Raw genomic sequence first — 265,750 nt, 5'->3', positions numbered from 1 at the left:
CTTTCCAGGTTATTCAGTGGAACACTTGTGTGAGGAGCCAATCAGAGATGTTGTGCGCAGGGACCCCCAATCTTGGCAGTAGATTCACTAGAACATAGAAGGCTCTGAGAAGAGTCGCCATCAATCAACCTGTGGCTTCACCTGGCATTCCACGTAGGTGCTGCACCCACCAGGCTCCCTCTTCCTCAAGGCCCCAATGAGCTGACCAATGTTCCCTGGAACACAGTTTGGGAAACTACTCTGGAAGCTTTTGAAAAGGTTTCCCTGAGAACAGGCTCCCTGGGAAGCTGTGCTGCAGCGGCTTGGAAGGTGTCTCAGAGGAGGGGGCATTCTCAGCAGGTTTGTGCTCCTTTCCCACTCCCTGCCTGCTCTGGTCAGATTCTGGGGCACTGATAAAGTCACATCTGCTAGTGGGTTGGGTCCTTGGCACAGGGTCACCAGCATGGCCCTATCACATATCGAGCAAACCCAGGGCCTTCTCTCCTTATGTTCTAGGACCCCTCCAGTGAGGCAGCAAAGGTAAAGGCTCAGTTTGGGCTTTGAGGGCAGAGACTACCTTAAGCCTCAAACCCGGAACACCCATTCCTTACCAGGGTTCTGCACTGTGGTCTCAGCCTCAAGCAGGGCTAATAATAAAGGATTCATTTCTTATTTTCTGCAGTTGTTCTTTGTTGATGAATCTCTTTTAAGGCTCTTGGCTTTCAAAGCTGAACTCTGCGTTCTGGTTCCCTTCACTTCATCTATCCAACAGCATCCAGATGCCGCTGTTATTTGCAACATAGCCACAAGGGCAAGGAAGAGTGGAGGCTTGCTTTAGGCCAGACCGTACTGTGCTCCTTGGCACTGCACCTTCTGCTCTTGAGGCAGATGAGGTGAGTGGCTGCAGGCCGGCCTGCTCTGAGGAGGGCACAGGGCAGAACCCCTGCAGACCGGGCCTCCCATCTTTGCAAATGGCTCACAGCAGCAAGGCCTGATTGTCCCGCTGAATTGGCTGTACGCACTGTTGTCCTTGACAAACCCCATCCTTATCACCTTGAGACCCTGGCACACATTGATACTGGGTGCCCCAGGTGCATTTGCTCAGATGAATGTAGCAGCCCTTTCCAGGGCTGCTGAACAAAAGGTGCCACAGACTTGCAGATATGAACCCACACCTCCTCCACCTGCATGGGTCAGGGTCTTGAAGAACTGAAGATGCCAGTAGCCAAAGGAGATCCCAGGGCCCCCTTTAGAAGGCAGCATTGCTATAGACAAGAAGCCAGCTGGATGCCCATTGTAAGTGGCCTGGAAAGCTAGGGGTGAGGGTTCATACTTCCTTTCCAAGGTCACAGCATCAGTGATGGTTTGACAGCTCAAGACCAATATGATACCCTCTCTTTGATGAGTCCAGCAACGTATGAAGGCATGGGGAGAGGAAGAGCTGAGGAGGGAGGTGTTATAACCACCTGCAGATGGTGGGGGAGCAGAGGGCTCAGGGAGGGGTTCCAAAACAGGAGACATTTGGGGACCAGGAGAGAGTTCAGTCAGAGTGGGTAGAGATGGGAGGAAAACTCGGGCTGAGCTCTTTGGGAGCCCCTGTTGCTCCTCCACCTTGACGGGGGCACAGTCTTGTGACAGAAGCAGAGTCTCTAGCTGGGCGACATTAAGAAATTCCTTTTACAAGAGTGAAAGCCAAAGCCAGGAGCTGAGACGTGATAGAATGCAGTCAGGGAAGAGTTGACAGAAGCCACAGGACACAAGTAATGTCGCAGGCATGTCCTTGGCCCAGTGCCCATGAGGGACAAGCTCCTGGCTAAGTAGAAGTGCCTCACTTTGCCATTATCTCCTTGAATGGAATCAGTGTTCCAAAAAATGTGGGCCCCAGCTGAGGAAGCCTTAGCTCTCACTGGCACTCTACTTTACAGTGTGGGAAGTCCTGTCTCATGTACCACCTCATCTTCACTGTGATTCTCAAACTTCATCCCATGGTCATTCTGATGCAGGTGGCCCTGGACGCACTTTGAAAAACACTGACACAGCTTCTCACAACAACCTTATGAGATAGATTGGTTTCTACTGTCACCATTTTCCAGGTAGGGAGATTGAGGCTTGCAGGGGCTAAAGAACATGTCCAAAATCACAGATTATAAGAAGTAGCCTCAGGCCTTGCTCGGATCACCACACTGACAAGGGATTTCAGGATCTAGGAAGGCATGACTGGGAGAATGGGATGAGTCAGCATCCACCCCCCCACCCTGCTTTCTCTGCCCAGACACCTCCTGCTTTCTAGCCCCATTCCTACCCTTGATGGATTTGTTTTTATTTTTAAATCAGGCAACTGCTGGTTCTCCAGGTTCTCAAACTCTCCTATTAGTGAAGTACCTCAGAGCCTTAATTCCTAGGAAGGAAGGACACAGGTGGGCAGGGCCACATAGGACTTTTGAGGGTTCCTTCCTCCATAAAATAGATTTTTTAAAATTATACTTTACAACTACATTGATATAAAGATAGGTATACTAATATCATACATGAAAACATTTTCTTTGACTTAAAAGCTCATTTATTTCTTCTGACGTCAAAAGAAAACATTATTGTGGGCAGAAAAATGGTCACCAAAGATGTCTACATCCTCCTGGCTCCTGTGCAAATACTGGATTACTTTGCAAAGGGGAATCGGGGCTACAGGTGGAATTAAGATCGCTTGTCATCTGAATTTAAAATATGGAGATTATCCTGAATTATCTAGATCATCCAATGTCATCACAAGAGTCTTTATGTTTCTGGCTTTGAAGATGGAAAGGGCCATGAGCAAGGAGTCGGGGCAGTCTTTAGAAGCTGGAAAAGACAAGGGAACAGATTCCTGCTAGAGGCTCCAGAAAGGAACATAACTGCCGACACCTTGAATTTAGACCATTGAGACCTTGGGGATTCACAACTATTAATAAATTTGTATAAGTATGTAGTCCCTAAAAGTATGGTGGCCCAGGCACTGTGCCTCCTTGCCTAATGGGTGGCGAGACCTCGGCAGTCTGGGTGTGCATCCCTGCTCGGCCACTTAACAGTTGACTGCACAAGTTGTTTAATTTCCGGGCGCTGCTAGATGGGAGATTGCTTTCCCCTATCTACCCACCCACCCGAGGCTGAGAAATGAAGCAAATCGCCGGTGAGCCGCTCCAGACCCAGGATGAAGGAAGGCCGCGTGTGAGCCATGATCCTCCAGGTTAAGCGCAGCTGTCTTCGCCACCTGAAAGAGTCTCAGTCAGCAGTCGGGAGGCCGCCAGGGGGCAGCAGAGCCCGACCGCACCCGACGAGAGCCCGGCTGCGCCTGCGCGGAGCCCGCGGAGGCTGGGGACGGGAAGTGGGAGGGGCCGGCCAGGAGCCGCTCACCCAGAGCCCAGCGGCAGAGTGGCAGGTGAGGCCCTTCGGGACCTGGGGTGAGGAAGCCCGGGCAGCGGGACCGGAGAACAGACGGCGCTGGGGTGAAGCTCAGGTAAAGGCCCAAAGTGTGCAGGGGTGGAACGGGGCGCTGAGGATCCGGAGGGGGTGTAATATGTGGGCCGAGGAGGCAGGGAGGCCGAGGTGCGGCTACTCAAGGGGTTCGGGGGCCGAGTGGGAGCTGAATAACGGAGAGAGAACCTAGGGACATGAGGAACCTGATACAGGGATTTGGGGGACTGGGGAGCCACGAGTGTAGAACGAGGGGGCCGTTGGCCTGGCGGGGGTGTGGCTCGGCCATGGCCAGATGTGAATGGAGGGTTCTGTGAAGTGGAATAGGGTGCTGAGGGGTGACAGGCCATTTGCTCCGGGTTTGGCCCTTCCCCATCCCTACCCCAGGGGCATCTGGCAGGGCCCACTGCCTGACCCCTACCCCGCAAGGCCCCTGCGCCTTTGCAGGACTGCCTGAGTGCCCCCACCCCGTGACTTGCTTCTACCCTTAAGTATACTTAAGGTGAGAGTTTTAAAGCAAGTGCTTGGGCTGCAGCAGCTTTATCAGGACATGTATGAGATAGAACCTCAGGCAGGAAGGCCATAGGCTCCACCACTTGCTTAATTGAGCTGTACGACCTCAGCCAAGCCCCTTAACCTCTGTGCAATAGAGAGAAATGGCACCTTGAATGTAGAGATTTTAAAGCAGGGCCTAGCACATAGTGGGGCCTGGTGGCTAGTGATGGACTCCTCCCTTGAAGCTTTCCACCCAGCCGGACATATGTCCTGGGTGACATGTCCTCATGGCATTCCCTGGGGCAAGTTCTGTGGGCTGAGCTCTGCTCCCACGGTGGGAGATGGATTCTGAAACCTGCACTCTGAGGTCATCTCCAGCTCACTACTGGCCTTTATGTTCATATCCAGCCTGTTGTCAGATTTTACTCTTTTTCTGCAACTGAGGTTGAACTGACAAAGGCATCCCAAGATCCTGTCTGAGTCCAGCTTTGCCATTTCCTACCTTTGTGACGATAGGCAGGTTGCTTACCGTCCCCAAGCCTAGTTCTTCACCTGTAGTGTGACCCAGCAGCACGTAGTCATGAGAGGTAAATAAAAGGAATACCACTTTGAAAGCCGAAAACCTCTACATAAGTTCATTTGCAGAATTCCTTTGAGATATCACCTTAAGCCAACCCTATCTTTAAAACCTTTCTCTGCTGTCCAACATGCTCCACAGAGTGTCTTAGCTTCCTCATTCGAGGTCCAGGCCTCAGGCTGCACATCTCAGCCCACACCACCCACTGGTGGTGGAAGGAAGCCGGCCCCTTCCCTCTGGCCATCACACTTGCTAGCTGCCTTGCACAAAGGCCCGTGTTATACCTAGGAGGACAAGGGTGGGCTCCCTGACCTCAGGAAACTTATGATCTAGTGAGAAAGTCAAGCTTGCAAAAAGTGGTGATTGTACCACAATATGATTGTGCTTAATGCCAGAGAACTGTACACTTAGAAATGGGTGGAATGATAAATTGTATGTTACATATATTTTACCATACATTTTTTAAAAGAAAAAATACATATGTAGAAAGAGAACTGGATGGATTTACAAACTCTTTCCAGGGCTTATTCACAAATAACTAAGATTCCCCATTTGTAGAAAAGAAAAATAACAATAAATATAATACTTTTGTGATAATGACACAGTTTCCTTTTCTAAAGATTGTTATTTTTTTTCCTTCACCCAGAATTTAAAGTGAGCAGGACTCAACAAGTATTTTGTCCAGACTTAGAAAAATGCAGTTGTACAAATATGTGTTAGTTGAGCTTATGAGTCAAAACTGGTAAACTAGCGGGAAATAAATATTTTAAATGGAATAAAATGGACTTTTTACAAATCAGGTGTCAGCAAAAGTGCTCTCGAGCCACGGAAGGCCGAGGGCTGGACCCCAAAGCTGTGACAATTTTAGCAGAGCTTGGATCAGAGAGGTTTCAAGGCAAAATGGAATGCCATAAGCAAGGCACAAGAGCACGGAGATGAGGGGCTGTGCCAGGGCAGGGGGCACAGAGAGGAGGTATCCAGGGTTGGTGAGTCATGCAAGGTGGGCGGGGTTCCCATCAAAGGAGCCAGCGGGACAGTGGGCAAATTCTTGGCCCTTATGCTGCGGTCCCCCTCTGTAAAGTGGGGATAACAACAGGTTTTGGGGCGGTGAAAAGAGGTGATCCAGGAAGAATGCCCAGAGTGGCGATGGCACCCATGGGCCTCTCTCTGGTTCATGTTAGCTGGCAGCACCATCATTCCTGCCTCTTTTGCTGCCTGCTGACGAGCAGGTCCTTCCAGGAGCCGAGAGGATGTGGAGGCCACGTTTAGCCAGACTGGTCAAGTCAGGTAGCGAGGGGGGCTGGGGGCCCACTGTCCCTCAGGTCCTTGGTTACTTGCACAGACTCATGCATAAGTCTCTCCTAAGTCCTTCACCAGCATCTCCAGTCAGGAAACCCCTGCATTAAGCTCAGCTCCACCTCATCCCACACTCCCTAGGTCCTGCTGCCTGCCTGCTGGCCACCACATTGCTTCTGAGACTCCTCAGTCAGCCCTGTGAGAGCTCAGGGCCGCCTCTGGGCCCCTCTTTGCGTAGGATTCCTCCCTCCTTCAGTCTTTGTATCTTTATCTCTAGGCCCAGGCTTCTGAGTATAAGGATTGTCTTGCTCATATCCGTGTGGCTCCATCACAGAGTTGGGAGTTTGTTGAAAAAAGGAAGGGCAGGGAAGGAAATTACTCGTATGTCATAAACTGGCTAAGCCTCAGAGAACGGAAGCCATGACATGGTTCCTCTCCTCATGCCTTGCCTCCTGTGGGTAATGGAGAAACAAACCCAGCTGGTCCTCAGCACACAGGGTGGCTCTGGGCCACCGGCTGGTCTAGCGAAGGAAGACAGCTGGTGCAGGCCCTGAGAGTAAGCCAGCCCACACCCCAGGATGCAGGCTGAGCCTGTACAAGAGCACTGTCACACCGGTGCTGCCTCGCCACCTCCCCAGACCCCACCCCCTCAGCGTGCATCGCAGGCTGCCAGACCCTGGGCTTGGGGCAGTGGGCACAGGGCAGACAACCCCTGCTTGGTGAGCAGGGCCATAGCAGAGACTGGGTCTGCAGTGCAGAGAGGAGGGTCCCCCAACCCCCAGGGAAACAGACTCCAGGCACAGGAAATAGCACCACCAAGGCCGGGAGGCGAGAAGAAGGCTCCTGCATTCCAAAATGTCCAATAGTGCCACCACCAGCAATTGATGTTGAAAGTGAAGGACCTTGAACTCTGGCCAGGGTTCTCAAACTGGGGCCCTCCTGTACATTCTGGAGAGGTCAGGGAGTGCACTGTCCTCTCATCAGATCCTAACCACTTCTGTACATGAGGCCGAAATTTCAATGCCTGTAGAGTATCTGTTTCTGGGCTTAGCATTTCCCAACCCTGAGGCCACCCACCGCCCACACCGTTGCTTGGGGCAGCTCTGCATTATTCACATTTCTCTCCTGTAAGCAACAGGAGGCCTGAGCATTTGAATGCAGAGGAGGGGAAAGCAGAGGAGGCCTCTTTCTCTGCTCAAGGGTGTCCAGGCCTGCTGGGAAATTCTCACTGTCTTGTTGTTTTCATTGGCTTGATTCTTCTATCTTCGGGAGCTGGTGTGGCCCTGCTGGCCTCCGCCCCAGCTTATCCTCACCACCCCCATGGGGCTCCCAGCCTTTCCTGATCGCCCCATTTCACAGTCTCACCCTGGTTGTTCGAGCGCAGTTGTCCATCCTGCTCACATTCTGCTCTCCCTTCTTTATTTTGCATTCTTGACTTGTTTACCTGTTTACCTGTTTGCCTTTGTAACCGGAGCCGCATCGTGTTTGCTTCTAGTGATGAGTAAATGAAAAGATAACAATGAACTGTAAGTCTGTTCCGTAACCTGCCATCACAAGGGACCAACCCTGTTTCCATATTATTTCTGCATGGCTACTTTGAAAATTAACTTTCAATTCCTGCCTCTTGAAGAAGAGAGTGGTTTTGTGTGTTTTCTTTTTCTAATTGACCACCATTTGCCCTTTGCCCTCTGAATCCTTTGCCGATTAGACATTTAACTCTCCCTCTCCCCTTTACCTCCGTATCGCCTTATATTTTCCATCTTTATTCTTCCAGAGGTCTTATACTAAGTTAGTTTTTGATAAAGACAGCTCTTCCCCACCTGTGTTCTTCAGTAGGCTGTGAGCTGCCTTCATCTTCCAGCTTTGAACTCCTACCCACAGATGCCTTTTGGTAAAGTTTACAGTTGTGACCTGTAAATATTCTAAGACTGATAATTCCTGTGCTCCTGCCTTCTCCATTCACTCATCAGAACCTGAAAGTCTTCAGGAAGGAGATGGACTCTGAACTGCTCCCCAGATTCTCCTCCTAGAACTTGGGGTGCTATTTGGACTCTCAAGTCAATTTGTTACCATCAAGGAACACTGTCTGTTTCCCTGGGGGATAAGCTTGTGAGATTCATTCCCAAAAAAAGTTTCCCAGCCCGGATGTGATGGAGAGTAAGAGAAAAAGGGTGAGAGCAAGGGGCCGGTGCTGAGTAGGTAGTGGGGAGGTGACATACTCAGGGGTATGTGTAGAAAGTGGGGCCTGGAGAGTGCAGAGCTGCAGCCCCTGGATGGGATTGGGGGAGGGTCGGGGCGGAGGCTAACCCTTGGGGTGATGGAAGGAAGACGCTATGGGACTGGGTCTGGAGGGCTATGAGTGGGAGGCCAGAGCCCAGTGGACCCTAGGGCCATCAAGGTGTCTGATAGGTGGGGCCTTCACTAGTCATGAACGGAGAAGGTGAGTAGGCTAGGGAAAAACGGAATGGGTGTGAAGCGGAGAGGGTGGGCTGGTAGTACCTCAGTGGTCCTGAGCTGTGGGAGAGGAGCTGGAGGCCCGCCTTGCGTTGGAGGATGGGATTGAGTGACACCTTCTAGGTGTAAGAGGAGTTGGGTAAAGAAAAGGAGAAGACAAGCTTGGGCTCCAAAATCCCTCCAAAGTCCATTTTCAGGCAAAGGACTGCCTCTCTCCAATCCTCAATGTTCCCATCTGTGAAAGGGGGCTCATCCTGGCTCCCAGGGGTGTTTTGGGTAATGCACAGGGCCTGGAAGCTACTCAGCCCTCCACCTCCCTAAGGTTGAGGGGAGGAAGAGCCCTCAGTGCTGGGCAGTAGGGTTGGTGACCTGTGCGTCCACAACGCCTCTCCTCCAGTCAGGCCTTAGGAGGCCCTGGACTCCTGTTGGGGAAGCTTGACTACATCTCAGATGCCCCTGACTGTCCTGGGTTAACCCTCTCTTCCCTCCTGCCCACACTCTGGGGCACCCCACAGCCTCTAGGGAGACCTTCCCGCGCCCCCTCTGGTCCGTCTCCAAACAGCCCAGGGCACTGCATGTGGGCCCCGGTGCTGGCCCGCCCAGGCCCTTCTCTTCCTTCCCCCAGTAGGTGTCCCTTTTCCCCTCTGAGTACCACTTCAAGGCTCACAGAGCTGGTGGCATCACTTCCTCACCTCCTAGCTGCTCAGGTCCCAGGTCACCTGCCACATTTACCTGCCCCAATGGCCTGTTCCTGGGGTCCCTCTCCTGCCTGCCACTCTGCCACTCTGACCATCTCTGCCAGGCACATGCCTTTCTTCTCCTTCAGGACATCTGTACAGCAACTGCCCCTGGCTCTGTCTTCTGAAGTGGCTTCTCTAGGCTCCTTTGTGTCCCCTCTCACACCTGCATTGGGACACCAGGGTTGTCCCTCCCAGTTACTTGGGCCCCCTGAACAACAAACTGTGTATTATTAGACCAGGCGATCCTGTCCATCTGCCTTGAGCCCTAGGCTTGGTTCAGCACCTTCCTGTGATGCTTGGAGAGAGCAGGGCACTGGACACTTAGCACTGCAGGGCAAGGGCACGGTGACCCCGGAGAAGGGCACCGAGCGCCCTATGATTTTGCTAACCCTCACGTCTCTCCCTAGAGTGAAGCCTGACTGGAGCCCCGGCAGCAGGCCCCCCGGGATGCTCTGGGCATGGCCTTTAGAGCCTCACAACAGAGCAGCCAGATGGCAGAGGAGACCCCCAGCTTCCTGGATGCCCTCCTCCGCGACTTCCCAGCCCCGCTGAACCCGGAGAGCCCTTTGCCGTGGAAGGTCCCAGGGACAGTGCTGAGCCAAGAGGAAGTAGAGGGCGAGCTGATCGAGCTGGCGATGGGCTTCCTGAGCAGCAGGTAGGCCGTGCACCCGCTGAGTGGGGACAGCATGGGCTACATGCCAACCTTGACCCTGGCGACCCTTGACACATCCTGCCCTGTGCTGGTTATGTTCCCAGCATGAATCCCTGTGACAGTGCTGTTTGTTTCCCAGGGCGGGTGTAACAAAGCGCCACAGGCTGGGTGGCTTAGGGCAACAGAATTGTATTGTCTCCGTTGTGGAGGCTGGAAGTCGGAGATCAGTGTGTCAGCAGGGCCGTGCTCTCAGACAAAGGCTGTCGAGGAGAATCTGTTCCAGGCCCTTCTCTCAGCTTCTGGTATTGTCAGCAGTCCTTAGTGTGCCTTGGCCTGAAGACGCACCACTCCAGTCTGTCACATGGCATCCTCCCATCGGCTTTCTTCACGTGACGTGGCGTTTCTCCTATCTGTGTTTCTTCTCATCTTATAAGGATGCCAGTCCTATTGGATATGGATCCCACCCTGTTACACTGTGAATTCATTTTATACCAAATAACGTCTCATCCTGAGCCACTGCAGGTTAGGACTTCGATGTAATCTTTTGGGAGAACATAATTCAACCTACGATCAGCGCTAAGCAGAAGGTCCCATTTCTGTCTCGTTTCACAGATGGGAGGCAGAGGCCAGGGGGTTAGGGGACTGGCCAAGGCCTCAACGCTGGGGCAGGGCAGAGCCCGGCTATGTGTCCAGCATGCGGGCCATGTTGTCCCCACCACCACCCCCAGCCACCATGACCTAAGAGGTGATGGTGCTTTCCTTGTTTCACAGGTGAAGAAGCTGAGGCACAGAGAGGGGACACAACCAACTTAGCGGGTTTTGAGGGAGATAGAAAGTTTGTGCCTGCCAGTAGCCCACCTGAGGAGGCTCATAGCATGTGGGCTTGGGGCCACGCCCATGGTCCCTAGTCACTGCATCACCCCTAAAATCAGACACCCCTGGTCGCAGTGTGCTTCCTTTGCAGTAGGTCAACTCCGTTCCCACATATCCACTGAGGGCCTGCTTGGAAGAACCCCGCGGCCCCAGCAGAGTCACCGACTCTTGCATGTGCAGCTGCAGGGCGGGAGCCTGTGTCACTGAGCACAAAGGCCGCTCGCTGGTTGTGGGCCTGCTCCAGGGCCGTGTCCACCCCAGCATCCCCCATGGCCCCGCAGCACTCGGGAGGAAATGCCCAGTGCCTTTGTCTCTCAGGCTGTGGCATGTGTAGGAGGGGTTTGTTTGGCTTTGAGGAAATATTTTAGAGTGGGCCTTGTGGCCTGATGATGCCACGTCAGGGGTGCCGATGGGTGCTAGGGGGTGCAGGAGGAGAGGATGAGGGAGGGCCCCGGAGTTCTGCCTCCCTCAGGACCTGGAGCACAAAGGATAGGAGGAGAGAGAACCGGCCAGGTACAGAGGCCACACTCAGGGGAGAAAGGAAGTTGAGGGGCACAACGTTGCTGGGTCCATCCTCCCAGCAGCCACTGGGCCTTCTTTGGGGGCTCAGGCACTGTGAGAGGAAAGGCAGGCCCAGGAAGATTGGCACCCCTGCTGCCCTGGGCTTAAGAAGAGTGAGAGGACTCAGCACACTGCCATGCAAAGGATGATGTGTCCATGGGACAGAGAGGAAGAGCTGGGGACCGAGAGGGAAAGCTTGCCTGGGTGACAGCAGAGCCCCAGGTTAGCCAGGCCTCTGGGCAAGCGGCACAGCATCGGAGGAGGGACAAGCCACAGCTTGGGGTCTGCGAGGGGCACCAGCTTGAGGGTCAGTCCCCAGGTTGGGGGAGGGGTCCAGGACAGTGGGGCTGGCTTTGCTTCATGACAGTGGAAGTGGGAAGAGGTGGAGGAGGGGAGGGTGGCCAGATAGGAGTAGGTGACTGCCCTCCTGCCTAGGGGAACCTGAGCTGGAGAAGTCAGGGGTCAGTTGGAAGGGTCTGGGGGGGGCGCAGGGCCTTGGGGGAGGGAGTTTTATGGGGGAGGGAAGGTGTCTCAAGCTAAAGTAGGGAAAAGCAGGACTTGTTTGAGGTGGAGCGGAGCTCCGCAAGGCCCTGGCTCAGGTGTTAAATGGGCACCCCCGCTTAATTAGCAGGATGATGGAGCAAGCCTGAGACCATTAGTGATGGGAGAGGCCAGGGGTCACAGCCCCCTGGAAGGTGGAGTGTAGGCCTCTGCGGAGCTTCCCGCCAGCCACCTCAGCCCCGCCCGCTGCCATGAACCCACCCTAAAGCACTTGAAAATGTAACGTGTTTAAAGTTTTACATTTTCCAGCCATCTTAATGGACTTATTTTTAGTTATTTTTATCCTTTTCTAGTAGTTCTTTTCTATGTAGACGCAGTTGTTCACACGTTGTCTGCACCATAACTGACTGTTGAAAGCACCCCAGGCAGGTTCCCACCAGGTGGGCACATATCCCTGGAGCTCAGGTTTGAGGGCTCTCAGGTGTAAGGGGCGCAGAACATATTGGTCCATGGAGTTTTGTCAGATGGTACCTTTTATGAGGCTGTCCAGCAGTCAGATCGCTGAGTTCAAGGGTATGATGATTTACACCCTGTCTTCCTCCTTGTTGTTAGCAGTTCTGTGTACATCTAAGGTCCCCACGCAGCGTGCACCTTACGCTATATTATCTATGTGTGTTTTCATCTCTGCTATATAACTGGAAACTCCTTGGAAACCCCTGAGGTGGATGGGGCCGGAGTGTTTCTCGGGTCCCTGGGTCTTATACACACACCTTTTCTCATTCATTGCAGCATCTTCTGGTCATGGTAGGAGCCCCGATGATGCAGGTCCTGAGTACCTTGAGGGTGTGTCGGGTGGGACCCCTGGGCGAGGCAGGAAGGGCGTCCAGGAAGCACGCCTGTGGCCCACAGCCAGGCATTGTGTGGGTCCCTGCAGTCGGAAGCTGCCTTCCTGCCCTCGGTGGCCTCAGCAGCAGGGCTTCAGAGGGCCTGCAGGAAACCACAGCGCGACCTCACCGGGAATAAGGAGAACAGGCGCCCCTTCTCCCTGCTGTGACAAAGGAAAACCCAGCGGTTGTCAGGAAATCCCCAACTGACAGAGGAACTCATTTCTCATGTCTTGGCTGGTTGTTTTTCAAAGGCAGGTCCAGAGGCTTCTCCCCTGAGTCACCCTCTCATTCATCCTAGTGGATTCCTAAGATCCATCTATTGACATACCACACATGCTCAGCCCCAAAGGGCCGTGACCCATCATCTGCCAGGCTGGTGGGAGGTACCTTCCTTCAGGGTGAAGCTGAGTGTGTCAGCCCAGCAGAGAAGCACTGGCTTGCCCGCCCTGGGCCTTGGTGCCCGCCCTCAGGGAAAATCACATGCGGATGAATACTGTGAGGGGCTCTCCCACTGGCGGGGAGGCAGATTATGGGGTCAGAATGCATCCTAGAAGATGTAGGGGCACCAAGGGGGGTGACTCCTATGTCTGAAGGAGCCAGGGAGGGCTTCCCCGAGACATGGTGCAGGAGCCCGCCCCAAGGCCGGGGACTGGGCAGGCAGGCCTGGGAGCCCATGGCGAAATGCATGTGCGGCAGGATTTCCACTAGTTTCCCCCCCTGGCTTCACTTTCTCCATCCCCAGGACTTCCTGGGAGCCACCCTTCACCCCTCTTCTCCTGCCTTTGAAGTTCCTGTTCCCTTTCTCCCACTCCTGCCCATGGCGACTCCAGCTCTGTTCTGGGAGGCTGTGACCTTCGAGTCTCACTTCCTGGAATCGTTCCTCCCCGGCCCTGAGCGGCCACCTCTGCAGTCATCCCAGTTCTTCAGTCACTGCTGACCTCTGTAGCCCCCACCCCCATTCATTCTGAGGCCCCGTCTTCAATCCAGACCCCACACCCATTGGCCCCAGGCCTTTAGACCTAAGCAGAACCTGAGACTCACCGTGGACCATTCAGTCCCCTGCCCAGCACCTTCTCTGTCCCCTCCTGTCCACCTCCAGGCTTTGGCCTCCCCACAGCATTTACCCTTTGTCCACTCTCCATGGTGAGACCAGACAGAGACCGACCCCATCATGTCACATCCCTCTTCAGAATACACCAGAGGCATGGCTCCCCATTGCCCTGACACTTGCCACCCTCCCCCCAGCGTCCCTTTATATCAGCTGTCCCGATAGACCAGAGTCCTCATTGGCCCTGCACAGCCCAGCCTTCCAGATGTAGCCCAGGGGTCCTATGCTCCCTAGATTTGTTTCTTGAGGTGGCTGTGACGGGCTGGGTGCCTTAAACAACAGAAAGGTATTGTCTCAGAGTTCTGGAAGCTGGCAGTCTGAGATTAAGTTGTCAGAAGGGCCGCTTCCCTCTGGCGGTTGCTGGTGTCTTTGGCTTGTAGGCTCATTACTCCAGCCCCTGCCTTCACCTGTCATCACCCATTCCTCCTGTACGTGTCTGTGTCTGAATTCCCCCTTTCCATAAGGACACCAGTGTTATTGGATTAGGGGACCAACCTACTCCAGAGTGACCGATTTTTAACTAATTAAATCTGCAACCACTCTGTTTTCAAATAAGGTCACATCTGAGGCACTGGGGGTTAGAACTTCAACATATGAATTTGGAGGGCACACAATTCAACCCATAAGACTCCCCAACACCCAGGGGTCCCCAGCCAGTGTTGGTGACCAGATGCTGTCATCAGGCTGGGCACTTGGCAGCTCGTCTGGACATAGCTCACATGTCTGTGACACCCCCTCCCCACCAGCCCCAGCCCACGTCTGGTGCAGTGTAGGCCCCAGGAAATGTCGTTGTGTGGACATTTGTCCAGCTCCTCAAGGACAAGAGGTCACCTCACTCGTCATGGCCCCATGTTAGGGTGCAAGCAGTCATCACTACCTCCAGAAGGGCCTGCCTAGGTAGAAGGGGGCCTGAAATCTCCCTCTGGAGGGTTTCGGCAGGTGCAAGGCTTCTGCTGAGGAGCTGTCCCCAATTCATTTCTTGTTCCCGTCCCAGAAACGCTCTGCCACCACTTGCTTCATCTCTGGCCCATGAAGCAGTTTCCCAGCTGCTGCAGACAGACCTTTCTGAGTTCAGGAAGCTGCCCAGGCAGGAGGTGGAGGACAACGAGGAAGAGGAGGAGAAGACCCCTGTGACCTGTGAGTGCTCCCTCTCCGAGCCCCAGACTTAGTAGGCGACAGACTTGGCAGCCAGACAAGGGACAGGTTGCTAGGGAGCACCAGTGTGGGAGAAGGCAGGGCTCACCTGGCCTCCATCTCCTTTTCCATTTCGCTGGTGGAAGGATGGTTATGGCAGCACGCGGCTGATGGCTGCGAACGGGCAGTGCCGGGCGCACATGCTCTTGACAGGGTGTCAGGACCAGGATGCGGAGAAAGTGCTCACGGCAGAAAGGCAGCAGGGGGAGCACAGCAGCTGCCCACTGGGCTTCGGAACAGCCAGGGAATGAGTAACATGCATTTCATTTTACACGGCTGGGACACCAAGGCGCTCGCAGTCTCACTCTTGCTCTTCTGCCTCAGCTGACATCACCCCATGATGACATCACCCTGTAGTGATGTGAGAGTTGGGAGAGTGATGTGGGACGGGTTCCCAGAGGCGGCCTTGATGTCCAGCTGATAGAAAATGCGAGAGCTCAGCCCAGAGCCTGGGCTGACCCGACCTCGTCAGGTGGAGACTCAGTAGTGTCCATGAGCGCTTGGGGACGCAGTATGCTCCTGGGACAGCAGAGTGGTCCCAAGCTGTGCCACCAGAGAAACCCAGAAACAGGGAGTGAGCCTCACCTTAAAAAGGCAGGTCTCTTATTTTGTATGTCTTCCTTTCACTTTCCTAGTAATTCCTTTCTATCATATTTCACCCAAGCGTCGGTTCATATCATCCCAGAGCGACAGTGAGCAAGAGCCTCTCGGCCGTGGCCCATGGCAGAATGTGCAGTGGGCCCAGGCTGGCAGCCGACGTTCATTCGCGCCATGTTCCCTGGTGAAAGGTGCTGCCCAGGCCACAGGCAGGGCTGCGGGCCAGTCGTGATGCAGAGGGCAGAATGGGTCCTGGGGGCCTCAGCAGATTCCCCTGCCTTTACGATTTTCTTTCTGACATTACTTTATTCTTACTTTTTAATTGAGATATAATTGACGTGATATTGTGTAAGTTAAAGGTGTACAATGTGTTGATTTAGTTCATTTATGTATTGCATATCATTGCCACCCTAGTGTTCCCTAACACCTCCTTCACGTCACTTAGTTACAGGCATACCTCAGAGATAGTGTAGGTTGGGTTCTAGGCCACTGAATAAAGCAAGTGGTGATCTTTCTGCAGGGGTGGGGGAGCGACTGGGGGAAGTCTTGCCTTCGGTTTGTAAAAAAACACATCTGTCAAGCGCAATAAACCAAAACATAATAAATGAGGTATGCCTGTTTCATCTGACTGTCTCAGCATCAGTGCAGGCGTCGAGGGTAAAGTGAGAAACAGGTGGGGAAAAGAGACGAAAAACATGCAGCCTCTCCTTGCAGGAGGTGCCCGGCCCCTGCCCTTTCCCCCCAGCTCCCTGCCTGCGTTCCATCCCAGCGCAGCCTCGTGTTCCCAAAGCCTGGGAGGCGCGGGAGACAGGGGCTCAGTGACAGGCAGCCATTGTCCTCTGCAAAACCCACAGGCTCACAGCCCTGCAAAGGAAGTGCCCACGGGCCCCACCCGACCTGCCTCCCAGCAGGAGATTGGCGCCACCTGCTGGTGGGAAGGAGCAATGCAGCAAATGACAGTGGCAGAGCCCTCCGCTCGACTCCCTGCTAAGGAGGCAAAGACCCGGGCAAGAGGGAGTCGCAGCCTGCTCCTGTCCTCTTTCCAGGCCTGGGCTCCCAGCCTGGTTCAGCTTGCCCCTGTCATGGGAGCGGCGCATAGTAAGGGCCATCTGTTGGTGTTATGAGAATCACTGCCCGAGGGCAGAGATGTGACTAAGACCTCTATGCCACCCAGTCAGGAGCCACCAGCAGCTCCCCAACCAGTGAGCAGTTTCTGTGGGTGCCAGGAAAGCAGGCGTGTCGTATGAGTTGTATCAAGAGTGTGTGGGCCAGGTGATCCTCCTGCAGCTTATCATTCTCACTGGTAATTAATTGCCCTTTACTGGAGCCGAGATACAAGTTTAAACACATTGACAAGAACAGTACTTTCTTAAGGCAAGAGAGTAAATGGTGCCATGTGCCTCCCTGGGTGTTTCAGGCCAAATAAAATCCAATTCTTGCCAAATGTCTGAATGGCCACTGAATCCTGGGTGTGACGGCAGCAGTCAATTCTAGACACCCCTCCTCGACGCGTGAATGCCCTCGGATGTGTCTTTCCGGGGCCACCTGTGCTTGCAGACAAAGGAGCTCTTCCTTCCCCAACTCCCCAAGCCCTTTGAGTGTGGCCTCTGACCCTTTTGAGTCTGCCCTGTTTCCAGTTTGGTTACTTGCCCTGGGGCCCCACTCTTAGGTGACCAGCCAGTACCTGCCTCCCGCACCCGAGCCAGCAGGGGTCGCAGGAGGGGTTTGTGCTTCGAAATGAACTGAGACTCTGAGGTGCAGCTTCAGAGGTTTCCTTGGGACCAGTTCTTCATTAATCTTTTCTTTAGAGCCAGGTTTAGGTAGGTTTTCAGTTTTTCTTTTAAAATGCATGTTGTTGGGTGGTATTACCTATTGCTGCATAGTAAATTGCCCTGAATTTTAGTGGCTTAAAACAATAAACCTTTATTATCCCACAGTTTCTGTGGGTCTGGATTGGGGAGCAGCCGAGCTGGCAGTTTTGGCCCAGGGTCTCTCATGAGGCCAGACAAAGGCCAGGGGGGCAGAGGCTCCGCTTCCAAGATGGTTCACCTGCACAGCCGTTGGCAGGAGGCCTCAGTTCCACACCACGTGGACTCTCCCCAGGGCTGCTTGAGCATCTTCATGGCATGGGAACTGGCATCCCTCAGAGCCAGTGATTGAAGAGGGAGAGAGAGAAACAGCGAGAAAGACAGGGCACACAAGGCAGAAGCCACAGCACCTCTTAGGACCTAGTGTCTGAAGCCACTCATGGTCACTTCCATTTTATTCTGTTTATCAGAAGCAGGTTACTAAGGCTACTAAGTTGCACAGACAGGGTAGGGAATTGAGCCCCTACCCTTGAAAGGAGAAGTATCAAAGAATTTATGAATTTATTTTAAAACCATCACCTGGGACTAACACTTGTAATAGAAAATTAGGAAAGCACTAAGAAAGTATACTTGAGAAAAAAAATCACCCATAAACCACCACCTGTAAACACCCACGACATTGTGGTTTCATGCCTTCCCTGCCTTTCATTTTGTGGGTCCAGGTGGTCGAAAGCTTTATCATGTACTCCTGATTAAACCGTATGTGGAATTTTCATCTTCCTTTTTTCATGGCATTTTTTTTTTAACATCAGTGTTTTTCCTTAATATCATGATATAAGCGTTTTACGTGCTTGCCAACTCTGTAAAAGGTCATTTTTCTCTTTTACCCTTTAGTTTTCTTAATTAAACTTTATTTTCAGAGAACTGTAGCCTCACATATAGTTATCATAACACATCAGAATCCTGGGCATTTTTAAACCAATTCCCCTCAGTGGTAACGTCTTACGAAACTATGGTGAAATATCACAACCAGGATCCTGATATAGCCAAGATACAGAACCATTTCATTCTACAAGGTTCCCTCATGTTCCTCTGTATGGCCACCCCAGCACCACCCCCAACCACTGACAACCACCAATCTCTACTTCTATGATTGTGTCATTTCAAGAATGCACATAAATGGCATCACACAGCATATAACTTTTGGGGATTAGTTTTTTCCACTCGCCGTAATTCCCCGGAGATTCACCAGGTTTCTGCATGTGTCAGTAGCTCCTTTCTTTCTCCTGCTAAGTGATGTTTATGGCACGATGTACCCATGTTCGTTTAACTGTTTGTGTGTTGAAGGACGACTGGGCCATATCTGGTTTTCGTCTATTACAGATTAAGCTACTGCGAACACTCTGGCACAGGTTTTTGTATGAACATGGTCTGAATTCCTCTGGGATAAATGCCTGGGGATGCAGTTGCCAGGCCGTATGACAGTTACATGTTAAGTTCCGAAAATGATTTTAATAGCAGCTTAATTCTTCATCAAGAGAATAGACCATAATTTACTGTGTCATGGATATTTATAATTTCTAATTACTGCATAATTATAAGTGATTCTGTAGTTTGTCCTCGGATCACCTTTACATTTCCAGCTCTCTCCTTGGGGTGGGCTGCCGTGAGTGGAGGCCCCTGGTACATATGGCCAAACAGTACATTTCTCAAGCTGACAACACAGCCTGTCACACGTAGTTTGTTAGGCCAGTGTGCCCCGCGGGTGACGGGCTGATGGGACCTGTGCAGGCCTGTGATGGGACTGTGTGGAGAGCTGCAGAGGCCACAGGAAGGGGGGCCAGGGAGAGCGAGCGGAGCGTCAGCTGGCCGGCTTGGTGCTTCCCTCACAGCCCTCGATCTTGCCCGACAGTGCTGGACGCCAAGGGCCTGGCGCGGAGGTTCTTTAACCAGCTCTGGGAAGTGTGCAGCCAGTGGCAGAAGCAGGTGCCCTTGGCTGCCCGAGCGCCACAGCGGCAGTGGCTGGTCTCCATCCACGCCATCCGGAACACCCGCCGCAAGATGGAGGACCGGCACGTGTGCCTTCCCACCTTCAACCAGCTCTTCGGCCTGTCTGTGAGTGCTCCCCATCCCCGGGGCATGAAGCCAGTGTCCCCAGTCAGGACAGCCTAGGAGGGCTTGCACAAATGGTGGGGGTTACCCTGGGTACCGAGCAGAGCTTTCAGCCAGAGCCAAAATAGAGGGGATGCCTATAGCTGCTGTCTGAAGGCCGAGGTGCTAGACAGCTCTCAAAGCACTTCCTTCCCAGAGGTTTAGGAGGCCCAACTCATTGTCCTTCTGTTTCTAGACCAGGGCAGCCACTAGCCACCTCCTCTTCCAGCTGAGGGACTGGGGCAAGGGATGGTTTCCCCAGGTCTGTAGTAAGCAGAGGCACTGGGCACCTCGTTCAGGCGGAGTCATGACTGGTGAGCCCTGCTCTGTCTCAAGTACTGGGAGCCACCTGATACATCTTACCTCGTCTTCTGACTCCAGCAACTCAGTAAAGAAGGTGAAACAGAAGGTCGTCCGATGGCGAAGGCCATGCTGAATCTTCCAGACCCTTCCTGACCATTCTAGTCAGCCCCCAGGCTCCACCCATAGATAAGACCCTCTGGCCCATTCACAGCCTCTGTCGGGCATGAGACCAGCAGGGCGGTGATCCCCACTGCATTCCCCTCCAGGACCCTGTGGACCGCGCCTACTTTGCCGTGTTTGACGGTCACGGAGGTGTGGACGCTGCGAGGTATGCTGCTGTGCACGTACACGCCAACGCTGCCCACCAGCCGGAGCTGCCCACAGACCCCGCAGGAGCCCTTAAAGAAGCCTTCCGGCGCACTGATGAGATGTTCCTCTGGAAAGCCAAGCGAGAAGTAAGAACTTGCGTACAGGCCTCCTGTTCAGTTTGGGGGCCAGGAGCCATTAGCATCAGTGAGCCCCAGCCCCTGCAGGAGGGTAGAAATTGAAGTGGTTGGTAGCATTGGAAGTTCTTCACTAAAGGCTACTGGCAGTCATGTCATTTCATTCTTACAAAGGGGGCTTGTTTCTCATTTGAATGGAAGCAGAAATATCTCGCCCCTGATCCAGCATGCCTGGTCCTGCCGCAGCGTGGACCTGCCCTGTAGCAGAGTGTGTGCAGGCCTCACAGGAGGGGGCAGGCTGTGTTAAGATATGCCCAGGTTTCGTTTTAGTCAAGCATGGTAGGATGACATGCAGAGATGGCCGCCCTGAAAAAGGAGTTTGTTACTTATAGTTCCCAAGCAGAGCCACGCAGGGAAGCACCAGGTCCCTCAGGAGGCAGAGGGGGAGAGGAAAGCTTGGCCAGAGCATTCACCGTGGCCTCCACAGGAAGGCGTGGGTGAAGCAGGACCGGCAAGTCACAGCAAGCTTGGGATTAGATGATGAGAATCACCTCTATGGGCTCCGAGCTACAGGGGTGGTCCCCAGCCATCTAGGCCAGGGGGAGCATTAGAGGTGGTCAAGAACATGGGCTCCTGACCAGCTGGCTTGTGCGTGAAAGGCGCTTGTAGGGGAGATGTTTGCTCTCTTTAGGAATTAACTGGCCCTGGGCTGGGGGCATTCTTTCCAGGATTAGCAAGGCCCCCGATTTGTCAAAACACCATAAATACAGAAAAGAAAACTCATGATTAGTACACAGCCCCATTTGCCCTTGCTCTCCTGGGTAGGGTCTCAGCAGGTGCTGGTGTCCACTGGGAGTGAGAGCCACAGAGGGAGGAGGCATCTGTTCCTGAAAGAAGGATGACTGACTGTACCCCTCGCCCCCTGCAAGAACCTTCTTCCACTGAACTTCACCTGTGTTCTCTTCAGTGGGTCCTCCCACAGCCCTGCAGGCTAGATACTAAGATTGTGTCCATTTTATACATTGGGAAACTGAGGCTCAGAGAGTAAAAGACATGCCCCAGGCAACATGGCTGGTGAGGAGACTTGGGGTGAGGGCTACACTGTTTTCAGACACTCTGAGCACTCAACGCAAATCAGCAACGTGGACTTAACAGGAAACCATATAGTATCTAAAACCATAAGGTGGGAACCAGTGAAAAGCTGACACGCTTCAGCCCTCCTGGCCACTGTCACCCCAAGGAGATAAAAAAGGTCTCCAAGCTCAGGGCTGCCTCTCAGAGAGGAGAAACAGTTCTCTGAGGCAGGCGTTTCGTTTGGTATTATTTTTAGACAGCTTTATTGAGATATAACTGACACATAATTGCACAGATTTCAAGTGTACAGTTTGATAGGTTTGGGCATGTCTGCACCTGTGAAACCCTCACAACAGTGGACATATTCATCACCCCCAGAAGTTTCTTCTGCCCTGTCGTCCCGTCCTCCTGCCCACCTGCCTCCCAGACAACCACTCGTCTGCTTTCTGACACGACAGACGATTGAGTGTGCGTTTTCCAGTTTCATATAAATGGGCCCACACAGGACGTGCTCTCTTTCCACGCAGCCTAATCCTGTGACATTGACAGGGCCCATTGTGCATGAGCAGTCTGTTCCTTTTTCTGGCTGAGCGCTTTGCCAGCAGTCGTTCAGTCCGGACCGTGTGTGCCTGTGGGGCCAGCGCCGGGCCCACCCTCACCCTCACGGTCTTCTCTCCCTGCAGCGGCTGCAGAGTGGCAGCACAGGTGTGTGCGCGCTCATCGCGGGAAAGACGCTGCACATCGCTTGGCTCGGGGACTCCCAGGTCATCCTGGTGCAGCAGGGGCAGGTGGTGAAGCTGATGGAGCCTCACAAACCTGAGCGACAGGTAAGGGGCTCCCTCCACCCACAGGGGACATCCCGGGCCCAATTGTGCTGGGCCCATCAGGGAAGTGGATGGTCAGAGAGTCCTGGCCGGAGTTGCTGGGGTGAATTAGGAAGTAATAGGGGCCTCGGACCACCTTCCAGGAGACTGCTGGTGCTCCTCCACAGGGCGGGCTCCCTTGCCTGACTCAAGCGGCCAGAGAGTCCCCTAATGTTTGGGATATTAACAGCCAGAGGTCCCAAGTAAGTCCAGTAAAGGGGGTCAACATTCAGGGTCCCATCCTGCCCACAGCAAGAAGCAGCCGAACACCTGAGCTGTGGAGGAGGAGGGCTGCAGGGAGGAGGCAACACTGGGCCTAGAGGAAGCAGGCTGGGGGCTTCATTGGGCAGAGCCTGTGTTGGGACCCTGAGGTTACTCACCTGTCTGATCCTCGGGGTACTGGCCTGGACAGGAGAATGGCATTCCTCCCTGGACCACATCTCACAGAAGTGTCCAGTCTGTCTCCTGCAAGGCTGGTAGAGTTCCATTTTTCCTGTCTCTCCACTGAGATCTTTTCAGTCTTTTTAGCACTAAAAACAAGATAGCAATAAATAACTTAGTTCAACATTTCATTGTTCAGGGTCATGTATTGTTAAAACACTGGGGCTTACTCCTAAAAGTGCCAAAGCTGGTCAGGGGGCACAGCTTTGCCAAACTATCCCCTCAGGCCATGCGGGGGTCCCGCTCTCTGAGAGGTGAGAAGGCCTTGGTTCAATTCGCATTTCTCTTACGGAGCAAGCTTGAGCATCCTTTCAAAAGCTAAAGCTCATTTATCCCCGTTCCTGAGAACACTCCATTCCTATCCTTTGCCCATTTTTCTCCTAAGCTGTTGCTATTTTTCTTATCAGTCCATAGGCATCGTATATACTGTTAGGGAGCTTGGCTCCCTGTGATTTGCAAATTCTCTTTTGTCTTTATGGGCTTTTCCACGTGGAAGTGTTGGTTTTATGTAATTGTTTGGAACTGCCTTCTTTTGTGGCTTTAGAAAACACCGCAGAGAGTATCAGGCGGTGATGGCATAACAGCCAAGAATGACAGTGTCCTGGCTCCGCCCCTTCTAAGCCTCGGGCTCATCATCTGTGAAATAGCAGGGCTATTGTTGTCACCCTTCAGGCAGTGGACTCGGGGCTGGAAACCTCTCCTTCAGGGGAATGTACAGGACCAAAGAGATTTTTAGGACTCATGTCTGGATTGGGCCTCTGTCCTGTCCTCTCAGGCCTGGAGCACCACAGTCCTCTGGGGAGCCAGGTGGCGCCTGGGTGGAGGAAAAGGACGAGGACCTAGGGGCGCAGGGTTCACCCAAGGCCTGGTTCAGGTTTCATCCAGTCCTGCCAGGTGGCCACATGTAGCACTCGCTTAGTCTCTTTGTCCCAGCAGCTTAGAAGGAAGGGACAGTGTCTCATGTGGAATGTGGAGCAGCTGAGGGTCCTGCCGTCTGACCAGGGCTTGTGCTCTTTCTGCTGCCTCGTGAGCATCTCCCTGATCCTAAGATGCTACTCACGGACTGGCTCTTGGTTGGTGGTCATAGGCAGCCTGTCTGTGTTGCTCTATAACCTATTTAGCCCTTCCTGCAAATGAAATACAATTAGAAAATTATAAATAATTTCTCGCTGTGTTACTGGTGCCTCATTTAAGCATCATTCCAGAACCGTGGCTCCCAGTGTTGTCTCGGAAACCAGCTTGTCTCTACCTAAGTGGCAGCACTGGTCACCCTGCCCCACCAGCGCGCCCAGGCCCCCACTCTCGCTGTTTCCCACAGGATGAGAAGGAGCGCATTGAGGCGCTGGGCGGCTTCGTGTCTCATATGGACTGCTGGAGAGTCAACGGGACCCTGGCTGTCTCCAGAGCCATCGGTAAGGGCGAGGGGTAGGGCAAGAAAGAAAGGCTGCCCAGGGCCCAGGCCTCTGGACCCCTCAAGGCCCATAGACTCACTCAGCTGTTGGGGACAGCAGTATCATGTGCTGAAAGGTGCCTGTGGTCTGTAGGGTCGTGTTATCAGTCAGACTGTGGAGGGACTGGGGACTTTAGAGAGTACAGCCACAGACGCCTGAGAAACTTCCATCTCACACAAATAATTTCAGTTTAAATTATGTTATTATCTCATTGTTGAAACACTTCCTCAGAAAAATCTAGTTGGAAATGCTTGGCTCCTTTGAAGATAATTTTTAAATATTCCATAAGTGAAATTTATTCCCACCCCCACCCCGTCATGTTGATGATTGTTGTCCTGTCTTAAAATCTGAAGTAAAAGCCACCCTTTCCCCACCCCCCATACCCTGTCCTATTTTTTCAGCATCCCAAGCCTCAGTCTGGGGCTCAGCAGCCGCACCTCCCCTCCAAGTACTTAGAAATTGCTCACTTCCTGCAGGGGCATCAGTCCCTCCAGCCTCCGTCTGTCCTTGCCAAACGTGCTGCCTTCCTTATAGCCCTTCTCCTTGTGGTCTCTGCTTTCCTGTCTCTGGACACACCAGGGTATGGAGGCCAGGGGCCCAGGCTCCCTCCCAAGGAGAGAGGAGCTCTAGGTGGTTCTGTGTAAGAGATGAGGTGGTCTAGTTCACGCCTCTTGGAGAAGTGGCTGTAGGGTAAATGCAGAAGAAGGGGGACCAGCTGGAAGCTCTGTGGGATCTGGGTGAGGCGTGAGCTGTGGAAACAAGGAGGGGAGGTGGGTTCTAGCTGAATTTTGAAGGTAAAGCCAATAGGACTTGATAATAGATTGGATGTGGGTGGGACGTGCGAGAGAATCAGAGGGGACCCGCAGGTTTCGGCATAAGTGCCTGGAGATCATGGCGCTGGTTTCCATGATGGGGAGACTAGGAGAACAGGTTTTCTAGAAGAAAAGTAAGCATTTGAACACCCTTAGTTGAGTTCCTCTCAGGTGTCCAAGGGGAGCCATCAGAAGCCCAGGAGGGCCAGGCCCAGGGCCACATCCTGTGCGGTGTCCTGGGCCTCTCACTCTGGGCCCTGCTCCACAGGGAATAAGAAAACGACTTTGTGGAGCTGAACTCTGGCCCTGCTAGATTTTGATTCTGTCCTCAGGAACACCAGAATAAATCTGTCACCTCACCCTCCACGTGAGGTTATCTTTTTACGCTGCGTCCTCGCCTGTGAGCACAGGTGTTGGAGGGGGGTGGCCTCAGTGAGGCTGGGCCTGATGGGATGGGATGGCATGGAGCAGCAGACAGAGCAATCCTCTAACACCAGACACTTCTTTCCTGTTGCCCAGGGGATGTCTTCCAGAAGCCCTACGTGTCTGGGGAGGCAGACTCAGCCTCCCGGGAGCTGACTGGCTCCGAGGACTACCTGCTGCTGGCCTGTGATGGCTTCTTCGATGTTGTCCCCCACCGGGAGGTGGCTGGCCTCGTCCAGAGCCACCTGGTCAGGCAGCAGGGCAGTGGGCTGCATGTCGCTGAGTTGCTGGTGGCTGCAGCCCGGGAGCGGGGCTCCCATGACAACATCACAGTCATGGTAGTCTTCCTCAGGGATCCCCAACAGCTGCTGGAGAGTGGGGCCCAGGGAGCAGGGGACTCCCTGGTAGATGAGAGAAGCCGAGGCTTTGGTTCAGAGCCAATGAACCAAACTCCACGGAGAAGCTAGGAGGTCTAGGCCCCCGGCCCCTACCCTGTGACCCTCTCCCTCAGATGCCTTAGGACCCAACAGGCAGCGGTGGGCAGGCAGGTGCCACCCGAGCAGCACTTTCCCCTGGGATCCCCGAGCGCCTCGTGCTGCTTACATCGGCCCATCCTGGTGGCTATGGAACTACATTGGGCGGTGGGTGCCACACCTTGCCTGTAACAGGCAGTTTGGATGGCCGGGTGCTCTGAAGGAAGCCTCACCAAAGAGAAGATGACTTGGCAACTGGACTGGCTCTTGATCCCACAGGCACTGGCTACAGCCAGACCAAAGATGGTGGCCACGTGCATGGGGCAGCAGGACAGACCTAGGAGCCACAGCACTTGCAAGCACGTCCTGGGCACCCAGCACAGGTTTCTCATCCATTCCTCACAGGCCACATCTGGGAGGGCTCTTAGCCACAGATGTGCCTCCAGGGGCCTGGCTGGCTGAGTCCACTTCCCAAAGAGGAGAGAGAATCTGGGATCTGGCTCGCAGAGGTCACCTGCCTGCTTCATGGCAACTGTGACACGTGTGGCCCTGGCCTCCCTGGGCGCTTTTCCCCCAAGCACCCAGGGAGGGGAAGCTCAGAGGCACCACGCTTGTCTTTTGTTTGTGGTCTTTTTTTTTTTCCCCCAGGGAAAAGTCTAATTCAGAAGCAGTATTTCAGGTTTTGTCTTTGTTCTGTCAGTGCCAAGGTGACCTGTTGTGTCATATAACTTAAGCAGAGCTTAGCATTTATTTTATTTCTTAGAAAACTTAAGTATTGATTTTTTTTTATGGGAAACTTCTTTTGCAGTATTACTGTTTTTTTCCTTAAGATTGAAACAAAAAACCTTTTCAGGTAGTGTTAATAAGCCATTCAAGTGCCTTAAACAGCTTTAGAGAAGGCTAGATCAGCCAGGCATATAATGGATTCTAATAGGCATGTTTGTTTTCACAAAAGCAAGATTTATTTTGTTGCAGTGGCATGACTCGGACTAGAATTCTTCCTAGAAGAGTATTTTCTGTCACTTTGTGATGCGCTGGTGACAGCAGAGTGGCCACTGAGAGCATGGGCTGTGCCGTGTGGCCAGACCTCAGGGCTCTCGGAGCTCAGGGTGACTGTGGCACCTGCCACCCCACCACCCACCTTGGCCCTGCTGCTTGGTATCTGGCTGGACCCCAGGGCGAGGGCCCAAGCTCTGTGAGCAGACAAGTCCTTGCTGCTGTTTAGAATGTTCCAGAATGTCTTGTGTGTTGGTAGTTGAATTGGTTTCATTGGGAAACACACATAAGAGGCTCTGGCAAGCCCAGTGTAGCTTGTGGGTCTGTTTGGAGGCAGCGGGGATGAGGCTGGGAGTCTGCCCCATCCACTGGGCCGCAGCCCCTCTTTCTGCCCATAGCTGGTGGCTTCCGATACCTCGTTTTGCCCCTAGCCTGACTGCCTGTGAAAGAGCTTGTGTCCCCTCCTGCCCTGGGATGGTGAAGCTCAGGTGACTTCATTTGCTCACATCAAGTGGGGCAGATAAAAATCCTGTGGAGTTGGCTAGGCAAGGGCTCCAGGAATAGGTCAAGTCCTGGGGTAGGTCAGGTCTCTGGTAGAGCCACGGGGCTCGCAGTGGTGGGCGGCGTTGCTGTAGGCAGAGGCCGGCAGGTCTGAGAAGGGCAGTGGCTGCAGGATAATGTCTGGGAGTGTGGGGCTGGGCAGTGGGAGGAAGCTTAGTGCAAGGTCCCTGAGGCCAGAAGGTCCTATGGAGACATTCAGAGTCCACCCACAATAGCAGGGCCCCAGGAAAGCCTGTGCAGGGAGCCCCCTGATCCCAGGGGCACTGAGAGGAGCCCTGGGAAAGGGGTGGCTGGTAAAAGCCACCTCTCCTGAGGCTGGTGGGCTGTCCAGCAGAAAGGGAGGGAGCCATGGGCGGCCACTTGCGAGCTCCACATTAACCCCACTCCCACAGCAGGATGAAGATGCTGAGGCCATGTGGTCAATGCCTTTCTTAAGACCTCATGATAAAAAGCGTCTTAAACATGGTCACTGTACTTTAGAGAATGTTTGGCAGCCAACATGTCCGGGCGTTACCCCATTTCACTTCAAGGCCCTGCTGCCTTCTGGGGGCCAGAAGGCCCCACCCTTCACTACCATGGGCATGACCTTAATGGAGGGAGGGAGCGATAGGCTTCTGTTTTTCTCTTTTCTTTGCTAATCTTGTTCTGTTGATTGCTGCCAAGAGAGGAGTCTCACCTTGTGGCGTCTGGATCACACCACTTGCTGACATGATTCATGCCCCGGCCCAAGGCTCTACCAGGATCTCTCTCCAGGTTTGTCCTGGCATCTCCCCCACCCCTAGCCAGGGTCAAAGCCCCCTCCGCCTCCACAGCAGAGGCCATTGCTGTCTGGTGTGACCTTGGCAGCTGAGGGTCCGGCCTGTGCAAGCACCGAGGCACAGAGTCAGTCTCTTCCATCCTGACTTGGCTGCACTGGGGGCCTTGGGCAGTCTTCAGCTTTCCAGCATTCTGGTCCGTGTCCTCTTCAGGCCACAGTGCAAACAGGGCCCCTAGCTGGGACACTAGTCTGGACACCTCAGTTTCCTTCTCGAGTCCCAGGTCTGCCACTAGCTCATTAGTGAGCTGAGTAAGTTGTCACACCTCCCTGTGCCTCATTTTCCACTTTGTAGGGCACAGGGTTGCACTGAGTCTGTGTAGTAGCTTCTGGAAATCTGGAGGTGCAGAGGTCACTCAGGGCAAACCCAGCACATCTTGAGGTGATGCTACCAGCGCTGAGGGCTCATGCCGCACCACCAACAGGGAGGGGTGATTAAGTATTATTAGTGTCTATTCTTAAAATTAAGTGGGTTGGAAAAGAATCAAGCTACTAATGCTAGCGCCTTATATGGAATACAAAAGCTGGAGAAATCCAACCCTGCTTTTACAGGTAGGGCTGATCCCCAGCCAGCAGGGGTGGGAGAGGCGCAGGCAGCCACTGGAAGAGGGGCTGGCACAGCTGGGGTGGTGGGTCAAGATCCCAACCCACTGAAATCCTGGAGGTGAATGAGTGCATGGTGTCCTGACACAGCCCATCCTCAGCATCCAGGACTAGGAAATGGCTGTGTTTTAGGGAGAGAGCGATAGGGGTGGGCCCCAGAGAGGAGCACAGGCTCTCTGAGGTCCTGGGTCAGCTTTGGGCCAGCCCTTAGGCCCTGCCTTTGGCAGCAGTCCTGTCCCCTCCTACCCTCCCCAGGCCAGCACGTAGTCCCTGGCCTCACTCCTTCCCCAGCTACTTCTGCAGTATTCCCGGGGCCAAGGGCACAGTTCTGACAGCTCCTAAGCCTGGCCCCCGTCCCAGCTAAACTGAAACCAGGTGGGCCTGTGTAAAATAAGCTCTTTTGATTTGATTCTGGCTGTAGTCCAAAGGGAGCAGCCCCAGGGACTTGCACTTTTCCAAGGCTCCACAGCTTTGCCAAATTTGCCAAGCTTGCCATTCACATTCTGTGCTGGCCTTGCCAACGGTTTATCTGTGTCCTTCTCAGTGGGGTTCCTGGGAGTGATGTTCTGTGATGGGGGGGTCTTGTTCCAGGACAGGATGGCTGTTTTTCCATGTCTGTAGGGACAAGTCCTAGGGTGAAAGGCCAGAAAGTCGTTCTCCCAGGGCCCTTATGCGCAAGTGTCAATAAATCCTGAGTTTTGAAACCTGTCTCAAGTCCCGAGTCCTGCTTTTTCTCACCTCTGAGCTCCCGGTTCCCCCAATGTCCAGGGTGGCTAGAAGCCGCTGGGTTACAGCGGGGTCATCTGCAAATATCTTTGCAAGGAGAGCAGCCAAATTTTGGAGGGATTTTGCCCCTCCAACCAGCCTGCCTGGCCTGGTTCTCATTCTTGTGCTCCCAGCCCACCCACACCAGCAGCTGTGAGCCTTCGCAGGGCTCATGGGATAGTAGGGAGGCCCCTGGGGAGCCCACAGGAGTCCTTAGTGTCCTAAGGCCATCAAGGAGTGGGTCTCCTCCTACTCCTCCCTCCCCATACAACACTCAGCCAGGGGGCCCTTCCTTGTGCTTCTGGCTAAACTCAGACCTCAAGGGAATAGAGACATCAAAAATGCCTCCATCCAGACGCTGCTGAGCCATGGCCACTAAATGCTACCTGAACTTCTCCATATTTCATAAACATGAAATATGGTAGCCTGTCCTTTCAGTTAACTGAGGCCAGCTAGCTGGGGATTGCTGCGGCCCCCCCCCCCTAAACCCACCAGACCCTGCCCCCAGAAGCCTACCCTTTGCCCACTCCCCTTGCCTGTGGGACCCTCTTGCCCACTCTCGGGCCTTGCCAGTCTGATTTCTCCTACTCCTTACCAAATCATCCCTGAGAGCTTACAGTGCCCTCTCCTGCTCCACGCAGCCCCGGAGAGTGGTCTCCCACCCTCCAGGCCACACTGTAAGGAAGGTAGCTTGATTTCTCTCCATCCTGTTACTGAGGGGGAGGCTGGGGCTTCCAACCAGACCCTGCCCCCCCCAGCCCCACCTACTCACCCATCTGCCTTCCCCTCCCCTGCCCACTCCGCCCCCTCCGCCTCCTCCTAAGCTCCTGCTGAATCTGCTCAGCAGATTTTTGGTCTTAAGTATATGCTGTCTTGATTGTTCCCTAATGAGTTGCCTCACGTGTCTGAATCTCATCGCTACAGCCAGATGGTGGCTCCGCACTACCCCCACCACCACCAGGGAGCTTGGCGCCTGGGAGACCATTCTCCCTGGGGCTTCTGGGTGGGGGCAGAGGGAGGCCTGCGGAACCAGGCACACAGGGCAGGCAGAGGCTGAGTGGCCCCTGCCAGACAAGGCCATAGTGATGGCAGGTGGGGGTGGGGACCAGGCCCTCAGCCAGCAAGGGGACAAAACTGGACCCAGATGTCAAGTCTGGCACAGACAACTGAGGGCACAGGGTCTGCCTGAGTGGGAACCTGGGCCATGGGGACTGGGTCTCATGCTCACTAGGTGCCTAGGGAAGCAGCCAGACAGGTTCCCAAGGCCAGGACTGCGGGGAAGAGGGAACAGAGCTGGGGAAACAAAGGTATGAAGCCTGGCTGGGAAAGATGATGGCTAGCCCATCCCAAGTTCCCCTCAGAGGGTCCCAGGCCCCACCACCACCACCCCAGCTGCTCCTTCTGGTCCTCCATGGCCCTCCCACTCTCATCGGGCTCATCTGGGGCAGAGGCAGATTCTGAACTAGTCAAGGACAGGGCCTCACTAGGCCTGCACATGCAGCCACTCTTAGGGCTGCTTTCTGGGACTGGGCTGGGGGAGTCCAGGACACCTGGGTACCCAAGGCCAAGGAGTGGGCATGGCCTTCTCAGAGCAGCTTTGAGGATTGCTCCAACCCCAGGAGATGGTCCTAGGCAAGTGCCAGCTCCAGGTGCAGTGCAGGGGGCTGTGGGGGCTCCACTGCCCACCCCAGGCAGGCCTCTCCTCAGACTACTGTCTCTATCAGTCATTCTGGCTATGGCAAGGGAGACCACCTCTTTCTCCCTCACCTTCTCCCCTCCTCCTCCTCCCCCTCCTCCTCACCCCCTCCACCTCCTTTTTTAAATTAGGAAAGCAATATGACAACGTGACAAAACTTGGAAAAGAGAGGAGAGGAAAAACAATTTGATTTCAGGTTTTGAACAAAATAACCAAGGTAAGTGTTTAGAAATGCAGCTTAAAAAATAAAACCTTTTGAAATGAAAGGCACTTTTTGCCCAGAGACACTAAAACAATGTGAAGTCTACTGAAGACGAAACAAATTATAATAAAACCTATACATTTAGAGTCAGAACTATATGTACTTATTTCCTTGGCAAAAATGAGCTGCAATTTGGTACATTTAATGTCTGTCTGCATCGTCACGTTCGAGAATTGAAACCTCGCTTCATGAAGCCGGTTCTCAGCAGCAACTGCTGAAGTTCAGGAGGGCTGGACCTCAGCAGAGCACGTCCCTTTCACAGCAGCTTCTTATCAGCCTCCCAGCTCAGCCAGGGTGACAGACGCAGGCTGCCCAGCCATGCTTTGTGCCATCCATCTCTCCACGTCTGACCCTAACAGTGTGGCACACCTGGGCGGGTTCTTCTATTTCTAAAATATGAAGTATTTGGCATAGAACACATTGAGAATCAATGTCATAGGTCAGATGTGACGCATAATAATTACCAACCAACCAACCTCAAAACAGCACTTGGCCAACAACATCGAAGCTTTCCGTGTGTGCCTTTGAGAGCCCACCTTCCACGTGATCTTTAAAGGTGATTTCCTTATGATTTACCACATTTATACATCTCCTTACACACCATTATTTCATTTTGCTTATCTTTTTAAGACATGAAAATAAAATGAAAATGAAAAGACTATTTTTTGCTGTATATATTCTACTTCATATTTTCATCACTCAACATCGTTTCTCAGATTCATCCATGCCATGTGAGTTTCTGGCTTTTTGTAGAAATAGCTGCTGTGAACATTCTCAACAGGGCTTCCAGCACCCAAATACAAGAGTTCCTTGGGAATATACCAAGGAGTGAAACCACTGGAAGGAACTGGCTGTGGAATTTGCAAGGCCCAGTGCAAATCATAACATGGGCCCCTTGATAAATTATTAGGAATTTCAGGACAGCTGTGGTAGAGTACTGTGCTAGGTGCAGGTCCCTGTGACTGCACAGCTACACAGCCAGGAAGCCACCTGCCACTGAGTCCTTACCCACCTGACTGGGTCATACAAAGGACTTGTGCCTTGAGGGCACAGTGTCCGCTATTCTCCATCCTCGCCAATGCTTGCTTCCTATAGACTTTTTAATTTTTATCAATGTAATTCAGTTTGCATTTCCTTGGTCATTCAAGAGAGTGGGCAATTTAGGTGATGGTGACTTTGGGTGACCTTTTTTTTCAAGGAAGAGGGAACAGTGGGCTTGGGTAAGTCACTCCCCTCATGGGGCTTCATTTTTCTCATTTGAACAATAGAGACACGCTGCTTTGTAGTTCTGCCATTAGATTATAACCCGTTAGGTCTGGGGCCATGTTTTCTTCAACTTTCTATCTTCAGCTCAGGGCCTGCTCCCAAGATGGTGTCATCATGTGTCTGTCACATTTACTGAATGAAGGCTATAATTCACCAGGTGGTTCTATAAGTGTCAACAAAGGGGCATAGGAGGGGGACTTCCCTCTGGAAGCAGGCAATGTGGCAGGCAGAGGAGCAGAAAGCAAAGACCTGAATTAAGTTGGCCTCTGCCAACCTCTGTGACCTTGGGCAAAAGAACGTCACCTCTCTGAGCTTGTTTTCTCATCTGCAAATGGGGAGGATGACATCCCCCTCCTAGAGTTACCATAAGGATAGATTTGGAATTGGTGGTTATTCTTTCTACTCTTGAATTCTAGGATGTATTCCTTAGACCTGACCTTAGCCTTCAAGGGTAGCTCCTCTCTCTGGGTCCCAGATCCTTCCTCTGTCAGTGAGAGTGGGCCCATCACTGATTCTCCACAGATGGGCCTCGGAGCTACTGACTGAGACAGTGGTTTGAGGTTAGAAAAGGTAAACCCTGCCAAGCTGGAGCTTCAGCAGAGATGGTCACCAGGTACCTCCTGCCCCCTAGCACCACCACTTTTGAACTGAGGTACAATTTGCAACAGCACTGCATTTCATTGTTGACCATCTGAGACCTGTGTGTGTGATAAACTTAGAGGGGCAAGATCATGATAAATTGTCAGAAACTGTGGTCCCTCACCCTCCTCCCCACTGGTTCACTGATGCCTTAACACAGGCATTGCTGAAATGCTTAGATGACTTCACCCTTCCACCAAGTTGCTGACTGACCCCAGGAAAGCAAGAATGGGAGTCACCAACACCTCCTCACACATCGAGTGACCTCTGGTGTCAAGGACTGCATCTCCAGATACCTCCCAGATGATGTCCCTGGAAAATCACATGGACACTTCTGATTCAATGCGTCCAAAACTCACTGCCTTCCCACCAAGCTCTACCTCGTCCTAGGGAATGGCGTTGCCATCCTTCACCCAGGTGCCCACAACAGAATCCAGGAGCCACCTCCACCCTCTTCCCCCACACCCTGACAACCACTTATCATCTCCAGGTACCTCTGAACCCTCTTAAGGAGGTTCAGTGTAATCTATTGTTTAACAATAACCTTTGAGAGTAAGCAAGGGCCAAAACAGTTCCTTAATGATTGACCTGGGACAACAGGAAAATACCAGGACATCTGATCACTGTATATAACAAGAAGCATGGACAATGAATAAGGAAGGTGGTTACCCTGGAATAACTATGGGAGTCAACAATAGAATAGAACCTACATCTTCACCAGCTGGAGTCATTCATGGGCTGGAATCTTAACATTTACAAATGCTGTTCCTAAATAATTTTAGGAAGTTTAAATAGAAATAGAAAGAAAAATTAGGAAATATAAATAATTAGGAAATATAAAAATCAGAGGAAAAACAAGATAAATGATGTTAAATGACAAAAGCAAAATATGAAAGCATAAATGTATAAATATGCAAAGAAATGCATATATTCTACACAGGCATAGGAAAAGCTGAAAGGAATCACTATAATTGGAATCATAATTATCTCTGGGTGGTTGAATTTCTATTTTGGTTTTTATATTTTTATAATTTTTGTTTTTTCCAAAATTTCAATAATGATTATGTTTTACTTTCAAAATCAGGATTAAACAAAAAAAGCTTTAATGTCATTTCAAGACACTAAAACGATGCATTCCTTCACAAATGCTTGCTAGCCCACTTTTCTGGACTTTGGAGTGGGGAGCTGGTGGACCAAGGCCCCTTCTTCAGGGAGCTCTGCTGCTGGCAAGGCAGGGCATCTGTAGTGAGTGGGAGGACCAAGCAGGTGGGCAGAGACCTGGAGGCCTGGCTATTTGGTGACATCTTCTGATTAGAGGGAAGCAGGCCTGAGGAGACGTGGAGATGGGTGGGAGGGTTGTGGCTTGGGGATAATGGCCAGGTGTCCACAGAGGGAGGAATCAGCCAGACCACAAGGCTTGGTGACCTATGACATTCTGTGTGCAGCTGGAAATTGCTGGATGGGTCTAGGCCCAGCACTGGCTAGATTGTTGCTTTTTAGAGCTCTCTTTGGCTACTATTGGAGAACAGGAGGGGAAGCCGTGAACCAGGGTCTTCAGGAGCCAGAGTGGCCCACTCCTAGAGAGAGAGTCCTGGAGGTTAGAGCTGGGGGTGGCAGGGAGATAGCAGGAAGAAGGCAGGTGCTTTTAGGAGTCCCGGGTGTATTAGTGCTGGTAACTGTCTCTTCTAACCACACTTTTAACAAATGTCTATTTGTACTGAGTCTGTAGAAGGCTTGAGATAGATGGGCATGCAAACTAAGGGATTCTGGGCAGAACAAGGGGTTAGAACATTTTAGACGGCTTAAACACTTGCAAAGAGTGCATAGTATCTCATGGCTGGAAAGGGGAGGAACAGCCTTCCAGGTAGAGGGAAAGGTAAGCCAAACTTTATTGCGGGGTAGGTCTACAGGTAATGAACTCCCTCAGCTTAAGTTTATCTTGAAGTATCTTATTTTCTCCTTCATTCCTTAAGAATAATTTTGATCTAATAATTTTCTTAGTTGGCAGGGTTTTTTTCTTTTAGGGCTTTAAATTTGTCATTCCACTGCCTTCTGGTCTGTGATTTCTGACAAATCAGCTGTTGATATTATTGAGAATTCCTTGTAAATAACGTCATTTCTCTCTTGCTTTCAAAAAATTTTTTTTTTGTCTTTGAGTTTCCACAATTTGAATTTAATGTATCTCTGTGAATTTCTTTGAGCTTATCCTGCTTGGAATTCCTTGAGCTCCTTGGATATGTCTTTCATCAGATATGGGATATTTTCAGCCATTATTTACTGCCCCTTTCTCTCTTCTCTTTGGATTCCTGGGATGAATATGTTGGTATGCTTGATGGCATCCTATAGATCTCTAGGTCTGTTTATTTTTCTTCATTTTTTCTTTCTGCTCTTCAGACTAGATACTTTCAAGTATCTTATCTTCATGTTGGTTGATACTTTCTCCTGCCTACTCAAATCTGTTTCTTTTATAATTTCTCTTCATTAATATTACTATTTTGTTCAGACATCGTTTTCCTGATTTCCTTTACTTCTTTTCCATGGTTTCTTTTAGTTCATTGAACATATTTAAGGTAGCTGATTTAATGTCTTTGAGTTATAATTCCAAGGTCTGAGCCTCCTTGGGGATGGTTTCTATCAAATTATTTTTTCTTGTGAATTGGCCATTTTCCTGTTTCTTTCTATGTTTTATAATTTTTTGTCCAGAACTGGACATTCTGAATATCATGTCGTGGCAGCTCCAAAGATCTAATTCTCCCACTCTTTAGAAATTGTTAGTTTTTGCTTGCCGATGGCTGAAGCCATCTTTTTGTGACTTTTCCAAACAATTTTTGCAAAATGTGTATTCCTTGTTGTGTATGTCTACTGAAGTTTCTCTTCCATTGTTTCTAAGATCAGCTAGTGACATGATGAAATTTCCTTAAATGTCTGCCTCCCAAGAGAGAAAAATACATCCTAAATAAATAAATAGGTTCTAAATAAAAAGTTAAATCCTCTTATGGCTGGAAAGCTGCTTCACCCTGTGGGGCTGAAACAATGGCCAACCTCTGTGCCCAGTGATGGGAAAGCAGCAACCAGCAACCAGAAGCTACCACCTTGATTTTGGGAGGACAAGGTCCTTGTTGCTCATTCTGAGACCAAAAAGCAGTGCCAGGATGTGGGCTGTAGTCCTTATAGGTGCCTACCGCCAGGATGGAGAATAAAGATGGTAGCTACTACCACATTAAAACCAATTGACCAGCTTCTTCACTGAACCCTCCACTTGTTGCTGCAAGTGTTCTATTAGACTCCAAAACAGCTGCTTCAGGCAGTTCCTGACAGTTCAACTGTTATTTCCATTGATGGCTGGAGTCCTAGACCTTTCCACTCTGCTATATTCCTTGATGTAACCTCTTTTCGATTTTTTTTTTTTTTGACAAAGCTGCAGACACAATTTAATGGAGAAAGGATAATCTTTTCGATAATTGGAACAATTGAATCTCCATAGGCAAAAAGGCAAAACAAAACAAAAAATTCAATCTAAGCCTCACACCTTATGCAAAAATTAACTCAAAAGCAGCAGTTAGCAACCAGAACCCACCGCCTTGATTTTGGGAGGACAAGATCCTTGTCCTCCAGATCTAAATGTAAAACTATAAAACTATTAGAAGAAAACATAAAAGATACCCCTATACATCTATTATAATGGCCAAAATAAAAAATATTTAACATACATATGCTGGCAAGGATGTAAAGTAACTGAACATCTCTTAAGAAGGAGACACACAAAGAGGCAAACCCTTTCTGTCTTTGAATAGTGTGGTACCATGTGTGGTCTGAACTGCTGCAGCCATCTTTCTACTTGCCTGAGCATAATGCCCAGAATAGGGCAGAGCCTAGAAAAGGGCAGAGAAGAGGAGCAAGAGACTTACCTGTGGGGTTATTGTTAGGTGAGAAAGCATGAGTCTTAACTGTTTACAACAATCTGGTCTGGCAGGGCCAGGGCTAAGGTGAGGCAAGTCAGACACTTAGGATGCAATATTTAAGGAGGTGCTCACTCTCAGATGTTGATGCTGCAGTTGCATGACCCTGAGAGTGACTGTTTCCTTAAATGTTGCACGCTAGGTGCCTCACTTGCCTTATCCTAGTCCTGGCCCTGTTTCATTCAAGGTTTTCTGGACTTAAACTGAAAGTGTCTAACTGGCAAGTGGAGAACACTGTAATTTAAGGCATAGACAAGAGGAACCCAGAAAAGGAGGTGAGAATCAGTTGCTCTGTTTGGGTCAGAGTAAAGGTATGTAATAATGGTGCCAGCAGCCGGCCTAGCTTTCAACCTAATATTAAAGAAACTACCTTTCAAGTGTTCAGCAGTAGTTATCTTATTTTCAAGATTTTCTAGAGCATTTTAGTGTGTTCACATTTCCTTCCTGACTGGAACATTATTTAATAGAGTGTGAATTTCCCACTAGTTGGGGATTTTGAAATCTAAGTTTGTATGATTTGTTAAACTGTGTCGTGATCAGATTTGACCTGAACAATACTTGGCTGTTTGAATTTATCAAAACTTGTGGTCCAATATAGGATACTTTTTTGTATTTTATGTAAATGTAGAACTCAACATGTATTTTTATGACTTATTCTGTTAACTGTTTACTTTTGTGTATTTTATATATCACAGTCTGATAGTGGTGAGTAATATATTTTACTATAACTGTTTCTATTAATTGTATTGTATTTCTAAAGGGTTTTGTTTCCTGTTTTGTATTGCTATGTCATTTGGTGCATTTGATTTCACAATGCCTTTTTATACTACATGTATTTTTGGCACATCTTTTTTTAACAAGAGTACACATTCAGAGTTTGCCCTTTGATCTGATCTAAGATTTTCATATTTTTATATAGAAATTGTAGTTTACATTTTCTTCCTTATTTACATTTTCCTTGTTACACCTAGTCTTACTTTCCATTATGACATTTTCTGGTGTTTTGACACCATTTTTATGATTCTTTGTGATTTCTTTTCCATTTACAATGTGAAGAAAGTGTCTAGTACACTTCTTGACGCAGACGCAGAACTGTTGATTTTTTGCTGAATAAATTACATTTTCCCCTTTGCCTCCTGTAATAATTTATAACATATACATAAAGCTTTTTATGCCAGAAAAAGCTTTTTACAATGAAAAAATACATAACATTACACTATTTTTAAAATAACTTTTATCTCTACTTTATGTAAAACAAGACATAGGGCCTGGCATTTTCTACCCTCTCTCCCTTTCTAGTTTTCATTGCGTTAATCTGAAGTTAAAAACCCTGCTATTTTAAAAAATCCTCCTTCTCTTCTTTTGCATTTTGTGTTACCATAGTAACAATTATTTCGACTTATCAGCATCAAACAGTCTATACTGAGTGGTGTTTTTATTCAGTTACCTCTCTATCTTTAGCTTGTTTCAAGGCTCATTGCCAGTTCTTTTCTCTCATTTCATCATTCATGAGTTTCTGATTCATGTCTTGGTGATTTATTATACAATTCTGAGCAATTTTTGCAGAAAAGGGAGTTAATTGGGTAGGGTATTAGTCAGAAACTCTGTGGTTCCAAGTGACAGAAATCTAACTCAAATTGACTTTATTAAAAAAAAAAATGAGAGAGAGAGAGAGAATGTATTAGCTCATGAACTTGTAAAGTCCAGGCTCAGCTGAATACGGCCTCAAACTATGTCACCAGGAAATTGTCTCCAAATCTGGATTCTGCTTTTCCTGCATCACTTTCACTTTCAGAGAGCATTTCTCACATCATGGCGTGTTTGGCCCCAGACTTGTACTCACTGCCCTACCATACCAGCAGAAAGGGAGCACCCCTTCTCAATTGTTTCTTAAAAAATCTGGACTGAGTGTCATTATCCTGGATCAGGTCATACACTCACCCTTTGAACTAACATCTGTGACTCTGATTGGGGAGCCCTGGGTCACATGCTTACTCATGAGCGCAGAAGAGACAGTTTACCAATGGAAAATTAGGTTGTGCTACCAGGAGGAGTTGATGCTAGGCAGGCAAAAACGACAGATGTCCATTGTTTTCTAAGACTCTACAGATATGTGAACTGTTAGCACTCTATAGAGTAACAATAAGTAAGACATTCGGGTGGACTGTTAGTCATCTAAGTAGGGTCTTATACTTTAATAGTGGCTTAGTTTGGTTTAAGTGTTCCAGAGTCTAGTTCTCAGCTTTGTGCTTCCAGAAGTTTGTTGTTGTCACTGTGGCTAGATCAACGGTCCCCAACTCCCAGGCTGCAGATCAGTACAGGTCCAGGCCACACAGCAGGAGGTGAGCAGCCAGCCAGTGAGCAAAGCTTCCTCTGTATTTGCAGCCGCTACCCAGTCCTAGCATCACCACCTCAGCTCCATCTCAAATCATCAGGCATTACATTCTCATAGGAGCACTGGCGCCTGGTGTCTAAAAGGTTGGGGACTGCTGGATAATTTTTCCCTGTGGAACTGGCTCATGCTACTCTGACTCAGCAGAAACCGATGTATAACTAAAACCCACCTTAGAATGAATAGTAATTACCACAGGACCTGAATAATGCTGTCCTCTGGTCAGTGCACTCCACCTGTCAGAAAACCACAAGCGAAGCCAAGCCAGTCTCTAATCATAAGATTGCTTAGTGGCCATGGAACCAGGCAAAAGTTCTCTGGAGAATATCAGTGGTCGAATGCATCACGCCATGATAGCGTGGTGGCTTTAAAAAGTCCACAAATGGGGTGGTTCTACAGAGTAACGGTTAGCACATCTGCTTTACACACAGAAGGTCCTGGGTTCGAGCCCCAGCGGAACCACGGCCCATACCCCAGGCGCGCCAGGCCCCGGATGTGCCCTGAACATGTGCCTTCAAAGATCCAATTCTTAAGGGGAGACAGCCACCTCCGTAGGTCAGGGGTGGAAGTGGGGCTGGAGGGGAGGAATTAAAAAAAAAAAGCCCACAAATACTGGAAAAGTGGAGAGATAAGTACAGGCGAAGACTCAAAGACAGGAGAGAACTGAGGGTAGTCCAGTCTATCCGGAACATGGAAAGTAAAGGAGGACAGAGTAAAAGGAGTTGGGGTGGAAGGATAGTCAGCACAGACCTTGCTCTGAGTGCAATGGGGAGCCATTGATTTGCTTTGAGAAGGCGAGTGACATGGTCAATTTTGTTATGGAAAGATTGAGTACAAAAGAAGCCACTGGAGATGGGCAACACTGACCGCAGAAGAGTTTATGCTACTGGACTACTAGCCTAGCTGAGACAGTTGAAACAGCAGGCTTTAAGCAAAAGAATGGCAGTGGGAATAAAGTAGATACATTTAAAACAGAGCTTTTCAAAGTTTAATATGCCTATGAATCACCTGGATCTTGTTAAAATGGAGATCATGATTCAGTAGGTGTGAAGTAGGGCCTGAGATGCTGCATTTCTAACAAACTCCCATTTAATGTTGATGCTGCTCGTCTGAAGACCACATTTTGAGTAGCGATGACTGTAGAAATATTAAAGAAATAGGATTTACAGGCATTTGTGATTGGTTGACTGGGAGGAGGGGTTTGGCGGGAGGTAAAATGAGCTGTTCAGGATCATACCCAATCTTCCGGCTTGAGTATCTGGGTGAAGGTGATGCTATGCAGATACAAGATGAACAGGTTTGGGTGGGGTAGATAAAAACAACAGATAGCATGTATTAGATACTTACTATGTGCCAGGCACTTTATATATGTTGTCTTATTTACTCTGTACAACAAACTTATGAGGTAGATACTACTATGATCTTCATCTGAAGAGTTAGGAAACTGAGGCCAAGGTCATACAGGTAGTAGGTGGAGCAGCCAAGATTCAAACCTTCAGGCAGCGTGAGTGCAGAACACGTGCAGTTAACTATTGGCAGTATGGATACGTGGAGTCGAAGCACCTATGGGATGTCATTTGCAGCTTTCCAAGGGACATGCTTACTTGGAGTTCGAGATATTCTGAGCAATGGTTAAAGATCTGGGAGGAATAAAGTCATCAGAGCGAATGAAACCATTCAAAGAGGATTACAACCTATCCTCTCAGAGGGCTGTCAATCTTGTTCCATTTTCCTTTAGGCATTAAATTATTATAGAAGAGGAATCTGAAGGAAACCAGTTTTTAACTTTTTTGTAAATAATCTTTTTCTTTCTGACCAGATACTGTTAGTGCTTATACTTTATCCCTGAAGCTTAAGAATTTTTCCAGATTAAGTCTTGAAGTTGGTTTCAGTTTAATTTTTCTAGATCCCAGTGAACTCACTCAATTTTCCACCTCCACCTCAGATCTTTTTAGACCTAGGAAAGTTTTCTTTTATTATAACTTTAATTATTGCCTCTAATTATTTATTTAATTATTGCCTCTGTCTGATCTGCTCTGTCTCCTCTTGGAGGATGCCTATCATTTGAATCTGCATGATGTTCTCCTATCCATTTTTCTCTCTCTTAAAGAATTCTATCACTTCGAATTTTCCTTATGTTTATCTGCTATATTGCTTATTTGCTCTTCTGCAATATCTAATCTGCTTTTTACTGCTTTGACCAATGAATTTTACTTGTTATCGTGGTTTTAATTTCATATTACTCTCCATTATTCTTGGTCTGTTTATAAAGATGCAACGACCTCTTCTAACTGAGAATAAGAATAAGGTGTTTTCTAAACTGGATTCTGCTTCATGGACTAAATATAGTTCAAAGGAGTAATTTTTGGCTCTAGTACCTTCTTTTCTCATGCGCCATATATGTCTTTCCCACAGAGCTTTCTAAAAAGTTGCTTATTCACCTCTTAGATTGACTAGTTGATCTTTGCTGATGTCTGGAAGTTCAGAGTTGACTGCTTTCAAGATCATAGTGTTGGACAACCAGGACTTTCACCTTTTCTCCCCCTCCAAAGATGGTATAGGAAATGGTTGAGAAACAGTGGCTGGATCATTTTATCTTGTCTTAGCTATTCTTGGCATTCAACTGCTTCAGGATTCATTTTATTTTTCAACCTCTGTTGTGTGTGACTAGTTTTTAGCTTCAGTGTGTATGTCTCATTTTCCTGAGATCTTGACGCTTTGGTTTAGCGTTTCCGTCTTTGCATTTATATTTCAGTATGTCCTCTAAGTTTGTCCCTCTGTACCAATCTAGGTCTCAGTCTCTGAATCTCAATGTCTTTCTCTAGTATCTCAACCTACTTCAGCAGGTCCTCAAATAACATGGATTATAAAGGTTGATAAGATGTCATATGAACTTATTTATATTAATTAGCCTGTGGTAAATTGGTTTGCTTATACTTCCTTTCATTTTCAGAACCTTTCCACAATAGTGAGGACTTACTGTACTCCCTAGCCCCTACTCTGCTTTAAATATACTGATTTGCCCGTCTCCTCTCTCTAGAATGTAACTTCTATGAGGGTGGATGCCTATGAAATTAGTAGGTGGTCAAGGAATACTTGTTGAAGTAACCTCTGTCTGATTAGCTGATCCTCCCACCTTTGTGTTTCAACTTTCTCAGTATGCAAATGTCTTTCTCAGTCTCGGTCATGCCTTTTGGTTTCTGTCCTGGTATCGAGGCCTCTTAAGTTTGTGTGTGGGCCACAGTCTCGCAAAGGCCCAGGCTGGCAGCCAGTTTGTGGCAGGTTGTCGTCCCTCACGCGCTGTCCCGGGTCGCTTTCAGGCTTGATCGGGACCTACTCAGGGGTTTTACCTACCTCTTGCCGTTTCCCATGATGAGTCCTGTGGGTTCTGTCCCGACGCCTCGGAGACGCCCCGCCTCTCAAACACCGCCTCCCGCGCAGACTCCTGCTAGTACACGTGACCGTACAGGGCGGTGCCGCGGGGCTTGGCGGCGCCGCCGCCGCCGCAGCCGCCGCCGCCGTCGCCTCCCTCTGCCCAGAGCTCACCGCTTCCGCCGGCCCCGCAACTCCGCCCCTAGGCCGCAGAAAGCCAATCCGCGTGCACGCTGCTTGGCCCCGCCTCGGCGCCCTCCTCGGCGCACGCCCCTCCCTCCGCCTGCCGGCCCGCCCGTCAGTCAGTCAGGCAGGCAGTCGGTCCGAGTAGCTATCTGTTCTCCAGCTCTCCTAAGCGGTGTCCTTGCTCCTTCCTGGTCAGCAGCGGCAGCTGCAGCAGCGGCGGCGCGATCCCTCCGGGAGGCGCGGCATAGGCCAAGCGGCGGCCGCGGAGCGTCGAGCTCAGCCCAGCGCGGCGGAGGCGGCGGCGGCGGCCCGGCAGCCAACATGGCGGCGGCGGCGGCGGCGGGCGCGGGCCCGGAGATGGTCCGCGGGCAGGTGTTCGACGTGGGGCCGCGCTACACCAACCTCTCGTACATCGGCGAGGGCGCCTACGGCATGGTGTGGTGAGTGTCCGCGCCCGCCCGCAGGCCCAGCCGCGCTCGCCCACCCCATCTTTCGGGGCCGCAGCGGACGCAACCGCGGCCTCCTCTGCGCCTGGGCCTCCCGCGCTGCCGCGCCCCCGACCCGGGGCTTCGTCGCGACCCGCGCGCCTGGGGCTTCGGGCGGGGCCCCGGGGCTGGTCAAGGTTTGAATGTAGCTCGCTGCACTTCGCCAGCGGGCCCTTGCAAGCTGCGGGGAGGGGCGCGGGGGGCGGAGGCCAGGACTCAAGGTTCCCCGGACCCGGGCGCAGCGCGGATTTTAGATCTAGAACCCCCAGGAAGGGAACGAAAAACTCTCCCTTCCCGCCCCCCAGTTTACCAGCATGGTGGTCTTCTTTTTGACATCCGATGGTAAAGCCGGAATTCCTTCAGATGCCTGTCGTTGGTGGGGATAGCTGTGATCCTCTGCGCGGTTCGCTTCATCTTCTGTGTAGAACACCAAAATGATGTTTTCCTTCTCTCGCCTGTTTTCCACAAATGGCTTTCATTAAACATCTCGGTGCTAATGGTACTCTCCTGAGCTGGCTTTCTAAAAAGCATTAGTGACACCAGTGTTAGTTGTGGAATATTTCACTCATGAAGTCTTTAAATGGATTTTAATATCGTACTGTTTTGAGTTTCAAGAAGGCTAATCCAGCATCGCTCTCCTGATTTATTAAAGAGTCATTTGGAGTTGAGCCGAATTTGACCTTTTTTTTTTTCTTTATCCCGAGTGAGCTCTCTTACCAGCGTAAATGCATCCAGACGTTATATAGCACAATTACTGTGGTCTTTTCCTGTTAATGTATTAGTGGTCAGTATATATGCAGCCTTAATGGGGGTTTTGCAGAGTCACATGTAGGCTCCCTCATTAATCTACATATTTTTATTAGAATCAGCTAGCTGTAGCGTTTTATGCTGATGAAGACTTTTGGAAGTGTAGACTCCCTTACACTTAAATTTTCTTGTGACTGTGTCTTTTATGTTGAATGAAGGAAGTATACTAATGTTTATTGAACACTTCGTGGCAGGTACTGTGCTAGGTACACTTTCTCATTTTATTTGAACAGCCATTTGGAGGGAGGAGAGGGAAAGTTGGTGATATCCCTTTTTCAGGTGAGAAAATATTTTGAGGTGGAGCCAATTCCTAAGGTCAAACAACTAAAGAGTCAGACTTGAGATTGTAGAATGAGATCCTAATTCTAATGCTGTAGCTCTTTCCATTACACCCTACTGTGGAATAGTGTTACCAATAATTTTAGAATTTTAGCACATTTTACTGTTGTAAGCAAATCTATTTCAGACACATATTTAAATTTAAATGGTCATATTTTTAGAAATGTCACAGCATATTTTACTAAATATATTAGCTAGATAGAAAAGTTAGAATTCTTTTTTTTAAAAAAAGACTACTTGAATCTTGAGTTTTCTCATTCTCTTCAGGAGCAAATGCTTCACAGCATACAACTGTGAAAATTAACGTGAATGCAGAGGCTTAGGTGCCAACAGAGAAATTAGGTCAGGCCTAAAAGAAATAAAAGCCCTAGAAAGTAACAGAGAAAGTACTCCTTGCAGTATCACTTCTCTTACATACATCCAATTGCTGTTGCACCTTATGGTTAAGTATGCCAGTAAACATGTCTCACTATGAGAGACTTCCAATTGCCCTCATATCCTTCGGGTCTTTTAAAAAATTAACATCTAAAATATGGACTGAAAAAATCTTAGGTTTAGGACATTTCAGTTGAAGGGATTTTTTCCTTATCTGATAGGATTTTTACTAGTCTGAAGATGATTTATATCTGATAACTATTTCTATCACTATGATAAACTTGACGTCCTAAGTCTCTATCAAGCGAAATGCCAAGTAATTTTCCTTTCCTAAATGAATCCAAATTACAGATACAATTGGAATTAGAATCCTGGGTCCAGATTATAGTTTTCTATCTTCAGGTTGATGATATACTCTAGTAAGAATTTAAGGTGGCTGAAGGAAACTGGACTTTGGGTAGTGAACACACAATAGAATATACAGATGTCAAATGATAATGTGCACCTGAAAATTATATGATTGTATTAACCAATGTTACCCCAATAAACTTAATTTTAAAAAATTTAATGCTACATAGTACATTAGCATTTAATAGATATTGATTAACAGTGCTGGTTTCATGGAGGGCTTCTTGATGGAAATGTTAATACTTGAATAGCAACATTTTTTTAAAACATGATGCTTCCAGAAGGATTTAAGGATATTCAGGCATTGGTTTTTTTTATTTCCTGAATCAGTTCATTAGGAATTTTGCCTTTTCTGGGCACCGCTCTTTCCTAATCATTATGTGGATGATATGAAAGATGAAGAGTGGAGTTTGAATTGGGCCTTTAAGAGTGGGTGTGAATTTGATAGACAGATAATAGGCACAAGAGACAGTGTGAGCTGTGGAATCTAATCCTGGATAAGTACTTAGGTGCCAAACTAGAGAACTCTAACGGCAGAATTGAGTTTCATGGTATATTTGTGCAATGGAGAAACAAAAATGTTTTTGAAAAGGCAGTCATCTGGTCAGTTTTGAAGTGTTGGAGGACAATAGATCAACATGGTGAAAATGATAAAAAACTGAGGTAGGGGAATCAAGCTGTTGTAACTAGAGGTGAAATAAGATAGTGGCAGTGGAAGGTAGCAAATGGAGGCTTTATAAAGCCAGAGTTAGTAATGGGCTCTTGTTAGAAAAGTGGTAGAAAGACTTAATCACGGTAAGTATGGGAAGAAGGAAATGATGTGATCTTAAAAGAGTAAGGAGGCTGAGAGGTGGGATTTGAATTCTAGAGAGATTTCTGAGACAAGGCTTTGTGGTTGATTGGGTGTGGGCATAATTGTTAATTCCAGGGCTTGTAGCTTGGGAGCCTGGGAAGATTGTGCCATTATCGAGGAGGAATACTGTAGGCAGAGCAGATTTGTTAGCGAGAAATAGTGAACTATGGTTCATATTAAGTTTATGGTGCCTGTAAGCCATTTAGGCTATATCCAGAAGGCATCTTGAAATTTATAACAGGGAAGTAGAACCTGGAGATGGAAATTTGTGTAAGTGGAATGAGCACAGATTATTATTTGAGATTATTGGTTAGGTGAAATTGCAAGCAGATGTTTATGTCCATCTGTTTGGTAGACAATCCATAGCATTCAGTAGATTTTCAAAGGGATTCATTATCCCAGAAAAGTTAAGAGCCACTGAAGTAGAAAAAATAGACCAAAGCAGTAACTCTGGCAAATATTTGAAGAGGTAGGCAAAGGAAGAGGAACCTGAGGACTAGTGAGATGTATAAGAATCAGGAAAAAAGAAATAAGGGCATGAGAGGAGAAATTAAAACTGTATGCTTGATCATTGGATAAGTTTGAAACACTTTTTGAATGTGACTGAGAGATTATTGTGTCATCTCCCTAGAGATACTAATTGAAATCTTGAGAGTGGACAAGATGAGAAAACAAATGTCAGAACAGAGCCAAAGGAATGTCTGACTAGGTGTCAATAGTGGGCAAGCAACTGAGGACAACAGAAGTGTGGTCAGAGACTAGAGAACAGGGGGCGCATATTATCCAAGGAGCCAAGGGAGACAGTGGTCACTAAGGGATTGGTATTGAATATTAGACAAGCTATTGTTTTTGTTGATTTTCAACTCCTAAAAAACAGATGGTTCCAACCAAAATTTTATTGTTGATTATATTCCTCATGGTACAATATCCTTTCCTATTAAGGCTTTTGTGATTATGACAGGCTAGTAGAACTATCATTTAGTCAGCATTTTCTGTGTGTGCGTGTGTGTGTGTGTGTGTGTGTGTGTGTGTGTGTGTTTAACATATTAATCCTCATAAACACACTTCCAAGGTGGTTACTTTGTAAGTGAAGAAATGAGATACAGAGAGGTTGTTTAACCTTCCCAAGGACACAGCTAAGAAGTGAGCGTCCCAGTCTGTCTGGTTCCTGAGTGACACTCAACCAAAGAGTGGAGAAGAGAAAATACATGCTTTCAATAAGAGAAAATAGCCATTGTCTGCTTATGCTTCTATCACTCTTTAGTCTTTAAAAACTAGGTCATTCACTCAGAAAACATTTATTGAGCACCTTTTATGTGCCAGTAGTCACGTGGTCCCTTAGAACAGATTGTGGGATGGAGTTGGGTAATATCAGTGCTGTACAGAAGGAATGTGTGAAGTGCTGTGAGGAAAAAAAGAGGCCTGAGTGGTGTGGGGCTGTCTTTGTATGATTTCACAGACTTTGAGCTGAGGGTTGATATATGACTAGGAGTTTGCTTTTGAGAAGTACTAGGTAGAGGAAAATGGACATGCAAAAGCACAGAAATTTGAAAACAGCACATCAGATCAGGAGTATAGGGTGCCTTAGGGAGAAAGCTGTAGTTGAGTCAGCTGGGATGGACAGGGCCAAATACTGAATCACATTGTTTACTAAGGAGTTGGGACATGATTTTGTAGGTGAAAGTCATTGTTACATTGATTGGGGGTTGTTATTGGCCTTTGAGGGGGCTATGTATGGTGGAGACATGCATTCTATACAACTTAACAGTGCATGGTACAGTCCCGCCACTGGAGACATCATCCTGTCAATATGCTAGTAAAACATCCCTCCAATCTATGCCCCACGCCCAGCCCCAGAAACACTGGGCCTTATTCAAGTCCTGCCTTCTTTCCTCTAAGGCTCATCTCCATGAACTTGCCCTCATTACTCTCTGTTGTAGCGCTCCCTCCCTCCCTGGAACTCTGCTAGGTTATTTGCACCACTTGTTTGAAAGGCAGGACCAGCAGTAGTATATCTCATCTATAAAAGCTCAAGAACTGGGAACAAATCTGGATTCGTTCTTAATTTTGCTTGTTAAGTGTTAATTCGGTTTTTACTAAAGTAGTCTCTTGTACACTTTTTGGAGCTTAAAGATGTGAGGAGACCAGTTTATGTGAGCAACAGAAAATCCAGTGCTTCCGAGCAGTTTTGAGTGCAAATAAAACTCAGAAAAGAATTAATTTTGATATTTGTAACATCCCTGATAATGTGCTTAACTATAACTGATGCACCATTCCCATGAATTTAATTTGCTTAACTATAACTGATGCACCATTCCCATGAATTTAATTTGGATATTCTCAATTCTCAAGTATTTATAAAAAGATTTTTATGAAAAGCATCTGAGTTGAGTCTACATAGGAACCATATATAATTTATTTCTCACCTTGCTCATATTAATGTACAGTAATGTACCAAGTTAAAAAAAAAAAAAAAAGATTCTCCAGTAAACACCCAGAGCTACTTCACCCTGCATCCAGCCCACTCCATCCACCCACCCATGTAACTCTTTAAGATGCTTTTTCTCCCTTTTAGGTTCTCTTTTCTCATTCACTTTTTGGGGCTCCTACATATTGGAAAGCCAACAGGATAGATGTTTTCCAAGGTCCTGCTCAGATTTTCTTAGTCTTAGAGCAAGATACTAAACCCAGCAGGAGCTGGGAAAGTGGTGTGTAGAGGTAGGAGTCTGCATAAAATATGCCATGACTGACTGACATTTGTTGCAAACCAGCCTTGCTTTAAAGCGCTGTGGTGTAAAATTCATTCTCATCCTCATCCTTAAGACATTATTTTTTCACCTTACAGAAAAGGAAACCAGGTCTTAGGTAACTTGTCCAAGGTTCGTAACCAATAAATACATAGGAGAACAGATTTGTCTAGACCCCAAAACCTGTGATTTTTGTAAACTACTATAGACATTTCTCTGTTAAACCAAGCTACCTTACACATAGTTCCTGCAGCCTGGGTTCCTGAATTGGCACCAAAGTATAAAATGATGATTGTTATAGGTAGGCAACCTGGGCCTGTTGAAGAGGTGAAAGAAGGAAAAACTTGAAGGGGTGAGGGAGGTAGGGTCAAAACAATTTGTTTTTTGCAGGAAGATAGTGTTGTTTTCTTCTCCTTTCTCTTCCTTACCCCTACTAAGTTTCTTGATTTTCATTCATTTACTGATATTAAGCGTGGATCTGACCTATGTGCTAAGTGGTAGGATTGAATAAGTGGTTTTGAACTGAGTAAGTGGTTTTTACTCTGGTATTTACAGTCTAACAGGAAAAGTCATAACGCTTACTGAGTATAATGAGGTGCAGGGTGCTACCAGAGGGTATAAAAGGCAGACTAAGATAGTTTGAGGAGTAATCTGGGACGATTTCCTGGAGGAATTGGTGCTTAAGTTCGGACCTGGAGAATGACTTGGAGCTAATTGAGTGGAAAGGTAGATAGAGTGTTGGAGTGTTTCAGGCACAACCTTGTGGAAAATGGATTGTAGATGTTGAGGAGTTTATGATTAAGATCAGGGATCTTTCTCATGGCACCACAGGGATAGGAAGTGCACTTAAAGCTTCAGGTATGGTTGCAACCAGGAACCAGAAAATAGATCAAGACAACTACCTTCCTCCTTTTTTACATTTACAAAATCTTGCACCCTACATCTCTACAGAGCTGGGGGGGTTTTCTTTGCTCTTTACCACTTCCCCATGCACTTGGCACAAGAGAGCTGACCCTCACTTCCCCAAGGTACATGTCTTCAGTTCATTGACAACCAGAGGCTGAGAGCACTATGAATCCAATTCCTGGAGGAGAATCAAGATTAGCGTGGGATAGTGTCCACCTCTGGTCCAGTCAACTGAAGCCTTAGGTGGGGTTATTTGATAAGGCTGGACATCTCTAAGGTATGAGTGGTAGAGTTGGGAGTGGTCAGAAGATGTCTCTTGTTGACAACTGACTTGTCAAGTTAAAGTTCTTGATGCTGGTCTAGAAAGAGAAATATCAAGGTTCCCTGGTCCTTTCCAGGTTGGAACCATCCCCTGCTGTTAGAGCCTGTGGGGAAGAAGGGGAGAAGAGGAGATGAAGAAGTAGTTGAGGCAGGAGAAGGGCTTTGGGCTGCTTTTAGGGCTTTTCTGCCTTCCTGTCTCTGGCAGTGTAGGGATGACAGCTAAACTGGATGGCATCTTAAAATTTAATATTTGATACATATATAATGTGACATATGTGAGTTATGCAATCTAACAATAAACACTTAAGAACCCACAACTCACTAAGTGACTTCTTGACCAGATTGTCTGAGGCCAGCATTCTGCAACCTGGCCACAGGCCTCACTCCAGAGTTGTATATTCTTTTTAGGAGTCTGTACAATGGAGTGGGTATGAACATGGACTTTGACCACTTATATGTGACTTGAGCCTTGTTTTCCTCACCTGTAGAAAGGAAATAGTGATATACACCTCAGTGTTGTAAGGATTAAGTGAGATATGTAGGGGAAATGCTGAGCACCAATATCTGGTCAATGCTCTAATTGTTGTTATTCCCTTGAATTAAATGGGCCTGGCACAACCTGATCCTCTCTTACCTCAGTCTCTCAGAATATCTTCTTGAAGTGTAAAGCAAACATGCAGAAATAAAACTAATTAGACTTGGGTCACACAGGTTGTATGTCGAGTTCTAATTGTGTGATCTTGGGTAACTCACTCTCCCATTAACAGTCAGAGAGCTGCTTCTGCGCCAGGCCCTGGGCCATGTTCCTGTCTTCCCTCAAGAATGTTGCAGTGTGGTATTGGGGACAGGCTGATAAGGAAATAAATTACTGTGTAACATGCTGAGAACACTTATGAGATCATTCTGGATAGAGCAGCTAACTCCACTGGGCTTTCCAGTCACTAATTAATTCAACAAGTAGCATGTGTACTGGGCACATTCTAGTTGTGCAGCGATACATCAGTGAACAAAACACCGTAGGGAGCTTACTGTCTGTCAGATGCCTGTCTGAATGGGAGTGGCTTGAGAGGATTAGAAAGGCTTCCTCAGAACTCTGGCTTTAAGTTATTTCTCTTTGTAACACTTACCACAACCACAGGTCTAAAATACTTTTTTCAATTTATGATATGTCATTTAATTTTAAATGGCCCTCCCTGTTGTTTTTTTTTCATTTAAGAAATTGAAAAACACGGTTTATGCACAAAACTTTTTTAAGTGGATTATTCTTTCTATTGTAAGCAATTTCTGTAGTAAGCAGGTGATATTTGTTTTCTTTTTTCTTACATATATCCCCTAAAATAATTACTGAGAATTTGAAGCCATATCCTAATTGTCCCCCCATTTAAGAATTACATTCTATAGTAAGAAATAAAACTGGTTCACAAATTAAAAAGTTGGTGGGGCTTACTAACCAAGAAAGTCAGTAGTTTCTCAGCCAGTCATTATCCTTTACACAAATTCAAACTTTGTTGCTCTAATTTGCAATGCTATTTTAATTCCTAGCATTGATGTGTATGGTTTCCAAGCCCAGGTCCAACTGCTGCAGGGATGGCTTATGTATGAGTCTAATGCAGATTCTGAAAATTCCCTTTTAGTCTAAGTCGAGGGGCCAGGCAAATGGAGAGAATTGCAGGCAGTAGCTTCTACCAGTTATCAGAATCTCACATTTTGCAGTTCGGACCTTATTTTGGGTTGACAAGCCATTTTAAAATGCCCATTCCCCTTATAAAGTAAAGGGTCATTCACCCCTTTATACTGATTTTTGTTTAAAAAAATTAAACAGCAAACAAAAAGAGGCTATCTTTAGCTTTCTGCCTTTTATTTTAAAACAGCCCTATTGCCATACTATAAAACTCATAACATTTTAAGTATTCAGTTTAATGATATTTAGTAAATTTACAAAGTTGTGCAGCCATCGCCACGGTCAAGTTTTAGAACATCTCCATCAGTCCAAAAAATTTTCTTTCATTTACAGTCAATTCCCACTCCTACTCCCACCCTCAGGCAACCCCTAATCTGCTTTCTATTTTGCCTGTTCAAGAACTTTCATGAAAATGGAATCGTGGCAGATACAGTTTTTGTATCTGGCGTTTTCTTCACTTATGTTTTGAGATTCATCCATGTTGTTGCCAGGATCTGTAGTTGCTTTTTGTCATCAAATAGTAATTGTTGGATGGCTGTATCAGATTATGGAATTTGGAATGTTTCCAATTTTTGTCTCTTATGAAGAATGCTGCTAGTTCTGAACATTCATCTTTAAATTCTTGTGTGAATATATGTTTTCATTTTTCTTGGGTACTTAGGACTAGAGTTGCTGGGTCATAATATAAGTGATATGTGTGTTTTGTGGGGAGAGGATGATAGAATTTTATTTTAAACCATAACCAATTTTTCGAACAAATACAAATACCCTATGTACTAGCCACTGTTTTAGGAACTGAGAATAGGGTAATGAACAAACACAGTCCCTGCCCTTTAGGAGCTTACTTTTCAGTGGAGAAAGTAGACTATCACATGCACTTAACATTTCATTTACTAATAAGTAAGTCTATGAAGAAAATTAAAATGGGGTAAGAGTTTTAGAAGGAAAGGGGAGTGCTTTTTTCTGTAATAAAACATTTTTAATGGTACACATTTAACACATTTTTTTGAGCATGTGAGAATATTGCAAGGACCATGCATTGTTTTTTTGCTGAATTATTTGAGAGTAAATTTGGCTTACAACCATGCCTTATATCACCAGAACACTTCAGTGTATATTTTTACCAAACAAGGACTCTCTGAAGCAGTTCCTCAGACTTTCTTTGGCTTTAATGCCTTGAAAATTGGTGTTTTAGCTTTTTAAGAAACCAGAAACTATTTTCCAAAGTAGCTGTACCATGTTACTTTTCCATCAGCATTGTATGAGGCATTCAGTTCTTCACCTTCTTACCAAACATTTGGTTTAGTCAGTCTTTTTAATTATATCCCATCTAGTGAGTTTCACTTTGCATTTGCTTCATGACTAATGATGATGAGCATCTTTTTATGTGCTTATTAACCAGTTGTATATCTTGTCTGGTGAAGTGTCTATTCATATCTTTTGCTCATTTAAAAAATTCTCATTCAATTTTGATATAGTTCAGCATTCTCTAGGTTTTCCTTTACAATAGGGACAGTCAAGAATTTGAAGCATAATCCAAATCTAATGAGACAACACCAGACAAACCCAGTTTAGGGATATTCTACAAAATAACTAGCCCTTGATCTTCAAAAATGTCAAGGTCATGAAAGTTAGGAAGAGGCTGAGAAATTGTTCCAGACTGAAGGAGTCTAAAGAGATGTGACTACTAAATGCAATCCATGATTCTGAATTGGCACAATAGAATGGGATTTGAAGATTAGATATAGTCATGTATCGATGATAACAATTTTGATGGCTATATTTTGATTATATAAGAGAATGGTTTTGTTTGTAGGAAATAAACTGTGAAGTATCAGAGGGTAATGAGGCATCATACTGGTGAACTTAGACTGTAAGATACTTCAGAGAGTAAAAGTTGATGACCTGTGTTTACAACTTTTCTGTAGTTTGAGATTTGGTTCTGTTTTACTAAAGAGTTAGTGAGTCTTAGGAAGGTACTTGTGTGCAGAAATTTGGGGGAAGCTGTGAAAGATCTTTCAGCCAAGTGAAAGCACTGGCCTGGGAGTCAGGGGACCTGTCATTGATACATTGTATGAGTGTGTGCTAGTCACTTTGCTTCTGCAGGTTTTAGTTTTTCTCATCTGTAAAATTAGGATATTAGAATAATCTCTATGGTCCCTTGCAGCTCTGATGGCACTGCTCTCAGGAACATTACATGAAATTAGCACACTTATATACATACATATATGAAGAGAACTCATGTATGGATTGTTTCCTATGTTACTAGCCAACTGTCTATTTTAGTGTAGTTTACCTGAGAAACCTCTGAATAATCATAATTGAGATATAACAAAATGGGAAAACTTCCTGTTAAAAACTGATTTACTTTAATGTTAAAATTATTTATTTTAATGTTAAAAGCTCAAAAGTAAACCCTTGAGGAAAATGACTTTTTTATGCTCTAAAAGGTAAAGTTGAGACTAATATATTGTATGAGAGTACTTAAAAATTTACCTCAAGTGATTACATTATTCACATAGGGTTTTGACCTAGTGACTGAAATTAATATTAATCTGTCATATTGTCATTGGGAGCAAAAGTGTAATGGAAATGTAGAGTTGGAGAGATATGGAAATACTTAAATAAAAATAATTAAAAGTAATTCTGAAAAAAAAAACTTGGTACAATCTTATTTATAGAAGAAATAGTTTTAGTTCTACAGCTCAAGAAAAGAAGACAAAAACAAAACACTTCCCTAATTAATATCTGTATTGCCACTGAACACAGGTCAGGTTTCCAAAGTAAAGAGTAAAACCTACAGAATTTGGTCACAGAAATTTCTCTTTAGTCAGTACCTAAGTTCAGGGTACTGTAGTTTATTGCTTTAATAGAAATTTGAAAAAGTTTAGTTTGGGAGTTAATTTGAAATTTTTGTTTCCTTTTCAGGTTAGCCATGCTGAATCCTCAAATAAATATATTTCTCTCATTAAATCATTATTGTTTCTGTTGCATGATCGAAGCAGATGCCTTTTTTTATTTTTTTTAGGATTGGTGTAATCCTTTCCCATAAGTAAATTTTTACTGCAAGATAAATATTTATATAGGCATATAAAAATATTTAATGTTATGTTTCAGACCAGTGAAAAATCAGTTAGTAGTAATGCTAGATTAATCTAACATCGTCTTTCATCCTTCATTGAGCCATTCTACCTGTCATATTGTTCTGCTAATGTTCTCAAGCATTCCTTCAGAGCACCCTCTGATCCGTTAACATTCAAGTATGACAAAAGTGATATTCTTTAGGACTCTTGTAAATTCTTTCTTTAACACATAGAGAGCTGGAAAAAAGACATTTGTGATTTCCTGTCCACTCTGTCATAACTGCTAGGAAGCGCCATTTATTTCCTGCCACGGAAACAGTCTAAGACAGAAATAAATAGTCATAAAAAGGCCAAAGTTTTATAGAAACTTTAAGAATGCTTCTCGATACCACAGCAGGCAGAATGTAGCATTTGAGAACTGGTAAATGTCTAGCATCCTAGAATTTAATACTCACCTATAAAAATGTAAATTGGAAAATATTTTGGCCTCACATGGTTTCTGACTTCAGCAGGAAAGCCTCTAGTGTTTCCCTATTAAGTAAAATTCTGGCATTGGGCTGAGGTGTATTTTATTTACTCTAGGAAATATTCATCCCTTCTATTTTGTTTGTTTTTAACATAAGAGTGAATTTCCATAGAGATGATCATATGATTTTTCTCTCAGCATTATTATGAGGATCACATTAGTGGAGTTTCTTATATTGAACTCCTTTACATTTTTGGAATAAATTCTGCTTGGTTATGTTGTATTCCGTCTTATAATGTGCTGTTGGATTCTCAGCTAATATTTGGAGAATTTTTTATTGGTGTTCACAAGTGATAGTAATCTATAGTATATTGTTTTGTGCAGTCTTTGTCAGATTTGGGGTTAACTGTTAAACTTCTTCATAAAGTGAATTCGGAAGGTTTTTTTTTTTTCTGTGTTCTGAAATAGCATTGGGACTACCTTATGGTAAGTGGTAGAACTTCCCCGTGACACCGTTGGCTTGGTGCTTTTTTTGTGTTTCCTTCCACTTTGATTTCTGTCTGGTCTCTGTGCCATCACTCTCTTGCCCCTCCAGATTGTTCTCCACAATCACTACGACTATTTCTTTGAGAGCTTATTATCTAATAAGCACCTTCATGTGTATTCCCTTATGTCATTATTCTTAATATAGTACTTAGTGTTTTCTGGTTTTGAGTTTCGTATAAGTGGAATGCATTCAACTAGCTTTTTTTATTCATCATTATTATGTTTTTGAATATAGTTATTTTCACTGCTTTATAAATATCATGTATAAATATACCAGTTTATTCATTCTAGTATTAATAGACATTTGCGTTGTTTCTTGTTATTACACTCTTTTCAAGAATAACCTTTTACATCTCTCCTGATTTACAAGTTTCTTTATACCCATCCCCTGTAGTAGAATTGCTGGGTGGTAGGGCATATGCATGTTCACTAGGTAGTGCCACATTGTTTCCTAGTTTTTCCAGTGAAGTTTTGTGTCGTTATAATTGTACATCTTTTATTAAATTTATTCCTTGGTATCTTACATTTGTTGTTACCATTATCATTTGCATCTCTTTGTAGCTGGTTTACAGAATGCATTTGACTTTTATTGATTTTATGTCTCAGAACCTCAACAAACTCTTATTTCAATAATTTATGTTTAAATTCTTTTTGGACAAGTCTAATTGAAAATCGTGACAATTTTATTGCTTTGCATTACTAGATTTCTTTTGCTGACTGATGTTAAAAGTAAAGCTCTGACTGAATGAGAGGACTATCAGTTTTAGTGTAGTTTTCCTTATTACTTTTTTTTTTCAAGTTTTTTCAGAGATGTCAAAAAAATAATAAATGTAGCCACTGTAAAATGGAACTATAGCTGCAATGCCAGAGGAACTGCCTTGCGTGTCTGATGCCTCAAATCTTTGGAATGCTAAACAGGGCAAAACAACCTTTGGACTGGGACTAAAGCAACCTTGTGCTTCAAAGAACTTTTCAAAGATAAAAAGAAAGTAGATATTATGGCTACTAGACTGACGACTGTGGGACTGAAAATTAAAAACATCGTTTAGAATTAGCATCACTATGTTATATTTCCAGCACCACTAGAAATGCCTTCCTTCTGTTAATGTTAATTGTTCCTCTTCCCTTTCTCATTAATACCCATCGCCTTTGTCTCCTAATTGTAACGCTATTTGTGATTCTGCCTGAATCAGTGCATCTTGAATAACTATTCTTATTGATCTCAAATAAATATTTGTTGCCTTTCACTTTGAAAAGACTTTTATTTTTAGGTTAGACAGGTTTGTTTGTTTTTTTTTAATCTCGAATGATTATTGAATTTCCGCAGATGATTTTTTTTTTTTACTACATCTGTAGAAGTTTTATGTGCTTTTTCTCCTTTCATCCGATAAAAATTTCAGATTACATTGATAGATTTTTCTAATGCCAAACCAGTTTTTCATTTCTGGGATTAAAACCAACTGGGTCATGATGTATTATTATTATATATTGCTGGATTTGGTTTGCTAATAATTAGGGTTTTCTCATCGTGTCCATAAGTGAAATTAGCCTGTAATTTTTCCTTTCTCATGCTCTTCACTGATTTTGGTATCAAAATTAAACCACTCTTATAAAATTAATTAGGAAGTGTTCCTTTTTCTATTTTTCTAATTCTGTAAAATTGGAATGATTGATTCCTTTGAAGTTTGGTAAAACTTGCCTGTAAAGCAGTTTTATATTTTGCTTTGTTTAGGTGTTTCTTTGTTTTTGTTTTTATTGGGAAATATGTTATTCAAAATTCTTTTAAGAATGGTTATATGACTTTCCATTTTCTATTTCTTGATAGTTCTTAGGAATTTTACTTGTTTCTACATTTATTGGAGTATATTTTCTTGCCTCTTATTTTTATTCTGAAGTATTCAAACATCTAAAACATATGTACTGTTTTAAAAATAATGTTAAATGCATGTAATCATTGTGCAAATTGTCTAGAGCCTGCATTGTCTGAAGCAGTTGTACATGTCATGAGATTACAGGTAGGAAGAATAGAGGAGGTATCTTCCCCCTTAGCTCAAGAGAAGAAAGTAGGGTGCTTTAAGAACAGATATCATTACTGAAACCATGCCAAACTGAGTATGGATTTTTTTTTGCCCAGTGGCCTTAGCTTCTGAGTCAAGGAGAAGGTAGAATCAAGTATCTGCCAGGAGTGCTTTGAATGAAGGATCAGAGGTCTGGAAAGTATAAACAAAGTTTGGGATAGCTATTATGTGCTTGAAAGTCAAAGGACTGGCCCTACTTCTGGAGAACAAGGTCTTTGTTCCCCTCCATATCCCCAGCACCTAGTATACTCCTTTCATGTCGTAAGTAGGTTCTCAGCAAATGTTTGTCAAATCAGCCAGGTATAATAGTGCCAGTGATGGTACATTGAGCCAGGCTAGCTCTGTGCTATTCTTCATAGTTTTCACTTTCTCCTCACATTTACATTCACTTTCCTGTATTATTAGAATACCTGAATGAAGGAAGAAAAAAGTTCCTCACTGAACTATAAACCTCTTTAAGAGCGGCAGGGAACATGTCTCATTTACCAATTTAGAAACTGCATTTAAAATCTCAGCTCTGGCACTAATAGTTATGTTACTTAGAGCATGTCATTTAACTTCACAGAGTCTCATTTCACTCTTTGAAACAGGGATCATGCCTTTTGAATGTTGAAATGACTATCAACTAAATTATTATGTAATCCTGAGAGCAATTTTTCTTGCATTCCTATATGGGGCTAGAGAATAAAGTATTGAAATGAATGACTCGGGGGTACAGTCTGGACACGTATGTAAGTAGTTAATTTGTGGAGCTTGTTTTGAGGTTTTGAAATTATTTTTTAATGGCAATAAAATGTACATGGCATAAAATTTACTATCTTAACCATTTTTGAGTGTACAGTTCAGTAAAGTATATTCACATTATTGTGGAACTTTTGCATCCTGCAAAACTGAAACTCTGTCCATTAAACAACTCTCCATTCTCTCCTCCTCTCAGCCCCTGGCAACCAGCATTCTACTTTTTGTCTCTGATTTTGGCTATTCTAGGTACTTCGAATTAGTGAGCATAATATCCTCAAGGTTCATCTATGTTGCAAATGGCAGGATGTCCTTCTTTGTTATTGATGGATATTAGAATTGCTTCCACCTCTTGGCTATTGTTAATAATGTGACTGTAAACATAGATCTACAAATATCCCTCTAAAACCCTGCTTTCAGTTCTTTTAGATAGATACCCAAAAGTGGAATTACTAGATCATATGGTAGTTCTATGTTTAATTTTTTGAGAAACAACCATACCGTTTTTCAAAGCAGCTGCACCATTTTACGTTCACACCAACAGTGCACAAGCCTTCCAATTTCTCCATATCCTTGCCAGCACATTTTCTGGGCTTTTTAAATAGTAGGCATCCTAATGAGAATAAGGTGTAGAGCTTGTTTTGATGGGTCTTGTGCCCTGTATAGTGTGCTGTCAGTCTGCCATGAACATTTGGCAGTTAAAGTGGGAGTGACTCTTTCAATAAATAGTGTGTTGAATAAATAAATAGCACTTGCTAACAGAAAAATATAAGTAAGACCACAACCCTTATCTCAGAGGAGCCTGTAATAGGTACTGTGGGGAGTTTACAACTTAGAATCTGTGTGTATATATGTGCAAGTGTGTTTTCCCAAGTATGCCCTTTGTTCCTAGACAATTATAAAAGAACTTTCTAAATCAAATGGTCATATAGTTTTAACATTGTTAGTGAATTAATGATGTTAACATTGAAAGTTAAGGAACATTTTATTTTTATTTCCTAGGTTTTTAATGGAATTTTAAAAGTTCTCATGGCTATGCTACCCTGAACAAGCCCGATCCCATCTGATCTTGGAAGCTAAGCAGGGTCGGGCCTGGTTAGTACTTGGATGGGAGATGACCTAGGAAGACCAGGTGCTTTTAGGCGTAAAAAAGGACTTGTAAGCTGACAAGATCCTTGCAATCTGTGAGGTCAACCAAGGGTTGCCTCGCCTAAAAATAAATAAAAATCCTCAAGATAAAATTTCTAATTATTCAGATTAGACTTTATAAATACTCAGATACTCATAATCCCACAGGTTGAGAGAGTTTCCATTTTCCTTAGCTTCATGATGGGGCCTTTAGCAGCTCTCTCATTGTTGTACTTAACTCAGGTATAAGTCTCACAGACGACAGGGTTCATAGCCTCCCTGAGGGTAGAGAAGGTAAACATTGCTCCATTGTCACTTAGTGGAGCAGAGGGTAGGAGAAAGCCTAGCTTGCTTTATCTATGGGTGGGGAGTGGAGGTAGAGTGTTACTTTCTGTCCTATGTGATCTCAAAAGAGAATTTTCTGGATAGAAAACACTCTTTGTTCCTGAAGTTAGTATGAACTTGATATATTTTTTAATGGTTTTAATGCAATTGCTTTGTGGTAGTCAAAAAAATTTTTTAATGAGAGGCCTGTAGCTGAAGAAAATTATAGGTCCAGTTATTATGTCTAATAGCAATAATAAATAACATTTAATCTGTTTTAAAATGTTTTATTGAAATATACATACAGCTAAGTGCACATATCTTAATTGTTCAGCCTAGTGGTTTTTGCAGACTGAACATATCTAAGTAATTAGTGCCCAGATCAAGAAACATGGTTGACATTGCAGAAGCCCACCTTATGCTTCCCTTTCTGTCACTACCCACCCCTCACCCATCAGAATACCCAGTATCCTGACTTCTCACATGTAGATTAGTTTGCCTGGTTTTGTACTTTATATAAAAGGAATCATAGTGTATGCATTCTTTTGTGTCTGGTTACTTTTTTTCAACATCGTGACAGCCATCTACATTGTGCATGTTTGTAATATAAAATTAGTTTTTAATGCATACTGCTAACAACCTAGAAAAGGATTTTTCCCCATTTTTCTATAACTGATCCTGTTGCTTTGCAATGAGGTTAATGCTCCAGTTCTGGAAGGAAGAAGTTTTTAAATAGTCTTCATACTCTCATTGTTCCTTTTCCAGACCAAATAACATCTACAGGTTTCCATTATCTTGTTTTACCTCATTCCATTGCTGTATTACTAATCTGTTGCTATGTAATATATGCCCTACAACTTAATGACTTAAAAGAACAATAAACATTTGTTATCTCACACTTCCTGTGGGTCAGGAATTGAGGTGTGGGCCTAGTTGGGCAGTTCCGGCTCAGGGTCTCATGGGGTTGCAGCCAAGATTTCAGCCAGGCTGCAGACATCGGAAGGCTTGCTTGAGGCTGGGGGACTTGCTTCCAGAGCAACTTACTCAAACGTCTAGCAGGCTGGTGCCGATTTTTGCTGGAGGTGGGGTTGAGGATGGTGCTGGGCCTCTGTTTCTCCCCATGGAGGCCTCTTCATAGGCTGCTTGAGTAACTTCACTACATCGAGGCTGGCCAGGGTCTCCCCAGAGAGAGCACTTTTTCATGACCTAGCCTCAGAAGACATACAGCATCACTTACACCTCATTTTATTTGTGAAAAGTAAGTCAGTCAGTAAGTCTGGACTGTATTTCAGGGGAAAGGGAATTAGGCTTTTGGATGTTAGGAAAGTCATCTGCTCTGTCCCTATCCTGTGTCAGTACTACAATGTCTTGATTACTTGCTTAGAATATGTTTTGAAATTAGACAGTATGAGTCCTGTAACCTTGTTCTTCTTTTGCAGAATTGTTTTTGTTTTTCTGATTCCCTTGAGTTTCCATATGAATTTTAGGATCAGCTTGTCAGCTTCTATAAAGAATCCAGCTGGGATTATGATAAGAGTGTTGACTCTTTAGATCTGTTTGAGAATTATTGCTATCTTAATACTTTACGTCTCCTGATCAGAACATAAGATGTTTTTCCAATAATTTAAATCTTTAATTTTTTTCAGAAATATTTTATAGGTTTTAGAGGTTTTTTTACACTTCTTTTGTTAAATTTATTCCTAAGTATTTTATGCATTCGATGGTATTTTTTGTTTTGTTTTGTTTTTAGATTGTTCATTGGAAATAAATACAATTGATTTTATACATTGTATTTTATATAGTGAGCTTGTATTCTGCTACTTTACTGAACTCATTTGTTTTGGTAGTTTTTAATTGGATTCCTTAGCATTTTCTGTATACAAGATTATGTCATCTGCAAATACAGATATTTTAATACTACTTTTCCACTGTGGATGCCTTTTATTTCTATTTCTTGCCTTCGTGCCCTTATAACCTCAAGTATAATGCTGAAGAGAAATGGTGAGAGCAGACATTCTTTTCTTATTTCTGATCTTAGAGGCCTCCTAAGTTACTGGGGATTTGTACAGTAATTTTTTTTTTAATTTAAAATAATTATTTAAAAATCATTTTTATTTTTCTGACATTGTGTTAGCCAGTTTTACGATGAAAGATTTTTTAAATCAACAAAACAAGCCTTTTGCTGTAAAATACCTATTGAAAACATCCATTTCTGTTACTCTGTCCAATACTTTTTCATTGTGTTAGTCTTGAACTTTTCCATGCTCTGCCTCAGATTCTGAAAGAGAGAACAAGAACCACTCGCTCATCTCCTTATGGCCAGATTCTCTCTGGGATGGTCTGCACTGCTCCTTTGCTTTTTGACTCTCCTGAGCTTGCCTTTTGTGCTCACTGCAGCCAGACTTCAGACCCAGCACTTCACTCAGAGCTGATGCTGTGCACATTTCTTAATGTGCACAGTCTTTCTCAATTTCGATCCTTCTGGGTTGGCAGATTTTTCTTGATGGTCCCCAGAGGTGTTCCTACCCACCTAAGATTTTGATCTTTCTGGAGATTTGATGTTATCAACCATTTTCTTTTTAAAAAGTTTCATCTACTTTGCTGAAACATACCTGGTTTTCCAAGTCTTTGACCCTTTGTTCTTAGTTCTTGGGCTCTCACATTCCATGCAATTTCTCTGGGTGACCTCATTCAAATTCCTACCTCCTAAAAAAAAAAAAAAAAAAGACCAATTCTCCAGTACCCTTCTAGGCACTGACATTTCTTCTGTCTCTTGCAGTTCTTGGCCGCTGTTTTGCCCTTCCGCTCCCTCTCCTCTGCTGGACCTGCTCTCAGCAAGGCCTTTTTCCTCCCCTTTCTATTATCTATGAATCAAACATGGAATGTCAACATAACATTAAATTTTATTAAAATCTGGTAGTTTACATCACTTTGCCATTCGATGACCATTTGGATTGCTTCAAGTTTTCACTGTTTTTAAGTTATGCATCTATAAACTTTTTCAGTGTAAATAGGCTTCCCACCCTACCCCCTTTAAATAATTTTCTTGGAAACTATTACTTAAGAATGAGATGACCGAGTCAGAAGTATAACTTTTGTAGATGTGGCCAGATTGCTCTCCAGAAACAGCATTTGAATTTATGCTACTACTGTTAATCTTTAAAAGTCCTTTGTTCCACCCCTTCCCTCTTGCTATGATAACAAGGTATTAATCTTTTACTAATAATTGAATAGAATGAGATAGACCCTTATAGGTGCCTTGTTTTTGGTTTATTTGTAAGGCTAAATTTTTTTCTAAGTTTTACTCACTTATCTGGTGTTCGAACTATATTCAAATTATTGGACCATTTATGCACTAGAAGCTGGATATTAATGTTTATTTTTTGAAAGCTTTAAAAATGTGATCAAATTCATAAACTAGTTATTTGCTATGTTATTTTATTGCTTCAGAATTGGCGAAATACATGTAGGCTTTTAACCTTTAAATGTAGCCTTTTAACTTGTGTGGAAATTATTGTGAAGAGCACTGGATATAGATGCTTTATTTTATCTTATTCCATATTAATAATTTAGGTTTTAGCAATATTTTAATTGGTTTATCTACTTTCACATGAATTTTCATATTAAACTTACAGTTATTTACTTAAGTCTTTCTGGAATCTAGTTATTCCATTAATCTAGCTTATTTTTAACTTTACCTGGCATTAATACAGCTTTACTCTTCTTCCCAGATGTCTACTTTTTAATTTCTTAGCAGGGCTTCTGCCATGAGTTCTTGTTAAAGTCTCTACTCTGGTGAAGTGGATTGACTAAGATAAAAAATATCATCAAGATGTATTTTCTCTCCTTCCCTACCCCCAAAACTGAGAGCTAGTTTGTCTCTTTGCCCCAGGCTCTTGTGCCCTGTCTTGGTTGCTGTTAGCTCTCCAGAGTGAAGGGAATCTCTAATATCAGGTTATTACCTAATTTAGTGATCTGTAAAAAGAAGAATTTATTAAAAAATGAGATTGTGCTTGTCCACCCCCTCCCCTTTTTTTTCTGAGAACTCTAATTCCAGAACATTTTCAACATCCCAAAAAGAAACCATGCACGCATTTAGCAGTCACTTCCCAATTCTCTCCTAGCAGCCAACCCCTACCCATGTGGAGCTCTGTCTGAGTGTGCATGTACCCTTTGTAGTCTTCTTTATCCTTTCCACATGGCATTTTACTATTTTGTTAAGTTGTCAGGATTTACTTTTCAGAGTCATTAGTTACTCTTGGCATTGATTTCATAAAGTCAATTTAGAGAATAATCCTGTTTGTTTATTTTTTTAATTTTCTTAGTTAGGCCCAAATGTGTGTCATCTTCTAGTTCTCTTTCTCTATTCTCAGATTTTCTATTTTTTTTTTTAATCCCTGCTATTTAACTTTGTTATTCTTCCCTTTTCGGAGCCTGTTACCTTAGATTTAACTCTGGTAGACATACTCTGTCTTTTTATTCTTGCCAATAATGTATTTTGGTTTGTTTTTTTTTTTTTTCAAATTAGAAAAATATTATTTGATTATTTTCTTTGTCATTTCTAGGCAGTTTAACTCATTCTGTGAGCCTCTATTACTGTAGATTCTTTTATCTGTTTTCCAGCTCTAATAATTTTACCTTCATTGTCTTCTGTCTATTTAACTGCCTGATTTCTGTCATTATTATCTTATAAATTATCATCTTATAATTTACATTTTTTCGCTCATTTTTTTTTAAGCCTGTTTCTGCTGTTTGCAAAATTTTTTTGTTTTGTTTTAAATTCTTTTAATATGTCATGATTCTGTGGTATGTATTGTGGTCTATTCTTATTTAGCATTCCACTTATATGTAACACTTTAAATGCTGTTAATAAGCTGGATTCTGTCTTCATCTCCATTCTTGTAAACTTGACTCTGCCAAGCCTGCTCCTTTTCTCCTGGGCCTTTATTATTTGTACTTAGTAACCACTCCCAGCTCCTGGGTTGCCCTTTAAAATTTGCTTGCTGTGTTCCTTCAGTTGAGCCTTATCTTTGTTCTTTGTTTATAACATGTTTATTTTGTTGGGTTTTGAAAGAGAAGGCATTCTGTATCATTTCTCACTTAAAATTTCCCAAAGTTCTATTGTGAAAGACTTTCAGGCACATTTTTATATAATGGAAAGAACACAAAATTCAGAGGAAAGATCAAGGGTTGATCCTAGCCCTCTCATTGCGTGACTTTAGCTAAGTCACTTAGACTCTATGGTAGAGCTTTAACTCTTGTAAAGTTTCATATAGTTGTGTTCTTAAAAATCAGCATATTTAATTAAACTATAAGGAACATTAAAGTAATGCAGCATTTACATTAATAAAAATTAATACTGTTAAATGATTTTTAAATGATAAAAAACGATTGTGGGGAAAGGACTTGCAAAATTATTGTTTTCTAGCTGGTAATGATATTATTTGCATTAGTATTGGATTTATGATGTGAGTTTGCATATACTTATTCTTCCACATAACCCTATATGTGAGAAATAAGTGATAATCTTTACATTTTACAGAGGAATACTGAGGTTCAGCAAGCTTAAGAGAATTGCACAAGATTATAAGGACAGTTGTGACAGTGCAAGAACTTGAATTCAAATATCAGGACTTCCAAGATTCAAAATTAGGCCTTTGTAAAACTCGATTGAAAATAAAACTTGAATAGTTTTAAGGTTATTTCTTCAAACACTATGTCACTCTCACTTCAGTAGGTCTTCTGGAATAAGTTAAAAAAAAAAAAAAACATTAATTTCATCAGCGATTGTCCTGGAGGTCGTCTGTTATTCGGAATGTGCTCTTGGTCAGTGTTGCGAGTTATCTGTGGGCAGCCACTGTCTCTGACAGTATTTCTCTGTCTAGGTTTTTTATTGTATTTGGGAACAGATGTACTTATTGCTCAAGGGCGAGATTGAGGAGAAAAGAAAAGGAACTGATTTCAGAAATAAGATTGCCACAGTAACTTGAGCCATGAAATTTTTGAGTAATTTCACACAAAAAAATATATATATAGTTTTACTGACCAGTAAGTAACCTACGGAATTCTTATAGGTCTCTGAAGTCCTCTGGGGGTTCTTTGTGTACACTCTCAGATTATTAAAACACAGAAACACAGGCCATGACCTGAGGGATAGAAGAACTGGGAATTCATCAAGAATTAAGGCAGTGTCTCTGTCATTTCTGGAACAGCAGGCCCAGTTTCTGCAGCTCTGTCTGCTTCACACTCCTCTGTATAATAAACTGTGGTTATATAGCCCATCCCAGCATTCTCAGCCCCCCAGACATCTGGTACTAGCTTGGCCCCCTCCTCAGGTGTCTGAGAGTCTTTGTGTCTCAGGTCCAGCTTCTCTAAAAAGCTAGTTGCTCTAGTTCAGCCTTTGGATGGGTGCTCCTTGTGCTGAGTGTTAACTCATCATCTATGGCCAGGAGCAGTACTCTCAAGAGAAACAGAACAAGTAGATGGGGCAGTCTTTGGGGGTAAGGGTGATATGAGCTGGGCAGGTACCTAAAAAGTATCTCGCAGAAAGTCATCTGGGGAACTTCTTAAAAAGAGTTCCAGGCTCTGCTCCCTAGAGGTTTTGTACAGTCAATAGGTATAGGATGGAAACTAGGTGCCCAAACTTTTAAAAGCTTCCATGATGATTCTCATGCCTCAGCTTGGGAAATCACTTTACTTCAGTACATGTAAATCAATATGTATTTGCATAAGGAAATAATGGAGGGATAAGTAAGAAACTAGAAACATTTATGGGGTAGGGGTGGTTGAAGACAGATGGGAACATGATGCGTCTCTTTTAAAAATAATTTTTAACCCTCTTAAAAGTGTGAATTCTTCAGCCTAACAATCAGAAAACAAAACACACATTTTAAAAAAACCGAAGATACTGAGGAGTCGCCCTGATTCTGTGGCTAGGTTTCTCATGTGCAAAGTAAACCCAATTCTTGGTATTAATTTTTAAAATGTAATTCATTTTTCCTCATCAGCATAATTCTATAGAAGTCAACACTTACAGGCAGGAGATGTGATAGACTATGAAGGGAAAGTGAAGAATTTGTGTTCTTTTGCCTAATTCTGTTCTGTAGGGAGGTCTCTTCCATGGTAGACCTTAAACCATGACTTACCAGCCAGGGCGTAGTGGGCTGGGAAGGGTTGGAACAATGATTTTTCAGCCTTAGTTATGCTTTAAAATCACCTGGGGTCCTTAAAAAAAAAAATCTCAATGCCCAGACTGCACCCTGAACCAATTCAATTTCTAGGTGTGAAACCAGGCATTTTTTAAAAAGCTGATTGGTTGTCCCAGTGAGTAGCCAAGGTTGAGTGCCACTGGTCTAGAGCAACAAGAAACATCTACATGGCTTCGGGTTTCCTTTTTATTTTATCTTTTTAATGTATAAATAAAAAACATTTGTGAACATTTACTTTGTGCCATACACTATCCTGAGTATTTTATGTCCTTTATTTAATTAATCCTCCACATTTTCTCTCATTGTTACCTCTTTTTATCACCAGCTAACTTTGTTCCTTTTAAGTCTAATCTAGTTTCCCTCTTTTCACATCCCTCTCATTCTTTTCTTTCTTTTTAAAACCTTTGTTATGCATCTGTACAAACACATACACATATTATTTTCAACATAAGCATATAATTTTTTAGCTATTTTGAGATCATTTTAGACTTATGAAAAGTTGCAAAATAGTCTAGAATTTTCACATACCCACCTTTTCCTAATGCTAACATATATTTATAGTAAGATTATCAAAACTTGGAAATTGAAACTGGTACAATGCTATTAATTAGATGCAGGCCTTATTTGGACATCCCCATTTCCCCATTAATGCCATTTTTTTTTCTTCCAGGATCCCGTATTACATTGAATTGCTTTAGTTTCCTCCAACTGTGACATTTCTTCAGTCTTTCCTGGTCTTTCATGGCCTTAACACTTTCAAAAAGTAGTGGACTGTTATTTTATAGACTGTCCCTCAACTTAGGTTTGTGTGATGAGTGGAATGAGATGATGCATTTTTGACAAGAGTCCCACAGAAGTGATGTGGCTTTCTTGATGTAGTGTATCAGAGAATTCATGATGTCATTATGTCTTATTTCTAGAGAAGTTAACTTTAATCACTTGGTTAAGATGGTGTCCACTTATTTATCTCTTCATAATTAGTAAACATTTTGGGGGATGTAATTTGAGGCTGTGCAGATATCCTGGTTTTTCTGAGATTTTCACTCACTAATTTGAGCATCCAAGGAGCTTGTCTGAAAAAATTATTGTGGTGTTTGCCTAATGATGATTTTTCTATTTCTTGCCTTCCATATTTATTAATTGGAGTGCTTCTGTGAGAAATAGCTGTCCCTTCTCCCCCATTTATTCAGTTATTATAGCAATATGTATTTGTTTTATTCTGTGGATTACAACCCAATATTGTCATTATTTTGTTGCATAAATTGTTGTACCTTCAACCTTTGTTGCTCCTTCAGATTGACTCCTAGGTTCTTTCAACAAACCACCCTTTTTTGAGTATCTTAATTGCAAAGTGTGCTCATTGCTACTGGGGTGTTGTTGCTTTTAGGTCTTCTCAGCAAACAGAGCTAGGGAATGGTATGTATACCAACCCACACTTACACACGTCTGTTATTTTTATTTCTGCATCTACCTATGTATGTTACAAACTATGAGTTCATACTGATATTTCTGATTCTAATCCAATGTCATGTGGTTTATTTAGCCTTTCTCCCTGCCTCTAATTTTTTCACCAACGTGGCTGGCTCTCATTAACTTCCATTTGTTTATTTATTTGTTCAGTCCCTTCTTTACATAAAGTAGTTTCAGAATTGCTCACCAAATATCCCTGCAAAAAACAAATTTACAAACTACCGAATGTTAGCTCGACAGTATCCAGGTAAGATAGTGTTTTCCAAAGTTTAGACTAGTTTCTTCCTCATGTCCTTAAGTATGGTAATGTTATTCATTTGTAGTAAATATAGTTATGTTCATTTGTTACTGTTTGTGTTCCATTTTGGATTCTTCCCATACCTTGGTTGGTTTTAATTGTTTTATTTTTGAGTATGTAATACATTACTATGATTCTAAGAGTCAGAGCTATAAACAAAGGTATTCTCGGAAAAGCGGAAAAGCGTTACTCCCTCCTCATCCCTACCACCCTGTTCCCATTCTCCACATCACCCCTTCCCTACCCACTCCCCATAGGTAGTCAGTCTCTTTAGTTTCTAGTTAATCTTTTCTATATTTGTTATACAAATAAGCAGAAACATATATATTTTTTATTATCCCTTTTTATATGAAGAATAGCATATTATGAACCTCTTTTATATCTTGCTTTTTTTTTTCACTTAACAGTATATCTTGGAAATCACTCCATAGCATTTCATAGAGATCTTTCTCATTTATTTTTATAGCTGCTTAGTACTCCATCATATGGATGTACCACAGCTTATTCAGTCCCCCTCCAATGTATGCCATTTCCAGTATTTCGCAGTTACAGATAATGCTGCCGTGAATAACTCTATGCATGTGTATTTTCATGTCATTGGAAGTTTTTTTTTTTCAAGTAGATTTCCTGGGAGTGGGATTGCTGGATCAAAAACTAGGTACACAGATATCTAATTTTGTTAGGTATTGCCAAATTCCCCTCCAGAAGGGTTATATAATTTGTACTCCCACCAGCAATATTACGAAAGTTACTTGCATATATTTTATAGCTGCACGTACTTATGAATGATTATTTTGTTGGGGGTCTTCCTTTCCTTGTCTACTTCCTCTTCTTTCATAATGGGTTGCAAAAACAAAAAACAAAAAAAACTTTAACTGCAGAAACTTTCTTTTTTAATAGAAAGAAGCAAAAATAGTTTTCCATAGCTGACTGGATATTTTCTTACTGGCATTTTAGAGTTATAATTATATGTTACATTTTTCTACTTTACCTAGTTTAGCATCTGTTATGTAATACCTCACCACCTGCTTAGTTGTGCAGACAACTCTTTCAAGTTTAGATAATAATACTGTGTGCCTGAAGTTTAACCATTTTCCTCATCTTAGTCATTTTGCACACGTCTGAGACAGGTATTTAATATTTCTGACAAAGGGAGTTCATAAGAGACTTGAATTTCTCAACTCCTTTATGTTTCAGTAACAGGGACAGTCATCTGAATCTCTCCCACTTGACCTGTTAGGGGACAGCTTACAAACGTGTGCAAGGGTCAGCTTTGTGAGGTAGATCATCCTCTTTTTAGGCTGTAGCTCCTTACCCTCCTGCCCTTTCTCCCCTGTCTTGAGACCCTCACCTTTATGGTTTTCCCAGTCTACTGGTCCTGCCTGTCCTTGGTCTGGATTTTGTCTGCTGTCCTCTCTTCTGACCAGATTCTCACTTATCTTGATCTCTCCACTACCATTTTACAAGAACCCAACTGTTTATTTTATCTGATCTTATTCACAGCCTGATTATATATACTGGAGAAAATCAGTTGTCATGATTAGCATCACTAAAAATCTCTGGATTCTAATTTCCGCTGGTCTTCAACATGGTCTTTTTACTTGTCCTCATTCAGGTCACTTTCTTATCTCCCTAGTGTCTGATTTGCTTTCACATCTTCTACATTTAGATCTGCTCTCCTACACCTCATTTACAGCACATATTTGCCTCTTGTTTTCGGGGAGACAGATTTTGGTTCATCTGAGGTAGAAGATCTAAATAGCCAGAGCCGCCTTTGGGAAGCAGAACATTTTCTGTATCATGATTATTATGATTATTTTTATTTTTATCCTCACCGTCTGCCTTCAGCTTCTTTTCATTCAACCTCTCAGAATCTGGCTCAGTTAGGAACCTAATCTTGGTTCATCACTGCCAACTGGACATGGCCAATAGAGGACTGTTGGCCTGCTAATGATGTCGTGGATAGGAACATGAGTTTTGAAGGTCAGCACACCTGGGTTTGAATCTCAGTTCTGTTAACTACTAGTTATGTAATCATAAACAAGTTAATTGACTCCTCTCTGCCTCAGTTTTTTCATCAATAAAATAGGGATTATACTTCATAGCACCGTGGTGAAGACAGTATCCTCTTAACAATATGCTTTTTAAACCTCTTAACACTGTGCTAAGTGCTCAGTAAACTGTGGTCGTTGTGATTAATGAGGTCTTTTCTCATTTCTTAACTCTACTTCCAGTCCAGAGGTACATGGAGCTGCCTGTACTGCTGTCCTTGAATGCTTGGTATTAGTGACTTGATGCTCTTAGTCTTTGTTAATTACTTCTAGCCATTATAGGTCACTGCTAGCCAGCCTGATCTGGACCATTCTAAAATTCTTGCCAGTGAAAGTGGGAAGGAATAACTGAGGAAGAAGGAAATGTAGAGGAATGATCAAAAAGTGAGTAACCCATCTCCTTCATCCTGGTCTCTGTCATGACAAGTTCAGAGCACAGTTGAATTACAAAGGTCACTTCAAAGTAGTACTGCCTTGGATTAGAGAGTATCTTTTGCAGAGAATACTAACTCTGATTTTGTGGCTACCTAGAGTTCTTCAAATAAAACAAAGTCTCTTGGTTATGGGTTTTTAGGATGATGATGGTCCCAGCACTAAATCTTGATAGAGTATCTTAGCTCTAGTGACATAGACTAATTTTTTCTATCCATAAAGAAAGAAATGCTAGGTTTTTTTATGTTTTCCTGTACTAATTCGTGTACTTCAGTCCACCAAAAATTTATGGAACCTTTACTGAATATAAGTTAGTACAAGTCTTTATCTTTCTTTGTTTATATCTATGCATACACATATGTGTACATTCAGCCACATAACTGGATGTGCAGGTTTTTTCCCCCATTCTCTTGTGTACATGTTAAGGTTTATTTGTTTGTTTGTTTTGTACTTCTAATGTTTGGAAGAAGCTTGACACATGATAATGGAATCTTCTCCTTTTTTGTAGCTTGGCCTGTACTATCAGAGCAGACATATAGGGCATAGCTGAGTTAGGACTAAAACTCGACCTCCTAATTTGAAGTCTGATACTCTTTTCAGATGTTACTTCCTTATAGGGTATCATGTGATAAATTCAATTAATAATAATGTGATAAAAATTTGGAGGACCTAATATCTTTCAGGCTTTGCATCTGTTCTCTCCACACAATCCTTGAGCTTTCCTCTTATTTGAGCTTTCCTCATTTTTGAGCCAAGCAAATGGTTGGTCAGAGATGTTAGGTAATTCAGCGATGTCTCAGCTAGTAAGGGGTAGGGTCAGAATTGGAATTGATCTGACTCTTTGGCCTCTGTGTCATTACTGAAGAAATTAGAAAATGCATAGGTAGACAGCCAAATTTGGCCAAGCTCTAGGCCATCCAGAGCACCTTTTCAAGAGAGGTCGCATACATGTTAATGATGTCAGATTTTAAGCTGTTATGTCTGTATAGCAGAGTATTGATTCTTAAAGTATGTAAAATAATGTTGATTTTTATAGCTCAAATGATCTTAGACTAGCTTTTATTTGCTCACTTAACAGTTCACACCCTCTATAAAAACCTTTGCACTGACTTCCTTGGTTAGTAAATTATGAGAGAATCAAACTAAAGTAAGGAATACATTTTCTTTTAAAGCCGTCATTAGTATTATCTACCTACTTATTTTTGGAACATTAATTTGGATCATCTAACTTAGCATCTGAAGACAAGTTAATTTTTATCTGTGAAACGAAGTACTGTAGTTTTGTGTTCAGATAATTAAAGTTCACCAAAATGGGTAGCTTAGAGAACAGCTTAATAGCCTTCTCTAAAAATAACCCATTCACAGTTGATAGGTAGCATTTTAGTTGCTTAACACCGTGTACAGTATGTGGTCCTTATGCATGATAAAATATCTACTTTATTTAGACAAACTTTATTATCCACAAATATTATCGAGTCTCTTGTCACGAAATGACTGTAATGACAGAGGACTGGGGAGGATGGGGAGAAAATCTGAACACACCAGAAATTTATATTTATGTCAGAGCCTTACAAATGACTGTCGAATGATATTGTCATTGCTCAAAAATCGTTTAGAACATTTCCTTTGGCATTGGTTTCATTATGAAAGAAAATCATGAAAGAAAATCAACCCCATAATTTTATAGCACAGTTCCATTTTTTAAATTACCTTTTGAGGTATAATTTATATACAATGAACCTAGGTGCTGCGTAGTTCAGTGAATCTTGGCAAATTATATGCTTGTGTAACTACAACCACAGTGAAGATACAGGACATTGCATAACCCCAGAAAGCGCCCCTGTGCCCCTTTGCAGTCAGTCTTCACCTCAGGTAACCATGGATCAGCTGTCGCTGTAGATCAGCTTCAACTTTTCTAGAATGCCATATAAATAGAATAAAAAAGTCTACTCTGTGTCTGGTTTCTTGCACTTAGCATAGTGGTTTTGCAGATTCATCCTTGTTGTATATATCAGTTGTTTCTTTTTTATTGCTGAGTTCTCTTCTATTGTATTGATGGAGCACAGTTTGTTTACCCTTTCTTTGTTGATATTTGGGTTCCAGGTTTTTGTTATTATGGATAAAGTGTTGAAAAACATTTATATGCAATTCTCTGTGGATATAGATTTTCATTTCTCTTGAGTAAATACTTAGGAGTAGAATTGCCAGATTGTATGGTGTGTGTTTTACCTTTTCAGAAATAGGCAGTTTTCCATAATGGTTGTACCATTTTCAGTTCCACCTACAGAGTATGAGAGTTGAAGCTTTTCTACATCCTCATCAGCCCTTGGTATAGTCAGTCTTTTTTATTTTAGCTGTTGTAATGGGTATGTGGTTTTAATTTACATTTCCCTTATGACTCACCAGTCACACAGAAGTGTCTGTTATCTTTTGCCTATTTTAAATATTGTGTTGGTTAGTCTTATTTTGAAGTTGTAAGAATTCTTTATATATTCCGAATACAAGTCTTATTTGTTGCACAGCTCATTTTCACCTTGATGGTATTATCTGGCTCATTTACCCATCTCATTCATAAGATTCTACTTAGCAACTTTCCTTTTCAGTCTCCACCGTCATCACTCACGTTTGCTCCAGGGGCTTTACTACCCCTCAGAGGTATGGTGGTTTTTCCTTTTCTTTTTAAAATTATTTTACTGACTTGAGAATGCTGCTAGTCCATCGGGCCCTTGGCCCTGGAATGCTAAATGTCCTGCAGTGGGTGGCTCGGTTTCACACAATGAACTGATCTGCTTAAAATGCCAGTTATGTGCTTATGTTGCTTAGTCCAAGCCACTGTCATCTCTCACTGGTACTTTTACAGTGCTTCAAATGGTTTCCTTTTTTTACTTTTTACTTTCTACAATTCATTCTTCATATCACAGTTGGAGAGATCGTTTAAAAATATAAATTGGGCACTTTTTGTCCCCAACTTAAAGTAGAAGTGCATTTAAGATAATTCTTAAATCTCTAGCACAACTGCCAAGTCACTGTCTGTTTCTTCAGCCTTATCCTGAGCCATTTCTCTCTGCTTGGTACATTCCAGCCACAGTGGCCTCCTTTTGGGTCCACAAATAACTCAGACCTAACCCCTTCCCAGCTCAGTAGAATACTTACCTTCTCTTCCACTTGTCACCCTGGCTAATTCCTCTTCATCCTTCAGGTCTCTATTTTAAATGCCACTTCCTTAGAGGAGAAGAGCCTTCCCTAAGCCCCTAATTTAAACTGAATTCTCTGGTGACACATAATGACATTAAATAATGTAATTTACATTTTTTTCTTAGCATCCATCATAAATTTATATATGTGTAAAATAGTCATATATTACTATATAATGTGTATTAATATATGTCTCTTTATATTCCCTCATATAAGTTTATGAGAGAAGGGACCTTTCAATTTTTACACCGTTGTATCCGTAGCACTTAATACAGTATAGATGATTAATAAATACTTGATAAATAACATTTATTTTGACATTTAAATGTTTTTAAAGTTACTCAGTATGTTTCCTTCAAGATCTCAAACTGATATTTCTTTCTCTTGAATACAAAATTCTGTACTAGTTTTTTGTCTTCCATTTCTACTGAATTTATAAACTGCCAACAAAATAAGAGTTCTTAATCTTTTTTGTGCCATGATCATTTAGGCGGTCAGTGAAACCTGTGGCTCCTTCTTCGATAAATGTTTTTAAATGAATAAATTATGTATGATTACCAAGGAAATCAGTTATATTGAAATGCCACTTAAGTATTGAGAAAATACAGCTTTAATGTATGTGCAACGTTATTAATGCCTTAAATAACAAGATCAAGCAGCAGATCTAACAACTATTATAATTTCAAAGTAGTGAGGAGTATAAATATTTCAAGAATTACAACTGTAGTCTTACTGATCTTAACTATTTCTAGTTTTAGCCTCCTTCAGTCTGCAGAAATACCTGTCTTCTGATAGTGTCACTTTCATGGTCCAGGGATTCTATTATCAGAATAAAGTATAGATTTCTCAGCTTTCTCAGTCTGACATCAGCTTTTTTGCTTTTCCCCTGGATGAGTTCTAAACTCCAGCCGTATTGAATTACCCAGCACTTGTACTCAACCTTCCATGCTTTAGCTCTTGCAGCTTCTCCTTTCTATAGGTCTTTCTTATAGACTGCCTATTTTTAAATCTTACCTGCACTATTAAAATACCACCTTCTGAAAGATGTCCACCAATATTAACATAGAGCAGTGCCTGATATATAATAAGCAATCAATAAATGGTAGCTAGTATTAAGTAAGAATTATTATGAAACTTTGTTTCATTATCACCACCACTTAGTTCCCAATAATAAACTATAAACATTTTGAGTGATGTACATATATGAAACAAGACAAAGCAATATATTAATAAGTGTAAGCAAGCATAATATAAAGTGAACGCATAAATGATTAATGTTTAGAATTTCATTTTGATTTTAGTTTGAATGTTTATCAGTTTTATATCAGAATACAGTGAGAAAATGATTTAATAAATGCAGACATTTCTTATCTTTTATACTAAGTCACCACAAAAACCACCAGTAATCCTTATAGGTATGTTATACTTGGAGTGCTAGCAGTCATTTTTTATTTAAAAACAAAACAAAACAAAAAAAAACCCTTCAAGCTTCTAAGAATTCTGTTTTTTATATTTTAATGTACTGTGTTACTGAGTACTGAATCTGTGTCATATATAACACATCAAAAACAGAAGTCTTGAAGGGGAGAACAAGACTTGAAAGTATAACATCAACTATAGTAACTGTTGTTGATTTTTACAGTATAGCAAATAAGACCTTGAAAAGAGATGTGATCAGGAGTAGATGGTATTAAAAGTTCATAATATAAGCCAGCTGTGTAGAGCTCCCCAAATCCTAGCCCTGACAGCTTGTGTAAGAATGCAGTATCTCTATTGGAAGTGTAGGGATAAGATTGGCTTCCTGAGCTTGTGTGGGCACGACCAGCACTGGAGAGTGGCAGTAGTGCTGAGCACCCTACTTTCAGGGCCACAGACTCAAATGTACCCAGATAAAGCAAGTATATTTGGGATGATGGGGAATAATGAGACAAAATCAAAGAAATATTATCAGCAAAAGGAATTATACCACAAAAGTAAAGCTAGTCAAATGAATTAAGTCTTAAGAATAAAGTCTAGTTCCTAAACTCTAATAACCAAATAACTAGAAATCCTGAAATTTTGAAATAATACTTTTTTAAAGTATAAAAGATATAGTTTTCATACAGCAATTTGGAGAAGGCCTTTTCTTCCTTCACATTTTTTCCCCAAACAAGTCTGTTACTGTCAGTCCCAAATAGTAAACAGTAGTAGATTTGAAATGGCTCTTCTGTTTCTCAGAGTCCAAAATATGTAAAAATGTTCCTACCTATCCAGTGAGAATCTGAAAATAATTACTTTCTTTTATAATATAAGAGATGAATCTTGTAAGTTTCTAACTGCAGCTGTTCTAAGCTAATACTTGGGCATCAGAATAGGTTTCACTCTGTTGTAATAACAATCTCAGCTATTAAGTTGTGTCTGTTGCTTAGTTTCAAAACTAACTACCAGTGTTGAGAGAGTACTTGTTTCTTTTTTCCTTGACATTAATACCTTTGTAGAAGTAAGTACTTTCCCTCAGATTTTGTATATGTGAAGTTGTTAGATTGCAATTAAATGTATGTACTTAATCTTATCCCACAGTTCACTGGATGTTCTCTTTTCCCCACACACACCCAGTCTGTTTTCTTATTATATTTTGGCTAGTTTCTATTGCTATATCTTCTAGGTCACCAGATTTTTCTTAACTGCATAATCTGTTGCTAATTTCAACCATTATATTTTTTTCCATCTCTATTTCTCTATGTTTTACTTTCTTAAACATACAGAATATATTTATAATAGCTGTTTTAACATTCTTGTCTACTAATTCTATCATCTGTAATTTCTGAATCTGTGTTTTTAAATTGGCTTTTCTCTTCATTATGGATAGTATTTTTGTGCTTTTTTTTGAATATCGATAAGTTTTGATTGCATGCATGACATTGTGGATTCTACAATATAAAGTCCTAGATTTTTTTGGTATTCCTTTAAATATTTGGGGCCTTTTTTTTTTTCCTGTGATGCATTTAAGTTACCTGGAACAATTCAATCCTTTCGAAGTTGCTTTTAAGTGTTTTTAGGCAGATCCAGAATAATCTTTAGTCAAAAATTAACTTGGCCCCAGTACTGAGTCATTACTCTTTTGAGGACTCAATTTTTTGCCCGTGTGTAAAGAGGTTTTTCCCCTCTGGATAATAGGACAGGAAATATTCCTAGCCTTGTTCCAGATGGATTAGTCCGTCTACTCCTTTCTAGAGTAGTTCCTTTCCCAGCCTTGGATTTTATCATGCACATGTTCTGGTGATTGCTCAGCTGAAGACTCAAAGGAGAACCAACAATTTGCAGATCGCCCCAACTTTCTATGAAGTCTTCTCTCCCGTACTTTTCCCTACAAATTCTGACTAGCTTGGACTCCTTAAACCCTGAATTTTGTCCTCAACTCAGGGAGACTGCCAGGCTCCATTTGAGTTTCCCTTCTCTGCAGGGAAACTCCAGGCAGTAAGCTAGGGTAATCATAGGACTCAACTTGCTGCCCTGTGCTGCCTGTTGTTAGATGTCAGACAACTGTTCTTTCATGCATATTGTCTATAGTTTCTTTAATTATTTCAGGTAGGAGAATAAATCAGTCCCTTTTCTTTCCTCATGGCTAGAAGCAAAAGCCTGTGAAGGTATTTAGAACTCATTCAAAAACTCAAATTATTTTCTTATTTTAAGCTGTCTTGTCTTATATAACCTACATACACTTCATTGGTTATTTTTATCTTGCAATGGAATAGACAGAAATGATGAGACAAAAGATAATTTAGATTATGTCTTAAATCATTCACGATCCCATCATCTAAATAGTTTTATAAATCACTTCCTCTAGAGAAATATTTTTAAGCTGCAGTCTGATTTTATTTTGAGTCTTACTTACCTTTAGTTAATATGATCTTCATACTTAGTTTAATGGCTGCACATGACCTATTAATGTTCCAACATGTAATCCATATGTTTGGCAATACAGGCTTTGCTCTTTTAGGTATTGATACAGTAAATGTCTTCATATATCATCCCTATTTTTAAGGATGCTCAAAGGGAGAAAGCCAGGTGGGATTTTTTTTTTTTCCCCAGTCTGCAATGAAAATTTAGGCTTTGTTATGTATTTACTAAAAGTTTGTCAAACAATTGAAGTGGAATTTAACTTATGAAGTTCATTTAGGTAAAGTTTAGTTAACCTTTTTAGGAATACTTTTATTTCTTCAACCATTCACCTTTATTTTTATGGGAGAGTAAAATAATTAATTATGAAATGTTTTGTTTCCTTCTACTTATTAAATTTAAGCCTGTATTACCTACATTTTTTCATCAGATAAACTTTTATGTTGGAATAATCTTAGGTTTACAGAAAAGTTGCAAAGATGGTACAGGATATTCCTATATGCCCCTTACCCCATGTGTTAATTATCATCTTATGTTACTGGGGTACATTTATCAAAACTAAGAAACCACCGTTGGTGTGTTATGACTCCAGACTTTATTCAGACTTTGGTTTTCCACTGATTTCCTTTTTCTGTTCCACAGTGCAATCCAGGATGCCAAATGCATTTAAGTGTCATGTCTCCTTCTTCTCTGGTCTGTGACTGTCTCTTACTCTTTGTTTTTATGACCTTGACTGTTTTAGAGAGTACTGGTCAAGTATTTTATAGACTGTCCCTTAACTGAGTTTGTCTGATGTTCTCATTAGACTGGAATTTTAAGTTTGGGGAAAGAATATCACAGGGGTGAAATGCCCTTCTCCTTTTATCTCATCAGGGTTCACAATTATGTGACATCACTGGTGGTGTTAACTGTGATCACTTGGTTGAGATGTTATCTGCCACGTTCCTCCATGGTAAAGTTACTGTTTTTCCCTTTGCAAATTCTATTCTTTGGAAACAAGTCACTAAATTTAGCCCGCCCAAAAGGTGTGGGGCAAGGGGAGATTAAGCTCCATCACCTGGTAGGGAGAGTATCTATACTTATTATTTGGAATTCTTCTTTCAAGATTTGTCTCTTCTCCCCATTTATTTATTCAATCATCCATTCATGTTAATATACACTTGTATATTTTTTATACTTTAGATTATTACCTAATATTGCACTGTTTTGTTGCTCAGATTGTTCCAGTTTTGGCTATTGGGAGCTCTTTTAGGTTGATTTTTGTTTTTGTTCTTTTGACATGCCCCCATTTTGTTTTTCGAGCACTTACTTTTTGGCACTCTGCCATGCTCTTGGCTCATTTTGTGTTTTTCCTGCCCTCACTACTAGAACGAGCTTTTTTTTTTTTTTTTTTTTTTTTTTAAGGAGTTCAGATTCCTTTTATTGGAGGAGTTTATTTAGAAGCTAAGATCTGGGCACTGGATATAGTTGAATACTCTCAACCTTCTGATATTAAATATCAGAAATATATTAATAGTTAACTTGATCAAAAGTATAATAAGTAGCCAATTAGTTGTCAAAACCTTTTGAACACAAAACAAAACTAGCCTTTTCAGTCAAATGACATCCTTCACTTAGCAAACTTTAAATGCATATTTGATCCATAGTTCAGTATCAAACAGTGTAGAGCAGAGAACCCCAACTGGTCTGTGTAGCAGCTTATGCCATTATTCCTTTCTGGCTTTGAAGTCTGGTTCAGGACTACATTTGAAATACCCTTGGGCCGCTAGGAAGGATGGTTGGCCTTCAGTTCATTGGTATTCCAGGCATCTTGGAGATAGGGGGCTAGCTAAGACAGGGAGAAACTGGATTGTCAAGACTCTAAGAATTTGTGGCTAATAGTTTGTACCTCTCCTAGTTCCTTAGGGCATTTGTGGGTTATCTACAGAATTTATGTTAGCAAGTCTGACTTTGGGAGGCATCAGATAAGCATAGTATTTTGTTTCTCTACTCAAATTGGATTGAAATGCCGCAAAGAAGACATGAGTAATTCAGAACAGGTAGTTCTACCCTTGAAAAATTTAGTCTAATGGGATGAGAGCATTTGAACAGGACAGAGCTAGGAAACATGGAGTTTGTGAAATAGGTACCCAGTCCCCCTGAGTCTGCCTCTGTGGCCACTTTTCCAGAGCTATGGATCCCACCATCATCGTAAGTTGGCTATATATAAGGGCGCCTGCCTGGTGCACTGCCCTCCCCAATACATTCTTTCAGCTATAAGGGTGCCTGCCTGGTGTATTGCCTTCCCCAGTACATTCTTTCAGCAATCTGCTAGTTGAGTGACTATCATAAAAATATCCATGATGCCATGCTTAAACTCTCTGCATAACATCCTTTGGTGGCTTCCCAGGATTAAATTGTAGATGTCTAAATATGGCCTGGCTCCTGCTTGTACCTCCAGCTTTAACTCCACCATGTCCCTGTGTGCCCCATGCTCCATTGCCCCCAGGTTCCTGCAGGCCCCTCCATCTTTGCCTATGCTGTCTGTTTTGCCTGAAGTGCATTCTGCCTTCTCATAGCCACACACCCACAATTTATTATGCAGAGGAGTCTAAAGCAGACAGAGTTGCAGAAGCTGGGCCTGCTGTTCCAGAGAACGACAGAGACACTGCCTTGATTGTTGATGACTTCCCAGTTCTTCCCTCCCGAGTTTCTGTGTTTCAATAATCCTGGGAGCCTTCTCTTCCACCCACCCCTCACCCCTCAGCCATCAGCTAACCCATTGCTTTCATAACACCCTGTGCCTCAGTTCACCTGGATTTGCCAGTCATTCTATTGTCTTCCTCCTTGACTTCTTAAAAATTTGTCCCTTGTATTTTTCCCACTGCTGTCCCCATTCCCCTCCTTTTACTTTCATTACACCCAGGTTACCACAGATCATCTTATTGCAGATTCAGTAAATGCTTTCCAGTTTTTATCTCTCCTGTTTGTAACATTTTCTTTCTTTGGCTTCCAAAGCACCACTTTCTCCTGCTTTATATCAGGGGTCCCCAACCCCCGGGCCATGGACTGATACTGATCCATGGCCTGTTAAGAACTAGGCCGCATAGCAGGAGGTAAGCAGCAGGGGATCAAGTGAAGCTTCATCCGTATTTGCAGCTGCTCCCCAGCGCTCATATCACCATCTCAGCTCAACCTCAGATCAAGCATTGGGTCCTCATAGGAACACAAAGGTTGAGGACCACTAATTTATGGTACATGGGCTTCATAGTTGGACAACCAGAGTTCTCATTCCATTATTAGTTCTTATTTTCTCACTCCCTTCAGCTGGTTCCTCTTCCTCTGACTGTTCCTGAGTTCTATCTTCAAACCTCTTTTCTCAACATCTCCCCTCAGCAATGCTACAACTATGGCTTCTGTTAAAGATTCCTATATATCTTATTCCCAACATTATCTCGCTGTCCTTAGTGATGATGGAAACACAGGACCTTCATTTCTTCCATCTGAATCACACACAAGCATCCTTAGATTTTTAAATCAGAAAGTTCAAGACTGGCCTTGTTGTCCTCTGCCCCTATCTTCATTTGTACCAACAAAACCCAGGCCTTCATTAATGTTTGCAAGGCCTTGGTCAAGAATGCAAATGGAGCCCTCACATATCATATAAATCAAACTAAGAAACATCAAATATATATTCTGTCCTCCTACTATGACTGATAAACCTTAAAGACCTAGAAGGTCAGGTTCAAATTAAATTCTTGGGCTTTTTAGAGTTTGGTGCCAGAAGTTCAAGGAGAGCAGGCCTCCAGCATAGCCCTCTGTGAGCTGGAGCTTGTGTGTTTGGATACCCAGCCTGATATTACAGATTCCACGTGCAGTGCACACCCTGCAAAAGAGGCCCCTGGGCCAGCCCTTGTGTACACAGTGGAGGAGCAGTCTGCTCTTAGCAGAGCCACCGTGCAAGAGACCCACAAGCCTTGGAAGCAGACTCAGGAGATGAGATTCTGGGGCTCCTGATGTGCATGTTCCCAGATCCCATGAACTTCATGAGGAGGGGCACGGCTGGGTGATGACCACTGATCCCCATAGATGTCCTCATTTTCCTCTCCACGTGTTGGCACTTGCCTTTCTTTGTATCCTTGCTCTTCTTTCAAAAGCCTGCTCATCCTTCAGGATATGGTTTCTGTGGGCTTCATCTTTTAATCCTCTCCTTAATACCCTTATTTGGACTTAATCTACCCAGCTTCTTGTGTTTCAGATATGTTTTATTTTGATAGAGGCAATGTATGTTGTCTGCTCCTGTTTCCTTCCCTCATTATATTGCAAGCTTCTTAAAAGCAGGATCATTATTTGGTTTTGCCACCAGTCCTAACATGAAGTCTCACAAATGGGAAGTGCTTAACAAGTGTGGCTTGAATCTACCACAGCTCTGGCATCACTCTTGTGTTGTTGTGGTAACCATATCAAAACAGGAAATGAAGTTAGTTTAGCATGACTTGTTCATAATTGACTCATGCTAGTTCCCTTTTCTTCCCTAAGTGATCACAAAACATTTGTTAAGTAATCTACTCCAGAATGTTGTAGACTTCTGCTTCCATATTACTGGTCAGATATGTTTCTGGAATCTGTTCCCACCCACCCTGGCCCTCGAATCAACCATATATCCAAGGAACCTTGGTTCCTTTCATTTTAAACTGCTCTTTTAAGAAGTAATTGATAATATACTACACATATTTAAAGTGTACAGCTTGATAAGTTTCGACATATATTCATGAAACTATCAACACAATCAGGATAATAACCATTCATTACCTCCAAAAGTGACTTGGTTTCCATTTGTTTAGTCCCTTCCTCCCACTAGCTCACCAACCCAACTGATCTGCTTTCTGTTTAGATTGGTTTGCATTTTATATGAATGGAAGTACTTTTCTTTTGGTCTAGCTTCACTCAGCATAATTATTTTAAGATTCATGTGTTGTTTATATCAATAATTTATTCCCTTTTATTGATGAATAGTAGGAATCTGTTTTGAGAACTGAGTATGCTCACCTTGACCCCTTTCCATTCCCCACAATTTATGAAGCTCAGAATAGAATTCATCTCGGACTTGAGGCTGCATTTATGTAAGATAACTGAGTGATATCAATAGCTTGAGCTCCTGAAAGGACGGAGTATTATTTATAATCTTTGTATCCTGTTAAAATAATCCTCAGTACATAGAAGATACTATCTCAATGCTGGGCAAAAGTTTCTCCCTTAAATCAGGTGTGTGTGTTTGTGTGTATCTGCATGTGTCTGTGTCTGTTTTAAATAATGTATCCAATTTCATTTTTAAAGATTATTCTTTTAGGTGGGAATGAGATTAAATAAAGATTTTTTAATACTTTTTCCCAATGATTTTTCAGATATTTTTGTATTGGGCAAGAACACTAAAATAATTGTGCTTTCTCCTTTAAAGGATATCCCAGTATTTCATCAGTATTTTCCTGTGTTTTTTTTTCCTAATTAAAAAAAAATTTTTTTAAACACCTACAGCACCTGGTCTTCTTGGTGGTCTCCCATCGAAATACTAACCAGGCCCAACCCTCCTTAGCTTCCAAGATCAGATAGGATCCGGCTTGTTTAGGGTAGCATGGCCGTAGGCCTAATTAAAATGTTTTAAATATATTTTAAAGAGGTTCACATGGCTCTTCAGTCAAACAATATAAAGAGCTATACAATGAAGGTTTTTGTTCCTCTGTCTGTCCCATTCCAGCCTGGTATTCTGTCCCTCCCTCCGCCACTCCCCATCTTACTTTCTTGTATATCCTTCCAGGCTTTATGCAAACACAAGCAAATGTTAATATATATCTTACTTTCATTTTTTATTAGGGAAAAAAGTTAACATATTATCTACTGCTAGACCTTGCTTTTTTTCACTTAATACATCTCGAAGATCTTTGCATGTCATTCCTTTTCATCTGCATAGAATTCCACTGTATGGATACCCACTTTCCTATTAATGGACTTCTTTTTAAATCAGTTTTTTTATAGAGTCACATGCAATCGTAAGAAATAATGCAGAGATCCCAGTTTCCCCCAATGGTAACATCTTGCATAACTATATTACGATACTATACATAGATTGACATTGATAAAATTTACATAGCCCATTCATATGTCACTCAATAGTTTTATATGCACTCATTTGTGTGTGTGCTTATTGTTCTATGCAGTTTTATCACATGCAGGTTTATGTAACTATTACCACTTTTTGGGTGTCTATTGAAATGTTTGATTTTTTTGCCCTTTATGTTTAATTTTTTGAGGAACTTCCGTACTGCTTTCCAGTGGCTGGACCATTTTACGTTCACAGCAGTGCACAAGGGTTTCAGTTTTTCCACATCCTCTCTGAAACTTTCTGAATTTTTGGTGGGGTTTGTTTGTTTGTTGATAATGGCAATACTTATAGGTGTGAGGTGATAGCTTGTCATGGTTTAGATTTTTGTTTCTCTACTAATTAGTGATGAGCAACTTTTTCGATGTTTATTGGCCATTGTTTATCTTTGGCAAATTTATTCAACATGTCTCATTTTTAATGTGCTTATTTTTAATTGAATCATTCTTGAAGAATTCCTAAGAATAAATATTACTTGAACATAATAGATTATTATTTTAATGTATTATCAAATTATATTTACCCATTTACTTCTTGTTGATTTTAAAGCTTGTGATTATAAATGAAATTGGTCTTTAGTTTTGGTTCTTGTTCTTTATTATCATCAATTATTTTTTATTTATTTTTAATTATAGTTGACATACAATATTATATTAGTGTCAGGTGTACAACTGCTTCAACATTTATATACCTTACAAGCAATCACCACAGTAAACCTAGTAACCATCTGTCACCATACATAGTTAATATGATAGATTATACATAAAAGTGAGATCATATGGTATTCGTCTTTCTCTGTCCGACTTACTTCACTTAATATGATAGGTCCATTCATGTTATTGCAGATGGCAAGATTTCATTCTTTTTTATGACTGAGTAAATTCTATTGCATATACGTATCATTTCTTTATTCATTTATCCATCGATAGGCACCTAGGTTGTTTTCATATCCTGGCTATTGTAAACAATGCTGCAATGAAAATACTGGTGCATATTTTTTTTGAATTATTGTTTTCATTTCCTTGGATAAATACCCAGATGTGGAATTCCTGAGTCATATAGTAGTTCTATTTTTAATTTTTTGAGGACTCGCCATACCATTTTCCATAGTATTAATTTGCTGTATTAATTTGCTGTCCTACTGATAATGCACTAGGGTACCCTTTTCTCCACATCCTCGCCAACACTATTTGTTGTCTTTGGATAATAGCCATTTCGACAGGTGCGTGGTGATAACTTCATTGTGGTTTTGATTGGCATTTATTACCCGAGAATTAGTGATATTGAACATCTTTTCATGTGTCTGTTGGCCATCTGTATGGAAAATGACTATTCATGTCCTCTGCCCATTTTTTAATAGGATCCTTTGGGGTTTTTATGTTGAGTTGTATGAGTTCTTTATATATTTTGGATGTTAACCCCTTATTGGATATATCATTTGCAAATATCCCATTCAGTTTCGTGTTGTTAATGGTTTTCTTCGCTGTGCAAAAAACTTTTTAGTTTGATGTAGTCTCGTGTTTATTTTTGCTTTTGTTGCCTTTGCCCAAGGAGATATATCCAAAAATATATATAATATATATATTGTTCACCCCAATGTCAGATAGTTTACTGCCTGTTGTTTTTTCTAGGAATTTTATGGTTTCATGTTTTATGTTTAAGTCTTTAATCCAATTTGAATTTATTTTTATATATGGTGTAAAAGTATGGTCTTGTAGTTCCCCTCCCGTTTGGCACATGCCCTAGGGGTTAGTAAATAGATTGCTTTCTGAGAGCCTAGGTGCTCTTTAAACCACTGTTTTTTAATTGTACCCCAGGGTGGTCAAGTCTGTGTGCAGGCCTTTCATTGATTTCTCCCTTTAGCAGGTCAGTGCTTTGAGGATAGGATTCCTTTGGTACCTTGTCTCCATCTCTCCTACCCATTCCTATGTGTGGTCTCTCTTGTTAATTGGATGGAAGCTATTCAGTCAGCTCTCATTTCTTCTTCAGGGGGAGTTGCTCTGTCTGTAGGTATAAATTCAGTGTGTTGGTGAGAGGGGGTGAGTTCAGACTCTTCCTATACTGTCATTTTGGACTGGAAATCCTTATTTATTTATTTTTAATCATAATTCAGCCATATAAGAATGAGAGGAAATTCTTTATTCACTTAACCTTGAACAGTTTATTTAATCTCGAATTTTTATTTTTGAAAAAAGCAAGTTCATCAGTTAAAAGAAAAATACGAATATCTAAAATTAACCCATCTAAACACTAGTCAGATTGGTTTAAGATCCCAAACTGCAACCATAAGTTATTTACAGGAGACACATTTAAAGCAAAAGCTGTAGTAGCATAGCAGTAGTTGGGAGAAGGAAATGAACAAAAAGATTAACTTCTGAGAGGGGAAAAAAAGAGTTGATAATGCCAAAATGATTTTAAAACAAACACTAAGAGACACCAAAAATAATCCATGGTAAAAGGTATACTGAAAAAAAATAAAAATAAAACAGATTCAATGAGAAATGAGCAAATATAGCGTTATTGTGAAAGTGTAAACTCTCCATGATCAGTTCTTTGGCAGATAGTATAAACCAGAAAGGCAGCAGAATGGAGAAGAACAGACAGGAGTAGACCTAACTCCATAGACAGGGTCACACCTTCTTTTCAAGTGGGAACCAGTGAAGATGATCTCATGCCTTCTCACTTAAAACAGGCTAGTTGGTTATTTCATCTCTGAGTGTTGATACAGTTAGAGGGATACACTAACTATAAACCCCTTCCCCCAATAGTCTTGTTCTTGAAAGCAAACTTATGGCTATGTTTGACTACCATGTTTCAGTAAAACTAGAAACTTATAGTGCGGAGTTTAAACCAGTAATTTATAAGCATTTTAACCTGTGTTCCTTTTTTTTTTTTTTTTTTTTTTTTTTTTTTTGGTAAACTCAGGGACTATATGATTTGAATTACGCAAAAAGTTAATTTCTGAAATTTCTGAACAAATACATATCCCTTTGCTTGGTTTAGGCCTTCATCCAGCAAACCGAAGCAAAATAAGATGTGAATAATGATTGTTTTATTTAAGAAAATATTTTTAATTTTAAAGGATTGGGGGATACCTGTGTATAGTGTATTAATGATATTGTGGGCGAATTGAGGCTGAGTGAGATAAGGTCTCTCCTGCAGCATAGTTTTTTGATGGAGTCAGGCAAATGCATCAAATAAGTCTCAAAATAAATAGATTGATAAATATCATTGTAGAAGCACAGACTTGAGAATAAACTTTACTGTTTTATATTTCTAACATTTCCCTCAGGAAACAAGAAATAATGTCTTATTGCCTGTCAGTTTTATTTCACTGCTTCAGTCAGTGGACCAGATGTTGATATTTATTGATACAAAAAGCTCTTATAGAAAAGATTCAATAGAATACTGATCATGAAAATGTAGTAATATTTAAGATACAAATTCATCATAAAATTAAAGATAGAATTATTACTTCTGCTTGGAATTCAGACCTTAAGGACAACTTGGAAATAACTGGGCCTTTGTTATGGCTATGAAAGTATTTTTTGAAGAATACTTTATAGATTTTGTTATAAGACTACTCAGACACCTTGGTTAAATATTTCTGGGCGAAGGGTGAGGAGAAAGAGTGATGTAATTTTGCAAGTAAGACAAAGTTGATGTAAATATTCAAGGTGTCCTCTTGGGTCCATTTTTGTTAGGGATGAAAATGTGGTTGATGGTCGTTTGAATGTTTCTGCTGAGTTAGAGGAATCTAATACAACAGCAGGAAGTTGTTTTGGAGGCAGAAATGATTACTCTCACCAGAATGCTGCTGCTGTTAAAAACAGTCAGAAAATATATGTGGCATAAACCCATGTTGCTGGGTTTATGAAAATGGCCATCCACAGTTACCAGGGCCAGGCTAGGCCCTTGGTTAGGTTTGAGATTCAGTATGTGCTCTTTACTGTGCCAGCTGCATCCTCTAGCTGAATGCTAGCTTGAGGCCTTTTTGTGGATGATATACATCCTGCCTTCATGTGTCTGAAACAAATATTTACCCAGAGTGCTAAACATTTAATACTTGACCAGTTTGCATTCTTCCTGCCAAGATGTTCTGAAAAGTTCTTAATGCCATCTCTTCCCTCTCCTCCCCCCCCCCTTTTTTTTAGCTCTGCTTATGATAATGTCAACAAAGTTCGAGTAGCTATCAAGAAAATCAGTCCTTTTGAGCACCAGACCTACTGCCAGAGAACCCTGAGGGAGATAAAAATCTTACTGCGCTTCAGACACGAGAACATCATTGGAATCAATGATATTATTCGAGCGCCAACCATCGAGCAAATGAAAGATGTGTATCCTTTTCAGACAGCTGACTCCACTGCTTGATCACCTTGTCAAGTAAATGTAACTGGAAATGTCTTGGACTTACAGAGTAAAGGAAAAGTATATAAAGCACATTTAAGGGGAAATTGTAATCTGCTTGCTATTTACTATAACACTTGCATAACGTAAAGTTTTTCTCTTATTTTATCAGTTGTATCTATTTTTAGTGCCTTTGACAAGTCTAATATTTTTTCTTGTTAGCTTCAGTAAAGATTTCCTTTAAGTGAAGTTATGGAAAATCTTGATTAATAACCATTTCCAGTCATGCTTTCTCCATTCATGATATGGTTTGTTATGATTATGAAAAGGGAAAGAAGATCCATGGACTAAGAAAGAGGGTACCCTGGATATCACCTGGTCAAATCTACTGTCCTGATCTTAGACAAAGTCATTTTATCTCTAGATCTCAGTTGTCATATTTTTAAAATCAAGATACTAGCCCTCAAGATTTTTAAGGCTAATCAGCTCTGAAATTATGTTACTAATTATGACCAGCATTTGGAAATCTGGACTAAGCAGGTCCTGAGGATGCAATCCGGATAAACACTACACTTGAAAGAATAGAGGCATTAAGTATACTGAAGAGTATCTGCCAGAAGAAAGAGCTTCAGCTAGTACTGCATTCCTACCAGTTTGCTTAATTAGCATTCCACCCCTCCCTGGAGAGGCAGCTCACTGTCTCTAGGCAGCCCTTTCCATTTTTAAACAGCTCCGTTACTAAGTTGTAGTGATATTTTAAGTGAAATGCCTCCTGCTGCTATCACCTGTTGTCCTGCTTTACCTTTTGCATAAAAATTAAGTCTCTTTCAGATGACAAGTTTTCAAGTTGGTTTCCTTTGAATCCCATACTATGTCTCATCTATCATGAATATGTAGGAGACATACAATAATATTTACACAGAAATTAATAAAAATGCAAAAACATTGCTAATGAAATAATATTATGTAGTGAAAAGCTAAAGGCTTTTATAATTTAATATCTGTAAGAAAGAAGTTAGCCATAGCTAAAATTCTGAATGCTTAGTTACGTAGATAGGCAAGAATGCAAGAGGAGCACACTAGTATGAGCCTCTTCTAAGCCTGATTTCACCAGGATCTTAACATTAATTAATTGAAGAGTCAAGCAAATAAATAAGGGTCAAATTTAGTAGCAGTGTATTTTAGGTCTATATTTCCAAAAATTTATGGTAGATTTATGAGGAGAATGAGGGAACTAAAAGGAAGGTAGAAGAACAGTAACATTACAAGTTGTTGCTAAGACAAAAAGAAGAGGATGTGTATAATGTTTGCTGGTCCACCACCCTCTCCCAGTCCCTTCCAACAAGGACTTCTTAGAGGGGCTTTATGACGGTGGACAACTTGGAGAACAGGGATAACCCGCAGTAGCCTGTTTGAGGTTTTGGTCTAAGCCCATAATCAGTCACATCAGGCAGATAGAATGCCTATTGTCTCAACAGGACCTAAAAAGGAGTTAACTACTTCATATTCCTTCCATAAAGATATGTATAAGTTTTCATCAGTTTTTCATTTCCTTCAGAGCCTCATGATGTAATAGTGGACTGTTTGGGGAGAAGGTTTGTTTTGTCTTCAGTGCTCTGCTGAGTGTGACCAGTTATTTGGTGTGTTACCTTAACCCGTCCAAATAGATATATAGTGCAGGACCTCATGGAAACAGATCTCTACAAGCTCTTGAAGACACAACACCTCAGCAACGACCATATCTGCTATTTTCTTTACCAGATCCTCAGAGGGTTAAAGTATATCCATTCAGCTAATGTGCTGCACCGTGACCTCAAACCTTCCAACCTGCTGCTCAACACCACCTGTGATCTCAAGGTTAGCCAGGTTATTTACTCTTAGGGTGCTGTATATTGAAAAAACTCTTTTACATGGGGGCATTTCTATGATTAAAATTACACCAGAAATACACGAAAACATTTTTATGGCAAAAAAAAAAATACAAGAATACTAGTTTTCTTTTTTTTTATTTTATCTCATCGCTCCTTCTCTCCAAAGATAACCACTAAAATGGATTGGTGTATTTTCTTCCAAAGTTTTTTCTATACTATTACATACATTTTACGCGCGCGCGCATGTGTGTGTGTGTGTCCGTGTGTGTCTGTGTGTGTGTGTGTGTGTGTGTGTGTATAAAATCACATGCATTATGTGTAAGTTAGAAAATGATCTGTTTCATTGGTGACCTTTTTCTTCAATAAATTTTATACAGAGAACACTTAGAAAACCTCACTGACAATAACACCTAAATAAGCCATTCTCAGTAAATAGGTAAGCTCTAGATACTTTATTGTCCTGATAATTCTCTTGAATGGGCAATGTGTGTGTATGTATTTCTGTTTCATTAGGTAGCAGAGCTAAATAAATAGGGAGATTTACAGACGTCTTAGATATGATGAAGGGATGTAGTTTCAGTCTGATAAAAATACATGTGAACTCATGAAGACCTAGCTAAATGGAAAGACATCCCATGTTCAAAGATTGGAGGACTTAGTATTATTAAGATGGTAGTACTCCCCAAATTGATCTATGGATTCAATGCAGTTCCTGTCAAAGCCCCAGGTGGGCTTTTTTGCAGAAATGTATAAGCTGTTCCTGGAATGCATATGGAAATTCAAGAGATGCAGAAAAGCCAAAACAATCTTACAGAAGAATAAAGTTGGAGGACTCACACTTTCTGATTTCAGAATGTACAACAAAGCTCTAATAATCAAGACAATGTGATATTGGCATAAGAGTATTCATATAGACCAATGGAATAGAATTGAGAATCAATATATCTATGTGTTTGTGATCGGCTTATTTTCAATAAGTGCCAGGATCATTAGAGAAATAATAGTCTTTTCAACAGTGGTGCTGGACCAATTGAATAGGCACATCCAGAAGAATATAAGATTGGACCCACCTCATATCATGTATAAAAATTTACTCAAAATGAATCAAAGACCTAAATTTAAGACCTACAACTAGAATACACTTAGAAAACAGGAGTAAATTTTTGCAGTCTTGTGTTAGGCAGAGCCTTAGACATGACATCAAAAGCACAAGCAGCAAAAGAAAAAAATTAGATTTCATCAAGCTTAGAAACTTGTGCTACAAAGTAAACCATCAAAAAAGTGAAGACAACCCATAGAATGGGAGAAAATATTTGTAAATCATATATCTGATAAGAGACATCTGGAATATATGAAAAACAACTCAACAGTTAAAAGATAAAAAACAGCCCAATTTAAAAATGGACAAAGGATCTGAAGACATTGATCTAAAGAAGATATACAAATGACCAATAAGTGTATCATTAGTCAGTAGGGAAATGCAAATCAAAACCACAATGAGATACCACTTTATACAAACTAGGATGACTGTACTCAAAAAGTCAGATAAGTGTTAGCAAGGTTTCCATTCCTTTGTGTATATCTGAGTAAAATTAAAACATGTATCCACACGAAAAGTAACACAAATATTCATAATAGCAAAATAACCCAAAAGTGGAATGAATGTACAGATGATAGATAAATAAAATGTGGTAGATTTCATACAATGGAATAAAGAGGAGTGAAGTACTGGTACATGTTACAACATGAATGAATCTTGCAAGCGTGATATAAATAAAAGAAGCCCCCATCATAAGAGACTATACATATTGTATAGTTCCATTTATATGAAATGTCTGGAACAGACAAATCTATAGTGATAAAATAGATTAGTGTTTGCCTAGGGCCAGTGAGATTGAGAAGAGACTGCTGATGGGTACAAGGTTTCTTTTTGCAGTTATAGAAATGTTCTAATATTGGATGGTGGTAATGGTTGTATAACCCTGTGATTATTATACCAAAAACTATTGAATTGTATACTTTATGTGGGTTAGTTGAATGATATGTGAATTATACTTTAATAAAGCTGTTTAAAAAGTACATATAGATGTATAGCAGTGATTGTTTCTTGGACTGAAGTTCAACAGACATTCCTGTGAGAAGCCCTGTAAGATGAACCTGGCAAGGGAGATAGATAAGTGTCTCTCCCAAAAATAGGTCAGAAACTTGAAACAATGGATGATTGTAATAATATCCGCTATAACTGAGATAGTGAAAAGAATGATATACAGATACAAAGGAGAGAAGTGAGACTTCTGGCTGGAGCTATGAGAGGCATCAGGAAGAAGGTTGTATCTCTCTAAGAATGGGCAGGCTTTCAGTAGACAAGTGCCCGTGTTGGGCATAGGATATTGTAGACAGAAAGAACAGAAATAAAAGTAAGTAGTAAGGGACTAGTGTATAAACACAGAGACCTGTTCCATGCAGCTACAGCTTTGGGTAAGTAAAAAGGAGTCATTGATACTAAAGCTGGAGAGGTTAGTTGGAGTTAAATCACGGAGAGGCTTCTGGAACTGTCTATAAAAGGCAGTAGTTTTTGTCATTAGATGGTCTGCTTGTCTGCTGTCATTGGGAGTTTAAAACAGTGGCTAACATTCTATGAGGTTTTATGGAAGACAGATTACTACATAAACAGTTAGATTGGACTCTTGTTACCTCTTAGGATACTTCCAAGTTAGATGCATGTACTTTCCACATGGGATGTAACTAGATCCTTTCCCATGGATCTGTGCAATTAAAAACCAGGTGGGTACAAAAGGAATGAAGCCCTTTTAGGAATGGCCACACTTCATTGGCTCTTAGTGATTTTCTCAAAAAATTACAGTGAATATTTTTGTGTCTCCTAGTGTTTTTTTTTTTCTTTCTTTCTGTTTCTTTTTGCCACATACTGTTTTTGCAGATTGCTTTTGTTTGTTTTTGGCGGGACACTCCCAGTCAATATTTTATGTAATATTTCTGGGAAGAGTTGACTTTTGTTTGAAAATGCCTCATCCTTAAGAGTACAAACAGAATCATACTACTTTGTCTGTTGTCTCTTCACTGTTCGTGGACTTGTCTTTACCTAGGGCCATTTTATTCACTACTCACCCAAATTTACACCCACACTGATATATGCGTATTGTTAGCCATCTGCAGTATCCAGGCATTGTTTTTAAAACCCAATTTAACACAGAGACTCAAAAACATAAATAGGATAGTTAGATATTTACACAGTACAATTCACCCACATTTTTTAAATGTACATACGGGCTGTGCATCATTCACATGGGCATAAATATTCAAAAGAGACTCTCATTCCAAAGACAAGTGTGGTATATCATCACTAAGTCACTGATTTGTCATGGCAAGCATGCCTGAAAGGCAGATTGGGGTATGGTGGCAGTTCAGGTACATATATATTGGGAGAGAGCGCTGGTAGGGAGAAGTCTTTTCATATTGAGCTCTGGAGTCACTACAACAATCATATCCTCAGTACCTTGGAGTAATCTCTGCTCATCCCAGTGGCCTCTGTGTCTAGAAAGTTTGTAACCTGTGGCATTACTCACCTCTTGTTATTTAGATCTCTTTGAATTTTGAAGTAGGTGATTATGTCATTTTTCCTTTTTCCATTGGCTTCTGTGTTACTGAAGTGTTTCCTACGCTTGAGTCCTAAGGATATCAGCTCTTGTCAGTGTCTTACTTAGTCCTTTAACTCTTGACTCTGTTAAGGCCAACAGCAATAAGATTCCTTTTTGGTTTCCATAAACATGCTTTGCACTTGCTGTCTGAAGCCCTGCGACCCAGCAGATGCTGGCTTCTGGGGACCATTCTGGGACTATTTTGACCCTCTTTATTTCCCAGGGCCATAGAAACACAAAGAATTGGAGATTCTGCTAGCATATTTTTAGTGGAACTACCAGGGGGTCGTGGTCTCCAGCAGTCTGTATCTTTGCTTTTTGCTAGACTGGGCCCACAGAAATCCCATTAGGAGTCCTGGGATGCTGGGATCACAGCACGCGTGGTTCTGGGTGTGCCTAGACTCTGGAAGATAGGAAGTGAAACCTGTCTTTGGGGCTTCCTTTGTTTTATGAAAATTTGAATTTACACAGCCCAAAAAGTAGCCAGGTGGAAGGTGCTATAGGTTATTTTATGTTTCTTGTACCATATCTTAGTGACATATCTTCCTTCATAAATAATTATCTTTAATACTATTGCTTCTTTATTTTGTAGCCTTGGCAGTTTTTTGGCTAATGGCCATATAAATTTAGTTAGGTCTTCAGTAGTGTTTTAATCACATGAGCTTTCCACTGATCACTGTGAATGGAGTTTTAAAGGTCTTAAGTCTTTTAAAGGTCTAAACCCCACATCTTTTTCTTTGTTAAATTATTACCAATAAGTTTTGAGAACCTGCTGGTTTTATACCCTGTACTAGGTGTGGGGGATACAAATAATAAAACATGGTCCCCCTTACACCAACTCACTGTTCTGAAAATTGGTAACTAAAGGGAAAGGATGACAGCTCTTCTTTAAAAGAATGCCAGCCAATAAATTAGAAGGAATAATAAAGTTAGAAAAGTCATCATTTTGCAAACTCCAGTGAAAAAAATTGATTTGTACAATGTAATCCGTGGGTCCTCTGCTCCCTTCCCTCAGACTCTAACCCGTTGCATGTGCAGCTTCTGCCACATGGACTCTCTTCACCTCACCTAGACCATGCCCCCATCTGGAGACCACTCTTAACTCAGGCTGGATGCTACCTACCCCTCTAGGATACTGTGGTTCTCCTCACCCAACAGAGACCCTTAGGTCACCTGACCATGCCTAATGGCTTTTGGACTGGATTTCCTAGAGACAAAGGAGGAAGAGCAACTGCACATTTCGTTTTAACTTTAAAGAAATAGCTGTATTGCAGCATCAGAGTGATAAGTTGTCTTTCCTAGTGAAGGGATGCTAATAATTCTAATTTTTAGTTATCCCTTCTTATCTTCCTTTGAACAATATAATTTTATTAACATTATCATTAATGTAAGAGTTCAACCTGGTAACTTTTATTTCCTGATTTTTATTTTTAAGATCTTATCAATAATTCAGATATTATGAAAATAGTCAATATAGTAAGTCTTCACTTAATGTTGTTGATAGATTCTGCAACTTTAAGCAGACATGTAATGAATCAGTTTTATATGGGCTAATTGATATAAATAAAAGTTAAGTTTTTAAACATTATAACAAAATGACGTTGGACTAAATGATGTTATTCAAGGACCTGCTGTACTAGAATCTCTGCCAATTAATTCACCCCAGTTGTTGTGTTTCCTATAAACATTTAAAGTAAGTTGAGTGTCCACTATGTATAGGATACTTAAGAATAAAATGTAAGTCAAAATATTGCCTTTCTCTGGAGACTTAAATTTTGGTTAGGGAGACAGGGATATGCATAGCTAACTGTCATGGATTGCGATTGTGTACTTCCATTAATATGCATCAAACAAAGTAGCAGAGGAGTTCAGAAAAGTGAGCAATTCTTGGAAGTGCTGTTGATTCCTGGGAAACCTCTCAGAAGTGATAACTTTTAAATTGGGTATTTAGGATAAGGAATGGCATGGATACGGCACATAGTTGAGAAGGCATTGCATAGTCAGAGAAGCAGGTATAGTCTGGGGTAAATAGAAGCAGATGTGGAGAGAGATGGTGGTGGGAGAGATGAGATAGGAAGGTGGCTTGTTGGCAGTTTGTGAATGATCTTGAAAGTCATGTGTAAAGAACATGGACTTCATTCAGTATTCAGAAGGGATTAGTTGAAAGATTTTTGAGCCAGAGAGGTGACTTATGTTTTAGAAAAACTGCTTAGGCAACAATTTAGCTTTTGTATAAGTCCAGGGGAGTATGGAAACATCAGCATCAGTATGTGGCCTCATTGACCTGTAAAAAATCTAGGATTTGTTTTATGATTCAGCCGACCCACAAAAAGCTGTGTATAAAGTTTTGATCCATCTAGTCTTTGTGACGCCATGCAAAGAGGATGGTGAAGGCTCTGTGGTCAAGGTCTGGGGCTTCTGGCTTTTCTCTGCTGACAAGATGCAGTATTTCTCTATGCGTGATTCAGAATGTGACTTCAATTGTCCATTTACACTAAAGGCACACTGAGTGGCAAGTTCTGTTCAAACTTGAATCTAAAAGTAAAGCGTTAGTCCTGAAAAAAAAGAGAAACTGGATTACAGACACTGAAAAGTTCAAACTACACAGAATTGAAATGGGTCGGTGGTAGTCCAACATGGCAGATGAGGACTCTCAATGGCCTAGAGGACTCCCCTTCAGATGTAAGAATCAAACATTCATTGCTTCTCTAAGTTGGAAATCATGCCTAATGGGATCATATTGCTGGTGAATATCCTGGGCACAAGTACTGAGAAGGCGTCCTGCAGTTTATTTTACAGGTATTGGTAGGAAGGCTATAAAGAAACAAACAGGATGCAGGTACATAAAAGCCTCAAGATAAGGTGAGCCAGAGTTAGAACTTACTGTGATCCCTATTTGAAACTTATGGTCGTATATCAACCAGACAGGCCCATGGTGTCGGGGGTATACTGGCATTGGCAAGCAAGCCAGCTTTGAAAAGTGAGACCAGTGCTTGTGGTGGAGGTTATATAGACAGAGAGTACAGTGGCTAGAGTTAGCTATGGAGCAAGACCTAGAATTTCTTCACTGTGCAACTTTGTGAGAGTACACGTGGAAAGTGGCCTTTGGAGTAGTAACTAGAGAAGCGGGTGTGCTGTTTGCCCCTTTTGAAGATACAGTGACAGTATGTCAAGAGACAGAAAATATGCAACACAGATATATAACCCTTCTTGAATACTACAATTGAAGCAAGCAGCAGCGCCTGTAGGATCAGAGGTGGTATGTGTAGATGCCAGTGTCTAAGGCGAGAGGAAGACATTTGTCACGTGGATAGGACATTCCTGAATCTTTCTGAATTATTAAGGCACTCAACTATGGAATATCTAAGAGATTGATGTCTATTTAAATCTTATGAATATTTCCAAGGTATGTCCCTTCTTCTTGTCTCCATTTTATGGCCTGAGTTCAGAGCCTTAGCATTTCTTAGCTCAATTAAAGCAATAAGCCTCCAAGTTTGTCTGTCTTCTAGGCCACTTTTTATACTCCGGCTGGTCTTTGTTAACATACCCCTCTCTCAGGTTTGTTCCCTAGGGACCAAAGACTTAAAGTGTCCTGCAACTGTATTAGACTAAATATATTACAGTTATATTTTATATGCGTTGGAGTCTGGAGTAGAACCAAAGTATTGATTGGCCAGATGATGAAAGGCCAGCAATACTTTTGTGAGTCAGGAGAAATTAGAGGCTGGATATTTTTTTAAAATACTATCTTAGTATGAAACACCTTATAAAGTTTTGAGAGTGGATTCGACTACAAGGAAGGGGAAGAAAGTGGAAAGAATCTTTGGAAATACCTACATTCATGGAACAGGCAGAAGAACAGCAGGAAACGAAGTCCGAGAAGTAGAAATACAAGATGAAGAGCTTATCCTAGCAGTGATGATTGGGGGAAAGTGCCGGCAGGTGAGGGCCCTAGAAAGGATCCTGGGCAGTTTTTGATGACTTTATTTTTACACAGAACAGTTTTTGTCAGGCAACCTAGAAGAAATTGATATGGGATAAACAGATAATGAAAGGTGGGATGCCTCTTAAAATGTATCTTGTTACAGACTCCACTAGCCTTTCCTTGTCTCTGACATGTAGATTGTCATCATGGTGATTCAGGTTTGTGAGGACTAAATGAGAATGAGTATGTATAATTCCCAGCAAAGAGCTTGCCATATAGTAATAGTAGCAGCTACTTATTACCATAATTATTGCTGTTTTTTTATTTTTATGATGTTTTGATACTAAATCGATTAGAATCTCTGAGGTGTTGCATTCTTTTCTCTCTTAGATCTGTGATTTTGGCTTGGCCCGTGTTGCAGATCCAGACCATGATCACACAGGGTTCCTGACGGAGTATGTAGCCACACGTTGGTACAGGGCTCCAGAAATTATGTTGAATTCCAAGGTAAGGACCAAGTTTACATGAAAAGAAAACCAGGAAACCAAAGAACTTTGGACGTTGCAGTAAGCCTCCCTCTCAGTAAGCCTATTTCTTCCTGGGTTGAGTCTTGGCCTACCTGGCCAGCCTGTGTTTGGCCAGAACCAAGGTGCTGCCGTAATATCCTGTTCAGCGTTGAGCTTTCAAAATTATGTTAATGTGTTCCTCTGATCTCCAAGTGTGTGGGAAGAGTGCATCTAGGTCCCAGGCAAACTATTCTAACAAGATCTGTGTCTTGGTCAGAAGAAATGATGCAATAAATATATAAAAGCAAGAAAAAGTGAAATATGACATCTGTGTTACGTTTATGGAACAGGTGGCAAGCATTGAGGGCGTCTATGGAGAGTGAGATTCAATATTTTTAGTATATCATTTGCAAATAGTGTATAAATAAGGTGTCAAATTTGGAGGAGTTAAGTTGGCCTGACAAACTTCTTGTATCTAATAACTAAAGATTATGAGATTCTTGAATTTAATTCCATTTACTGTAATATAACGTTAAGATACGTGAAGAAAAGCGATGAAAATAGACATTAGACCTTGTGACTTAGGTCTAGGAACCAGAAATTGCATTATCTTCCTCCATCTATTACTAGTAGAAGGGCTTGGGATGAACATTAGATTGTTTTTGTGAGAAGATGGAATTTGTTTAAAACAGTTATTCTTGATATCATACATTTGTTCAATTCAGTTACAAAAGTAAAATTCCATTAACATAAACTCCATTGTAAAGGATATGGTGTAGCAGATGTTTCAAAGAAGAAAATGCTCTGTTGATTCTCTTATTCTGTATTACAAATAATCCCACACACCAGGTTCTTTCTTTAGACTGGCCCACATGACAGCCGTTCCACACCAGAGGCATTCACATGCACACATTTGGTGTGCGCTGGTTGTAAAGGAGAGCTGTCTGTGTGCTTTTTATCCTGGCAGCTTCATGACCTTGTAGCCTCCATCACAACTTGAGATGCCCCCACTGTCTTCACTTCTCAGTCACTCTCCGGGGGACAGTAGCCAGGAGAGTGGCCTCTGTGTTCTGCAAGGTGCCCAGCTCTCCCTTCTCCTTGCAGAGTTAACTATAGTGAAAATCTTTTATTTGTAGCCTGAGACTATTACTTCTAGCAATGTATTCATGTTTTTATTTTTATTAATTTAGAACATTTTCAAACTCGTAGGAGAATTGATAGTACAGTGAACACCCATACACCCCTTACCTAGGTTCACCAGCTATTAACATCTTACCGCTTTCTGTCTGTCTGTCTTTGCCTCCCTCCCTTCCTCTACTCTCTTGTCAAACCCTCTGACACTTCACCAACATAAACTAACACTATTCCTAGACCTTTGGGGCATACTAATACTTCTAAGAAGGCGGGGTACTCTCTCTCCACAGCCACAATACCCTTAGCACACCTAAGATAATCAGCATTAATCCAGTGCCATCCCAGTTGCTTCCCCCGCCCCCCCCCACCCCAGTTCTTCACAGATGATTTTGTTTTGTTTCAGTCCATGATTTAATCAAGTTCCATGGATTGTACTCAGTCTAGAACAGTTGTCCCACCCTTTCTTCTTCATGATACCAAAATACTGTGGAGAGTATAGATGAGTTGTTTTGCAGAATGATTCACATTCTTAATTCTTCTGACTGGTTCCTCATGATTAGGCTTAGGTCACACCTTTCCAGCACAAACTCAACAGATTCTTGGAAACCATATATGTAGATCTTCTGTTTCCTAGCAGCCTTTCCCCCAGTGGTTTAGCCCTTGATGACCCTTGCCTCTATTAGTCACCGTATCAGGGTTTGCAAAAACGGTGATTTTCTAAATTTATTGTTCCTTTTACATTTATTAGCTGGCAATCTTCTATGAAAAAAAGCTTTCCCTTTTTTCTCTTTCACTTCCTTTGTCTCCCACCTTTGTTTTTAAAACATTGTTATAGACTCATGGATTTTCTTTTTAATGTGCTTCTTGTTATCTTTTTTTTTTTTTTTAATACTCACATCGTCCCAGTTTGAGCAAACCTAGAGCACTATGTGCATGTGTATGAATTTGTAACATTTCATTTTGATAGAATTTTCAACTTGCAGGAATGTTTCAAGAAAAGTATTAGGCAGTGGTTCTCAAACATTCTAGCCTCAAGACCCCTTGAATCTCTTAAAAGTTATCAAAGACCCCAAGCAGGTTTTGTTTATGTGGGTTAGATCTATCAATATGTACTTATAGAAAATAAAACTGAAACTTTTAAAATATTAATTTTTAAATAACAATAAACCTGTATATTAACATAAATTAGATATTTTATTTAAAATGTTTTCCACAAAAATGTTTTAGTGAGAAGAACAGCATTTTCATTTTTGCAAATATCTATTATCTGGTTTAATAGAATATTGCTGGATTCTCACCTGGTTCTGCACTCTGTCAAATATGTTGTTTTGATGTAAGTTAATGAAGAAGTCTTCATGTGGATACTTAGTTGAGAAAGGGACTATGTTCAGAGTCTTTTTAGTTACTTGTGGATATTCTGATACCACAACTCAATAAGTGAAAGGTTAATTGTAACATGGAATCTGAAACCATGTCAGTGAACTTTGTGTACTATTTTATTAAAATCCATTGGTCTACCTCACACTCATACCCATGCATGATTTTGTAATATTAAGCATTTTGAAAATACTGATTCACTGAATTATGTAGGTTTTCTGAATATTATCACATTTCATGTATAATATCACATGTCATGTAGCTTCTGGAAAAATTTCCTTTTAAGAAATTTGACTTGCAAGAGATGGGTGAAAAGAAAACAACAGCAGTAGTATAAACGTAGCATCACCTCTCAGAGCCTTAGGGAAAGCCAGGTGGGCCTCAGGACCACCCTAAGAGAACTGCTGGATAGAACTCCTGCATACCCTTCACTCCAAATTCAGACTCACCAATTCTTTATCCTTTGTCCCGTTTGCTTTTCATTCTGTGCTTTTGCGTGTATGTGTATGTGTGTGTTTTCGTCATTTGAGAATAACTGGTAGGTGTGTTCCTTTACCACTAAATTTTTCAGTGTTTATTTCCTTATAACAGTGGTTCCTGTGTTCCCCAAGGACACTTGGTAGTGTTTGGAGACATTTTTGGTTTTCACAGCTGAGAGGGGAGTGCTACTGGCATCAAGTGGTTAGAGGTCAGAGATGCTGCTAAACATTCTACAGTACCCTGGACAGCCCTACAACAGACTTATTGAGCCCAAAAAGTCATTAGTGCCAAGGGGGAGAAACTCTGCCTTAGGAGAAACATGTTCTTTAACATGACTATAGTATAGCAATCAAAAGTAGGAAATTTAATACTAAGCCAATAGCTAATGACACAGTTTGTATTACAACTTCAGATGTTTTTTCTGTAATAATCTTTATACCTTTTCTTCTTTTTGTCCCTCGCCCTGTCCCAGTCCAGGCTCACACATTGCACTGTTTCTTTAGTTTCCTCTAATCTGAAATAGTTCTTCAGCCTTTCTTGACCTTGACATTTTGGAAGGGTACAAGTCAGCTGTTTTGTAGAATGTACCTTAGTTTTGTGTCATGCATTTCATCAATACCACAGAAACAATATTTTCTTCTTAGTACATCATATCAGGGGCATATCTGGCTTATGTCACTATCAATACAATGTATGTTGATCATTTGCTTAAGATGGTGTCTTCAAAGTCTCCACCATAATTATGATTAATTACAATAATAATTATTACGTTAGTAATTAATAGGAATTTATGGGGAAATACTTTAAGACTATATAAGTTACCTTCAAAATTTCACCTAGTTTTACCATCCATTTATGATTTCATAAGTCTTATCATTTCTTCTATATTTTAGTTCTATTTATTCATGGTGATTTTATTCAGTGATTTATAATCCATATCTACCAGTCTGAATTTTGATGCTCATATTATCCCAGATTTTCCAGTGGGAGCCACTTTTGACATGTCCCTGCTGTACTATCCTTGCTTTTTGGCACTAATGGTCTAAGTCTACCTTATATCCCTGTCCCAGACTTGGAGCAGCCATTTCTCCAGGGAGCCCTGATTCCTTTTATTTACTTTTTGTGTTTTTTAAATGTTCTTTATTTAGTTTTGGCCCAAAGCAAAAGTTATTTTGGATTACAAGAATTTTGGAAAGAATTATTTTGAAATTCAACCCCATTTTATCATAGCTGTATATCTGAACATTAATTCTTTATTGGTTTTACAAAAAATGTTGCTGCTTCCCTAAACTTTAATATTGAGCTGTTTTGTTTTGTTTTTCCTCTAGCTGTTCTCTACATTTCTTTTTCCATTCATCACTACACCTATTCTTTTCCATGAAATTCAGCTTAGATCCTTGGGAGAAACATCTTTTTTTGCACTTTTGTATGATATAAATAACTCTTCTGTGTCTTTTCACAGAATTCCTTTAAAAGAAAAATTATACCTGAAAAATGAATAGTAAAAGAAAATAAGAAATAGGGATTGGAAAAATAGTCGGAGAATATGTTAAAGCCAGCACACACTTCCCCCCCCCCCCCCCCCCCCCCAGAGATCAAGAGTTTTCAGCTTGACTTTTTTGAAAATGATTTGCAAAATGGATAAAGATATTCTGGGAGTGTAAAAGTGCCCCTTCTTTTTGAGTTGGTTTCCAGGTTTCCAAAATGAGTGAGTGGGCCACAAACGTTCTAAAGCAGTGGGTGTTACTGCTTTTTCCATTTTCCAGCTTTACCCTAAAAGAATTCTAATTCTTTTCCTCAAATCATTTGGGAAAAAAAGAATGAAGTATACTTTGGAAATTCTACTTTAATAATAAATCAACTTTGAAGAAAAATAAAATCGAGTAATCTTAGTTGTTCAACATCTGTTAAGAAAGCCAAATTATTCGTTTCTCCATGCTCTTTTCATTTATTTCTGAATTATAGAACCAAAGGAGAAGCTAAAACTTCTGTCATGACTGTGTAGGAAGATCTTGTGTCATGTAACACCAGATATCATTCTCCATTTTTTTTCCCTTTCTACTGCAGGGCTATACCAAGTCCATTGATATTTGGTCTGTAGGCTGCATTCTGGCAGAGATGCTCTCCAACAGGCCCATCTTCCCCGGGAAGCACTATCTTGACCAGCTGAACCACATTCTGGGTAAGGTTCCTGAGCACATTAGGGGCTAGATTTACTCAGTTTACTGCCCACAGTTTACATCAGAGTCACTTCATGAAATTAAAGAGTTCTAACAACTCTAACCTTTGAAAGGCAGGAGTTTTTAATCTTCCTTGGTTTAAAATGTTAAGGACCTTTAACTTAATAAGAAAATAAGCATTGAGAGGTGGTGCGAGAAGACATTAATTATCAGGGTCCATTCTGTCCTACAGCTGATGGTGTGTGGTCAGTTTACCCTGGTCTTAATAATTAACAGGTTATTATTTTATTTGATAGGTATTCTTGGATCCCCATCACAGGAAGACCTGAATTGCATAATCAATTTAAAAGCTAGAAACTATTTGCTTTCTCTTCCACACAAAAATAAGGTGCCATGGAACAGATTGTTCCCAAATGCTGACTCCAAAGGTAAATATGATTTTGTTCATTATTTTTCTTTGGCTTAACTTGCTTTTGTTTGTTTGTTTGTTTGTTTGTTTGTTTTATGCAATCATTAGATCACTAGCCTGAAAAGTTAGCCAGCGTATGGCTACTGGATAATGCCTATTTATTACATTCTTCTCTTTTTATTTGGGAGAGTGTTAGTAGGTAAGGGAGTCAGAGAGTGTCTACCTTTTAGTTTCTTTGTTACTTTTTAACCTGGATTAAGTTCACATATTTGGTTCATAAAGTCTAGAATCCTGCAAAATAAATTATACCTGATTTCATCTCATCATTTGATAATTTTTAAAGTCAGGTTTATGAAAGAATAATTTATTTGGAGTAAAAGTCACCCTTTTTAGTTGTGCACATCTTTGAATCTTGACAAATGTATAAAGACAGTCATGTAACTACCACTACAATCAAGATAATGGAGTATTTCCATCAACCCCAAAAGTCACCTCATGCTCCTTTGTACTCAGTTCCTTCCCTCTAGTCCCTAGCAATCTCTAATCTGGTTTCTATCCCTATAGTTTTGCCTTTTCTGGAATGTTACATAAATGCGATTAGGCACTATGTAGCATTTTATGTCTGGATTCTTCCACTTGAGATTTATCTGTATTGTTGCTTGTATCATTCTCTTTAACGAATGGTGCTGGAATAATTAGGCATCCATATGCAAAAAAAAAAAAAAGGAACAAAGACCTAAATATATGACCTAAAACTATTAAATTTTGAAAAGAAAACAGGACAAAATCTTTGTGACCTTAGGTTCAGTGAAGATTTCTTAGATGAAACACCAAGAGCATGATCTATAAAAGAGATCAGGTGATATTTTAGATTTTATTCTTTGATATTTTAAATTAACTTTAATAATTGCCCGTTATTCCCATTTAACCTGTATCTGTTAAATATATTAGGCAACTATTTTTTTTAGCTTTGTGCTATTATTTGAAGCTGTGGTTGGCAGAATAATGACCCCACCCCCACAGATGTCCATGTCCATATCCATGTCCTAATTCCCAGATTCTCAACATGTTTTATTAGCTGACAAAGGGGAATTAAGATTGCTTAAAGTCAGCTCATTTTAAGATAGGGAAATCATTCTGGATTATCTAGGTGGACCGGGAAAGGGATTTAGAATAGGAGACGAGAGCGAGAGAGAGAAGCTTGCCAGCACCTTGGTGTTTGTTCTTCTATGTTTTTCTATATCTCCATACATAGGTATATTTTTACCTAAATTTGAATTTTTAGAAATAATTATTATTAAACATTTTTTAATTCAAAAATTATCAGAATATTTTATTGAGAAGGTAAAATTCTTTTATAATTATTCCCTAACAGTCACTGTTAATAGAATTGAGCATTTTTGCATATATCTGGTTTATCTTTAATGATTCTATGATAAATATTTTTATCCAATCTTCTGTTGAAAGTTTAGCTTTATCTAACTTTTGCTATTTTAACTTTAATAACTGTCTACTTAGATGTTGAATTTGTTTCATGTATTGACCTGAGTCAAAGTTCAGAAATACTTGGTGGTTTAAAATTGAATTTCTTTTCTATATAGGAGGAATTGTCTTTTAAAATCTCTGATATAAATATGTATATTATCATGGTAGACAGTTTGGAAATATAGAAAGAATAGGTAAAAGAATAAGAAATATTCTTAATTATTTAATTACCAGAATCCCAAAATAATCTTTAATGTTTTGCTGTACCAGTTGATGTGTGCACAACTTCTACCTATTTAAATAATTATATAATGTATTCTAATTGTAGAATTTTTAAAATTTAGAACTTCACTTACATTGTACATGCTACTTATTAGATTGGCTTGTAATATAGTCATGCATTAATGAATGACGGGGCTACATTCTAAGAAATGCGTTGTTAGGCAAGTTCATCATCATGCATACTTCATAAAGAACACTTAACACAAGCCTAGATGGTCTAGCCTACTACACACCTAGGCTGTATGATTAGGTGTACCACCGTAGTATATGTGGTGCATCAGGAAATGTCCTGCTGCACACTACTGTATTATATTGTCCCAAACATGTTACCTAAAACTTGTTTCCTGAGTTGCCTTTTTATAGAAGTATATGTATAGCAAAACTGCATAATTAAGACTTTATGATATAAACAGAACTTCCATACTTCTCCTGTGTGTCTCCTTACTCTTTGCCGTAGTTTTGAGTTTTGAATCAAATTATTTGACTTTTTTTTTTTTTTACTTTTTTTTCCTTATGTTAAGGTTATGAACTTTGAGGCTAATCTATTTAGATAATAACACCTCCAAAATCCATAAAGTTCATTTTTAAATGTAGGTTTTGGATGACTATAATGAAGAAGCAGGGAAGGACTATAAATAGAACAAAGTGGAGAAAGGGAGTTGGCAGAAGTAGAGTGAGCTGTACAGCATTGTGTTAGTAGTATAGGCTTTGCAGCCCAGACCTCTTGGGTTCAATTCACAGTGCTAGGGACTTACTAGTTTGTAAACTTTAGACAAACTACTTAACCTTCCTGGGCCTTGGTGTTCCCATTTATAAAATAGTGTTTGTAATAGTACCTGCATCACAGGGTTGTGTGAATGTCCCGACCGCTAGTGTTTATACGTCTAGATTCTACGATCTTAAGACCAAGACTTTTTCATTTATATGTAGTCAAAAAAGAATGCTTACATAGTGTTCCCTGGTAGGAATGACTCATAGTGTCTTTAGTTAGTCTCACATTGGATTTTGACATTTACATCAGCTATCTACTGCTGCATAACAAACCACTCCACAACTTGTGGCCTTAAGACAGCCACCACATATTTGTCCATAAGACCATTGGGCGAGGTGCAGCTAGGTGGGTCTCCTTGGCTCCCCTCAAGTTGCATAGTCTAAGGTGGGCTTACAACAGCTTACATTTGGTTCTGCATGCCGTTCCCTTTCCTACAGTAGACCAGATCGGACTTCTCATGATGACAGAAACATTCCAAAGGAGCCAGAGCAGAAGTTGCAGTATTTCTGAAGGCCAGGCCTTAGAACAGCTGATACTTCTGCCACAGTCTGTTGGTCAGAGCAAATTGCCCAGATTCAAGAGGTGGAGAAATAAATCCACTCATTGGTGGGAAGCTCTGAGAAGAATTTGTGGCCATATGTAATCTACCACCTGGTTGTTTCTAATTTTCAACTATAGCATACATAAATACATTCACTTAATAACTAGATCTCAGTGTCTGTTCTGTGCCCTCAAGGATTCCCAGGCTTTGGATATAGAACAGCAGTAACACAGATTAAGAGCCTACCTACAGGGAACTAAATAGTCCAGATTTATACTTATATGACAGAGAAATGAGTGGAAAACCTTGGGGAACTCAAGAGATTAAAACTTCCAAGCTGAAACATTAGTGCTTTTAAGTTTGGTTAATGGTTATTCACAGAAAAGGAAATGTAAATATCTCTTAAATATAGGGAAAGGTACTCATTTTTATTCAATATGAGATATGAACATTGAAAAGTCAGTGATTCCATTTTTTTGCCGCTCATCACAGTAGCAATCATCAAAAAGTTTGAAAACCCACTGTGTGGTCAAGGCTATGGGGAAACAGATGTTCTCAGAGACAGCTGGTAAAATGTAGACTGAGTCTCTTTGGGGGACAGTTTAGCAGTTCTGTCACATGCCTTTTGTTACAGCAATTCTGGCTATTGAACTTTTGGGTCTGCCAACCAAAAGGGGGAGAAGTGGCATTTTAATTGTTTTTCTTTAATTAAGAGTGAGACTGAATATTTTTGTACGTGTTTGTTGGAAATTTCTGATTACCAAGTCCCTTGAACCAGTTGTGGTATAGATTTTTTTCAGAGGAACCTAGCTTAAGGTTCTCTCCAAAATTATTCCAGTGAGGGGGAAGAAATGATTATTCCTCAGCAGATGGTGCTGGACTAGTTGAATAGCTATTTGGAAGAAAATCAATTTAAATCATTATTCACATCAAAGTATATTCCAAATGAATTAACAATTAAATACTTTTTTAAAAATCATACATTTAAAAACTAACAATATTTAGAGTATTTGATATTTTTTCTGATCTCTACATGGAGAATGACTATCACTCTAAGTTTTAAAAACCAAGAAAAGAAACATGAAGGAAAGGTAGTAGATTTGTTTACTTAAGAGTTTAACACAATATAGATTAGACAGTATGGGCAAAAGATATAAAATGTTCTAAATTAAATAAACTTAAAGGATCCCTATCCTGTCACATTGAGGGCAGCACCGCACAGTGGCTAAACTGTGTGTTCTGGAATTGGGCTCCTGAGTTTAAGTGAACTCCACCACCTCAGGGTTTCCTTTTCAACAAGTTATTTAACTCTCTATTTCACAATGTCCTCATCTCAAATTAGAACAAATTTCATTTCCACTTGATAGGGTAATTTGGAAAGGTAAAGAAAGGTGAATTATTAGCTATTAATGTTAGACATCATTAGTGTATAAAAAGCAAAGAGAAACCTAAGACTTCAATGGATAAATAAATGAGCACAGAACAGGAACAATATTTTACAGAAATTATACAATTAAGAAATTTACAGAATCACAAGAAATTCTGAGATGAAGAAAACTATAGGAGGAGCAGTTGGGGGGATAACACTTGATAATTTTGTTTGTGCCATGTTAAATTTAAGACACCTCATAGGCAATAAAAACAACCTAAATGCCAAACATTTATTGAAAGGTTGAATAAATTATATACCTACTTAAATATTAAATGTCACTAAAAATGATTTTTTTGTAAAAGTTTTATAGCATGTGCTAGGGTGAGGGATCTTGGGTGAGTCATTCACACAGGATAGGGCATCAGCTCTTTGAGACCTTCTCATTTCCACATAACAGAAACCTACTGCCCACTGGCTTAGGCCTTAAGAAGGATTTTACTGGCTGTCATAACTGAAAAGCTCAGTCGTGTTGTGATTCCTGGGCAATGTCAATTTGACTGGAATCTGGACTTCTTTTTCTTTCAACGTTGCCTTCCTCTGTGCTGTCTTCATCTTGTGGTGATAAGATGGCCACCAGTAGCTCCAGGCTCACACTGGCCAGTTTCCTGATAGTTTCAGCCCAAGTATGAAGCTGACACTCATTGCCACTTTGTACCCACCCCTGACCAGTCATTGTAGCCAAGGGAACCCACCTACACGACTGTGGCCAAGCCAGTGTCATCATTCCCACAGCACAGACAAGGAGTGTGGGCAAGCAAGCCTAAGACCTCCCCTGTGGCAAGTACAGCTCCATGTAATTAAAGGGCAGTGGACACTGGCAAGCAAAACCAACAGACGGAAAAAGATGAAGAATTCTGCATGAGAAAAAAAATGAGTAATGCTGTTCTTTCTCAGTTTTGTTTATATTTTAAATTTTTTTTTAAATATAGTTTGTGTAGGAAGTCTGTCTCCATTTCTCAGATAGCCTACTGTTTGAAAAGCTTGTAGACTTTGTTGTTGTCCCTCTAAATACATATATTAGTTGTAAATGGGATCATAAGCTATATCCTTTTTTCTTACCTACAGAAAACTATATACATTAATCTGAAGTTTGAGTGAGAATTCCAAGCTAGATGTGGCAGTTATTTAATACAGGGCATTTGAAATCATGCAAGAGATTGAGAAGGTAGAAGAATGAGATGTGTAAGAAACTGGAGAACATGGACCTTCAATGGGCAATGAAGAAGGAATTCCTAAAGACTATAGAAAGAATGGACAAAGAAAATTGAGCAATATTTCACAGAAGCAGAAGATGGCGTTATAAAAAAGAGAACATGTTTCGCAGCTCCATACAGCAGAGTCTTCCAGTTAAAGGGCCGTTGGTGACTGACCACATAAGAGTAGTTAAGACATTGAGTGCAAGTAAAGTTTGAAATGGAAAGTGGAGAGAGATGACTAGAGGGGGAGCAGGTTGTGATTAGGCTGCATGTCAGGGAAGGTTGGCTTTAAATTAGGGAGAGATTCTTCTCTACACAGTAAGGATGTGTGTGAATCTGGGTGGAGAGACATCCAGCAAAATCAGTCATTCTTGGGCATCTCAGTTTTCTCAGTAGTACCCTCAGTAATACCTGCTGAGAGTAGCTGAAGGTCATTTGACAGAAAGGCTATGATTTAAGTTGTACAAATTGAAAAGAATCTTAGAGAAAGGACTAGCCAGAGATTTCTCAGAGCTGTTGGGGGCCTTGATAAGATTTTTTTTTTTTTCTTTTTAATCTTGAGGTTTTGTGCCACAACAGTTCTCAATAGCATGTGCTCTTTAGATGTCTGAGGTCCCAAGGCCCTTTCAGGGTGTCCATGAGGATAGAACTATTTTCATAAGAACACTAAGGCATTCTTTAGTAAACCCTTTTTCTCTGCACTGCAACGTGCAGTCTTGGTGCAGAAGCATTGGTGAGCAAGACTGCCAGAACCTCGACAGAGGACTAGGCAGTAGCGGTGCCATGATCTCACAGCTAAAAATCAGCACCAACTGCAGTAAGAACGTCTTTGTTGAAGCACTCACTTTATTAAGTCTCACCCTTCATACATGTCTTTCTAATGTTCTCTGTGGCAAAATGGGAAGTATACATATAGAACTTGTCTGCTGCATACTGAATAGAACATGGTTTTAAGGAAAAGTGCTTGCACAATTGCTTGAATTATGAGCTGAATTAGCTGCTTTTTTTGAAATTGATCCTTAATAGTTTTTAAGAGTAGGGTTCTGATGCCAGAAAGTTTGAGATGCACTGTTATGGCACCGTTTGCACAATTAAGTCTTTTTCTCTGGACCTGCTCAGACACTCAGGTTGAGGGTGGAAATGACAGAGCGCAGCCTTGATCTAGGATCAGAGTTTTGTAGGTAGGTGAGATGGACCTGAAGTGATGCTATAGAGAGCCAGTCAGATGACCCACCCTGGAATCTGGGCTAGGAGAGGAAGGAAAAAAGGCTGATGGACCAGAGGGTGGGGTTATGTTGCTAAGCACCCACTGAAGCTGAAGAGTAGGTGCGAGCTCTGGGAGGGCACCAGAGAGAGTCCAAAATCATGGTCAGCCCTGGAGGGATTTCAGTCTTTTAGGGGAATAAAACCTGTATCCAAGGAAGCATATGTGCAGGCAGCGTGATTCATGCCATCCGAGTGGTGCCAGTGGATTGCTGCATGGCGTAGGAGGAGGGAGGCCACACACTCTGACTGTGGGATCAGCACCTGCCAGCTGCTTCCCATTTCTCTCCTTTTCCCCTTCTGTAGCTGTGAATAATGCAGAAATAGCACTTGCAGTAAAAGGAGGCTAGAGATCCAGTTATTTTTCAAGCAATAACAGCAACAACAAAAACCTATCTTCCTTTAAAATTGTTACCTGGAAGATTAAGGGCCTAAGATTTTTTAATTTGAAGAAACTAACAGATCTGTTTTAGAAATATTTAAGCTACAAAGCATCTGGGTGCTTTAAGTGCTTTTCTATTTAATGCCAACAAAATATGGAAGGGGTAAGTATCCCCCCAACGATTTAGAAATAGTACTGTTAAAGTCAGACCTCCTGGACTTTTCCTAACACAGACAGTATTTAATTGGACAAAAGGCCGAATGACTTTTAATCTTAAGAAAGTTCTTAGGGAAATGTGTATGAGCTCTTTTGGGGGAGGCATGGTTCCGGGAGCAGGAAATGAGGTAGGCTTTCTTACCTGTGTTACTGATAAGACTTTGAAACACACTCAGCAAAGAGTGTGTCACATATTCATACATCTGCCAGGTATTCCATGGGACTTGGATTTGAGCCAGAGGTGCTTGAGTTTTCAACTGTCCTGCTACACTGCCCTGACCCCTGAGAGAGCTTCCTCTGAAACCAAGCCCATTTGTGGGCCCAACACCGCGTGTCATAGCTGCAGGATGAACACCTTTTCTGCTGCCCAGACAATGCTTCAGTCAAAGCCCAATGTGTCTGTCTGGATTTCTCAGAGCTGCTTCTGCTCTGAAAAATCCTTTAGCCTGTAAAGCAAAATGTCACTGTTCCCTAATTTCCTAAGGTACACTCGTGTGTATTAAAAAGATTGTCAATACAGGCAAAAATAAATTTGAAAGTGTACTATTTATAAAAATTCATTATGTGTCCTTTTAAAAATACTTTTTTATAGTTCATTTTATGAACATGAGAAAAGTTCTTTATGTTGAATTTAACATGTGGTTTATGATATTTGTTATCTCTTAATTGTCTTGAAGATCAAGATGAGTGGCATGCAACAAGAGAAGTCACAAGTAGGAGTCAGAGCTGAGCATGCAAACTCATGCATACACACACACCCCCACCCCTTAAGTGACCTCAGGCAGTAAGGTGCCTCCTTAGCCTCCATCTGCACTCTAGGTTAACTTCTGGCACACAAACAGTCACTTCAGAAAGTATACTGGCCTGCTGTTTTCAAGAGTTGAAAACATTTTTTAATGATTAAATGACTCAAATCATTTTCCTTTGCTATTCTATTCTTAGGGGGTAGTAGCATATGCGGATTTGCAAATGGTTGAGGTTGATAGCCTAATAAATAGCTGCTTCATTAAGTAGATGCCAGTGTTTTTTAATTTTTGTTTACTTTAGTGCCATTGTGTTCTTTTTATGGACTTGCAATAGATTTTTAGCCTGGTTCCTTGCGGCCCTTGGATTTCTCAGGGGCGGCTCGTGAGCTAGAACTTAATAGAACTGAGGCAGCTTTTTATCTGTCTTGAGGCTCCTCTTAGAAGGACTTAATTCGAAGAAAGGACCTGCTACTTAAATTAAAAACTACTGGTCTGAGCATCACTAAATGTAACGAGACATTTTAAAATGAAGTCCCTTTTGCTACCTCTTTAATATCGTTTCTAACCTGTATTGTTTCTTATCGAAACCTAATACTGATAGTAAATACAGGAAGTATTCCATTGCATTTCCCTTAACCCTCATCCCAGCCACAGTTAGCCATGCCCTTTGGCTGTCCTCGTGGCTCAAGGTGATGCCTGGACACTAGCTACGGAGTCCAGCAGGGTAAGCTTGTTCATTAGCCGCCCCTCTGTCTCATCCCTGTTGATCCCACACTCACTTTTTACTTCTGCACGCTCAACATAAGTGTCCAGCTGCTGACTTCTGGCCAGGTTGAGAAAATACCTTTAGTTTTGGGCCTTGGAGAAAGATGCCAAGCTGCAGAGTAGACTGGGGTGCCTTTGCTTCACACAGGACTCTCAGCCAGGACTTGGAAGGAAGGGAATGAAACCATGTAGGAGGACAAGTGACCATTTTCTTCTGTGACCTTGGAGGCCTTCTCTGTATCTTGAAAAATAACCATTGAAGAAATCACTTTGGAGTTGACTTAAGAGAAGTACATAAAACCTTTGCTTTTGTTTGACACCCGCAAAGCAAAGTGGTAGGAGAAGTCCAGGTGTAGTAGGCAGACTTGGGTCTTCCACTTTCAGCCTTTGGCTGATCACATCACCTTTCTGGGTCTGAGTCTGTGATTGTCAGATGGTCGCAGTCTCAAGAAGCTGAGACAATGTGCAGTGTATTGGCTCTTCTCCCCAAGGTAATGCTTAATAGTTCCGTTATTTTTCTGTCACTTTACTTAAACAGGAAATGCAAAGTATTTCAGTGACTATTCTTTCGGCTTCTCACCACTGCAAAACCTTTCTCTTTGTAGCTCTGGATTTACTGGACAAAATGTTGACTTTCAACCCTCACAAGAGGATTGAAGTAGAACAGGCGCTGGCTCACCCATATCTGGAGCAGTATTATGACCCAAGTGATGAGGTAAGAGCCCGTGCTCTTGGCTGCTTTCCAGGGATGTCTGTCAGCCAGCAGCAGACCCAACCAGGAGGGGCCCAGATGTCGTGCTTTAGATTGTCCTCAGAGGTACATGGTGCCATACCTGGTCTTCCCACCAAGCCTACGTTGTCCACCTCGAGGACTGGTGGTGTCAGCACAGTTTAAAAACCCTCCCCATCCATCTCCCTAAGCTCCTTCTCTCCGAAAACTTTCTCCAGGCCACCTGCAGCATGGGTGGGACTAAGGAAATGGATGGATAAAAAAAGGGATGGAGCACAGATAAGGAAGGGGTCCAAGGCTGGAGACCATTATCATGGTCTGTGGCAGGAAGAGACACCTGAAGCAAAATGCCCACTCTGCAGGTGGAGAGGAGGTCGGACTGCCTGCTTGGGGAGAGGTGTTACAGAGTGATGGAGAAAGGTCAGCCTAACAGTTCCCACTTTGGCTTGGTAACTTTACATTTGGTATGCCTCCCTAGAGATGGGGACACAAGAGCCTATTGTGAGAAATAATAAGTTCAGAGGTAGATGTGGCAGGTCTCCAGATCATTCTGAACATTCAGATAAAGAGAACAAAGAAAAATGTCATATGACCCAGTTGAGGCTCTTATGTGTAGAAAACGAGCCGTCACGCTCTGTTTTAAAGAGGAAAGCCAAGTGGAGTGTATTAAAAGGGAAAATGGAAGAGGAGAAAAACTAAAAAAGCTCATAAAAAGGAAGAAGAAATCAAAAAGAGGAAATATAATCATCTTTCTGTTCTACCCTTTAACCTTTCTTCTAGAAACAGTTGAGGTATCTTAGGAAAATTCCTACAACATAGTAAATAACAAGGAACTTAGTGAGAGCATAAGGTTTGTGGCCCTTACTTGCCCAGTGAGCTACAGATTTCCAAGGCCTCTGCATCTTATTCACAAGCTAGGATGTTACCCCATACCCAATAGGGGGTTGGGAGGATTAGAAGAAAAGCACAGGCAGGACACCGTGCACGATCCCACATGGAGCCATTCTTCAGGGAGGGCTAGCTGCTTGTTTTTGTATTGTGGCCACAAATCTGTTTTCCTCTTTTGAGAGGCCAAAGCTCAGTGTAAAGTTCGGGGTCCATGTTTCCATCTCTTAAAGACCTGGTATGAGGATGTGGATAAGATCTGGGAGTGTCTGGTAACTACTAGGCATCCAGTGATTGACAGCTGGCATGATCATTATGTTTTATAACATTGATTTAGCTGGGGGTACTTTAAAATATAAATAATATTAACTAATTTCATTTTTTATCTTTGAGTATGTATAGGGGTTCTTTGACAGATAATTTAAGAATATACTTAAATAGCTTTCTGATTGTTTATAAACTGTGCTAAAGAATAAAAATGAAAACTTGCAGGAAAAATACAAGATTATTTTTTGTATTATTTTTACACAGCTATTAAAATTTAAGAGTTTTCTTTTCCAGTCTTAACATTTCTATATATAGCTTTTAAAAATAAAATAAGGTTCCTTCTGTATAACACAAACATGGGCATTTCCCCCATGATATTAATCTTTCTTGCAGCTTCATTTTTAACAGCTTTATAATATTTCTTTTAAAGATACTATGATGTATTTAATCAAGTGCATTTATTTGAATATCGTGGGTTTTAATTACATAAACATAACTACTACTACCTCTACAAAAACAAGTTTCTGTGGTTTCAACTTTTAGTGCTTTAAAACATTGGAAAAATTATTCTGAGATAAGTTCAGATGACCACTCAAAATGGACTCGGTTGCTCCCAGTTTGTTTATTACATACTCATAAGAAGTGCACCTTCAGGAATGTGGGGCACAAATACATATGTACCTTTTAGTTGACATCTGTCTTGTGTAAATTTCAGATTCTAAGCCATAGTCATTTTATGAGTCAGTAACCGATTGCCTTGACCATAACAACTATTGTCTACTAAATGTTTTGTTTTCTCTCAAAGCCCATTGCTGAAGCACCGTTCAAGTTTGACATGGAATTGGATGACTTGCCTAAGGAGAAGCTCAAAGAACTCATTTTTGAAGAGACTGCTAGATTCCAGCCAGGATACAGATCTTAAATTTGTCAGGTACCTGGAGCTTTAATCATACAGTAAACAAACCTTAGTGAGGGAGAGAGAATATAAATTAAAGTTATTTAAAAGAAAGAGGGCTTGCAGTGGAACTCTGTAGAAATGAACAGTGAAGAATTACAACTAAGGGTTAAAGCATTTGCTTGGGAAATACTTTGGACAGACCGGCATGGTGGGGCTGGAGGCGTCTTTCAGCAGACAGCGGTTTCTTATACAGAGTATAGACAAGTGGCCAAGAGCATACTATGCTTGTATTGGAATAGAAGGCTACCTTGGGGGCATTATGGAAAAGCAGATTACTCAGTAGTGCACATTTAGGGGTTTCTTGCGTGGATCTCTATTTCATTCTCAGACCCTGACTTTTTTATTTTCATATACTGGGGCCTGAGGGCAGTGGCTCCGGCTCAGTGTTGGTCCCTGGTTGACCCTATTGGGCAGCATCCAGGCTCAAAAGCAGAAGCTGTTCTGTTTCATACAGAGGACATGTGATCTGTCAGAAGGCCTTAGAAGAGCTGGAGAGCAAAAAGGGGAGGCGGAATGATCTGCATATTGGTAACTGCAGGAAGCTGCCCCCAGTCTCAGATAAAAGGAACAAAAGGAAAAATGGTATTAGCTAGGGTCGTTGATCACCACACAAGGGAGGGTACTTGCAGCCATGAGAGCATCACCCTCACTGAGGAGGGGTGAGGAGCCTGTACTGCCACTGACATCGGGGATTTCAAGGGCTTGAAACTGCTATCGCTGTCCAGTGCTTCTGAAACACAGGAGTCACCCTCCTCCTGAAAACCCATGTGTGACCAGAAGCAGAAATAGGAAATACAGCCGTGCAGTTGATAGGTCTTCGGCCTTGTCTTTGAGAACAGACATGGCCAGCTCAGCCTCAGAGCCAGGCAGGGTAAGAGAGCGGTGCTTTCATAAGTCTGACACCAAAGCAGGAAGGGTTAGAGGAGAAGCCTGGGTAGGAGACAAGCTCAAAACAAATCTAAAAGCTTCCAGACTAAAGGACTGTGGGTTTGGACTAAGGCTGTATGATGAGAAGCAGTGAATAGAGGAGAGGCAGTCTGAAAGACTCCAAATTTTCTAAACCTTGCTACTAGGAGTCAAAGGGAGTGACGCAGGCACTGTAAAGCCCTTACTTAGCCTGATGTTGACACTGGACACACCCTTAAAGGCAAATCAAAGCGGGTTCAGTGTTGAGGAGGCCTATGCTTGCAGGATGTTCGGGATGTTCGGTATGCTCTAATAAATCCGGCCCTTGGGAAGAGTCTGAATAAGAAAGAGTGCGAGGCCAGCAGGGGGCCGAGGAGGACAGAGTCTAGCGAGAATTGGATTCATTTATCTTTTTACACCTCACAGGCATGATAATCTGTCGAAGTATTCGTTGTATACAACAGTCTACATAGTTAGTCACTGATAGAACGTCAGTCCTCAGGACCCAACCGTGTTCATACCTTAGCCTGGGTCCCTGTGGGGCTTCCTTCCTGGTCCCTCTGCTTAGTGTTCACAGTTGGAGGGATTGTCTCCCTCTCCCAAAAACTTGCTCTTCCCTCTTTGTAACTGTACAACGTCAGATTGCATTTGCCCAGTTGGCTGCCACTGGGTTTTGTAAGTAAAGTTTTATCTGGCCCTTTACAGAACAGGTTAGCTGACCCTGGCCTAGAAGACTGAGCTGAGCAATGTTTGTTGTTTTTCTTCAGTCCCTTTAATCAGTCATTTTCCTGAAGCCAGCTGGCGGCCTCCATTTTTCTTCATCTTGTTTTAATCCACACATGCTGTGTGCTTACTCTGGCCCAGGCTTATGTTAGACACTCAGGTGAGCAGAACAAACAGAACCTGAATGTAGCCTCAAAAGAGCACATGGTCTGCTAGGAGACAGAGACATGCAGAACTGTAAAGCACGTTTTTACTGTAAAACTAGTGACATAGTTATCAGTAGTTATCATCATTCATTTAATCATCACTGAGCACTGAGAAACAGGAATAAGACCCAAGCTTTGTCTTCCTGCAGCTTGACAGCTGGACAAAGGAGATAACAAGGAGCCGGGTATAGTATCACGAGTACTGTATCAGGGGTGGGTACAGGCCCCAAAGATTGAGGAGGGCCAACATCACAGTGCTGGGAAAGGGGCCCCCCTCTGGCGAAGGAGGGACGTGGCAGTGCAGGGAGTCAGGCCCGCATGGGAGCCCCAGGGGAGCCAGGTTGTGAAAAGCCCGAAGCTCAGGCTTGCCAAGGAGTCTTTTTCTCCCTCAAAGGTAGTTTCAGGTCTTGAAGCACTGGGGCAAGTGACTTGGGGCAGTGAGGATATTGGGAAACCTTAGGTGAGCAGGAGCCCATGGGAAAACTGGCCAGGCTGCTGGGCGAGAAAAGGGCAGTGCAGTGACCACAGGGAGCAAGACAAAGGCGAGCATGCTCCTGGGGCCACAGGACGTGGCTGCTAGCTAAATGCCCCCTGAAGTCTGAGTTAGCAGATGGGGGACCAAGGCCTCTCCTAGGGTCATCCTCAATTCCAAGAGTCCAGGACTGAGCATTGTTACCGTTGGAGATGGGTGGCAAAGACAGTTGCTCTGTGTTCACTTATTCCAGAGGCACACAAGGCACAGTACATGCTTATAGCCTGATTTTTTCAGGTGTTTTTCAGAATTTTTTTTTCTCCTACAGCACCTGGTATTCCTAGGTGGTCTCCCATCAAAGTACTAACCAGGCCCAACCCTAACAGTGTTTTTTAAATGACAATTTTCAACTATTTTAAAAAATTGAGAGTTTCACAGTGGACACCCATATTCCCACCACCTAGATTCTATGATTAGCGTTTTACTATCCTTGCTTTCTCATGTTTTTGTCCACTCATTCCTCCATATACTCATCAATCCATCTTATTTTTTTCATGCATTTCAAAGGAAGTTGCCAAGATCTCAGCTGACTTATATTTAGTCAGTAGGTTGGGCTGCAGTTCAGAATGGCGTACCTCTAGATGAAGATCATTTCCCATCTCCTGTCACACAGTTGAACCATTTACACCCATCCTCCTGCCCGGGCTCTTGAGTGGTGTAGATGAAAGCCACCCATGTGAAGGTGTCATTCTGCTACATTATCATACTAGCAAACATTTCACAGCAGTAAGGGCCCCCAAGGACATCTGTTTTGTTTGCATTTTGGCACACATGGTTACCCTCCTCCACCTTAACCAGGCTTCCCCATCCGAACAGAACATGATTTGAGTGGCAGTGTTTTTCATTTCTCCCAAGGATGATACAAAATTAATAGAGACCTAGGGGTGAAGTTAATTCATTCCATACAGTAGATGCCTTAGGTAGTGGTTCCCCAAAGTGTGGTCGGTCTGTCCCACCCCCAGCAATCTGTGTTTTAACAAGCCTTCCAGGGGATTCTGATGTTCACGTTTGAAAACTACTAGCCTATAAATGGTGAGAGTAGATTTGACTAAGAATGTAATTTCTCCAAGTAAAATAAAGACATTGGAATAACGAAGGGGGAAATGTGCTTCTCACACTTTTACAGTGTGACACTCCTGGTGGACCTCTGGAGGTGGCCCATTTGCAAACATCCAGAGAACCAGGTGAACCCTACAAGTGTAGAAAATGAATAAAGGCTATTAGCATGTTGCTACCTGCTGCCTTTCAGGGTGGTGTCTTGGAGGTCTGGTGGGAAAATTGTCAGGCCACCCGTGACCTGGGCAATCAGAATCATCTCCTGCCTTTGGGAATCATGGCCTTTCCAGAATCCAGGCCCACCAGCCTCACACTTCCAACTAGCACTTTGTCTTGCTGTTCTCTGTCACCATCAGAGAAAACTTGAGCGTTAATAACAACACACTTTCTGCTGCCTAACGTAGTTGATTTTGTCCTACTTGATCATCCAGAGAAAAAGAGGCTAAAAATAGGAGGAAGCAGAAGTGGGTTTTGCATATACATGTATCATTTTACAAAGACCCTCAGGCTCTGTTTTTTGATCATTGGAGTGGTGGGGATTATGTGATTAATAAATGGCATCTTGGGAACACTGAAGCGAGCCAGCCTGTGAGTGTGTGCGTGTGTGCACGTGCGTGCGTGTTTCTTCCCTGTGAGTGTTATGGAAACATCCTCTGAGAAATGCGAGACGAGGCGCCTGCAAAGTGAAGGCAGAGCCCCGCCCCTTCAGAACTGCTTTGCTTTATGTGTGCCCAAGTGGTTCCAAGTGAAATGACCATTTTGCGGGAGTCTTTTTTTTTGTTCGTTTTTTTTTTTTTTTTTCCACTTTTCTGTTCTTCATGATGTTGCTATTGATGTTTTAATGTGGTTTATTCTTTTCGCGTTAACATTTTCCTGATGCTGCTGCTGATATTGTTTTAATGTGATTCGTTCTTAACTCATAGGTTTGTTTGTTTATTTTTCAATAGGACAAGGGCTCAGAGGACTGGACGTGCTCAGACATCTGTGTTCTTCTTCCCAGTTCTTGACCCTGGTCCTGTCTCCAGCCCGTCTTGGCTTATCCACATTGACTCCTTTGAGCCGTTCGGAGGGGCGGTTTCTGGTAGTTGTGGCTTTTATGCTTTCAAAGAATTCCTTCAGTCCAGAGAACTGTTCCTGGCACCCTTGTGTGTGTCACCCACCGGTGACCTGTGGCAGTATGTACTTTCAGTGCACCTACTGCTTACCGTTGCTTTAGTCACTAATCGCTTTCTGGTTTGAAAGATGCAGTGGTTCCTCCCTCTCCTGAATCCTTTCTTAACATGACACCCCGCTGACCCACGCAGTCATACCAGAGATAGTTCTTTCCAAATTGGCTCTCGTCACTGGCATCTCACTTAATGATAAGGGAAGGCTACTACCTAGGGCACTTTAAGTCAGTGACAGCCCCTTATTTGCACTTCACCTTTTTACCATAACTGTTTCCCCAGAGCAGGAACTCGTGGAAACACCTGCAATGATGTTGCAGCCTACAGCAAGTGCTCCCATCCTGGGAATCTTTGGGGGGCACTTGTCAATGTCTTTTCTGATATCATGTTAGTCACTAACATATTTAAGGTATGTGCTATTTGCCCAGCTTTTAGAAAACTCAATCATTTTTCTAAATAAAAGAAAGATGTACTGCACTCAGTAGATTTACTATGGCTACTTGTACCATTTATAGAGATATAACACTTGCCAAAATGTGTTATATGCAGTACTGAGTATTTGCAAGACTTATGCAAAAAGCTTTAAAGTGGCAGCTTCAGAGGTCACAGCAGGGTGCTGAGGTTAAGTATCTGGAGAAGTAGCCAGCAGGCTGCCTGATGTCACGGGGCAGAGCTCTAGCCAGCAGGGTACGTATACCCCGAGCTACTTCACATGTTGTGCCACATTTAGTGTAACCACGTTCAATGCCTGAGGATTTAGCAGAGAGGATAAACACTGCGTCTTTAAATGAGAAAGTGTACAACTTTTTTCTCCTACAGCATGTCAGCATCTCCAGTTCATTTTTCAACCTACGATATAACAGTTTGTAATAAAGCCTTCACGAGCTCATGACATGCAGCACTGTTCTGTCATCAAGTACTCTCAGACGTTTCTCATACTGCTGAGCTGAGACCATCAGAAAAAGCTAGCACTAAGTCATGTTTGGAGCGCTATCCCATATTTTCCTGATCTCTTTAAGTATTCGTTCCTGCCACTGTGCACTGTGGCGTTGACTTGGTGTTCTGTCCCAGTGCAGTGCCTCCTCTTGACTCCCCCACTGCTCTCTGTGGTGAGAAATTTGCCTTGTTCAATAATTACTGTATCCTCGCATGACTGTTAACAGCTTTCTGTGCAGAGATGACTGTCCAAGTGCCACATGCCTATGATTGAAACGAAAAATCTATTGTTACCTCTGAGTTTTGTTCCACAGAAAATGCTATCCAGCAGATCACTTAGGAAAAATTCTATTTTTAGCTTTTCATTTCTCAGCTGTCCTTTTTTTTTGTTTGATTTTTGACAGCAATGGAGAATGGGTTATATAAAGACTGCCTGCCAATATGAACAGAAATGCACTTGTAATTCATGGAAATAAATGTACATCTTCTATCTTCATATTCATGTAAGATTCAGTGTTGATTTCCTCTGGATCAGCATGTCCGAACGGACAGCCAGGTTCAGTTTGTGCTTAGAACAGAAATGCTTACAGGCCTCAGCTTCCCACCCGGGCACCACACCAGCACGGTGATTTACATAAAATGATTTAGAAAACATTTCCATAGATAGGGCCTTTTTTACCCTCTGCACAGCAGAGAAATCAATTCTGACATGTTCCTTTATTCAAATCATAGGTCTAAAATATTATGTCAAACTCTGATGGAGCCCAGACATCTCAGGTTGGATTCTCTGGTTCTTTCTAAAGAGGGCCTGCCTGTGTGCCCCAGAGCTACCGCTGGGCACAGCGCAGTGCTGAGAAGGGCTGCCTCACATCACCCGGCCCAGAGTGCTATGTCCACACCTCATGGGCTAAGGAAGGATGGTTGACTCTTCCTCAGTAATTGGAACCATATCTGTCTAGATTCTTGCCCTAAAATACATGATCTTCACCTCCGTTCCCAGAGCGGCCATGTCAAGGTCCACATAGCATTGACAGGATACAGGTTTGACTGTTACTTGATACATTGATAAGTCAGTTTTCATTTTAAAAGGAGCATTGACAGTTTTATTGCTCTTATTTCTTTGTACTTTTTAAATGGAATGTTAGTATTATTATGAGGTTAATTTGCAGTCCTCTGAATAGAAAGCCATAGCCTTGGTTACTAATCCCTGGGGACTGTGGACTCTTTCCCACCCTCTGCGATGGTACCGTGGAGTCACATTGGCATGAAACCACTAACTGCATTCTAGAATCACTGTAGCCATAAGTTGTGTGCTTTTTATTAATCATGCCAAACTTGGTTTAACAAGTCAGAGAATTGTCATAACCAAGGTACCTGTGAAAAGGACTGGCTATTATGTGTTACCGGCTTACCATTTGGATCTTCTCACATCTCTAAAAATGTACAGATTAGGTCATAAATTCATGCTGGTGGTACCAAATTCCACCATTATTAGTACACTCACATAAGCTTTCAGACTAATGGCTTTTTTGGTGTCTAAAATGTAAGCAAAAAATTCTTATTGGAAACATTCCAAGCCTTTCATCTAGTGTGAAACAAAATACCTAACAAGCCAGTGGGATGGATTTGGGACAACTCATGGTCACTGTGCTGACACAAGTCTTCAAAGCTGATAGAGACATGCAGGCCGTTATGATGCATGAGTTGAAGAATATCATTGTATTTGTGTGCAGTACTCAGTGAGTGGTGTGTTCACAGCGATCCCTTCTGCTGCAGGCATAGGTGATGGGTGTGGAGGTACCTGTAGTTTTCAGGAGCCACATGTGGCTTGTCAGTGGTTGTCTCTAGGAGTCAGATAGGTGTACCGCTCACGCTGCGTGCCACATAATATTCAGACCATTCAGAGGAGACTGTTTTACCTTATTTGCTTATATGTTAATACGGTTTTTAAATTGGTAACTTTTATATAGTATGGTAACAGTATGTTAATACACACATACATATGCACACATGCTTTGGGTCCTTCCATAATACTTTTATATTTGTAAATCAATGTTTTGGAGCAATCCCAAGTTTAAGAGAAATATTTTTGTAAATGTAGTGGTTTTGAAAATCTGAGCAATCCCTTTGCTTATACATTTTTAAAGCATTTGTGCTTTAAAATTGTTATGCTGGTATTTGAAATATGATACTCCCATAGTACAGATGAGAAGCATGTTAACAGTAAAGTAAATATGTGGTTTCTCTCACTGTAACCCAGATTGACAGAATGGATCAGAAAGGACTGGGAATCTAGAGGGAATTCTCTAGGGTTGCACCAGTTTTACCTAAAGCTTGTTGCCTTTTTTGTGCTGTTTATCTGTGTAGAGCACTCAAGAAAGTTCTGAAATTGCTTTGTATCTGCTTTGTACTGTTGGTGCCTTCTTGGTATTGTACCCCAAAACTCTGCATAGATTATTTAGTATAATGGTAAGTTAAAAAAAAAAGTTAAAGAAAGATTTTATTAAGAATCTGAATGTTTATTCATTATATTGTTACAATTTAACATTTATTTGTGGTATCTGTGATTTGGTTAATCTGTATAAAAATTGTAAGTAGAAAGGTTTATATTTCATCTTAATTCTTTTGATGTTGTAAACGTACTTTTTAAAAGATGGATTATTTGAATGTTTATGGCACCTGACTTGTAAAAAAACTACAAAAAAATTAGAATCATTAAATTGTGTCCCTGTGTTACCAAAATAACATAGTACTGTGCATGTAGTTAATTGGAATTTCATGTGAAAATATGAACTCGTCTAGTCCATTATTGGAATGTTTCCCAAATAAGTGTGTTTTCCTAATTTGACTTTGCTTATAGTAATTAATGTTAGAACCGTAAGCTGATGCTCTGGATTTGATTGGGATTTTGGTGCTCCATCGGGTTTTCGAGATTATGCTTCAGACCTCTGGCTGTAAAGGGGGAAGAAGGCAGCGCCAGGAACCCTAATACAGTGCCCGTGTGCATCTCCTCTCACCTTCCTAGACGTCAGCACCTCTGCCGCCCGGGTAGGTGTCGCAGCCTTTTGTCAGACCAAGTCCCGAATGTATTAGGGACTCTTGGACATTTGATTCTTCTCAATACTGGGCACCATGTAGTGACATATTTACAAGACAAAGTATTTGGAAATGTTTCTTTTGTGGTGATACAGAAAGAGGGTGGGGCTCATCAAACAGGGTTCAAAGCCTGCCCTCTGCTTACAGCCGCAGCGGGCTCTGGGCCGCTCGCTGTGCTGCCTTGCTCTTCAGACCCTCCGCTGTGAAGTGGAACCGCTGCCCTCCCTTGCATGCGGTAAAGGTTACGGAAGTGTATTCCAACTGTCTAGTAGAAAACCTCAGAACAGGTACTCAGTAAGTATCAAATCTTCCTAATGCTTTTTTATTTCTTTAAATTTTGTTGTGACACTAAAATGTCTGCTAACCGAACTAACTGCTTTCTGTTCATCTGAGATGGGGAACCTGTCCAAAACTTTCTCCAGGAAAATGAGCTGATCCCACCTAACCTGGGAGTTCGATGGGTATTTGAAACACTCATGGGAGTCCAGCATTTGCTTTCCCTTTGAGAGGGTGACATTCTTCATTGTCCAGATCCTATAGCAAATAATTAAAATAATCATCTTTCTTATTCCACCCAAGGAGGCTAATAATCATAATCTTTTCCACTTTAATTTTGAAGCTCTTCGCCTTAGCAGTAATGCAGCCATTCTAGCTGGCAGTGCAATCCAGCATCTTGAATGGCCCTATTTGCTGTATCTAATCAGGACCAGAGTGTTCAGAGCTGAACAGTGACCACATAGCAGTCCTCTGTGTGAAACAGAAACCAAACCCAAGTCATGGGTGTTACAGAGTTGTGGGGGGTGAGGTGCAGACCCCCGAAGCCCTGAGTGTTAGAGGGAGGAGCGGGAGTAGGCATGTCCACAGAGACGCAGTAAAGGGATGCGTTTTCACGGGGGGGCAGCCTGTGAGTCTAAGTGAGGCGGGAGAGACGGAGAGGGGATGGTGGAGGTGGGCCTTGCGGGGTTGAGGGCAGGTAAGAGGTGGGTCATGGTGGGTGTGAGGTGTAGGGGGCTTTTTCTGAATCCAGCACCAAGGACGGCTACAGACAGGTCATTTTCTAGGTGGAGAGGAGGAAATGGAGTGAGCTTGTGCTCCACAACACCTTTTTCAGGTGAAATGGGAAACAGCCTGCCGACAATGAGGGAAGGCCACCAAGAAAAGTGAGAATAGGCCTGCCACTGTGAGGGGCTTGACTGAGGCGATGTTCCTAAATCTAGTGAAGTAGACCTGTGGCACTCGAATGTTTATCTCTTTCGGTGATGTCATTTGCTGAGTAAAGTAGACACTCGAGCAGACTAGGGAGAGACTGCGAGGTGACTGACCACAAGGGCTGACATACAGGTGTGGAAAGGAAGCCTGGCGTGCGGGCACCAGCCACTGCTACATGGATGCCATGGGAGATGTGGAAACGTAGGAGTCAGATTCTTGTCATGTCCAGGTTCTTTGAAAATGGAGCTGTGAGGGTTCTGATACCCAAATTTCCACTGTTGATGGGGTGAGGTTTTCCATACACCAAGCAGCTCTTAGAATAACAATTGGCTGTGCAAGAATTCAACTCCTTTATGGCACAGTCTGCCTGGAGATAGCATCACATCCCACAGCTTAAGAGTTCAGTCCCACAAAACTGCTCCCTGCCTCCTGCTTTAGATGCCAGTCACGAGCCCAAGTTGTCACCTTTGCTAACCAACTAACTATAGATCAAAGGTTCCAACAGCCCCTTACTTGAGTTCAGTTAATTTACTGGAGTGGCTCAGAATGCAAGGGAACACTTACTTATATTTACCAGTTTATTAAAGGAAATGATAAAGGATACAGATGAGATACATAAGGTGAGGTCTGGGAGGATCCCGAGTGTAGGAGTTTCTGTCCCCATGGAGTTGGGATGTAAAAGCTCCCTGAACCCCGTATTTTAGGATTATATGGAGGCTTCCTCATATGGGCATGATCCATCACTAACCCTACTCTTGGCCCTCCTCAAAGAATCAGGGGCAGGGCTGAAAATTCCAAGCTGCTTATCCTGGCCTGGTGTTTCCAGGGACCAGCCCTCATCCAGGAGCCACCCAGAGTCCCCGCATTAGAACAAAAGACTCACCTATCACCCAGGAAATTACAAGATTTATAGAAAGAAACCCTGTGTCAGAACCAGGTTCAAAGACCAAATTTTAGAACAAAAGACACTCTTAGTCCTCTTATCACCCAGGAAATTACACAGATTTCAAGAGCCCTGTGTCAGGAACGAGGGGCAAAAACCAATATGTATTTTTCTATTATCTCACAGGCACTCCCCCAGCATGGCAGAGCCTGGGGTGTCTAGAGAGTGGAGAGTCATTAGAGTAGGATCATTCAGAGAACTGTGCAGCCAGCTCTGGGCCTTGTCACCACCCTGGGGAGTGTTGATGTGTTGTGAGGTGGTCAGTGGTTAGCAGGGAAGGAAGAGGCCCTATTCACTTGCAGTTGTGAATCACCCAGTGGATTTCAATTTGCTTGACTTCATGCTGATTTACCAGTCTGCTCTTGGATCAGCTCAATGGACAGAACTTGCAATGTACCTGATACAAAGACAGTGCTGGGCTGTGTCAAGGACATTCCCTGTCTTCAAGGAAATAACTAACAGAGATCTCTGAAGGAAAGGAAGACACCTTTCAGCTACAAAAAGCCAAGAAGACCTATGTCCAGCGGCTTTGTCTTAGTATTTCTGTGAGCTCCACAAGTGTGTGGATTCAAAGGCTAACTGATTGATTACAACACGAATGTGAAAAACATTCTAGAAGCAAACTTTTGTTTCTTAGAGAATCAGAGACCCTCTGGGTCATAGGCACTTCTCTCACATGGGCTTTGAGAGCTGCCACCGTGCTGTGGGCACGCACAGGAAATAAGCAGGGGCGTCCTCAATTTGAAATGAAAGGCATTTTTAATCAATTCTTCCTGTATCCTTGCCTTTCATCATCCTAATTTCCTAAAAATGAGTCTATATAGAATGATGTTCTACATTCACACATTGGGTATAGAGATGCTTTCCACTAAACCAACCGAAGCATGGTGCTGTGTGTCCTGACTCGAAGCTGGTTCAGAACGGCAGCCTAGGATGTGCTAGGCTGTGCTGGGCTCTGTCCAGAGGCAGCGAGCCTCGCTCTTTCAGCTCCATGACTCCAAACAACCATGCTGTGCCCCACTGGCTTGGGAAAGAAACTTTAGGGAATAAAAATGATAGGAAAGGGGAGCACCTAGTTGAGTTGGGAGTGGGGAAAGTTTACTCTTGAATTTCTTGGCCAGAGTAGTAGGGGAGCCGGCACCTTTTTTTAGTAAGGCCAAAGGTAACGACCCTGCTGTCAGCTGTGGAAATGGAACCAGGGAGAGCACAGCTCTGTGCTGGGAAGGGAATGTGCAGTGTGGGGCACCAGGGCCAAAGGTGTCCGGCCTGGTACCGGAGGGAGGCCTGCAGGCCGCCGGTGCAGACACAGAAGCTGGCCGTGTGCTTACAGAGGGCCACCGAGCTGACTCTGAGGCCAGCTTGGAGAATCAGGCAAAGGCCAGTGGCCACACCACCACCTCCAGGCATCTCTGCCCTTTTTTTATTCTGAAGCCCCAGAGAACACTTTGACTTCCCAAAGTTACTGCTTCCACACCAAAGTAGTCCTATTCTGTGAGCATGGGGAGCCGGGTGACTGTAGACTAGAAAATGGGAGTTTTCTGAGTTTGAACCAACTACCCCAAGAGGAGGAGGGCACCAGTGCAAGACCACAGGAGGAGACCCGTGATGGGGACATGTGATAATGGCACCTAGAAGCCAAGACTGACTTAAAGAATTGTGTTTTTCAGTTGCCTTTGAAAGTCCGTCTGCACTTACACATCCCACACAGCAGTGGTTTGCAAATTTTCAAATGTTTTCATCACTGGTGCCTTTTCCTGAAATTAGTAAAAGTTCACCTGCTCTGAGTAAACAAGGGCTGGGACAGCCCAGCACCCTCACCTGTCTCTTCCTACAAAATAGCATCATGCTTCTGCCCTAGAGGAACCAAAAAATGATCTTAGAAACCACGGGAAAGCAAATCCCTGCCACCAAAGACAGCAATTGAAGGAACAAGCCACCAATGACGATTAACACTTCCACAGACAAGGAAGGGCCAGCAGCAACAGAGTCACCACTACGGGGGCCTCACGAGTAGATTAGGTAAGGTCTTCCTCCTGGTTTAAAAGTGCAGGGAAAATGAAGACCGTTGCAGAGGTCATGCGGTTAAAGGTTGGGGCGGAGCGATAGATGGTAGGAAAGATGGACCTGTAAGGCAGCGGAGAAGGAAGCATCCAGTATTGGCACTTGTCCCAGGCAAATGCCGGGCAGCAGCCACCGCGTGCTGTGAGCAATTGCACGAAATGAAACAGCTGTGCTTGTGGCAGTGATAACCTGGCAGGGAAGACAGGCATTAAACGAATAGTTATACAGAAGTAAAACTACAGATGTGCTCAGTGCTTAATGGAGATCAAACGCAGACATGAGACGGGCACCAACTTGTGCACCATTCAAAAAGGCACCCCCACCAGTCTCCTCCCACAGAATAGCATAAGGCACTGCGAGACTAAAAATCTGTAAGTCTACAAAGGCAGCTGGATCAGCTGCGTGTCTTGGTTAAAAAGGAAATGCTGGGCCAAAGCAGGTTTCAGAAAGGAGAATGTCAAAGTCTCAGTGATGCCTCTCCTGGCAAGAAGGCACTGGGAAATAAAACCGTGGGGATAGTGTGTGTGTGTTCAGTCCCTGGAAGACCTGGACAGTAGCCTGCAGCAGGGCACACAGGACAAGGATGAGTTACAGGACGGCCAGGCTGGCAAAATTCGTTCTCTAAAAAAGTAAGTACCTACTGTCTGTGATGTGCAAAAGTATTTTAGTGAAATCAGATAGAAAAGGCAGATGATGCCATTTCAGAAAACAGGATGCCTTAGCCCGTCTTCGTTGTTTGCTCTCACAGATGAAGCCACCAGCACACCGCATGCAGCTGTGCCCCCGGGACCATCAGCCAGGATTCAGGGTGGGAGGGCTCGGGCTCCGCCACATAGCTTCTCTCCGAAGGGACAGGAGGTCCTGGAATCAACCAAAACCTGAGGGCTCTGTAAGACCAAGTCAGACCCAAGACACGTCTTCCCTGTTTTCAGACATGGTGGATTAGACTGTTGGCCAGTAGACACTGGAGTTCCTATTTGATGGGTGACGGTTCACAGCAGCTGAACCGTCAGGATGGCATGTGAGCGCCCCGGCTGAGGTGGGGAGCACACCGAGCTGGCACATGTGCCCTCACCCTCCTCGTTGCTCACATTTCCCGCAGCGATGTGCTGCAGGGCTGCATGTCTACACAAGCTCCCCAGTCTTAACATGCTGCCGTCAAGGATGCTTCACCTGAGATCAAAGCACACCGGGTTCTGCGGGCAAAGGAGTTCCACGAGGAAGGCAGATGCACCCTCGGCCTCCCTGAGGGACCACCGGCTGCGCCTCGAGCCAAGTGCCAGGTTTGTTTAATACGCTGCTCCAGCGAGATGCACAGAAGAGTCCGGGGTCAAGTGGAGACTGAGGCCTAATCTTGACCTCACTGCTGAGTAGCTGAGGGACTTCAGACAAAGCCATCTCAGCCCTTTGTGTCTGCTGGTGAATTTGGGATGACAGCTCCTGCCTGCCAGTGGCTCCCAGGGTTCATGAGGACAGGTGTGTCCTCCACCTGCAGTGGGTTCCACACCTGCACCTCCCACCCCCTTTCATTTGTTTTGGCTTTTGTCGGTTTAGCTTTGCATTTTGTTTTTCCTTGGAGGTAACAGATGTGCGTTTCTGGTTCCGGAAGTCACATCAGGTCCCTAAGGGAGCACCCCACCCTGCCATCACTCTCTGGTCCTCAGCACCACATCCCACCTTTGTGCCACCTCAACAGCAGTCACAGGGAATCAGACCACCAGGTCACAGTGATCTCACTGTGAAACCCCTCGTGGATGGCCCTGACCTGGCCCCCTACCCACTGCTCCCCTGCCCAGGGACCCCATGCTCAGTGACCCCATGCCCTTTTTGGCTGTCCACACCCAGCCCTGGGGATGAATTTCCTCCTGCTGTTCTGGCTTCAGTATCAGAACAAACTGGACAACAGAGGAAAAGCCCAGGACCACAGGTCCACAGCCGAGCCAGGAGCAGATTCCCTGCTTCCTACCATGGCAGCCCTGTCCCTTGGGTTGGCTTGAAAGGGGCTGTCCCAGTGTTCCCAGGAGCAGATAGCATCCTGGTACTCTAGGGAACTTCTATAAAGTGCAATTAAGAGAAAGATATGTCAAGAGGTTTAATTGTTTTGTATTATTTTGGTAAAGGGATCATTAGAACTAGAGAATAGTTCATGGAAGATGCTTTATATATCACATAATAGAGAAGCTGCACAGTGGGCCTGAGGATTCCAGGACATCGTGTCCACAGAAATCTTTCATTTTACCTTTTCCCATTGATGCCTTCTTCTGTTTACTCTGTGCAAAAAGTAGACTTTGGGCTGTATGTACAACTGCATTCCGTTCCCCAAGAGTCGGATATATGCATTGCATCTGAAAAGCCTTTAATGTTCCTTTGTCAGAATCTTCTCAGATCATGGGGAGCCCGTATCTCTCACTGGTAGTGGTTCTCAAATCCTCTTAGTCACTTCTTGATCCCCATGTCTCCCAAGAGCTCTTCTCCACATCTGGCTACTGAGCCCCTCTTGTTCATATCCTTTTTTTATTTTTAGTAGACTTATTGTTTGTATTATCTGCATTAGCACAGTTTTAGAATTGTAATCGAGCAGATAACACAGAATGACAGAATGTTCCATATACCTCCTCTCCCCTCTAAACACCTATTCACCCTCTCCCTAACCTCCAGCAACCACAGATCTTTTTCAGTCTCCACAGTTTTGCCTTTTCCAGACTGTGGTGTAGTTGTAAATATACAGAATGTAGCCTTTGCAGACTGCCTTCTTTCATATAGTGATGTGCAGTTAAGGTTACTCTGTATCTGTTTATGGCTTAATACTTCATTCCCCCACCAAGGCTTATTGAACTTGCATTAGCGAAATTATATAGATTTAAAGTGTACAACATGATGGTTAGATATACATGTGCTTTGTGAAATGATCACCACTGTCAGGTGATTAACACATCCATCACCTCACACAGTGAGCTTTCGTGTGTGTGGTAAGAACACTCAGACTCTACTGTCTTAGCAAATTCCAAGTACACAGTACAGTATCAGCAAGAGTCACCAGGCTGTACATTAAATCCCCAAAACTTATTTATCTCATAACCTTTGACCGGCATCTCCCCATTTCCCCCATCCTCCAGCCCCTGGTAACCACCACTCTACTGTCTGTTTATGACAGCTCATTTCTTTCCACCACTTAACAATATTCCATTGTGTGGATATACCAGTTTGTTTATCCATTCACCTATTGAAGGACATCTTGGTGGCTTTCAGTTTCTGGCAATTATGAATAAAGCTGCTATAAACATTCATGTGCAAGTTTTTGTGTAGACAATAACTTCATTTCATTAAGGTAAATACCTGGGAGCATGATTGTACCAGGTGCAGACATTTTAATGAAGACATATGAATTCTCCAAAATTTCTTCCAGAAAATAAAAGCAGAAGAAACACCTCATTTTATGAGGCCAGCATTGCCCTAATATCAAAACAAGATAAAGACATCACAAGAAAAGAAACTACGAACCAGTATCATTCATGAACAGATGCAGAAATACTCAACAAAATATTAGAAAATTAAATCCAATAATTGTGTAAAAATAATTATACAGCATTCCCAGGTGGGATTTATTTCAGGCATACAAGGGCTGGTTCAACATTTGGAAATCAGTTAATGTAATTCTCCACATCAACAGGCTAAAGAAGAAAAATCGCATGACCATCAATAGATAAAGAAGCATTTGACAAGACCTAATACCCATTCATCATAAAAACTCAACAAACTGGGAATGGAGGGGAACATCCTCCCTTGATAAAGAACATCTACAAACAACCTACAGCTAACATACTTTATGATGAGAAACTACATATTTTCCCCTACTATTGGAAACAGGCACAGAAGTCACCTCTCCCCACTCTTGTTAAACATCATATTGAAAGAGGAAAACCTAGCAACCTAGTATTTTGTATCCAATGAAATTATCCTTCAAAAATGGAGAAGAATGAGTTTTATTCTTTTTTCTCTTTGCATTTCAACTTGAGAAGCTCCCAGTGACATTTTTCTAGCTCACTGATTTTTCCCTCAGTGGTTGTGTCCAGTCTGCTGAATGCCAAAGGCATTCTCCATTTCTGTTAGTTTCTCTAGCATTTTCTTTTGATTCTTTCTTAAAGTTTCCTTATCTCTGCTTACATTATTCATCTGTTCTTGCACATTGTCCATTTACTTCATTAGAGCCCTTAGCATATTAATCATAGTTGTTTGAAATCTCCAATACAATAGTTCCAAAATCTCTGCCATATCTGCGTCTGTTTCTAATGCTTGCTTTGCTTTTAAAACTGTGTTTCTTTTCTTTTAGCATGCTTATAATTATTTGTTGAAAGCCAGACATGATATATTAGATAATAGAACTGAGCTAGATGGGCTATCACTGTGAAGTTATGTTTTTCTGGCTAGAGTTAGGCTATGTGTACTGTTTACTCAGCTGTAGGTGTCCCAGGCTGAAATTTCCTTCGGAGTCCTTGCTTTTGTTTCCCTTGTGTTGGGTTTCCCTAGTGACTCCTTCTTAAAGAGAATCTGAGCCTTGCCTTGCTTTCAGCTGTAAACTTCTGTAAGGGTACTGGAACCCTGTTGATGGGGTAATAAGGCCAGGAGGAATGGGAAGTGTTCCATAATCATAAGATTACGTCTCAGTCTTCTAGTGGGCTTATGACCCTAGGCTGTGGCCTTCCCAAGTGCTTCTCAGGGTCTTTTTGCCCCCTTAGGTAAGACAGAGAAGTTAGAAGGGCTGAGGTTAGGTATATCCCTTCCCTCATGTTGGCTGAGGCTGTGAGGATGTCGTTTCCCTTGATGGCTGGCCTTTGTTATAAAGAATAAACAAGCTGGGCATATTTCAAATGGTTACTTTTCCTCTCCAGCTAGTCAAAACCAAGCGGCTTTTGCTCCAGTCTTCACTGTGAAAATCTGGTGAGGATCCTTGGAGGTATAACCCAACCAAGTGTCAGGCCCCCTTGCACCTGATCCCTATGAGTTTTTAATTCTCAAGTTAGTCTACACTCAGCCTCCAGATTTTGTCAGTGTTATCATATAAGGGGTCATTTGAGTGTTCCTACCAGTTCCTGGCTCCAGTGGCTTCTGGTGAACTGTAAATTTTCTGTCTTTGCCTGTCTCTACAGTTTTGGGTGGTGGAGTTGAGGGTGTGTTTTCCTGTGACCTCAATTCTCTGATGGGCCTAAGAAAAGTCATTGGTTTTCAGTTTATTTAGCTTTTCTCTTGTTTTGAGGGCAGGAATTATGACTTTGAAGCTCTTTCCATGTTAAAGCTTAAACAAAGTCACCCCAGTTTTTATTCTTGCTCCCCATGCCTTTTTTTAACAAATGCATCTGGAAGGGTAGTGTGTTCACTTGGCAGGTGTGGTTGGAGAAAACTAGTAAATCCAATATCTTGGACAAACTAAAGAATTGGAGAAAAATATCTCTTCATCTGATTTCGACCCAGACCAATATGGACAATAGTTGTGGGGGCAGGGACCACAGAAGCTGGGGGCCACATCTGCCATGGGTGACTAATAATAAAAGTCTATATTTTCCAACACAAATTACAAAAATACAAACACTATACTTCATTTCCAGCTGATAATCAATCACAGAATATTGTTTCCTTACATGAGAAAAAGCATCAAAGGCCATTAATAAATAGGGAAATGCAAATTAAAATAAAGATGAAGTGTCATTTTGTGCATACATACCTTACCTTCTGGTTTTTCAGCAAAAACAAAATTGTAAAAGCCAAACGTCGTGAAGTTGTGAAGACAAAATTACACTTGGTATTGCTAACAGTGCTGTATGTGAATGCAGTGGAGTCTGGCAGCTGTGACTCCAGCCAATCAGAAGATGTGTTTTGACTCAGTCATTCCATTACCGTGGATTTTTTCCCAGACAATAACTGTAGAGAGAACAGCCACATGTATGAAGGCATTTGCAGCACCATTATTTATTTGTAATGACGAGAAAAAAAAAAAAAAAAAAGATAAGCAGCCTCCATGCCCAGCATTTGGGAACAGTAGGTCTGGTCTGTTAAACTTACAAGTCAGTACAGCAATGACAGAATTTTAAGTGTCTTCGCATTACCTCCAGGCTTTGATCCTCCAACATGCAAATCCCAGCCACACTTCTGAATCAGGCAGCTATCTGTCCACTCCTCTGAAGTGACGTTGTCCTTTCTCTTGTCCACTGGTCAGGAGAGTCCCGGAAAACACACTGTGGCTGACTCATTTAGATGCCCCTGCCTCTCGCCTTGGGCTCCGGTACAAAGCAAGGCTCCTTAAAGCCCAATTTGCGAAATGCAGGCCACAGACCCCCTGCATCACCGCCCGTCTCCTGGAGCCCATTAAAAACACAGCACCTCTGGTTTAAGATGGTAAGATTTATCTTCTGTATATTTTTTCCATAATTAGAAATTAAAATGCAGACTCTCTGGCCCCACCTCAGACATACTGCCTTTCTGCATCAGCATTTTAACAAGATTCCAGGTGCTTTGTCTAAACTTTGAGAAACTCTGTATGTTGGATATATAGTTACTCTTAAAATATAAATTCCAATTATGAGTTGCTGTTTCTAACTAAGACACATACTTTATTTTTCTCCTTTATTTTTCTTGGACTCCTTCATTTTCAGGAAGGAGGGAAAAATTACAGTGGCAGCTGGCAGACTCCAAGGACAGCATGATGCCATGGCAACCACTTCCATTAGTAACTTAATTTCATCTCTGCTTTTACATCTTTCTCTCCTCAGTCCTGAAGCTGGGAAATTTTTAATTTGGAAAGAACAGAAGATGGCTTGTGGTTGCCATATCGACAGTAACTGCGTACTTGCTAATGGACATGACTATCATAAAGGAAACTAGCAGCAAATCTGGGGCTGCTGAGGAACTTCATCTCACTTGGCCCGGGAGAGCCCGAGGCCGAAAGGCGAGGTTCCTCTCTGCTGCCTGGTAACCTGCCAGCCGGCACCGAAGTCACATCTAAGCAAGCCGCCTGGTGTAGCCAACCTGAGGGTTTCAGGCAGAATTTTGGGACAGAAGGCAGCCTGGAAGACTCTGTAGGAAAATTGTTTTAGGTGTCTTTTTCCCCTAAAACCCAGTGTATTATTAGCTTGCTAGGGCAGCCATGACAAAGTAACGCAGGGTGGGTAGCTTAATGGAGAATTTTTTTTCTCGCACTTCTGGAGGCTGAAAGTCCGAGATCAAGGTGTCAACAGGTTTGGTTTCTCCTGTGGCCTCTTCCCTTGGTCTACAGATGGCTCTCTTCTCCCTGTGTCCTCACATGGTCATCCCTCAGTGTGTCTCTGCCCTAATGCCATCATAAGGACACCAGTCAGACTGGATTAGGGCCTACCCTAATTGCCTCACTTTAACTTAATTACCTTTTAAAAGACTTCATCTCCAAATACAGTCACATTTGGGGGCACACAATTCAGTCCATACTAGCCAGACAGACTGATCCTCTGGGACTGCTGACCGCCCTAGCCCTCAGCCATCTGTGTGTGAGCCCTGTGCGGGTCTGGCTCCAGCATGCCTCAGCCAGCACATGCTGTGGTGCTGCGTGGGGCTAGAATGCCTCCGAAGTTTCTCGGACTGGCTCTGGGCCAGCATCTTGGAGCTCACTGAATCCTCCATCATCCTGCAAGAGTCAGTCCTTCAGCAAATGTCCTAAACGCTGGAGATACAATTGAGAACAAACTAAGTTCCTGCCCTCTGGGGCTCACGTCTTAGTGAGGGGAGATGGACAATAAACAAATCAAAGAAGAAAATGCAGACTCTGGGGTGGGGAGGTGAGTGAGGAGGAAAAACAAAGCTGGGTGAGAAGAGAGAATGGGTAGTGGGTGAAGGCGAGGGCCACTGGTCCCAGAGCCTAGAAAGGATGGCTTCTCTGATGGGGACACAGTTGAGCAGAATCCTGGATCAAAACAGGCCTTCTAAGGGAGGGGACGGCAAGTGCAGAGTCCCTGAGAAGGAGCAGTCAGGAGGGGATGCCCTGCTCCACCCCCCCCAAAAAAAAAAATTAAATAAACAGTCTAGACTTTGCCCTACAGGGGTATGTCCGTTTGCCTAGGGGCCTGGGTCCTCTGGGATAGTCTAAAGGTGTGATTTAAAGTGGGGATACTATCCCAGATGGTATCAGGGTGGGACAGAGTACAAGAAAGATCAAATACGTGATTCAGAGCGGGTGCTTTTGGTCATGCCCATCCCAGACTGAAGACTGAGATCAGCCACATGAGCACTCGATCCATTGTGCCTGTGTGCCGGAGCCCCAATACAAACTCTGAAGCCCCAGGTTGTGTGAGCTCCCCTGCTTGGCCACACTCGGTGCATGTCATCACTCATCCATGCCAGGAGAGGAGGCTGTCGTGATTCCACGGGGAGAGGACACTGGAAGCTCCGTGTCCGGCATTTTCCTATACGCTCCAGTGTGTGCTTTTCTCCCCACGGCTGATTGTAATCTGTATCTTTTCTCTGTTGTAAACTGTAGCCATAAGTATCACCGCTTTCTGCGAGTACTTCTACTAAATTCCTGAACCTAAGAGCCGCCATGAAGAGCCTCAAGTCTGCAGTTGGTGTCAGAGTGAGGGCGGTCCTGTGTGGACTGTTCCCTCTAAATGTCATAGTTCTCTAACTGCCTGTAGGGATGAATGAGGCCATGAGAGGGCTCCGGCTTTTAGTCTGTGAGAAAGAAGGCTGCTAGAGGCCTTGAGGAGTGACAGAGCTGGCTTTTGTTCTAAAAGAGTCAATCTGTGACGAATAGAGTTAAGGAAGAGAAGTCTGCTCAGAGACCACTTTTGCCTACTGCAATAATCTAAGCAAGAGATGAGAGTAGCACAGGCCCTTGGTGCTGGGGGCAAGAGCGGGAGCTGAAGCACTTCCCAAGGGGTCGGCCGTGGGGTGCAACAGTAGGAGAGGAGGTAAGGGGGGCTCTGAGGCTTTGGCTTGTGCTGGAAGGAGGTGATGCCTTTTACCACCATGGGAAAGATTGTAGGCTTGATTTAGGGCGTGTGGTTTGAGGTGTGTTGGAGACGTCCAGGGGAGACTCTGAGTGGGCAGTGGGACGTGTAAGCCTGAAGTTCCAGAAGAAGGGGCTGCTGCTGAGGTGGGAAGTGTCGGGCTACGAGTGGTAGGCAAAGCCATGAGCTCGGTGGAGCCGCCTATCACAAGAGTGTAGGGGAGAGAAAAGGCCCAAAGACTGAGCCCTCAGGGCCTCTAGCCTCAGGAGGGTGGAGAAAGATGATGAAGGGGTGGCCAACGAGGAAGAGAGAGTGAGGCCCTAGAACCAAAGCGACAAAAGTGTTTAAAGAAAGCATCCACCTGTATGAAATGCTGATTGGACCACCCAGTAAGACGTGACCGAGCCCAGACATGAGGTTTGGCGACATGCAGGTGAGGTGGTTGTGAGGGAAACCTGGGAATGTGGGGGAGCCCGGTCCCGCTGCTCCTGAGGAATCTTGCTCTGAAGAGTTGCAAGGAGCATGATGACAGCGAAAGGGGGATGTGGAGTTGACAGTGCGCCTCAATCCCAGTGAAGACGGGATTGGGAGTGCAGAAGAGGACAACGTCATAAAAGTGACCCTCCAGCATGCACGGGGCGGGGCGGGGCGGGGCGCGGACAGCATGGACTAGCGACACGTGGGCCTTGGAGAGGACACGAGCAATGTGCTCGTGGGCGGCAGGCAGGGAGGTGGGAGCAGGAGGGATGCTCTCTTGTCGACGTGGACGTTTTCAGTAAAATAGGACACAGAGCTAGCGGGTGAAGGAGGCGTGGGATCATCCTCCAGGAAAGTGGGAACATAAATGGATACGAGAGATGGAGCAGGTATAGGGTTGCCAGGGCGACTGAACTACCCTAGAAACTAGTCTCCCCAAGGTAAAGTGTTCCTCCAGCCACGGCAGGGTATCATCTACCCGGGACAGGGATCTGCCCAGCAAGTATGTGGTGTGAGAAAGGGGCCAAGGGAGGAGGCGAACACATGAGAGGACGGCCAGCAGCCAGCCGGTAGGTGGAGGGGACAGTATGTTGTGGCTCCTAGCACAGGTGGAGGTGGCTGTGGTCAAGTCACTAACAGGAGGGAGCCAGAGAGCACAGTGGTGTCCCAGAGCGGGCTGACACAGTGAGGCCGTGGAGGGTGATGAGGACAGGGACCAAGCAGTGGTGGCAGACTGCAGGCCATGGCTGGCGAGCGCCTCGTGAAATCATGTAGTCACATGCAGGAGGTCATTAATAAAAAGAAAACAGAAAAGGATAAAATGAAGAATGTATCTATTTTTGTACTATTTTTTATTGTGATAAAATACAAGAACGTACAATTTGTCATTTTAATCATTTTTAAGTGTATAATTCAGTGGCACTAAGTATATTCACACTGTTGTGCAACCTTCATCATCTATTCCCAAAATTTTTCATTATTCTAAACAAAAACTTCATACCCATAAAATGTATGTTTTCTTGTTTAAAACACTTGAAAGGCACTGGTCAGAGGATGAGATCTTTGCAGGAGAGAGGCCAGTGAGCTGACAGTCCAGGGCGCTGGAAGGATCGTCTATGATTCATGAACATGCTGCAATCACTTAGATTCTAAGGGAAAGTTATGTCTCCAGAAATAAAGATGGGAACCGTAATACAAAGAACAATAGTAGTCTGGTGCTAAAATTTTCAAAGACTAAAGGGGTCTGTCTGCAGAAATAAAACAGAAATAATCAAAGTGCCCAACCAACACACATAGTTTTGTAGGTAGGTCTATGTTGTTTAATATTGTGCAGCCACTAAAAGTATTTACATTAAAAAAAAAACTGCAATAACAAAAATATGCCCCTTCAAAAAGCAGAATGCAATCTTACATAAACTTTGGCTCACATCAAAGTTAGGATTTTTTTTTTTCAACAAAGGACTGACTGAGAAAAGATATTCGCAATACCAAAACAAAAGCTTAATATTTCAGACAAAATAATCTTGACAAGTCACAAGAAAAAGGAAACCCAGTTGAAAACTGAAGGAGACCTGGTTTGTATAAGCGGAGCTGTAGGCATTGCTAGGAGAATGGCTAAGTTCCCACAAATGTTTCAAAGGCAATATCCAGCTGCTTTCTAAGTAATAAATCAGGTACACACCCAAAGGCACACAGAGAGATCTTTACAGATACACTACATTGGAAAAAAGATCTAAAGGGTGCTAACATGTATTAAAATGTTATATACATTGTGGCTTCAACAGAGTGGGGTTTTAAAAAAATTATTATGTAATCTAAAAACCAGTCTATAGAGAAAGGCTGTGGGACCAACAAAATGACATGAGAGGCGTCAGGGGACGAAGTGTGGACCCCGAGAAAGGGGTGGGCTGCCTGGGGGACCAGGAGCGCTGCCCCTAGGAACGGGCTTTCTGTCAGGTCTTATTTGGGGGTTCCAGAGCAGAGCTAGGAGCCAGGTACAGATACAAAGGTCCTAAGGTAAAACGGCTTAGAGAGTTCAGAGAGGGTGGTCGGAGTTGGCGAGCCCGCAAGACCCCGTACTCTCGCGACCAGGAGGGTCTGGCCAGGAACACCGCGGCCCCGCGCATACCGCCTCGGCCCCGGGGAGCTGTGGACTCAACACGTCCTCGGCCGATCCACGCGTGAGGGAAGCGCGGGCGACCCACCGGCTTCGGGGTCCGCATCACCAGAGAACCCTCCAGGCCGAGAGCCCTAGCCGGGGCCCGAGGCGCCTGCGCGCTGCGCTCCTCGCGGAGCCCGCCCCGCCCCCGCGGCCCCGCCCCCGCGGCCCTCGGCCTTCACAGGCTGGTGCGAGGCCGCGCTCGGAGGCCCGGCCAATGGGAGCGCGGCGCGCGCCGCGGCACGTGCGCCCAGCCCAGCCTCGCCGAGTGCGAGCCGGCCGGCCGCCCGGGCTCGGAGCGCGCAGGGCGGGGGCGCGCGGGCGGGGCGGGGCGCGGGGCGGGATGCGGGTGGGGCGCGGGCGTCGCGGCGAGCTGATTGGCCAGCGCCGTGTTCCGAGGCCGTTAACGGCGGCGCGGCGGGGCCGTGGCTCCAAAACAAAGGGCAGGCGGCCCGCGGGGCGGCGGCGGGAGGATGCCTCGCACCCTGCGGTGGCGCCAACGGCCGCAGCGCGTCCCGGGCCGAGCCTGGGCCGCCTGAGAGCCGAGCCCGCGCTCACAGAGACCCGGGCCGGATGGGCGCTGCGGGCCGGGGCGCGGACCGCGGAGCGGCCGTGAGTACGGGCGGGCCTCGACACTGTTGCTCGGGAGGCTACTTTGTGACGACCTTAGGAGCCTGCAGCTGCGGGCGGGGTCGGGAGACACCTGTTGGACGTCCGGGCGGGCGGGCGGGATGCGAATGGGTCGCACCTGTCGCTGTTTTCCTTCTGATTTGATTATTTGATTTGTTGATATTTGGTTCACTCCGTTCAGGAGCAGACCACAAAGCGTATTTGCTTCCCCCCACCCCCTTCTTCCCTCTTCCCCGCCACCTTCCCAACCCGTCCATGAGAAACGTACAGAGAGAATGAACTACACGATAATAGGCTTTTTCCTCTTTTTAAAAAAATCGCTATTGGGGAGGGAAATGAGGACAAAAGAGGTCTCCTAGGAATGATTAGAAAAGGGGGAAACGGTTTTCAAGTTGCCCGTACGAAAATCGTGACTAAAATGAATTGTCCTCCGTGTTAGTTCACCACTTGTGGCACTAGGCTCTATTAAACAGAGCTTGCAAAAGCCTTAGCTTAAGGAACCTGCTAAGTAGGGTCCTCCTCCCCAAGGCCTGCCTCTGGCATATTTGATGTCCAGATTATGTGCTGAGTTCTAGTATGGAAAGAAGGCTGAATTCCGTTTTAGATAGGTAATGGCCTCGAAAGACATCAGTTTTCTCCACCCCCAAGTTTTTTCTGTTCAGTTGCATTTCTTTCTTCTTCTTTGTATCCAGAATGTAACACCTTAATCTGTTGTTTCCTTTGCCAAGAATGTTACTTTTTCCACCAACTAGTCCCTTGCTTTCCTGAACTACCCAAGCCTCAAGACAAGGCTTGTCTTCTCTGGGGAACCTTTCAGGTGCTTCACCTGAGCAAGCTGCCCCTCCCCCATTGTCTGCGTACCCTCCAGCCTCTGCTCTGTTCTAGTGGAAGCGACAGAGGATTGCTGAGCCCCTGCCCTGTGCCCGGCACTGTGCTTGATCTCAGTATTATTGAGTGTCCTAACCTGCACTGGTTCCCCCTACCCCTAGCCCTGGACTTTTGGGCGACAGCAGTGGCATGTCTGAGGAATGCTAATGCTGAGGCTCTGCTAGACCCTCATGCTCCCTCCCCTTGCATCTCACAGGGTAAGAGTGTCTTCCATTGGTGGGAACTCCTCCTCAGAGCTAAGGCCAGGGAAAATTCATGACTTACCATGGCCATGTAGCATAGGGTCTGGCCTGTATTGGGTGCTTTAAAAAAAATCACTAAATGGTCTTAATTACTAATATGAGCAGTAGTCTTTCTGCTTTTTAAGTGAACTTCTTATTTTGGAATACTTTAGATTTACGTAAAAATTGCAAAGGTACAGACAGTCCCAAATGCTCCGCACCCAGTGTTCCCCTGTGGCTGCCATCTCATACTGCCATGGTGCACGAGCCAAAATTAACACTGGACAGGTATATTCCTTGAGCTTCCAGGCAGTAAGTCATTCGTTTTTGTAAAATTCTACTTACTAAAATTCGTAAAGCTCTTTATGTTGAGAGTAGTGTACCAATAACGTCTGTCTTCGATTCCTCACCTGTCCTCACCGAGTTCCACGAGGACCCTTTGTCAAGGGACAGGCCAAGGGACAGGCGTGGTAGTGCAGCGGGCAGGGGTTGCCATGTACTTTTAATGTATTTTTCTCCCTGGAAGACTGATAAAAGGAAAATAATGTAGATTATGAAGTGGCATCAGAAGTCCTCCTGCTTTAAAACCATTTTTTGACACTTGATTCGAGATTCATTTTGTTTTAAATTTTTAGAAAAGGAGTTAGATCTGCTAATCAGCAAAGCTTCTAGAGAGTGGGAATTTTGATGAGATGTCAGCGGAGGTTGGAGAAAGTTCTAAACAGCCAGGTCACTGGAGGGCTAAAGGTTCTGGGGAAGGCATCATGAGTAGGTTTCGGTAAAGAAGTCAAGAGGATGAGATGCACTTGGCCTGCTGGGTGTGGCATTGTGACAGAGACAGGGACACTATGAAAGAACTTGTCTACTGCCAAGAGTAAAATGGAAATCCTGGAGCCAACCCATTGTCAGCTATGCCTGGGAGGGGACCCCTGCTCAGGCACCTACCAAGCCTCAGAACCAGGACCTGGATTCCCCGTTGGGTTTGTGAGGTGTTGGGCCGAGCTCGCTAACCCTCTGCCATACATGTAACAATGACATGTGCGATTCTCTGGGCCACCTTATGAATTGCACATTACCCCCATTTTACAGATAGAATAACATCTTAGCCACCAAATTCATGGCACAATTTGAGTTGAGCCTTCTTTCAGCCTCATCCACACCCCCATCCCGGCCGCCTGTTTCTTGCCAAACCTCACGATGCCTCCTCTCTCACCAGCATCAGCACACTGCTCGCAAGCGCGAGCCCCTTTCTGATTATTCCTCTTGTTTCAGGTTTTTCCCTTCCCTTGCCCCAACACAGGGTTTCGAGTACTTGCTTTAGTTAGCGTGTGACTAATAGTTTAAGATTCCCAACCTCTTTCCTCCCGCTCCAGTCCAGTCTCCTAGGTCTCGTCCCACCCTCCCAGCTGGAAAGAAGGGCAGCGTTGCATGTCGCATGCGTAGTTCCTGCGTTGGCCCGGAAGCAAGCAGACTGCTAGGATGTGTCCCAGGGCTATGCTGGGAAACCGTCCCTAGTGGGAGAAACAAAGGAGAAAGTTTCTTCTAAAAGAAAGTCTCAGTGCAAACTCATTAATCAGTAATCTAGTGGGAGATGCAGAGGCAGGACCTGAGCTCAGGCGGGGCAAAAAGCTGAGGATGACAGCCTGGAGGCCAGGCCAACCTGGCCACTGGGCGATGCAAGAGCCCAGACCCCGTCTGGTTCGCTAGAGAGTCAGGGGCAGTGGAGTCTGCAGAGGGCTGAGGGGACTTTCTCCGAAGACAGCTGTGTAGGTGGCAGGACTGAAGGAGTCTTCTTGCTCCACTGGTGGATCCATCAAGGCCGCATTTCCCGAAATGTGGAGAAAAACTTTTCATCCTGTAATTCAAAAAAGATGGGAGTCCGTATGTGTGTGAATGGAATCTGGTACTGCCAAAGGCTAATTGTCCTCCTGCAGTCACCCTTTGATGTAAATCCTTCCAGGCCTTTCCATGTCTGTGTGTGCATGTATGATAGTGTGAATCGTCAGTACATATACTTGGTACCTAAATCAAAAGTTGCAAAAAGAAGCAGACAGTAAAAAGGAAGTCACTTTCCCTGCCCTTCCTGTCCCCAGCCTGAGGTCCTCTCCTTGGAACTGTTTCTGATTCTTGTTTAGTGTTTGGCCAGTCTCTGGGTTAGACTTGTGGTTTCTAATCTTTTGTTATAGGCAACATTGTAACAGTCATTACCCGGATTATTCTGCACATGTGCAAGTCAATAGGAGGAGGTAAGCCTGGGATCGGCCCTCCGTCCTGGGGTTCAGGGGTCCAGGGGTCCAGGGGTATGTGCCTGATGGGTGTTACCAGATGGCTACATCTTGCCAGTGGTGTTATCAGCTTTCTGAAAATCTTTACCAACCTGCTGTGGTGTGAGGCAGATATCAGTGTGATTTTAATTTTCATCAATGAGCGAAGTTCATATCTGTCCTCTTGTCTACAGGTATAGTGGTCCGGGGTATAGACTCTCTAGCTTTGAATCCAGCACCTCAGTTTACTTACTATGCAACCTTGGCAGATTGCTTTACCTCTCCGGACTTCAGCTGCTCTGTCTGCACAGTGGGACTGATAAGAATACCCATTTCTTAGAGCTGCTCTTAATTCCTTTGATTTTCATAGAGTCAGCCATGAGGCTCTTTGGGAGCGGCTGCATTTCCTTTTCCAGGATGGATGTTGTCCCTACACGTGCCACCCGCCTGGGGATCTGCTTTCTCCATGAGCTCTGGCCAGACATGGCAGGCCGCATGAACACGCACTGTATCTTTTTGAGCTGTTTTCTTCCCCTGCTCCCCTGGAGCTCTGTCCATCAGCACACCAGCGACAGGGGGACCCCAGATCCCTCTGGCACTGATGAGCCTGCTTCTTTGTCTGTCTGATGACATGAGAACTGGAACTCGAGCGTACCTGCCAGGTAGTGTTTACGCTGGGAGGAAAAGTAAATGACATGGGGAATAGAGAATGGGGTGTCTCGGGGTCTGGTTCCCTGTGGGTGTGAGGACCCGGTGGCGTGGTTTAGAGAGAGGGAAGAGAGCCCTCTGCCCCAGGACAGCCTCTGCTCCATCCTGTAAGTGTCAGAGCTGCCTGGTTGGGGTTTATTTCTCAATGTTTTTGCTTTCAGAAGTGTGGTAACGGCACCATATGGACATGGGCCTGATTCATGTTCTCTTAAAATAATTATACGTGCTTATTTTAGGAGAGGAAACTTCTGGAATCCAGAATATTGTTTTTGCTCTAAAAAATTACCCACACTAATATCTTTGGTGAGTATGGTAGGAGCTGCCCTCCAAATCCGGAAGCATAATGTCCTGTAGTGGTCATGGTTTGCTTGATACATTGTCTTTCAGTTATTTCAGGATGATTCCTAACTTGCCAACGGGTCTTGTTATAAAAGCCTATTTGTACACTGTTCCTTGAAAAGTGTAACTGTAGCTATCCAGTTGAAAAGCCTAGTTAACACACAACGCGACACACTTCCCAGTGACTGCAAACTCAAGTCTGGCCGCTGCTCTGCTAGGACCCCATTCAAGGGATGGCAGCAAGGGGTGGAGGTCAGGACCGAGATGACAGAACATATGTGTGAGGCTGACCGTGAGCACTGACAATGGACCAGGCGCATAGAGGTGACAGGGCCACTGGCGGGGCTAGCCCAAGGAAAGGGACAGCTGGTGGAGGGGTGGTTTAGAGAGAGGGAAGGGAGCCCTCAGGCTCCTCAGGTAGAGGGTGCCTCGGGCAGGGGCGGGGGCTGTCTTGCAGACGCCTCAGTGGACTGACAGGCATTCATGGCATTGAGAAGTAAACAGAAAACCCTTGGCAGGTTGCTCAAAAGTGAAAATTGAGGCATGGCCCCCATTCTAATTGTGAATATAATTATATAATTATGAATATCACTTGTTTAAAAGAATAAATAAAGGCAGGGTGCTTTCCATAGTTCTCCATTCTGGTCACTGGGAGCAGTGTTTTTTGCCACTAAAGGGATCCTAGAACCCAAGAGACCTGAATAAGCAGCCTTTGAGTAATCCCAGTTTCGAGGAAAAGAGAGAAGGGTGAAAACAACTCTATTAATTTTAGGTTCCCTTCAAGAAAAAGAGAAAAGCTCAGGTGAAGGTATTAGAACAGTCGACATGAGTTCAATAAGAAGTGAAGTCAGAACCAGTTCACTCCTTGTTGGTCATTACTGCTTAGTGGAGCGAATGTGGTTTTGCATTTGTCACGTGGACGGTGTGGGACACATGGGCGGGGAGAAGAGACGCAGCTGGGAGGACTTTGCCAGCTGGGCTGGTGTAGGTGCTGTCCGAGTCCATGCTCTGTGACCTCCCTGGGACATGTCGGTGAGCTCGTCAAAGATGGAGGGGATGCCAGGGTTTGTTCATAAAGAGTCCGGTGGGCCGGAATAGCAGATAAAATCTGATAAAATATATTGTAACTAATGTTGCATCTTGTCCTTGATTCTAAAGAAACCCAAGGGAAAATTTTAGGATGGGCACATGACATAATGACAGCTAATGGGAAGAAAAGTTTGTTTAGGGACTCGCTAATTGGGAATATCCAATATAATCAAGCTTCTTCAGAAATACCTGAACACTTGGTTGTGAAGACCATACATTGGAGAAGGAAACGGGCTGCATTTTAGATGTCTGGGTGTGGTTGTGTGGACCTAGTGTAGAAATTTCTTCCACAATAGTTTTGCTTGCTGGTTTTCACCATTGAAAAGTGTGCTAAGCTATTAATTTTTGTTTATGGTATGAAATAGGATCCAACTTTGCTTTTCCTAGATACATAATTCTCCACTATCATGTGGGAAAAATCTTTTTCCCCAGCGAGCCACAGTGCCCCTTGTGCTGTAGCGGGTGTTCGCCTATGTGTAGATCTGTTCCCGGGCTCCCTTTCATGTCACATGGACCTGTTTTCTGTCCTGAGCCAGTACCACACTGTCTTGATGCCTCCGGTGGAAAACGACAGGACTTGCTTTCTGGCAGACTCCAGCAGAGAACATGTGCGCACCTTGCTCTTCACCAGCTTTTGGCTTTTGACGTGGTGGGGTTCAGGACACACTACCACAACACGTTCACTGGCAGATTGAATATCTGAAGCCGATGAAGTTGGAGAAAATGGCACAAGAGGGAAGGTCACTCTGACTCTCTGCCTTGCCCTTGTGCCCTGAAGCAGGCTTCATAAAACTCTTGTGAAAGATGCTCTCCCTGTCCTAGGAGGCACGAAGATGTTTTTACCACCAGTGACAGGGAATTTGGGGCCAAGAAATCTGTACACACAGATCTTGTTAAACCCTCATCTTTCTAGTTACCTCCTCACCAGTCCAAACCTCTCTGCCTTGTCAGTTCTTCACAAACTGATTGACTCTTTGTTTAAAGGTATAAAAGCTTCCTGCTCTGGTCACTTCTTTGGATCTTCATTCTCTTGTGAAGGCTACCATGTTAAAAACTCTCCTGTTAATCTGTCTTTGTCAGTTTAACTTTTAGACCCAGCCAAGGACCCTAAGAGGATCAAGGAAAGCTTTTTCCTCCCCTACAGATACTTCTAGGATAAGTTTTAGAACCAAGTGTCTCTGGCTTTCTGGCTTGCACACACACGCACCAAAACACCTTCCTGAATTTTAATTTGAATCGTATTTAATTTAAAGGTTACTTTGGGGAGGATTCATATATTTATAGTGTCTTCCAGTCACAATCATTTATTTCTCCATTTATGTAGATTTTCTTTAATACCCCTCAGATTTTTACAATCTCTGTAAAGGCATTTCATGTCATTGAATTTATTCTTAGGTACATTGTATTGTTACACTATTGTATATTTTCCCTTCTCATATTTGTCTTTTTTTTTTCCCCCCTCGCCTTACTGAGCTGGCTGGGGCTTGTGGTAGTGTTGGATAAAAGTGGTGGTGTAGAGCAGCGGTCCCCAACCTTTTTGGCACCAGGGACCGGTGTTGCTTTGAGAATCTAATGTCTGATGATCTGAGGAGGAGCTGAGGCGGTGATGCTAGCGCTGGGGAGCGGCTGCAGATCCAGATGAGGCTTTGCTGGCCTGCCACTCTACTCACTTCCTGCTGTGCAGGTTCCTAACAGGTCTGTGGCCCGGGGTTAGAGACCCCTGGTGTAGAGAGGACATCCTGGTTTTATTCCTGATCTCAAAAAGAATGTTTCCTTAAGTGTTACCATTAAGTGTGATGTTTACTGTGGGTTTTTTAGTGGATGTTTCTGAACAGATAAGAAAATTCACTTATATTCTTAATCTGCATAGAATGTTTTTAAAATTGTGAATGGATGTTAAATTTTGTCATGCTTTTTCTGCATCTATCGAGATAGATTAAGAGAACAATAGACATTAAATTTATTAACTATATTTTCTAATATTAAATGATCTTGTATTCCTGTGATAACATCAATTTCATTGTATTATCCTTTTAAAATGATATTAGATTCTGTTTGGTAGTATTATTTAGGATGTTTGCATCTCGGTTCCTAAGAAGAAAATTACAGTGAATTTTTCATTCTTGTATTGCTCCAATCGAGGTTTGGTATCAGATTAAGCTGGCTGCATTAGATGGTTGGAGAGTGCTCCTTCTTTTTCTTTTCTGGAAGAGTTTGTGTCATATTGGAATTATTCCTTCCTTGAAGTTTAGTAGAATTTACCAGTGATGTTCTCTGGGCCTTTCGGCTTGTTTAATTTTTGTGTGTGTGTGTATTTGGGGAGGAAACATTTTACTAGTGATTCCATTTCTTGTTAATAAGATGATTCAAGTTTCCTGTTTCTTCTTGAGTCAGTTTTGAAAAGTTATACGTTTTTCCTAGGAAATTATCTGTAGGGTTTCCATTTTGAAATATATCGACTTAAACTGATCAGAGTATCCTCTTATCCATGACTCTTATCCAAAAAGGATGATATCCCATTTTCATTTCTGACAGCTATTTCTGCCTATTCAATCTTTTTCTCCCTTGATCAGTCTTACTAGACGTTTGTCAATTTTATTCATCTTTTGCATGAACAAACTTTTGGCTTTGTTAGGCCTCTCTAGTGTATTCATGTTTTTCTTTTCTGTTTCATTATATTTTTCCTATTTATTCCTTTCTTATATTTTATTAGGGTTGTTTTTCTGTTACCTTTCAAACTTCTTTTTCCCCCCAGCTTTATTGAAGTATATAGACAGTTAGTTGCTTAATTTACATTGTACAATTCAATGAGTTTATTTTTTTTTCAATCAGAGTTGGCATACTGCAATATATTACTTTCAGTTGTAAAGCATAGCGATTAGAGATCTGTATAACTCACAAAGAGGTCACACCACTACACGTAGTACCCTTCTTCCTCCTTGTATGGTTTTTACAACATTGTTCACTATTTTTCTTATGCTACACTTTATGTCTCCATGACTGTTTTGTATCTGTCCTTTTGTACTTCTTAATCCCTTTGCTTTTTTCACAAAAAACTATGGTTAGATGCCACAAAGTAGGTGGGTATGCCCTAACCATGTGCACATCGTCAGGCCTGAGGGCCTCTTCCATCCTTGTCAAGCCTTCTCTCCTTTTATACAACACTCTAACTTCTTAGAGATAAGTGTTCAGTTCCCTAATTCCACCCGCCTTATTTCCTATTATACATCCTTGAAATTATACATTTCCCTGTAAGTACTGGTAAGTATTTTATTATTTTACTAGATTTTTAACTTCTAGTCCTGTCCATCTCCCCCGCCCATTCTTCAAAATAAATGCATCCTAAACACACCTTCTTGATATATTTCATTCTCTCTGCAACTCACTGTATATCTTGGTTCGTTGACAGGTTGTGACATTTTTCTCCTGTCCCAGCTGTGTGGACAGTGCCACACGCCCTCTGAACAACAACGGCTCTTGCGTGTATATTCCAGTGTTTCTTCTGTCAGAGAGCCCAGCAGAGCCCCAGTTCTTCCAGTGCCAGCCCTGAGCTGAGCGAGGAGTGCCCAGCAGAGATGGTGAAGATGACAAAATCCAAAACTTTCCAAGCTTATTTGCCAAACTGCCACCGAACATACAGCTGTGTCCATTGCAGAGCCCACCTGGCCAATCATGATGAGCTGATCTCCAAGGCAAGTTATTTGTGTCCAGCAATTAACAAGACACCCTTGACAATGATTATCATACCTAGCTAGTAGATGAATACTAAACCATCACATGGCTTCCTGGGTTTGCTGTGTCGTAAAAGTCTAGAGCCTCTGGGCAGCGTTGATGAAAGTTTGTGCATGATCAGGTGTGGCTACACCATGATTTTAGTCATGATCTCGACCCATGGGTGAGTTTGGAGGGCTGGGTAACTGAGACTCCCAGAGATCATGAAAAGCAAGATGAATCAGTTATTTGTCAGAGCAGTAAAATTAGTATGAAACCAGAGACACTGAAGGAACAAAGGAAGTCCAGAAAATCTGTGGAAATAGTTTAATAATAAAGGAATTAAGAACTTTTTACAACTCAGAATGGTTAAGAGGAAAAGAGTCCGTCTTAGGGGACACGGGGTGTTTTAGGAAAAAGCCCAGGAGGGAAGCTGTGGGCACTCTGCAGGGTTGGGAACAGTCTGGTACATGTGAAAAGAACAGCCTGATTCTTCCTTATTAAGTTGAACTCTGTTAGCGGTACGTAATGTTTATAGTCAACCACTGTGAACGTTTAAATCAGTCCAGACAGTGGATGAGTGAAGGCTTCCTTGGGAAATTGTGATAGTCCTCTCGCACCCATCCTCACAGGTCTGCCTTCCTGTGCTACATGAACCCCATTTTCCTTCTAAAGCAAAGTCCATCAGGAAGTTGTGCCTTTCAGGAATCTTTGCTTAGTCTTCTTGTTTCATTCAATTAGAATGTTTATCCAATTTTCTTTTGACTAGGTAATGAGAGGTTTTCTCATTTCTGTTCATCATCTAAAATAAAAACTGTTAAACAAGGCAGAGTTTCTCTTCTCTCATTGCTTCTGTGGCTTGTTTATCCATTCGGAAGTTTCAGGTCAGAAGTAGGAGTACCTCAGGCACCTGGTGTCCTGGTTGCTTTCCAGGGCAGAGCCACTCGGGGGCCTCCACACTGGGGCTTTGCAGCGTAGCGACCTTGCTGAGCCTGTGACCCCTGAGCAGGTATCATTGTCAGGCACCATTATGGCCGGTGGACCCATCATGAGGTGAGCCAAAAGGAGTTAGAGCTGCTGCTTTCAAAGAACCCAAAAGCCATTAAGGTGTTTTTAAAATCACATCAGGAGCAGAGGCCTGCTAGGTGGAAGCAGTCATGACAGCAAATGAGCATTTCAGGATGAAAGGGTGCTGAGAGCCTAACCTTTCCCAGCACACGGGCTGCCAAAAGGTGTTAGACTTGTGTTTCAGCTGGTGATAAACTGCTCTCTCTCCCTTATATTGTTCTGCCATAATACTTATCACGTAGACTAGAACCCAGTACCATCCTGATGAGTTCACCAGCCTCTGGGTCCATCTTTGCATTAACAAGCAGTCCCCTACCCAAAGGTCTCCAACCCCTGGTCTGTGGCCTGTTAGGAACCGGGCTGCACAGCAAGAGGCGAGTGGCGGTTGAGCGAGCAAAACTTCATCTGTATTTGCAGCCGCTCCCCAGCACTAGCATCACCGCCTCAGCTCCACCTCAGATTATCAGGCATTAGATTCTCAGAGGAGCACCGGTCCCTGGCGCCAAAAAGGTTGGAGACCATCGTTCTAGCCCAAGGGGGCCTTTTTGGTGTAGGCAGATCTAGTTGTTAGAAGGCTCTGTCTGGTTTGCAAACTGTCTGCAGGCCACATCTGGCACACCACCTGTTTTTGTAAGTGTTATGTGTCACCACAACAGAGTAGTTGGCCACAGTGGCTGTATGGCCCCCAAAACCTAAAATAGTTATCACTTGACCCTAATTTATAGAAGTTTGCAGAGCCCTGCTGAAGTACTGTGGCTTGAGTCTGAACCACAGATCTAATCACATTTATCCAGACCTTGCTTTAAAAATAAGAACTTGAAGAATAGGTGAGAATTAGGAAAATCAGTCTAGAAAGTTGAAGGCTGATAGGGATATATGAAAAGTCCATTAAGATGATTCTTTGTTAAATGGGGCATAAAATAATATTCCTTATTCTAGGAAGCCATGTAAGGGAAGACCCCTTTTTAAGTCTGAAAATTGTATATTTAAATCAAAACACTGCTAGTCTCAGGTGAGGTTTCCTGCAATAACCAAGAGCCCCAAATCTCAGTGGCTTAAAACAAAGGTTTATTTCTTGCTCAGGTGAAATATCCATCATGGGCTGGTGGGGGCTCTGTTTTCTTTATAAAAGAAATTTGCTTATAATTATGCATTAAAGTGATGAGTATGTATAAAGTAAAAAATAAGAATTTTTTTTCCTCCTCCTTTATCCCAGCTCCATTCGTTAGAGTTATCCTTTAGTAGTTTGGTGTACATGTTGTCTGTTTTCTTGTGTGTTTTGTTTTTCTTTGTTGTATTTTTTTTTTTTTTTTTTGTCCATAGGAACACATTTTCACTTTAAATAAGGGGCTCACAAGACACATCATTTTATAGCTAGCTTTTTGTCACTTAACAGTATGCTAGTACTTTCTTTCCACGCCCACGCACAACAATCTGTTTCCGTTCCCCTTTTAATGTCTACGCAAGTCCTGGATGTGAACACACTTCTTTGCTTGTTGGTGGTATCTGTCTCCCATTTGGGGGCGGGGGGGGATTACAGATACCTTAGGGTGACCATCCTTGTCACATTTCCTCATGTACTCCAACTGATTCGCTCTTTATAGTCAATTATTTGAAGTAAAATTGTGGGCCATTCAGTATGTGCCTTTTACTTTTTGATATTGTCAACTTGTATGCCGGTCAACATTCTTCGCCGTCTTTTGAATTTGTGGTAGGCAAAGAAACCAAAAGAAGTGTTCTTGATTCGGTTTGCATTTCATTGATTAGTTTTGAGATCCGTCTGTTCTGTTTGGTCATTTGAGCCTGGCACTGGGGCAGACGAGCCTCCAGCTGGTGGTGTGGGAGCTAGGTCCAGGACCGACCTGATACTATCAGGGAGGCACAAATACCCTCATCTGCCTCCTTTGTCATCTTAGAATACGTGAATATGCTTCAAGCTATGTCTTAGCTTGTAACATTTTCTTGTGATGAGCTGTCATTGGAAGGGACTTTCCTTGAAGTAAGGGGCCATCTTTGGCTGTGAGCTTTTTTTTTTTTTTTAATTTCAGTGGAAAAACCTAGAAATGTCCCTTTGCCTCTGATATCTCACAGACATGTATCGCGTCCTGGTGGAGTGGACGACAGCACCCGGGCAGCCCTCTGGGGCTCCAGGCAGGAGTGTCCTGACTCCCCAGGCTCTCCTGTCGGGGCGATACTTGTCCTGCTCAGGGCCCCTCGTGCTCTGCAAGGCGGCCCTTCGACTCACGTCGCAGTTCATGGCCTGAAACGCAGCTGCTCCAGTTTGATTCCAAAGTGCCACACTCACTGTCACTTTTTGTCTGATCACAACGCATCTTTTAAAACTTTTTTTCTTCTTCGCAGTCCTTTCAGGGAAGTCAGGGACGCGCCTACCTCTTCAATTCCGTGTGAGTACCGCGGCATCAGCCGTGCAGACGAGCCATGTTCCCTGTCATCACGTTTACTGCATCACATCCGTTTACCTTCTCAGAGCTGGAAGGCACAGCGCTCACCAGTGGTCTAGAATGGTCCAGTGCCTCTTACATGATCGTAAAGAATTTTCTCTCTAGCCTGAGCTTCGGGAAAGTGTAACGTTCTTAACCAAGGAATTAGCCCCCCACGCACACGCTGTGCTTTGTTTCCCATTCGTGGCAGGTTTTCAGTTTTGCTACAGGAGAACTGTAGTCACCTCGCCACAGCCTGTCTCATCCTGGGGAAATAAAAAGTTTTCTCTCCTAAGAGGTGGTGGTGGGCAGGGAGTTGGGGAGGTGGGGAGTTAAGCAGCCGCACTGCTGCATCTCCGCTAACTAGCTGGCTCGAGATCACCACCCAAGGGTGGAGACCAGGGTGGGAGCTGGGCACCCCTTCCAGGTGGGGGTGGGAATGCCCCGCTGAGGGAGGGCATCTCCAGCACCTACTGCCTCCTTCCCTTCAGGGTGAATGTAGGCTGTGGCCCCGCAGAAGAGAGAGTCCTTCTCACTGGCCTACACGCTGTCGCAGACATCTATTGTGAAAACTGCAAAACCACGCTCGGGTGGAAATATGTGAGTGACCACCTTGTTCTGATGTCAGAGAATGTGGATTTACTGTAACAAATAAAACATTTACAAATCGAAACAAAGTTTGCAAAGGAGTAAGACCTCCTCCTGGAAGAGTAATCCTATCAGACTTATTTATAAGGAAAGAATACATGTTTTAAATAGAATTTCTTTCAAGCCGGTTAAGATGTATGGGTGCACCGCCCTACTCCATGGACCCTGCTCCCTCTGAGGGTCCCATGGAACAAGGGGAAAGGAGGCTGTTCTCTCTTGCCTGGGGGACAATCACTGTCTGGCCCGGGTCCCAGGGTGGCTGGTGGCATTACTTTGCAGTAGAGATCACAGCAGACCGTCTGCAGGGCTTGTCGCCTCATAGGCCCCGGATGCCCTCCGCCCACAGACTCTCATTCCTAGTTCCTTCTTCCTCCCTGCACCTGAGCTGACTGTTGCCATCCCACCACATCTGCAGCCTTCGCCTCTGTGGCTCTTCTCTCATCCTACCCCGAGCGTACTACAGACACAGGCCGGGCCCCACTCCCCTCACCAAGGCCTGGCCCTCCCCTGCTTGCTGAGCATCTGTGGTGAGAGGTCCCTCCTCCTCGACACTCTGCTCATTCTTCCCACCTCTCCGCTGACCTTCCTCTGATATCAGCCTGTTTTGACATCCTGTCTGTTGACTGCTCCCAAACTTGTCCCTCTACCCTAGCTTCTGTCCTGTGTACCCAGAGGATCTGGCCATCTCGTGCATACCCCCAGACTCAGCATGTGAGGTCCATCTAGAGCAGCACCTCCTAGAAGTTGTCTTCCACAGCCATTCTGGTTTTCTCTGTCAGGGCCACCTGCTCTCCCTCCTTCTGGAATTCCTGATTGTTGCTGGTATCCCATATCCCCATCAGATACAAGGGGACACAGTCTCCAGCACAGAGCTGGGCTCGGCGAGGCCTGCATGCTCCCCCGGCCGTTACACCTGCTCGCCCATTCCATTCCACCCCTGGCTGTCCCCCGTGTCTGTGAGCTGCCCGGGGTGCTCGGTGCAGTCCCTTCCACTCTCCTTTTACTTGGAGTCCCTGGAAAGAGCATCTTGCTCCTCTTCCTACCTCCCTAATTGCCCTGCACATGGTTAGTACCCAGGAACAAACCTGAATTCATATTTCCCTACAAGTTTGGCGGTAACTTGATGACAGTGTATAGTAGGCCTGCGCTGCCCTCGATGAGCTTGTTACCTGAAACAGACTCCTCCCAGCCACCAGCCTGGCATGGGGAGTATCTGGGGAGCCATACTATCGACTTTCCTCTGCCTAGATTATAATGTAGCTGAAAAATGAAAGTCTGTCCTGAAACCTCTTCTCTCTTTTCTTTTTTTTTTTTCTTCAAGGAACATGCCTTTGAGAGCAGTCAGAAATATAAGGAAGGAAAATTTATTATTGAGCTTGCCCACATGATCAAAGACAATGGTTGGGAGTAAAGTGAAGACTTCCTGTTCTCTTTTGAATACTGTTTTATGAGAAAGACTGTAATGTAATGGAAACATAGGAGCATCCTGGATGACAATATTTCTTGAACCTTGCAGGCCGGCCTCTCCTTGCTGTTCCCGTGGGTAAGGCTCCATCCGGTCTCTGTCCTCTTCACGTACGTGGTCATTTCTGAAATGTTTCAATGACCTTTTCCTAACGTCTCAAGTTCTAGAGAAAGAATTAACCAACTGATGACTTATCCGTCTAGTTAATACCTTCTTTAACCTCTGCCTTTAAGATAAAGTTGGGCTGTGCTCTTTCATCTTTCATGTTTGATGGAAACCAAACCGAATCTCTACACGCCGCAGGGACAGGGTCTCCTTAGAGAACAGCTTCACCCCTGTAGTTTAGAGTGAAGGTATTGTAGCCTACTTTTTACTTAATTTGCAAAATTACAAATTGATTATTCCTCTTGCAAATGAGCTGTTAAGTCATAGTGCTCATTTGCTTCTTCCATAATCAATCAACAACAAATATATACACCAAGGGTGATTTTTTAGTCGTGTTCAAAAACAGAGGACACCACTGATATTTTAGATAAGCTGTAAATAAAGAAAATGTGTCTAATGGATCATCTTGCTCATTTAAGATAATATCTTCCTTAGCTAGAAAGCAAGTGAACTAGCCGTTAGCAAAGACTGTTCCAGCGGCCCAAGGGCACCTGTGCGGAGGCCACTGTCCCTGTCCCAGGGCCTGGAGGTGGGGCCTCTGCGTTGGTCAGTCGCTGAGTCGCTGGTCCATGGAGCAATAGTTTAACACACTGGACCGAGTAAGTCGGATTTCCTTTTCTACTCTGATGTACTTGAAGAAAATAATTATTTTTACATACAAAAGATGCCAAGACTAACAGGCTTAACTTGTAAACTTATTTGCTAGATTGCTTTAACGATTTCAGAAAAGGTTAAAGTTGCAAGACAGGTTTCCACTTTGTAAATGAGGTGTTTGGGTTGCTGAGCGGGTCACCCTGTCCCACCTTGTTCTGTCCCATGGGCTGACACAGAAGGGACCTGGACAGTCTCCTAAGTCCTGCGTTTTTACCACGTATTTTAAGTTCCAATCCACCTGTGCTTCTGCAGGGAATAGGCACTACGCAGGGATTTTGGCCAATTTACAGAGAATGGAGGCCAAAAAATATTCCCAAAGTTTTGGTTTTTACTGTTCCAACCTGACTCTAGCCAGTGGGCCCGGCCTACTGCGCCAGGCATCTATCTGGAGAGGCCTTTGCTGTGGTCACCACGGCATGAGACTCATGGGACCCCTGCACCTACGGGCAAAAAAAGGGCCCAGGGGAGGCAGGGAGAGAGCAGTGTACCAAGATGTTTCTCAAGTCTGTGGGACAGCTCTGAGACCGCCTTAGATGGGGTTAGTCTAGTGGCAAAAAGCGTGAGCTGGCTGGGGACAGTGAGAGAAGGGAGGCCCCCTCCCTACCTCCAGCCTCTGCTAAGCCTAGAACCCGTGGCCCGTGCAGGCACTGGGCCCCCTGCTAGTCACCTAGAGCTCCCTCCTGTATCATCTCTGCCTGACTTAAAGCCTCGGAGTGTGGGAAACGTCACAGCCCTGGGCACTGGGACACCAGGGCATGTTAGCGCACGGAGGAGCCCTGATGCCCACCTCGACTGTAGCAGGGAGAGCTTCATAAGCTGCGGGTGCTCTGGCCGGCTGCTGCTTCCCTGAGCTGGTGTCCCCACAGATCTAGGCTGTCCCAGCACATCCCCGTGTATCCAAGTTAATGTTCGGCTGCGCAGCCTTCAAGCCTCCGGGGCACGGTCACTCACACGGTGCTCTCACTGCCGCGGTCCGAAATCCGAAGACGCTTCACTCGCACGCTGGCACGTGAAACAGTCAATGTCTACGGCTCGGTCCTTAGCGCAAACGTGAAAGGGACTGAAAGACACCTTCCTTGAGAAGTGAGTACGAATTGAAAACTTGGCCTAAACTGACATTTCCCTGCTCATCTTGATTCCTCTACAAACCGCAGTACTGCGTCTGGAGGCGAGGACCAGGGAAACAAGGGGCCATGTGACAGACTGCGGGGCTGAGGACAGTGGCTCCTGAGCCTCTCCATAGGTCTTAACTTAAATTGAAGAATCTAAAGTTATTCTGACCGATTTTTGTATATACTAATATTATATTTAAAGCTTTTATATGTTCTGGGCAAGTTTACTGCTCTTTCAATTTGAGCACTTTGGTTTTTGTATCGTCTTTTGTGATGGCCTTGAAAACTTTTTCCTCGTGGTCCTATGACTTATTTGTAGTTTTTTCTGTAATTGATGCCAACACTCTTACTACTTTTTTGTTGGTCTTTTGCAAAATCCAAGCTCCTTTTGAAACCAAATGAACTGACCGTGAGCTGGCTTCAGGGAAGGACGTCCACAAGACCATGATGTGCTGGTAAAGTGCTAGAATGTTCCACCCTCTTAAATTCCTAAACAGTAAATAACATCCCCTTTTATTTAAATTATTTAAAGTATCTTTTCCTTGAGAGAAGTGGGAGGTAATACCAGGGTTATAAATGCATTTAATTTAAACTACACCATGTCCTCTGGCATAATACATTTGCTTTAGAAATGTAGTTTAGTTTTGTTGCCATTTTATATATACATATATATATATAGTATTTTTATACCTTAACACTTTTTCTTGATGGCATCTATCAGATATTAGCAAGGATCAGAAATGGGAATTTTTCAAAAGTCCTTTAATTTACCCAGTGACCTCACCAGGTACTTACAAAATCCAAGTGGTTTTAATATCTGGAAAACTGTGACTTAAGCTACAAACAACCTATGGAAATGTAAACCCTCATTTGTCAAAGGCTCTGGACCAGCCTTTCCTCCCGCAGCTCCATGGGGGCTGCAGCCTGGGCCAGCCCAAAGTTTCGCCCAGTGGAGCAGGACCGCCAAGCCCGAGCACACAAGCCTCTCTCGGCCTCCCTGTGTCCAGCCCTTGGTCATCTGTGTCTGTGTGAGGTTTAAAAATAAAGCTTCCATGTCTGATGTCTCTTTTTCAGTAGCACACCTGTCTCGGGCACTGTCCAGACGCTGAGGGGTGAGGCCCTGGCGCCCTGCAGTTCCCACTGGGAGCAAAGGGGTCCAGGGTCTCCTCTCCCTAGGCGGCTTCAGTCCTGTGCTGTCATACACGGCCCCCACTGCAGAAGCAACCTCTGGAGCACCGGCCACCGGGCTCCCCATCTGTCTGAGGCCTGTGAGTATGGCCTGAGGAAAGCCTACCTGTGCAGGTAGGGGACTGTGGCTAAGCCACACTCACACTCACCTCCACACTCCCAAGAAGCTCAGGAGCCCTTGGTATGTTGTACTCACCTCCCCAGGGCCTTCAACACCCCCCTACCCACCCCACCCAACTCAGCTTTCACCCCTGATAGAGTGTGGATGCAAAGGGCGAATAAGCCTTTCACAATGAGTTCTCAGATAGCTGTAGCTGGGAGGAAGGCATGAAGTGGTTGTGCAGAAGTGAAAGACCAGGGCCTGGCTAAAGGTGCAGAGGGGCTAGGAAGTCCCTCTGTAAAGCTCAGGTCCCTGGCTAACAGTCATAGGCAAGGGGTACAGACCTTGTTCTCAGCAGAGTGGAAAGCCAGCGATTGGCCTGAAGCAAGATTACAATGGGCCGGTAAGCTCTGGGAAGGTGACGTGGCATCTCTGTGGGCATACAGGAGGGGCAGGGACAGAGGCAGATTACAGACAAAGGGCTTGGGCCTGGGGTTCAGTATCAGAAGGGAAAATAAGAGCCAAAATACATTCCAGAAGAGACTGATGGAATTGAGGTTTTGGGTGAGGAGGGAAAGAAAAAAAAAAGGATGGAGCTGAGTGAGAATTTCAGTTTGCCGACCGGGAGGGGCTGGTGGCCTGTGCCAACCTCAGGACCACAGGCACTGAGAGAGGGTGTGAGGGGTGGGCAGTAACCCTTTCAGAGCCCCCGGGCTGGAGGAGATGGAGGTCGTGGGAGGAGGCAGCTGTCCCCACGCTTCTGCAAAGGCACTTCAGGAAAGCTGAGGTAGTGGTGTTAAGGTTGAGAATGGAAGCCGAGCTGGCATGGGCTGCAGAATGAATGGAAAACAAGGACAAGCAGGCAAGAGTAAGTTTTCAGACATTTATAGAAAAATAGGGATCTTTTAGGAATGCTGGTGCGGCTGGCCCGAAAGACCGCTAAGAGCTGGGGCTGAGGGTAGTGTCTGAGCACAAGGGTGGGGAGAAGGGGGGCACGCCAGCTCGCCGGGGCCTTTCTGCACGTCCCATCAGGAGAGCAGGAGCCAGCTGGCTTCAGGTGAACCACACGCATGTGGTCTCATCACCATCCTGAGAAAGAGAGGTAGGCAGTCCTGGGGTGGAACCCAGATCCAGGCTGGCCAGAGCAGGCATGCAGTGGGCATGGCTGTGATCGCCCATGGTCCTTGATGGGTAGGCTGGATTCAGTGAACCCAAGCAAAATGCAGCAGAAAAGGTTTTTGGAAATAAAGGTTCTTATCTAGTAGTCCAGGGTCCTCAAACCCCTGAGGTCTGTCAAAACCTAACCTTGAGGCCCTACCCCAGGCCTCCAGATAGGAAGGTCTGGGGTCTGATAATCTAAACAAGATCCCCCCCCGTGCCTGGTGGTCCAAGACATGGGCTCTGGCTGAGCCCAGGCCTGGGAATGGGGTCAGGCCACTCTACCGGGTGAGGGATAAGGAGGCCCATGGGCTACTGGGGCCAGGCAGGAGGATCCAGGTAACAGGCAAGAGCTTCACTTAGTCACAGCCCAAAGGGCAGGCGTTATGAGGGCAGAAAATTCAGAGGCGTAGACACAAGTCCCAGCCCGGCATCCCTACCAGTGTCCAGAGCAGCAGGCCTGCTGCTACCATGAGCTGAAGTCCCCAAAACCTCGGCTTGGCTTTTTCTTGGCCACGGGGACGGCTGCACTGGTTGATGGTTCTTCCTCTGCTACACGTTTCCTGGGAAGAAGAGCCAGGCTCCAGCTGCCATGGGGTACCAGGAACCCAAGCTGGGAGCCATGTGTGTGTACACGTGGCCCCTCACCCCAATCCCCAATGACTTCAGCCTGCACTGAGCCCCCTCCCCCAGCACATGCTCACTGCTCAACCCTGGTGCCTGCTGCTTCCCCTCGCCACTAGCAGGCTCCAACCTGTGGGCGTCCTTAAGCGCATGGGGCATGCCATGGAAAAGGATGCCAGCCCCCACCCCACTTACGTGGCTGCCGGGTTGATGTACTTGCCCACCCCCTGGCGGTATGTTGGGGGGCCCTGGCTCCCTGACTTGGGTTGGCTTTTCTTCACTGTGCTCTCGGGGGCCACCACCTCAAGCTGCGTCTTCTTCCGCTCCTCAGCAATCTGCGGTGGAGCAGAGCAGTGCTGTCCCACAGCCCCCGGAGCTGCATGGGCCTCCCCCAAGCCCCTTCCCAGGTGGTAGCCGCACCCTCCTCACCTGAGCATCGGCCTCCTCATAGGGGTCCACAAACACCGTGGTAGAGTCGATGCGAATCTCCTCCTACAGCAGCAGGGCAGGCGAGTGAGCAAGGCGGCAGAGGCAGCAGGTCCCCCACATCCCCCACCCAGTGCCAAGCCTGAAGAGCAGCCCGTGTTCTGGGGCGCAAACCTTAGGACGGTCGGTTTTGGGGTCACTCTCCACATTCTCCATGGCTGTCAGTGTGTCAAAGCCCCCCACGACCCTGTAGCAGAGAGACGAGGGGCACCTCTGAATGTGCCCAGGCCAAGGCACCCCAAAGGCCAAGTCCCCACGGCACGCCAGGAAGCAGGGCTGAGAATAGGCCCAGGCTGCGGGCCCAGGAAGGCCCCACACAGGGTGCGAGGGCAAAGGACACAGACAGACGGGAGACAGAAAGACCGCAGGACTGGGCAGGACTCAGGGCCAGGAGCGGAGGGGCCCAAGGCGATTCTAGCCAGCTGCCTGGCTCTCAGTACAGTTTTATGGGAACACAGTGCACCCACTGCCCCCACACTGTCTCTGGCGCTACAAGCTGAGGAGTGTAATAGAGACCATGAGGCTACAAAGCTGGAAATACCACCTGGGCCTTCACAAGAAAAGTCTGCTGACCCCTGGACGAGAGGATAAAGAGAAAGACGAGAGGTGGCCTAGACGCGTGATTCGGGACCATGCAAAGGAGAGCCCGAGAGGTAGCCTCTGGGCAGAGCAGCCACCAGGTGGGGCTGGAGTTGGCCTCCCCTCCTTAGCCAAGTCCACCACCCAACAGGGAAGCCCCAAGTCCCCGCTTCTGCACAGCCACGACTATGGTAGGGACAGTCATGAGGGCAGAGTAGGCCTGGGGAAAAGGCAGTGAGAGGCCCCAGCTGGAGAAGGAGCCCACGCTCGCCAACACCCCAGACCTCACGCAGCAGGTTCTCTTACCGCCCGAAGATGGTGTGCTTCTTGTCGAGGTAAGCGCAGGAGCGAAAGGTGATAAAGCTGGGGAGGAGGACAGGAAGGTCAGGAAGAGCATAAGAGCTCACCGGCCTGGCCTGCCTTGGCCCCCAAGGCCACAAACCCACATGCACACCCCCCACCCCAAGCCTGCTCTGGGAAACTGCTCGCTCATGTCTGGTCCCCCATGCCCTGCCCGTCCAGGGCAGGCTGTCAGCCAAAGCCGCCCAGGGGATCCAGGCCTCTGGCCCCCAGGAGAAGGCCTGGGGCACGGCCACTGCTAACTTCCTGTCAGGCAGACACTGTGTCAAGCCTTGAGGCACAGGCTGCTCTGGAGTGGGCACAAGTGGAAGACAAGTAACCATACCATCGAGAGACTGACTAAAATACCAAGGACTCTGAACACGTGAAAGGAGGCAGGGACACCCGGGCAGGAACACCGACCTAGAGAGTTTTCACTTCTGATTTGGTACAAAAAGGTGTAATTAAAATCCCTGACTGCACTAATGTGTGGATGGTTAGGGGTGACGAGCGATCTTGTCTGGGAGGGAGGCAGAGATCTTAACTAGTAACTTCAGACTTTAAGTAGATGTACTTAAGGCCAAAAGTGAAACGTCTAACTTCCAATCCAGAACAAAGAGGAAAGGAGGAAACAAAAAATATTTTAAAAGGGTACTCAGAAAGCACAAATTAAGGTAATAGCAGTATACTGACTGGAAAGTTAAGTATGCATAAGATTGTCAGGTTGAATTAAACCAAAATCTAGATGTGTGCCATTAAAAAGATGTCAGCCCGAAAACTTTAAGAATCTGAAAGGCTAAAAAGGATCAAGAAGATAGGAGATGAAGGCAAAAAGCGTTCGGGGTCAGTGACCATGCATGAAGCCATTTCCCAGGCGTAGGGAGGGCAGCCCTGCTGTGACAGTGCAATATCTCCCATACCCTGACAACCCACAGCCAGTGAGGGATGGGGGGCTCTACCCCTGAGCTTTATTGACATGCACCAACCACCACGTTCATCCAGAGACAGCTCTCCTCCTGAGCCCGCCAGGTCCCACCAGATGAGGTCAGTGGACAAGTCTCCACAGCCATTAAAACCTGCAACTGTGCAGACCAAGCAGGTCTGTGTTGCTAATTTCTAACACAGAAAATAAAATAGTCCTGAAAAAAAGGCAAGAAATAGAAAAATAATAAAAGAAAACAAAACATGACAGAAAGTTAAATGTCTAAAATTAGTTCTTTGAACTTATTAGAAATAGAAACTACCAAGGACCAGCAAGTAGTGGGAAGGGAAACGCGCACCTTCTCCGTGTACAGGCTCAGACGTCCTTAGTGGCGGAGAGTAAGACATGAAAGAAAGGAGAGAGAGAGAAAATAAACCAGGAAGAAGTTGAAGATGGAAACAAAATAATCGGAAAGTAAAGAGAGACGAGCCCTTCATAAACCACTAAGGAAAAAAGGAGCATAGATATGTTCAGAGATAAGAAAGGAAATGTGAACACAGAGATGAGATGCCAGGGACACAAGTTTGGAAATCAGAGAAGGATGAATTAAATAATGGCAAAACAGAAAGTGCCCAGCTGGCTCATGAAATAGAACTTGACTAAAGGATGAGCCTGAATGATATGCAATCTGCCCTCGACCAGCTAACTTAACAAGCGGCTGACTCCAGCATAAGTTAAACTACCCCAGGCCATAAAGTCACAGCTGGCTCACAGTACAAGGGCTGCACCCTGCTCACACCCAGTCCTAACCAGACCAGACCGGGCTGCCATGTGGAGAGAGAGGCACACAGTCGAAAACAGTATCCAGTGGAAAACCTCAGCATAGCAAGAACCAGCCTGGGTTTACTCCAGGACAAAACAATGACAGAAAGGCTGATCAACCCAGTGGTCACATCCACAAATTCTAAGAGGAAAAGAAAATCATATGACTGTAGTAATGAATGCTTAAGAGAAAAGCATCTGGAAATTCCGCAACCTCTCCTAGAAAAGTTGGCCCAATGACAAATTTAATCAGATGGCAAAACAACACATCACTTAGCAGGACGCCCACGTCCTCTCTCACAGGCCTGACAGAGAGGTAACTGGTGTTCACGCCAGAAAAGCAGAGGATACCACTTTGTGCTAACAGATGTGAATATCTAGAGAACCCAAAGCACGCTTCATAGGAACTATTTGAATTATAGGAGGATTTGATAAAGTGGCTAAATATAAATAAGTGTTCTCTACATGAGTAATAGAATCGGAAGAAAATTCCATTTACAAAATATCTCAAGTTATAAAATCCTTAAGGAGTAAGTTTATCTGGGAAGGCAGGGGACCCATGTGAAGAAAATTATACAGTCACACTCAAAGACAAAAAACATATCTACAGGGAAAGCCAAGCCAAATTCTTAGATGGACGACATCATACATCTATTCTTCCAAAATAGACATTACATCATTCCAGTTAGACTCCAAACAGAATTTTCAAAGCTCCATAGTGCTTAAAGTTCATATTAGAGAATAAATAACTAAGTAAAGCCAAAAAATAATGTGAAAACAGTAAGAGTGGACCCACACAACTTCCTACAGAGAGAGCCAATATAATCAAACAGGTGTAATATTGGAGCAGGAATAACAAACAGCAGTGAACAGAATAAAGTCCAGAATAAGATACTGATTTACACAGAAATATAATATACGAGTGAAGAGGAAAGGAGCCAGGAGGAAGCCAGGAGCCTCTCGTGGAGCATGTGAGGACACCTCCTCTGGAGGGCGCTCTCAGCAGTACGGCTCTTGTTAAGGACGTACAGGTTTATGGAAAAATCACCTGGAACTAGTCACTTCTAAGCTAGGGAACCACGGGCGTATAAAAGGGCAGTGTTCCATCTTGTGGGGGCTCCCCATGGGAGAGGCCTGACTCCCAAGTGGTCCCAGCCCCTTCCTGCTCCACCTGTGCCTGTGAGGCCCAGCCCAACCAGTCACACTTGACAGGTAAGACCTTGGACAGGTAATCTCACTCCGCGTTAGTCAACGGCAAGGCTGCAAATCAACTGGGAAAAGGAGGAATTTGAGTGATGCTAGCATAATAGAAGGAAATAGAAAGGCTTTGTTCACATTTGTATACAAATATAATGTATAAATATGTAATACAAAAATAAAACCTTCCCACCTCCACAAAATTAAAGCCTTCCAAAAATTCCAGGAGACCTCACATACAATCGAGGTGGGGAAGTCACCTTTAAGTGCAATGAAATCTAGAGAGATACATACTGGAATATGTATTTTAGAATTTTCTGTGGTATTGTTCCAATCAAATAAAAATATCTGGAAAAAATATTTGGAATACAGGTGACTTGTCTAAAGAGCTCTTAGCAAGAAAGACACAAACCACCCAACAAAAAGTGAGCAAAGATTACAGAGTTCACAAAAGTACAAGTAGGAATTAAGGATTTTTAAAAACTGTATATAACGAAACTTAGATGAAATCATAAAGCTCCTAGAGAAGAATGACTAGGGCTGACTGAGAAACAGCTCCAACTAGATGGAACCCAAATTCCTTCAATCCAGATGGTTCTGTAGGTGAATCCTAAGAAAGTCCCCACTGCAAACCACCCTCGCTGGCCTCTATCACCAGCCTCCACATTGCGATCTCCCCTGCCCTGTCCTGGTCCACCGCCTGCAGGCTCCTTTGGAAAATACTCTCATCTCGCAGCCTCACAGACACCCCTCCGCCTCTGCCAGATTGGGTCCAGCCGCTCCTCTCCCCACACTTGCTCCTGGTGGGCCTCTCCCCCTCCCCCTTTACACCCAGACATGGCACCGCCCACATCTGTACTTCCAGCTTCTCCACACCCACTAACACCAAGTTGGGTGTGGCATTAATTGTCCAAGGCAGAATCCTCAACCCCTCACCAAGTCCTCCCATTTCCAAATGCACTACATCTAAAGATTGCTCAAGCCAGTCCTCGATTCCGGCTCCTCCTGTGCAGCTACCCCTCCCTGCCTCTCCCCAGTCCGGGCACCCGTGCCCACACTCACATCTGCTTTCTGTGGCACCTTTTCCAGGAGGCCTTTCTGGATCTCCTGGGAACTCTCAACATCTACTCTTTCACAGGCACGTGCCCCATGGCGCAATGCCACCTGCTGACTTGCTCTGAGCGTAGGTGCACACGCCTGCACTCGGGCAGGTCTGGGCCGTGTAGTGTGAGTGTGTGAATCCGCCATCACCCCAGGGGGTGCTGCACACCTGGACTGGATTCAGGTGGAGCACGAACTTCAGGGCAAGGATGAGGGCGAACCTGCAGAGCCTGCAGGGCTTCCTCCCTAGGGCCAGCCTGTAGCCACCTGGCAACTCACAACTGAGACTTGTTGGTGTTGGGCCCCGAGTTGGCCATGCTGAGGATGCCTCGGCCTGTGTGTGAGAGGTTGGGCCGGAACTCATCTTTGAAGGGTTTTCCCCAGTACGACTCCCCACCTGGAAGAGAAAGGAGCACGGCTGGCAGCAAGAATGACTCGGTCCTAACCGACTGCAGCCAGCAGGACACAGCTCAGCTCCAGAAATCTGTGCCGAGTCCCAAGGGGCACTGGGCACTGCTGGGGTGTTGTCTTGGTCAGAAGCACCTTGGAGGGCAGCCCTGACCTTGAGAGACCCTCATCACCAGCCCTCAGGCCCCTCAGAGCCCCTGAGGATAGGGAGTGAAGGGTAAAGGCCACACATTACTCAGACCACACAGGTAAGGTTGTGGGCCCGGGCTCAAGCAGCTAGACGTCTGAGGTGGGGCAAAACCTCCCTGTGTACTCCCAGCAGCCTCCCTTGGTCTACTGACAAAGATGGGTGCCCCAGAGGCCTGTGGGAGGATGCCCCATCTATCATTGTGCCTTACAATGAGCTCAAAACGAGAAAACGGACACGCCTGTGGTCGAACAGCTCATTGGTGGCTGGTCTGTTGAATTCCACGTCTGGAGCTTGGCATGGCCCTCACCCACCTACCCACTCGCAGCCAACAGGGCAGCCAAAGCTGCCCAGGGAGCCCCAGCACCAGTATGTACCTGTGCCTGTGCCAGTAGGGTCACCGCCCTGGATCTGCAAGAACAAAAGCCAGTAAGCAAGGCATGCCCCGTGACCCCACAGCTCTGCTCAGCCCTCACAGCACGTCTGCCACGCACTGCCCAGTGACAGAAGCAATTCCCCAACTGCCAGATGGGCTCAAGGGGTTCTGAGGACAGAGGCCCTCCCAGGCCACCTTTCTATATAAGCCCCGTGCGACTGAGCCGGGGACTAAAGACATGAGCCTTGGTGGTCTCTGCCCCTGAGGAGAAGGGGCTCCCCGCTACGACAGGAGTCACCTCCAGGACTGACCTGGCCCTTAGTGCTGACCCACATCACTCACCACAAAGTTCCTGATGGATCTGTGGAAGATAGTGCCGTCATAATACTGCTTCTTGCAGAGCTTGATGAAGTTTTCACAGGTTCTTGGTGTCTGCAAAATAGTCCAGATACTTCTGTGAGGCATGTAAGCCAATGGGAGAGCCACAAATGCCACCTGAGCGCTGATTATGCAAGAGGAGGGTCAGCTGCCCAGCCTGGACACAGTGAGGGAGGACCCATGACCCTAAACAACAGGACACTTGCAGCCACCAAGCCCCAGAGCTACGAGGTACTTGAGCAGAGTGGCAGGGGGAGCCCAAGCCCTTGTGTGCCGCGTGTGTCCCCCGTGCCCAGCCTCAGGCCAAGGGAGCTGATGTATGGCCAACAAGGTCCACCACATGGACCTCAGGGAAGGAAGTGGCGACACGACGCCCAGAAGACAGAATTTTCTACTATGAGCACATCCGAAGTGCAGTTCATGTTCAGGACCCCGGAAACAACCCCAAGCAGGGCGAGGAGACGGCCGCCACACCCACCATGTCGCAGTGCAGCTCCAGGTTAAGGTCGCCCCTGTTGGTGTGCAGCCGCACGTAGCCTTTCTTCTTCACAAACTGGTAGCGCAGCACGTCCTCGTCAATGGCGGCTGCAAGCAGAGGCCCAAGCTATGTGCCTGCCCCAACATGGGGGCAGCCGTACTGCATGCCAGGCACAAAAGCCTGGAACACAGCCCAGCTCCAGGGAGAGCCAAAGGGCCTGCCTGGCTGAGCACAGGAGCATGGGGCAAGGAAGGGGCTCAGCAGTTAAGAGGGGGATGCTGGAAAAGCCTAGACCCAGGGTGGGAGGGGAAAGAGGAAGGGTGTGGAGCAGAGGGTCAAGGGCTCAGGGAATGGGGGGTCTGATGAGTCAAAAACACAAAAGGCAGCTTTAGGGGAGGGCTAAGGAGCCGGTGGGTAGCCTGGGCAGAGGCCAAGATGAAAGGGCCTTAGCAGGCAGGACACAGCAGGAGGAAGGCCTCTGCCCCGGGCCTAGCGCTCACTACAGCCTCCCCCATCCCATACACAAACAGTTTCAAAAGGGCCTGTTCCCCTCAACCACCACCATAGCTCCAGAGCTGCGTGAGAGACCACAAAGCCAGGACATGACGGAGCGATGAGGAGGAGGCAGAGAGGCAGGGCACCCTTTCCCAGCCGCTACTGAGCAGCACCGCTGGTGGGGGAGCAAAGGCAGCTACCTGCTTCGTGTGTGGTCTCTGGAACCATGGCCGTGGAGGTAAAGGAGGCGCTAACCTTCCCGGTGGAATAGTGAGCCTGCCAAGAAAACCACATCGGCACATCAGTGGTGCCCTAGGAGACCAGCGGGCCTGGGACACGGAAGCCATCTGTCCCCAGTGCTCAGGCCCTCCTGGGCACCTCTCCTCCAGGAAAGAGTCCCTGGCCACCACCCACAGATACCACTAGGAACCTCCCAGGGGAAAGGACAGTCAGGCCCTCATTGGCCTCTCTAAGGGCCCAAGGAGCAAGGGACTCCAGTTCCTTTTAAAAAGTTTTAAGTTTCTACAATAAACACATATTTTAATCAGGAAAACATAAGCCCCAATATTTTTTTATCCTAGGCAGAGAGAAAAACTAAAAGGAGGGATTTCTCCCCATAAGTAGGACGCATAGCAAAATGCGAAGAGCTACTTACTATGTTAGAGGAGTGGGATTATGAACGACAAACTTTTTCTTACTTTTGCAAATTTTCCTCAATACTTCTTTAAGGAGGGAGCCCCACCCCACCCCCCTCATCCCCACAGCCCCAGGTCACTAGGCCCTGCCTGAAAAGGGGGAAAAGCAGCTTTAGAAACCAACAGGCCAGGGAGTCATCACTGCCAACTGAGGGCCTTGGGGCCAGCTACTGGGTGCTTTGGGAAGTGAATGTGACTGGCCAGGACGGGCAGGTACCGAGCATCCCCCAGCAGCACTTGTTCCCTGCCCTCAGCACCACGACACCCCTAAAATGCCCTGGCCATCTCTCCCTGGGTTTTCTCTGGGCACCAAGTAACCAACTCTGTAGGTGAGTGACTCTGTATCTCAAGGGACATTCCCTCCCTGCCACCTACAGACCCAAATGCCTCAGGCTACTGTGTCACGTGGTCCCACCAAAGCCAGCAGGCAGCTGTCCGCCCAGTGTGTCTGATCCAGGCTGCCCAGCTTGGGCCAGAGTACAATGCAGACCCTCTATGGCTGGGGGCCACCTTCCCTGTGTGGCCCCCAGCACACCCATATGTCACCCCCAGCCTCCTCAGTGCAACTGTCCTCTGGGCCTCCAGGGACACCTCAGCTCTGGGGGTCCCAGCTGCCTCCCTTCCAAATGTATCCCAGAACCACTCCAAGGGGCTGTCGCGGGCAGAGTGGTTGAGCTGGCAGCTGCGTGGCCCTCTGTCTACTCACGGCATTCAGCTTGTCCACCTTCTTCTTCTCTGGGACTTTCATGGTGGCTGCCAGGACTTCATCCCCTTTGAACTCCTTGTAGAGCTCCTGCAGCGTCTCTCGGGTCTCAGTGTTTGTATTTTTCAAATAATAAGATGGATCTTGTTTGGCCTTTTCTTCATCTACAAAACAGCATGGTGGCCCTGAGCTGCTGAACCCCAGGAATTGTCCCCAGATGTGTGTGATGGAGACAAGAGGCCAAGGCCGGCTGCAATAGCAGAAGCCCTAGGATCAGGACACAGACCAAGCCTCCATCACAGTGAAACCTTAGTAGTCGCTACAAACTCAAGGAGGCACGTGTGGAGGGAGAGAGTGAGGGAACGGCCCCAAAGGGGAGGAGTTTACCTGCCATGGCTCCCACTGGAGTCAGCTTCATTATCTGTTCCTCACCCAGCCTTGGCCCCAACAACGCTCAGAAATAGCCCTGCACCACACGACCCCAGTGGTGGTGACAGGCTAGCTGAGCAGTACCCACACTCACCACTCTACCCCGCCTAACTGCCTGCCCCTGCAGTGGAAACAGATGATTTCTAAGGAGTGACAACAGGGTCCCATCCAGGCACTTGAGGGCCTTGGGCGAGGAACCAATTCTTGAGTGGAGAAGCAGAGGCCACGCCCCCTCACATGAGGCTGTGGGCACCAAAGCATGAAGGCCCAGCTCCCACCACATCAGGCAGGTGTGGGCCAGGGTGGTCCTGCCAACCTCAGCATAGGGCGTAAAAATGAGCTCAGGAAATTCCAAGCCTGTCTAGGCCTGAGCAAGACTCTGGCCCCAGGAAGGTAGGGCCTTCGCACAGGGAGCACTGACCTATTTCCTCCAACACCTCGCACCCGGACCAGCCCTGACTGTACGTACCTGGGTCTGTCATTTTCATGTTGTTCTTAACATGAAAGAAGTTGGAGACGTTGAATTTGTCCAAATTGGTGGGGTCCTGTAGCAAAAAGAACACACATAGCTGGGTGAGCCGAGCATTACAGCTGGGTCCTGGGCTGTGGCCATGTGGCTGCCGCAGGAGGCAGAGGATGAGCTGGTGGCACGAGGGTCCTTGGCCAGGAGGGGAGGCCTGCGGCTGCTCGGAGGCCGGGGGGCCAAACAGGAAACAGGGGCACAAATGACCAGCTGCTCACCGAACTGCATCTGCTTCTCTCACACAAAGCTGACAAGCATCCCTTGCTGCCAGGCAGCCACAGGATAGATGGAGTCTTCTTGAGGGGACGTGGGCAGACGTGAGGCACCCACCTCCAGGCCTCCCACACACCGCCCCGCACTCCTTCAGCCTGACTGCGAGACACAGACCCCACAGTGCTCGGGCCCGAGGACAGCAAGTCCACCCCTTTGGAGGGACTGTGTACTAACCTCCAATTAGGATGGGACAAACCACAGAAGAGAATAGCCCTATCGAGGTTACTCCCAGATTTTCTAAGTCCATGTTTTTCATTAACGCGCCCAGGGTTCTGATACCTACAGGGGTGCCCTGTGCCTAGTGCTGGGCTGTGGAACACACACCAGCCTCTGCTCTCAGGGGGGCAAGAGAGCCAGGCCTACAAAGGGGCCACTTGTACATCAAGATGGTGCCAGAAGCAGAGATGAGGAGCCCTGACAAAGTAGGCACAGGCACTGAAGGGGCACGTGTGAGAGACAGAGTGAGGAAGTGGCTCATCCGAAAGCCCACGTGACCGAGCACAGGGAGGGCAGGAGGTGGGGCACTGCCAGCAGCAGCTAGGGAACCGCAACCAGGCAGGTGGCAAAGAGGAGGCCACTGAGCCTGGGTGGAGAGGTAAGGTTGTGAGAACCATGCCAAGGTTCTCAGGGTGGTCCCCCCAAAAACAACAGTGGGAAGGGACACTCACCTGGAGAGTGATGATGTCCTGCCGAGAAAAGGGCTCATCAGTCAGCAGGTCTCGAAAGTTCTTGGCCTTGATATTTAGCTGTTCCACGGCCTGCCCAGATGACAGTACCATTCCAGGAGTGAGGAAAAGGAAAAGGAAAAGAAAAAGGGAAAGGGAAAGGAAAAGGAAAAGAAAAAGGAAAAGGAAAAGGAAAAGGAAAAGGAAAATGATGGGACAGCCATGTACACACGATGAGCTCACAACAATGGCCCGGTCACTGAGGGTAGAACTTGCTGAGCCACAAAGAATCCAATTCAGCCCTCCGGGCAAGGCTCCTCGCAGGACACACTCCTAACACACGTCTTACACGTCAGAGAACAGGCTCAACGCAGCTGCCCACTTCTGCCAGCCCCCTAGCCCATGCATGCTCCAGGCAAGCAGTCACACCCAGAGCACCTAGGGCAGCACTAGAGCCTGCCACCCATGGCCCTGGACAGGCACGAAAGCAGCTTAGGGAGGGATTCCCCCAAATGTGGCACCCACGCCCCTGCTGTCCATACCCTCCGCCAACATGCCCAGAACAGGAGCACTGCTGTGAAAACCGGCGCCTCCTCTCCCCCACACCCACCCACCAGCCTGCATCCACTCCTCCTGGGGACTCTGTCAGGAACTGGGGGGCTCAGCACCCCCCTCGAAGCCCTGAGGCCTGCCCTCAGAGCACGGGTTCCCTCCTACAGCTGGGGCAGTAGGAGTTTTTGCTAATGATGACAGTGAGGAGGACCCCTGGGGACAAAAGAACTGCTTGGGTTTCAGGTCTGGAGGCTGCAGGAAGGCTCCGCCTTTTCTGGACTATGCTGGTGGCTCTCAGAATGTTGGCTCCACAGGGACAGGCTGTGACTGCTGCCTGGCCCTGGATTCCCCAGAGCACACACTTGAAGAGCCTAGACACCACACTGCTCCTGAGAACATACCTCGTAGGCATAGACGTTGCCGGTGGGCCTCACGGCTACGATGTGGGTGTTGTTGGTGAACACGGTAAAGAGCACCGGGCAGTGGTACTTCCCTAGTGAGAAGGCACACGCAGAGGCCAGTCAGAGAAAGGCCCGAGGTCAGCTAAACGGAGGAGGCCGAACCCCACATCAGCATGCCCAGAGCGGGGGCCCTGAGGGACAGCCAGCTGGCTGCTCAAGCCTCCTCTTCTAATACTACTAGGAAACTCCTATTCGTCCTGCAAGACCCATCCCCACATGCCCTTCCTCAGAAGCATCTGCTCCATCAGCCCCCAGCCTCTCGCTAACAACCACTTCCCCTGGCCTCTTCCTTCACCTCAGACCCTGCAGTGTCCCTCGCCTTGTCACATGGGTTACGGCAACAAACTCCTGCTGCTCCCTGCTCCCTCCCAAACTCCTCACAGGAAGCTAGGAGCATATTCAAATAAGTCCCAACAAATAAAGTGCAAAAAAAGAGGGAGATATTTATAGATTAAAAGACTTAGAGATACCAACTACATATATTTGTGTGGACTTTTTTAAAATCCCAGTTTGAAAACTAAATAATAATACTTAGGAGAGCATTCTAAAAATCTGACCACTAACTAGATATTTGAATTCCTGTTAATTTTTTAGGTGTACTAGTAGTATTGTCAGTATTATTTGTTTAGTCTTTTTCTTCTAGGTATACACACTGAAGTATTTAAGAACCAAATGATACAACGTCTGGAATTTGCTTCAAGATCACCTAAGCAGGTACAGAGAGGGAGCACAGATAACATATGACAGGCTGTGAACAGATGAGAACTCATGCTGTACTAATTCTTTCTATTCTCATGTGTCTGAAATTTTCAGTTAAAAACAAAACAGCAGAAAAAAAAAAGTGACTGCTAGGTCAAACTTGGTAACAGATTAAAGTTAGGACAGATATCATTTCTCCTCTCTGGCTCGAATCTGAGTCCTCCTGTGGCCCCCGTGCCCTGCAGGACTGTTCAGCATCCAGTCCCCACCCCTTACCATGCCAGTGGCAGCCCCTGCTTCCACCACTCACTCACACTGTTCCAGCAACACTGGACTCCTGGCTGCACCCAGACATGCCCCAGGGCCTTTGTACTGACTACACTCTCTGCCTGAAGAGCTCTTCCCCACATTTGCACAGAGCTCCCTCCCTCCTTCCAGTCAGATTTCCACTCAAACCCTCTCCATGAGTCTCCCTATGACCCTTACCCTGTTTTACTTCTGTCCCTGGCAGAAGCAGCATCTGACACACTACTGTGATTTGTTTACCAGTGTCCTCCTTCACCATAATTTAAGCTTTCATTCCAGGAGAGAGCTGGCATACTCTGCTCTCTACACATGGCAAGCACACTCAGTAAATATTTGCTGAATGAGATATACACTGTGGGCCTCCCCAAATCAGCTGATCTCTGAGCAAGGAGGCCCACAACACTAGGCCACCAGGGTAGAGCTCCCTGACCCCCAGGGACTTTCTCTGAATTACTGTGCTTCTGTTTCACTGAGGCCCGCTCACTCATCACTGAACCAGCACCTACTGTGGGCCAGACTCTGGGGTCAAACCCAAATATCAGGTAGGCCCCGGCCGTAGGTGCTTCAGCATCTTTCCAGAATGCGCATGCCCAGTGAGCACAGACACTAGCCTCGACAATGGCATCTAGACAGGCCAAGAAAACTATACCATATCCACAAAGTACCAATAGCAAGGTCAGTGCCCTCAGGGGTTGCCTCAGCTAGGGCGTCTGGCCAGTGAGAGGACGTGTAGGGACATACAGGGACATACAGTAGGAGGACCCCCAGACAGAGCTGGGACTTTACAACCAGTGGTCAGAAGCCCCGCCCAAGAGCTGCCAACAAAACCGTCAGACCGCCATACCACCCAGCTGCCTGACCTGGGCGCAGCTTCTACCTCCAGTCATATCAGGTCAGAGCCACCAGGGCCCACCTATGCCCACAAAGGCCACCAGAGGCCCTAAGGCCCAACTGCTTTTGTAAGAAGAAGAGCCTAAAACCCAAGCTTTCGGCACTCACCTTTACCATTAAAAACTACCTGGACCTTTAAGAAAAAAGTCTGTTGCAACTTTGAGAAAGTAAAAGCAAGTATCCAGCCTCATTAGAAAGGAATGACTGGTTCTGAAGAGAATTTGGGGAGCGGCAGTATCAGGGTTCTGCAGGCCAGTCTTTGAGTCAGCTGTAAAAGAGATGCCTTACCTTCGCTGTTCGTTGCAAAGTTCAGCTTGATCAGGGACCGCCCGTCCAGTTTCTGGAAGAAGTAAAATAAGTAAGTAGTAATAATGAATAAGTGGCTGATATGACGAACTTCTGAAGCTGGGTGACACAAACTGGAAAAGTCCCTGACCGTCCAAGCCTTCACAGTTAGAGGCAAAAGGGAAAGGCACCGGTGCTGACCAGGAGGCCCCTAGGACACAGCAATTAACCCAAATAAGGGGGCTGCACAATGGAACCCCAGCTTCTGAGGCAATATCTAGGCAGAAGGCTATAGATAAGAGGAAGGTTTGTTTATACTCAGTGATGTTTTTAGATAGTTTTATGGCAGGCACTGATTACTTCTGAAATTAAAAGACCATGTACTTCTTCAGCTGGGTGGTGTTCACATTATTCTTTTGATGAGTGACTATTTTTCTAAAAAAATAAAATATTAAAAAGTGGGAGGATAGGAATAAATACATCCAAATGCTAAGAGCAGTTGTGATGGGATCCTCTATTTTCCAGTGTTTCTATAATGTGTCTACGATTTACCTCTTCTATAGGAAAAGTCGCAATAAAATAAAATCCAGGCAGCCAGAGGAAAGAAGCTGCCCCAATGCGGAGGCATCAGCTGGAGGAAGTGAAAGGGGCTATGGGCAGACTCTGGATGAGGCGGGCAAAGCTGCCCCCCTAGGAATACCTGACTCGGAGCCCACATCCCTGTAGCTGCTGCCACACGAGTAAGGTGGGCCTGGCCCTGCCTATCCAGGGCCCAGTGGAGACACTGGGTGGGCATGAAGGGCTGGGTCCCTGAGCCAAGCTCCAACCCCACATCTTCCCTCACCTATAGTGGCCAGTCCACCAGCCCCACACCTGGCTTTATTTCTTCCTTTGTCATTCAGCTATCCCTGCCCACCTGTGCAGGTGAGCATCAGACTCCAGGACAGATGATGGGGTCCTTGCCCCAAGGCTACTTCTACCAGACAGCTCTTCTCCTTCAGGCTGAGGTACCCTGGGCCATATGACAACACAGAGAGACCCCACACATCACACGCTCCTCCTGGGGGGCCGAGAGGTGATACGGGGCCAAGCCAGCCCTGCGTTAACTGCCCTTGGTTAGCTGCCCCATTAGACATGGCAGGGGGCTGAGCTCAGGGAAACCTACACGTCTTGAAGCCCTGAAGAGCACCTGTGGAAAGAAACCCAAAGTAACAAAAAGTGCCCCAGATACAAATAAATGACAATGTCCACTGGGGAAGAGACAAAGGACCCAAGGACAGGTGTGGACAAGAAAATACGAGGGGGCCTTTGGGGCCCAGCAGGGCCTGAAAATACCACTGAAGAAGCGAAGCACAGACCCTCCGCAGCATGGGAGCCCCAGCCTCAACGCTAACTGCCCCAGACCTTCCAAGAAGCGACTGCGCTAGAAGGTTAGCGCCGAGCTCTCCCAGACTAAGAAAAACATGGACCCTGTCATGGTATCTCAGCACGTCCCACCAGTCTACTCTCCATGGTGACCTTAGGTCCAGCCTCTATGTTCCACCACCCTGGCCTGCACCCTGGTCCAAGTTCACCCAGCACCTCTTGCCCAGACAAGTGCATATAGCCCCCTGGCTGCTTCCCCAGCCTCTACCCTCACCTCCTTCCAGTTTGCTCCCCACACAGCAGCCAGAGTGAGCTTTTAAAACAGAGACCAGACCGCAATACACTCCTGCTTAAAACCCTGCCCGGCTTCCAGCCCACCCAGAAGCAGCCCAAGCTCCCTCCAGGGCCTTCGAGGCCGTGCTGAGGAGGCCCTGACACTCTCAGATCTCCAACACACTGCAGGGTGAGAAAGAAAGATACAAAGGGGTTCGCGCATGTGACCACACCTGTGGTTCAAGGAAAGCAGATGTAACCTATACATGTGTGCACACGTAGGGAACATTTCTGGAAAGAAATGGAGAGGGGAGGCCATCCCTCACTGTGCCCCATGAATGGTCCTCTACTGCGCTTGTGTGTACATGAAAACCACAGAACAAAAGGACCAGCTAGAGGACAGTATTCACCAGCATCACTTAAACTTCTGCACGGCCCCTACCTCGCCATTGCTGGGGTTGGTCCCGTACTTCTTAAGCCAAGGGACGATGTTCCTGAAGAGAAGAGAACAAAACAGACAGCATCAGCCTAGAGGGCAGGGGCAGCCTGGTGACGACAGACAGCACAGTCCAGGAAGCTGCTTCCATGTGACAGCTATGAAGGGGCTTTGCTCTATTTCACTTCTGTTAGCAAAAACCAAGAGGAGGATGCCCTGCCTTGTCAAAGTGGGGGATATTTCTGGATCCATGGGTTTCAAAGTATGTTCCTGGTTTTAACTGCAGTTATGTATAAACAACACAAACTAATGAAAAAAGATGTACATAAATGTTGATAAGTCCATACAATGAGATTCTGGGCCAGCATCAAAATTATAACCTCCAGAGAATTCTGGATTACATGGGGGGAAAAGCTCTACACACGACTGACTAGAGAATGGATCAAGAACTACCTTCACGGTATTATCTCAACCATGTTCCCACAAATAAACTCAAAAAAAGATAAGTATAAATATTGACAGTGTTTATCCCAGATAGTGTGATTATAATAAAATTTTCCTTTTCCTTTGAAGTATTTTCTAATTTTTCTAAAGTAAGTATAAAACATAAGTGAATTATAAAAGCTGGCTTATGTTAGAATATAAAACTGAGCATAATGCTTCAAAATATAGCACTAGAAAAGTATACACCCTAATTATGAGGAGCATTGCCGTCTCCTCATCTCTGAGGACATGCCAGTACCTCCTGAGTTCTCAAGAGGCCCACCCAGGGTTCCCAAGGCTGCTGAGACCTCAGCATGGTCTGGCTTGATACCACCTGGAACCACAAACCTGGCCCCACCTCCCCTTCCTGAGTAAGTGTCAACAATATCATCCATTTGTTAGCTCAAAAGTCAAGGGAGAACTCACAGTAAGTCAAACACGACGCCTTCAGGGGTACAGACCGGGTAGGTGAAGGGCTGCAGAGAGAGACTGAGAAAGGACATGGTCACTCATGGTTATGCAGTGGGCTGGCCGTGCCACTCCCATGTGGCTCCTGTGGATTCTCCCTTTGTCCCTCCCTCCTTCGGTCATTCCTGCAACGATTCCAGTGATCGTCTACTCAGCCTGGGGTGGGTGCCAGCACAGAGGTGACCTCCACATCCCTGCCCCTCAGAAGCTCCCAGCACAAACCAGTAAGGACAAGGCAAGGGTTCCAGGAGGTAGTGACAGGGCTTTGAAACAGCAGCAGGATGATCCTCTCCACACCCTCTGCTGTGGCATGTAACACACGTGATCATGTTCAAGCCCAAAAGAGGTCCCTAGGGGCAGCCTGGGTGAGGGAGGACTAGAATTCGCTCCCCAAAACCTCACATAGCAGGCACAGCCAGGCTACCCTTTTCTACTGAGAACTGCCCTCTCCCATCCCAAGAGACTGCCGTGGGGCTCTTAAAGTCTAGGGGCGCCCTGCCTGCTCCTGACCAGAGTGTACACACAGCTCTCCATGCATTCCCAAGGGGTGGGCACGTGACTCAGGTGAGACCCGAGGCCCCAAGGGGCCCTGGTTAATTCTGGTACGTGGATGTGGGGGTAGAGGGGCCTATAGAGACCCAGACTGCAATGGGCCATTTGCTACCTCGAGACGGGTCTCCTTAGAAAAGGCAGAGTCCACCAATGAAGGGAGACTGTATCTAGTAGTCTTTCTTGAGCCAATAAACCTTTTTTCTTGCATGGGGTTTCTGTCACTAACCATCAAGAGCCCTCGCTGATCTGGCTTGTTTATACATTCATCAGTCACTTATATACATTTGGTAAACATAGGTCAGTCCCCAGGACCTGGACAGCCTGGCAACACAGGGTTCAACTCTCGATGCTGCCCCAAGAAGACTTCATGGGGCAACCTCACCACCTCCCTCTCTGGTCCAACCTTCTACTCTAACCTAGTAGTGTTGCTGGTGCTGCTAGGGCCTGACCAGAGCAGGACCCTGAACCAAATTGAGCTCAAAGCAGCAAGAAATGTACATGCATCTTCTCCCAAATCGGACCTAAAGAGCACATTCTCAAAGCCCAAGCCTATTTTTACCCAGAATCCAAGGTAGTTAAAAAATGACCAAGATGCAGATCAGAGACCCCTTGGGGGAACTGGGAACCAAGGATAAAAATTATTTCCATAAAACCAATTCATACCCAATCCAAATAGGACATTCTCATGAAGTGATGACAAAACTTGGTGGTGGTAGAGAGAAATCCAGCCAATGACACCAGGGCCTCATTTGTTCACTCTCCCTGAGCAAGTGCTATGAGCAGGAAAAGCCCTCACACAGCACTGTGTGGGAGCCTCCTGGGTGCTCCTGGGCAGATCCAGTGGCTGCATCCCCCAGCCTTCCCTGCACCCTCATCACCCTGTGGCATCTGGCTAACCCGCCCCAACCAAGGTGCTGGGATCACCAGGGGAGCTTTGTCAACTCTCAAGGCTCACCCTGACCTATGGAATCAGAACTCGTGGGGCAGGGGGGAATGCTTTTTAGACATGCATGTGTCCAGGGAAGATTTGACCATGACTGGAGCTTGGGGAAACTCAGGCCCAAGGGGACCACAAAAGCTGCTCACCCCTACAACACCCAATGTGTTAGGGTTCACTAGTTCTAGTCCCACTTTCCCAGCAGACTTGTCTTCTGTTCATATACATACCAACTGGGGTGGGAAGAAGCATTGAGTGGCTCCCCACTCCCACCCCCACCCCCACTGGTGAACTAGGCTCCCAGGAAAGGAGGAAGAGGAGCATGGAATCATGACTGTTGCTGCTGCTGTTACTACTTAGATTCTGGATGAAAAGTAAAGGGTGAAAGGCACTGGCCCGGAGTAGACCACCAGGTTCATTTCCTGGATGTGACACCGGTGCAAAGGAATCCACCTTGAAAGCACTAATTCTCTCAACTATAAAACAGGCTTAACATCAGAGTCTACCTATTTTGGAAGGTAAGAACAAGGTTAAAAAGACAATGTACGTAAACGTAGACACAGATCAAGCAAAAATAAGTTTTTATCATTGTTAGGTCACCTTCTACCAGTCTAGGGAAGTTCTAGGTGGGCAAATGCAGACAGAACCCATAACTGCATCTCCAAGGATCAGATTCACTGCCAAATAACTGAGTATCAAATAATGATTATGAGGGAATGATTAAACTCTCAAAACTCTTACCTGCAGTGGTCAAAAGGTAACCGACGAAAATTTGTTTGTGGGATATCTATTTAAAATGAAATAGACAAAATTTATTGTTAAAATTTTCACATATGTATTACTCCTAATAATTCAATTACATCTTAAGAAAAATGTTGTGTAAATTACCTAGTGCATCAATTGCTGTGGATTAAAAACCTTTCAATAGATTGAACCAAAACACATGGTGTACATCGGGAAAGAATTTAAGCGGAAAAAGCACACACAGTAGGTACGTTGGAGCTACTGTGGGGTCAGTTTCAGACCACCACTATAAAGCAAGCATTGCAATAAAGCAAGTCATGAATTTTTGGGTTTCCTAGTGCCTGAAAAAGTTATGTTTATACTATATTGTAGTGTATTAAGTGTGCGACAGCACTACATCTCTAAAAAGTACTGTACATACCTCAATTATATAATATTTTATTGCTAAAAAATGCTAACCATCATCTGAGCCTTTAACAAGTTGTAATCTTTTTGTTGGTGGAGGGTCTTGCCTCAATGTTGATGGTTGCTGTCTGACGGGGGTAGTAATTGCTGAAGGTTAGGTGGCTGTGGCAACTTCTTAAAATAAGACGACAGTGAAGTTTGCTGCATCAACAGACTTTCACTTTCACAAACAATTTCTCTGAGGCATGTGATGCTGTTTGATAAAATTTACCTATAGAACTTTCAAAATTGGAGTCAATCGCCCCAAACACTGATGCTACTTTATCAACTAAGTTTATGTAATATTCTAACTCCTTTGTTGTCATTTCCACAATCTTCAGAGCACCTATACCAGGAGTAGATTCCATCTCAAGAAGGAGCAACTCCTCTTCCATTAGTTTTATCATAAAACTGCGGCAACTGAGTCACATCTTTAGGCTCCACTTCAAACTCTAGTTCTCTTGCTATCTCTACCATATCTGCAGTTACTTCCTCCACTGAAGTCTTGAATCCCTCAAAGGCATCCATGAGGGTTAGAATCACCTTCTTCCAAACCCTTATTAATGTTGATATTTTGACCTCGTCCCATGAATTACAAACATTCTTAATGGCATTGAGAATGGTGAATTCTTCCCAGTAGGTTTTCAATTTACTTTGCCTAAGGCCATCAGAAGAATTCCCATCTATGACAGTTATAGCTTTACAAAATGTATTTCTTAAATAAATAATAAGTCTTGAAAGTTGAAATTCCTCCTTGATCCACAGATTGCAGAATAAATGTTGTGTTAGCAGGCATGAAAACATTACTCTATTTTACATCTCCATCAGAGATCTGGTTGCATTGTCAATGAGCCGTAAAATTTTGAAAAGCTTTTTTTCTGAGGACTAAGTCTCAACACTGGACTTTGAATATTTAGTAAACCATATTATAAACAGACATGCTCTCTGTCATACAAGGGTTGCTGTTCCATTTATAGAGCACAGGCAGAGTAGATTTAGCATAATTCTTAAAGGTCCTAGGAAAGTCCCAGATGGCATCTTCTTCCAATATAAGGCTGTTTCATCCACATTAAAAATCTGTTGTTTATATTAATTACATTTAATTAATTAAATTATCTTCTGGATAACTTGCTGCAGCTTCTGCATAAGTACCTTCTGCTTCAACTTGCACTCTCACGTTATAGAGATAGCTTCTTTCCTCAAACCAACCTCTGCTAACTTCCAACTTCTGCAGCTTCCTCTCTCAGCCTTCACAGAATTGAATTGAAGAGAGTTATAACCTTACTCTGGATTAGGCTTTGGCTTAAGAGAATGTTGTGACTGGTTTGATTTTTTTATCCAGATCACTAAAACTTTCTCCAAAGCAATAAGGCTGTTGCACTGTCTTATCTGTGTATTCACTGGAGTGGCACTTCTAATTTCCTTTTTGTTGTATTCATAACTTGGCTAGCTGGTGGAAGAGGCCTAGCTTTTGGCCTGTCTTGGTTATTCACATGCCTCCCTCACTGAGCTTCACCATTGGTAGTTTGACTTTAAAGTAAAGAGACGTGCGGTTATTCCTTTCACTTGAACATTAAGAAGCCATTGTAGGGTTACTTATTGGCCTAATTTCAATAGCGTATCTCAGGGAATAGGGAGGCCCAAAGAGAGGGAGAGACACAGGAACAGCCAGTTGGTAGAACAGTCAGAACACACACGTTTATTATGTTTGCCATTTTCCACAGGCATGGTTTGTGGTGCCCCTAAACAATTACAACAGTAACAGTGAAGATCACTGATCACAGATCACCATAACAAATATAGTAATGAAAATGTTCGAAATAGTGTGAGAATTACCAAAATGTGACAGTGTCCTCAGCCCATTTGTTTACTATAGTTTCCATGTTCTTATTAATTTTTAATTTTTACAGGCTCATTGTATAGTGAAGATATCATTCCTTAGTTACAATCCCCACACATAATGGAGGGGAACAGAAGGAAGTCATGCCTTACCTGGTTTCTTGCCACCATAGAAGTGAGTGTATTCAGCACAGGTAATGTACCTGAAGAAGAGAGACAGAATCTTACTACCACCCTCTTTATAAAGAGGATAGAGTCTTTGGAAGTAACAGATGACTAAATCACTTCACTCATTCAGCAAATGCTTATTAAACATCTACTATAAGTCAGGCATATAATGATAAACACAACAGACATGGGGATACACAAACTGGTGAACAAATACAAACAGTCAAGCTTTGTTCTGAAAGGAATGAACTGAAATTAACAGAAGGCTTGATGATGAGAAGGAGCTAGCCATGTGAAGATTGGAGAAAGAGCTTTCCAAGCAGAGGGGCCAGACAGACATATCTTATAGAAAAGCCCTAAGGCAGGAAAAGCTGTGTGTTCCCAAAAAAGGGCAAAGTCAGTGAAGAAGAATGTGCATGGGGCATGGGGGCATGTGGCAGTAAATGAAGGAGACAGAGGTGGTGGTTGGATCATAAGGGACCTGGCAGGCCGTGTAAAGGTTTGCTGTAAGACTGATGGAAACTGTTGGAGGGTTTGGAGCAGGGCTCTGACATGATCCAACATCGGTCCACAAAGCATCACTCTGGCTGCTGCATGTGATGGGATGAGCAAGAGAGGCAACAGAAATTCAATCAGGAAGTGACTACAAAGGTCCAAGAAGTTGGCATAAACTTCACCTATGTGGAAATTGGTGGGTGAGTGGTCAGTTCCTGGAAGAGCCAGCAGGACTTACTGATGGCCAGTAGGAAGAGAGAGCTGAGAGAAAGAGGCACCAAGGCTGACTCCCAGACTTCTGACCTGAGGAAACGAAGTATGGATGTGACAATTGAGATAGGGAAAGCGGGAGAGGAGCAGATGCAGGCGCTAAATATCAAGAACCCCGTTTGGGGCATATTAAATTTGAGATGCCTGTCAGACCTGGGGGTGGATAAGCTGAGTATTAGCTGACTACTGCAAGACTGGAGACCACCCAGTGAGAATGTAAATGAAGAAGAAATCTAGGAGATATTGACCTATGAGTTCTAGAAGAGAGGAGGAGGATCCAGCAAAGGAGACTGAGAAAAGAGAAGCCATTGAGGTAGACTGAAAACAAAGAGCATGTGATGTCCCAGATACCAAAGGGCTTTGTCAAAAGGAGAGAGGTGGTCATCTTTGTCATACACTATTAGAAGCCCAACAAAATGAGACTGAGAACTGACCACTAGGTTCAGGAACACAGAAGTTACTGGAATCCTGATAATAGTGCTGAGGCGAAAGCCTGGCTGGAGAGAGAGCAGAAAACAGCCAGTATGCACAGGTCTTTCACGTAAGAAACACGCTAGCAGCTGGAGGGGAACATGGACAAGGATAGTTTATTTTAAATTGGGAGGTTCTACAGCATGTGTGTAGGCTGAACCAGCACAGAGGGAGAGACTGGAGATTCAGAAGAGAGAGGGGCTAATTCAAGAGCGGAGCTCGCGAGGCGAAAGGAGGGCCGTTCCGGGCAAAAGTGAAGTCGAGGGGGGCTGTGCCTGCGGACTGCCGAGGCAGTGGGAGGGCCGTGCTCAGGTAAGGACATCTACGGTATATTGGAGCCAGGATCCCGGGAGACCTCGCGGCTGGTGGGTAATTACCCTGCCTGAGGAGGGGGCGGAGGCGTCCTGGAGGAAACGACATCTGAGAACGGTTCTGCGGCCCAGCTCTGAGCGAGAGAGGACGGCGCAGAGTGCAGGACAAGGGAGGACTGAGAGTGGGGGCACCGCTCCTAGCTGAGGCTCAACTTACATCTTGTCCTTCTGATGCTGTCGCTTCCCCATGGCGACGGCAGCGGCGGTTGCAGGACCACTGAGAGCAGAAAAACAACAGCCAACTCAGTCCCCGGTGTCTCAGCCGAGCTCCTTAAGTACTTCCGGGTTCTGCCCTGGAAGCGGGCGCTCGGCATGCCGGGAAACATGGTCTCTGTAGCCAAGGGGACATGCCAGCGGGCGTGGCGGGTCCTTGGGCCGAGTTCTCAATTGGGCTCGCGTCCTGGCAGGGCTGAGCTGCCTCGAAGCCTCATGTTCTCCGCGGCCTCGCTCCAGACCGCCTCGCCTACCCACCTAGCCCAGCTCAGTGCCATCGCCACGCAAACCCGCCCTATTTTGACTTAGGTTCTCCGGTATTGTAAATTTCTGCCTGGAGCCTTAAGTCCCCATCAGCCTCCGCCCCATCTCTGCTCCCCTACGTGACAGACGCCTCCAAAGCGACGTCAACATTCGCTCTCTACCCGATCACCTCCAATCTCTCCATCTATTCGGTCCCCACCGCCTCCAGGCCTGTCTCCTGAGCGTCCCAGAGGCAGGCAGCAATCAAGCCTCAAGGCCCAAAGCCCTCACTGATCTCTCCAGCCTTTTTAGAAGACCCTTCCCTCGACCAAACCACTATGTGCGTCCCAGCCTAAGCCCTGAACCTGTCTACACTCATGCACTGGATGATCTTGCCCAGGATAGTGGCTTTAAATACCCCTTGACTCCAAACCTCTAGATCCCTGACCTCTACTTGGGTACCCAATCTCAAATTTAATATGTCTCATTAAAGCAGAATTCTTCATCCCTCCACATCGTTCAGTCTCCACTCCCCTCAACAGTACCACTATCTACCTACTCACCCAATGACAGTTTTCTTTGCCTTTCTCATGGCTAGCTCCTTCTCATTTCTAGGTTTCAACATGTCACCTCTTCAGAGACCTTCCCAGACCACATCTTCACCTTAGCTCCCATAGGGTTTATCACAACTTATAATCTGTATTTTGATCAATGTACTGCTTTATCCTCTCCCCCACTCCCTGCCTCCGTCCCCCTACCCTACCCCCAACACACAGATGGGATGTTAAGCTCTTTAAGGGCAGACATTTCAACTGCTTTATATCTCCAGTCCCAAGCAAGATGCAGGGCAGACACGAAGGTTCGATGAATATCTGCGAACGTCCAGTGGTTATCAAGCATTTTATGAGGGCTCGACTCTCACATCAGGTTTTATTCTAAGATCAGTGTGAGATGACAATGTGTCACTATCTTTGAAACTCCTTAGGGAGGTGCCAGGTTGGAAACTGACACCAGCTCATTTTCTTCCAGGGAGGAAATAGATATCACTTTCTAAACCTGCACCCTGATAAGGCTTATGTTTAGAAATGAGGTGTAGGGAAAAAAATGGTAGGCTTGCAACTCAGTAGGGTTGATGGGCCACAGAGTCACTGCAGGGAAAGGTAGCACTCTCCTCACTCATTTCTCTTCCAAAGTGCACATGGCTGAATTCCCAATGTTAGAGGGCAAGCAAGGGGACTTCACAGTAGCAGGCCACATACATGGCACTACCCTGACTTTTTTAGGCTGGAGGGAGCCCAATGGATTGCAGGAAACCCAGCACAAAGAAGGGACCTCCATGGGAGCTTTATTCATTCCTACACCATGGTCTGTAGGGAAGAGGTTATGGGCTCCTCTTGTGGGGGACAGACTCTGCGCTGCCAGGGTCATTCTCTGAGTCATCTTTAGGTCTGGGCACATGCTGGAACTTGAGCAGGACAGATGGAGTAAAGGTGGAGGCCTTCACAGGAAGGGATGGTGTCTCCTCGGTGTTGGGGGAGTCACTACAGGCTGAGGTCCTGTGCAGAAGACAGCCAAGACATGTCCATGAGGTGGGACACCAACACACAGGGCTGAGGTACACACGACAAACCCCCAGGCTATGGGATGGCTCTCAATACATTTCTACTTCCAGAAATCTTACCCATAGGTGTTTGTTCAAGGCTGCTCATTGCAGCAATGTTGTGATTGTGAAAACCTGCAAACAATTTACACGCCCATCAGGAACCAAGATATAGCCAAGCAGTGGACTACTCTGCAGCTGTTTAAGGAATGAGGTAGGTGTGTATATCCCAATAAGACGCACCAATGGTACAGTAACGGAAAAAAGCAAGTTGCTGAGAAGTACATGCAATATGATCCTGCTTTGGTTAAAAATTAACCTGTGTGTGTGTGTGTGTGTGTGTGTGTGTGTGTGTGTGTGTTGAAAGGGTACACACAAAACTCTTAGCAGCAAGACTCAGCAGCAAGGGGACTCATTTTATGTACGCATTTCTGTATTGCTAACTTTTTTTTTCTATGAAATATGTTTTGCTTTTATAAGCTTTTTTAAACAAAAATAACCCATTTTTGCTGATGGCATCATGATCACATAGCTCACTAAGAAATACCTAACAAAAGCCAAAAAATTGTCCCCATTCGTGAAATATTTCAACATGCAAGAATGGCTGAGTAAATGACGTTCCTTCTATACAATGGAGTATTTTGCATCTGTTATTATTGGTGAATTGAAAGATATTTTTAATGAAAGGGAAGCATCACATTTGAGAACTTGCTATAAAAGTGCCTAATAGGATGTTCTCAATTATGTAACAAGCTACTGTATATGTATATACACGTGTATACACAGGAAAAAGCCTTCATCAAGACAAAAATATGGTAACAGTGGTTAATTCTGGCAGTGGGAATCAGAGCAATTGGTGTCTTTTTACATAGTTTTCAAATTGTCTTCAGTAAATATTGTTCTAGAATCTGAAAAAAAGATACTCCTTTTGAAAACTGTACACTTTCCCTTGTAATTCCACTTTAGAAAATTAATCTGAAATTCTGGAATAGCTTACCATAAAGATGTTAATACCAGCAATAACTATAGTAGTTGAAAACTAAAAGCACCTCATGTGTTTCCTAGTGCAATTAAATAAGTTATGGCACTACATACGCTGGATGTTTATTACACAATCAATGAAGCTTGTGTTCAAAGGACTGTCAAGAAGTGTACAACTCACCAGGGCCTTAATGTTAAGTGGCAAAAGTAAACTTTAAAAAATTACATTGTCTAATTGAATCACAACTTTTAAACTATGCCTAGAAAAGGCTAGGAAATACTGCGACAAAAATGCCTTGATGATGACCTACTCCCACTGTGAGGCTCCACTGTTCTACGGACACAGTGGTGCTCAATAATGCTTCATTTTAAAATTTTGCTTTGTAACAACATGGCAAAAGTGGTGACCACCCCTCTCTGTAACCCAGCAATCAGTCACCTTCCTGCCCCTCCATCCTACCTCCTTCTGATCTGATAGCCCATTGCATCCACTTAGATGTAATTCATGAATCTACATAATCATGTTTATATAATTGTAATTCTGCATAATATTCCATAATTATGTGAATACATATTTAAGTTGTTTCCAGTTTTTTCCTTCTCAACTGATGCTGTCATAAACATTTTTATGCACAATCACATTTTTCCCCCTTAATCATTTCCTTGGTGCCAGTTTCCAGGACTGAAAACACTAGATCAAAGAATATGAAAATTTCTATGTTCTCCTGATATGTTTTGACAGATTGCTTTTCAAAGGAATGAGCCTTAAACTTTTGTTCTTCAAATGACACCATTGAGGAAGTAAAAGACAACCATGAAATGAGAGGAAATATTTGCAAATCATATATCTAGTAAGGATCTTATGTTTACAATATATAAATATGTCTTACAACTCAATAATAAAAAGACAACCCAATTTAAAAAGGGGCAAGGATCTGAATAGATATTTCTCCAAAGATACACAAATGACCAATAAACACAGGAAAAAACACTCAACATTATCAGCCATCAGGAAGATACAACTCAAAACCAAAATGAGATAGCACTTCACACCCACTAGGATGGCTATATTAAAAAAAAACAGTGTTAGCAAAGATGTGAAGAAATTAGAATCTTATACACTATTGGTGGGAATGTAATATGATGCAGCTGTTTTGAAAAACATTTTAGCAGTTTCTTAAAATATTAAAGTTACCACATGACCTAAAAATTCCACTCTTAGGAGTATACCCATGCAAAGTGAAGATTATATCCTCATAAAAACTTGTGTATAAATGGTCATAACAGCATTATTCATAATAGCCAAAAAATGGAAGCAACCCAAATGTCCATCAACTAAGAATGAATAAATGTAGTACATAATACGGTGGAATAGTATTCAACCGTAAGAAATTCAACTCATACAATGTACAACACCAAGAGTAAACCCTAATGTAAACTATGGACTTTGGGTGATTATGAGGTGTCACTGTAGGTTCACAGCTTGTAACAAATGTACCATTCTGTTGGAGGATGTTGATAAAGAGAGATACTATGCATGTGTGGGGGCAAGGGGCACATGGGACCTCCCTGCACTTTCAGCTCAATTTTACTGTGAATCCTAAACTACTCTGAAAGAAAATTTTAAAATAACTCATACAACATGGATGAACCTTAAAAACATGCCATGTGAAATAAACCAGATACAAAAGACCACATATCTCATGATTCCATTTATATGAAATGTTCAGAATAAGCAAATTTACAGAGATAGACTGTAATCAGTGGTTGCCAGAGACTGGGGGAGAGGAGAATGGAGGAGTGATGGCTAAGGGGTCCCCTTCTGAGGTGTTGAAAATGTGCTAAAATCGATTGTGGTGGTGGTTTCATAAATGAATACAGTAAGAAACATTGAACTATATACTTTAAATAGGTGTATTATGTGATGTGAATAATAGCTAAATAAAGCCTTTAAATAAAAAAAAAAAGTCATCTGATGCAATGAAACAGCCAGTCTAAATCATATTTTGGAATAACACTCAATGACATAGGAAATACTTAACCATAAGGGAACAAAGAGGTGATTTTTTAAAACCCTATAGTCAGTAAATCCCTGCTTTGCAAAACAAACACACATGTACATAAATCATAGGGCTGCCCACAGCTGAAGGAATCATTTCCTTTCTACTGGCCTCTGGGCTGTCTGTTTCAGATTTCTCAGCATTACAAACACTAGGAAAGAGGAACAACTTTTCCAATACCCCTCATTACACTAAGGTCCTTCCTGGAAGTGGAAAGGACCATCATAAAGAACATCTGTCCAGCCCTGGGCCTCACCGCAACACTAGTTAGAAGTGAGGCAAGGGCTGAGTTGCGACAGTGTCTGGCCCCACCAGGGAGACTCAGAATCACGCTTACCAGGGGAAGCCAGGGCCATGGAGCTTCTGTGCACCGTTTCCAGGCAGGTACGAGAAATGGAAATCTCCAGGGCTAAGGACCAAGGGGTTCAGATCAACCATGTGTCTGTAAGACAGGACAAAGGGAGGGGACATCAGCTGTGGGCTCCTCCTAGGCAGAGCCTCCCCAGCCTTGGTGAGCACATCTCTGACATGGGCACGAGGACTCCCTTACATGGAACAGATCTCTGAGCCCAGACTCCTTCCCTGGACAATGAGAATAACCATTCAGGCCTGTGGTGAAGATTAACTAAGGGGTGGGGAGAAAATAATAGCTGAGCCTGACACACAGCATGCTCCCCAAAATGCTCGTTTTTCATTTGCCTCAAGCCCAGAATAAAGTCCTTTCACCTCTTTGGATTCTGTGATAGGCCAGTCCGGTTTAATTTCACTTCAGAGCTTGAAACTTCCAGTTTCTCCGCCTGCAGAGAAACAAAGGGGTAATCTCAGGACAAATATGGGGGCCTCACTGTGAAGAAAATCACCTTATAGAATAACTATGAGAACTATGTAACTTTCGATCAAAAACTATGTCAGCTCATCCTCTGTGCCCACCCTGAACTCAGTGTTAGGGAGACAGGGGATGAGATGGGGGCTAAGAGCCAACTAAGGAGGTCCTAATGCAGCCTGGGGGATGGGGGGCTGACAGGAGTGAGTGTAGGATAAGCTCAAGTCAGGAGGGGCTGGCAGTTTGGAAGGGCACGGTAGAGGAACTCAGAGGGCAACATGGAGAACAGCACCCACAGTGAGAGGCAAGTATGGGGCTGAAGATACGGTGAGGGGCCTGTGGTTCTCCATCTGTCCTTTGACATGTCCCCAGGATTCTGCCCAGTACACTTGGGGCTGCTTTGTTCTGCTGAGGTCAAGCAGGTAGAACTCTGTGACTTCGACCGCCACCCTGACTCTTCAACTAAAGCAGCCCCCTTTTTATCTGCTTTATCCACTGCCATTCTATCCAGTCTACAAAAGGGTTCTGCTGCTTATAAACAAAGTTTTGAGAGCCACTGCTGTGAGCCCAGGAGAGCCGCTGGGGTGCTCCTGAGCAGGGGTACAGTGGCTGCCCCTCCCAGAGCCATATGGGAGCAATACTCCCACTGACCGACTTTCTGGGCAGCGCAGGAAAGGGGCCAAAGACCCTGGGCATAGTGTAGACAGGGGATGATGGGGCCACCACAGAGGCCATGGTAGTGGCAGGAGGTGGCAGTGGCGGAGGCGGCAGTAGTGTTGGTGGCAGGCATAAGGAGCTTAACCGGCTCTGCAAGAGGTTGGATTCTTGTTTCTTCGATTTTGGCTTCCTTCTCCTCTTCTTGGCATCTGTGACAAAAGATGCCAGTGAGTGCTTACCCTGCAGCCAGAACAGGGTAGAGTGGTGGTATAGTGTCTTCACACAGTCTCCCCAAGGAGGGGAGGTAGGTCCCCCAAAGAGCACCATGGAAAGTGAGAGCCCCAGGCAAGCCAGGCCTCCCAATGTGATTTAGAAATAGCCCCACCACCAGCATAGTCTATCATGGAACACAAACAGACCAAAAGAAGTGAACCCAATCTAATCACAGCATTACACCCACTGTCTGAGAAACACAGAGAAGGGAAAAGCAAATACTACCAGTGACCATGACAACAGGTATAAACTCATAAAGTGGGATACCCAAAAGGACAACACTGTTATTCAAGGCAATGGCAGGGGGTGAAAAGTGAGGGCATCCTACCTCGAAGAGGAAATCAGTAAATTTGGCCACAGATCCTCATTTGCCATCCCTGTATGGTCACTAATATGGCCCTCTTTCATTTCATCCTAACAAGTACCCCAATATGGACAAAAATTATATGGTCACCCCAGTGAAAAGAAACCTAGGAGGCCTAACACCGAAAACAATGTGTGGCCCTTGTTGGGTCCTGATGTGACAGACCAAGTGTAGCAAGGCTTTTGCAGAACATCAGGAAGATCCGATTATGGACTAAGTATCAGCTAGTATCAGGGAATTGTCAATTATGCCAGGTTTAACATTGCGATTATGTCAGAAATCATCTTTTTTAAATTAAGAAGCATTCTAAAGTATTAAGATTTTCCTTAAAATGCTCCAAAAAAAAGCGGGGGGGGGGGGGGGGAGTTGAACAAAGACTAAACCAAGCATGGCAAGATGGGGATAATTGCTGAAGCTGGGTGACAGGTACTTAGTGTTCAACGCGGTCTCTAGTTTTGTGCATGCTCATTTTCATAATGAAGACTTTAGGACCAGGGACGAGGAGCCCTGACTCAGGTTTGCTGGGTTACCTGAGCCAGGCAGAGGTTGAGCCTCACCCTGGGAGTACTGGTGCACGCGGTAGATGCTCCTCTTTAGCTGCTCCAGGCGCTGGTGCATCTCCAGGGCGCCCATGCTGTTGCAAAAGTTCAGCTCCCCCTGGACTGCAGTGAAAAACTTCGCCTGCAACAAGAGCAGGATAGGTAGGGCAGGAGGAAGCCGGATGGGTGAGATGCCTGCCGCTGCACTCTCCAAGCTGTGCTGTCACAGAATAATAGGAAGACCCTACGCAGCAAATCCAGCTAGGCCCAATGGCGCCCACCCCACCACCTCTGATCCCCAGAGATCAGCCCCGGCCCTCGTGGTAGCCACCCTACACGCATGCAGCCCGTACGGAAGCCCGCACCCAGAGGAAGGAAAGGAGTCCGCGCTGTTCGCACTCGGCCTGCTTGCCCTTGCGCACCACCCTCTCTGCCAGGGCCGGATTGCGGTCGAGGCTGCGGAAGAGGCGACGCAGTGCGCGTTCCGTGCAACTCGCCGCCTGCCTCTCGAAGTCTTCCTCAGAGATGAGCTGGCAAAAGGTCACACTCTGGGGGAACTCACTGTCGAACTCGTCCAGGACCTCCATCTGGGAGGGGCTGAGGGCCTGCCCAGGCTGCCTGTGGACAGAGCGGCCGTCGGGGTGGGGCCAAGGAGGATTTACCCACCCCTGGCCGGAATAGAGGGGCCACTCCCGAAGGCCGGGGTTCAGGTCACCTTGGGCTGAAGGGGCCCGTCGGGGACGCACCCGCTCTGTTCCCCAGGGCCACCTCGCCGCCACAGAATCCCCTCAGCTACTGCCGCCGCCGTCCAAACTGTTCCAGCCAATCCCCAGGGAGATCGCGAACCAGAAGAATCTCGCGAGAGGGCTGCACGTGACAATGCCCGCCCCTCTGGGCATGCGCTCTCTGGTCTTCGAAGGGACGAACGCCCCTGAGTAGGGATCCTTCCTAGAGCCACACCGAGTAATGTGGTCAGTGTCCTAAATCTTCCAATTTCTTTAAGGTCCTCACCCCCTCGGCCGGCCACCAGCCCCTCCCCATACCTGCTCCATTTCCTTCTCATGGTCTATAATCTTCCAGTATTCCTGCCTGAGCCCTGCTTTCCCCTCCTTAGGAAACACCCCAAGAATTTCAATCTGGCCTGAATTCTAGCCCCAGGCTTTTCACCCTCTTCCTCTTCTTTATTCTCCAGCACCAAACCCACCCCTCTCTAATTTGTCTTCTCTTCTCCCCCTTTGTAACCACTTTGCTCCTCACTGTTGTCTCTTTACCAGCATCTCCAGCCACAACTTTGCTTTTCAAAGGGTCCCCTCTCCACCATACCATCTTGGACGTTCATACCGACTTCTTAGTCCCAACCGAGAGCTGACTTAACAAGCCTAACTTGCGTCTCAGGTTCAGACCTCCCCTGAGCTCCAGACCCACATCCAGGGTCCGCAGGGAACGTTTCTTGGGCATCTCGCACTGAACCTATCCAGATTGGCACACGGCTTCTTTCTCCCTCTCCTACTTGGTCAGTGGCTGACACCACCACCATCCTTCCCAGCCACTAATGAGGTGGGTGGGAAGCAACCTGGACTGCTTTCTTCCTGTCCTCTACACACACACACACACACACACACACACACACAAACACACACGCCCAGCTCTGAGATCCATGGAGTGCACCTGGTAAGTCTAAAGAGATTTTTCACCAACAACAGCCAAACTTTCTAGCTTCCTAGCCTTGGCTCTTCCCGTCATAGGAGGTGGCATTCACTTTCTCCTGCTTTGGAGACAAGGAGTAAGAAGTTCTGACCCGTGTATTTGTGTAGGCGTGCAAACAGATACACCTGGGTTCAAACAACCATTCTGCTTCCTGACCCCATGTGACTTACAAAATGAGACTTAAAAGTATATAGTTTATGCCTTTTTATAAACAGAATAAACATCCTGAGGGGTCAAGCAGACCCATGATTAACTCCTATCATGTTAAACTGATATTATGTCACACTTTACAAATTTATTTGTATTTTTTAAAAGCGTAATGGGCCCCTCCTCTGTGCCAGTCACTGCCAAGAGATTAAAAACGACATAGTTCCTGCCCTGAGGGGGTCCCAATCTAGTAGGACTTCAGCCACGGAGAAAAAATTTCAATCTAACAGGCTCTGCTGGACAGACATTGGATACTGTGGAGCCCAGAAAAAGCTTCCCCTAGGAGGGAACATTTGAGCAGAGCCTTAAGTTCACAAATAGTAAGGGTAGACACCTCCAGTCATGGCACCTGGAGCCCAGGAGAAAGGACAGACCTGAGTCAGGTGGCCTTGAGTCAGGAACCCCAAGGGGTTAGGCCTAGGAGGCCGGGGAGCATATATCATTGCCCCTCATCCTCTCCATGGACACCAGGGCTTCTACACCCAGGGTGGGAGTGAAACTGGTATCCCAATATGCTCAGCCAGACATGAGGGGTACTGCAAAATGCCCATTTAGAACCTGGGCCTCTTCTCAAGGAGACAGATTTGAATGACTGTCACTGGGCACATAAAAACCTTGTGCATTATGTCAGGTCCTGATGGTGGAAGTGGCCCTGCAAGCATGTCTGAGGTCAGGCTCCTTGGCAGTTCAGCTCCAATCCCCCCACTTCCAGCTGTGAGGGTGGGCATGCTAGACCCTCTAGCAGGCTCAGGGATGCATATCTCCCTGTAAAAGAACAAGATGGGTGTAGTTGGTGGGCATCACCTGCGGGCTTCATATCTCAAGGCCACCTGTCCACCCTAGATAGTACTGCTCTTGCTGAGAACCCAGGATAACATTCTCTCCTGAGCCTAGTCCTCCCCAAGCCTTCAAGGAGAGTTGGGTCTAGTTCACCTCCACGTGGTGAAGAGTGAACTGGGCCTGAGCCAGGTCCAGACAGACACTCCATGCAGAGCAGTGGGCCTCTATTTTTTCCACAAGGCCCAGACCAAACCTGTAGTTCACAGTCTTACCCTGGATGCCGGTATGAAAGATCCTCTTCAAAGCAGACCTCTGAGCCCAGGGCCTCGGACCCTGTACCTGTCCAGCCATGACCCAGATGGAGAGTTTGTGGGGCAATCCCCCAGCTCTGCACTCACCTAATTCTGACAGAGGATCCAGTCCAATTCTGCACCTGTGCCTAAACTGCTAAGAAGTGCAGTGAGGCAGCAAAACTCCCTCCACCCTGGCGTTGTGGATGGTGGGCTGGACCTGACCGATGCCCTTTCATCATTGCACTGCCTCCCAGCGGCCCACAGTAGTGCAACAGGGAAAGAGTGTCGGGCAGGCCTGCCAGCGCCTGCCTCTCCTAGTGGTCTGTGGGGATCTGAGACGGAGAATACAGGCCCACTTGGGTGGGGCCTCTGCCTGGGGGAAGGGTGCCCTCTGACCCCAGAGGCCCAGGCCTGGCCAGGATCTCAAGTTTCCATAGAGAAGGGAGCCAGTAGAGAAAAGGGGGGTAGGGTTGGGGGTTGGGGGATCCTGCAGGCCCAAGGGGCCTGGCCTAGGGAGGAGGTGGAGGTGTGGGGTCCCCAAGGCTGGTCCCAGATGCTTTGACAATATCATTGCACTGCTTCTTAAAGCAAAGTAGTGCAATCTCGTCAGAGCATCTGCGGCCAGCAGGGTGGACCTCCACCCCTCCAGTACACACAGGGTGGGAAGCTCAACCCTGGGTGGGTGGGGCTAGAGGCCCTATCCTGGACATCAGGGCCAGGAGTGGGGATTTCAGAGGGGCTGCAGTCTTTGGGGTCCTCAGGACCCCAAGGCATCCGGTCTTCCTTAGCACACTCCAGATTGCCTTGCAGAGACCCCAGATTGAGTGGTAGCTGCAACACCCGAGAGGGAGCGGACGGGGAAGGGGGTGGCGCGCACACAAAGGAGAGGGGCCCGGGCTCCACCGCAATCCAAAGCCCACTGGCTCCCGGAGCGGGGCATGGGTACAGCCCGACGACCTTGCGCCCTCACCTGGCCCCCGGCTCCGGGAGGAGGGTGGCTCTACTCCGGGACGACGCGCCCCTGCTAGCTCGGCCCCCATCCCTGGCCCCTGGCCCCCGACTTGGGCTCCGCGTTGCGTCTCAACAGATTCGCTGCCCGTCAGCCCAGAGCGGCGCAGAGGAACGGTCAGGAGGGTTCCTGCCCTTCTGGAGTCCCCTTCCCGTAAAGGACGCGTGGAATCTGGGCTGCGCCCCTCCACGCAGTCCCGCCCGTCCCCCACTTCAGACCCTGCTACTCACGCGGCGGGACACCCCTTCCGCCCTGGGCCCAGAAATGATGCGGAAAGTTAGCGGGAGAGAGATCCCGGCAGTCGTCTGCTCCCGTCGTCTGTATCAAGACTATCCTGCACCTCGTGGCGCCCTCTCGCCCACCGGCTCCATCTTTAACCTGCTGACAGTCGGCGGGGCCCGGCCCCCGGCTCCTTAGCATCACGCCTCGCTCATTCGCCGGTACCAGCGTGGGGCTTCGCTTCCCGCGCACCTATTGGCTGCGACAAGAGCGATTTCAAAATAGCCTCCAGGCCCGATTGGCCGAGCGCAGGCTGAATCTGGGGCTCCGAGGTTTTAACAATGAGTTCTACAAACACTTTCTCCCCATTCATAACTTATGAAAAGGAACTTTGCCCGCCTTTTCTCAGCTCCAGTGTCTGCGAGTTTTCTAGCTGCAAGGACTACAGCGCTTGAAAGTTCGGTAGGCGGCGCCAGCTGCACGGCTGAAACCCTCAGGGGCTGAGGGCTGCGACCCTTGGAAAATGCCCGAACCCGCTGTGAAGCAGAGCCTCAGGCTTCTTCGTGTTTCGTGTTGCTATTGCTCCTTGTGCCTCCCAGACAGGATTTTCGGCTACAGTGGGCTTCCTGGAGGGATAACCCCACCCTACCTGCAACGCCAGGCTTGACCTGAGTGGTATCTGCCGGAAGCCACCGGGTAGGCCTGGGCTGCGGAGACCAGGTCCTGGAGCCGGTGGAGCCTTGTGGATCTAAGGGAGGTATGGGAAAGGCGATGTTGAGCTTGAGGTCCTGCGTGATTGCGTCTACTTTGCAGATAAGCATTCATTAAGCGCCGACTGCGGGTTGATGACCTGTAAGGATATATACACCGCCCGGCCCTCGCATAGCTGCAGTGTGTGTATGGGGGTGGGTGGGTGGGTGCTTAGTCTGCTGTAAATCTGGGCCCTCTCCTATCTTATTTTCTAAGTCCAACGGCTGAGAGCAAATGTTTTTGAGGCAGACAGAGCTGGGTTTGAATCTTCAAGAACCTCAGTTGCCTCCTCTGCAAAATTAAGACAATAATTAAACCTGCTTTATAGGGTTGCTGCCAAGGAACAAATGAGATGCTGTGTGTAAATCGTTGACCTGGCATTTAGGGTTCAATAAAGGAGAGCTCTGCTGCTGCTGCAGTTTTGTTGTTGTTGTTGTTGTTGTTGTTGTTATTTTGCCTTGTCCTGCATTTGGAGCCATCTTACCTGCTCCCACCTTGGTTTCCCAAGGATTTCTACATGCTGCACACTGTTCTATTTTGCTTGTTGGTGCTCAGCCCACAGCCCCTTGGCACTCACCTCCACAGAAAGGATGCTCACTGCCAGCATCCTGCAGCTCTGCCTTGGGCCTTTGTTCTGGCTGTATACTAAAACCCCCACATACACTTCCCAACGTCCAGGGCAAGTAGGAAGTGCTACAGAGTAATTCTCCCACCTGTCCGGCAGCCCTCAGCCAATGAGAGCAGATACTTTGCTTGGATAATACACTGCACTTTCTTGTCCCTTGGTTGGAATAACTTTAATTTGTGTTCTACACTGGGTCACAGAATTCCCCAGTGGGAATAAGCTTCAGCTGCTTACAGGGGTAACTTACTCAACATTGCAAACTTCAGCAGCTGCCTTGCCTTCTCTCACAGCCCCATTCCTCTGCCCCAGTGTTTTCTGGGATCACCTTCCAACAATCTACTTGCACTCCAATCCTGTCTCAGGTCAAGTGAGTGATGGAAGAGGAGTATAGACTTGTAGACAATGCTCAAGAGGTTTGGCAGTGGAGAGGTCAAGAAGGGGTCTGTTTGAGCAGAGCAGAAGCTCGTGGGGGAGAGTGTGGGAAGTAATGTGCCTACATAGGATCCTCCTCCCCTCAGGCATCGCAAATGGCCAGAACTTTTCTCCCACACCCATAGTCACTTGATTTCTCAAATATAAAGCGCTCTGCCCACACTCCTCCAAGCCCCTTCCAACCAGTTGCTATACCCAGACTCTCCTGGGATTTTTATTCTCATTCAGGAAAGTGGCACCCTCTACAGCAGCAGTCCCCAACCTTTTTGGCACCAGGAATTGGTGCTCCTATGAGAATCTAATGCCTGATGATCCGAGGTGGAGCTGAGACTGTGATGCTAGCGCTGGGGAGCGGCTGCAAATACAGATGAAGCTTTGTTCATTTGCCCTCCACTCACCTCCTGCTATGCGGTCCAGTTCCTAACAGGCCACCAACTGGTACTGGTCCGCTGCCAGGATGTTGGGGACCCCTGCTTTACAGTAGCTCCCTTAAGCCCCTCCCTGCCCTTCTACACACCCCTGGGTGGTTAGCAAGTCCAGGAAGACTGTAATCTCCACTATAACCTCTAGAGGTCACCCACACACCAGCAGAGTCGTTACCTTTTTTTAGGGCCTCCTATTTATTGTTCCTACCTTTAAATTGTAGTGCTTTGCCTGCCCGAATTATGCCTCTTTCTTCCAGGAAGTTTTCTCAGATCTCTGCAGGTAGCAGTTCTTTGTGTTTACCTTCCTTTGTAATATATTTTGAAGTTTTATCATCTCCTTGGGACCTTGGAAGATCATAGTGGGGGCCTGAGATGCCACATGCCTATGCAGGCTGGGGTGTGTGGGGTGCCATTTGTATCAAAAGTGAGGGAAACTGTGATGCTAATTTCCAGCAGATGGGCAGAGTCTAACACTTAACAAGTTAAGTTAAGACTGCTCACAACTGCCAGAAGAATGGGGGGCCTTACCTCAAGGGATGAGGGATCTGGAATATGTGTCCCCCATGTCTGCTAGCAAGAAGTGAAGTTCCCACTCCTGCTGAGGCCCTGGCCCCAACTTTTAACAGGAAGTTTTATGAAGCTCAGGGGTTAGGAACCAGGGGTCACTTGCCTTCAGACTAGCTAAGGGTTACAGGACAGTGTTGGAGTGCATAGAAAAGCATTGAAAAAGTTTGGACAGGTTCAGCTGTCAGGCTGTACTGAAGACAGCATTTTTGCACTTAGGAAGAGATGATGAACTGGGCCAGGGAAGGCTGGTAACTCCTGGTCTTATTCCAGGCTCACACCAAAACAGTCACAGACCAACATTCTTTAATTAACAAAGGCACTTGAGAATTATTACAAACCCAAAGTCTCCACCAAGAGTGGCCCTGCAGACTTCCCACCCTGCTACCCTCCATCCACCCATCCATGGCACTCAGAGTTCATCGTGACTTGCAGAGGGATCCACGCTGGGCTTGATGAAGATACCTTCCATGGCCTTCCACATATTGTGTGTGTTAGCACTGGGCATGCCATGTACCTCGTGCTGCCCACGGATGGGGCTCCCATACTGCTCGCCGGTGACTGACAGGAACACAGAGGTGCCCGTGTGCTGGAAGCGCACAGCAGTTTCCCGCTCCCAGTGTTGCCCTGAGCAGCGTACCGTCCACAGGTCAAGGTCATCGCCCTCGCCATCTTCCCCAAAGGCACTCACCTCCTGTGGGTGCAGAGGGTGGGAGGACAGTAGTCACTGCAAGAGCACCCTGAATCCCTTGTGGTCACTTGCCTGACAGCAGCACTTACACCCAAGGCACTGGGCCTCAGGTCTTTCCTTGCACCTCTCTAAGCCTCAGCTTTCACAGCAGCAAAATGGGACAGTACAACCCCCACCCCAGCACCCCGTAGTACCTCCTCAACATGGGCTCTTCAAACACATGCATGCCCCATCCCATCTGTATGGATGGTGACCACTGGCCCCTACAAAGCCAAGGCCTCTTCTCTCCTCCATATATTCCTTCATCCTAACCCCTCTGACCCTCAGCAAAGCCCAACTCCTCAGGCTGACAGTCAAGGTCTCTATTTAGCTCACACTTTTTTTTTCTGACAACACTACAAAAGCACCCTCTGTTGCACCCCACTCCCTCCCTAGCCTCCCACCTTTCCTCACCCCTACCCAGTTCCAGTGAACTCCATGCACAAGCTCTTCCCCAGGCCTGGAAAGACTCTTCTCTCTGTGGCCTAGAGGACTCCTGCTTATCCTTCCAGAACCAGCCTGAGTTCCTCTTCCCCTGCAGGGTTTCAGTTCCCCACCCCAAAGCCCATGTGGATCCCCCTCCTGGGTCCAATTTGCTCCCAGTTGTGGTGCTATCCAACAAGGTCAGATCACTCTTCACTATCCACCTCGCGGCTGGGCTGAAAGCTCCAGAGAGCAGGACTCTGTACCAGTCACCTCTGTATCCCCAGAGGGGGCGCTCAGTAAACATTTCTGGGTTGAAATGCCTGTTGCACCGAGGAAGCTAAGGCTGACTGAGTGAGAGGAAGAGCCAAGGCTCTGTTTGCAGCTCACACATACACCAGAAGCTTCTCCTGGGGCTGAGGGAGGGAGCTCACCTGGTTGTTGGACAGCGGCGACGGAAAGTGGTGCGTGTGCAGGTTCTTGCCGGTGAGCACGTGCGTCAGCCTGACCGCCTGCCCGCAACGCACAGGGGACCCGCGCGGGCACCCGCCCTCCGAGTCGCCACGGATCCGCCAGTAGCTATTGGCGTCATCAGACGCCTCCACGCCCGTCACCGACTGTTGGCCGCTTCCTGAGGAGCGACACCCCAGCCCACACCCGGGTCGCTGTCAGTCCCGGAACTCGCCACTCTCGGCCCGGACATCATAAACTTTCCCAGACAACCTCAACCCTGGAACCCCAACTCTCACCCCCACCCTCCAACCCTGGCCCCTAGCTGAACTTCAAGCCCTTTGGCCCGCAATTCCGGGATGATCCTCCCCTCCCCCGATATCCCTCCGACCCGCTCCGACAGCCGGTCCTTGTCCCCCTCAGTCCACTAACAACTCCAACCAGATGACCCCCAGACCCCTGGCTCTCAGACCCCCACGATCGCCTCGCCCCCTGGAGATGCCCCAGTCCCGGGCCCCGCGCACCAGATCCGTATTTGATGTCGTGCGAATGCAGCCGCACCCGGTGCTGCGTATTGAACAGCTTCAGCACCGACCCGCAGGTCACGAACCCAGCGCCAGTCTTGGCGGCACCGCCGCCCAGCACCAAAAGCGCCAGCAGTAGCCCCAGCAGCGACGCTCCAGCAGCTCGGCGGCACCCCACGCTCCACATCGCCCCAGCCGGGCTCCGCCAGCTCGGGGCCCACGGGCCGCTTCCTTCTCCGCGGCTGACCAATCCAGCTCTGACAGCCGGTTGTGGCAGCCAGTTGCCGGCCTGCACGGCGCTTCGCCTGCCCTACCATTGGGTCGCCGTGGGGGGCACCTCCTCCAGCTTTCAAGAGCCGCGGCTGGGAGGAGGCTGGCGACACGAGGAGGGTTTTGATTGGTCCACGCTTCCGAGGACTCACCAATGACTGCCAAAGGAAGACGGGTGCCGCTCCAAGCCGAGGCAGGGTTGTCCCCGAGCGGCCTAGGTGAGGGGTACCCCACCTAGCGGCCGCCGAGCCCCTGTTCACCAAACTCCTTCATCCTAGATCCCTGAACTCTCAATCGTGGGCTCTCCCCTCAGACCCTGGGTCCGCAGCCGCACTGTCTTGAGGTTGTTCCACCGCTAGATTTTGTGGTCATAAAGTAGACAGATTTCAGATACTGAATCACCTGGTCCTTCAGACCCCAGAATTAACTAATCCCCCAGTCACTCGATAATTGTCTCCTCTCTGACATTGAGTCATTTCGGTCACTGGACCCTGGGGTTTCTGAATTCCCGTGACCGGGTCACCGACTCTTTCTAAGGCACTACGGCCATTGGGCAGCAGGGGGTAGCAGGGAGCTGTGGTGTTAAGGATAACAGTGTGTTGTCACCAGGAAGCCTCAAAGCTGTCAGGAAACCAGAAGGCTGGGAGACCAAGTGACTGTAGGAACCAAATCTGGATGAATGTGTCCCCTTAGTTTCTTTTATGTGCAGGCGCCAGTCTCACTGTCTTCTCAGTCTTCAAGGGTGGGAAACTTACACCACTGTTTATTTATTCATTAGTGGAACTTTCTTATGTTAACTTCACTCTGGGGCCTGTGCTGGGGCCTCGAGGGAACTGGCTCTGGGCTATATTACCCAATAGGCTGACAGCATATTATTTTACAGTTTTAATGTTTAGTACTGTTTTTATTTTGAATTACATATGGCATAGGGCACCTTGATCTTTCCAGAGCTAGAGTGTCTAAATTGCTAAAAGTCAGCCCTGGATTGGACAGACTCTACACTTGAGGGGCATCCGATCCAGGGTAGAAGGACTAAAGCACAATTTGGGAAGAAATGGATGCATCCTGTCGGAGACACTAACAAACATTTCCAACGTAATATGTCCAAAGCAGAATTACTGGTCTCCTCCCTCAAACTGCTCCTCCCCCAGGCTTCCGCATAATGACATCTCCAGGCACTAGTTGCTCAAGCCCAAAACTTGGGATTCATCTTGGTTTCCTCTCTTTACTGCACTCCTCACATCTAATCCAACACTTTTTGATGGCCCTGACTCCAGTGTGAGTCAGAAATACGAGGCATTCCTTCTGCATCCCCCATCACCACCTTAATCGAAAGCACTCCATTTCTCCTCCAGATATCTGCCACTATCTCCTAACAGATTTCCCTGCTTCTGATACTCAGTCCCCTCTAAGACATTCTCCACAAAATGACTTATGCCTTAAAAAGCATAAATCACATCATGCCAGACACCTGATAAAAGTCACCAATGGCTTCCCACTGTACATAGGACCAGAGGTTGGTGAGGACAAAGCAAGTAATCTCCCTGACAGGCAAAGAAAGGATTCATAGGACAACAGAGACCCGAGAACTAGAGTAGGGGATGACAACGTGGCTCTCCCTTGCTTTTCTTGGGGGCCTCATGGCTTCTCCTTGCTGTTCCTTTTTCCCACCTCTCCTACAGAGCACCTTCCCCAACTCACCCTATGGGCAGGTGCACAGGGCCAATTATGGCATCTCCAGGGCCCTCCACCTTCTGGCCACAGTTTGTCTTCAGCTCTACTTGATTCCAGGAACAGCTTAAGGTACAATCAGCCAAGACATGGAGGCCATTTCCCCTCTCCTTGAATCAGGGAAGGCATTGCAATTCACTTTGACCAAGAGAACACTGCCGAAGTGCTATTTTGAGACTTCTGAGCACAGGCTGCAAGAGGAGAGGTAGTTCTTGCTCCCTCTCTCTGGGAAGCCAGTGGCTATACCCTGCACCATGCTTTAAGGAACTATAGACTAGACAACTGAATGCTCAGGGGCCACACGGAGAGAGACCCTGGAAAGGGAGAAATCATGTGGAACATTCCAGCCTCAACCCAGCCCCCAGCTGAAAGCAGCCACATAAACCACTCTGCCTACACCTCTGCCAACTGTCAAACCCCAACATTGTGACAAATGGTTCGAAGCCACTTAAGTCTCAGAGTGGTTTCTTACACAGCAACAGATATCTAAAACAGGACCTATGGTCATGTGTCTCTAGTACCATGTGTCAGTGGTTCTCAAAGGGGCTGTTTCTGCCCCCAGGGACAGTCCCTGGACAAGTGCCTCTAAAGCTGAAGTGGGGATTTGTTCAATTCTCCCTTAAGAACTTGCCAATGGGACCTGTGAAGCTGGAGGATATCACAGCAGTCGCTGTTTCTCAGAGCCTTAGGGTCCCCCTTCTTGGCTCCTTCCCGGCATCAGGATTTCTTACCTCTCTGCAGAGACATGGAAAATGGTTGCTTCACACCACTCAGGCTTGTCTTCGGCCATCAGTGCAAACTGAACCAGAATATCTCAGTGCATCTCAATTGTAGGCTTCTGGGAAAGAACCTGACTGGCTTAGCTTGGACTGGGATGTACCAATAGGGCCTACCAACAGTGGCCAAGTGGTATGGCGATGACGTATGAAAATGGCTGTTGTGGCCCCACATCGAAGTGGTAGTGGCAATGGGTGGCCTCAGGAAATGGGTCTTATGAGCTGAGCATGTACCCTGAAAGATCCTTGGCAAAAGAGCTCTGTGAAAAATGGGTCTCTGACCTCCCCTCCCGCACCTTAGGACCCTGGTCCCTCTGACTGGCAGTAGAGCAAGTCCTCCTCCTGGAATCACAGGGCATGGGTGTGGGGTAGAAGGTTCACCCTGCCTGGTTTCAGAGGAAGCACTACGGTTGTGTCCTCGTTTGTGGGCCACTGAGCATAGTCAGGCTCAGTGGAGCAGGCCTGGCCTCTCTGCCCCTGGGTGGGCTCAAGGGGAGGCATGAAAGACCCGCCAGGCTCCCCACAATGGCAGCCTGCACACTGAGGTAGTGTGGAGCACCCGAATGTGTTCTCTCAGCTGTGAGGAAAGGGTGGGGATGGGCGAGAGGTTGAGCTGGTCCCTGCGTGAAGATGCCTGAACAGGGAGCAAACAGGCTGTTCTAGGAAGGCAGAGGGAATGACGGTGCTGAGCTGGTGGCACAGGAAGTCAAGAAACCAGAGGAGAAATTGGAGATGAAACCCGCCATGCCTACAGATCTTTCTAGAGAGAGCCCAGGGCCGCCGAAGAAGGGATAGCCATGTGGCCATCCTGGGGCAGCTAATCCATAGCTTGATTGACCAGCAGCCCCCATATGACCTGGCATGGAACCTCCAGATTCAGGAGTTGGAGGTGGAAAATACAAATAAGGAAGACAGGTGGCCATGCAAGCAGCAGGAGAGGGCGGTATCCCAGTCAGAACATGAGGGTGTGGCATATCAGAGAGAGGAGGAAGCCACCATGGCAGGGGAGGAGCCCCCAGGAAACTGGAGTCAGGGTGCACACCGGCCATGATGAAAGGGGACTGTGAGCCCTGAGGGGCTTGAAAAGCCAGGAAGGTGCAGACCAGAGTGAAGAAAAGCCACAAGCCAGGGACTTGTGTTCAACAGAGCACGTAAGGTCACGGGGCTCTGCACTAGCAGCTGTCATGAAAGCCAGCTGTGGCCAGGCCTGGCCTGCTGGAGGTGCTACTCAAGGGCACATGTGCAGGTGTGTGGAAGGGAGACTGAAATCTCTAGACAAAAAAACTTCTCTATCAACACAATCTTTATTTCTCACATTGGCAGGGGCCAGCTGGGCAGGGGTGGGGGGGCAGCATTCCTGTGGAGCAGGAGGAACAGCAGGAAATTCAGTGCCTGGGGTGGCGTAGGGGGCCTCACTGAGGGTCTCCAGGACTGTCTGTGGAGTGACTGACCTCAGCCACCCCTTGAGGCTCAGGGGGCCGCTGGGTCTCTCTCTCATCTCCAAAGAAGTCGTAGTTCTTGTCCTCACCCTCGTCAATCTCGTCTTCCTCCTCCTCCTCCTCTTCCTCCTCCTCCTCCTCCTCCTCCTCCTCCTCCTCATACTCCTCATACTCCTCCTCCTCCACCTCTAGCACCTCCTCCTCTTCCTCCTCCTCCTCCTCCTCACCCTCCTCATTTCTCTGGCCCTCCTCCACATCTACTGCTTGCCCATACTGGTTGGAGCCCATGCCAGTAATGGGCTCTGACAGGCTTGTGGGTTCCTGCTCCTCAGCTGTACTCTTCTCTTGAGGAGTGGGCAGCTGGGGGCCCAGAGACTCAGTGTGGAGGGAGGGCTCTGCAGCCGCCTCCTGATCCACGACAGTGGCCGGCTTGGGCAATGTGGAGGGGGTCTCCGGGCTGTGCGGGGAGGTGCTGGGGTGGGCAGTGCCACGGTGGGTGGCAGAGCGCTGGGAAGTGCTATGTTGGGAAGTGTCGCGCTGCGAGGCCCGTAGGGACGTGGGCCGAGACACTGGCTTGGATACCTGCTGGGCCCGCTGGCCCTCCTCCAGCTTCTTCAGGAGGCAGCTCCAGTTAACCTTCGAGGACAGGCGGATGTGGGAGCCCTTCACCTTCTTGAAGCCCAGGAGGAGGTCCATGAGCGCCTCGGTGATAGGGAAAGAGATAAAGCCCAGCTGCTTGGTGAGGTTCCTCTCAAACTTGTACTTGCAGATGAGCAAGGAGACAGCCTGCTCCATCAAGTAGTTGACAAGCTCCTCGTACCAAGGGTTGGAGTGTTGGGGCATGGTGGACGAGATGGAGGGCAAGGTCTTCTTCTTCACGAACTTGTAACTGGGGCTCTGTGCAGCAGCCAGGGAGGGAAGGGAGACACATCGTGTCACTCCTCCTACCTTGGGATGTCCCTCACACCCACAGCTCCCCCACCCCTTGCCACCCATATGGACGCCACATCTGGCGCACTAAAGGTATGGCCTCGACACATCTGCTCTGCTGTTCCCCTCAACAGCTGAGCACAGGTCCAGCATGTTTGCCAGCCTTCACACTTACCACACTGTCATCACACTGGCCACAACCAGTTGGCCCAGGGCAAGGCCTTCTACCACAGTCACAATGTCAGTCAGACTAAAGTCTGGACAACCCCGGCTCTAGCAGGTTCTCACCCAGGCCAGGGTTCAGAATTAGGAAGCATGTCTGGGACTTAATGGGTGAGAGGAGAGTTGGAGGCTGTGCTGGAGACTTCCCAGGGTGAAGCCACCTACATCTCCATACTCTTTCTGGGTGACTTCCTGTCATCAGGGCAGACACACTGGAGCCCTGTCCTAGGCAGCGGGAATCAAAGGGTGCTAGACCTAGGATGCAAGACCCCACTCTGGGATCAGGCTACTGTCCACGAGGGACAGGCCCCTCCCCACATGGGAGGATCTCCGAGAGTCACGTGCAAATGTTAAAAAAATACCCAGAATTAAAAATAGCCTTTATTCATCTTTGACAACACCTGGCAGTAGCTAGGCCAGGGTTCTTGGTCCCCCATCGGCTTGTTGCTTGCTCAGGTGGTTTCCACAGTACAGGGCAAGAGACCTGAACCATGGGCATTTGCCGGCAACAGTGGCCATTAGGAATGGTGGCTGAAAGGCTCCTTCCCCTGCAAACCCGTCCCTAAGTTCCCCGGCTCCACTCTTGAGGAGGTTTTCTCTGGACACAATGAAGAGAAAGATAGGGAGAAGTTTCTTATCAAAGAGGTGAGTGATGAGAACAGAGGGAGGTGGTAGGAGAGAGGTTGATGGGGAGCAAGTGGAGCTGTGACCTCGGTGAGGTGGTTCTGGCTAGAGGGCGCATCCACCTCAATCTTGGGGGTAGGCAAGGTGATGTGTAGGTTCTGCCAGGGCTGGGCCTTCTGACTGGAGCTCGGCGGCCCAGAAACAGGCATGGGTGGTCTCTGTGCTTTAGGGTCCTGGTCAGGTACTTCCTGCTTGGGAGAGGGTGAAGGGACCTGGGACTCTTCTGTAGGTGTCACCTGGAGCCGGAATCTGGTGGCTCCTTGGGTACTAGACATGGGGGAACCACCTTCCTTGGGTTTGGCCCCTCCTTTGGGCTTGATGCTCTTTCTGCGAACCATTTTGATGCTGGAGTTCCTGGTAGGAAGGGAACAACTATAGGGTGCCTCCCCTTCAGTGAGCGAGGTCCCCTCAGAGCCTGGCGTGACTTCCGAGTTGGGCTCTGTGGTGGGCTCCCATTCTGTTGGGAAGAGAGGGCAGCCATTTTGGCGGCGGGCACCACTGAGCTTGTCCGCAGCCTGGTTGACCACATTCTGCAGGGCAGGGAAAAGGCGATGCGCAGCCAGGAAGTCCAGGGTCCGATGGGGCTCGCGAAGTGAACAGTAGCTAGGCAGATCAAAGGAGGTCGGCTGGCTCAGCAAGGACTTGATCTCCTTGTTGAACTCTCGCTTGAGGAAAATCAGCTCCTGCTCTGCAGGCCCCAGATCTGAAGCTTCAGGCGCGCCTGAGCTCGAACCCAGCAGGCCTGAGAACCAGGACAGGGGCTGCTTCGGGGTCCACTGGCTGCTGGACTGGCTGCCCATAGAGTCGCACAGTAGGGAACCCCTCTGAGAGGAGGACTGCCCCAGGCTTTTCTGCAGAGAGAAAGGAACTCTCAGAGGTGTCCAGGAGAGGCCAAGCCAGCCTTAGCCCTGGCCCTGGGCGCCATCCTGCCCACCCCATGGCCCCAGATCTCACCCCTCTGTTTTCCAGCCGTAACAGCCGCTTGAGGCTCTTTTCTTGAAGGAGTTTGTCCCTCCTAGGTGGCAGTGGGCCCAAACCATGGTAGCCCATGTCACTGTCTCGGCTGTGGGAGCCCGGCCAGCCAGCTGTGAAGTTGCTTTGGGAGTCAGACATGGAGCTGGAGCAGGATGGGTAGTTGTTGGGGTTCCCAATGCAGAGGCTGGGCCGGACACGGTGCCGGTGCACGGTGCTGAGGCTGGGCCGGGCACGCACCCGTCGCCCGCCCCTTGGCACCTCCACTGGGTCTTGCACCTCCACCAGTGGCACCCCTGCCTCTGTCTTCATGGTGGCCATGTGCTCAGTTGCCTTCTCCACCACAGTCTGCAGGCTGTCCAGCACCTGGCCCTCAACAAGGAAATCCAGGAAGCTACCAAAGGGCCGAGGACCCCTTGAGTTTCGGCGGTGGCTGTGGAGCCCTGAGCTGCTCGAGGGGCCATACATCGATGGTGGGTGTGGCACGTGGCCCAGCTTAGAGGCTTGTCCCGTTTCCGAGAATGCTGGCTTCTTATGTGGCTGAACCTAAGCAGACAGGCATGTCACAGTGGGCTGAAATGCCCCAAAGGAGGTGGGGTCCCCAGGGTCTTCCTAGGGCACCAGGAGCTGGGTAGGGAGTGGGCAGTGAAAGAAACTCTGTTTTGGAGTCAGGCAGCCTTGGGTCTTGCACCCTAGCTCTGCCACTTTCAGGCTGTGTGACTGTGGCCACAGTGGCCCCTTTCAAGGTCCAGTTTTCTTTTCTGCAAAGTGGAGATCTATTTAGGGTTGCCCTGAAGCTTCCCTGACACATACATTTCACATACACTTCACATACACAAGCCCTGACCAGAGAGTCTGAAGCCCGCTTCTGTCCTCTCACGGGGTGTTGAGTGGGTAATCACAAAACCCCTCTAAATCCCACTTGGGATCCTCATCTCTAGAGTAGGCCAGCCCTGTTCCACTGCTGGGCTGTACAGAACACCTGTGGTCCTGAGACCTGCACACCCCATGGCTGCTTCTGAAACTGGACCCCTAGGCCCTGAGTAGACCCCATGCTCTCACTTGGAGAGGCAGTTCGCCAAGCCCTCCCAGGCCACTGGAGGTCAGGGGAACACAGGGGAATGAAATTGATGGGGACTAGGGCCCTGAAGGGGTTCAGAGGAGTGGTCAAAGAGATAAGGGCATCACTAGGAGGCCCAGGGAGGAAAGTCAAAAGGAAACGAGAAAGGGGGGCTCTGATTAGGGGTGCTGGAACTGGTGAGGAACACAGTGGGGGTCTTGGAGTTAGGCCTTGCTGGGCATACTTACCCGGGCCACGTACGTGGTATGGCCAGCCTCATCGTCTGCCAAGTATCCCGAGTGGTGGCGGCAGCTGGTCATTATGACAGTAATCGGGCCTGCTGCCCACCTTCTCTCTCTTCAGTTCTGCAGTGCAGCCATGAGTTCCTCTTTGCTACTGGTAGGGAGATGGTATGAGCGTCCCCCCAGGCCTCCATGGATTTGAGTCTCCCTCCGTCCATCTGTTGGACACTGCATCAGTGGCCCAGGGGGCTACAGGTCCTTAGTTCCCCACAGCCTATATCCCTCACATGCCTGGCCCTTTCTTTGCTCGGAATCCCCTGGGTGTCTGCGCACCATCTGTGTCCAGAGTCGCCGGGGGCGAGGTCCTGTCTCTGACCATTTCTGACCCTCTCCCATCCCAGACTTGGGGCACCCTGGAATCCGTCCCTGGCCCAGAGCCCAGCCTCTCACCAGAGTCCAAGTTTCGCTAGGTGTCAGCCAGAGCGATCAGAACTTGCTGAGGGCGGCAACACTGTGCTTTGGAGTCGCCGCAAGGCAGATCCCCGCTTGCTTATTTGCATGCCGCGTCCTGATTGGCTGGCAACGGGCCCCTCGTCCTCTAGCTCCCCCGACACAATTGTTGGGGGCGGAGCCCACATTGGCCCCTCCCCTATTTTATCGAGCTCTGTCCCCTGTTCTCGGAGGGAGCTCCTCCTGGCTGTTCTCTGAGGCTGAGGCTCTGATCTTTGCTCCACATCTACCCTAATGGGAGGCTAAGGGTCAAAGCCACGGCCTATTCTAGTGACATAAGCACCTTCCTTGGCTCCTCTCTGGTCATGGCATTGTCCTGGTCCTCCAGCTCTCTGTCTTCTCTCCAGTGTCTCTTCGCCTATCGTGAACAACCTCAGAGTCCTGGCTCTAAGTCATAGGCCTAGCTTCAGTTCCTAACTCTGCTGTTTCCTGCCTGTGTGACTCAACCTCTCTGATCCTCTGATCCCCCTCCATAAATGAAGTTGAATATCCTTCCACGTGGGAGTATGGATATTAAATCTTCATACAACACACCCGGCACCCCATAAAACCCTTTATGTGTTGCCTCCTCTCCCTCCTTCCCCATCTGTCTGGTAAACTTCTCGTGCACTCCCCATCTCAGGTGTCACCTCTTTGGAGAAGGCTTCCCCAAAGGCTTGCCATCCCCAAGAATGATCGCAAACCCTATCCCAGATTCTGCCACACCGTTTTGTTACTTGTTCACCAATAATATTAGAATAGGTGCTCAATAAATGTCAACTTCCTCCTTCTAATCTTCAGACACTCAGGGCCTCTGGCCTTTCCAGGTTCAGCTTCCCAGTAGAGAATGACAGTTTTCTGAGGTCTGACAATTTAGCAATAAAGTTTGAATATAAGAGTACTTATGTGAAGAGCTTGGTGAAGGGCTCTTTGAGGCCTCCAGTTCTTACCCTGCCCATGGTAGTGGATATTATTTGTTATTCTCAAGCTTGGCTCTATCCTCTCTGCCCCTGACCTAGGGGACAACCAGGGCCTTGAGGACTGCAGCAGACCCAGATGGAGGCCCAGGGTTTCAGAGATCAGTCTGAGCTCCACTACTTCTAGCATGGGCACTTTGGGCAAGACACTTCCTTTCTCTGAGCCGCAGTTTCTTCAAACAGCTTGGTAAACAGGAACAATGTTACCAATGTCATAGGCTGGACATGAATGCTGCACTTCCATTGGGAACATCAAGACAGCTACATCATAATGGAAACCCTAGCTATCAACCACGTGACTGAGTATAGTCGTGGGTAGGGAAAGCTTCTCTGGACCACAGAGAAAAAAATGAGATTATAAATGTAACCTCTTACACAGAGGTCAAAAGAGGGAAGCAGGGGCTAATGCTTTCTCAAACGAAGCCACTGACATTACATGTTTTCTTTCATTTTCTTATTGTTTAGAGCTTTTACAAATCACAAAAAAAGCCTTATTTTAGAAAAATCAGGAAAAGACAAATGGGCAATTTTGTAAAAAAGAAATATAAAGAATAAAAACATGAAAAAGTTCACAGTCGCTATCAAAAAATTAAAAGAATGAGATAACTAATTTGATCATTATTTCTTAAAACATAAAAAACTTGGGGGTGGGGGTGAAGAAGAATCGTGTCTATTTGCTTAGCGAAAATATTGGAAGAACACTACCCAAGAAGTTAACAGTCGTGATCTCTGGAAAGCGTAAGAGATATTTTTATTCAGGACTTTTACTCTGTATTTTTCATATTAAATATCATTTTTACAGTCACCAAAAGTTTCGCATTGCAATAAGTGGAACTGTGGTCAGATTATGGCGGCGCACACAGGGTGGAGGTCGTAGTGGGAGGTCGTTGCAGAGCCAAGGCGGGACCGCTAGGTGGCGAGAACAAAGGCGAGGTGCTGGTGCGTCCGGGTGTATGCGTTAGGGCGGGGTCTTGGGCGGTGTTTAGGGGCGGGGCCTGGACTGTCCTGTCCACTCCCCTCTGGTCCCCAGCGCCGCGGGCGGAGGCCGAGATGGCCTGGCCGCGCGTGCGATTGGTGATCACCGCAGATGACTTTGGTTACTGCCCGCGGCGGGATGAGGGCATCGTAGAGGCCTTCCTGGCGGGGGCTGTGACCAGCGCGTCCCTGCTGGTCAATGGCGCGGCGGCGGAGAGCGCGGCGGAGCTGGCCCGCAGGTGAGCAGCGGCCCCCTACAGGGTCAGGGCGGACTTGGGGCGCCTCTGCCCTGCGGCCGCCAGTGCTCCCGCTTGCGTTCGGCCCGCAGGCACCAAATTCCCACGGGCCTCCACGCCAACTTGTCCGAGGGCCGCCCCATGGGCCCCGCCCGCCGCGGCGCCTCATCGCTGCTCAGCCCCGAAGGCTTCTTCCTGGGCAAGATGGGATTCCGGGAGGCAGTGGCGGCCGGAGACGTGGCCTTGTCCCAGGTGCGTAAGTGCGGCTGCAAGAGGATGATCCCCCTACCCCCACCCCCAAGGCTCCGTCTTGAGATACGGTGACGCCATCAGGGGCAAGAGAGGAAGCTGGATGCCTTCCTGGTAGCAGTCAGTTGGAGGCGCAGGGAGGGGTCCTCCTCGGTAACTGAGCCCGGACGTTCAAGGTGCCTATCGTCCTCTCTTTCCAGGTGAGGGAAGAACTGGAGGCCCAGCTGAGCCGCTTCCAGGAATTACTGGGCGGGAATCCCACTCATGTGGACGGGCACCAGCACGTGCATGTGCTCCCAGGTGCGTGGGTTAGTGGTCGCAGGCAGGGGGAAGTGTCACACTTGGGGAGACGTGCCCCTCCCTGACTTCACCCCATCCTCAGGCGTGTGCCAGGTGTTCGCTGAGGCGCTGCAGGCCCACGGCGTGCGCTTCACAAGGCTGCCTCTGGAGCGCGGAATAGGCAGCTGCACATGGCTCGAGGCTCCCGCGCGGGCCTTCGCCTGCGCTGTGGCGCACGACGCCCGTGCCGCTGCAGGTCCCTTCTCCCGCCGCGGCCTAAGGTGAGCCTTCTCCCACCCTACCCGCGTGCCCTGCCACCTGCCCGGCCTAGGTCCCTGTGGGTCTAGATGGACATTCACCTGGCCAGCTCAAAGGGAGTCGGATTTTGCTTAGCGGTGCCTCCACCCCAGATCTTTCCTGACCCCTGCCTAGCCCTTCCTGACACTGTTCTGCTTGCCAGTCCCTTCCCCTGATACCCAGGTATCCACAGGTGGACCGATGCCTTCGTGGGCTTGAGCACCTGTGGCAGGCACATGTCCGTTCACCGTGTGTCAGGGGCACTGGCTCGGGCCCTGGAAGGTACACCCACAGGCCACTCCTTGACAGCGGAGCTGATGGCCCACCCAGGCTACCCCAGTGTGCCTCCGGCTGGGGGCTGTGGTGAGGGCCCTGATGCCTTTTCCTGCTCTTGGGAGCGTCTGCATGAGCTGCATGTCCTCACAGAACCCACACTGCGGGCCCGGCTTGCCCAGGATGGCGTGCAGCTCTGCGCCCTCCATGATCTAGACTTCAAGAGACCAGGGGAGGGGGTCCCTGGTGAAGCCACTCTGGAAACCTTCCTGGAGCCCTCCCAATTGTGACCCTGACAACCAAGAACTAATGCCTTGGTGCTCGGGAAGGGGCAAGGATGGAGCTTTGGAGAATGGGTTCTGTGACTTCCCCAGGCAGAATGACGTCACCTCTATGCCCATGTCCTCATGACTCAGTAGTGGTGGCCAGAGCTTCAGCAAGCACTCTTGGCTGCAGGCGGGTCAAGCTGTGACATTTGGACCTGGGGCCTGCCAAACATTTGGTGTCCTTTATGTTTCCATGTAAGCATCTTGTTTAGGTGTAGTGGGGAGAGAGTATTGTATTAATAAAATAACATGTTTCTTGTAAACTTGGGTGATTTAAAACTGTGCCCAGAAAACCTTCCTAGACACACGAATGGACAAAAGCAACTCCCTTGGGGCCCAAACCAGGTCACTGTTTCAGAAAAGTTCCACAGTCTAGTTTCATTCATGTTTAGATTTTATTTTATTTTATTTTTTTGGGGGGGGTGGTATCTCACCAACTTTTTGTGAGGTATATTATAATCTCAATTTTTATTTAAAAAGAAGTCACCTCTTCTAAGTAAGCAGCCTTTTGCCATCCTAGGGGACAGATCTGAGGAGGTCCTGCAAGTTCAGAGGAGTTCACTGAAATTTTTCCATGAGGGAAGTCTTCTATGGAAATGAGATCCTAGATTCCCAGCTGGACCTGGTGATGTGTGGATGCCCTGTGACTGAAGCCCATGTGGCTTGGACCTAGAGATTCAGGGAACAGGTGGGGAAGGGGGTAGGGAGTTCTCTGGAGCACAGGGAGTCCCACCCTGCTCCAGAGGATGGAAAGGCAGATGGAACACCAAATGGTCCTTCTTGTCTCATGTTAGTGCCTGTGTGCAGGCACCAATGTCCTCATTTTGCAGACCTAGAGGTGGGAGTGGCAGAGCAGGGATTTGAAGCTATCTGTTTATGTATTTTCTATGCACTGTGCCAGGCATGGAATCAGGTGCCAACAGAGCTCTGTCCTGGCCTAGGCAGCCTGGAAGGATATGCAGCTTTCTGAAGCAGTGAGGGAGGGATCTCGTTCCTGTCCCCCTCCCCCCATCCTATCCTTGACTGGGGATTCTGTTTCCTCTTTTCTGGCTCCATTTTCCATCCTAACCTTTTCTTGACCTTGACTCTTCCAGGCACTGGCCCTTTCCGCCTTCCATCCATGTCTACGAACTGGAATTACTGAGTTTGATCCCTTCTGTTGCCTCACCCTCGCCTCTTTCCTCAGCCCACTGGCGTCTGGCCACACTCCTGTAAGCTTCTGGGTTGAGCAGGCAGGGGTGGCCTGAAGGCAGCCTGTTGGCACAAGGTCACCTCCTTTGAGGAGGGTTCTGCAGTACTGAGGAGGAGGAGGCAGCTAGCTGTGTAGTTCTGATTCTCAGGAGAGACTTGGGGGCCTGCACAGATGTTAGGTGAAGCTGTAGGAGTGGCTGCTGTCACCCAGGGAAGGAGAGAGGGATGACCAGAGATGAAGGCCCAGATCAGCCCTGGGGATGAGTGTTTAACAGTGGAGGGAAGAGAGGGAGCGTGGCCAGCCTAGGAGGATACACAGGAAACCGAGGTCCATCTCACAAATGGAAAGAAGGTGATAAGAGAAGAAGGCCATAGGCAGCGCAGGGCCCGTTGAGGGGCTGGTCACTGGTGCCCCACCCACCAAGGAGACGGGGGTATTATTATGCCAAACCTGCTGTTGGCTGGGTGGCTTAGGCAAAGGGTTTACTGTTATCCACTCATTCGTCAGTCACATATTGAGGGTCTGCTCTGTGGCAGGCCAGGGCTGAGTGCTGGGACACAGCCCGGCCTGTGAGCTCAGTTGGCTACACAGGAACAGTTGGTTACACAGGAACAGTTGGTGTGATCCAGGATGCAATGGGGTAGGAAAAGGAACACACAGCAAAGTGTAGGGCCAGAGGGGGTCCTAACCCAGCCTGGAGAGGTCAAAGAATATTCTCCAGAGGAAGTAACTTCCCTCCTCGGGCCTCGGTTATGGCCTCCGCAGTGTTGGGTAGTCATTTTGCTCTGATCCCAAGGCCCACATGGTGCCATCAGGAGCCCAGTTTGCAAGCCAAAACACTTCCAATCATCCAGCAGTATTAATCAAGTACTGCTCAGGGCATGCATTATGCTAAAGTCCCAACTTCAGCTCTGCTCCACAGGTTGGTGCCACGCCCCCACATTTCATGAGGGAAACAGAGAAGCCAGTGCAGAAGGGGCAGGAAGAACTCAGATCATCTCTGGCTTTGCCTTCCATTGGGTCAGATAGTGGAATGCAACAAGAGCCAGGCTGTAAGAACACAGGCCAGGTGTCCTTGGCTGTCACTGAACCTGTTTCCTCCTCTGGGAAAATAGGGATACCCATGGGTCGTCCTGAGCTACAGAGAGGATAAAGTGTTGGGATGTGGCAGAGTACCCAGGCCAGATAGTCAAAGGAAAGGCCTGCTCCTTGCTTCCTGGTAAAATGACACCCCAGATAGTCTCTCCCAGAAACCTGCCCACCTGGCTGACAGGACAGGCCTGGTCTCAGCTGGTGTCAAGTTACAGCCAGGGAATTTAACTGACTGAAAATAGTGTCAGGGCCCCAGTTGGGCCTTGGGCTGAGTTAGCACCTTAGCAGTCTGCTGTTCTGGGGACTCAGGCGTTTCTGACTAGAATCTTTCGAGGAAATGGCACAGCCCCATCCTCAGGCACACCCTCATTAGTTCCATGACTTTGATCAGGATGGCCAGCTTGCTCCTCTGCTAACTGTGGATTATCACTCTTGGAGCTGGCAGGACTGAAGTGATGAATACACGTAGAGATGCTGTCCCTCTAGGGTGATCCCTCAGATACTCAAAGGGTCCCACTGCAGATCTCAATAGTCTGGACTCTCCAGCCTTTCCTGCTTCCCTCGGGAAAGGCCGGAACATCTCTGTGTGCCTCTTTTGGAGGATGGACATGGGGAGAGAGGAGCAGGCAGAAGCTGCAGGAGACCAGAAGCCCGAGGACCTGCCACCACCCCCGCCCCTCCCCCACCGTCTCCAAGAGCACATGCCCCTGGCACTGCCCTCCACCAGTAAGGAAGAAACCCACACAACCACGATAGTGTCGGAGAGCATTTTTATTAAGGGCAGAATGGGATCGCAGCATCTTAGAAAGCCTTTTCTCTGCCATGTGGGGCAGGGGCAGGGAAGAGGGAGAGGACCTGGCACACTTTGGAACAGGCGGCTGTGAATTCCTGAGTGGGCTCGGGTCAGTGGTGGCAGCCCAACAGCTCTCCTCTCCCCCAGAGGACCCAGCTGTTTGGTTGTGGAGCTGCCAGGGCTGCCTGCCAGCATGCTCAAAGCCTCCTCGGAGGGCTAGGTGACCACCTGGAACTCGTTGGTGGCAGCCCAGCTTATCCAATTGCCCAGGCCTGAGGGAGGGACCACCCATAGTCTTGCTGAGGCCAGGCCTTCCTGAATGGAGCAAATCATGGGGTGTAATGCCAGGGCTGAGAGTCCCCTGGGGGGCTGCTGGCTTTGACAAAGATATCCTCCTCTGATGAGCAGTAAGGGGTGACAGGCAGGCAGAGCTACACTGGTAGAAACACGAAGCGATGGGACAGTTTCCAAGAATGGCAATAATTCTAGATTCAGAGAAGCAACGATAACAGATGGTAGCTTATTTGGATAGCTTCTGACAGAATTTGGCATTTTATTACAAATCCGTGTATGAGTGAAATAAAGTCCACCATCACCATTCTGCTAATTAAGAGACAAGATGTGGAAACGCTGGCTCGGTGCTCTTGCCGTAATGGGCACACAGAAGTCACCAGAACATGCCCCCTGAGTACCTAGGACTAAAGAAGCCAAGTTTATTGACACACCACAGGGGCCACACAACTGGACAACTAAACATTATGCTGCCTGACTTACCCATCGCTCCCACTTCTGCATAGGTAAAACCAAGCTGTCTTACAGGTCATAAGCTCTGGAAAGAGCTATAGTTTTAGAACTAAAATGAAAACAAAGCAAAGTTTCTTTAAGTCATTTCTCCACAGGATCTACTCCCCCTGAGAGCCAAGAAGGGCAGCCACCAGTGGCAGAAGCAGAGTTGGTGACACATGGCATTTGGACCATCGGCTTTCCTCTGGGTGTCAGTGACATGTATTCTCTACTATTTCAGGGACAGTCCCACTTGCTTTGAAAAAGACATTAACATTCAAATCCTTACAAGTTCATCTGATGATAAATTCTAAGGTCAATTTTTATTTCTACAAAAAAAGGCAGTCAAAACAAATGTTTTTTTGTTTTTGTACATAAAACACATGTAAAGGATATTACTGAGAGAGCTTCAAGTGGAGCTTGACTCTGCAAAGGCTGTGAGTCCAGAGGGAGAGGGAAGGCGTCTTGTTCCTGGGCTGGCCTGGCCAGCTGCTCCGAAGGAAGGGGCCAGCAGGGCACCAGTAACCCCAGACTGGTGCTGGCTATAGCCGAGTCCTGCCAATTCCAACCCCGCAAAAGGTCAAACCGTGCTGAGGGAGGGCCGCGGTGGGGCTGCTGCACTGAGGAATTGGAGAGCGAGCTCCGTGGCACATTCGGATGGAGCTTGGTGACAGGTGAACGTGGAATTTCATGGATTTTCAAATGGATATTCTGGCTTTAGCGTTGTCTGCAATTACCAGCTCATCTTCTAAAATGGCTGCAGGGAGGAGCGTCAACCTTTGACCTCAGGAGCCTCTCTGGTGAGAAATTCCCCACACAAGTGCACATTGTCCTCTGGCTGGCAGGCCATAGACCTGATATTGTAGGGTTTCCCCAAGCAGGCCAGGCCAGGCTGGAGTTCAATCACACACACAGACATCAGGGCTGCCATTTAATCAACGTTATTGTGGTAACATTGGCCAGAGTTTTACATAAGAGTTAGGCCTCCCCGTTTCACAGCTTTTTTTAGGGAGTGGTGGTAGTGGTGGTGCTTTGTTTTTAAATTTTTAAAAGGATGCTATAAATTGTAGCAAGGAGAACCAACTCCCACACTGGGCAGTGCCACATGGGAGAAGAGAAGCCACCAGACAAGACAGAATTGTCTCTTCTCCTTTGTGGAGCAGACAGGGCCTGGGTCTGGGAAAGTGAATGAGTGAAAAATAAACTAAATGCAAGAAAGTGGGAGTTGGCAAGGGCAGGGGAAGAAAGGGAACCACAACCTTTTTTTTTTTTTTTTTTTAACCTTAAGGTCTAAATGTAAATTGAAATTCTGGATAAATTTGGACAAGGAAAAAAACACCATTCTTTTAAAGTAGACTGAAGCAGTGATTTTTAAAACAAAGAAAGCAGAACTAGAACATCTTAAATTTTTAATCCTTTCTTTACAGGTTACCTAAACCATTTTTGATTAAGAAAACTGTAGAAAGTTAGTAACTGCCACAAGCAAACACCAGGCGGTGGCACGTGTCAATTTTCCACAGAGTCCTGCTTTGCGGGGTGTCTGAGTGCACTGCTTGGGGGCTCTGCTCACACTCGCTGGAATCAATCGCGGCAGATTTTAGTCCACAGGTCGCTTTTCCCCATATTTCTTTGTAAACTCTTCAGCGTTCTTACAGAATTTTTTACGGTCCTTAGAGTATTCTTCAGCTAGGTCAGCCCGAAGGGGGTGCTCGGGCTGGGGGTCGTTCACCAGTGCTATGAGGGACTGGATTACTGCCAAAAAAAGAAGACAGCATCACTGGTTAGAACAGTCTCAGAATGGGCATGGACAAGATATGCAACTGACTCTAACGCTGATTTACATCTATGTGCTTCTAAGACAAAGCAGCCTCCAATTTATCCAAAATTCTAATCACCGGCAATCAACTCCTTTCCTCTGTAATTAGGAGAAAGTGATGGACAACAGCCAACCTGACAGTGGATAACTGTTGAGAGTGATGCCTGCTCCTCCTTCCCAAACTGACACCTTGGGAAGGTCCCAGACCCCAGTCACTCCCATCCCCCTCTGAAACTCTGGAGACCTTAGGCCTGACTCCCTCTCCTCCCTTCCCCCCGCTGAGTAGTTTCAATATCCGAGTATGAGAATGAAGGGTGCATGACAGGCCTGCACCATGTAAATGTATAATGAGCCCACTCTGGAACACCCATAGGAGCTTCCAAACCAGCTGAGAAAGATTCACATGACCACCCTGTCCTAGCCACTGGGAAGCTGACAACCCCCAGAGGCATTACACTGTCCATTCCAGAGGCGGAAGTCACATTGACAGCTTGGGGGTGGTTTCCAGTTAAGTCCTAGATATGCTGGAAGGCTAGCCCTGGGGCAGGAGGACAAGGAAGCAGAAGGTAGGGAAGGGAGCCATGCAGACTAGAGTATGGAAGGTCCAGGAACCTTTGACCGCCTCAGAAGTGGGGTGCACATAGCTACACTGCGCACCTTTCCCCTCCTTGCCCCTATCAGGGCCCAGTACCCCTGGAATGCTTCATTCCTTCCCACTGCCACATTTCTAGCAAAAAGGCCTCTCTCCTCTGGACTGCCAATGCCGTGAATTCCTTAATGGGGGCCCATGTTTTTCACCCCAGCATTACAAGGGAATGGATTAAAATGCTGGTGCCGGCTGAGTCATACACAAAGGCAGAACCAGTCAACAGCACCATGCTGAGCGAAAGGAACAACACAAAGTGCTCCTGGCCAAGTGTCCGCCTGCCCCCACCTCTGCCTATTAATGCTACCAGGTGAGACGGGGCAGTCAAGGGTTCCTGTGATCACGGTGGGCACGGCTGAGGCAGTGGGGTAAAGGCAGAAAGGGTGGCTTTGCAGGGCTGATGGGGCCAAGGTTGAATAAGGAAAGGCGGTTGGGCAAGTAGGGTAGACTGGGAAGAGCGACCAGGGCTGAAAGGCTCTTAATTCAGTCTCCACACCACTCCCAGGAACAGGCACAGGGGCAGACATCACCTCCTTTTACACACCGTCTTTTGTATCTCTAAGAGGAAGCAGACTCTGGAAGTATGTTTTTGTCTCTTTATTTCAAGGTTTATCCCTTCTACTGTATTTGATTCTTACCTAAGCAGAAATGATAAAGCTATTTTCTTATTCCTATTTCCCCAACTTTAACCATTGGTATTCCCGTTTGCCATATATCCACATATAGCCTAAATGATAATTTACTTAATATATTTCTCTAAATCTCTCTTTTTAATACAAATATTTTTAAAAGGAAAGTAAATGTTAGTAGCTCAAATGGAGAACCACTTTCACTTGCCATAAACAGAAGGCAAGTATCAACAAAAGGACAATGTATGGCTGGTAGGAATACCTCAGACAAACATTAAAGTAAGTACCGAAGGCTTCCTCCTGTCCAGTCAGTGGAAGCAACCACATTGAGACAAACACTGCCAAATGGCACCATCGCAGCTTCTTTAAAACACTGCCCTCAGCTCACTGGCCTAAAATATGTATTTTAGCACTCTCCAAGATTCTCCACCCCACGCTCAGATGTGAGACTTCCATTTTCTTTTGTTGTTCTTCACTTCATTTATAGCATACTTGTATGTTACCGACAGCACTGAGGAACAGAGTAAAGAAAGAAAATGGAGTCACTAAACTACTAAAAGTAGCCAAGGTATGAGGCATGCCTTAGCCAGTCTTAAACTTCTGAACTTCCCAGTCCGGCATTAATACCTGGATGCACATCAGGGCACAGTGTTAATGCCTGGACACACATCGAACCTTCAGAGGACCATCGAAATGACTTCAAGAAGAAACTGTTCCATTGTCCAGACTAGTGGACATCCGAAGATTACCTTCTTGAACCAGTCATGATGCTAAGAATGCAGGACTAATTCTCAGGAATATACTCTTTCCTACAAGAGCCCTCAGCTTTTCCTTCTCCTTTGGAACACTTCTAGATTTGGCCTAGCTGTGTTTTCCAGTTTGCAAACTCTGAGAACCTTGAATAAAGCTTAGTCATTTATTTTCTAGCAAAGCCTCTTCACTTTTTGAGTTCGTTTGACAGCATAAATAGGTGTCTTCTCGTCTTTTTCCATGATTAGAAATGGCTTTGTGGCAGAAATGCTGCTTCATTAGCATTTCAGGAACCCCACAGGGTCAAATGTGAAGTACAGGACACTGATAAGTTTTCCAGTTTTCCTTCCCACCCTCTGTTATGGATACTCAGGCTCTTTTACTTCTTACTATGATCATCTTGATACCTAATGAATTAGTAAAAAACCATTTGTTAATGATTAAGACTTGCTTTCAAAGATATTTTCAGTTTGCAAGTGTGCTATTTGTCTAATTTTCTGAGCTTGCTTTTACTTATTTGATCAAGTCTAAACATTTTCAAATTTATTTAGTAGTTCTGATGAATATTTCATTCTTTTCCTGTTCCTCTGGGTGCATTTCTGATTCCTCAGCTAAACTATAATAAAACACAGCTGAGTTTAGCTTGTTTTGATAGAACACTGATAGCTATAACTGCTTTTCAAACTACAACTATGGCCCCATCCCATCATTTTTCATATATAGAACAGCATGCTCATTATAAATGTCTGGCGCTGGTTTCTTGATCTCTTCCTTGATCTAAATGCTTCCCAGAAGCATTTTTTCCCCCCTCAAATATGCAGGGGCTTAAAAACATAATAAAAAATGACCTTTATCCCTTCGACCATCGTTATATGGTCGAAGAATGAAGCCTATAAAATTTCCTCAGTTTTGTTCTGCTTCCTTGTAATACAGAATGTAACCACTATCTAATTTTGCCCGGTTTCATGGAGATCCAGGGGGCTCCACTCTCAAAGTAAAATGTGAATGCTGTCTTCCATAGAACGCACTATAAAATGTTAACTAACTTTATCCAGTTTGTTATATTTCTTGAGTTCTCTTTATAAATTTTATCTACTTGATTTGTTATAATAGTGTATAGGGAATTGAAACGTTCAATTTATAAATTGTTTGAATTTTCTCTTTATATAATTTTGTTATGTTGTTTGGTACACAGAGTCAGTATTATGCTGGCTTTGTTACTGGTTGCATCTTATATGGCAAATGTCATTCAGCCACCAACTAAGCCCTTGCTCTGCTGCTAAGACATCTATTAGATATCTCCTAGAACCAGGCACACTGCTGAACAAAACTTTATTTTCACATTTTTTCCTGGTATTATTATTGCTAACTCCTACCACTTCCCTATTTGACACAGTTATGTCTTGTTTCTTGACTTTGCTCATGCTACCTTTGCTCCCTTTTTCATGCTTCTTTACTTTCTTTTAAAAAACTGAGATATAATTCACATACAAAAAAATAAACTCTTTTAAAAGTATACAATTCAGTTGTTTTCAGTATATTTACAAAGTTGTATGACACCACCACTGTTTAACTCCAGAACATTTTCATTACCCCTCAAAACAGGAACAATACTGACACAGCCCTATTGGGCAGCCAGTCCCTGTAAGAGGTGGCAAAATGCTCTTACTGTGTTCATCTCCTGGCAAGCCTCTCTTCCCCTGGTCATGTCATGTCCCATCCTGCCTGTCCTCTGCCCTGCTTGCCACCCCAGTTCTCAGTAAGGGAGGAGACCTTTTAATTCTTTGTGGCCCAGCAATCCGAGGTGCAGGGTCTGCCTGGATAGCCTGGAAGAACTTCTCCCCTCCAGACATGGTGCTTAATACACACAACTCAGCAAGGGCTCCAGGAGTTGCACGAGGGGCTGACAAGGCATTCCTGAACAAGAGCAGCTATAGGCTTCCAACGCAGAGCTAGGAATTTGCATGGAAAACTTTGTCAAGCTTTTATAAACACCAACTTGTACAAGACCAAGTGCCAAGTCCACAGGAGATCTTTCTATTCTGAATCAGCATGTAGCGCCCACTCCTTTCTACTACTCAGCTGTGTTGAACCTGGGGCTCAACTTTCCATGTGAAAGGCTTTCAACTCCATCTTCGGGGGTTGGGGGGGTGGTGTTTCCACTGAAAGACAGTTATTTATATTAGTTACTGAAAAACCACCTGCAGCCTAGCAAATTCCAGCCACATCCACTCTCTTCAATCTAAAAAAACCTTACAGTGGTTCAGCTGATTACTTATAAAAAAAACCCACCGAGAATATGAGATTAGGAGTTCAAAAGAAAGTTCTGGAATTAGGAAACAAAAATTTCCTAATTCGGTTCATACCAAAATCTAGTAACTTCCAAGGGACAAGAGAGAGGCCAAGCACAATAATGAATTAAGTACTTCCTAGAAAATGAGCATGTATATGTTCACGCAGAGAGACCTAGACACATGGGACATACACGGTCACATCCAATTCCAAGGAGTTCCAGGTCTGCTAAAACTAACTATGTGCTTGCATTGGACACGCAGCCCTCAAGTCTGACCGTGCCCCTCCCTCACACCACCCACTCTGAGCCACCAGCTTTCTGCTGCTAGCCAGGTGGTTTTAGCTTGTGCCCTTCTTTTAGTCTGGAAAGCTTTCTCCAACCTCCCCTCTTCCTTCAAGTCTGAGTTCAGGTACTAATTGCTATGTGAGGTCACTATAAACATCATTCCCCTTCCCCCACTGAGGCGGCCCCATAATCCTTCATGAAAATTTCCAGCGGCAGTGCCGCATCCCTCACTGCACAGGCGACAAGCATTGGGCTGCTCTGTCTGCACGCATCCCCACAGGGCTGCGAACACAGGAAGGGCCTCCCCGAATACCTGCATAGGTCAACAGTTTAACTGAGACCTGCCATGCCCACAGGACTGGTGGGACCTCGGCTGCACTTCTGTGTGTGTTGGAATTGGTAAAGGTAGGATTTCTCTGGACTCTGTCTGCATGGCATTAGAAGACGCTGAGGAGCTCCTGTCCCACTGCAGCTTCCAGAAGAGCAACTACTAATGAAGACACAGAAGCATGTCTTACCTTGGTCGGTTTTGGTTGCTGGCTTCCAGTTTTCAGCACTAATTACTGGCAGACAGACCTGCCCCTTTTCATCAATGTTGGGGTGATAGATCTTTGTTTTAAATGTGATCTTCGGTGGTTTGAATGGGTACTCTGCTGGAAAGTTGATTTCGATTCTGAAGGCCCCCTTATCATAGGGAGGGTTGTCCTACAGGGAAAGAGATCAAAATGAACACACCACGGTTCACAAACCTGGAGCTAAGACAGGGATGTTCGGTTTACTTGAAAAATTAATTTATTTCAAGTGGTATATCAACTGGAGCCTTGTCATGTTCAGGGCAACCAATGATCAGTATTCCTAGAGCAGGATGTCTGCTAAGCTATGAAAAGGTCTGAGACTGATGTTCTGGTTTCTTTATTTTTTAAAAATAGATTTTAAATAGTAGTTTTAGTTTCACAGAAAAACTGTAAGTAGAGTTCCCATATGTCTGCTTCTCCTGCACGGCCTTCCCTACCATCAGTATCTTGCGATAATATGGTATATTTGTTACAATCGATAAACCCACACTGACATTTCATTATCACCCAGACTTCATGATTTACATTAGGGTTCACTCTTGGTCATACGTTCTATGGGTTTTGTATGGTATTATACATTTTAGTTATAACCATACACTATGCAGCCTTTTCAGTCTGGCTTTTGTCACTTAATAATATGCATTTAAGGTTTTTCCATGTCTTTTCGTGGGCTTGATAGCTCATTTCCTTTTAGTGCTAAAATAATATTCCATTGTCTGGATGTACCACAGTTTATGTATCCACTCATCTACTGAAAGATATTTTGGTTGCTTCCAAGTTTTAACAATTATGTGGACCTAAGCTTTCAACTCCTTTGGCTAAATAACAAAGAGCATGACTGCTGGATCATAGGGCAAGAGTATGTTTAGTTTTGTAAGAAATGGCCAAACTGTCTTCCAAAGTAGCTGTACTATTTTGCATTCACACTAGCGATGAGCATTCCTCATTGGCACATCCTCCAGCCAGCATTTGGGGTTGTCAGTGTTTTAAGTTTCGCCCTTCTAATAGGTGTGTAGTGGTATCACCGTTGTTTTAACCTGCAATCCCCTAAACATGATGTTGAATATCTTTTCATATGCTTATTTGCCATCTGTATATCTTCTTTGGTAAGGTGTCTGTTCAGCTTATTTTGCACATTTTTATCTTAGAGTCTGTTTTCTTATTGAGTTGTAAGAGTTCTTTGTATATTTTGGATAATAGCCCTATATCAAACATGTCTTTTGCATATCCCTCTTTATCTTTTTGAAGACATGAAGAGTCATACCAGAGGTAAATAACAACCCAACCCAAATCACACCAAGCGCTAATAGACAAAGAGGCAGCAGAAACTCCAGATCCTGGCCAGCTCGGTCTCATTAGGGTAGAGCCAGTATCTAGCTGGTTAGCTGGCTCAGCTGGCTGCCAGGCTGGATCGGGACCAGCCCCAGTCCCTTGTCCCTAGGACCACTCAAAGATCTAGCCCTCAGAACCTGGACACTCTAATGGCCCAAGAGCCTCTGAGACACACCCCAAGAAAAAGAGCCTCGACCTCTCCTCCAGCCACCCTCATAGCCAGAGCTGAGCAACTCCTTCATTTACTGCCTTTCGCCAGTACTCCAGCTCTCCTAGGTACCCTCCACAGGCATGCCATGTCACACCCAACCCAAAGAAAGCCAAGCTTCACAGAGTGCCCTGGAATGCTCTTGGCAGCCCCCACACCACAGCCTGTCCTCCTCAAGCTCCAGCCTAACTATGCATTCATTCTCCAGCAAAAAGTTCTGCTGAAGAGCCAGGTTGGCACACACCAGGTCTCTACACTCTCCCATGTTCTATTCCCACTCAGGGATGGGCAGCATGGTGCAGGGGCTTTCAAAATTGGGTAAGTTCAGGAAAAGCTGAGGAGTGGGAGAGGTCTTCTAGGCAAAGAGGACTAACAACGGGGATGGAAGAGACAGCATGGGAAAAGCAAGAGACTGGGAGCAGGCAGTGTGGCCGAGAGGCTGCATAGGGCCTGCTTGAGAAAAGGTTGAGCTACCCTTCTAGCAGCTGTCAGAAGATTACTCTGTAGGGAAGCTTGTCAGGAAGGTGGAGACTCGGGGTCAAGATGAGGGTGGAGATGCCAGCAAGCAGTCCAGGCTGAGTGTGCCTGTGTGACTGAGAGAGAGAGAGAAAGAGAGAGAGAGAGAGAGAGAGAGAGAGAGACACACACACACACACACACACACACGAAAGGTCAGGACAAGGCTGTATTGGAAAATCATTTTCATCTCAACAAAACCTTCCCTATCTCCTTCTTAAAGGAACACAAGATTCTCTAAAACACTAACCAGAAGTTTAAGTAGCAGCAGATACCCCACCCCACTCCTGTCCTGTCTGCCTACTACCTACGAGAGCCATGTAAAATATATTTTCCTGTATGACTTTTGGCTGGTAAAATCTGCTAAATTTGTTCATTCATCATCATCCAGGACTGATCAATCACGCCTGTGCCCTGCCATGTGCCAGAAACTAGGACACAAACGGTCCTGGTTAGCAGTTCTAACCTTGGCTCTGCCTCGTCCTAGCTGGGCAAGTTTGGGAATATTCCCAAACATCTGAGAAATGGGGTTAACAGCTGTCTGTACCAAGAGTTGTTCTGATGATGAGATAAGGCTGTTCAGTCCTGTGTGCCTGCCATGTGAGCAAAGAGCTCGAGAACAGCAGTTCTGTCTCTACAGGAGGCAGGACAGGCTAAGCCTCTCTCTCACCACCCAGGGAATGTGGCTCATCTTCTCTGAGCATCTGACCCCGTCTGGGGCTGTGGATGACCAAAGGAATGGCTCAAGTGTATGTGAGCCAACAGACTGTCCATCCGTCCCAGTGACTTCTGCTGAAGGAGGTATACAAAAATTAAACACCAGATATACCTTCTGGATAAAAGGCCTGAATCTCCACATAGGAATTTTAGATATTTTAGAGCTAAACTTATTCTGTGAGAAGGCAGCTCACTATAATGGACATTAATGAGAAAACATGGTTTTGTTGTAGAAAAATACGATATGACTTTTCAGGAATTTACCTCGAATTCAAAATCAAGCTGCAACATCATTACCGAACTAACCAACAATTACAGTATTTTTATGTTTACATATGACCCTGACCAGTGTTCTTCCGTTATCCCTTCATTCATCTGGACGTCCCTTCAGTTAATGTCACTGTGCCAAAGAACTTTTTTGAGATGTAAAAGTAACTTCTGATAATTTTACATGCTCTAAACTCATTCAGACTTTAAATTTCACTTAACTCTTCCCTGAAGGTATTGTAGATGATTAGACAAACACATACATTTTAAAACCTCATTCAATGCGTGCCTAAATTCCAAGACACTTTTTTTTTAAAAAATCTATATTCCCTTTATAAAGAGAGTGACTCGTCTCAAAGTGTTTACTATGGGAAGAGGCTTGTGGAACACAGGGCAGGGCTCACAAGGGGCAGTGGGGGGGGGGGCTGTTTTATTATTTATTTTGTAAACAGTATGGCTAAAATAAAGAAAAACAATTTTTGTACTACTTTTGCACTAAGAACCCACATTTTCATGCATTTGTTTCTAGTAATATGTATACGTGACATGTAAGTAAGATTTGGCCATTTATCAGCACTTGTTATATGCTAGGTGCTTTTCTGTCTCCTCTCCGATTTACTGCCCTTGATAACAACCCTCAGGCACACACTGTCCTCACTCACATTTGGACAGGTGTCTGTCTAGGCCCATCCTTAGTACCTTTGTGGGACATGAGGGCAAGAGAGGCTGATGTGAATGCACTGATATTCATTTGGCTTGCTGTTCCATGAGTGATAAACTGTCCTTTGTCTCTAAGAAATTCCATGTCTTCTCCTGGCATCCAATAAGCTATGGCAAGCTACCATGTCCACTTGCAAAAAGCGTGAAAATCTCAGATCTTTTACAGTTCTTGACCCTAACCTTCCAAGGCACAAAGTTGTTTCATGGCAACTAATACCAAGAGGAAGCTCTTTCCATATGACACCACACTACCCAAGGCCTTTCACCCACGTGCCCTACTTCTAACCCCAGGGTCATATCTAATCTTTCCTTCCCATGGCAACTCTTCAAGAATCCTAAAGCTCCACTGTACTCCCATTATATTCCATTCCTCGAGTGAAGACCCTGAGTCCTTCAAACACCCCACAGAGATCAGTTCTGTGTCACTGCCCTGCTTTCCCTGTGATGCAGCAAAGATACCACACAGCTCTCTAGCAGCCACAGAAGGAATCGGGTCAACCCTCTCACTCCGCCTTAGACTGTTGCCACATGGCATGCCCCCACAGTGTGTATGCACAGCAGACGCCACATGCGAGACTCATGGCTGATGATACAAACAGGTGGATCCTGGTTTGGACCTACTGAACATGCTGTCCCTTTTTCATTCCAAACATCAGATTGAAGGTTCTGTGCCACTTCTGTACAGCTTAGTGGCAACTCCTCAGTAGCATCTTTTCCCCATGGCTAGCCCTTTTTTGCCCAGTATGTTAACAAACCCAAGCTTTGCTACCACAAGAATGTCAAATGCAGACCTGCCCTGCTGGCTCTTTGTCCCCCAGAATTCAGTTGTTTTGCTGTAGAGGAGCAAGGGGAGGCGGCCTGCTCTGTTCTGAGTGTCTGAAGCTGGTGTCTATGCTCTCAAATTTTCATGGTCCACTCTAGGATCTTGACAAAGCCTGAGACAAGTGCATGGGTCTTCTGAACACAGACTATATCTTCTTACCCTTTGTAAACTGCCAAGTATTTATCATCTCTTATCTTTTCTGAAAATAAGCTTCCTGGTTGCCTGAATCACAAAATCTGCTCAGTTAGCAGACTCCTCTTGTGCTAACTTTGTTTCGTGAAGATGACTTCTTTACACTGTTTTCAACAATTTGGTTTGTAGGAGTTTTCATAGTACAGTCGACAAATATTCCAACATTAAGGAATTCCATCACATTCCCTTTGAAAATAAATATTAGTGGGAATAAGTACTTCTAGAACTTGTTTTCCAATCTTTTATGACCAAATTACCCTGTGAATTATATCTAAATTTAAAATCGCCATCTCCATTAACTAAATTCAACAAAAGCTTTCTCTCCTCTGAACTCCTATGTACCTCTCATGGCACAATTCACTTTCCCCTCAAGAATGGAAGTAGCTTTATTGTTATTTTTCATAGAAATATAGCATTCACATCAAAAAAGTAGTCTGAAAGCTTCCATGCTCCCAGGATAACGGCTGTGCGCCCCGGCCGCGTGGCCATGGCACATCCTCTAGCACACACAGTGCGCACAAGGCTTTCATTCTGGACATATACACAAACTTATGTAATTACAAACTGGAGCCATTCCATCTATGTATTCTTTCGAAACTTTGCTCATGCTGCTATACATTGTTTTCCAGTCTGCAATGCAGATGTTCCCTTCTTCTATTAGGCCACAGCGCCTTGCGGCTTTTGTTCAAAAGGCCTGTGCCTGGCTTGTGAAAGGAGCTGAGTAGCCCCTGCCAACATGGAGGCATGCTCGTCCTCCTATGATGACCCCAGCATATCCTAAGATTGACAGCAAAATTCTTTGTATGTGTGTCCCTGTGTCAGAAAACAGGGCTCCCCTTATTTGGCCTCAATCATTGTATCTACAGAAAGGGGAAAGCAGCTACTGTGAAGTAGCAAGAAAGCAGAAAAGAAGAGGAAAAGCAGGCCTTTGTGGGGCCCTGAGGGAAGAGGGAGGCAAGAGGTGGCTCCTTAAGGCCAGGAGGGCAATGCAGAAGGAAGGAAGGGGTCTGGTGGGTAAGGATTTCAGGTGCCGTGGGCTGTACAAACGAGGAAGAAAACAGAAAGGAAGGTGAGAGATCTGAATTACAAATGGAGCTACAGAAGGTGAAAGGAGGACACCAAAGCCTCAAATGCACTCCTGGAGGCCGGGCTGGACTTTAGGGAAAGCTCCCTTCTTTCTTCCCTGAAAAAATAACCTCTAACATTTGAAGGAGCTTTCATGTTGTGTCTGGGACTGTGCCAAGTGTTTTTAATTAACACTACACACCAATAATCAACAGCTAACAGAAAAGCAAAAGGTGGTGGTGGGGAAAACAAAACTGCCTCACAGGTATCCAAATGCCCTACTAGCTTCAGCAAGTTTTTAGGTTTTGTTACAAGTGGAGAAAAAAGTTTTTTAACTGAGGTAAAATTCACTAACATACCATTAACTATATTAACGTGTACATTTGGTCAATTCATAATGTTGTGCAACCACCTCTAATTTCACGTTGACTCTCCCCGCACGGTTTTATCGAGAAATAATTGACATAGATCATTGTATAAGTTTAAGGAGTACAGCAGGATGATTTGGTTTACAGATATTGTGTATTGATTACCACAACAGGTTCAGTTAACATCCATCTTCTCATACAGAACAAAAACAAGAAAAAAAATTTCTCCGGGTGATGAGAACTCTTAGTTTTTACTTAATAACTTTAGTGTTTCGTATTAACAACTTTCCTATATATCACACAGACTTCTATAATCTCAAGACTTCTTCATCACCCTGGAAAAACCCTTTGTACCCACCAAGTAAGAAATGGAAAAATAAGGCAATAAAACTGGTTCAAAAATTACACATTCTTGCTCCAATGGGAGGCCAAGGAAGCTTGGCCAAAGGTGGCTAACTTCTCCCAAGAGGCAGAAGAAAGGAGCTCAAGGGCAAAGGAGGGACTCCCAGGTAGAGGGCAGGCAAGGCAAGAAAGAATATACTTTGCCTTCTAAGATCCGGCCTCCCGAGTTACTAAAATAACATTCTTTCCTATCAGAGAAATCCACGTTTGTTCTAGAAAACATGTGCAAGCAGGCACGGAGGAGAAAACACACTGCCTCAGTCACCTCCCAGAGAGAACTGGGGCCAGAACTCCAACACACAGCTCTCCTGCCCCTTTTTTCTAGGTGAAAGCACACATAAACACACAAGAACACGCTAGGGATTTGCACGCACAGCACTGTGACCACCTTCACTGCAGGCTGTTGCTGACATTACCTTTGTCGCCTGTGCATGCTGAGCTCCCAGAAGATCTTTGTACTGGCTGCAACATGTCTTGATGTCTGGATGTCCCACAATTTCTTTACCACTACCTGACTGCAGGGCAAGAATTGTAAAGAAAATATTGACAGCTTCACTGCGGCATTAGTATCTGTGGCAGCATTAAAGAGCCCACGTACTTGTTTTTATTAAGAAACAAAGCTGCCATGTATTGCCAAGATATCTCTGCCCAGCACCCTAGTTGCTGCAGGAGAAAGCAGAGTGGCAAGGCTATAGGGACTCAAGAGGAGGTGGTGGCAGCACCCACGCTGGGAAGCCACAAAATCAAGGATGATACTTTTAAAGGAAGAAGCCTGGGATTATCTAATACAGAGGGAAGTGGTGGTGAAGATCCCTTGCTGTCCTGGTGGGATCCTTACAGTATTTTTATGACTGTTTTTTGATTATCTGTCTCCATTAGTCCAGGAGACACTTGAGAGCAGGGACTCACACTGTCCTCAAAACCAGACTTCAAACATTTGCTATTTGAACTACTAACCTATCAGATTCTCTTCCTGACAAGAAAATCATCAAAATCAGTGTTTATGTCATTCTTCTGAACATGACCAAGAATGTCAGCTCTCAGAATAATGGCTTAACATACCTGGAACACAATGACCCCAGAGCTAACCTGGAACTTGTTACACAGAAAACATTTCCGCATCTCTGTAATCCAGTCATCAGTCACAGCTTATGGTGTCTAATAAAGCAGGAGGTATGAAAAACCCCACTGCCAATCTATAAGGAAGGGACTCAATTCCAAGTCATTCACAAGGAAATAAAATGACTTATTACTATTTTTAAAAATCAAAGCTAATTAAGAGAAATAATAACTCAGTTTAAAAATAGGCAAAGTATCTGAATAGACATTTCTCCAAAAAAGACATATAAATGGCCAATAAGTTCAACATCTTAGCCATCAGGGAAATAGAAATCAAAATCACAATGAGAAACCACTCTATACCTATTAGGATGGCTACAATAAAAAAGATCGACAATATTAGCTGTCAGCAGGGATATGAAAAGACTGGAATCCTCTTACACTGCTGATAGAGAAGTAAATGGTACAACGACTGTGGAGACAGTCTGGCAATTCCTCAAGTGGTTAAACTTAAGGTTACCATATGACCTAGCAATTCCACTCCTCGGTAAATACCCAAATAAAATGAAAATATATGTCCCCATAAAAACTTGTAACCAAATGTTAATAGCAGCACTCTTCATAATAGCCAAAAAGTGGAAACAACCCCCAAATACACCAACTGATGAATGGAGAAGTAAATGATACGTCCATTATAATGGAATATTACCACAACATAAATGAATCTTGAAAATATTAAGCTAAGAAGCCAGACACAAAAGGTCATATACTGTATGATTCTATTGATGAAATATACAGAATAGCTAAATCTACAGAGAATAGTACATTTGTGGCTGCCTAGGCCTGAGTGGATGGGGGTAATGACCAAGGTGGGGTTCTTTGGGGAGGAATGAAAAACGTTCTAAAATTGTGGTGATAGCTGAACAACTCTGTGAATATACTAAAAACCAATGAACTGTACACTTTAAATGCATGAAATGTATGGCTTGTGAATCTTAGTAAAGTTGTTTTTTAAAAAAACTAACGCTAACTCAGAAACAGTGGTTTGCAACTGGGAACAGTATTTTCCCTCCTGGAAATGTTTAATAAGTGCCTGAGGGTGTCCTTAAGCCATCCCAATGACAAGGGTGGATACTGGTATCTAGGGGACAAAAAAGGACAATCCTTCACAAGTAATCCACATGCACATACCAAAATGTAGTTTGCAATGTAAGCAGATTGAGAAACACAGCTCTAAGAGAACTACATATTCAATTCATAAACTGTAGGGTACCTACTATGTGTAACACACAATGCTAGGAACAGGAAGTGGGAGGGAAACAGATAAAGGTATCTGCCTAAACCAGAACTCACTGAGACAGACATTCCATACCACAAGTCACAAAACAGAAATCACATTGTGAGGCGTGCCCAAATAGAAGAGGGCACTAAAGCTAAAGCTTGGGCCACAGCAGACCCCAACAGACTACCCAATCAACAGGCATTCCTCGTACTGCCTTGGGGAAAAAATCAGTTTTGTTTGCGTATGCACTACTCTATCATTGTGACCCAGGGGTAAATCCTAACTGGTCTAATTTGGTCACTTGTCGAATACGGTGGCCACCTACCAGCCACAAATGGCTATAGTGTACTTGTAATGTGACTCTTCCGAGTTGAGATGTGTCGTCAGTGTAAACTACCACCTGGATTTCAAAGACTTTGTCAAAAAAATATACTGTAAAATATTTCATTAATAATCACTTATAGTGATTACATGAATTTTTTAATATATTGTATTAAGTATATTATCAAAACGAATTCCATCTGTTCATATTTTTTTTATTGGGAATAACAGAAAATTTGAAAGTATAGCTGTGGCTCACATTATTTTTCCTATTGACAGCACTGACCATGGTGGTACTTCCCGTACCCTGGCCAGTGGCAGACATGGGGTGGCCACGTTCTGGATAATGAGGTATAAAAAGCCTGTGGGGAGCTCCTGGGATGGGTGTCTTTGTTCTCAGTCATGTCTTGTTCTCAGTCACACCAGACTACACATAAAATAAAAGTGCATAGAAGTAAATACACACACATTACAACTGGAGAAATCTGAGTAAGATTGGGGCGTTGTATCACTGTCAATTTCCTGGTTATGATACATACTATGCTATAGTTATACAATAGGCAAAGGGTATTGGTGACCTCTCTGTATTATTATAATTGCACAAGGATCTACAATCATCTCAAAATAAAAAGTTCAAAGAGACAAAGAGACGAAAAGAGACAGGATAGGATGGGGAGGTCCTCTTCCACCCCAGAACACTGCAGGGCCTGCACGAGTCTCCTGTACGGTAGCAGCTACCTGACAGTTGGGCAGAGAGCTTGACAGGATGGAGCTGAGGACAGAAGAACAAAGACAGGTGGACTCTAGGTCCTTGCTCACATCACTGAGCTGCTGGATTAATCAGCCCAGAGCACCTACCACAAAACTTTTTGTAAGTGCAGTAACTTTCCCTTTTCGAAGCCAACCTGGGGGATTGGTTCTTTACTTGCTGTCAAAAGTGACCTCATTAGTATGAATAGTGACTGCAGAGAATGTAGAGATGGCATTATTCACTGAGACCAGGAATGGGGAGTTTCAGAGAAGACCCAGGATGAGGGGGCTGGAGGCCGTGAGTAGAAGAGCACAAGTGGCTTCATGAGCAGGAAGAGGCGTGACAGTCCCTGAAAATGCCGCCTTTTCTCTAAAGTCAACAAAAAGATTTACCTCACCAATTAGTCAGCTTGCAGTACCCCAACCCCAGACCAACTCCCAGTTAACCGAATGGAGGGCACTGACCTGCAGCCCATAGAACAAGGGAGCAAAGCTCCTTCAAAGAGCCCAGGTATGTGAGCCCAGGTGGGAGAGACTTGATGGTGAGCCAGTGAGGTGCTGCAAAGAACCTCTGAGATAGAAAAGCCTGCTCAGAAGCAAAGGTAGTTCCACTTTTTGAAGTGCAATGTTATCAGTGTACCTGATGGCCATCCCAAAAATGTTCTAAAGGGGTTCACCAGAACCTGGTGTGTACAGGCACTCAAAGGAGAGCAGTGAGTCCCAGGAGCCCACATGGAGGTCTGAGAAACCGTGATGTCAGACTTCACTTCCTACTCACCAGACTGGCAAGGTGAACATCAAGGCAGCACACGGCCTCTCCAGAGGATCTTTATTTCATTTTAAAAACAATTACTGAGGCAGCTTCTAATATACAAGGCCTCAGGGACGCAAAGATGACTCACAAGTCTGTGCTTCTAAAGCCCAAAGGCAAAGAAATCCAGGGGCAGGCTGACTGGGGCATTAACCACGACATTAGCTGAAGTAAGCATCAGCTCTGTGCCAGGCCCAGGGTACTCAGTCCCGACCACTGTGAGAGGCAGGCACTTTGATTTCTATTTTACAAGTGAGGCACTGAGGCACAGACGATTAGAAAGAAGACTATTTTTAACCGTGAATATCTTACCTTCTCGACAAAAGGTAAAACTAGTGGCAGCACCACCACAAGTTCACGGTGACAATGACACAGGAATGGAGCAGCCCAGGCAAGAAAGGAACTCAAATTAGGATGAATTTTCCCCCTTAAAGAACTAAGCATTCAAATCATGAAGTTAGAAGAATACAAAAACAAACACACACCAAGGAAAACAGAAGACATCGAACATCATGAAAAATATAAACTACTGTAACATAAAAGCAGAAATTACCATGAAAGCAAAAATTAGCAAATCAGAAGACAGAAAAAAGAATGAAATTTCTACTTCATGCTACATGAAGCCAATCTGACCATCTCCCAAAATCCACTAGCACACAGAAAACACGATACCATTTCATACATGAACAAAGACATAAACACACTACAGATGTATTAAAGAGAAAAAAACCACAGGCCCAAAAGGGCATCACTCATGCTAAAAAGCCCATGGTACCAAACCTAGATTTAATACCTAATGTAATTACAGTTTCAACAATGCCCAGAGATATAATCTTAATCAACCAACCTGGAATTTTCTGGTCAAGCACCAGTTAGGTAATCTGTTATATGGGTCCTATCAGCACCATCCCTAAACAGATGTCCCAATCTAAAAATAATCCATTCTCTTTTGTTAATAGCTCCCTTGCCCCATCTTTCTTCCTATATACTTTTATTGTGTACAACTCCTCAGAGCACCCATCTAGTTGCTAGACTGAATGCTGTCTGATTCATGAATTGCTTAATAGAGACAATCGGATTTTCAAATTTACTCAGTTAAATTTTGTTTTAATATTAGGAAACTTAATAGAATAGACTTTTAAAAATACAGGCATATCTCAGAGATAGTGTGGGTTTGGTTCAAGGTGGTTGCAATAAAACAAGTATTGCAATAAAGCAAGTCATAATCTTTTTGCTGGTGAAGACTCTTGCCTTCCATTTGTAAGAAACGCAACATGTAAAGTGCAATAAAGCACAGCACAGTAACACGAGGTATGACTACAGCCCATTCCGATGACAGCAGAGTTAATTCAGAAAGGGAAGAGGGGTTTAATTAACAGGGCACTTAAAAAACCCGAGACCCCAAGAAGGAATTTACCTGCTGAGATGGACTCTCCATGGTCAACCGAGGGCCAAACTTTATGAATAATAAAAGTTTGGCAGCCATTTGCTGACAGGGGCTCCTTACATACACTGTATACTGGGAAGAACCTCAGACTGACATCACTAGGCTATAAAAAAAATTTTCAGATCCTTTATAATTTTATGGGACAACCGTCTTATATTGGACTGCCTGACCAAAATGTTATGCAGGGCATGTCCTTTAATGAAACCCATTCATTCCTGATTAAAAGAGAAAAATTTAGGAAGTGACATCAGCAAAACGGCAAAGCAGGCAGCTCCAAACTCCCATTCCTCAACAAAACATAAAAGAATATATTGCAGAAATAATATAGCAAATGAATACAGAATCAAGAAAAAGGCAACTGAAACACCGCAGGAAATCTCTGTGGCACTTTTACTTGCCCTTACCACACCCCCTTTCTGGCTGGGCAGCAGACATTTTGAAGATGGCAGCCTCTATTCCCAGTGTGGGACCCTGGTCCTTGGTTCCAGAGGTTGCAGAGCACACTTTATTCACAAATTACTGTATCTGTCTGTTCTAACCTGTCTGGGGCTACATGAAGGACTGACACAGGTGCTCATCTGTTTTGCCTCGCTTAGAACCCACAAGGGGTAGAAAAGTGCTGGCACTGCTGAAAAAGACTGTACTGTAATGAAAACCCACAGCTGCCTGGAGCAAAAGATAACAGTTGAGACACGCAATAGATTGCCTAAAGCTGAGGAAAGCCAAGAAGAAACCTGGGAAAAATAGGTCATTTAAAAGTGTAAGAATACTGGGAAACTGAGAAAGCCATACACAGGCCTAGGACAGGATACATGCTCAGAAAAGACCTGAGAAGATCTGAAGATTTCACCACTGGCTAACTATAGGAACAACACAAGCAAGAAATGAAAGCTGAGGCAGAATTGTAACTGGCCTGGCCATGTTAAAGAATCTCAGCACAGAGCCTAATTGCAAAGACTGAGACTCTTTTTAAGCTCTAGGAATTCAAGAAAATTTCAGTCAAAACACTGTGGAACACAAGCAAAGCCTTCAACAGTTAAGAATAGCAAACTCTGGGGAAGGGGGAGATCTGATGTCCACATAACAATATTCAAATGTCCAGTTTTCAGTAACAACAAAAATCATGAAGCATACAAAGAAAAAGTGCAGCCCATTTAAAGGAAAAAACCAAATTGACAAAAACCATCCCTAAGGAAGCCCAGACATTGGACTAAAAGGACAAAGGATTAAAACCAACTGTATTAAATATGCTCAAAGTGAAACCAGGAAAATACCTGAACAAAATGAGAACACCAATGAAGACACAGAACTTAAAAATTATAAAAAGGAAACAAACAGAAATTCTGGAGCTGAATAGTACAATCACTGAAACGAAAAACTCACTAGAGCAATTGATTAAGCAATGGATATGAGCAAGCAAAAGAATAAGCAAACCTGAAGCTGGGACAATTGAAATGACCCAGCCTAAGAAATAGAAAGAAAAAAGAATGAAGGAAAGTGATCAGAGCCTAGGGACACAGGGACACCATCAAACCAACCAATACACATTATGGGAGTCCCAGGACATGAAAGAGAAAAGGGGCAGAAAGAATATTTAAAGAAATAATGACTAAAAACTCCCCAAATTCCATGAAAATTAATCTCCATATCCAAGAAGCTCAATGAACTCCAAACAGAACCATACCAAGAAAGAGCCAAATCGCTGAAAGACAAAGAGATAACCTTGAAAGTAACAAGACAGGAGAGAAACGACTTGTCTAGTAGAAAGGATCATCAATAAAATAACTGATTTCTCACCAGAAACCATGGAGGCCAGAAGGCAGTGGGATGATATATTTATGGCAGAGAAAGGAAAATACTGTCAGCAAAAACTATCCTTCAAAAATGAAGGAGAAATGAAGATATTCCCAGATGAACAAAAACTGAGAGAATTCATCACTAGTAGACTTTCTCTAAAAGAGACACAAAAGGGAGCCCTCAGGCTAAATGAGAGGACATTGGACAGTAACTCAAAGCCATGTGAAGAAATGAAGAACAATGGTAAAGGTAACTACACAGAATATATAAACCAGTATTATTATTGTACTTTGGGTTTGTAACTCCTCTTTGTGACAGTAACTAAGAGAGCTGCAGTGGCTATATTATCATCAGACAAAATAGATTTTTAAGTTAAAAAGATTACAAAAGACAAAGCACATTATATCTTGATAATAAAGGTTAACCCATCAAGAAGATATGATAATTATAAATCTATATAAAACAAATATATGAACTAAAATACACAAAGCAGAAATTGACAGAATTGAAGTAAGAAATCTAAGTTCTAAAACAGTTCTGAAATAAACGGTGGAAATGTGTACAGCCCATTTTCAATAACAGAACAAGATGTAAGATCAACAAACACTGTACTTGAACAACCAACCAGACCTAATAAACATATATGGAACACTCCACCCAACAATAATAGGATTCACATTCTTCTCAAGTACATGTGACATACTCTCCAGAATAGAACTACATTAAGCCACAAAACAAGTCTTAATAAATTTTAAAAGACTAAAATACAAAGTCTTTTCTGACCACTATGGAACACAACTAGCAGTAACAGAAAGAAAGCTGGAAAACTCACAAATATGTGGAAATTAAACATACTCTTAAACAACCAATGGGTCAAGGAAGAAATCACAAGGTAAATTAGAAAATACCTTGAGATTAATGAAAATTAAAACATGAGATAACAAAACATAAGGGATGGAGTGAAACTACGTTCATCAATTATAACAAAAGTACCAACTTCCAGAGAATGTCAATAAAAACTATGCATGTATGGTAGCAGGGGGTATATAGGAAATCTCTGTACCTTCCTCTTAATGTTGCAGTAAACCTAAAAGTGCTCTTTAAAAAATACAGTCTTAATGGACAATGGACTAGTGGTTACCAGAGGAGAGGGGTAAAATAAATTAAATGTTTGATAAACAGTTTTTTAAAAAGCTAATTATATCTTCAAATTGAAGAACAAACTCTTAAAAAAAAAAAGGGCAAAATACTTGAATATACATTTCTCCAATGATATACAAATGGCCAAGAAGCACATAAAAAAATTGCTAAACATCTTCAGTCACGAGGAAACTGCAAATCAAAATCACCATGAGATACCAGTTTACATCCACTAGAATGGCTATAAATTTTAAAAAAGGGAATGTAAGTGTTGGTGAGGATGTGAAAATACTGGAACACTTGTACAATGCTGGTGAAATTGAAAGATGGCGTAGCCATTGTGAAAAAGTTTGATAGTTCCTCAGAGTTAAACAGAATTACCATATCATCCAGCAATTCTACTCCTACATATATACCCAAAAGAAATGCAAAGAGGAGCTCAAGCAGATACTTGCATGTCAATGTTCGTAACAGCATTATTCAGAATAATCAAAAGGTGGAAACAACCTTAGTGTCCCTCAATGATGAATGGGTAAACAAAATATGGCACAGACATATATAATGGAAAATTTTTCATCCATAAATATAATGTTCTGATACATGGTATGATACTGATGACCCTTGATAAAATTATGCTAAGTGAAATAAACCAGAAAAAAAAAATTATATAAAACATCTAGAATAAGAAAATTTACATACAGTTTAATGAGGAGTTATCAGGGGTTGGGGGCAAGGGAATGGGAAGTTATTATTTAATGGGTACAGAGTTTCTGTATAAGTGATAAAAAATTTTGGAAATACACAGTGATGATGGTTGGCAAATATTTTAAATGTAATTAATGTCACTGAACCATATACTTATAAATGACTAAAATGACAAATTTTGTTATATATATTTTAACACAAAAATCAATGAAGCAAAATTTTCAAAAATTTTAAGAGAAAACTTCAAATCAGAAATTTTTGAATAAGAAAAAACAGTAGCCTCAAAAATATTTGTCCCAGACACAAAGAATTAATCCAGAATTCCTACAATTCAACAAAAAATACATCCTAAAAATCTAATGGACTGCAGAAATATAGTCAATAAGTGAAAAGAAACTTCTACTGTAATAACAAAATTAAAAATGCAAATGACTATGATCTAAATACTTGTGCCTCTCTCATTCATATGTTGAAACCTAAAGTCCATGGTGATGTCATTAGGAGGCAGGGCCTTTGGGAGGTGATTAGATCATTAAGGCAGAGCCCTCATGAATGAGATTAGTGCCCCAGAGCTAGCTAGCTTGCTCCTTCCACCATCTGAGGATACAAGAAGTCTGTGACCCAGAAGAGGGCCCTCACAGGACCCTGCAACCTGACTCAGACTTCTAGCCCCCAGAAATGTGAGAAATAAATTTCTGTTGTTTACAAGTTAACCAGTCTTGCATTTTGTTATATAGCAGCCTGAATGGGACTAAGACACAAATTAAATTAAGAACTTTTCCACCTACCTAATTGGCAATGATTTCTTTCTGTATGTCTCTCTCATAGGCCCTTTGTTACATATTGCCGGTTTTCCAGAGAACCCCATAAAGACTTTAACAAAAGCGAGGCTAAACACTTCACACACATGCATTTACTGAACTTTTACAACCACAGCTAAAATTTTCTTTTAGAGGTGAAGATACTAGGACAAACCGTATAACTTGCCATAGATCATCAAGCCAGCCGGGGACAGGGCTGGGGTTCTCATCTTGGACAGCTGATACCCACAGCCTTGGTGCTGAAGTATGAGCCACTCAGAACTGCCTTTAAAATGCCCAACAACCTCCGTGATAGACAGGGACATATGTGGGAACTTGTGCACAGTGCCCATAGGAATGTATATTGGCACAATCTTTCTGGAAAATAACTCACCATACATACAAATGCTCCTCAATTTAGGATGGGGTTACGTCCTGATAAACTTATCACAAGTTGAAAATATTGTAAATTGAAAATGCCTTTAACCTACGGGACATCCTAGCTTTGCCTAGACAATTTCTACCAAACATGTGTAGTTTTTCATCTTATCATAAAGTTGAAAAATCAGAATCTTACATCAGGAGCATTCTGTAGAGCCCAACAGATGGTTTCTTCCTTATATACAATATAACCCTGATCCTATTGGAATATATTATGCAGAATATTTTATCGTAAGGTTCCTCTCACTCTCTGCCTCTGAAAGAAGACCATGCTCTGTCTGTGGAGTGCTACCCCTTTTCTAATAAACTTTCCTTTTGCCTCTAAATGTGTGTGTGTGTGTGTGTGTGTGTGTGTGTGTAATATCTTAAGATCAGAACTTAAAATAAAGATGCGTACTAAATTTTCCATATAAAGATGTTCATAAATTATTTTAAAAATGGAAAAGATCAATAATATAAATGGCCAATATTAAAGGACTATTAAATAAACTATCACGTTATGGGATATTTTAGTTATTAAAAATTATGTTCATGAAGAGACAATGACAAAATGATGAAAGTATAAACTAATTATGAAATTATTCAATGGTCCATTAAAAAATGCATGTAAAAAGGCTGGAAGGTATGCTTGCTTTGGCAGCACATATACTAAAATTGCTGTATACACAAAACAAGGATGTTATCTACAATGTATCCAACCACAAGCTGGTCTATACTAAGACCCTCATAAAGAACTGCATCGTGCTCACTGACAGCACACAGTATAACAGTGGTAGGAGTCCTACTATGCACTGTACCTGGGCCACAAGGGGCCAAGTTGACTCCTGAAAAGGAAGAGGCTGTAACAAAAATGACCAAAGAAATTCAGAAGGAATATGAAGAAAGGAAAAAGAATGCCAAAATCAGCAGTCTTCTAGAGGGGCAGTTCCAACAGAGCAAGCTTCCTGCACACATCACTTTAAGACCAGGCTGACGTGATCAAGTAGATGGCTATGTGCTTGAGGGCAAGGAGCTGGAGTTCCATGAGGAAAATCAAGGCCCAGAAAGGCAAATAAATTCTCCTCCCTCCTATCTTAGCTCATGTAATAAAAGTATTTACTGTTCTAAAATATAAAATTAAAAAGAAAGGCTGGGAGGACATCTTTTCATGAAGGGATTATGGGATTATTTTCTTAGACATCACATATGAATTTCAAATAATAAAAAAAAACTTTATATAAAAATACGTGTTTAAAGGGAATAAATCTGCCATGGTAACAATGAAGTGTCTTTAGAAAATGCCTCTCTAGCCTCACCTCCTGCCTTCGCCACCCCCACCCCACCAGCTAGGGCATATTTACTAAGCAGCTCCCTGAGGACCAGCCCCTGTTGTAAAGGCACACTTGTGGGGTGCCATGCCTTTATCAGCCTAGCTCTGCTTTCACCCCAGCTGAGTACGCCCCCGGTAAGTTTGGGGAGAAGATTCCTCATGCTGACCTAGCCCTTACAATACAAGAAGAACTGAGGTCCAGGTATGGGTACTAGTGCAGACTCTGAACAATGATTACAGGAAGGAAGTGAGAGAAGAATAAGAAGAGGTAGCATGAGTAGGGGTGAGGACAGCACTAACTTCCCCAGGAAGGGAAGACTTTGGCCTAGACACTCCCCAGAGCCTTGGCTCAAACACAATTGCATTGTACCAGCCAGTCACCACCTTAGGCTTAAGGAGACAGTAGCCCATTCCACAGGCTCCATCAACATGACACCACAAGGCAGCCTTGGTATATACACTCAGCCATCTATACCTGGAGCCAGCCTACAGTGTTTCAGGCCACTGAGCTCAGAGTAGACTGGCTGATACTGTCCCACTCATTTTTATCAGTTTTCAAAAAATCCACAATTATTCACTTCTTTTATCAGTAAGATTAAAAATCTCAATTAGAAAAGGGCCAGATGGGTCAGATGGTCCTAGCCATCCTTCCAATCAGCACCTAACAGGTCCCTATGGCAAGGAAGGGCTGGGACCACCAGCTGACCCTTCCCAGTCAGGAGCTTCTATACCATCCACACCCTGTGCCCTGAGCCCCATCACCTCCAAGCCTGGAGAAATCTAAAGCACTCCATCTTCAAAACCAGAGTGGACGCTCCTAGATTTAAAATTGTGAATGTACTGAAAGACTAAAAAGTATATCTTTCCTTAGTTATCCAAATGAATATGAAAATAAACTGTAAATCCAGCATCTGCCATTTAAGTTCCAGGGACTTTTTAAAAAGGCATGACCTCCATCCAGCATCAAAAAGAAAGCACGCACAGTAAGCATGCTCCATGTGAGGCTTTGGCAAAGTAACCAACCTGACCATAAAGCAAGATTTTATACCACAGTGCAGGATAGGGCCAGGCACAGGAAAAGGGCCTGAAGATCAAATGGGGAAAGTGGGAAAGAAAAGAGAAGGTAGGTGGATGCAGAAGAACAAGAAAGAAAGGGAGCACTCACAAAGAAGGTGCCAGTTGTGAGCCAGGGAAGGCACACAGTGTCCTAGCGAGGCTGCCCCGTGGACAGATGGTATGGCTCTGGGGAGAAGACAGGAACAGAGGCAGAGATGGGACTCCTCCATGTATGGTAATAACCTAGTAACCTATGATGCTGGAAGAAGCAAGGATTCCAAGAAACAAAACAGAAGAGAAAGGTGAGGAACTACACTAGATCCATGTCTGAGAGTTAAGAGGAAGCAGCAGCACAGGAGCATGAGGTACACTCATCACAAAACATGGAGCTGGGTCATAGCATGGATTCTAATGGCGCAGGAGGCAAGAAGGCTCCAGGGCCGTCAAGCCAGAGGTATGAGGACTGAGGAGCCCGTGTGCTTGGTATGAAGCAACTTCAGGAGGGTGGGAGGAACTGGGATGACAAACTGGAGTTAGTACAGGACAAGTCTCTTGAGGGGCGAGGAGATGAAAGGATGGAGAAAGAGCAGACACTAAATCAGGAAGGCAGTAAGGTCACAGGAAAACCACTGTTAGGGGAAGGCCAGAGCTATTCTGAAGGCAGAAGTCAGTGAGACAGGGGGAGCAGGAGCTGTGGGGGCAGGAGATACTGGAGGCATAAGCTCCAGAAAAGATACTGAGTAAGGGAAACAGGTGGGCCATGAAGCAAAGGGATTTGAGACAAATGGCAGACACATACTGGAGGTTACCAGGAATAAAGTCTGAAACAGGTATTCAGAGAGTTAAGAGACACAGATGCAAAACCAGGTGGAAAAGCAAAGAGAAGATCTAGATGGGAACACCTGCCATCTCCCAAGAAGGTCAAAGGCAGCGGCCCCAACTGGACAACTGAGGCCAGGCCAATATAAGCCGGGAAAGACAGGAGCCCAGACAGACGCATTCCTTTCCCAGGTTCATAACCACAGATCTGGAGAGCTTGGGCCCCCCGGAATGTTACAAAACCAGTGCAAAGATAGGATCCTACTCAAGAACCCGAAGCTATGGTCCCTACCTTATTACCCTAGAGTGACAGCCCGCCTCTGTGCATCTGTTGGTTGCCTGTACTAAAAGTCTCCTTGGGAGCAGAGAGAAGCCCGACAGCACACACATCACCTTAGAGAATATCTGATAAGAAGTGGAAGTGTTCAATACTCACAGGAACAATAAGCCCTTGCCAAGTCAATAAATTAGCTTCATCAACCTGGATGTTACGGAAGTTTTTCATTCCACATTTGCGGATTTCTTCAAGCTCCTGTTGATTGACAAAGCATAAAGGGGTGTCAAATAGGGGAAAGCACCACACATTAAGATCCCTCCTGACTCCCTCAAATTAAACCAAGTGCCGACACCACAGATGACAAAATTTCAGAGTGTGGACTAGACCGTGTCTGGTCAGTTAAGAGGCTCGGAGCCACAGCAGTCCCCTGAACCCATGTCCCAGACAAGACAACCCCCTCCTCGGTGAACCCACGGTACTCGGCAGGGTAGATAACTGCTTCTGCGGACGCACTGCCTCCAATTTGGCCTGTCACCATGCGCCATGCAGTGGGGCGCAAGAAAGGTACTACAGATCTGACTTCTTACAATCAAGATTTATTAAGCACTGACTATGTCAGACGGCGAGGATATTAAAACAAATGGAACTAGGACCAGGAGCACACACGTACCCACAGTTTTCTACCCAACGCTGTAAGTGTGATTTCAGGACTCTACCCTCAGCACCGGCGTACAGCAAAGAGAACAACCATCCAGTCTGGGATGGGAAGGGGACAGGAAACCTTCACTGAGCCTCGGTTTCCTCAGCTGCAAAACAGGGATAGCAAGATCCAGAGTTGTAGACAACAAAGGGAAACCACATTGGAAGCAATAGAACCCCTTGCAAATATGTGAGGCTACTATTATATAGTCAATATATCAAATGCCATTTCATCCAGAAAGCATGACCACTCTGACTACTTCAAGGCCCTGCTTAAGATGTATTTAGTCTAGAATTTTCTATCGCTTGTTTTTCAACTGTACACAACCCTGGTATTTCTGATTGCTTTCTCAACAACTCAGATAAACGTCCAATAAGTGTTTTATAGCCTAAGCCACCCATTAACTGCCTGTCTGAATCTCCAACATCCTCCATTCTCAGATACCTGGAGTGACATGCTGCCCCCCAATGCCCCAAACTGGCCTCTCATTCATAGCACAATAGCCTCCTCTACATGTTTTGGGTGCCTTCTCCTCTGCAACTCCAGAGCGGCACTCAGCAGGGCCTTGCCTCCTCTGAGGGCTGGCAGGACTTCTTCCTCACTGGCGTGGCTTCCTCCTTATTGATTAGCCCATGAACTGCCCCCCCCCCCAGAAATAGAATACCCCTCTTTGGTGCTGTGGCTCGCAGTGGCACAAAGGCTCTAAGTCGGCACCCACATCAAGCTCCGAAGATGTCCATACCTCCATTCCCATCATATAGCTAACAGCTTACAAGGCACCCTGGGGACACAATTCCCGAGGAAGGGGAACCGAGTCAATGCTACAGGTTCTAGGTTGCAGAATGTGTGGTGTGGCTGGCACACAGTGGGCCAAGAAGGACAGCACAACGAATGAATGTGTACAAGAGGCAGGTGGGATACACTGGTGCTTCATGGCAGGCAACAGGCCCAAGTTTCTTTGCACAGGGTGCTGCTCCTTGTCAACACTAGCTGCCCACTGCAACTGTCTAGGCCTGGACCTAGCCTGGAAAATTCTGGTCCAGTAAGTGTGGGGTGGTGTCTGAATTGGGGCTTTTTAACAACCTACACCGTGAGAGAGTCCCTGACACTGAGAGATGAATTCCATTTCTAAGCAATGTTTAGCTTCAGTGAGGGAGCTGTTAATGGCAATGGCTGTGACCCCTGAAATAGGGTAAGGGGCGGCCTGGCCCTTCTTCCTAAGCCTGCAGAAGGGAAAGCACGGAACCCAAGAGACCACCACTCAACCTGCCAACTGCCATCTGGTCTTCTTGCTAATGCCTAGGACTTTTTGGAAATGCTCACCTAGGAATTATACAGCCTGGCCAGATATAGGAAGGAGAAGAGGCCTCACATCCACAATACCACTCTGGCCCACTCTCCAAACAGAATGTAAACTCCGTAAGGGCACGCGAGAGGGCAGGGATCAGGAAGCCCCAGAAGCTCATGGTCATGCTTTATCAAACACTTGCTTAGGGGGTTGCTTAGCGTAGTAGTTAGCATGTCTGCTTTACATGCAAAAGGTCTTGGGTTCTCACCCTAGATGGAGCCACAGGCCATACCCTGAGTGTGCCAGGCCCTCTGGGTGCACCAGGCCCCTCGAGTGTGCCAAGGGCACCAGGACCTGGGTGCATACCTATGGGAGGAGACACCCCGCCTTCAGAGGTCCAGTTCTTAAGGGGAAACAGCAACATTCATAGATCAGGGGTGGAAGGGGGCGGGAATTAAAGAGAGGAAAAAAAAAACAAAAACACTTGCTTAATGATTGGGTTAGTGAACAACAGTTGGGAGGCTGGGGCTCAGGGAGGAATAAAAGGCTCTGAGATGGGAAGGGCTCTCTATGTATTTTGATTTTTTGGTCCTTGGCTCAAGACACTAGAGTAAGATTCCTGGCTAGAGACATAAGACATCATGTCCCATAAGGGGTGAGACTAACGAGGTATCAAAAATGCAGATGGGGGAAAAATATTCCAGATAGAAATTTGAAATAAGACAATCAAAAAAGAAGAAACAACAGGAGAATATATTTAATATTTATGAGAAGAAATACATTTTTAAAATAATATGAAACTTCTTCATTGCTTCAGAAATCCACATACTAATGACATGAAATATGGGTGATAAATACAAGGTAAATTTCAAAAGAATTACAAAAACATGGCAAGATGGGACTCAACTGTAATATGGCAGTGAAAAACTGCCACCTTGCTCAAGAAAAAGGGAGAGACGAGTGGTACCATGTGCAAGGAGAGGGCACCTATCAGTGCTTTGATATCAAGCGATATATGACAGAGACAAAAGCCATACTGTGGGAGGAGGACACCACACACTCCCTGGACAGAGAAGAAGGGGCGACACTAACGGTGGCAGGGCTGGGAAGATGAAGGCATCCAAAACGTAGTCACTAAATAAACTCTCAACTTACCTTGCAGTCAAGTTAAGCTCACCAAAGACCAAAGTGGCAACCTCCTTTGCATAACTCTAACCAACAAGGAAGAACTAATTTTAAAGCAGAAGGAAGAGACACCGAGACAAACAAACAAGCAAGCCAGTAATCTCTAGAGAATGCTGGGCAGGCCCCAGTGAGTGTTTCTCAATAGGCTGGTGGCAGCACCCAGGACTCTGCACTTGAGCATCCCTAGCCTCGCTCATTACATGCCAGGCATTGTGATCCCACCCCAATTTCCCAATGTCTTCCTCATCCTCCTTGAGAGCCTCAGCTGCTGAGAATGACTGGCACTATCTATCAGGGGCCAGAAAGTTAAAAGTCCCGCATTGCACAAGATGGTCCTGCAGACAAGAATTGTTAAAATCAAAATGCCGATCATGCCTCTACTGAGAACTTGAAGATGGATTGGAGCCAGAGAAAAGACAAGGTTCATCTAAAGATCCGAGACAAAAAGGCGTGACTCAAGAGGACTGACAAATCTTCAAGCAAAAGTGCACCCCTATAACTGAGAATGATCCTGAGAATGAAGAACTGGAGAAGAAATATAAAGAAACCAATGTAAATTCAGAGCTCAAATTTAAAATTTCAAATGACAGACAAAAAGACCTGACGACAAAAAAGTGTGAGAGAGGCTCAGATCTAGAAGAACAGTAAGGAAGACCAAAGCCAAGGACGGCAGGAGCTTATAAAATATGCCCCACAAAGGTTTGTTTCAGTTCTGCTCAGAGCAAGAAGCAGTCCCAGTCAGCTGCTCAGGGCTGATGGTGCAATGCTGACAAACCAAAAGAGAAGATCAAGAGGGAAAAAGCAGAACCAGCCAATTTGCACGTTCCTTCTCCTGGCGGGGGAGAGCATGCTTCCTAGCCAGGGTAAGCGGTGAGGGAGAAAGAGCAATGCTTCTCATAGTGAGGTCCATTTCTGAGCCAAGATGGATCTCAGCGTATTGCAAGACCTAAAAGAGCTTTGAAGAGCTGCTCAGCTCTTCAAAGGGGGAAAAGTTCATTCACCAAACTACAGCTGCGACAGCTTGATACACACTCCAGGCCAAAGTAAAGGCATGTGGCAGAAACGGACCACTGCCTAACAGCTCTGCAGGCACTAACAAAAGAGACAACCTGGCCCCAGCAAGAGTGAACTGCTCCAAGTCCTGCACATAAGCCTCGGCTAGACCCTGAAAGGAGAGCAGGAGACGGTTGTACACAGCAAGCCCTCTGTCACACAAATCAGATGTGTGCATCCAAGTTAGGGCAAAGTATTTCACGTCTCTTTTTTTGTCTTCAGAAGTCAAGGATGGGGCCTGAAAAATTGACTGTTCAAAATCTCCGGGGTCATCTTCACACATGGCCTGAAAACCCCTCAGGAACACATGATTCTTAACTAGCTTGTGGCCATGGTACTCTTTAAGAAATCCAGACAGATGTATCAGCTGTGCAAGCCAGGGCTGCTTCAGACAGCAAATCAATGCTCTGGATCAGCAAGTCTCAAGGTAGGAGGTGCTTGTAGGTTTCAAAAACTTATTCCATATCATCCCGTAATTTCATATTTGTTAAATGTAAAAAGGTGCATTGTGCCCCTAAGAACTATAAGAAGTAAAGCTAAAAGCCGTCTTCTTGGCTTTTGAGGGTGAGTTTGGGGAATGGAGAAGTGCTGCTCTAGGAGCCTGCAGGTCAGAGCTAGGAAGGACTAGCAGGCAACAGCAGAAGGTAACAGCTTTATGTAAGAGAGGCTCTGAGAGGGGCCTTGAAGGATGGAGAAAGCTGAATTTCTAGAGAGAAAAAAACAGGCATCTCTGTGTGGGAAACATACTCAGAGACACAGAAGAAGAAATCACTGGGTTTAGGGAAGCAGCTGGGAACCAAGTTTGGCTGGAGCATTTACTAGCACTGTGGATTCCACCAGCCCCTGGAGGAAGCTGTTCAACACCTACATGTGGCTGGGAAGGGGGGTTAGAGAGGGAGAGGAGATGAAGAATGGCTCGTGCCCAGGCCCCACTCTAAATCTGCAGAATCAAAACCTCCTGAGTGACAGAAAGGTGCACCTTGCTTAAGAACCACCATGCTCATCTAACCCAATCTTTTAGCAAGAAAGACACTGAGGCCATGATTAATTTAGTGTCATTTCCATGGCTAGAAATAAGCTCCTAAAAGAGCTAACACCTCCCACAGAGCCAGGCACATGAAAGCAATATAAGTTCTGAACTCTTTTTTAAAAAGTGAATGCTGATTGCAGCTTATATTGCTCATTTTACTGTTTCCTATTCTGAAGATTACTATAGGCTACAGAATCAGAATATTCCAATCCCAAACCACTCTCTTCAATATTAACTTTAAATATTACACACAGAAATAATATTTTAATTCAGCAGATGGTTGCTTCAAAAACTGCCAAATCATCAATGGACTAGAAAATGTAGAGACCCCTGTAGTCACACAGGCCTGGGCTCAATATCCCGCCTCAACCTTTACACCACTGAAGCTCCAAGGAGTCTACCATCTTACCCAAAAAATGGTAGGAAACTTTCACAGGGCCCTAATGAGAATTACAAGGAATGTTATATAGTGCTTAACACTTAGCACCCAAGTAGGTACTCAATTAACGTTAGTTTCACTCCCTTCCATAATTGTATCATATTTCTTAACAGTCTAAAACAAGTGTCAAGGCACCAACATACATCCTCTATTCTACATAACAGGGCAAGACATGATATGGCATTGACAGCCTATTCGGAACTCACAGGATCTTAAATTTGAAATGAATAAGTTCATGGTTGTTGGCACAAAGCTTTCAGAAACAGCCTGATCAATTATATCTCAATTAAAAAAGAAAAGAAACAAAAGCAAGGCAGGGGCTTACTAACAGCACATTGCTACCACATTTCCATCTGGAGGGTATCAGCTTAGGGTGTCATCGTCTTCAAAATCCCAACAATGAAAAGAAATGGAGAAATGCTAGGGAAGATACATGGCTTTGGTGCAAGAGGCATGCATCAAAAGCAGCCACATGAAAAGCAGGAACAAGGCCCTAAGAGAGAAGGGTGAGAAGTGGTTGGCTATGACAACACTTTGCAGTGTTTACAATGACCGCCACATAAGATATGACTAGAAGCTCAAAAGTCCCCTAAGATGAGCAAGTCAGGGATATCGACATCATTTTACTGATGGTAAAACCAAGTCTTAGAAAGGCCCAAGTCCCAGAGCTTGTACAGTGCACGGGCATGACTAGAGCTAGAGCCAAAACTACTCCTCCGTGAATATCTCAGCCACACAAAGGAGTGGGTTAGGGTGGTGAACACTTCCACTGGAAACAGGCGGCACAGGAACTTTTATTTCTGGAGCAGGATGCTAGGAAAGCTTAGCTTGATAAGGAACAGCATTTTCCAAGATTTACGAGGACAAAAGCACGAACTTTTACAGTATTTGCCCTAGCCCTTTACAGCTAGTCGTTAGTGTTTATGTTGTACAAAGAACGTTTCTAGGCTCCTCCTGGCCACGCAAAATGAAAGCTAGCAGATGGAGCTGGATGCCTGAGGGAAAGCGACGCAAATCTGCTTTAAATCTAAGCACAAGATCACTCTCAAATACCAACTACACAACTACACAACTAGTAAGACATTAGTAATTTGAAAGAGTTACTCTGCTTTTGTTTGACTGTATCAAAGTGACTAATTTTGACAGAAATGTACTTTACAAGCTTGCGCAAAGCAACTAGTGGCAATAACATTAAATCATGACTTCACATAATTCAATACTGTAAATCTAAACCTAAGACCCGTGCTACAGCTGAACAGGTTCTCATGCCAGCTACACGCGCAGTCAGCTTCCAGCCATCGCCCTCACTTCTGGAATGTATTTCTGTCTCTATGTGAGCATGGGTGTGTCTGGTATTCTTGACCTACATCACATACTCCAGAATCCAGCGCCTCTCACCATAGTGAGAGCTCGAGGGCTGGAACAGAACCTCTTCAAGTCTGTCCACACTGGACCCAATGACACAGCCTGACATAGGACAAGTGAGGACAGCAACTGCTTGTGTAAAACATGTGGCAGATCCTTCTCTTAGTTTTCATGTGCTGAGTTTTCTCAGTGACAGGTACACTGGTGCAAAGCAGACATTTATAAACCATCTCAGAAAGGGCTCAGAGGCTGTTCAATTTCTGAGTTAAACCCTCTCCCTCATCCCATGAGGATGTCAGGTAGCATCCACTCTTAGAAAGTTAGAGAACAGTGCCATAAGCACTGGCTTTGACATTAGTGACTGCTTTGGTGGCAAATGTGTCTGCTGGGCTAGGGGGTTATCAAAACAGTATGTCATCTCTCTGCTGAACTATGCTAGTAATAATTGGAAGCAAAATCTGACAAGATATAATGAAGTACAGAAAACTAATATCAACACAGACCTGGATCTGTTAAAAACAAAAAACCCAAACCACCACATGACCTGAAATGAATCCTACTACTCTCCACCCTGTCCCTCCTTAAAAACTAAAAGTAGCCATGTGAAAAGCAGGAACAAGACCCTGGGAGCGGGGAGAGCTGGACAGTGATTGCTCCTGGCTCCACCACTGGTCTGTGGATGGCACCCTATAAGCCTCAGTCTCCCATCACGGGGCCTCTCACAGCTCTGCAATTCTAAAGAGATTATAATAAGGGCCAGGAGGAGAAATGGAACCACCACCAGAAGCAAACTTTCTTAACTTTCAGTTTCAAGGCTAAAAAAGAAGACAAAAGGCAAAGATATTATTTCTGGAACTCTAACTACTAATTCAAGAGTTTCCTTCAAAAGTCCCATCCCCACCTCCCAGCTCAGCACTTTTTGGTGCCTTCCATAACACACCTGGACTCCTCTTTGGACACAGTGACTGTCGCTGCACTAAATGTACATTCAAGACAGGAAGAGAAAACACACAGAAAATACAGAGTAAGGTTCTGACATACTGGGAAGACAAACTTTAAATTCCAGAGCTTTTTGAGATTTTGTTGGAAAAAGTAAACATTTTAAACAAAGATACATCCACACAGCTGTCTCAGTAAACCTTTCACTAACCCTACGAACAGGTTACTTCAAGATGCAGGAGAGCATTCTATAGGTAAGAGAATGGGCTCTGCCTTGGTGGTGAGGTCATGTCCAGGCAGGCCCAACCCTACATGGCCTCAACCCACCTCTTCAGCACCACTCCTATCAATCCTCCAAACTTCCCTCCTGTCAGGCTGCCCTTCTCACTGCTCTGGAATGAGTCTTGCTCACTCCCAATAATATCTACACATATCTAGCACTTAATACATGCCAAGTACTCTTTTATTAACTCATTGAACCTTCACACATAGATGAAGTAACTAATGCAGAGAGCCTTAAGTAACTTGCCTAGGTTCACTCAGCTAAGATGTTATAGGCCCAGGACCTGAGCTCTTAACCACTACGCTGTTCTCAATAGCTTTGTCCCTTTTTTCCTGGGAAGAAGATTAAACTTATCTATGCCCTCAAGGACAGATAGGAAGAGGCTGGCCAGAGGAGAGGCACAGAGGCAAAAGCCCTCACAAGTGATCGGCCTGCTGCTTCTCCAGGATGCTGCAGGAGGGGATAAGTCTGATCCCTCAATTGAAAAGCTACGGCACTTCTCTTCCACCTCTTCTTAAACTCATCGGCATCTCTCTCCCATGATGTCCCTTCATGAAGAGGCAGCTCTCCCAGTGGCTGGCGGGAAAACTTAGCCCTGCCAGGGCAGAGGGAGGGAGGGCTCCTAGTTCTGAAGGGCCAGGCGCACTGGACATGCCAACCTTGAGTAAAACCAGGCCAGTTCTCCAATGCTTCTGGAAAGTACCTCAGGGGCTGGCCTAACTAAAACTCTAGAAGGGGACAGGACAAAGTTAGAAGCATGTAGCCGTATTGAGGGTTTGGGGGTAGGTAGATGGTTACTGGGGTTCCTCAGAACATCTCTGATTATCACTGCCCACATCTGTTCTGAGGGATGAAAACTACTCAACTAACTCACTGGATGACAGGGCCCTCTCCTCTTCAACTGCCAAAATCCTACTCATTCTGAAGGACCACACCAAGTTCCACCTCTTTCTCCATGTCAGAGGGCCTTTCCCTCCCCTGCACTCCTTTCTTTGGCTGGCAAACCTGAAGCAGTGGATGAACCAGAATTTCTTTGTTCTAGGTACATGCCATTCTTCTCCCTTACTGAGCTCCTTAAGGGCAGAGCCCAGAGGAGGTGTCCCTTGAGCAGAGTCTTAAAAGAAAAGTTACCCTGGTGCAGAAAAGAGACAGGGACGTCCATCAAAAGACCCGGGGTGTGCAAAGCAAGACATGTTACAGGATTTCATGGACAAGTGGGGAGAGAAAAGACTGGCAAGACCAGATCTTGAAAGAACATGGTAAGGAATGTGGATTTTTAAATATAGAGTCCTGACCTACTGAATTTGGTTCCAATCTCTGAGAGGTCTGAGCATGTGTACTTCTCTTGAACGCACTGCTGGTTAGGAATCATGTAGGGCTGAGGACAGACTGGTGAGGAATAAAAGGAAACCACTGAGGAATCTGATGTAAGTGTCCCGCCACAAATGGGAATGGCCTGAACTCAGGGAGTGGCAGTGGAGATGGTGAGCACAGGCAGAGAACAGAGATAAAGGCATAGTTCAACAGAATCCAGCAAGTGGCTAGATGTGGGAGAAAGGGGCAAGGCGGGCTCCCTCAGGTTCTTCCTTGAGTGACTGAGTAGGCAAGTGGACTATTACCATTACCAAGACAAGAGAAGGGCAGGGCACGGGATGAGCTTAGGCTTAACTGCCTACATACAGGTCTATGTGTCATTCAAAGGAAAACACTCAAGGTGGTTGGATACCAAGTCTGGATTCAAAAGGGATGTCTTCATGGTTCTCTAAGCTTTAATGCCTAACTTACCGTTGCAGCAAAGAAAACAAATATCTCAAACATTTAGTGATACTTATCAATGGAATAAGAATATTTTTAAGTGACCTAGTATAATAAAACGGGACATCAGCAGCCTCTTTAGAGTTGTACGAAGATCAGAAAACGTCCAAGCACCCTCCTGTTTGAATATAAACCTTAAGAAAAGGTCCCAAATGTTGCGATAACTGAGTTTACTTTTTCCCAGGGCCTGTACCAATTATCTTTTAATAGAGAAACATTTATAAAGAATATCATTAAGGGAGATTGAAATAGTCCCAACTTACTGGGATGTATGAATTTAGGATAAAAACACAATGCTTTTCACAATTCCCCAAACCCCAGTAGATTCAGGACATTGACTGGCATAGCATCATTTGTAAAATTCCCCATACCTCCTGACATACACACCACCGGTACCAGACATACTGCTCTATCATGCTAGTTACCCAACCTTATAGAATGTAAACTTGTACTCAAAAGAAAACTAGTTCATTGCTTAGTACAATAAAGTCCAAGAAATAAACTGTTTTTAGTGACTCCTCCTACCCCTTCACATGTGATTATGGATTGAAAGTACACCAATATAGAGTCCTGAGTGACCATTATTTAAATAGCATTAAAAGATAGCTACAAATCTCAATTCCTCATCTTAAAGTCATCCTTTTCTTAAATTTACAGATTTCGCCAACGAGAAAGCCCTTCTGGGAAGACACTCAGCTGGAGGACCCTTAGAGATGAGTGCAATAAAGAGGTCAAAAAGGAACCATAAGACTTTAGCTTTCTTTAGCCACACATACAGGTTTCACTTTTGTTGCTATTCCACTCCAGGTTGAAGCAATAGTTACAATCTGGTTGTAGTCATCAATGCTAAATTCTGCTGCTTGCAAATTGAAATGTATTTAATGTTTTATTAACATTGTAATTCCTAAAATGCATTCTGCAAAAGGCTAATCCTTTTAGGAAACCCTTTTTAAAGATTTTATTGCACTCAAGTCTAAAATAACTTCTCAAGTCTATGGCCATCCCACCCTGAACAAGCCAGATCCCATCTGATCTTGGAAGCTAAGCAAGGTCAGGCCTTGGGAGACCACCTAGGAAGACCAGGTGCTGTAGACATAAAAAATTAAAAATAAGGGATTGTAAACTGACAAGGTCTTTGCAATCTGTGAGGTCAATCAAGGGTTGCCTTGCCTAAAAAATAAATAAATAAATAAATAAATTATAAAATAACCTCTCAGCCTGATATAGCAAATCGCTCTACTTTTAATAATGTATTTTACACTATCTGCAGACATTGTTACAAAGAAATCTCTGAGTGTTCTGGAAAATAGTTTTTGAGGAAATCGAAAGTTGTTTAAAATGTAATCCATTTGGTCTACAGCCATGCCAACCTCAACACACCTGATCTCCTCTGATCTTGGAAGCTAAGCAGGGTCGGACCTGGTTAATAGTTGGAAGGGAGACCACCTAAAAATACCGGGTGCTGTAGGTTTAAAAAAAAAAAAGTAATCCATTTGATTATTCAACATCTATTTACTTTTCTTTTGTTTCATTATATTCCAGATTTTTTGTAGCATTTTATTTATTAGTTTCAAGCATTTTTTCCACCTCATGTATTCATCAACCTGCAGCAATCTTTTTTTTTTTTTTTTTAACTAACCAGGCATAAACACTGACTCTCAGAGGCAATGATCAGCCTCTTGTAACCAGCATCCCCCCACTGAATTGAAAGAATTTCCATCCACACAACTCAAGAAATGACATCCTTCTCCATGTATCCTCCGAATAAGAAAGAAATCGGCATGACAAGCGGCATAGAACTTGGGATCTGGAGCCAGGGAGATTTAGCACCTCATCTCTCCCCTCCCAGGTCTGCTACTCCACCTTAGATAACAAAACCTATCTAAGCCTCACAATTTTCTTATTTGTGAAAATTATTTCTCAATCAAAATGACTACACTAACTTTAGGTGTTGAAAAAAATAACTTATAAATGACCTAGCACCTTGTAAAGTACTCAGTTAATGTTACATATTTTTTCTAAGCTCCATTTTTTTTTTTTTTTAGAATCATGTGAAAAAATCAAAAACCATAGTAACTCCCTTCTCAGACTCCTGGGAGTCTGGGAACCCCAAATTGGGTCAACTGAACTAGACTAGGTGATACCAAGATGAATTAGGCCAAGATCCCTGCCCTTGAAGAACTCAGAACCCAGTAGGAAAGACAAGTCTAACACAAATGAGATTGACACAAGTGCTCAAAGGAAAAAGAAACATATAGAAAGTGCTCTGGTCACACAAAGGAAGAAACAACTCATTCTGAAGGGGGATGGGAGAAAGCTTCACACAGTAGCTGGCACTGGAGTTGAACCTGGGACTTCCCTGAAGAGGAGGAGAGGAGAGAAGGCAGCCTTTCTCAAGGTACAGCAAACAGCATGTGTAAAGAAAGACCACATAGCAAGTAAGAGCAGGGAGCTTTGGAGTCAGACCCAAAAAGATCATAGCTCTTTCTCCCTAAGAAAACGTAGGCAAGCCAACGAATCTCCCTGCATTCCATTTTCTCATGTACAAAATAAGAATAATAGTGTCTACTTCACAGGGATTAAACATGATCATGAATGTGAAGTACAGAGCTGCACAGAGTAAAAACTGGGAGGGGGGGGGAAGGTAGCTACTGCGATTAGGTGCGAGAGAAACCAAGAGGCAGGAAGGAAGGTTACTTTCAGTCAACCTAAGAAGGGTCTTGCATTCTAAGTAAGTAGATAGGATTAACTATTGAGGACAATCAAACCACAGAGGTTTTCAATAGGAGTGAAAGGATTAAGTATTTGCTTTAGAAAAAGAATTCTGGTGTCCCAGAGGGGAATCAGAGAAGAGCACTTGGGAGGGCAGCTGAGAGATAAGGATAAGAATTCATGTAATTTCAGTAAGATTAGGAAGGAAAGCACACTCTCAAAAAACCTAACTTAAAATTCACAAGGCTTAATGAGTGATGGCTTTTGGGGAGTAGAGTAGGGAAGTAGGTGATTAACAGTCCTCTCATCTGGATAACTGGGTGATGTCACTGACAAAGAGATGAGAAGTCTGGAGTCTGCCGACTTTTCTTTTGTGCCCACTTTCAATGCAGTTTTATGAAGTTACATGTCGTCTCCAGCCCTTAAGTGAACAAAAGAAAGGAAACGTTCCCAGCAAGAAAGGGCCCAGAGACCGTGACTCCAAGTTCAATGTCCTGTCCTACCAAGCACTGCTCTGCCAATGAGGAACCCCAGCTCTTTATCTCCCCTCAGGAAACCAACTCCTGGACCTTTTTTATTTCCGGCCCGGTGTAGCCCGGCAGCACAACCCGCCAGCCGACTCACAAACGTAGGCGAGGTCGGCTCTCGAGGACGCAAGGAAACACTCGCGAAAGAATTAAGCCAGTTTAGCATCTGTATTCCTCACCCAAGGAGCCAATTAACAAGAAGGAGCCTCGGTGCATTAAAGATACAAAGTACCAAGTAATTTTTATAAACTTTGGTTGGTTTTGGCTCGACTGACGGAAACCAACCCCCAACCCCTCAAAAATGGCACTTTGCTTCATCAGGGAAAAGAAATCGGGATGACTAAGTGGAGGGTAGAAAAGAAGATGGGGAAGGAGAACTGCGCCGCGATCCGGCCGACCCCACGCCTTCCTGGAGTTGAAACTTGCCCGCTGTGTGACTCTGCAGTCATAAGGCGACAGTTTGCTACGACCCAGAGCAATTTCAAACGACCCATCAAAAACTGACCTAACTTCCGTCGTCCGGCCTCCTCCTTCCTTCCCCAGCCTAAGCCTCCCAGCCTCCCGAGCTGCGGCGGGGCGGAGCGGGACTCCGAGCCCGGCGCGCTGCGGCCCAGGGCGGGGCGGCTCCGCGGCGCGGGCTCCCGGCCGGGGCTCCAGCGCTCGGGCCTTCCCCACGGGCGCCCGATTTGGGGCCTCCTGGCTCGGCTCCCACAGGAACGCCGCCTCAGGTCTGGGAGGCGGCCGCCGCGAGTAGAGGGACCCCGCCAGGCTCTGAGCGGAATGGACGCCCCGGGTCGCCTTGAGGAGCCGGCGGCGGCTACCAGCGAGGCCTGAAGCTCCCGCCCAGGCTGAGGCCTAGGCCGCCCCGTTAGCTGCCTCAGCCCGCGCACGGACCGGGGTGGCGGCGGGGCCACACAGGGTGGGAGGCCAGGTGGCGGCACCCCAAGGAGCCCCGACCCGCCGCTGGGGCCCCGGGCCCAGGACGCCGCCCCCCGCCCGGCCGGCGCCGGAGAATGGCTTTTACCTTCATCAGCCTCCTGCTGGCCGCCATCTTGAATCTGGTGCTGCTGCTTTCCCAGTGTGCATCGCGGCGGGCCAGGCGGCTGAACCCCCGCACTTCCTGGAGCGGGGGAGGGGCGGGCAAGGCGCACCGGACGTGCAAAGCGCCTACTGTGTGCGGGTCAAAGTGCTGGCGAGGCCTGGGTGAATGCAGTAGGCGGTGATCCTGCCTTTAGGGGCCGTCTGATCTGATGGCAATTACAGACAGTGCCTGGCACATAGTAGGTGCACAATAAATATTGATTACATAAGACTGAATAACCAGGATTATTTCAGGCACTGCTAAGTGCTGTGAAGAAAACTGAATGATAGGAAAGTGACTTTTCATTGGGAAGTCAGGGAAGCCTCACTGAGAAAATAGTGTATAAGTAATAATAGTCAACACTGATTACCATTAACAGCCCCATTTCCAAGGAAACAAGGATGGAGAAGCCCAACGATTTTCCCAATGTCATGAAGCTACCTAGGAGCAGCGCCCAATTCCTGTCCACAGGCAATTCGGGAACCCGAAGGATGGGAAAGCCACTGGAAGGTTCTGCAGAGAATGTTTTAAATAGGAGAAACGGTAACTGGCAAAGACCATGAGGCTGTCTGGTAGGTGGATAAAATGAAGTAAGGATTAGAGGGTGTGAAGGAGGCAGATGACAGACTGTGAAGAGCCTTGTAGGAATGAGAGGGATTTGATTTTCTTCTATGTACTGTGAGAGCCCCTGGATGGATGCGGGTAGCAGCCAAATAGTCAGAAGCATGTGTCTAAGGAGAGTACTCCGATTGGATAATGGAAAATGTAGGTAGGTAGGATAATAATAAGAGGAGGAGGGGCCCTTTGGAAGCCTGTTGCAGCCATCCAGGCAAAGACATGGTGATGTTGGCCCTTGGGTGTCAGTGCAAGCAAAGAAAAGGATACGACTTCAAAACACATTTAGGCTTTGTGAAGGACTTTTTCTCCACTCTAAGAGCAATCAGTTTCCGATGAAAGGAAAGAAGAAAAGGGCACGGGAAATATATAGCTGGAATAGAGCTGGCCTCCCACACAGTGTCCTGGAAGCCCAGGCTTAAAACCTGGATGCAGTGGGAGAGAAACCAAATGACAAGCCTCCTGCAATCAAGGACCATGTCTGCCTTTTATCTCTCCCCAGGGCCAGTACACAGTGGGTGCTCAATAAACATTTGGCATATGTATGAGGGACTCCATCAGCTGGCTCCCTAGAGCCATGGGAAACTTGGAAGCCTGTCCTGGGTACTGCCCCTATGGTCTTACTGCATGCATTGGGCCTGGTGCTTAGCAGTCCCAAGTTAAAAAAAGAATGCAGCTTTTTCGGGAACTGCTTTCCCCTATGGAGAACCACAAATGGAAAGGGATCCTGCCATGAAGAATTCTAAGCCAGTTGAGTAAGTACAATGAATACTCTTGAACTTGACATGCTAAACTGGAAATAGAGGCTGGGATCTGGAAAGGCCACGCACTGAGAACTAGCCTTTGCTGTGGCATCTTCCTGCATTCTTGCCACTACCCTGCAAGATAGGTCCCTTGCACCCTCTTTGCAGGTGGAGAACTGAGTCTCTGAGCAGCAGAGTGCCCTTGTTAAACAAGCACACAGGAAATGTACTCAGTCCTAGTGGAAAGCTGCCTGATCTTTGGGGCCCCTCTTCTGCTCTGGCTTGTGGTCATACCAGCTTCCCCCCCTACTCAGCTAACCGTGTTCATTCAGAACTGAATTTTAATGCCACCTCCCCGAGACTCCCATTAAAAGTGGCCTCTTCCTCCTCCTCTCTTCTTTCTGGATTCCAGGCTCTTCTGCTCAAACTTACCACATGCTACTCCTTCCTCCACTAAGTGCCAGGTCTTTGGTGCTCATCCGCTAGGTTCAGAGAAGATACAAATGTGGCACCTGTCCTCAAGGGGCTGGCAGCATCCTGGGGAGGCACCAAGAAAAATGACAGAAGGTAGAAGGATTTGATAAAGTGTGGGGGCTCAGAGGAGGGGCCTGACAGGCCAGAGGCAGGGCCAGGGCCAGAGGGAGTTCTTAAGCACAAGAGAGAACAGGGTCATTCCAGGGACAAGAAAGTGCCTCTGTTAGGACAGGGAACTGGCAATGGACACTCACTCTATAAGGCTGATTGTGTTTCTGGCAGTAGATGCTGAACATTTGTACCTGCCACTGAATCGATCGTCACCACAGAGCAATGCTAAAATGTCTTATCTCATAGGTGAGGAAACTGAGACCATGAGAGAATGGCTTGCCTGACATGTCCCCTGACTCCAAGCAACAGCCAAATGACTAGACAAAGTAGGCAAGGCCTCGTGCTTCAGGCTGCAGAGGAAGGAGTGTGATTGGAATAGGTACAGAGGGGAGAGAAGTAGAAATGGCAGAGGATAGAAGACAGGTCTGTCCTGGCAACAGTGGGTAGCAGGAATACCATGATGCTTCCAACAGGAACAAGGTCCTCAGGAATTGGTGACAGTTTGTCCAAAGACTAGGGGATGACAATCTCATTCTGGCTACCAGAGCCAGTGGGCTAGGCTATATGGCAACAGTTCAGAGCCCAGACTTGGGTCTCACAGGCCTAGGCACAAGTCCTAGTGTGACCATAGGCATTTTCCTCATTCGGAGGGGATAGGGCCAGCCTCCCTGGCTGTGATAAGGACTCGTGGACAAGATATGTAAAGTACAGTTGAAGGCAGACTGGCCACCTACAGAGGCATATACCTCAGGAGCTCGGCCAGAGCTGCCAGGGTAAGAGGCCAGCCCAGCAGGCTAGGGGCCTCAACCAGAAAGCTGGAAGCTGACGCATACTGCCCCTCCCTGCCCAGGAGACTGTGGACCAACCAGAGTAGGCTGCATGGCCCAGGATGTACAGGCAGAAAGCACGGTTGCTCTTCAGGTATCCAGCCCCATCCAGGAAGGGGCAGTGCTAGGGGTGAGATCTGTTTGGGATCCTGCTGACTTATCCTTCCTCTCTGAGCTCCAGTTTCTCCTTAAGCAAAGGAGAATCATGACAGAATTGTTAAGAATCAATGCCAGAAGGGATGTGTGCCTGCCCTGGGTGGGGTGGGCATGGGAAAGGGCTGGTGCCAGCAGCCAGACTGCAGAGGGCTCCTGAAATCTAATCTCAGCTCTATAGACCTCCCATCCTCTCCCATCTCAGTTCTCAGGAAGCCTGCTTTGGTGGGCTTCTTCTTCCTATTAGCATCCCACCTCTCACTCACAGTACTTGCCCAAGCTTTGAATTCACCACATTCCTTTGTCATATTTTTGTTTAATCTTTGCATCCTCCCTTAGACTGTAAACTCCACAAGGACAAAGGCCACATCTAGCCTGTCCTCCTCTGTCTTTTTTGGTCATGTATTTATTGAGCACCTACCATGTGCCAGGCACTGTTCTAGATGCTGAGGTGACCTCAGAGAACTGAAAACGCATTGACCCAAAAATAAGGGAAGTGGAGTGGAAATCTGGAGCTACTGTAAGTGCAGAAGTTAGGAAACTTAAAATCCTCCAGGATGGAGCCCACGGCCCTCATCAAGGCCAGCCAAGCCCTGCAAAGTTCAAGGCTTGGGTGGCAGAGCTGAAAGAGGACTAGACCAGGCTGGCAGAAGAGGATGTGAACCAGATTACCCAGGATTCTAGATCCCATGACCACATTGCTCAAAGGTTATAATAGGCTGGGACTGTGGGAGAGGCGGCATGGAATATAGGGCTGGTGAAGTGGAGTGAATCAAGATGGGAAGGGAGTATATGCCTTCTCTCAAAGTCAGTGGAATCACAGACTGTGGGGGCAGCATGTGTGTGGGCACATAATACATAGGAAGTTCTCTAACCCAGAGGTTTTCAAACTTGATTCTAGCAGCACACCTCTTTAAAACACTTTAAACCAAAGTTCTCCTTAGAAACTGATAAATGATACTAATGAGTGGCTGTACTCTATTGAAGTAGTAGGGACAGTGTCTCTCCTTCAGCCTCTGGTATATCCTTCCCAACCCCAACAAGCCCTGTAGTATTTCCTAGGAACCCTGGAGTCCTGAGGAATCCAGGTTTAAAATTACCTATGTAATCCATCCCCTTCATGGTATAGTTAAGAAAGCCAAGACTCAGAGAATGCAGCAACATGGTGAGCTAATGCCAGTCTGCTCTCCCTGAGCTTAGAATTCATGAGAGTGACAAGCAGGTCACTGGAAAATCATTGCACAACATAAGTGTGGGGATGGCAGAAGCCTAGCTCAGGGAAGCCCTGGTTTGCCCTTCCACTTAACCATAATCGGAATGCCCCTGATATGCCACAGACGGTTCCAGCATGAGCAGCTGCTGGATAGTAACTGTGGGGTTCCCAGAGACTCACCCCAGAGTCCTCCTCCTTGGTGGCATCCTGCCCTCCTGACCTGTTGGAGGCCCTGCTTAAGGCTGCAGCAGGACATCCAGGCTGTGGAGACCCATCCACCACCCTAGTTCTGCCATGGCTGTCCATATGCCCTGGCAAGCCACCTGCTCCCGCTGAGCCCTAGGTCCTACTCTGTCAAAGAGAATTGTAGTGAGTATTCTATGAAGATACCCTCCCTATAGCTCTCATGCCCAGTGGCCCAGCACCAGTTCAAGGCTAAGGCCATCTTTGCCAATCTTCCCCCACATTCACCTCACCGCTCAAAGAGAACATCTGGAGCCATAATTTCCTGTGTTCTTATTAGTCATCACTACCGAAAGGCACCTCCTGTTACACACCAGTGGTTCAAGGGAACCTGGTTTGAAAAACATGAGTACATCAAAAAGAGTGGGGCCCACAGGTCCACATGCTGAATAAACACGGCACCTGCTTCTCTGAACCTCATTTTTCCCACCTATCAGATGGGGCCAAGATCACTTGCTCACCTACTTGAGGAAATGACTACGTAAGTGAGAGGGCCTGTCTATCTGGATTGCACCGGGAACAATTGCGGAAGGTCAGTCACAGAAAAAAGGCTTTCGAGGGGAGGGAAAATTCACTCAGAAAGGTTCTGTGGGTGGCTCATGGCCAGACAGCCATCCTCAGAACAACAGAGCCTGAGTTGTGAGAAACTCCAGGTGCTGCCCAGGCCAGGCCAACACTATAGACAGAGAAGCAAAGGGATCTCTAATGTGAGCACAACATTGTCTGGATGCAATTAGCCAAGTAAAAGACATCCATCTGCATCTTTCAGGAGCCATTTGGTGCCAGGGTAGGGAGAAGCCAGATATAA

General features: G+C 45.2%; 9 protein-coding genes, 1 long non-coding RNA gene and 4 pseudogenes across 21 annotated transcripts; 6 read left to right on the top strand and 8 right to left on the bottom strand.

Annotated features, from left to right (window-relative positions):
* Positions 1-3,347: 3,347 nt before the first annotated feature.
* On the top strand, positions 3,348-29,286 carry PPM1F (protein phosphatase, Mg2+/Mn2+ dependent 1F). The gene is made up of 8 exons (XM_016120118.2): positions 3,348-3,469; positions 9,396-9,643; positions 14,565-14,707; positions 19,082-19,284; positions 19,890-20,078; positions 21,824-21,967; positions 23,763-23,856; positions 25,227-29,286. Exons 2-8 carry the CDS (start codon positions 9,447-9,449, stop codon positions 25,595-25,597), a joined length of 1,341 nt encoding a protein of 446 aa, XP_015975604.1. The 5' UTR covers positions 3,348-3,469; positions 9,396-9,446; the 3' UTR covers positions 25,598-29,286.
* A 1,914-nt stretch (positions 29,287-31,200) lies between these two features.
* Positions 31,201-34,265, bottom strand: LOC118602912. Its single transcript, XR_004950985.1, has 2 exons — positions 33,419-34,265; positions 31,201-31,689 (listed from the first exon to the last, which is right to left on the bottom strand). It is a non-coding gene; the product is annotated as an uncharacterized LOC118602912 (long non-coding RNA).
* Positions 34,266-43,222: 8,957 nt separating this feature from the next.
* Positions 43,223-125,143, top strand: MAPK1 (mitogen-activated protein kinase 1). The gene is made up of 9 exons (XM_016120119.2): positions 43,223-43,554; positions 89,223-89,405; positions 91,083-91,272; positions 99,258-99,374; positions 104,432-104,546; positions 104,841-104,972; positions 114,639-114,748; positions 116,721-116,846; positions 121,244-125,143. Exons 1-8 carry the CDS (start codon positions 43,436-43,438, stop codon positions 116,835-116,837), a joined length of 1,083 nt encoding a protein of 360 aa, XP_015975605.1. The 5' UTR covers positions 43,223-43,435; the 3' UTR covers positions 116,838-116,846; positions 121,244-125,143.
* LOC118603534 lies at positions 59,973-60,091 on the top strand (annotated as a pseudogene).
* Positions 84,438-84,555, bottom strand: LOC118603660 (annotated as a pseudogene).
* A 16,592-nt stretch (positions 125,144-141,735) lies between the features above and the next one.
* YPEL1 (yippee like 1) lies at positions 141,736-159,022 on the top strand. Its single transcript, XM_016120183.2, has 5 exons — positions 141,736-141,923; positions 150,860-151,142; positions 154,591-154,634; positions 155,162-155,270; positions 156,640-159,022. The coding sequence occupies exons 2-5, from the start codon at positions 151,026-151,028 to the stop codon at positions 156,727-156,729; spliced, it is 360 nt and encodes a 119-aa protein (XP_015975669.2). The 5' UTR covers positions 141,736-141,923; positions 150,860-151,025; the 3' UTR covers positions 156,730-159,022.
* On the bottom strand, positions 150,501-150,615 carry LOC118603319 (annotated as a pseudogene).
* Positions 156,667-185,653, bottom strand: PPIL2 (peptidylprolyl isomerase like 2). Of its 4 annotated transcripts, none has more exons than XM_036220590.1 (21): positions 185,508-185,653; positions 183,729-183,778; positions 181,290-181,335; positions 179,018-179,080; positions 178,115-178,166; positions 176,038-176,089; positions 173,794-173,885; positions 172,844-172,933; positions 171,849-171,924; positions 170,954-171,114; positions 169,753-169,828; positions 169,058-169,164; positions 168,544-168,633; positions 168,203-168,236; positions 167,510-167,627; positions 163,156-163,212; positions 162,385-162,457; positions 162,214-162,276; positions 161,980-162,119; positions 161,601-161,723; positions 156,667-156,946 (listed from the first exon to the last, which is right to left on the bottom strand). In XM_036220590.1, the coding sequence occupies exons 1-20, from the start codon at positions 185,537-185,539 to the stop codon at positions 161,627-161,629; spliced, it is 1,569 nt and encodes a 522-aa protein (XP_036076483.1). In that variant the 5' UTR covers positions 185,540-185,653; the 3' UTR covers positions 156,667-156,946; positions 161,601-161,626. The 4 variants fall into 4 exon arrangements, with proteins under 4 accessions (XP_036076483.1, XP_036076482.1, XP_036076481.1 ...); XM_036220589.1 differs by lacking the exon at positions 156,667-156,946 and adding an exon at positions 160,720-160,832; XM_036220588.1 differs by lacking the exon at positions 156,667-156,946 and adding an exon at positions 160,872-161,091.
* Positions 185,654-186,692: 1,039 nt separating this feature from the next.
* LOC107497852 lies at positions 186,693-197,551 on the bottom strand. Of its 7 annotated transcripts, none has more exons than XM_016120177.2 (8): positions 197,330-197,551; positions 193,850-194,051; positions 193,469-193,721; positions 193,095-193,245; positions 191,922-192,136; positions 191,174-191,244; positions 190,785-190,889; positions 186,693-187,362 (listed from the first exon to the last, which is right to left on the bottom strand). In XM_016120177.2, the coding sequence occupies exons 1-8, from the start codon at positions 197,517-197,519 to the stop codon at positions 187,188-187,190; spliced, it is 1,362 nt and encodes a 453-aa protein (XP_015975663.2). In that variant the 5' UTR covers positions 197,520-197,551; the 3' UTR covers positions 186,693-187,187. The 7 variants fall into 7 exon arrangements, with proteins under 7 accessions (XP_015975663.2, XP_015975664.2, XP_036076484.1 ...); XM_016120178.2 differs by having other exon boundaries at positions 193,122-193,245; positions 197,330-197,549; XM_036220591.1 differs by having other exon boundaries at positions 193,850-195,782; positions 197,330-197,458.
* A 2,852-nt stretch (positions 197,552-200,403) lies between these two features.
* SDF2L1 (stromal cell derived factor 2 like 1) lies at positions 200,404-202,510 on the bottom strand. Its single transcript, XM_016120202.2, has 3 exons — positions 202,242-202,510; positions 201,702-201,898; positions 200,404-200,808 (listed from the first exon to the last, which is right to left on the bottom strand). The coding sequence occupies exons 1-3, from the start codon at positions 202,426-202,428 to the stop codon at positions 200,527-200,529; spliced, it is 666 nt and encodes a 221-aa protein (XP_015975688.2). The 5' UTR covers positions 202,429-202,510; the 3' UTR covers positions 200,404-200,526.
* A 2,805-nt stretch (positions 202,511-205,315) lies between these two features.
* On the bottom strand, positions 205,316-210,645 carry CCDC116 (coiled-coil domain containing 116). Its single transcript, XM_036220956.1, has 7 exons — positions 210,574-210,645; positions 209,248-209,811; positions 208,530-209,144; positions 206,685-207,354; positions 206,587-206,645; positions 206,334-206,453; positions 205,316-205,360 (listed from the first exon to the last, which is right to left on the bottom strand). The coding sequence occupies exons 1-7, from the start codon at positions 210,643-210,645 to the stop codon at positions 205,316-205,318; spliced, it is 2,145 nt and encodes a 714-aa protein (XP_036076849.1).
* Positions 210,646-213,052: 2,407 nt separating this feature from the next.
* Positions 213,053-218,693, top strand: YDJC (YdjC chitooligosaccharide deacetylase homolog). 2 transcript variants are annotated; one of them, XM_036220605.1, is made up of 5 exons: positions 213,053-213,247; positions 213,337-213,496; positions 213,694-213,793; positions 213,876-214,053; positions 215,763-218,693. In XM_036220605.1, exons 1-5 carry the CDS (start codon positions 213,084-213,086, stop codon positions 215,881-215,883), a joined length of 723 nt encoding a protein of 240 aa, XP_036076498.1. In that variant the 5' UTR covers positions 213,053-213,083; the 3' UTR covers positions 215,884-218,693. The 2 variants fall into 2 exon arrangements, with proteins under 2 accessions (XP_036076498.1, XP_015975660.2); XM_016120174.2 differs by lacking the exon at positions 215,763-218,693 and adding an exon at positions 214,263-214,931.
* A 753-nt stretch (positions 218,694-219,446) lies between these two features.
* UBE2L3 (ubiquitin conjugating enzyme E2 L3) lies at positions 219,447-260,601 on the bottom strand. 2 transcript variants are annotated; one of them, XM_016120175.2, is made up of 4 exons: positions 260,507-260,601; positions 246,306-246,401; positions 225,466-225,652; positions 219,447-220,280 (listed from the first exon to the last, which is right to left on the bottom strand). In XM_016120175.2, exons 1-4 carry the CDS (start codon positions 260,531-260,533, stop codon positions 220,126-220,128), a joined length of 465 nt encoding a protein of 154 aa, XP_015975661.1. In that variant the 5' UTR covers positions 260,534-260,601; the 3' UTR covers positions 219,447-220,125. The 2 variants fall into 2 exon arrangements, with proteins under 2 accessions (XP_015975661.1, XP_015975662.1); XM_016120176.2 differs by lacking the exon at positions 260,507-260,601 and adding an exon at positions 246,817-246,946.
* On the top strand, positions 257,596-257,714 carry LOC118603088 (annotated as a pseudogene).
* Positions 260,602-265,750: the final 5,149 nt, after the last annotated feature.

The sequence above is a fragment of the Rousettus aegyptiacus genome, unplaced genomic scaffold (assembly GCF_014176215.1).
Source record: "Rousettus aegyptiacus isolate mRouAeg1 unplaced genomic scaffold, mRouAeg1.p scaffold_m13_p_5, whole genome shotgun sequence".
NCBI classification, from domain to species: domain Eukaryota; kingdom Metazoa; phylum Chordata; class Mammalia; order Chiroptera; family Pteropodidae; genus Rousettus; species Rousettus aegyptiacus.
Note: the sequence above shows the minus strand (reverse complement) of the source record. Positions and strands in the feature narration are given on the sequence as shown.

Excerpts from the sequence above, each read along its gene's own strand:
- UBE2L3 (XM_016120175.2), bottom strand. The coding sequence starts at position 260,533 with ATGGCGGCCAGCAGGAGGCTGATGAAG. Across the intron at positions 246,402-260,506 it reads CCAGCAGGAGGCTGATGAAG|GAGCTTGAAGAAATCCGCAA; the intron begins GTAAAAGCCATT and ends GTCAATCAACAG. Across the intron at positions 220,281-225,465 it reads AGCAACCAAAACCGACCAAG|TAATCCAGTCCCTCATAGCA; the intron begins GTAAGACATGCT and ends TTTTTTTGGCAG.
- MAPK1 (XM_016120119.2), top strand. The coding sequence starts at position 43,436 with ATGGCGGCGGCGGCGGCGGCGGGCGCGGGCCCGGAGATGGTCCGCGGG. Across the intron at positions 104,973-114,638 it reads CCCAAATGCTGACTCCAAAG|CTCTGGATTTACTGGACAAA; the intron begins GTAAATATGATT and ends TTCTCTTTGTAG. Across the intron at positions 114,749-116,720 it reads ATTATGACCCAAGTGATGAG|CCCATTGCTGAAGCACCGTT; the intron begins GTAAGAGCCCGT and ends TTTCTCTCAAAG.
- CCDC116 (XM_036220956.1), bottom strand. The coding sequence starts at position 210,645 with ATGACCAGCTGCCGCCACCACTCGGGATACTTGGCAGACGATGAGGCT. Across the intron at positions 209,812-210,573 it reads ATACCACGTACGTGGCCCGG|GTTCAGCCACATAAGAAGCC; the intron begins GTAAGTATGCCC and ends CTGTCTGCTTAG. Across the intron at positions 207,355-208,529 it reads CCACCAGATTCCGGCTCCAG|AGCCCCAGTTACAAGTTCGT; the intron begins GTGACACCTACA and ends GCTGCTGCACAG.
- LOC107497852 (XM_016120177.2), bottom strand. The coding sequence starts at position 197,519 with ATGCTAAGGAGCCGGGGGCCGGGCCCCGCCGACTGTCAGCAGGTTAAA. Across the intron at positions 194,052-197,329 it reads CGGAAGGGGTGTCCCGCCGC|GAAGGATCCCTACTCAGGGG; the intron begins GTGAGTAGCAGG and ends GTGTGGCTCTAG. Across the intron at positions 187,363-190,784 it reads CATGGCCCTGGCTTCCCCTG|GACCTCAGCCTGTAGTGACT; the intron begins GTAAGCGTGATT and ends TCTTCTGCACAG.
- YPEL1 (XM_016120183.2), top strand. The coding sequence starts at position 151,026 with ATGGTGAAGATGACAAAATCCAAAACTTTCCAAGCTTATTTGCCAAAC. Across the intron at positions 151,143-154,590 it reads ATGATGAGCTGATCTCCAAG|TCCTTTCAGGGAAGTCAGGG; the intron begins GCAAGTTATTTG and ends TCTTCTTCGCAG. Across the intron at positions 154,635-155,161 it reads GCCTACCTCTTCAATTCCGT|GGTGAATGTAGGCTGTGGCC; the intron begins GTGAGTACCGCG and ends CCTTCCCTTCAG.
- PPIL2 (XM_036220590.1), bottom strand. The coding sequence starts at position 185,539 with ATGGGGAAGCGACAGCATCAGAAGGACAAGAT. Across the intron at positions 176,090-178,114 it reads CCAACCCCAGCAATGGCGAG|AAACTGGACGGGCGGTCCCT; the intron begins GTAGGGGCCGTG and ends TACTTCTTCCAG. Across the intron at positions 162,277-162,384 it reads CCAAAACCGACCGTCCTAAG|GAGGAGATTCGCATCGACTC; the intron begins GTTTGCGCCCCA and ends CTGCTGCTGTAG.
- PPM1F (XM_016120118.2), top strand. The coding sequence starts at position 9,447 with ATGGCCTTTAGAGCCTCACAACAGAGCAGCCAGATGGCAGAGGAGACC. Across the intron at positions 19,285-19,889 it reads ACCAGCTCTTCGGCCTGTCT|GACCCTGTGGACCGCGCCTA; the intron begins GTGAGTGCTCCC and ends ATTCCCCTCCAG. Across the intron at positions 20,079-21,823 it reads TCTGGAAAGCCAAGCGAGAA|CGGCTGCAGAGTGGCAGCAC; the intron begins GTAAGAACTTGC and ends CTCTCCCTGCAG.
- YDJC (XM_016120174.2), top strand. The coding sequence starts at position 213,084 with ATGGCCTGGCCGCGCGTGCGATTGGTGATCACCGCAGATGACTTTGGT. Across the intron at positions 213,497-213,693 it reads GAGACGTGGCCTTGTCCCAG|GTGAGGGAAGAACTGGAGGC; the intron begins GTGCGTAAGTGC and ends CTCTCTTTCCAG. Across the intron at positions 214,054-214,262 it reads TTCTCCCGCCGCGGCCTAAG|GTGGACCGATGCCTTCGTGG; the intron begins GTGAGCCTTCTC and ends AGGTATCCACAG.
- SDF2L1 (XM_016120202.2), bottom strand. The coding sequence starts at position 202,428 with ATGTGGAGCGTGGGGTGCCGCCGAGCTGCTGGAGCGTCGCTGCTGGGG. Across the intron at positions 201,899-202,241 it reads CGACATCAAATACGGATCTG|GAAGCGGCCAACAGTCGGTG; the intron begins GTGCGCGGGGCC and ends GTCGCTCCTCAG. Across the intron at positions 200,809-201,701 it reads CGCCGCTGTCCAACAACCAG|GAGGTGAGTGCCTTTGGGGA; the intron begins GTGAGCTCCCTC and ends CTGCACCCACAG.